Source organism: Sturnira hondurensis, unplaced genomic scaffold (genome assembly GCF_014824575.4).
Source record: "Sturnira hondurensis isolate 20B ecotype Veracruz unplaced genomic scaffold, ASM1482457v3 Scaffold0015509, whole genome shotgun sequence".
In the NCBI taxonomy this organism is placed as follows: Eukaryota; Metazoa; Chordata; class Mammalia; order Chiroptera; family Phyllostomidae; genus Sturnira; species Sturnira hondurensis.
Genome location: NW_028088140.1, coordinates 8,756,956 through 9,045,313, shown reverse-complemented (window position 1 = coordinate 9,045,313; position 288,358 = coordinate 8,756,956). Strand labels below are relative to the sequence as shown.

At 44.8% G+C, this 288,358-nt stretch overlaps 2 protein-coding genes and 1 non-coding gene across 5 annotated transcripts; 2 read left to right on the top strand and 1 right to left on the bottom strand.

Moving 5' to 3' along the window:
• Window positions 1-26,936: 26,936 nt before the first annotated feature.
• PRMT8 (protein arginine methyltransferase 8) lies at window positions 26,937-136,817 on the top strand. The gene is made up of 11 exons (XM_037064629.1): window positions 26,937-26,976; window positions 27,413-27,561; window positions 84,004-84,189; window positions 97,391-97,546; window positions 100,772-100,835; window positions 113,467-113,609; window positions 114,239-114,326; window positions 121,155-121,270; window positions 126,029-126,179; window positions 135,090-135,211; window positions 135,975-136,817. The coding sequence occupies exons 1-11, from the start codon at window positions 26,937-26,939 to the stop codon at window positions 136,056-136,058; spliced, it is 1,299 nt and encodes a 432-aa protein (XP_036920524.1). The 3' UTR covers window positions 136,059-136,817.
• A 1,159-nt stretch (window positions 136,818-137,976) lies between these two features.
• CRACR2A (calcium release activated channel regulator 2A) lies at window positions 137,977-287,002 on the bottom strand. 3 transcript variants are annotated; one of them, XM_037064709.1, is made up of 18 exons: window positions 286,844-287,002; window positions 236,511-236,761; window positions 227,579-227,690; window positions 226,293-226,476; window positions 220,030-220,176; window positions 204,891-204,981; window positions 200,917-201,012; window positions 198,804-198,991; window positions 193,686-193,757; window positions 190,087-190,132; window positions 187,971-188,077; window positions 184,682-185,009; window positions 181,281-181,413; window positions 175,682-175,763; window positions 175,454-175,568; window positions 165,080-165,181; window positions 162,779-162,855; window positions 161,086-161,428 (listed from the first exon to the last, which is right to left on the bottom strand). In XM_037064709.1, exons 2-18 carry the CDS (start codon window positions 236,724-236,726, stop codon window positions 161,344-161,346), a joined length of 2,181 nt encoding a protein of 726 aa, XP_036920604.1. In that variant the 5' UTR covers window positions 236,727-236,761; window positions 286,844-287,002; the 3' UTR covers window positions 161,086-161,343. The 3 variants fall into 3 exon arrangements, 2 of the variants coding, with proteins under 2 accessions (XP_036920605.1, XP_036920604.1); XM_037064710.1 differs by lacking the exons at window positions 161,086-161,428; window positions 162,779-162,855; window positions 165,080-165,181 and adding an exon at window positions 137,977-139,072; XR_005069204.1 differs by lacking the exons at window positions 161,086-161,428; window positions 162,779-162,855; window positions 165,080-165,181; window positions 181,281-181,413 and having other exon boundaries at window positions 175,478-175,568.
• On the top strand, window positions 238,578-238,778 carry LOC119000042 (small nucleolar RNA SNORA67). The gene has a single exon (XR_005069233.1). It is a non-coding gene; the product is annotated as a small nucleolar RNA SNORA67 (small nucleolar RNA).
• Window positions 287,003-288,358: the final 1,356 nt, after the last annotated feature.

Sequence of the window (288,358 nt, the reverse complement as noted above, 5' to 3'; positions counted from 1 at the left end):
ACGGCCCCACTTGGCGGACGGAGAACCTCGCCCAGGCGCGCAAACCCCAATAAAGCTCTATACTGCCTAACTTTGTGGCTGATTGGCATTTCTTCCTCGGCGGAGCCTAAGAAAACCTTTCACCGTGGCCAGCCCTGCCTCGTTAGCACTCGGGCATGGCCGTCCATCCCTGTCAGCGTTACTGTCAACATAGCAACAAAAGCAAATAATATCCTTGCACTGCTGTCGCTGACCCTGGTAGGGCTTTGGGACCAGATGACATTGTTGGCCATGTTTTACTTTCATCATGAAACTAAACTGTGGCAAGCGTCGGTCTGGAGAGGACAGTAGCTCTGTTTATGTGATGAGCTCATGAACTGCCAAGGAAATCGTCATGGATTCAAAGTTTCAGACTGGCAGGGCCCTTGGAGATGGTCTAATCTAGCCCCTTTGGTGTAGAGATGGGCATGCGTAGGCCCAGCGAGGGGAAGGAACTCGCCCAAAGCCTCACAGCCAGCCGCGCAGAACCAGACCCGGAACCCAGGTCTTCCGATTCCCAGCGCAGTGCTGTTCCTCCCACACCCCACTGTTCTCGGGCGCTCTGTTACGGTGTCGACACACGTCCACCTGCAAAAAGATCTTGTACTCAGAGTGAACAGGCTTTCCTATGGTAGGCATATGTATTGTTGGTTTATGCTAGTTTTGTCCCGCCAACATTCAGGGAGTGGCCAATTTTCTCAAGCCGCTCAACCTACTTGTAATTACTTTAATTGGCTTCCAGGGGTATGGAGGTGCTTATTAGGTAAGCCTTTGGGCTCCAACCGTTAGACCTCCAGTGGAATTGGTTGACTAAGAGGACCCTGTGGATTTTCCCACTCAGTTAGGCTATACCACAATTTATGATTACTTAGGAACTCCCCCTTTCCACCTGCATGTCGGCTCACTTAAAAGAAACCTCTGGAACATTTTCCATGGGGATTGCCTTAAGCAGGTTGTCTTGGGATTGCTAATTTTCTTGATCTTAGCTATCTCTCTGGTATTTTGTGCCTCATCGACATTTCAGAAGAAAACTGGTTATTTCTCTCTGTCTGGCAGTTTAGAAATTTAGAAGGTAGATGTGGTTCTCCACATAAATCAGCTTCAGAACACTAAGTTGAAATTATTAATGACAGTTAAGAGGAAAATGTCTTTCCAGTGATCTGCAATTTTTTAAACAAAAAAAGTGCCAGACCTGCTTGGTTTTCACAGTATGAATTGAAAAATGAGGATGCTTTCTTTTGGTTGCTTTCAAGCACCATGAAGAAAGAATGTATTGGCGAATGCAGAAACACAGAGCATTTTACAAGAGTCTGAAATGGAACTTGAAAATTATTTCTAGCTATGTTTTCCTTGCATTTTCCCCACTGGATTGATCCGAGAGCTAATACCCCAAGTGGTCTCTTCAGTAGCTTCCCTGGGCTGGGGTTCCCCTGTCCAGGGCCAGAGGCTGGGCTGGGAGGCCTCTTCCGGTGGCCCCCAGCACTCGGATCCTTCTACCAGATGCGGGCCCACATCGAGGATTGTAACATGAAGGGCAGTTCTATTGTCCCAAAGCAGCTCGTTTCATAAATACCCCTGCTGCAGTGCCCCTCCTCTGATGTCCCAGAACCCCCAGGCCTAGGGATGGGATCTGCTAGTTTCTGGGACTCTTCCCAGGACTCTTGCCTCACCAGGTGTGGCTTCCCAGGTCAGGCCTCCCAAGATAGTGAAGCCCTGAGGTTGTAAAACAATGGTGGGGGCTATGAAGGGCAGAGGAGAGTTAGAGCCACAGCCCTGGTCACTTTGGCAAAGTGCTGGCTGCCCTGGAGGATGCCATAGAAATACCTACAGACCTGAGAAGTGAGCATCTCTGGGGAAAGGCAGGCAGGGGGCGAAGAGGAAAGAAAGGTCAATCAGAGGATTGCTCAGCCAGTCCCATACATCAGTAAGCGGAATAGCAGTTTAGTTGGCCATTTAAAAGGAAAAAACAAAAACAAAAACCACATACCCCCCTGTTCAGAGTTTCAACCTGATGGGGAGAGAAGTAAAAACTCCTGGATGGGATCGTATTTTCATATGACCAAAGAACATCTCTAGGTCTCCTGAGGTTGTTCACTGAGCTTCCACTGGGTGGTGGGCCTGGTGCCAGACCCCATAGGGTGACCAGCATGTACTGGCTGGGTACTAGGGTCAGCAGGTGAGGGAACTTGTTGGAAATGCAGAATCCTGGGCCAGCCCTGGCAAAGCTTTAGTTTGGAGGCCACCGCTGCTGGGGTTATGAAAAGGATGTCGTTTCCGAATTCAAACACCTTTCCTTCTACTGGGAGATTTGAGGCTGCACGCTACATGCCAATGTGGCTTAGAAGTGGGCTCAAGAACTGGGGAGCACAGAATCAAGGGACATCGTCAGACAATGAATTCCCTTCTCTGAGCTTCCACCTTGAGGGGTTGGCCAGGCCTGAACCAGCTCAGCCGGAGGCTGCTGCACCTGTTCTGACTGGTCCCAGAACTGAGCCCTGAGCTTCAGCTGGGTGCTGGGGCTCAGCCAGTCTGGTGGGTCCACACACACATCTCACATCAAGTCCTCCGTGATTTGGGTCCTTTGTACTGGTATTCACATAAGTCCATTTCTCAGGCCCAACACCCAACTCTGGGCTTTCACACCTGCCCACTGTAGCCATTAAATGTAATCCCAGCCTCTAAAGGAGCATTGTCTTCAGTGTTCAATGTGTGTTGGCTCATGTGTTTCTTTTTTCTTTTCATTAAAGTAACATTGATCAATAACATTGTACCGGATTCAGGTGTACAATTCTATAGCGCATGTGTTTCTCAGAGAAAATTTATGATAGGCTCTTCCAGGTGTCAGGAAGCAGTGATACGGTTAGTTGACCTCAGGTCATGGGGGCTTGTTGTAAGGAAATGTAAGGAAATAAACCAATGTGAGCAATAATCTATCTCTTAGCCTCCTAGGGAACTGGACCATCATGGGAGCCCTGAAGGGCCCCAGTGGCCTAACACCAACTCTAACCATGAGCTTGGTCTCTGTCTGCCTCTAGCACTTGCCATCTCTTTAGTCTCATCTGGTTCAATGACTCCCCGGCATGGCTTATGGCTTCTTTGATCCCTTGTCAGTATCTCTCTAAGTGTCTTCTAACCTCTAAGAGGGAGGACACTATTGGCCCCTCAGGGCTGGGTCCCCATCAAGGCCACCTCAGAGGTTGCTGTTTAGTCTCCAGGTGTTCACTATTAGCTCAGGGACTAATCCCAGGCCCAAACACTTGTAGCCAGGATGGCAGTGTCATAGGATACCAAGCATGGTGACCAGTATGTGAGGAATGGCCTGTGGTTGCTTTCTTCAGGCCTGGGCATGTACTTGAGAGGGAACAGAGGTGTTAAGGAAAGACTGCCAGAGGCATGATGAGAGAGCTTTGACCTAGGGCCAAGGTCACATTGAGGTCAATTGCCAGTATGCGGACCTTGTCTGAAGCTCTTCCCAATAATCTTCACCAAATCTTGAGGAGTAGCCATATACACCTCTCCACTTGTATGTGGAAAAGCCCCAGGACATTTGCCCACATTATTAGAGTTCTCATACATGCCAACCAAAAGTTCTTAATAGATTCAGAAAAATAGGAGTTGGGAAAGGTGGTCGATGACCACATGCAGTCACCCACCCCAGTGCCACACTGCCTCCAGCTGAGGGTGTCAGAGCTTCCTGGACCCAAATGCCTGTATCAAGCCCTTCCCCCAGCTCAGGCTCCTGATTCATCATCAGTGGGTTCACTTACCAAGGCTTCTCTCATTTGGTTTTTAAGGCTTTGTATGGGGTTGGTGGGAGGCAGCAGGAACCAGAGAGAGGCGCGACTGCCACTGCACAGCTCCCTCCAAAGTCAGAATTACTCATTTCAGAGGGGAATATTCAAAGTTTGCTGGGAAATGAATCACCAATCTTAGTGAAAGCCCATATTGTGTGAAGGCACCTTAGAACAGTGGGTGAGGGGAGCTGTCAAGGGAGAGAAACCCATCACAGAAGTCATTCATGGCTTAGCCTTTGAGGAAAGGGGAGGAAAGGGGCTCAGGGAGGATGGGGGTGAGTGTTGTTGATCTTTCTAAAGTGGGAGACTAAGTTTCAAGGGACTAAATGGATCCTGGTCCTCTACCAGAAAATTGGGATTAATTTGGTAGACACCGTTGAGTGAGAATGTGTGCTGTGTGGCCGTCACATTCAAAATGACTGAGTAGGGCAATGAATCTACATCCAATTTTTGCAGTAAGCTTGAACATTTCTCCACAGAAACTATTCTGATGATTCAAAAGGATTTGGGGGACAATGCAATGAAAGCAGCACAAATAAAAGTGTGGCACAAGCACTTCAAAGATGGTTGAGAATCTGTTGAAAGTGATCCACGTTCTGGCAGGCCTGCAACAAGCAGGACACCTGAGAATGTTGAGTGTGTATGGGCAGCAATCAACAGAGATTGGTGACTGGCAGGGCAAGATAAAGACCAGGTTAACTGTTTTTGACTGGGAAAGTGTTGTCCATCATGAGTACACCCCCAGCCCAAACAATTAGTAAAGTACTACCTCAATGGTCTTCATTGGCTGAATGATGCAATATGATGAAAATGGCTGCAGCTGTGGGTAATTGGTGATTGGCAGCTTTATCATGACGAAACACCTGCTCATGCATTATGTCTTGTGCAGTTTTTTTGTGAAATATCAAATCACCCAGGTGACTTATCCTCCCTACAGCCCATATTTAGTGTCCTGTGACTTCTGGCTTGTCCCAAAACTAAAATCACTTTTGAAAGGGAAAAGATTTCAGACCATCAGTGAGATTTGGGAAAATACAACGGGGAAGCTGATGGCGATTGGGAGAACTGTGTGAGGTCCCAAGGTGCCTGATTTGAAGGAGACTGAGGTGTCCATGTAGAATGTACCTTGTATCTTCTTCAATAAACAGCTCTATTTGTCATTTACATGGTTGGATACTTTCTGGACAGACCTCATGCATATAGAATACTGTTATAGGAAAGAACATAGGAAACCAATACAGGAAAGAAGAAAATAGCAGTCACCTGCAATCCCCCACCTAGATTTAAGTGCTGTTACCCTTTGGTTATATCATTCCAGTTAACCTTTTCCCCACAGTTCTGTAGTGTTTTAATCATATATTTCCCAACTTACTGGGGCCTAGGGTTCTGTGCTTCATTTCCCCTGTTTAGAAAATATAGCTACCTGCTGACAAAATTATCCAACTTCTTTCCTGTGGTTTTCTTATCTATTTAGCCAGGAGAGAGGCATGTCCATCCAATAGAAGCTTGGAGGGTCAGAGTGCTGGGGTAAGGGGTACAAAGTCATGTAGCAACTGGTAGAAGCCCAAAGGCTCCTAACTCTCAACTAAAGTAGGTGTCAAAGAAAAGTTTCTCTGATATGAGATCAGACCCATTTGTCAGCCTCACATGACAGATCCATCCATGATGTGTCCAGACTGTGCCTCTGTGACACAAAATTGGAACCACAACCAAACCCAAGGGGGAGTTTACAATTTGATTTTTGAGCAAATCAGGGGTTCAGACAAAACTTGCTTTTTTCTACATCATCTCTGTCCCATTGCCCTTCTGTTCAGACAATATTCCTGATCTTTTTAATGAAATGACACTCTCCCCTTGTTTGGCAAATAATAAACTCACTGTCTGCTTTAGACTGCTTTCCTGGTCTTTGTGGGCCTTTCCCTTACTGCAGGTCTCACTCCACTTATCCTGTGGTCAGTGGATAATTACTCCCTTTCCAGCTTGTAATCTGAACTCCTCTTTATGTGCGGTCATCATAGGAGGGTTTCCTAAGCCTCCTGGGAGAAGGTCAGGGCTTGGTTTCTTTGCCAACTTGTTCAGAGGGTCTCTACCCTAATATGACTGACCTTATTGGGTTGGTCACTTATTCACTTGCTTTTCTAGCTGGGAATTTTTCATTTCTTATAATGTGTATGTATAGTAGGAATGGGCATTAGTAATTCATTCCTGTTAAGGTGGTGTGAGAGCTGATGGCAGGGGCACTGTTCCAACTTTCGTATTTCAGTCAGATACTTTCATTCCATGAACTGTTCTGGGAACAGCTATTTTAGAACTCAGAGCCTGGTTTGACTAGAAATACAAGAACTTCCAGGTAGAGTTACCAAACACTCACAATTTAGAGTGAACAGCTCTGGACTTGGGCTGTAGCTCTCCTTCATTGCTTTCTCTTCAATGGACTGTCAAAGAGGAAGCCATTCCACCTCTTGAATTTCTACCGCTTGGGTGGGCAAAGCTTTTTTTCCTGCCCATTAGACATGACTTCAAGCCAACACTGAAAGAACTCCGACTTCCTGGACCTGGGGTTGCAGGGCAGGGCAGGAGGCACAGGGACCACTGCATGGGCACTCCGTAGCAATCAGGCATGTTCTCCCAAAAGCTGTCATTGTGTTTTCTCTTGCATAATTGGAATCAGGGCTTCTTGAATGCTACCTGAAAATGTATTCAGACAATGTGCAAAAGTTTGTGAGAAAAAATTAGTCTAGGAACTTTGGTAGGTGAAGTGCAGCTAACATCAAGTACCTAGTAGCAGTTTGCTCTGTGAGAGCCCAAGCTGAACAGAGGAGGGAGGGACTTGGTTGATGTCTGCAGCAGAGAGGGAAGACCTCAGGATCTCCCTTCTCCTCTGCCTTCCAACTGGGGAGCAGGAATAGGGATAGCACATATTGGCCTCCCCTTGGACTGTCCAGATGCCACACCTGGTACTGAGGAAGTTTGAGGGGGGTGAGCCCTCTGACCTCCCCATGCCTTTACGTCCTGAAACTATACCACTTCACAGTTAAGTTCAAATGAAAGCATTTTTATTCTCCCTCTGGGAGGTTGAGCTTTGTGTATTTTACTTTTCTTTGATCTCTCTCTATCACAGAACCATTTAAACCTTAAGCCTTAAAACTTGAAGGTGACTCCAGATGGCGGCAGCTAAGGCAGTTGGGGCTGTAGTGCTATGCACACTTATATGTGAAATCCTCTATTTGTGGTTCATTCCTTCTACTGGCTGCCTGGCCTTCCTCCCCCCACTCCTGGGATCCTCAGACTCCAGGGACCACCCTTCACCTCTGGCACTAAGCTCTCCTGGGCCCTCCATCTCCTGCTTTCCAATCTAACTGGATTCTTCCAGATCCTTCTCCATAGCCCTACATCACTCCAGTACTTAGCCTGCCAACACAGATCTGCCCCATACATTGCAGCCCACCATGTGGTTTGCTCAGAGCTGTGTAGGGAAGTTAGTGGCAGCGCATCTGTCTCCCTCAGACCTGAGACACATGTGTGTATTAATGTTGACCAGAGAGAGGGAGGGAGAGAAGGGAGAGAGAGAAGCATTGATTGGTTGCCTTCCATATGTGCCTGGAACTGGGGATTGAACCCATTACCTAGGTGTCAAAAGTTCTCTTGGGATTCATAGAGCTAATGAGTCAGCGTAACTGCCTCTCCCTGCCCCAGTTGATCATCAACTACATCGTAGAGCTCAGTGAGTCTGACTTCCCAAATGAAGAGGACGTTCAAATAATGTGTTTTAAAATTCTGCAAATGCTACAAACATCTAGGATCAAACTGACATCTCCTTTTTCTCCTCCCCTGGCTCCCAGATCACTATCCTGGCCCTCAGACCACAGTCTACATGACCCTCCCCACCTCCATCTAATCCCTTGTGCTGTCTCTTCCACCCTCTCCACCTCAAGTGCCTGAGCACCTCTGAGAAGTAATCACTGCAACAAAAGAGAGCCACTGGGTGGTGGATCTGGAAGCCTGAGCTTCCGCCCTGCTCAGCCAGTTTCTAGCTGTAAAATCTTGAGTATTTTGTAGTCTTAGCTCCAGTTTCCTCTTTTGTAAAGAAGGGGGGTGATTATATTCCTTGTCTGTTTTAGCAACATTTAGAAATTCCTGGAGGCTCATATGAGTGGATTTGGGTCAGAGCTGAGTCAAGAGCTGTGGGAAGAAAAGGACGTGAGCTTACTCTCCCTCCCAGTAAGCTTTGCCCCTGACCTTCAGCATGTTTCTGTCCTGGAAACTTCCCCAATGAAGCTGATTATAAGTCCTACATTTCAAATTTCAAGAAGCCTTCATCTCTCTAATCAAGTCCTGCCTACTGTAAAAAAAACCCCCAAAACCTAGAAACAAAACACTTGAAGGTGGTTTAGGAAGGATCTAGTGCAACCCCTTGTTCTGCACATGAGTTGACTAAGGCAGTAATGAGTGAAGTCCTGCTTCAGAGAGCTGGACCCAATCAGGCACACAGCTCTCCAGGTGACATCACTGAGTCAACAGCAGCAGGCTCTTGGCAATCTAGGTGTCACATGAGAGGTCCTGGAAGCAAAACAAAACAAAACAAAAAAACAAACAAGCTAGCTTTCTTTTAAAGGGTCATGAGTTACTTTATGAATACAAACACATCTCTGTCATTCTTAGGAATCTACGTGGGCTTAGGCATATCATCAGCTTCTAACTCTGCTTTTGAAAAGACCAGGCCATTGGTCGGGCTGCAGTGGTTGCTCTTGGACTTGTCAATACGTCCTTGGCTGTCTAAAAACCTAGTTTTTCTGATCACTCTGCTCTTTATTCATAGGCAGTGATATGAGTAGAAGTTCTGGCAAGGAAGAGAAAGAAAGGAGTAACAGAATGGGGTGCAGGAGTAATAAAAACACTCATTGAGCACTACCAATATTCCCCACATCATGCTTAGTGCTTTACCCAGTATTATCCCCATTTTACAGACTGAGGAAATACATAATTGTTTACTGAGGCTAAACAATTTACTGAGGTTAAACAATTAAGTAAGAAGACCCTGGACTCAAATTTGGGACTCACTGATTTCAGAATCCAAGCTTGTCTCTGCCACGCTGATGCAGCCAGGTTCCCAGGGAACCTCTAAGTGGCCACAGCAAAGAATGATTTTTTTTATCTCCTCCTGTTGCTCTTTTGATGACTGGCTTTGATGGGATTTTCAGTGCCACAGTGGAAGCGAGAGCAACAAAAGGAGGAGGGGAATTCCCTGCAGTAGGCTTGTTTAGGACTTGCTTCATTTTGCCCACTTTTCCCTGGGCCGACAGACTGGCCCTTTTCCAGCATATGTGGCCTGAGGATGCTGAGGCTTTTTTAACTTTTGTGCTGGTAAAGGCAATTTTGGGGCTCAGATAAAATTTCATTTAATTGTTTGTTTATCCATCCAACAAATTTTAAGCATTTATAAAACAGCTCCTCTACCAATTCTTGAGCCAGTGAGTTAGCAAGGTCACTGACCCAACAAACCTAGCTGAGATTCAGAGATCATTACCTAATTTCAACAAAGCTTTTTGTGGAATAGCTAGGACAGTTTTTATAACCCTTTATCTTTCCTACTTTCAGCTATTGCTTTACCAGCAAGCACCTCTACTATGAAGAAATGGGAAAGAGTTAGAAAGTTGAGTTGCTTAGCACTTTTCAGGAAAGTTTTCAGGAAAGATATGGAAGCCCAAGACTAACAAGAGGTGTTGGCAGTATTTGTGAATATATCTTCTCCCTGCTATTCTGCTTCCTTGAGCACAAACTAGGCTTGTGATGGAAGGGGCACTTGAAAATCCATCCCAGCATCCTCAGCTCAACTTCAGAACTAACTGCCAACTGCCAACTGCCAACTGCCACTGCCCCAGCGCAACTAACAGAAAACTGCCAAGAACCCCATCCTGACCTCATTGGGAACAACCTCTTTCCTCAGATACCACCTCATTCCTGTCTTGGAGGAGGTATGTGCCGTCTAAATTTCACACCGAGAAGGCAGTTGAGGCCTTTCCTTCATTCTCATCCCACGACGTGCTTCAATATGAGTGTCTGTGAAGAGCTGCTGGCAGGGTCAGATAGAAGCCAAGAAGGGGGTGTGCAAAGGAATTAAATTCCTTGGGGGAGGGTCAACTGTCCCCTGGCCACAACCAATCAATAAAAAAGCACTGTAACTTTTTGGACTGAAATGGTAGAAGCCAGTGAAGCCACAGAAATGTATTTGCTAGACAGGCCCAGATAGTGCAAGTGGAAGAGACATGGAAAGCACGAATTGCTGCACAAGTTTAGCGATCAGTACCTATTGGAGGGTGGTGAGTGGTGGAAGTTCCTGAGGCTCTGTATGCAAAGAGTGAAATTAGCAGAAGGAAGGCCCTAGGATTCAGGGTTTGGTTATGGTAGAATCAGAGAGGTCTGGGAGACTGAGACAAATGCAGATCGTAACAATGCTACCCTGAGAATTTCTTTCTGGTTTCTGGCTTCAGATTTAAGGTTGTGGTTGATCGGTGAATGTGTACATTTACAGATATGCACATGTACCTATCTGTCTTGGGCTGTTGGAAGATTTCCTCTGGGCTGAAGATTGTTAGCTAGGTTAGAACGTCAAGGACGGTTGTAGTTGCTTTTTCTCCACATTGCCAAGAAGTTGGACTTCCATAAAATGCTACTGGAGGTTTACCATAGCATATAGAGGCAAAGGCATTGGATTTACATTTTAATCTCAGCCCTGCGAAGCCTGCCGGCTCTGGGAAGAGCCAATTAACATTTCTGGCTGTGCTCTAGGGAGTAACCTATCCAACTGGATGCTGTTACTGATTAAGAGGGAGAATTAAAAGACATGTAAACTGTAAGAATGATTCTTACCTTCCAGTGGTGACGGATGATCTTTATACTCCTGGCATGTTGCTGCACATCTTGTCTAGAGCAATGTACACACAGATAATCCCTCCAGCTTTAGGGTCCTCATTGTAAGGCTTAAAGACACTGATATTACTGGTGTTTAGCGGAACTAGACCCACCACCTAAGAATATTCATCACAGAAGATAGGGGATGGAGGGAGCCTCCGTTAGCAACACTAGGACCCTGATTACAAATAAGTGGAATGCGTAAGGGGGAGGGGATCTTTAACAACCTTCAAGAGCAACCTTTGGGGCAAATTATTTTTGTTCAGGAACACAAAACAAACATTAGCGGTGAAAGGAATGCAAACCACACCTTGCCTATTTAAAGCAGTAAATGAAGGGAATAAAATTATGCAGGCAAAGAGGGTCTTTTGTTTCCCTGGCCATGAATCCTGGTTAAAGAGTACACACAAACGTCAAAGATAGTTGACAGCATCCTCTACTTCTAATGTAACGTGTTTTATTCTTTAGTGTACTTCTTTAAGAGAAAAGTTCTACAAACAAAGCAGTGTCACACTTTCTTCAAGTTGCCATCTCATTTGAGCTTTATGCTGACATTCTGTTAAGAAAAATCTCAAGACCTTACTCTTTTCTCTTCAGTGGAAGTCAAGTGCACCCAGACACGGAGCAGGGGGATACATGCAATCTTCCCAAGCAAACCCTAATTCATTTATTCAATCTGTATTGCTAAAACTGGCACCTGAATCCAGGTCTCCTGATTTCAATCTTGTTTTCCTATCATCATGCAACACTTTTCAGGGCTCTGGGGGAGCCCTGAAAATAAGAAAGAGGCTTTATTTCCAAGACTCTTTGCTCTCTAAGTATTAACCAAATATTTGTGTTTCTATGACAGTTGTCAGAGGGGAGGAGGGCAGAGGGGAATGGTGGAAAGAAGGTGAAGTGATTAGTCAAAGAACATGTATAAATGACCCATGGACATGGACAGCAGTGTGGGGATTGACTGTGGAAGCGGGGGTGGGCTGGGTGGAGGAAGGCAGAGGGGGAAAAATTGGGACAATTGTAATAGAACAAACAAGAATAAAAAATAGATATTATCCAATGGTTTTCAATCCTTCAAGCCCCTGTTCAGTTTAAATTGGGACATATGAAGCAATTTAACTGGGGGGAAAAGATTGTGGGGTCCCATGTTGTCAATGTGATTTGAGTGTGAAAATGTCTAAGTTAAAATTTATTTTGATAACTCAAGAAAACCACCAAACAAATATTTATGAAGTATCTAGTGTATGCGCATCTTCGTGGTTGGTAGGGATACAAAAGGAACCAAGCAGGAATTCTGATAATATGAAGTTATTAACATGTGTACTAAATACCTGCAGCAGAGCAGACACAGGACCGGGCACAGGGTCTTCATATGTAAAAGACCAGACCCTGCCTGCCTTCAGGGAACCACTGCCTGCTTGAGTGAATGGACGAGGAAACGGGCAGTCATTCTAAGTGTTGTGTTGGGTGGGAAAATGCACTGTGTGCTTGGGAGCACAGGGGAGGCCTGTGGGGGCTGGACAGGGACACTTTCTCAGAGCAGTCCACTGTGTAGGTTTGCTCAAGAAGGTTGCGATTTTAGCACTGAAAGTTTGGCATCTGGGGGAACTGCCTTCATCTTAGGCAAACTAGGAAGGTGAGTCTCCTGCAGAGGAGTGAGTATGTCTGGGTAGTTCAGTAGTGATTTGCCAGCTGCACAGAAAAGTAGGTGCCTTAGGTCAGGTGAGGATTCTTATCAAATGATTTATCAAGGAAGTAGAGGGGGGAGGAGTGGCTAAGCAACGCTGTGGCCTGATCCCCTGGGAGCCCTGGATAGACACTGCCCTGCAGAGTCTCTCCTGCCTGGAGACAAGAGAGGGGCTTTTGTAGCCGCCCCCCCACTTTCCTCTGTTACTGGCTCCAGGTTTCCAAGGTTGGTTGGTCAGGGAAGGGACAGGAGACAGAACAATGTAGTAAGCAATGAAGCAATGTAGCTCCCAGGACTCCAGGGCAAGGAGGTCCCCTCTCCTACCCCCCTCACCTTAGGGCAGGTCTCTCCCTGAAGGCTGCAGGTTGTAGCTATTCACAGAAGTGCCTGCAGCCAGTTGAGGGGAAGGAACCCTAGGGTCTGAAGGACACACCATGAGCATCCACCAGAGGGGGAAAGATACCCATGGAGGGGCTGTTTGGGAGTGCATTAAGATACTCACTGCACAGCTGTAGGTCCTGTTTGCCTGCTGTATCTGGCACCGTTAGCAATGGGGAAAGAGCAATAAACTGGACAGACCCTGCTCCTGATCTTGATTCTCACCTGAGATGTGAGCTGGAGGTCAGGGAAGGTTCACTGAGGTGATGATATCTGACAGATGGGAATGAGACATTTGGAAGAGTTCAGGGAAGAAGGTTCTAGACAGAGAAATAAGAAGTGCAGAGACCCTGAGGTTGGGAGTGTGTGAGTCCATGATGACTGGTATTACAAGGGGTGCTGGGCAAGGTGCAGTAAGCAAGGACAAAGGCCACTGAAATTCAGAGGAGGGAGAGAGAAGGTCTACCTAGGAGTACCTATCCAATTATGCAATTTTGATTTTAAAATTATGCAAATTTAAGGAAGTGTCTTTTATTTCCTAGGTGGAAATGGGAAGTATGTGCAGGAGGGAAGGTTTGTGAAGGATGATCCCTAAGATGCTGAGAAATTAGGAATGCAGCTTTCTTTTTCCTTTCATCCCTGCTCCGTAGTATTGCTGCCTTATCCACATGCCTCAGAGAACAAGAGGGCCCAGTGGAGAATGGAGCTGTGGGTGAAGGTGGTGGCTAGTCTTGAAAATGCCTGCCTTAACCTTATCCCAATCTATGCATGACCCTACCTCTCCTGTATAAATTCCTGTATAAATTCTTTTGCTTCTCCCTACATACCACAAGGAATGAGAAACTGATCAAGATGATGGTCTTCTCCATCCTCCAAACTTCTCATGAGGATCTGCAGGAGAAGGAGGTGAGACAGAGTGCACTGGCAAAGAGGGAACATTTTCAGTTTGAGAGGCAGGCTGGCAAGGCGGCTAAAGGCTCGACCTGGCAAAGCAGACTACTTGGTTTGGAGTCTCAGGAATCTCAGCCCTGTCACTTATTAGCTGATTGCCCTTGAGGAAGTTACTGAACTTCTCTGTGACTCAGTTTCCTCCTCTGGAAGATGAGGCTGTGGTACTTGTGAAATATTTCCTAAAATGATTTGTTTTTAATTTTGAAATAATTTTATAGTCAAAGTTGCAAACAAAATCTCAAAGAGCCTCCTGTTTATTCTTCTCCCAAGAAATTCTCTCTGCAAAATCTTAGTCTCTCCATGTTTGCTTTATCATATCATATAACTTATATAATTTATTTATTTATTAAGTTATTATTATTGTATTTTCTGAACCTGAAATGGACACTGCAGTCATGATGCTCATTTACCCCTGAATACTTCAGTGTGTATTATCTAAAAATAAAGATATTGTCTTACATAAGCATGGTCCAGTAACCAAAATCAGGAAATTAATGTTGCTATGGCATTGTTATCTCATTTATAGACCCAACTTGAAAGTCATCATTTGTCCCAACAATGTGTTTTATAGCAAAAGAAAAACGTTCCTTTCTGTGGTCCAGAGTCTAATTCAGAATCAAATGGTGCATTCAGTTGTCATTTCTCTTTAATCTTCTTTAAACTGGAACAAGTTCCTCATCTTTATCCTTCATGACCTTGACATTTTAAAGATTTTATTTATTTCTAGGGAGAGATGGGTAGGGAAGGAGAAAGAGAGAAAGAAACATCGATATGAGGGAGAAACATTAATCAGTTGCCTCTTGCATGAGTCCCAACTGGGGACCAAACCCACAATCCAGGCTTGTGCCCTGATTACAATTGAATCTGGGACCTTTTGCTTTGTGGGGCATACCCAACCAACTGAGCCACACTAGTCACAGCTGCGATCTTGACATTTTAAAAGTGTACAGACCACTAATTTTGTAGAATGTCCCTAGGTTTTAGTTTGTTTCATGTTTCCTCATGATTAGATTCAGATTGTGCTCTTTTGGTGGAATCCCGCAGAAGTGATGTGTGTTGTAGGGTGGTTTTGAGGATAAAATGTAAAAGCACTGGGAAGAATGCTTGGTACCCAAGCACTCTTTAAGTGTGGATGAGTTGGGCATTGGTGTCCATGCTCTGAGGCCTCCCCTTTCCAAGACCCTTCCCCTGCCAGGTTCTCAGAGCACCCATCACCATCATGGTCAGCAGCAGTGACTCTTCATGCCCAAGGTGCAAACAGTGTCAATGGGGAGATGACACGTACAGGAAGGAGATAGCTAACTACACAGAATGGCCTGCTAAGGGCTATGTGAATTGTTGCTGAGGCATACTGGCCATGTGGGCTGCCTGGGACTTGGGCTGGTTGAGGCCAGTTTCAAAGAAGGAGGGAGGCAAGTATTCCCAGTTGACATAACATTCTGCATGAAGACTCTGGATCAGGAGCTTTTGGGGGGTTCGTCTAGAAAACAGTCAGGAGTCTAGCAGGGATGGACTGCAGAGTTCTTTGACAAAGAAGTAAAAGTGAACTCTGCTAGCCCCTGGGGACAGAGTGGATACAGAAGGGAAAGATGAGGGGAGAGGACATCTAGGATGATTACTGGGTTTCTAGCATCTCAGTGGGAGAAGAAGAGTATCCTTCACTGAGACTGGGAACCCAGGACAAAAGGGGGGAGGAAGACGATGTATTCAGTTTTTGACAAGGAGGTTTGGGCATGCTAGGTGGAGATGTCCAGTAGCCATGTAAATCTGGGACTCTGATCTGGGCTGGGTGTCTAGATTTGGGAAACACGTTTTCCCTGACTGTAACATAGTGTCCCTCAAAGTGTTAGTGTGAGGATCAGTGAAATAACACACATAAGCCTGTACAAACTGAACGCTCACATTCTGATGATGTCAGTTAGGATGACGATAATGGTGATGATGACGACCAGGATGAGTGGAAGCCATGGCTAAGGAGGGACATAAGAAGGGTCACAGAACCCCGTTCTTTTTTAATTAATTAATTTTTATTGTAATTTTTCCATTTTCATTTAGTCTCCTTATACTTCTAGCCCACAATCACCACACTGTTGTCCATGTCCATGAGTCCTTTTCCCATTTTGCTCAATCCCTCCACCCCTTACCATCTGCCCACTTAGCTGTCAGCCTGCTCTCTACCTCTGAGTCTGTCTCTTTGTTGCTTCTAAGTTTAGTTTGTTCATTAGATCCACATATGAGTGAAATAATATGTCATTTGTCTTTCTCTGGCTTATTTTACTTAGCATAACATTCTCCAGATCCATCCATATCGTCACAAAGGGTAGAATTTTCTTCTTTATTACAGCTGAGCGGTATTCCATTGTGTAAATGTCCCATAGTTGTTTTATCCACTCATCCACTGATGGACACTTGGGCTGCTTCCATATCTTGGTGATTGTAAATAACGCTGCAATGAACACAGAAGTGTTTATGTTCTTTTGAATTAGTGTTTTAGGTTTCTTTGGATATATATCCAGAAGTGGGATCACTGGGTCCAAATGCAAATTCATTTATGATTTTTTGAGTTATCTCCATACTGCTTTCTGCAGTGGCTGCACCAGTCTGCATTCCCACCAACAGTGCAAAAGGGTTCCCCTTTCTCCATATCTCACCAGCACTTGTTTCTTGATTATTGTTGATGGCCATTTTGACAGGTATGAGATGTACCTCATTGTGTTTTTAATTTGCTTTTCTCTGATGATCAGTGACGTTGAACATCCTTTCATATGTCTATTGAACATCTGTATGTCCTCTGGAGAAGTGTTTATTTAGGTCCTTTGCCCATTTTTCAATTGGGTTGTTTGTTATTTTGGTGTTGAGTTTTGTAAGTTCTTTATAAATTTTGGATATTAACCCCTTATCAGATGTAATGGCGAATATGTTCTCCCATCCTGTAGGCTGTCTGTTTATTTTGTTGATGTTTTCCTCTGCTGTACAAAAAAATTCTTTAGTTTGATGTAGTCCCATTTGTTTATTTTTAATTTTGTTTCTCTTGCCTGGGGAGAGATATCTGATAAAATATTGCCAAGAACTATGTCCAAGATTTGGCTGCATATATTTTCTTCTAGGATTTTTATGATTTGGGGTACAATATTTAAGTCTTTAATCTATTTTGAATTTATTCTGTGTGTGGTATAAGAAGGTGGTCTAGTTTCATTTTCTACATGTATCTGTCCAATTTTCCCAACACCATTTATTAAATGAACTATCTTTAGCCCATTGTACGTGCTTGCTTCCTTCGTCAAATATTTATTGACTGTAAAGGTGTAGGTTTATTTCTGGGCTCTCTATTCTGTTCCATTAATCTAGGTGTCTGTTTTTATGCCAGTACCATACTGTTTTGATTACTATTGCCTTACAGTATGGTTTGATATTAGGTAGCATGATTCCTCCAACTTTGTTCTTCTGTCTCAGGATCGCTGTTGCTATGTGTGGCCTATCTATAGAATCCCCTTCTGATACCCTACTAGTTCCTCCTTTCTAACAAGATAAAAATTTTCCTTCATCTACTTGGAGTCCAAAAGTCTATAAGTCGCACTAAAATCTCACCCCCTCTTGAAGATCTGTGTCCTGGAGCCTGTCAGCATCTCGAGGTCCTCCATTCTGCCTTCTCTTGCTACAGAATCTTAATAGTGACCCTACCAGTAGAAATGAGCCAGTTGGCAAAAAGCTGGCACCTGCATGTCTGTGTTGAGCATTTCTTTGGCTCTGTGCCCAGGCATCCTCTTTGAATAAGCTCTCAGGAGAAGCTCAGCTGACACTGCAGTCAAAGAGGCCTGTTATGAGACAGAGGGATTTAAGTTAAAGGCTTTTCCTGGCAGGAACCACAGCGTCCCCAAGCCTTAGCGCTTTTCACTTTCTCTAGGTTGCTGATTCCCAGATCTACTTCTGGCTCCAACTTTCAGATCCACTGGCATGAAAAACATTTCCACTTAATTGTTGTGCCACTACCTCCCATGCAACACCTCCAGGGACTCACTCCTTTCTCTCTTTCCAACCCAGACAGGCTCCCCTTTTCACCTGCCTATTTTGGTCAGAGTTACTTTGTGTTCTGTTCTCCTAAACAAGAAATATTGGCATTATCTGTGTCTTCCCTCTCTTCTGACTCCTCCCTGATCAGCTATTCAATCCTGTCAATAAGGTGCCTGAGATTTGTTCTTCCCCCTCAGAACAACCATTCTCTGAATTCCTAGTACATATTCTCAATTGTGCAATTTTGGATTTGATAATATCAAATTTTTTTAAACCCATGACTATTTTTAAAAAAATAATTGGCTTCTTGAATTAGTTCTTTCAAAGATATTTGGTTCTCCATCTGAATTTTAAACAGTGCAAGTCTGGACAACCAAATTTCCATTTCATTTCTTTTCCCTCCTTTCCTCTCTCTAAATCTTGCTTCTGGGGAGCATAGCAGGTGCTTGACTCACCCTGAGATGTGACATGGGGTTAAGGTTCCCCCTGTTATAGGGCATTGCTGTGGTGCTCAGTGTCATGTCCATGAAGCATCTGAAGACAGTCCTTGAACAACTGAAAGTATAAACTAGTATACTCACTGACAAGGACTCATCACCCATCCTCAAACTGATGGTGATACCATTCTTGAAGGTCTCTGCCCACCTCCCACACAGAGCTTTCCAAGGCATCCCCATCACCCCAGCCTCCCACTTCTCTGAGGCTTTGTGATGGACCTATAAGGGCTTCTCTTTTCCTCTGACCAAATGTGGGAAAGGTTCTCCCAGCTCTCACTTTCTCTTGCTCCCTCCTGTCCACAGTTTAGTCCCTGGTATCAGCAGCTGCATGCCCTCTTCCCCCACTGCTCACCATTCCACATAGTCCCATCTTCTCTCCCACATTATCTGGGCTACTTTTTCCTCACTGAACCTCCATTTCTCCAGCAGACAAGGAGGGTAAGGTGAGGAGGAGCCAAGTTCTCCCCTTCCCACTACAGAAATATCAGCGAAGGGCATGGGCTATGGTGTGTAACACAACCTATTTAAGCTAAAACAAAGTAGTATTAGAGAGCAAAGCAACTGTCTTCCTCATTTAGGTGTCATCCTGGATGACATTCTGCAGCAATACCACAGCTAGGTTGTGGAAAGGGTACTTTTTGCTTACTCTGCTTCTCCAGCATCCCATCGCTGCCATCTATTCCCCCTACTGCACCCAGAAAAAATTCCTGACCTTGAATGGGAGTCAAGAGATGGGGCTAGTACAGTTACTTCTCCCACATTTCAACCCTTTCACTTAATCCTGCTTGAGACTCTAACTCAAGCAGGAAACCACTGAAATTTGGAGTCTGTTAAAATGTGTCTCCTTCCTGCTGGCATGCTATGTAATGTGCCTTTGGTCTCCTCACTGCCTTGTCAAATGAAGGGATGAGTAAAGCTTAAATTCCCTGATAGTCATAGAAAGAAGCATTCAGGGGAGATAGAAGAAGCCCTATACTATTTTCCTGCCTTTGCTATTTGCCCAGAGTGTGGGTCCCCAGAGATGGAGAAGAAGCCCTTTCCATTCCCAACCAGATGTCCTTCAGAAAAACTTATCCGCAAGAAAGATGATATCTTGAGAGACAAGGAAGCTAGATCTACCCTAATAGGAGTTATATGAGGGGGACTCGGGAAGGGGGTTGTTGAGCAGGCTGGCCCCATCCCCCACAAGAATGTCCCGGGCTGCCCTCACAGGAAAGATGCAGAGTGTCAGTCTGAGGCAGGCTACAGAAAGCTTAGCTCTTCATCCTCCAGAGTTGCTGTAGGTAGTATGACCTGGTTCCAGGGTCATATTCACCTTGGAGGTCTATGAGCTTCCTGGGTCATTCAAGACAAGAACCTGCAGTGGGATTATCTGGACACCCTGACAATCCTGACAAACATCCTCATCAGCCAGCAGCACATGGCCTATGGAATCAGTTTTCCTTAGAAACTCTCACTGATAAACCTCATGGTGGTAAGTAACTCTCAGGAGGATGGAGGTGGGAAGCAGACAGGAGAAAGGACGGGTCTTATGGGAATCATTGATAGCGCACCTAGGCTAGACCTGATGGTAGGAGTCCAGATTTTCCTGCCTTAGTATTTCCTTTCCCATCCTCAAGGCAGGGGTGAGTGCTGGGGGAAGGTGTGGTTGGGAGTCAGAGAGGGGTGCTGTCCTCGGAGTTTTTGGAAGTTCCTAAAAATTCTAGATTCCACCTTATGAACACAGCCTGGAGCACAGGGATGCAGAGGAAGACAAGAAAAACGTGTTTGCCATCTGTGTGTGTGTGTGTGTGTGTGTGTGTGTGTGATAGGAGCTCATCAGTGAGGAGGCATTGGACTCCATCTCCAGCCCCACTAGACAGAGGCCGTGAACAAAGGCTGAAGTGGGTTCCTCTGGTTGTGTCCCCATGAGGCTCTCCTTAGTGCAAATCTGATTAGCGTGGGGGGGCATTTTGACAACATTTCTCTGGGTATGGGGCAGACTGGGAATTTCAACTGTCCAGTAAGAACAGCTTTACACTGAGGTGGGTTTCTTTTTAGTCCTTTATTTCTGGAGAGCTACTTTTATTTTTCTTTCCCCCTGCTTTTCTGTTTTAGTGATCTGGATCTATCACAAATGTTGTTTTTGTTCTCCCAGCAGGTCCTACCTTTAGAAACCTGTCCTGGCAGATTATCTACTTTTTTCACAAGGTTTTAGGCAAGGCCACAGGAATTTCAAGTCTGTTAAAAGAAAGTGAAAACTGTACTAGCATAATCAATAAAACATGCTTAAAAACCATGTTTTGCTGTAGTGGGCCCAGAAGTTTGAAATGCAGTGGAGAAAGTGAGGAATGCTCAGAAGTAGGAACAGGGAAGAGCAGGGACGTGTCCTGATAGGTGGGTGGACCTTGAAGACACTGGGTTAAATGGAAGAAGACCACAGAGTGTTTGAAACCATTTCTAAAAGTATTCAGAATAGGCAAGTCCAGAGAGACAAAAGATAGACTAGTGGTTGCTGGGGGCTCTGGGGGGAAGGGGAATGGGGAGTGACGATGAATGGGTATGGGATTTCTTTTGGGGGAGTGATAAAATATTTGGAATTATATAGTGGTAATGGTCGCACAACTTTGTGAATGTAATGAAAACTACCTTAAAGGAGTAAATTTTATGGTAAGTGAGATGTATGTTAATAAAAAATGTTAAATGAAAACAGCATCTGACAACCTGATAACCTGAAAGCAAGAGAGGATTCAGGTGCTGAGAAAGGCCATTTGCCATCCTGAGCTGCAAGTCCTGCCTGCTTCCAGATTTGTGTAACCTGTCAGTTGTCACCAGTGCAACCCACACATGTGTGTGCCTCATGGCACCTTATCCCTCCTTGGCCACATGTTGCCCTCCATGCCAAGGGGCACAATGATGACTAAGACATGGTCCCTGTGCTCTGGGGGTATTTCATATACCTCAACACAGCAATGGGAATTTATATTAATGATCCAAAGCAAGTCACCATGAAAAGGTAACTTTTCAAAAATGCTTAGTTTAAGAAAGCAGAGAAGTAGGTCATAGGTAATAAATTTGTGAAAAAGTTTTCCTAACAAAATTGCAATCTTTTAAAGAAATATTAAGTCCTCTGAGGCCAAATCTTAGCTAGAAAGATAAGGCCAGTGGAAAGGGTCTCTAGCCCCAAGAGGGGCTAGAGAACAAGAAGCGGCTGTGTTTGTGGAAAGGCAGCATCCCTTAACCTCAGCAGCCCCAGGGAGTGGGTGACTCATTGTGCTTCACATCCACCACTCTTCTGAGCATCTGGGAGCTCATGGAGGCTGTACCAGTTGTACTAAGTGGTTATTTTTGTGAAAGGCTCAAAATGCCTTTTTCTCAGAGGGCTAAGAACAGCATTTAAGCTATAGTGGAGGGAAAGAGGGTGCATGAGAGACAGGTTGTGGTTGGAAGCAGCTCAGGGAAGACCTGATTCAAACAGCATCCTTTCACCGGGCTCTTTGTCATTTGTGTGTTTCCTCAGTGAGTGGGATATACATGTGTGACCCATATCCATGGGATGGCTGGGAAACAATTGCTGGAATGGATGCGTCCACTGGTGTTTCCTAGGTGCAGAAAATGGGATAGGTTGTGAAGAGAGCACCCACTAAGAATGGTATCTCAGAATGCAGGGACTATGTATGCATATCATAAATCAGTGCCTTTGGTGGATAGTTGTGTTCCAAACTGGCTTAAAAGGGGGACTTAAGGGTAGAGAGAGGAGAACTGAAGCCCTGGTGCTACTGAAGCCCTGGAGAACATCAGCCTGGTGATTTGGGATAAGATCCTTAACTCTAAATCACCAGTCCATTTTCAGGCTACTTCAAGGGACACTAAGTTCTGACTTGCCACAGGCTTTGGAACAGAGGGCCTGCTTTTTAAAATAAACATTTAGGGTTTCTTGAAGATATGGGTTCAAACCTGCTATAGGAAAGGCATGTTTAAAGGGAAAGTCTCTGATTTCATTTAGTGGCTTTCCATTGGGGCCACTCTTGGTGAAGTCCAGGGTTTGAAAATAAAGAAATGGTGACCTGCATCTTGAGTTCTGGGAGATTAGTACTAAACTGAGTGAGTGCTGGGGGACTGAAGGAGTGATGGTTTCTTCATGGAGAAGCATGTGATAATGATGGAGGTGCCTGGGGAGTGTTTCAGTGGTTGGCTATCAGAGATTGGATAGAGAGTCAAATCCTCCACCCAGGGCTTCCACCTGGGCTTGTGCATCCTACTATGCTTTGGGAAGGAATGAGAAAGGAAGAAATGGAGTGACTCTCCCACGCTCCCAGGCTTCCTCCTTCCTCTCTCTGCCTGTGAGCTCCTGTAGGTTTAAAAAGGCCAAAGACCATCTTGGATTATGTTTATAAGGCATTTCTGGAAATTAAGAAGCTACTAAGCCTGAGGGTTTCATAAACACTGAGTGCACATTGGCTTCTTGAAGCTTGGAACAGGCTTCTGGATCTGCAGCAACTCCAGGGGGTTGGTCATCTTCTCCACTTCACAGAAGAGAAAATTCTTCAGTCTATCACTGGGCTCTCCACTCCTTATTTTCTGTCTCTACTGATCCTGCTGCTGTCTGCCAACATTTGGTTTCTGCTTATTCATGGCTTCTGCTTATTTGTGGCTTCTTTCTCTGTATCTATTAGCTTCTAGTCACACTATAAACTGCCTTTTACCTTACATTCAAACTTCTTGAGAGAATTTGATTAGACCATTGTCACAATGGCCCATGTTAATAACTTTCATGCCAGACTACCTCCTGGGCCACTGGCTGGTCAACTGATGGGTTGTACTTAAGTCCCATCCCCATCCCTGGCTCAATCAGCTGTAGGTGGGATAACAGGATATAAATGACACCATCCTTTCCTATGTGGAAGGGGACTGTTTGTGTTGGTGATAGGGTGTGTGTGGGCGGGGGAGAAGGTTGGGAAGTATTGAATAAAGGAATAGCATACCTCCTAAGACTTGGCCCACCTGAATTTTTAACCCATCAATAAAAGCTAGAAACACACTGTGGGCAAGGGTGAGGGGTGGAAGTTGGATCCTTTAAAAAGATTCCAAAGGCCTCTATAGTGTGCATGAGGTATACACTAATGCCTATAGCACTGTTTCTTGAGTCATATCTTCTCATCAGGTGCAGAGTGACAGGCTTGGAAGGTACCGTCTCATTCCTCCTCCTCCTCGCTCTCCCTTTCTTTTGGTTCTCTTAAGTGAGAACGAGAAAAGGTGACTGGGCAGTTCTGCAGAGCTCTTTCCAGCTACAGGAGGTGAACTACAGATTGCCATAAGACATGGTTTCCACTGTACCAGTGTTTTACCTGACACTCAGCTCATCTGATCCTTTTCCTACTTATGCTAAACTTAATATTTACAAATTTTAAAGTAGTGTTTGAAGCCTAGTAAGTGCTGAAATGTTTGATAAATAAGTGAATATATGAATGAATTTACCATTAGCCCTTCTTGGAAGGCTAGCAGAAGTTCAAGGGGCCTTGATAAAAGAAAAGCCTAACTCGGAATCCCAGTTCTGCCACTTGCAAACCATGTGACATTGGAACAAGTTACTTCACTTCTCTGAGCCTCCCTTTCTTCACCTGGAAGGTTAGGATGATGTCTACTTCAAAGTTCTTTGGGAAGTCCAAGTGACCATATATTTTCTAGCACAGGGTTGGCACAGTTTCCATTGGAAACTCACAGTGTTGGGAGGGAGGGTAAAGGAATTTTTATTAAAGTTGGTCTTAGGATTATTTACCCAAATAAGGTCTTCCCTCTATAAAGATACTTATTCTTAGTAGACAAATTATATGACCCCTAAACTTCTGCTGAGTATCCAGCCCAATCCCATGTCTTAGCAAATGATCAGAAACTCAATTTTAAAAGCTCGGACATGGAAAAGGGTGTGTAAAAAGAGAACTTGAGGCACACAATTCATCACCTTTCAGCCCCTTGTATCTTCTGTAAACATTACAGTGTTTCCGTAAGATGTGGGAGCGAATGAGCAAAACAACCAAGAGTGGTCTGGGGTGCCACACTCCCAGGAGAGGAGCACAGTATGGATGGTGCCTTGCCCTCCCCAGACCCCAGCTGCTGGTCTGATCATTGTGGCTGGAGGAAAGAGTCACTGCTTAGGGTCTTGCAGGACAACATGTGGGAGTGGGATCTGCAGATTGCTGCAATTTCTCTCCCCTTCTCTCAGAGATTGAAAGCAATGAATATCCCTATAATGTTTATCAACTCAGAAGATGGCAGAATTCTGCAGATGTTGGACTCTACAGGGCAGAGGGCTGGTGGCATTCAAGCCCAGGTGTCAGGCAGAAGAGACCTCCAAGAATCCCTTTAACTAAAAACAGGAAGATTCACTAGAGAGCTCCTGGGACATTCAGAGAAGCTCTGACCTGCCTGAAAATTGATTTTAAAACAAAAACTAAAACCGGTTTGGTGGTAAAGTCAGTCCTTGTCTGACAGTCCCCTGGGGCAAATGTCAACAATTCTCCCCCACAACCTGAAAAAGAAAGCATGTACTTCCTCCAAGATTTTGCCCCATATCTCCCTTCACAAATGTCCTCTATCCCCTGCCTCCAATGCCACCTCTCTGATCACCACTATCCCAGTACCTTACCTTGGAAACAGCTCAGGACCCTCCAGGACCGCTGGGATTGTTTTACACAAAGTAAGACGAGGACCCTGTCTTCTCACACTGGATTTCCCATCTGTCAGAAGCCAGGCAATCATCCATGTGTGATGAGAGTTACCTGCAACCTTATTCTACAGGGCAGTACCCCACCAGGGACCCTGTCCTCAGGGAGCTTGCCATTGGATAGTCTGACAGTCCCTACCTCAGAGAGAAAGAGAAAAATAGACAAGAATATTGTAAAGAAACAAAAAAATGAGAGAATTTGAATACCATGTGGATAGAATTTCATGTTTAAATTTGTTTATTCAGCAAATGTTTATTGACAGCCAGGCATGCCTGGGGTCCTGGACTAGGTCCCAGAGATATAAAGATAAGTAATATTAGCCCTGGCTGGTGTAGCTCAGTGGATTGAGCTCGGGCCTGTGAACCAGACAATCGCAGTTCAATTCCCAGTCAGGGCACATGCCTGGGTTGCAGGCCAGTTCCTGGCAGAGGCCAGTTCCCAGCAGGGGATGCACGAGAAGCAACCATACATTGATGTTTCTCTTCCTCTCTCCTTCCCTTCCCCTCTAAAGATAAATAAATAAAACATAAAAAAAATAAAGATAAGTAATACATGATCCCTACTCTTGAGGAGGTTCCTCAAGTGGGGAAGAGCACTTGAGAGAGAAGGTCATTGCAATGCAGCAAGACAAAGTGAAGGCCTTGATGGGAGTGTGAAAAGATTGCTCTGGAAACATTTAGGAGCAGCAACTAGTCTTGGAACGCTCAGAAGAAACTTCCAACAGGTAATTCCTAAGAACCCCCAACAGTTATGAGGAGTTAATCCAATGAAGAGCAGGAAGGCATCAGGTTGGGGGCAGGGGTGAGGATAGGAGCTTCAGGCAGTGTAAACTGGGTGGAGATAAGGAAGTGTGGTATCTTCTGGGGAGGATGGCAGCTCAGGTGTGCTGGGGCAGAGGACGGGCGTCAGGTGAAAATTGACAGGCAAGAGATAGTGGGAGGTGGCCTAGGAGAGGAGACCATGGGTGCCATTTGCTGTGTGCCAGTAATGAGTGAGGCGCTGGGCTAGGGATAAAAAGATGAATACGAAAACAAAGGCATGTATTTATTACTTCATTTTATCTTCAAAGTACCCTGTGAAGTAAGCATATTACCCTCATTCCATGCCTAAGAACACAAAGGAACAGTTTCCCCTGCTCACCCTCTTTATTCCTTACAGAGGTGTTTAGAGTTATGGCACATTCCTCAGAGACAGCTAAGTGGAACTTGAAAACAAATGCCTCAAAAACAAACATGAAGGACTTGATGAAGGCACTTCAATGTGAGGACCTAATAGACATCTTCCTGGCTCCAGCCAAGATAGAACAACCTCCATAGAGGTAGCTGGTTGGGTGTCTATCCAAAGGGCATATCTCGAAAATGAATGTCAAAGGCTTGATGAAAACACTCCAACAGGCAGATCCAGTGAGGACATCTCACACATCTTTCTGGCTCCAGCCAAGGTAGAACTACCTCCATGGAGGTAGCTGGTTGGGTGTACTCCCATTGTGTGAGGAGAGTGGGAAGAATTTTCAGTCTGCAGAGCAATACAGCTCCAGGTTAGGGTTCTATGTCCCTAGTTTGACCCATACTTTGTCCATCCTCCTCAACCCTGGGTTCAGCATTAATCCTCTCTTTAGATTCATGCCCCCTCTTCCTTTCTCCACCAGGATCATTATTCTCTTTTAAAAAATCTCCATCCTCCAACCTTTCTTTCTTATTGCGTCCCCTCTCTTCTATAGTTCCCAGAAGAGGAAATTGTATACATCCTCCAATCACTGCAACTCAACATCATACATGAGAAGGTAGAAACTGCACTGTGTCTGAAGTTAATAGATGCCATCAACTACCTGAGGATGATGTTGAGCTGGCCCCAATCAATAAGATTTTCTAGACTAAGGCTGGGAGTCTCCTCTTTCTGGGATAGGCATGTTTTTCTTGTACTCTCCCTTCCAGGTACAACTCTCTTCATCAGGTGCATATGGAAATATATCCTGCACCTTCTGAGGATGGCCCAAGAGGAGGATGACATGCTGGTGATGTGTCATGGTGAGGATCAGGAGGGTCCGGGGAAGGCTTTTTTAGAATCAGGGAGGGTGGAGAGAAGGTCAGGAAGAGTCTGGGTCCTTCTGCATGTGGATCCCAGAAGGCTATGGAAGGGACAGATGATGGCTGAGAGCAGGCCTGGTGTGAGTAGATGCTCTTCTCCATTTCACCTTTCTCAGCCTGCTTTGGGGCAAGGAGGAAACTTGATGGAGATGCTGTCAGTGTTGACAACCTTTCTCTTTTACTCTCCCTGTCCGTGCTAGGTGGACTAAGTATGATCTGAAAGGAAAGGTAGTTGGGGAGGTGGTGGATGGGTTGGTCTTTATCAACAGAAGCCCTGTTAGGGTTGAGAAGGAGAAGATGGTGCTTACTGGTATGTATGCTTCCCTTTGTGGGAAGGGAAAAGTGATGGGGCTCTAACTTCCTGCTCCCCTTACAGCAGTCAACGGATTGGTCACCAGTGCCCGGGAGCATCTGCACACTGGGCATGAGGAAGTGATGGCCATCTTCAAAAATGAGTTGTCCTTCAGGGCTGAACTCACTTTCCAGGTTATCTTCAACCAATGGTCCTTGAAGAACAAGGACAAGGTGGGAGTGGGAGATAGCAGGGTTTGGACAGATGGGCTGAAGGAGTAAGTCTTGAGCCAATGGTGGAGCAAAACTGTGTTTGTGTACTTGCTGGTGGAAGGCTGACTCACCGGGTGATTCCCTTCTGGCTCTTTTACCATTCTCCAGGAAAGGATAGGATCAAAATACATTTCATTGTCCATTCACTTATCTGTTAAATGTGCAGTTTATATCTCCTGATCGCTATTATTTGCCAGGCCCTGTGCCAGGCCTTGGTAATATAAAGATGAATAAGGCAACACCCCTGAGGGCTTGTCCTGCCTTCATCCCTTTGCTGAGGAAAGTATGCTGTGTCTCCTTGGGTACAAGTGATGAAGCAAGTTCTGCTGATGTTTGGCAGTATGTCCTACCTCATGTCACCATCCACACTCAAGAAGAACCAAGTGAACTGGTTGACCCGATGGTTAATGACTTTGATGTCCACAAAAGTGATACCTTTCTACATTTCCCAGGTGATTGGGGTGGGGTAAGAAGGAAGTTTAACTAATTCATGAATTTCATATTTATTTACCCCAAGCAGAAGAGAAGGTGTCCTGCTAGACTGGGTTAAGTTTGACTCCTCTGATGGCTGAAATGGGCAGACAATGGGACAAAGGAATGGAGGTATCGTGTAAACAGTTGACAGGATGGGTCACAGAGAAGAGAGTGATGACATTGGGAGCCTTGGGAGGACATGAAAAGACTGAATCCTTGATATTGGATAAGGTCTCAGGATCACAAGGCAGAGAACTCCAAGGAAGTGATGTTGGGACTGAAGAGACACAAACATGTCAACTTTAAGAGGAGGAGAGGTGCCTGGGAGTGAGGAGAAGAAGGGTAATTTTGGCCAGAGTGATGGAGGTTCTTTGTTGTAGCAGCAGCATCTCTACCAGCACATAATCACACATGCAACAGTCACATTCAGCAGGGTGTCACCACTGGGCCTTCTCTGGGAACCCAGTGCCTCCCCTTCCCAGAGCCTCCCTTTCACACCTCCCATCTGCACTGCATCACAGACTCAGACTCTAAAAACTTGCTCAGCAACAGCTGGCACACCTTGGACTACAGAGCTACATCTTTAAGATGAAGGAGGGGTAGACAGGAGAAAGATGCTCCTGGCCTCCAGTCTGTCAGAAGTCACCCTCCAGCAACATGGTGTCCTCTCCCTCCCATATGGGATTTCCTATCCTTAGGTCTGGCTAGTTTTTAGCTTTTGGCATTTGCCTCCAAACTGACCCATGCACTTGGTCTCTGACTCTAAACCTTCATATACTCTGAGTAGGTTTTGGTCTGCCTGTGGTGTGGCCCTTGTATTGGATCCTGGTCTTCCCTAGCTTTTTCCCAAGGCCAGGCTTCTGGGACACAGTCTCTGCCTGGCAGACTTGTAACAGCCCTGGTTAGAACCTGTACTTTAGTCCCAGCATGACAGCCCTGCTAACTGATGAAAGTGAAGATGAAACCAGCAACTAGGGTATGGGCCTTGCCCTTCATGTCCCCTCTTTATAATCACAATCAAGCAGGTATTTCCCAATGGGCCTATGCGCCCTTGTCCTCTTGTGGTGACTAAGGTCTGCTTCTACACTATTGTCTCCTGGAGCTAAGGACCCAACATTTTCTGGCCCTATTGGGAACCAAGGAATTTGAAGAGGTTTTGGTTGTAAGGGGGTGGTATTGATTAGACACATATCAGCAGCTCTTGCTAGGAGTCAGGGTGTTTGAGAATGAGGTAGGCTTGAAGCTGTTCCTCCAAAGGTCTTTAAAAGAAGGTGAGCTCTCATCCATGTGGAGTGGCAACAAGGTGGGCCTGTTGGGTGATGGAGGACTAAGCTGACTGGTCTCAGGTAGATCATTTCTTTCAAGTCTAATTTTCTGCTTGAATTAGGTTGTGCTATTGGCAGGAATATGAACAATGAACCAGGGAAGTGCCTGAGAGTTGGTTTGCATTTTATAAGTCCAAGCATGCTTGAGGAATTTAAACAAGGCCCTCTTCCTTGTATCCTTAGTACACATGTCCTCTCTCTTCCTCTCCTATCTCTCTGGGGGCAAGAGCCAGTGCTATGAAAGGAAGCCATAAAATGGGGCAGATTGGATAAATCCCAACACAAAAGCCTGCTCAGGCAGAGCCCTCCTCAGCTAAACTGATTAAAGTAGTCAGTACAGGATACTTTCTTTCTGTCTGCTCGGGTGTCTATAGCTGTTTGTTTGTTCTGGACACAAGCATGCAGCCAGGACTCTGATCTAGATTAGGGATTGGGTTTATAGTCAGTCCATTTGGTGAATGGTGGAAGGAGGAGGGCCCCTCAAGAAGGCCCAGTCTTGGAGGAATTAAGAAGTACTTTTAAGAGAATCAGCATCCTGTATGTTTTTCCTAGGAACTTACATTTGTAAGGTTAGCCTGGAGTGTGATTGACTATATGTGAGAACTAATTTTCCTTATGGTAGTGCTGGAAGTGATGAGGAGGCTAAAGAATGGGTGTTAATGAGGACTGCGGGGTTGCAGTGCCTATTTACAAGGGTTCCTGGTTAAAAAACCAAAAAACAAACTGCTTCCTAATCGTTCTCCAGAACAATGAAAGGGTGAAAGGCCATGAGCCTACAAACATAAGTTAGAGAAAGGCATCAGAAGTAAGGTGTGTTCACTCATTCATTCATTCATTCATTTGTTCATTCAACTTGTATGTGCTCAGCACTAGGTTAGGCACTGAGAAGGAAGCAAAATAGAAGGCAGGACCCTCATCTTTCAAGCTTACCACTGAGAATTGAGGTGCATGGCCACCACATAGCTAAGCACATGTGTAGCACAGAAGGGAGAGTTGGCTTGAGACTTTTTATTCATCTTGGTTTGGACATGGGCTGCCCCATGTACCTATATCTTCCTGTAATGGATATTCTTATGGCCTTTAAGTTCTGAAACATTTTATGTGAATACTTTTGATGGAGATCTTAAACGAATACCCTCCTCTGCCTTAGAAAACAGTTCACAGAACACAATTTCATGTGTTTTGAATGATTTGGTCTTAACTTGACCTTTCCCTGAATATCCCCTAACATTTTCCAGTTGTTAGTGCTCCTTTCTTTCAAACCATTTTCTCATCATGTTAAGTTGTAGCTGTTTTTGCTGCCACTGTACCCTATTAGGCTATAACCCTAATGAAGGGTGACTGGAGAAACTGGAGAACTATTTTTAATGAGCAAGCTTAATTTTGTATTCAACTTAAGTGTAATAAATTTTGGTTTAATATTTGGAGTATTGCATGGACAATGTGGTAACTATTCTCCTTTTCTGAGAGTGTTTTCCTTCCCTTAAGCTGTATTCTGCAAAATCACAGTCGTTGTATGTAACTTCTGGCTAAAGTAGGACAAAACTCTGTAAGGTGCAGTGTCAGAGTGAGTGACACCACCTACAATGCTGTGAGAGTTTAAAGAAAAAAAATTCTCCATGGGGGGGACTGGGGGGCCCTAGGAAAGGTTTTATGGAAATCAAAGTAGGACCTTGAGAACAGAACAGTTCTGTTCTACAGAACTGTTCTACAGTGAGTGACACCACCTACAATGCACCAATCATTGAAGAGAAGTGGCCCTTCTCTTGGGGCCACTGAAGAGAAGTGGTGCATTGAAGAGAAGTGGCCACATTATTGATAAACTCTCCAGTAGAATCAGAGTCTTCATGATCTATTTAGGTAACTATTCATGATGTTATATGTGATGTCCCATCATCCACCCTGCCATCCCAGGTAGGAATTTATTCTACAGAACCTTGGCTTGGTACCCTTCCCGCACATTCTGCAGGATGTCATAATGCATTTGCTCGTTGCAAGTGCATCAGGATTATGAGCATAAATTGCTGGGCAGAAGCTTGTACTCTGGATTCCACTCAGATGACATAAGATGAAACAGTATTACTGAACTTTTATGTGTATTTCACAAGCAGAGGAGGAAGAACACTGATTTCATATCCTTCTTGTGCGATCAAAGGACCATACCTTTCTCTGAAGTCCAAATTTTCCTTATACTTCAGAATGGTTACAAAGTTGCACTTGTAATCAGGATCAACCAATGGGTGTTAGCTTATGTGAACTTCTGTTTTAATAATGAAACACGTTAGGGTATTTTTTTCAAATGACCAATCGTTAGAAAATAGGGAAGGATAAGAAAAGCTATACAACTGAGGCCAAACAAAGATCTTACCATCTGATCCCAAGTTCTGCATCCACTTAAAATGGGGGTAGGGGCAGTTGAAATCAGTCACTATGTCAATAAATCAACAATTATTTTTCAAATGTAAAAATTTTTTAGTAAAACATAGCAAGACATTAGAATCCATTCACTTATCCAACAACTCTTTATTGAGAGCTTATAATGACTTTTTGTTCAAGTTGAGGGATTAAGCAAAAGTGGCATTTGCACTGTTCCATACAAAATTTCTAGAAATGACAGAATATATAATTTAAAAATATAAGCAGTGTTAGCAAACAAAAAAGGATGTCCTTGGTACATCAGAAACTGAAGAATCCCCAAAGGAAGGAAAGTAGTCAAAATCAGATTAATGAAGAAAACCACAGCTCCAGATGTTCCTATAAGGGACTGATTAAAAAAAAAAAAGGTTTCAGACCAGGAAGTAGCAAATATGGGGGAGAAGGAAGCATGGAGTGCATGACAGGCTAAGCATTTGGGATTACCAAGAAGATCAGGCAGACAAGCGAATCCCTCTATACCTCTACATTTGACCCCCTCAGTGCAGGCAATAGGCAATAAGGATTGCTAGGATGCTTAGGGCAGAGAGACAGAGCAGTACTCCAAGTAGCCCAGACAACCCAGGAGAAAGATGTTCACTTCTATCCTCCCTACTGGAGCCCTCTACCAACAGTGGGCACCTTTCCTCACTTATGTTGGACAGGCTGAAGGAAGACCTGCCCCATAGTACATTCCCTCTATTGACCAGATTCACATGGACCTTACAGTACAAAAATGAACACGTATCCAGAACTTACCAGAAATATGTGAGAAACCAATACTGTGAAAAGAGGTACTTATTGCATAAACAAAAGTTTACACCCAGGACAATCTTAATAGTAAAAGCAAAACAGGATTTTTCTGGGACCTTTGGAAGAAGTGTAAGCATAGGATTTGTAAAAAAAAATAACCTCCCCTCCCCATAATATTAAAACTAACAAATGGGCTACACCAAAAGAGTGAGCATGACTAAAGAGTAAATTAGTGAAGTGGAAGATGAAACTGAAGAAATTTTAAGTATGTGGCCCATCATGAGATGGAAATACGGAAAGAAAAGTTGAGTTTCGGAGAACATATTCAGATATCCCAGCATATATCTACAGAAAGTTTCAGAAGGATAGAATGAGTGGAATTGGGGAAGAAAATTTAAAAAAATAGAAAAAAATTTGCAAGGAGATACATCAAAAAACAGTATAAGACAAAATCCAAAGATTAAATAATATGACCAAGTGCACCAAGTAGGATACATGGTGCACCTGCAAATAGATACATCACAATAATAAAGTTAAAGGAAAACTACTTAAGAGAGAAAAAGAAAAGAAGGGGAAAAACTTCTAGAGGGAAGAGAAAAAGAAAAAAAGGTTATCTGAAAAAGAACAAGAGTGACAACAGATCTCTCACTGTCAATACTAGATACAAAAAGGCAGTGGACCTATATTCACAAAACTGTAGGACCATAAAAGACGTTGAACCTAGAATTGTATACCCAGTTAAAAACTGTCTAGTGTGTAGCTGAAAGAGTCGTTTTCGACATTTTGGATTCTAAGAGTTTACTATCCAGTGGCTCACTTTAATAAAATTGTTGGAGGTCATAAAAAAGCAAAATGGGTGTGAAGAACCTACTTTTTGCTGACTGCACACACTTCTGTTAAGAGTAGGGCAAGGCAGTCTCAGTTAGTTCACCCTTAGCTGAAATGGGGTGAACTTATCAGTCATCTCCCCAAGATAATTAGCTAGACAGAAGCAACTGCCTTACAGTTGAGCTGCCCTTGTGTGTTTGTTGTATTAAAGTATGGAATAGGTGTGGCGTGTTGGCAATCTTCTCTCAACCCTCATCCAAAACCTTGTTTTTGTCTCTGGAGCCCAAAGAGTTATGGTTATCTGGCTGGGTTTCTACCATTCTATTAAATGTTTGCTGTCTCTTAATTCTCAGATTTATTCATGAGTGCTTAGAGGGGATGAGGCTGGGGAAATTATCTTGCTTCTTGGACTGACGCTGTGGATTGCAGTCATCACACATCTGTGAATTTTTCTGATTGAAAGCAGTGCAATGGTAGACCTAGATGGATCAGAACATCAAGCATTATACTCAGCTGAGCAGAAGGAGACATGGCCTGGGACTCTAGGAATGCTGCCCAGTGACCTGGCAATTTGGGGCAGGGGAAAAACTGGTCAGGAAGGAGCCCTGACAGTTTTGGGAGAGAAGAAAATACAAATTGTTAGGAAGTCATAGGTATCAGAAGTTGAGGCAAATCCACAAAGTGTTGCTTTAGCAAACCTCCTGGTGGGGATGAGAGGAGGTGTACGGGGCTGCCTCAAATATTACTGGAGTCTGAGCTCGGGTACAACAGGTTCTGGCTGGGAAGTGGTCTAGATCTTTTGTTAGGCCTCTACACAGGATAGGATTTGGAAGCTTTTAAAAAATTCATATGTTATTAGAGTAATTTTCCCCCTCAAATTTCTGTTCTCTGCATGATCATGTTTGAGGAAACCATGTGGGACTAATATTCCCAACCCAAGTTTGTGCTTCCCTGGTGGCTCTTCCTGTTGATTGGTGTTGGGCCTAGCCCTGTGTGGAGCCCAAGGGCCCTTCTTGATCTTCCCTTCACCTAGATCCATCTTCTGAAGAGCATTGGAGGTACGTGGTCTCATGCCATGCTTGCCCAGGAATGAAAAGTCCTCTTGGTTCTTAAACCTGCAGTACAGAGTTTGTATATGTTATACATTAGTGTTGGGTTTAACCTTCAGATTTTCTAATTCATATCCATTTAAAAGCATCTGGGAAGAACTAGAGGAGACTATGGTAGTGGGGACAGAGAGAAGGTAAGAATAGTGAAGGGGAAGGAGGTAGAGGAGCAGACAGTTTATGGTTGCCTTGCCAGTAGTTACCCAGAAATACCGGTCCACAGATGCATTTCACCTGCATGCTCCTTCCATGGCACAGATAATGGAAGAACTCTGGCTAGGATACTTCTTCAGAAATTCCCAGCTAGAGAAACTTCTCTGTAAGCCTGGCTTGAATACAATACTGATTTACATTTAGAAAGGGGTGAGGGAGAAAGAGAGGAAGAGAAACACTGATGTGTAAGATGACCTGAGACCCAGGCATGTGCCCTGACTGGTATCGAATCAGCAACTCTTCCACAGGCTGGTGCTCAATCCACTGAACCACACCAGATTCCTACCAGGAGACCATGAGCATCTGAGCTCCTTAAGAGGAGGAGGTAGTATTTAAAGCTCATCTTTTTTTTTTTTTAGAGAGAAAAACAATTTTGAAGATAGGTAGGTTTGGGCATTTTTGAGGCTTTGGTGCCTGAGCCCTCAGAGCACAATCTTCCCTAATACTTTTTCCTCCTCTTCCTAGTTTGTTCTGAGAACTGGGGACAGTGTCTCTACTCTGAACACCAGCCACAGGGTTCATAGTAATAGAATGAAAGAGTTCAAAGTGGGCCATGAATTCAGATTGTCTAGTCTGCTCATATTATAGAGGAAGAGATGAAAACTAGGATCATGAAGGACTCTAGGGCAAAGGCAGACCATGATCACCCCCTTCCATTTCTTAGGGGTCCCCGTCTTGACACCCCCCCTCCCCACAAGGTCTTCAGAAACTTGAGGTGGTACTGGGACTAGGATTCAAGTCTTCTGACTTCAATTCAGTGCTCAGTGCCCTTAGAACTCCATGATTTCTCGGAAGCTTGGAGGCCAGGGCAAACATACAAGCAGATGGGATGAAATACCAGTGTAACATGATTTTAAAGAGTGCAGTGTGAACTTCCAGCCCCAAATAATGCTTCCATCAGCTTGTCACTGATGCTTGACCTTACACCATTTGAGATTCAGTCTTTTGTAACTTGGAGGTGAGACAGGCTTCCAGAGTGTCCTTTTGAGATGCAAGTACCTCTGGGAAGGCCACCAGCAGGTGACAGCCTATAAACTCCATGCATGGAGGCATGGAGGAAAAGCCAGGGCAGAGAGATTTTGGAGCTTGTTGAAAAGGAAAGACAGAGTTGGGAGCAGGTTCACCCTGATATAGACAGTCCATAAATGTTACTACCTGCCCTGCTAAATTGACCCAGACATATTGGTAAGGCATCCTCTTTACAAAGCAGGAGCAAATGTTTGGGACTCCAAAGGGAAAGACAGGGCTGCCCACACCTTGCCATCAAAGGATACCCTGCCCTGTGTATGAGGAAGTTGAGCCAGGTCTCCTCAACTCCCCCAAGACTTTGTTTGAATAAATTAACCTGCAGGAGTACTTTGGTCTATGGATGAAGAAGAGAAGAGTTTGTAATAATATTTTTTGAATGGAAGGCAGAGCAAGAGACAACAGAGAGGATGGTGAATGATCTACATTCTATGCTGGCATTGGGCTTTGTGCCTTTCCAGAGGCATAGAGCGGTTAGGGCCAGAAACTGACAAGAGTATTTTTCCAAGAGGCTTGATGAAACTCGGGGCACTAGAAGTGGGCTTGGAGGCTTGTCAGTTCTGTCTCTGCTTCTGCTCCTATCGAAGTTGCTTGGTGTGCCTGGAGAGAGCAGCCCGGCCCAGCCATCAACGTCCTTATGAGGGACATTGTCAACATGGGCAATGCAGGCTCCTGAAAGCAACTTCAAGATTTTTGGACATTAATTAAAGGGAGTTGAAGAAAAAAAACTCAATGTGAGTATGTATAATGCGATCCTACAGAGTCTCCTAGATACTCTTGGGGAGGCCTTTATATAGGGGAAGGGGTGATCAGGGATTCTCTGTCACAAGAGGGACCAAGAAGTGAAACTCTGGGTCGTTGTTATTTAGTGTGACACAGGCTGAAGTAGTCTGGTTCATGTCATTTGAACCCTGCCTCAGATGCTGATCCACTAAATAGGACTCAGACCTTAGGACCAGGGAAAGGACCCTTGGCCCTTTGTAGAGAAATTCCAGTGGCTTACTGAGGCGATCTCCCTTCTTTCCCACCCAAACTTAGGCTGTGATGCTACAGGACTGGAAAGTTTGCTCTAAACTCAGTCTGGGAAGGTCAGGAACAAGAACAGTTTCAGGGACCCCATTACCCAATCAGTAGAAGGAGGGGAGAAACCCGAGTGGTCTCTGAACCACCGTAACTTGAGATAAAATGAGGCACAAGGATGAAGACGAGACGTGTTCAGAGCCTCCCTGTCAGAAACCACGCCTCGAACCTGCCAGGGCCTGGTTTATGAGCCAGGAGGAAAAGATACAGATTTAGAATCATTATTTATTTTTTTAAAAAGGCCATCTTTGCAGGCTGGAAAAGAGCCAGAGCTTATATGCCAAATCATTCTGATATCATTGTCCCTTACTTCCTGCACCATCCACCTGCCAAAGGGCTGACTCTTTCCTTCCTCCCTGTGATTAATCCCAAACTTGCTCAGAATGTATTAAGTCCTGATGTAGTTATGTGGCAGCTTTGGCCACTGAATAAGATGAGTCCTCCAGAAGTTAAAAAAAAATCAATGTCCTCCATACCTGAAAATACAGTATGCAACCCAGAGTGACAGCACTTAGAGCAGTTACTAAGCAGATGTGACAGGAAGAGCTGCAGCAGGAATACAGGTTGATGGGTGCCACTTAGATAGTTACCCAGTCTGGAGACATTGCCGGGCTGACAGATACTCAGGCCTCTGGAGTGGAGTGTGCTTTCTACACCTGTAGTTGTGCCTGACAACCTAAAGTAACAGCCGATGCAGTGTTGCTGAGTGAAGTGGGTCACATTCAGCCATATGCTTACTGCCATTGCACCCACTTATTGAGCCTGGTTCTAGGGGGAGGGGACACTTTCTAGCAACCAGAGCCAACTCTTTTCACAGATAAGAAATTTTGGACTCAGAAGTTAAGCAATGTTCTCAAAGTCACAGAATCAAAATATTAGACGCTGGACTTAAAGCAAGGTCGGAGCAGTTCTGAGGACTGTGCTTCCTCCACTGGTGGAGTTGGGGAGACATTGGCTCCAGGTAGGGCCCAATGCCTTTCTAGGCATGTGACTCGAGCTACCCTTTCACCATTTACATAATAGGGCTAGTGATGCCCCTAACCTCTGGGGTTGGTGTGAAGATTCAGTGTGGTAATGTGTATAACGTGCTAGCATAGTGCCTGGCCCGCAGTGCACACGTGGCCTGCAGTCACCATTCTGAGGTCACCATGCTCCCTTTCCCTCCATGAGGCCCTAAGAGAGGAGAACCATACCCAGAGGGAGAGCTCTTTGCTTTTCCGACAGTATTTCCATCCCAGAAGAGGAAAGCCCTTCCCTCTGGAAGCCACAGCTGCATTTTAATTAAATGGATACCTGGATGGTCCAAGAAATCTAAGCCACTATTTTCTTGCTATGTGATTTTAAAACATCACCTAAACTTCATGTAGTTTTTTCCTGTGGAATAACTTGAACAATCCCTGACCCTGAGAGGTATGCTGGGATGATAATTGACTTTTGCTCTTTCCACAGTGAATTAACCAGAGTGGAGTGTTCCTGGCACTGGGAGGACTCTGGCCTGCTACTGCAGCCATTGAGTGGGCTGCTTTCCAGACCATCACCCATGGCTACCATTGTGTCCTGGGACAGCACATTGATTTGTATGTATTTGAAGCCAAGAATCATTAGACAGGTAGAAATTCTATTTACATGTACCTAGATACATAAATTGAGTCAGGGAGAAGTGATTTTTGGATAATCTGCTGATTTGCATTATTCATGAATTGCCATGGATCCTTGAGAGCTGATGGGGTTAGGTTGACTATACTCAGAAATTTACTGGTTCCCCCATTGGAACTTTGCCCCTTGACAAGTGATAGGCAAATCAAACGATAGCTATTCACAATGACTGCTTGATTATTGTCTTTGAAACTGCTAGAACAAAACTGGATTCTTAAAAAAAGAAAAAGAAACTGCTTTTGACCTCTGGGAAGCCTTAACCATAACCCAGTGCAAGAGTGAATGTTATAATCAATATTGCCTACAGGAATCCTTTATGAATCTCTGACCTGTAACTTTCCATTCCATCACCCTTACAAGTGGCAGGAAGAGGGTGTTCTACCCCTCAGCTTTTGTTTTGGCCATTGGTGCTGAGTTTCTGCATGAGATATATGTGACCAGCCTTTATTGTGATTTGGGTGAGGTTAAAGTCACAATTCACACCATGCATAAAATGACAAAGCAGACAGGGCCTGTAGGGCTTGTCTCATGTAAACTCCTTCTTTCAAAGAAGAGGTAATAGGTCCAAAGATGTAAAATGAGTTTCTTAAGGCCACCCTGGTGTTTAATGACAGAACTGGGACTAGGGCCCAGGCCCACTGACCCCTGCAGCAGCACTGGTTTCCCACACCACACTAGTATTTTCATGTGGTCACTAATTCATGTGGACATAGATGGTCTTCTATAAAGAGGTGTTGCAAAGGATGCTTATTTTTATTACAATACTATTTTCCCAAAACTGTGCTAGATGTGTCATCTGCATTGGCTCATTTTATTCTCACAGCCCATCTGCCAAAGAGAGAGGACCACCAACCCAGTTTTAAACAGGGGGGCAGTTAACTGACAGGACTGTAGACCACAAAGCTCCTACTCCTTCTCCCAGGCTCTGCCAAATGCCTCCTTCCTCTCACCTCTTTCCCCTTCGGCCTCTCTCACCCTCAGAAGCACCATCTGATAAGCTCAAGTGGGAAGTTTTAAATGGTAAAGTTTCCATGGATGAAGAAGCAATGCATAGGATAGTCGAACATAGCAAATATTGTTTTAAGAGGGAGGCAAATAAGACTTTTCTGGGAAGTGGAGAGGGGGGTTTTTCAGGTGATAGGATTTTATTAGGCACTGTGTACAAGCAGCAGTGGCATCCTGTCATCAATCCAGGCATAGCCTCCTCAAAGAAAAGGGAACAGAGGGTGCCCCCGCAGGCCTCAGTATCCCTTGTGACCATTCTACCTGAGTAACAGGTGATTGATTCCAACTTTTTAAATCCTTATTGTTTTTCAGACCACAGAACCCTTCGGAAACATCAAATTTATGCCCTGCTGCCTAGCACTTGGAAGCAATCTGATTTCCCTCTAGGAAGAAATATCCCATGTCTCAGCATCTCTCATGAACACTTCCCTAGGCATTGTAAAGCTCTTGGTATAGGAAACACCTTTAAAACAAAGATTGTATCTCTTATTTAATGGATCTCTCTCCTCAAGTGCTTGATCCAGGGCTTTGAGTGAGGCAGATGTTTTTGCACTTGACATTATAAGGGAAGGGGAAGGAAGGGTGTAGCCAAAGGTTCAGGCTACAGTCTGAGAAATCAAATTTTGGTAAGGATCTGGCAACATATATTAAAATGATACCACTTTTGGAAAACTGCCACATGGAAATAAAAGCTTTGGTTCAAAAGGGTATACGTGGAAGAACATTTATTGCAATATTGCTTAGAATGACAGGAACCTAGGAGCAACTTGAAAGTGCATCAGTAGGGTCCTAGTTTTAAAGTATAGATTATCCATACAGTGAGCTATTAAACAGCTTTTAAAAATAATAACTCATATTTACATATAGTAATCTGAAGAAAAATCCATAATATACTTTTTAATGAATAAAACAGGTTGCTGAATAATGTATACAATATGATTCCACATTTACACACCATATACCAAGAGTATACACTCATAGGTATATGCACATTTGCATGAGCAAAAAGTGGAAGTTACACAGCAAAATGTTAATATTACCCTAAGGTAGGGTATAGTTTTAAATTTGAAAAAATCTAATAAAACTTAAAATACCAAACCTTCTGGGAAGAGAAGAAAGAGATCAGGGTGGTGAAATGGCCCAGAGGAGACAGAGATGGAATCAGGCACAGCTTTGTTTAGCTATCTCTGCTCATTATGCATTTGGGGCAGGAGCTATGCCTGATTCACCAGGAATCAGCCCTGCACTAGGACAGATCATGGTATGTTATGCCCCATGTGACATCGTTGCATAATGCATTTGGGGGGAGCGGTACAAGACTTCAAAACTACTCATCTATGAAAGCTTTGGGAACACAAAAGGACTTTAATATCTTGATAAAGAATGTGTCCCAAGACTTACTCGATTGGAGGCTTCTTTGCCTCTTGTCCAGCCCCCATAGCCTCCAGTGTCTTCCTGTCCATATCAATAGGTACTTTTTGCAAAGCCTACCTGACAATAAGCCATTGATTTCAGCTACATTTAACCAATCCATAGGACCCCTAATAGTACCTGAATCCAAAACCAACTCTTCCTGGAAGATCTCTTAAGGGTAGGGATATGTCTTTTCACTTTTAGTCCTGAACACCCAGCACGTTGCTTGATTCATAGTGGTTGCTATGTAAGGGCTAAGTGGAGAGAATGTATACTGAGTTGTTGTACCAGATAAACAGAACTGATTTCTAGCTGGCTTTGAGGGATTCAGGTGAAATTTTCCAGGAAAAGTGATCCTTTAATGAAAGATTTTAAAAGGAGGAAAAAAAGTGAAGGCTACAATGAGGAGAAAAAAAGCTAATTTTTGTTGTGACAACATGTTAAAGCATGTTAGTGTCTTTAGGGCTCTGCTGCTCCATTCCTCTTCCCCTTTCTCCAAAGAAGTTCACAGGTCATTGAGAATATGTTGAGGTGTCTTTTGGGTTTTTCTCACATGAGAGAAAGGCAGGTAACAATAGTCTAATATTCAGCTTTTTTAGGGGCAAACAACACCAGGAATTAGGCTATTAATACAGAATGACTAAGAAAATGCCTCCCCAAAATTGTTAGAGTAAGTAGTCAAACCAAACAGTATAATAAAAGCAGAATTCAATCAACATTATCAGAGCAAAGGCAAGGAAAAAATAATGTTCTGGTTTTAATGGCAGAGAGAGAGAGAGAGAGAAATATCCAAATTACTTTGTAGGCACTGGTGGCACTCTTGCAATTTGTTCTTTGGAACATACTTTTAAGAAATAAGTGGGCCTTGGGTTAGCAAGAATTAAGACTATGGAAGCTTTTGTGCAGAACTGCACAGGTTTACAGCTGCCTGGAGGTTCAGCCAGGTAGCTGGTCGCTGCAGCCTTGGCTTGATTCCCATCTGGCCCAGAAGACACTAAGAATATCACTGGGTTATCTGCCAAGAGGTGCTGGTGGATAATGGCCATGGCCTGATTCTTGAGGAGCCATGGACTCACTGCAGCATGTGTTAGCCATGTGTGAGCCCTGGCCATGTGGGATGTTCCCCTAGGAGGAGGAGAGGAAGCCATATGACATGGTTTATGCACTGCTTTTTATTATAGCAACCACATTCAAGCAAGCCAGAGCCTAGCTTTCCCAGAAAGGTCTACAGGTTACAGAAACTGCATCCTGATTCTCTAGGCATTGGATTTTGAAAGGCAGCAAAAGAGAGTGTTGGTTGGTGCCTACAACACATAGTCTTCATCTCCTGGAGGGCTCCAGGATGAAAGGAGATAATTACACAGTCACAGCATGGAACAGGGGAACCTTAGGGACTTTGCTCAACCTTCTAGGGCTTGCAGCCATGGCTATGCTGAAGAATTAGTCTAACTGAACCCTCTGAGTGATAGAAAACTCACTTTGTCATGGTATCTCATAAGGCTAGAGAATTTTTCTGGTTATAACCCTCCCCATGAATCTCATTCCAGCCTTTGCATGCTGGCTCAACCATCAGCACAATTTCATGCTTTTAAGTATCTTGTGGCTGTCAAAAACCTTTGTGTTTGAGATGAATCTTTCTATAATATGAGTGTTCTTATAGTTTTGGGGGGCTCTTTCTATAACCTAGGGGTCTTCTTTCTCTGCTGATTCTTTGATCTCCTCCAAATATCCTTATCCAATTATGAGCAACCACGAGTGCCCATTAAGTCATACTCCTTACGGATCAAACCAAAGCATTGGTATTTTTAAAGCCCCATTGTCTTGTTCTCAGAAATTGGTTAACCTCTTGAAGGTCATACTATGGAATTAGGCATCTTAGATTCAAATCCTGACTCTACCACTTGGGCAATTCTCTCTGTTTTTGTGTCCTCATCTGTTATGCAGAGATAATAACAGCACCTACTGCAAAGATTGTTGAGAGAACTGTATGAGAATACACAAAGAGTAGAAGAGTCTCTGGCGTGTAGTAAGTGCTCCACAAGTTTACCTCAGAATCTAGGACAAGGCCTTGCAAATGGTAACACAATATTAGTGGTATTCCACAAGCCCAATGTTGTTATAGCACTTCACAGGCACTATTCAATACATTTTGTTGCATTGATCTAGTATAAGAAAAGAGACATAGCAAAATATGCATTGGGATCTCTACTTAGACCAGGACTATTGTTCCAGACTGCCCATGTAACTCACATCCTGGTGAATTCCCTTCACACCTGTCATCTCATATTTCTTCTTACCTCCCATCAAAACCCCCTCCAAAGTCCTACTACAAAAGTTCTGTACATTTCAAAGCATTCAAGATGACTAAATCAAGAGCTCCATATCTTTTGTTGCTAATCCCAGTGCCTACCGATGAGCTAGGCATGTAAGTGATGCCTACTAAATTCTTCATAGAATAAGTTAATTAACCTAATATACTTATGCAAGAGGGGTGAAGAAGACTGAATTCTGTGAATGACGGGATGGTGAGAAAAATGCTACAAAATGCTACTATGTGCTAGGAACTTATGCACCACAAAATTTTCAAAACCCTAGGGTATGGGTTTTCATGTAGTCTTTTGCTGTGTAAAAACAAATCATTCCTAACAGTTAATGTCTGGAAGTAACAATTATTTTGCTTCTTGACTTTGTAATTAAATGGAGGCATTGCAAGGACAACTGCTCTCTGCTCCAAAATGACTCAACAGAGGATTGGAGCATCCACTTTCAAGACAGCTCACTTGTCCCTCAGCCATGACAGAACCAGCATGTGGCCCAGGCTTCTCACTCAAAGCCTCAGGCTGGCTCTGGGTTGAATGGGTTTGAATAGAAAACTCTTGCCATGAAAATACAGCTCTCTTTCTCAGCCTCTCCACTCCTCATTCCAAGGGGAGCAGTGTCTGTGCTTAGGGAGAAGCCAAGCAGAGCAAAAGATTTCAATAGAGAATGGAGGAAACACACCCACTGGGGTTCTCCTAGCAACATAATCATACACAGGCAGCAGCCTGTTTCGGTGGGAGCCTGTCTCAGCTTTCCTCTTCCCTAGTTGGTCACAGAATGGATGCGTGGCACAGGCAGAAGCAGAGTGGGGTGGGGTCAGAGGAGAGTGTTGGACTGAAAGTGAGGAGGCTGGGGAGTGTTCCTATAGTTGGCTGAAGGATCATGGACAAATATCCTCCTTGCTCTGATCTCAGGGTCCTCATTTGTAAAATTCAGCAGATTGGACTAAAGAGTTGTGAGGACACTCTCCTTTCTGGTTTTATTTGGACCAGCAGTGAGACTCTTTTGTTAGGTAATCAGATATCTTAGGATCTTTTGTCCCTGAAAAAGATACTTAGAGAAAACGGGGTTCAAGAGGGTGAAATCATCCTTCTGATTTACCTTATTTGTCCCCCGACCACTTTCTACATGATAACAGGATGTGAAAGGGAAGAATGACCAGGTGTTGCCAAAACACTCTGTGGTCTGAGAAAGAAAAAGAAAAAAAAGTTAAGGAGGTTAAGTTCATTTTTCCCCCACATTTAAATGTGCTACTTTCTCAACACGGACACACACTGCCATTATCCATCCTCTTGCCTGTTCTCTTTTCACTCTTCTTACTCTCCAACCTCTCCTCCTGTCTCCCTCCTCCACTTAATGCAATATGCCCTCTCCTTTCCCTAGGACCAGGTGATGAAGGCATCCTTACATTCTGGCCCATCTCTTCAGTGGACTCTAGGGTTAGTTGAGGACAATCAGGCTCACACTTCCTGACTGTCAAAGGTGATATTCAAAAACCAGTAGGACATGCATGCAGGACTGATCTTCCCATGTACCTGCAGGGGTAAGGTGAAGAGAACTGGGATGCTCAGGGGGGCATCATTTAGGTTCCTGTCTTTGGCCTGTGTTCAAAAGCTTGAAAGCGCAGCTGTCTTGGAAGGAGCCGCTCCAGCGGCCTGTTGTGATGGGAGAGGCAGGCAGTGTTCTCCCTCTGCCTTGTTCCATCTCCTAACAGCCTGACAGATGGCCGGTAAGACAGAGGGAGAAAAACTCTCAAAGTGAAGACAGGAATGCATTGTATAAAAATTCACACCCCCTGCTGCCGCCCAAACTCCTTAAAAAAGGATCGAGAGAATCCTAATGGGTACGCGACATCCTCCGTCTCTCCATAAAAGGGACTATAAAATCTGGTGATGACGGGGGAGGGGTGAGGAGAAAGAAGAGGATTTGGGGTTGGGGGGCAGAGCGGCTACCAGGGAAAACTAGAGTAGGGAAAGCAGGACCGCAGGCTCTTCCATTCGACTTTCTCCCGCCCTCGTTCCCAAGCCACCTCTGGCTGAACCTTCGCCCCACCCTCTCAGTCTCAGAGATGCTTGAAGCTCAAAGTGCCCTGGATTGGGAGAATGGGAGAAAAGGAGCGATCATGACACCACACTTAGTCCTAGAGTTGAAGGAGTTAAGTACCCTCCCTCATCCAGACACCTAACCCTGCGCTCCCCAAACCCTTCGCTAAGGCAGGATTCAGCAATCGACAGAGGAGCGGGAAAGTTGGGGGCAGGGTGGGTAGGGGCGAAATAACTGTGGCCCAATCGTGCCCAGAGCTTGTCCTCGGTAGGAGGACGCACACCCGGGTCTAAGAACTTGCTGGAGTCCAGCTCCGGCGCCTGTTTTTTCCACACCTCCCGAGTGGCCCTGCAGCGTCCGCGCAGCCCTTGCCCCCGCGCAAGTCTTCTGCTGCGCCGGGGAGTGGAGGCGGCCGAGAGACCCCGGCAGCCCGGCCGAGGGGGCGGGCGCGCGGGCGCCGCGGGCCCCAGGTCTGCGCCCAGCAGCTGCCCGCTCCACCGAACCTCTTACCCCGCCCCCACTCACCCGGCTCAGCCCCTAGGAGAGACGCGCAGGAAGCGTGTTGCTTCGCGGGGCTTATCAGCAGAAGTTGAGAGGAGTTGGCGGCAGCCTGAGGCCGGCGGGACTTTGCGAGCAGCCGGGGAAGAGACGCCACCACCGGGGAGCCTTCCGGGCTGCCTCCCTCCTGCTGAGCCCGCAGCGCGGGTGGAGAGGGGCGGGGAGGGGGTCGGGCGCGCTAGAAGAACTTGAAACTGTGTGAAGGAATCCGAAGCAGATGAGAAGGGAAGAAAATAAAACAAAGTGGAGACCACAAGAAAGACTCAACCGTGGTTGATTGTATCGGCTGACGCTCCGGCAGAGGAGCTGGGTTGAAGGTTTTTTCCTTCCTCCCATACTCTCTTTCTCTCTCTCTCTTTTAAAGCTACACCAGCTCTCTTTCTCTACTACCTTTGCACCACCAAACCCTTGCTGGCTCTTATGGGCATGAAACACTCCTCCCGCTGCCTGCTCCTAAGGAGGAAAATGGCGGAGAACGCTGCCGAGAACACCGAGGTAAGGAGGCGCGGGGCTCCGGGCGCTCCGCGACCCCGGGTGCCCTCCGCCCGCCGCCCGCCGCGCCGCCGCCGCTCGGCACCTGGAGCCAAACTTTCCCCAGCTCCATCTCGCTTGCTTCCGCCGGCCTTGTGCGTGTGTGTGCTGGGGTGGGGGCGACGGTGCACTTGTCAGGTCCCCCGCCTGGGAAAATGCAAAAGAGTCGCTCTCTCCCATCTCCCTCTCCTACCGCCCAGTGCTGCCTGCTTCTCTTTCCCCCGAGTCCTCAATCCCGGGCAGCCGCGCTCCCCGCCCCCTGCCCTGCTCCCTTCGGGCTTCGGAGCGCCGACCTGGCGCAGAGCCGGGTTGGGCGCTCGCGGGGCCAGGTCTGCCCCCTGCTGTGCCCCGACTGTCTCCTTCTCCGCCCGGATTCACCCTTCAAACAGCCCCGCGGACAGCTCCCGGCCGTGCCGGGCACCGCTCAGCGGGTGGTGGTGGGACTCGGGCACCGTCAACAGACCCTCTGGCCGACTCAGGTGCTAGAGGCCTGCCATCGGCGACCGTCAGAGCCGTCTTCGGGGCGCTAAGCCTGGGGAGGGGGTGCCGGCCGCGGCCGCCTTCAGAACCAGGGACAGCGCCCGCTCCTGCGGCCGCGGAGCCCGCGCCGGCGGTGGTGGCTGAGCGCCGCGGGCTGCAGCGACAAACGAATCTGCAGGCACTCGTCCCGCAGCAGCTTTTGAATGTCGCTCTAGCTCCTCACATTGCACTCCCCCACCCCCACCCCCCGCCTTTGGCAGCCCAATAGCTGCCCTTTCTCTGCTCCGAGTTGGCCCTGAGCTGCAAAGAGCCCTGCTGGGTTTTGCATCCCAATACTTATGACTGTGTTCTCTGGCCTCGAATTGACCCTCTGTCAGGACACTGGACTGATTCTTAGGTTCCGGGCACCGGTGGTCACGAAGGGGATCAGCGTGGGCGGTCCCCTTACCTTCCTGGAGAGATGGTGAGCGGTGGGGGCGGGGGTGTGCGGAGTGGGGTAAATGTGTGAAGATCATCCCTTACTCGGTGGCAGGAGAAAGGCAGGGAGCAAACTCTGGAGCTCTATTAATAGCTGGGTGTCTGGTGGGGCTGCCATACATTTCACATATGGTCACCCATATGCAGCGTGGGGCAAGGACGGAGGTGTGGTGCGGGGAATGTCTCTGTCTTTCTGGAATGCAAAAAGGTGCAGAGACCCTTCCCCGTTCTTCTTCCTGTGAAGTATGAACTGCAGCTAACCCCTACCCCCACAGCGTAGGCAGCAAAGCTTTTTAAAGCCCCATTCCCGGAGAGACTAGAGGCAGCATGCATCTGGCAACTGTCGATTTTGAAACAAACACCCTCTAGGGCTTGAAAACAGTAGGATATTCAGTAGCTAATGCCTTCTCCTTGAGTTAGGGCACAGCCAGCAAGCCTGCAGGTCTCCCTGGACACTTGTTCTTCTCCACCTCCACCTGCGAGTACACATCCTGAATGACGTGCAGTGCAAGGCTCTCAGCCTCATAGCGGAGAGCTAGCTTTACCAATAGGCTCTGCATTCCTCTCCCTGATCGCCCACCCGAGAAAGAGGTTTCTAAAAATAGCTCTCAGTCAAGGCTGCACTTCTGTGAAGTGCTGGACTAGGCACGAGGCAATCCCTGCAACTAGGTTGTTGGATTAAGGAGTAAGAAACAGCCCTTCCCCACCCATTGCTCCCCACTCCTGTCTCTCTCAGTTCCTGGGGGAAAAAGTTTTCTAGGGTTTCTAGCCCCTACACCCTGGCTGTTGTGAGGGGTCTGGGCACAGACCCCTGCTGGGTTCCTCTGTGTGCAGCCCTGGCTGCTGAGTTCCCCACCTGGTCCAGGATTAAAAGCGTCTGGAGCAAGCAGAGCCACACGCGCCAGGCTATTTTTACTTGCTTCCCCCGCGGCTCTGTGCTCCCCCTTCTGAGCAGTTGCACATGCCAGCCCTGCTCTAGGCATCAATGAAAATAGCAGTAAAGGCTCTGAGCTCCTGCAAGAGGAGTGGGGAAAGCCCCACATCGCTATACAGCAGCAGTGAATGGGGCCGACCCATGACAGTGCCTTACAGGGGAGTGAGTCTGGGGGTTCAGTTCTTAGCAACTTCCCTGAGAAGGGGAGGAATTCAGACCTATCCAATGTTCAAATGTGTCCAATGAAACCATCCAGGCAGCTTGACAATCACTTGGTTTTTCTCCAGCAAACTGGCTGTTTTGGAATAAGCCAGGACTAGAGCAGTACTTTCAAAAGCGGGGAATGTGGTTTTGCCTGCATGTATGGTGGGAGAGAAGGAGGCAAGAAGACATGCCTCTGTGGTTGTGTGTGTGTGCCACACTGATGGTGGCAGTTGTCCTTGTTCTCAAATGAAAATGTCTTTATCAAACACTGATTCTGTATTAGGAATAATTGGGTGCCCTAGGGCTAAAGATGGAGATTGCCAGGTCTCTGGCCTTCCAGGGACTCACAGTCTGTGAGTCAGTGGTGCTGGATCAGGACAGTGGTGCTGGATCATCCAGATAATCCTGTACCATCTTTTCCTGCTTTTTGTTGGTATTGTTTGCAAACACATTAATCTCCTTTCATTCTCACAATAATCCTGTGAGATAATCGAAGGTCAGTATTCACTTTTTTGTTCTGTCCTGAGGTTGAGAGATCCAGCAATTTCTGAAAGTCACCTGGCTGGCTAAGTCAGCTGTGGAACACAGCTTGATCCCACTTCTGATCCTTTGCCCTTTGCCCTACATTTGTACTTTCAAAAAGATGCCATGTGTGAATGGGAGTAGGTGAGGAGACAGCCAGGAAGAGAAGGTTACTTCAGAAGCAAGAGATGAATGTGGAGGTAGGCAAGGGAGATGGGAAATACAGATAGGGAAAGATATTCTAATTGTTGGGCAAGAAGGAGAAAGTGGAGAACAAGACTACTTATACTGTGAGCCAAACCTTTCTCACTAAGTAAAGTCTGGAGCGGGGGCGTGGTTGGCACTGGGTGGCCCTGAGTGCACTCTTTGACCACTTTGGCCTCAGTTCCTATAACTTGAGCTGATTTTCCTTACAGATGTAAGGAAATGCGGGGACCCTGGCACACGGTAAACACACAGCAATGTTAGTTCCATTCTGTTTTCTCCGGCTCCCTCAAGTATGCTTTTCTTCCTCTGCTGAGGGCGTCTTTACGCAGCCAAACCCACTCTTATCAGCTTTTTCTCCTTCCCCCCTGCTCTCTGCACATCACCAAAAGCCTTCTGATATGGCCTTCTGAAGTGTCTGCACAACTTCCAGTCTAACCCTTTTTTGTACTCCACTCTCAGTGCCTGAGGCAGGTCATTCTCACCTCTGTCCTCACTAAGGCAGTAAGTAGCTTCTCAACTGTTGGTCCTTTTCCCCAATCCAGCCTCATTCTCACTGCTCAATGGGCTTTCAGAAGCGCAAATCTACTCATGATCAAACATCTTTTTAAAAGTTGACCATGTCACCCTATTGTGTATAGGATACAAGATAGAGCTCAGTTTTCTTAGCATAGTGTAGAGGCCCTTCAATACTCGCCCTATGCAGTTCTCTGTATAGGATGGCCACTGACATTATGCCTGAATGTCTCTGTGCATACTGGGCCTTCTACCTGGGCTGCTCTCACCCACTTCCCTCTGGAAAACAATATTCCTCAATCTGCAGGCCCCAAATCAAAGGTCACTCAATCTGGGCCGCATCTGTCATTTATTCTCCACCTCCATGGAGAGTGAGTGTTCCTTCTCTTTCTTGTTCTTCACATCTGCCTCTCACTTTTCCTGTTAAAGATATTTGGCTTCTTATATGTCTATTTCTCCAGTTAGATAATGAACTTTTAAAAATGCCCTGTTAACACTGTGCCTAACACACAGATATTCGTTAACATAATAAATGTTGCTCTGGCTGGTGTAGCTCAGTGGATTGAGCATGGGCTTGTGAAACAAAGGGTCACCGGTTCGGTTCCCAGTCAGGGCACACGCCTGGGTTGCGGGCCAGGTCCCCAGTAGAGGACACATGAGAGGCAACCACACTTTGATGTTTCTCTCCCACTCTTTCTCCTTCCCTTTCCCTCTCTCTAAAAATAAATAAATAAAGTATTTTTTAAAACCATAATAAATGTTAATGAATATCTTCTGAATTGATTCACAGAATTATGAACAAGCTCACAAGCCTTTTGGATTTTAGCCACACATGGCTTTCTGAAAATTGGGCTTCCTGTCTTCCACCTCTCTGCTATACTTACATTACTGTGTATCTTTAAAATTCAAAGTGAGTAAATATTCTTGGAATCAAGGTGCTGCAGCAGCTCAAAGCATGGGTACATTTTGGTTATTCATGTGCCTACTCAATGCTAGGTAATTACTGACTCTTACTATGTGGTGTTCTGAATGGCAGATAAATGGATTAATCACAATGCCCAATTATGAACCATGGAGGATAATGGACTCTTGTGAGCTTCTGCTTGCTTTGCCAATTCTTGGAGAAAATCTGATGCATGTTGGTGATGACTCCCTGATTGGTGTTTTAGCACCTCAAAGGAGAGAGCCCCAGGGGTGATAGAACAGTTTTAGAAGAGGAGTCATTTGGAGACTGTTTTTGAATGTTCTATTACCTTACTGACCCAGGGAGAGAGGAGCTATGGATGAGAAAAGGCCCTACACTAGGACAGGGAGATTAGGGGTACAAGTGAGTGCTGCTCCATGAGTCATGAGGAGAACTGAGCTGACTTCTGACGTGGTGTATACTGGTGGTTTGAGCTAGCAGATGCTTCTCCTCAGAAAGTTCCTTTCAGCTAAAGGGTAAGGAATTGAGGAAGAAGAGGGCACGAGGCAGCAGGATCCAGGCCTGCTTCTCTGGGGATGTCTTCTTCTGAAGAGCATGGGGGCTGACTAACCATGTAGCCTCTGGTGCCAGCCTGCCTGGTTGAAAATCCAGCTCTGAACTTAGATGTGTTGTTATGTTGAACATGACCCAACCTCTTGGGGCCTCATAAAGTTGTTGTGATGATTAAATGAATTAATTCACACAAAGGGTTTAGAATGTGGTGAGTGCTCAGTAGCTGTTTATGATTATTATTATCCTGCTAGCTTTTGGAAATCTTGCCGAAAAAGTACAAACTGGGTGAACTCTCCCACTTCCTCATTTCTCCGTGGAAATGATCCATAAACCATAGTCCACATAAAATTTTTCCATCCTCAGCAAACACCAATTTCAGTCCCTAAGTGATCTCAGAAGAATTAAGAAGATACTCACATTTTTCCCCCTTGGGAAATTTGGCTTTTTGGAGAGTCCTAAATTGGCTTTTGGCTGTCAACAGGGTGAAACACAGCACTCCCGTCTCCAATTCAGGAGTGGGTTTCATTTCCTCCTCTTTGCTAACTGCGCTGTGAAGTGATTATCACATACCAGTTTGGAACATGCAAAAATCTGTAAAAACAGTACTTGCACCTTGGAGTCTACTGTGTGAGCAGGGAAAAAACGGGCAGCGTGACTATATGTGAGCTACTGAGGTAACTGGGAGTGGAATGGTGGTGTTGTGTAAAAAGCAGACATTGTTGTTCTGTTGTGAGCTGACTTAGTGGGTGCATAGAGAGAGCACAGGCAAGAAGGGACCTCCGTCTGAGTTTCTGCTGCCCAGCGCACTTACTTAACCAGGACGTGCAGTTGACTATTGGGTAAAAAGCTTCAGAGCAGGCGATTTCCCCAAACTCCTTATGCATCTCAGTAGTCAGGAAGTTCTGCCTTACATCTGAGCTCAGTCTATTTCAATCTGAGCCACACCTGTTTATGTTACTCTAAAAGGAGATAAAAGCTGGCCAGTTGCTTTCTCATTTTGGGGCTGTATTAAGGCCGTGTCACCTTCTTTACCAGATTTTGTTTCAAGTGATTTCAACCCCTTTCTCTGGTATTCTGGCAGTAGCCCTCTAATAGAAATAGCCAGAGAGGAGTATTTGCAATTTGTCTCTCCAGTGTTATTCAGCCCATGGGATATTTCACATATCAAATGGCTTTTCCACTTCATTTGTTATTAGAATTCCCTCAAGCATCACAGCTTTCCCCATGCTTGTAACAGGTAGCCCATAAGTAAAGATTTCTTTTTAAAATATATTTTTATAACAGCAAACATCCTGATGTGCACATTTTCATAAAGTCATAGGTTCTCAGGGCCAGATGAAAACTCAAATCGTTTTTAAACTATGTGATGGAAAAACTTGCTCACTATCACAGAGCTCTTCAGTCTTGAGGCCTTGTTCACACTTAGGTCAATGCCATTTCTACTTCCCTTAAATGTATCATCTGATTTATTGTTTTATTTTTGTGCTAATTTTCTAACATATCTAGATATATAATATTATGTCTAAAACCAGTATTTCTCTATATGAAGCCTAGGATTGTGCATGATGAGATCTCTCTCCCTTTCGTATGACACTTAAAATGCTTCGGCATGTATCATCATGATTAATGTATGCTGTCATACATTGTACACATATACATGTTACATAGTGTACACCATGCATAGATACTTAGCACTATGAGTTACTGTGTATCCCCATTGCACAGATAAAGAAACCAAAGCACAGAAAGTTAGTGTTACTTGCCTTCTATCCCACAGCCAGTAAATGGTGGAGCTGGGACTCAGACTCTGGTTTTCTAGCCACCAAGACTCCTGGTTTGTTTTTTTTTCCAGTTTGCTAGGCTGTGAAGAAACAGGAACCAGAGTTCCATCATAGGAACCAGAGTAGAAACTTAAAGTATGAAGAGAAAGAGTGGAGGAATGAACAGGAGGAATAAGGAATGGTGGCTCTGGAAGAAACCAAGAATAGAACATCGGTTCCACCTTTCTTTTTCCAGGCCTTATTTTCCTGCCTCCACCCCTGCCCTGCATTCCCTCACTTTCACTGTCCTCAGTTCTATGTCCTATGGGTGGCAGGGATCTGGTATAACTTCTGGCTGGGACAATTCTCATTCCATGCCACCTACTTATCTAAATTGTCCCCATGCTTGGGGTCCAAGCTGGTGGGCCAGGGAAAACTCTTTTCTAACAAAGTATACATCTTTGGAAACTAGACCCAAGGCCATCCATATTAAACCTAGACTCTCACCCAGCTTCTTTCTTGGAATGAAATGAATAGCAGATGCTTCAGCTTAGGAACTTTAAAAAATTATTTCTCTAGTTTTATCATTAGTATTTATCGAGGGCTGCTGTAACAAAGTGCCACAAGCCGGGTGACTCAAAACAACAGAAATGTGTTCTCTCACAGTCCTGAAAACCCAAAGTCTGAAATCCAGGTGTCAGCAGGGTTGGCTCCTCCTGGAGGTTCTTAGGAAGAATTTGTTCTTTGCCTCTTTTCTAGCTTTTAGTGATTGCCAGCTATGTTTGGCATTCTTTGTCTTGTAGACACATGACTCCAATCTCTGTTTCTGTCTTCATGTGTGTCTGTATCTCTTCTTCCTATAAAGACACAAGGTGTATTGGATTTGAGGCCACCCTATCCAGTATGACCTCATCTTAACTTGATTATATCTGCAAAGCCCCTATTTCCAAATGAGGTCATATCTATGGGTAACAGGGGTTAAGTAACACATATTTTTGGGAGACTTAATTCAACCCAAACAGCATCCAGCTGGCTGATGAAAGACAGAATGAACACATAGCAGGCCTTGGAATAGTTGCATAGTCAATGAAGCCAGTCTGTCCCTTCAAGTCCTTTTCTTGCTGCTCACTTAGCTGACCACCTTGCCCACTGGTTTTCCAGCACATTTGTTAGGACTTCTCTCCTTGAGCACTAGCATTGATGATATAAGAGCTACCATTTTACTGTCCTCGTTGTGTGTGGGGCACAGTGTTAAGTGCTTTGTAAGCATTGCCTTATTTAATTTACACCACAAGATTATAAAGCATCTCTTAATATTCCTATTTTGCAGTTGAAGAAATGGAAACTTGCGGTGGTTGATTAAATTGACCATGATTATAGCACTTGTAAGTGGCAGGGCTGGAGTGCTTTCACAGTTGGAATGTGTTCTACAACAGGAGAGACTTGGGCCTCTTTCCCCACTTTTTCCACATCCCCAACCTCAAGCTGGTCCTCACCTTTGTCCCCCATCCTGACCCCACCAGCTGCCACACATGGAAAGAATTGTGAAGAAACTGATGAACTTCCATGCAAAGCAAAGGGCTTATGGCTGACTGAAGCCTGTCAGTCTGTAACAGGCCCATGTGTTTGATCTCCTCAGCCTCCATGGGGATTTGCTTTGCCACTGCCAGGGGGTTATTTCAGTGGTAGAATTGGGAGCACAGTACTAGCTTATTGAAGGACTATTCTGGAGGGCAGGAGGCACAACAGCTTCCAAACAACTAAACCATGTAGGCCACTGATTTCTCAGTCTGAGGTAGGGTTTTTTTTGTTTGTTTTGTTTTGTTTTTTGTTTTGTGGAGATGAAGGGCACAGCCTTTGCAATTAGTATATCTGGATTCAGATCTCAGCTCCACTGCTTACTAGTTCACACAGGTCACTACAGTCATCCATGCCTTGATTTCATCATCTAGGACATGTAATATCACAATGTCCCATGGAGTTTTGTCAGGATAAAATTAGTTACTTCACGTAAAGCACACTGCTCTCACATGGTAAATGTTCAAGAAAGATTAGCTATTATTTGTCATCTGGGTTTACCCAGTGGTGCCCCGAAGTGAAAGCACATGCATAAAGGGTCTTGACTGGTGACATCATTGAGTTAGTAGCAGCAGAGGCTGTAGCAGAAGAGCCAGGGGAGGTGTGTTTGAGTTAGGTCATTGAATCATTGATTCAGTCATTCTCAGGTCAGCCAGCCAGAGCCAAAAAGACAGCTGAAGATAGGGCTGTTCAGCACCCCATGCCCAGGGGCCCACTTGTTCCCATGTAAAGTACACCAGTGATAGGAAGAATAGGGTTCTCTGTGACCCACAGGCTGGCCTGTCCCTCTCCAAGCTCACGTTCGGCTCTGGGGTCTGGAACTCAACATCTGGAGAATGAAACTGCGACCTCATCAAGTCCCTACCAATGTCAGAGAAATAGGGGATTGGAGAGTGAATCATGCTAGATTGCAGACCCCCTGAGGGAGAGGCCAAGGCCTCAGTTTTCTCTGTGCCCTTCACAAGCTTCCTCCTGGAAAAGACTCAATTCCTATTTGATTCCTAGATTGATTGGTGGTCATTGCCCATGTTCCCACTGAGGGAAACTCAGGCATGGGGGAAGAGGAAGACGAAGACAGAGATATTGCTTAGACTCACATGGCAAATAGATATTTAATTACCTAGTTAAACTCCCTGTCCCCTCTGTATGAGACCTGGCCCGGAGGTGGTACAGCTAAGGCCATAATTGGGCTAATGCCACTATAAAGGGAATGGCTGTTCATAAATTCATCATTTAGGGTCCCATTTGTAGCTCTACTGTGCAAGATAATCTCTTGTTAGGGGAAGCAAAACAAAGTGGTGGCCTTCAGGGCTGGGCCTGCCAGAAAATGAAAGACTGCAATTCCCACAGACAGTTAATTTTAAGGACTTGATCTCTCCCTGACAAGCAGTTATGACAGCAGTTCTCTAAGGAGTATCAGTCAGAGACGCCCACACAAATGATTACAGCCCATCAGAGGTGTAGATAGGATCCCAATTAAGGAATGTTCTACATTAATGTGCCTCCAGGTGTACAGTAGGAAATTGATGAATATTTATTGAATGAATAAAGGAAGTAAGCCTGTATATCAGACATATGTTATGCTGACTTCCTCTTGTTAGAATCTTTTTATAATCCTCAGACCTCTTCTGAGCTTGAGCCCGTGTATCTGACTGCCTTTAGGACATCTCCACTGAGATGTCTCATAGGTTCCGCGAACTCTTCAGGGGCCCTTCTGGAATATCATCTCTTCCCAGCAATCTGCCTTTCTCCTGAGATCCTCACTTTGCTTAGTATTAAAGCCTCTAAGGCCACAAGCCTCAACTCTCCTCTCCCCTTTTCCCATAGTCAGTCCTGATGATTCTACATCTCAAGGGTTTGCCTCTTTGTCCTGAACTGATCCTTTTCTTTGGGAGCTGACTTTTGTTGTTCTGGTTCCTGTCCTCCCATCTCTCGTCTAGATCTCTGTAGCAATCTCCTGGATGTTCCCAAAATATCCTCCCTCTCCTTACTTTGATCAATTCCCATGGCAGCATGAAGGTGATACAAATCCCCTACTTAAGCCCTTCTGTGGCTTTTCCATTATCTCTAGGAGAAAGACCCCCTACTTACCACGGCATATAAGGCTCTGTTCGATTGTGCCCCTGAGCCCTATTCCACCTTCATTTCTTGTAAGTCCTTCCCTTTCACTCCAGCTATACTCAGCTGCTCATATCCCTTCATCTCCTACCCTGCCTTCAGCTTACATGTCACCTCTTACAGGAAGGCTTCCCTGACATCACCCCCTTATCCCGGCCTGCCTTAATTTTCCCTCCTATGTGATCCTGTAGCACCTGTGCATCTCCTGTCACAGCACGTATCATGCTGTATTTTATTTGCTGGTTTTCTTGTCTATAAGTCCACTATAAACTTTGTAGAGCAGGAGGTCTCTCTGTGTGGTTCGCCATTGACTCCCAGCACCTACCCACAGGGCCTAGTACCTATTAGAGCAGGGATGTCAAATTCATTTTCACTGGGGGTCACATCAGCCTTGAAGTTGCCTTCAAAGGGCCGAATGTAATTTTAGGGCAGTATAAATGGAACTACTCCCTAACTAGGGGGAAGGAGATCTACATTCAGCTCTTTGAAGGCAACCAAGTGGCTGATGTGGCCCTCGGTGAAAATGAGTTTGACACTCCAGTATTAGAGGTTAAAAACCGTGTGTTCTATGAGTGACATTACATGTAACTTTCCACATGAAAATTTCCTCTGAATGCTAGCATTTGAATGAATATCTATTTATTGCTTCCTTTTTAATACACTGCTTCAAAGTGCACCAGTCACATAGGGTTCCACTGCAAGGGGAGATATCTATGGTCATAGCCATCATCCCCTTAATCCAAAACAAGGCAATAGTTAAGCTTTTCCAGTTAGGTGCTCACTGCTGAGGGACAAAGCCAAAACTGCAGAGAGGATGGTTATAATCAGTGCAGTCTGGGTGAGAAGAGATTTTGAATAAACAGCAGTATAAGCTTAGTGCCCTTTTGAACAGGCACACCATTAAGTCTCAGAAAGGGCTGGGAGTCAGGGCTTTAATGGGCAGCAGGAATTCCCTGCCCTTCAGCAATGGTAAGAGGCAGGGGAGAGACTTTGGAGTCTCCCCTGAAAACCCTCCCTTGAGGCAGGGGAGTTTGGTGTTTAGATCAGCTGATGTATATATTTCCTACTTGGCCTGACACATCTTCATTGGCTGATCTGACTGGAGGATGTGGTGGGTGATGTCCTCAGGCAGGTACCTGAGTAGCCTTGGGGCTCTGGCTGCTAACCACAGGCACTCAAGGGGCCCAGGCTCCTGTGCTGGGCCCAGTGCTCTTCCCCCAGCATTGCCTGAGCCTCCCTTGTTCAGACATGTCTTGGTTCAGCACTGCTATCCAATCTCCTGTTTATTAGATAAAAATAAAATGCTCTATATTCCAGGAAGTGAAGGACAACAAACCAATGACTTGGGTACCAGTGCTGCAGGATGCCAGGACTTTATCCACAAGGCCAGAGCTGGTGGCTTTTCTTAGGGGCTTAATGGAAGTTCTTCAAGCCTATGCCCACTTCCTGTTCTTCCAGCTCTGCTTCAGCATTAGCAACTGGAGTCTCAGAGCTTATTAGGTTAATTTTTCCACCTCTGAGCCCCATATGATTTGGTCAATATAGTCAGGCTCTATCCTGAGCCTTGAGGAGGAACTGCCTCAACTTTCCTTGGTTATTCACTCCAGTTCCTCAGCTGATCCCATGGAGCTTAGGAAGACTAGGGAACCAAGAAGCAGAACCCAGGATCCTGACTCTGTTTCCTCTTCCCCTCTATGACTCTCAGTTACCCATATGAAAATTGGATGGTGTGATCTTAATCTATCCCACTTGATGAGCAGGGAGTGGGGGGGTGGTACCCTGAAATAAATGGAGTCAGTGGGCCTGAGGACATTTGAACAAGGAGGAAGTATGTGCAAATCTTACCATTTTCTGTCAACCCCTTGCTATCCCAGGCACCTCCCAGTGCAACTTTGTGCCTATTTCCCCTCAATGAGTTATCAGTGGGATTGGAAATGAACTCATCCTCATTCTCCATGTGGCTTCCCCATCCAGACACACCCACATGGGATAAATTTGTGTTGTTGAAGATGGGAGATGTTTTTCCCCTTGGTGGCAAATGGCCATCACAGAGAAAATGGAGGTTTGGGGCAAAGCAGGAAGGTGTCATCAACCTGAACTTCGGCTTGTTGGGGAGCTGACCTCATCTAGGGGCCTAGCTTGAACAAAGGACCTAAGGGTAGGTAAGTTGCAGGCAAATACAATATTTATCTGGGGAAAAAAGAATCTACTTCCAGAGATCTTTGACTTTATTCTTGCTGTCCACCTGCTGGCTCAGTCTCCTTCTTTCTTTCCCACTTTCCTAGGCATGGGCTTCTCTCTGTGCTTTTACAAACAATGACTCTTTCTTTTTCAGGCAGGAGAGACTGTGAAGAGCTTACTATTCAGCTGCCAAGGGCAGGCAGCCGCAGATTCTTGGCTCTGGGGCTCTGTGGGCCTGGGTGTTGAAGAGAATTCAATCCCCAACAGCTACTCCTTCAATACCTTTTTGATCAGGCATTGATGCATAACCTTATCCAGGTGTTAGGGGTCTAGCTTGTTCCAAATGTATACAGGAGTAAAGGAAAAAGAAAGGGCAGATTTGAATTTCAAATTTGTTAAAGCCATGCTTCTTTGTCTCCCCTAGTGAGCATGCTGGACTATTGTTTCTGACGTGCTGGGACCTGACTTATTTTCCAGGATACAGGATCAAGCCAGGATGTTTGTTGTATTCCTTTGGGTACCATGCCTGATGCAGCAGCCTAGCTCCACATTGGGGGGCTGGTGGAGGGTCGATTCCATGGTCATTCCTGTAATTACCCTCCTCTGACATGCTCTTGTCACTAGCCTTGGAGAACCCCTTGTTACTCATTTCACTGGATTATCATCTCACCTGACCAGCCAAAGGCATTAGTTTCTTTTGGTCATTGTATTTTTTTGAAAATCTCCCTTCTTTGCAATGCTAAGTACTACTTTCTTCTGCTCCTCCAACATCTCTGATGACTATTCTCTTTCAAACTTTCATGTGGATCCTTATTCCTCTTAATGATGCTATCTAGTCTTCTTCCATGACTTCTGACATCCACCCTTGCACTTCCGGCTAGATTTCTGCTCTTCAGTATTCTGCAGGCACTTTAAATTCAACTTGACCCAAACCGAGTTCCTTATCATCCATCTGTTTCTCTTGTTATATGCCTGTCTCTGTGAAGGGCACTGCTGTTCTCTCCTTCACTCTAGCCAGAAATCAGGAGTCATACTCCCTTATTATCACTCCTCTCACCCCTCCTACTACAATCAAAATCTTGTGAATGCTACTTCGCTAACATCATTTGCTTTCTGCTCCTTTTCCTTATCCCCACTGCCTTAGATAAAGACACTCATTATCTCTTGTTTAGGCCACTGCAGGTCGCTTTTCAGCTTCTGCTCTTGTTCCCTGGCAGTCCATTGTCTGCCCTGCAGCATGATTCCTGGACTCCAGAGGACTCAGTAGATGTTGGTTGAATGAATGAGTGAATGAATGAATGAGTTACGGGTATCGATTGCTTGCTAAGAGGAGTAATGCAGGGTGGTTTTTCTACAGTTGGTTGTCACTTTGAGTTAACATCAGGGATTAGCAATCTCCACCTTATCTGGTCTTTGTGGAGGTGCTTGGGTATTAAATAAATTTAGAGTACGTTCATGGGGTTCAGGAGACCTGAGTAATATAGTCCAGGCTCTGAAACTCGCTTACTCTGGGACAGGTTTTTTTTTTTTCCCCTGGGGCTGTTTTTGGCCCTGAGAGCACTACAAAACCAATAATTAAGAACTCGAGGTTCTTAGTTGTTCTGCACTAACAAACGTGATAGAGAGTATATCTGAAGAAGTGGCTGAGTTCTCAAGGAGGTACCCTGGTAGCACTATTCAATCCTCCAGCATCACCCAGTCCTCTCAGAAATTTCTAATGAGGGCTTTCATGGCCTGTGTCTTCCTCTGTCTCTCAGGAAACGACGGGCTTGATCTTGGGGATTCTGGAAGCCTCTTCAGCAGAGCTCTGACTCCTAAACCAAGTACAGTATGTGCTGTTGAATAATTAACTCCTGTTTAATTTCCTTTACATCTTGGCTTGCACGGGGGCTTTATATTCAAGTTGAGTAGGCTGGGGGACCCCCAGTAAGTCCTTTAGGTTCTTTAGGCCTGGTTAATAGCAACTTACCTATGCAGGGGACAGAACTTCATGGCTCATTGAAGTACCTTTTGGGTGTCCGGCTGTTAATTCTACTCTTCCTATTGCAGTTTTCAGCGAATTATACTCTGTGATAGAGTACATATTATTGTCTTTTTACATGGAAAACTGGCCTCTTCCATGTCTTTATGCATCAGTATCAGAGAAGTGCAGAACCTCAGTCCTCTTAAATGCTGTAGAGACAAGAACCAGTATTTGAGTAAAGAGGGCCTCAGAAGTTTCTAGTCTTGGGAAAATGTTTGATAGCAACAGTTTTATTTCTGTTTGCTGCCTCAGCAGATCCATTCCCTGCAGTATATTATTCTGAAGTACTCCATTCTGTCCAATTTTGGGTAATAAATAATCAATTATGTCAGATATTGCTCCGCTGATTTCCTTCAAGTAGGCTAGGGTGACTTAGCGCATCTTAGAATCCATTGCTAGGCCCTAAATCCTAAATAATAAGGGGGAGCTGGGTAGAGGAAGGGGGCAGGAGTATCTTGGAGAGGGAAGCTCTGAGGAGAGATACTTTGTCAAGGTCAGAGAGTTGGCTTTAGGGCCAAAGCTAGGCTCTTAGTTCTTATGGTTCCATGAGTCAGGTTGCTGTGTTTATTTTCCAGTCTCTGCCAAATTCAACCTGTCTTTTTTGCTCTGTGCAAGGTTGCCTCTTGTCCCCTACAGAAATCCTACAATTCATTTTCCTCCAAGCTTGATGGCTGGTTGGCTCAGTGTCAGCGTTCTGGATGGGTCTGGAACCTGTGACCAGATTGATGCTGGGGTGTGACTGGCATTTCAGGCTGCAAGATGTAGTTTGGAGGGGACTCTTGGAAATTTTCCAAATGCATCAGCTCTTTCATTAAAGATCACCAGTATAAGTTGGATTAGGGGACTCCCTGCCTCTCAGGGTGGGAGTGTAGACCAAATGAGTCAGAAGGCCCTTTTCTAAGTGTGCTGGTATTCTACATATGATCTCCGGATCCGAAGATAACAGCATGAGGCACTGGCCACCCCTGCTGCCATGGTGGGTGTCATCATGTGCACTCACTTACTCCACTAGTTCACGTCACCAGCTTGGTCCCTTTAGATATGCCTGTTTGACTCATAGTATTGAATCCAGTCCCCTCTCTTTCTGAGATGGGAATGCAAGGCCCAAGAGGGTCAAGGTTGACTCAAGAATACACAGTGAGGTCATGGCAAAGCTGGGAGCAGAAATAAAAGCTCTGGGGTCCAAGTGTGGGTCTTTTCTTATCATATGGTCCTGGCTGAAGGCTGAAGATCTCTTTGTATCCCTGAGAATTTGCAAAATTACCAGTTAGAAACTTTGCTCTTCAAATCTTTTTATAAGCCTAAATAAGGGAAGGCCTTTCCCAGTTTGTTGGGATGATTCAGAGAGACAAATATTTGTGCCCAATTATGAAAATAGTGAGATACTTAAGAAAGAGTACAGAAATATATGCTATGGGATGACTTTTGAAAACTTTTGGGGCAGGATCTGTCATTACTGACTACCTACACCTCAAAATCTTGACCTGGGAGGAACATGAGTCTGTGTCAAGATATAGAAGGTAGCTTCCACAGGCTTAAATCCATGTTCTTCCAATTTTTAACTCTATGACACTGAACTAGTTATTTATCTTTTTTCTGAGCCTCATTTTTCTTATATATGAAATGGGACTTGAGTGTTCTTTTTTCAAAAGAGTGGTATGAAGATCAAATGAAATAATAATGAAAATACTGGGGGACTTCTGGTCAATATAGCAGTGTAGGCAGACATGGCTTGACTGTTTGCACAACCACATTAAAATTACAACTAAAATATAGAACAACCATCACTCAGAACCATCAGAAATCAAGTGAATGGAAGTCTGACAGCTACAGAGTTAAAGAAACCACATCCATCCAGAATGGTAGGAGGGCCAGAGACAAAAATGTGCTGGCCCCACACCCACGGGTGGTGGATAATAATTTGGGAGAGATATCTCGGGAGCGAGGAGGCCCAGCGTCACACCAGGCTCTCCCAGCCAGCCTTCCAGTGCCAGGACAATAAGTCCTCACAACTTCTGGCTGCAAAAACCGGCAGGGACTTAATTGGTGGAAGAATGCTGGAGCCCCAAACAGTTCCTCTTGCAGAACCCATACATGGACTCACCTACTCAGACTCAATCCCTCTGAGTTCCAGCATTGGGGTAACAGCTTGAAAGGCATCAGTGGCATACTGGAAGAAACTGAAGTGTCTGGCATCAAGGCAAGCATAGGTTATTGACCCTTTTCTAAACTGCCCTCTACCCCCATAGAGTCACAGAGCCAGCAATCTGGTGCCATATCTGAGACTCCATCAACCTGTCTAACACTGTTTGACTTGTCTTGGAGATCCCCAGAGACTCTACCCCACCCAGTTTATAGGCCCACCCAAGCTGCTTTTCCATATGAGTGGCTTGTCTTGGCTCATGCCACACAACTTTCTAAATCCTCTCAGTGAACAGCTGGGCGCAGTGAGCCCCAGGCCCAGCACTAGCAGCAGCCAGCCTAGATTCCCAGCTTGGCTTCGCTTGGAAATCTCCAAGCCCAGCACAAATAGCAGCCATCTCAGATTGCTTTATAGCTCAGGCATGGTAGCCCCAGGCAAAACACTGGGGGAGGCTGAACTTGGTCTGCAACACCCAAAAGACCCCAGAGCCAGTGTACCCAGTGGACAGCTACAGACTATGTCAGAGCACCTCCACTGTGCCCCTGCACAGCTGATTCTCCACAGAGGGCAGAGGTTGGTGGTAAGTGGTCACAGCCTATCCTTAAAGTTGAATGGCCTAGATAAATCCCTCCCATTGGTCTGCTAATAGCAACCAAGGGTCAACTATAAGAAGAGTGTGTACTCAGCCCACACAAAGGGCACACCTTGAGTACCCAGCTTGTGTGATAGGGGAGGCTGTGCCACTGGACCCTACAGGACACCTACTACATTAGGCCACACTACCAACACATGGAGTCCAAGCAACTCTACCTAATACACACATACAAACACAAGGAGGCTGCCAAAATGAGCAAACAAAGAAACATGGCCCAAATGAAAGAACAGATTAAAACTCCAGAAAAAAAGAGCTAAATGAAATGGAGATAAGCAATCTATCAGATGCAGACACTGGTTCAAAACACTGGTTATAAGGATGCTCAAGGAAATTGTTGAAGATTTTTGCAGCATAAAAAAGATCAAGTCAGAAATGAAAGATACACTAATTGAATTTAAGAAAAATTTACAGGAAACAACAGTAGAGTGGATGAAGCAGACAATCAAATCAATGATTTGGAACACAAGGAGGCAAAAACAACCAGTGAGAGTGAGAAGAAAAAGGAGTCAAAAAAATGAGGATAATATAAGCAGTCTCTGGGACAACTTTAAATGTCCAACATTCACATCATAGGGGTGCCAGAAGGAGAAGAGAAAGAGCAAGAAATTGGAAAGCTATATGAAAAAAGAGTAAAAGAAAACTTCTCTAATTTGGTGAAGGAAATAGACATGCAAGCCTTGGAAGCACAGAGAGTCCCAAACAAGATGGATGCAAAGAGGTCCGCTCCAAGACACATCATCATTAAAATGCCAAAAGTTAGAGATAGAGAGACTCTTGAAAGCAGCAGGAGAAAATCAGTTAGTTACCTACCTACAGGGGAGTCTCCATAAGACTGTCAGCTGATTTCTCAAAAGAAATTTTGCAGGGTAGAAGGGATTGGCAAGAAATATTAAAAGTCATTAAAAATAGGGACTTAACAGCCAAAATTGCTCTCCCCAGCAAAGCTATCATTTAGAATTGAAGGGCAGATAAAGAGCTTCCCTTATGAGAAAAAACTAAGTGAGTTCATCATTACCAGACCACTATTATAGAAATTTTAAAGGGACTTATTTAAGTAAAAGAAGATCAAATCTAAAAACAATACAATGGCAAGAAATACATATCCATCTACAATAGAATCTAAAAAACAAACTAAGGAGACAAGAACAGAGACAGAATCATGGACATGGAGAGCATTTTGATGGTTGCCTGATGGGAGTGGGTTATGGGGGAAAGGGTTAAGAGGTGACAGGATGAAGAAGTACAAACAGGTAGTTACAGAATAGTCATGGGGATGTAAAGTACAGTATAGGAAATGGAGTAGCCAAAGAACTTGTATGCATGACTCATGGGCATGAACAATAGTGGGGGGATTGCCTGAGGGAGTAGGGGGGTGCTGGGTGGAGGTGGGCAAAGGGAGAAAAGTCAGGACAACTGTAACAGCATAATCATAAAATATAATTAAAAATAAAATATAAAAAATAAAAGAAAATGCACTTAGCACAGGGCCTGGTCAACAAGTCATGGGTATTGTTTTCTTTGTGGTTGTAAATGTCGATTAGGACTGCTTGACGTTCCCCTGTCTTGGCTGGATTTAGAAAAGCAGGCCTGGTCGGCATGTCAAAGTTAGGCTCAGAGAAACCTGAGATGATGTATGGGCCCTAGTCATCTGGGAAGATGCTTGAGGAATAGAAAAGTGGGTTCTGGAGAGACATTCCAAGTGCTCAGCAATCCTACCTAGGGCCAACTCTGGCTGCACGGAAACCCTGGGTTCTGTCATTTGCTGACATCAGAGACCTGTGGGGCAGCCACTTAAATAAACTGACTCTGTCTCCTCTGCAGAGCTGTCTGTCCATCTATACATTCAATCGGTTGTTTTGTAAATAAGCATTTACTGAGAATGTGCAATGTGTCACCCCATACTAGGTATTATTATTACAAACCTTGAGATGCAATCAAGTAAGAAACAATTGTTACTTTTGAGGAGCATATGCTTTGTTAGGGGAGTCAGAAAAGACACCAGCAGTTTCAGGGGTATCATGAAGACCATAGGACGGGTGCCAAGGAAGCACCTATAAAAGGGAGATGTGCCTGGTGGTTGCAGTTCTGGAGGGGAAATTTCATGACACTCAAGTGCAAAGGGACCATGATACTCAGGGAAAGGGAAATCCCATGATACCTAATAAGAGACTGAGGGGTCTGGCAAAGCACTGAGGTCTTGTCATTCTGTTGAGCTCTATCTTTCTATAGTGGGCAGATTACATTTGCCATGAGTGATTTCTTTACCAGGACATTTAACATGGTGGGAGAAGGTGATCTAAGTTCTGCAGGGAGTGACATCTAAGCCTCATTGAAGTCTTACTGGAGTTGTCCACATGTGGGCTTTGGCAAGTAGGTGGCAGGAGAGAGGGAGGAGAGGAACACAGTTACCAAGGTCAGGAGGCACAGGCACAGTGCAATAAGAGGACACAGTGGAGGGCGACAGGACTGGAGCAGCATTTGAGGAGGGAACCTAAGGAGTAGGCAGGAGTCAGATTGTGGTGGGGCAGGGATGATGGTAAGCCTCGAGAATGAATCTGAACCTGATCTGTAATGACTCTTACAGTCCCAGTTTACACTTTGGCCTCACAGAAAAAGCTAGCCTAGCTTTCCTGGGCTCTGGAGTGCTCAGCCTCCTTCTAAGAGATGGCAGGGAAGAGAGGGCCATTTATGTAGGGGTGCATCTTAGAGGTAGCACAGATGGGGGAGTCAAGCATAGACAGGTGGCATAGACAGTCAAGCATTTCCATAGGCAGGAAATGCCCTTCCCAACCATGTGCCTTTGGGTCTCTCTGGGATGAAGCTGCCTCATGTGAGACTGAGAGTGAGCCTCCAGGACTGACTTCCAGCTGCTCTGTCACTGTGCTTTTCAACCCTGTTCTCTGCATAGTTGCCCCAGGCACTTTGTTGGTGGAATCATTCATTCATTCATATGCTCATTTATTTATGCCTTCAACAAATATTTTTTAAACACCTAGTTAGTGTCAGGTAGGTTCTGTGAGCTGGGATTACAGTAGAGCCTGATGCTCCCTGCATTTATAGAGCTTTCATTTTATGGGGAGGACAGATACAAAGAAATAAATGAATTAGTGTCAGGAACTGATAAGATTTCTGAAGAAAATTAAAGTAGGTAAGGGAATAGAATGAGATAGAGGTGGTGGCGTTTGCAGATGGAGTAGTCTTGAGAGTCCACTCTGCAAAGGTGATGTTTGACTAAAGAACTGAGCGAGGTGAAAGAGCGAACCATTCATACATATGGGAAAGCAGCTTGTGCAAAGTCCTTAGGTGGGAACGAGTTTTGGGGGTGTACAAGGAATAGAATAAGGGCCAGGGTGACAGAGACTAAATAGCAGGAGGGGGTTACAGAGGTTTTGGGGCCTTCCGGGCATGTAGAGGATGCAAAAGTCAGAAATAAAAGTTTAGAACCACAGGTAACTGAGGGGATGGCTGGCGGGCTTGGGGTTTCCTGCTTCTCACTTTAGCACATAGCCTTCCTGGGCTTTCTGGGACTCATAGGTATTCCCTGAGAATATAGCCTCTTTGTCTTGTTTTTCCCCTCTTTCTCATTATTATTAAATTTCATTATTGAAATGAAAGGGGTGCTTTCTCCCTCCTTTTGAAAGTGAAGGGACTGATGGGATTGATAAATGAATTCACACTATGGTGTTAATTCAACAAACAAATACTTAATGTGTTGTATTTTTCACCCCTGCCTCAGCCTTTGATTTGGGAATTTAGGAAATGATAGGAAAGACAGAATGGGAAATGCCGCATCTCAATTTCTCAGTTTTTAAGTCCAAGGTTGCTTATTTTAGTGATTTTTCAAACCATCAAACTAATTTCTCTCCTTGTGGTTCTATCATTTTTCTTTCATTTTTTATCATAGCCAAATAAACATAACACAAAATTTACTGTTTTAACCATTTTTAAGTGTACAGCTCAGTGGTAATAAGTACATTCATATCATTGTGCCATCACTACCATCCATCTCCAGAACTTTTTTTATTTTTCAAAAATTAAGTTATATACTTATTGTATACTAACTCCCCCTTCCTCAGCTCCTAACAACACCATTTTTTCTCTCTCTGTGGATTTAACCACTCTAAATACCTCAAGTAGGTAGAATTCTACAGTATTATCTTTTTGTGACTGCTTAGCTTCACTCAGCATACTGTCCTCAGAGTTCATCCACGTTGTAGCATGTCAGAATTTCCCTCCTTTTTAGGTGGGAATAATGGAATAATATTCCATTACATGTAAGTACTACCTTTTGTTCATTCATTCATCCATTGATAAACAACTGGGCTGCTTCCATGTTTTAGCTATGGTGGATAACGCTACTGTGAACATGGTGTACAAATATCTCTTTGAAGCCCTGCTCTCAATTCTTTTGGATCTACACCTAGGAGTAAAATGTCTGGATCATATAGTAACCTTATTTTTTATTTTTGAGGAAGCACCATACTGTTTTCCACACTGGTTGTATCATTTTATGTTCCCACCAACAAATGCACAAAATTCCAGTTTCTCCACATCTTGCCAACTCTTGGTTTCTGTTTTTTTTTTTTTTTATATTAGCCATCCTAATGGGTGTGAGGTGGTATCTCCTATTTCAGTTTGTATTTTCCTAAAGATTGGTTCTATCAGTTTTTGTTTAATATATTTTATATGTCTTTTATTAGATGAATACACATTTGAAATTGGTATGCCCTCTTACTGAAGTAACACCTTTATCATTATGAAAAGTTCCTCTTTTTTGATATTATTTGCTATAGAATCTACTTTGTCTAATATTAATATAGCTACTGCACCTTTTTCATTGAGTTAACACATAATTTTTTTCATTCTTTTACTTTTAACTATTTTTTTAATTTTAAGTTTCAAGCAGGATGGCATATGGTTGTTTTTAAAATCTAGTTATGACCACCTCTGCGTTTTGAGGTGTTTGGGCCACTTATTTTTAATGTGATTAAATATAAATATTGTACCAATGCTGTTGGGTTTAAATCTACCATTTTTCTATTTGTTTCTGTGTCACTTATCTGTCCTGTGTTACACTTTTTGAAGCCCTTTTATGGTGGTAATACTGGAGTATTTCTTATGATTCCATTTGATCGCCTGTGCTGGCTTATTTTCTAAAACTTTATGTGCTTTTATAAAAAGTGGCTTCTTTATTTTTTTAAATATATTTTATTGATTATACCATCACAGTTGTTCTATTCCCCCCCTTCATTCCCCTCCACCCACACACTCCCTCCCCCACCATTCTCCCCACCTTAGTTTATAACCACGTGTCTCGAGTTCTGTAGATTCTATATTTCCCCCACTATTCTTGCCCTCCCCCTATCTATTTTCTACCTACCCTCTATGCTATTTTCTGTGCCTTCTCCCCTCTTCTCCTCCTCCCACTCCCCTGTTGCTAACCCTCCATGTGTTCTTCATTTCTATGGTTCTGCTCCTGATCTAGCTGTCCTCTTGGTTTGCTTTTGTTTTAGGTGTGGTTGTTAATAACTGCGAGTTTGCTGTCCTTTCACTGTTGATATTTTTCATCTTCTTTTTCTTATATAAGTCCCTTTAGCATTTCATATAATAAGGGCTTGGTGATGATGAACTCCTTGAACTTGACCTTATCTGAGAAGCACTTTATCTGTCCTTCCATTCTAAATGAAAGTTTTGCTGGATAAAGCAATCTTGGCTGTAGGTCTTTGGATTTCATGACTTGGAATACTTCTTTCCAGCCCCTTCTTGCCTGTAAGGTCCCCTTTGAGAAATCCGCTGACAGTCTGATGGGTACTCCTTTGTAGGTGACTGTCCCCTTATCTCTTGCTGCTTCTAGGATTCTCTTCTTCATTTTAGTTTTGGCTAATGTAATTATGATGTGCCTTGGTGTGTTCCTTCTTGGGTCCAACTTCTGTGGGACTCTCTGAGCGTCCTGGATTTCCTGGAAGTCTATGTCCTTTGCCAGACTGGGGAAGTTCTCCTTTATTATTTGTTCAAATACGTTTTCTACTCGTGGCTGTTTCTTTCCCCCTTCTGGTACCCCTATAATCCGGATGTTGGAACGTTTAAAGATGTCCTGGAGGTTACTAAGCCTCTCCTCATTTTTTTGATTTCTCATTTCTTCATTCCTTTCTGGTTGGATGTTTCGTTCTTCCTTCTGGTCCATTCCATTGATTTGAGTCCCAGTTTCCTTTCTGTCGCTATTGGTTTCCTGGACATCTCCCTTCATTTCAATTAGTTTAGCCTTCATATGTTCCTCTAATTTGTGACTATAATCAACCAGTTCTGTGAGCATCCTTATAAGCAGTGTTTTGAATTGTGCTTCTGAGAGGCTGGCAATTTCTCGGTCGCTGAGAGTTATTGGCTCTGGGACTTTGAGTTTTTCTTGCGCCATCTTTTGGGCCATTCTTGCCTGTTCTGTAGCAGGATCGGAGCCCTAAAGTGTTCACTAGAGCAGGGCAACTAAGTCGCTGGGTTTTGACGTTTTATGTGGGGGCGGGGTCAACGAGGAACAATGGCGTCCCATCTGCCACCTCCCGCCGCGGCCCCCACAGGTGCTGCAGCTGCCACTGTCACTGGGCCCACGCGTTTCGTCCCACTGCACACGAGTGTGCCACCTTGGTCAGCCCTCGCCCCCTGGGGCCTGCGTGGTCCCTCTCACTGTGCACGAATGTGCAACCACAGTCAGTCTGCCCCACACCCTGACTGGGTCCGGGCTGCCTGAGAGCCTAGGTCTGGGGATCTTTCCTGCCTGACCCTGCTCCGCTGCTGGCTCCGCCTCTCTTACCATCCCGTTGAAGGGTTACTGGTTGTTGGACTTCTGTATAATCCAATTTTCTGTTTTGTGGCTGTGTCTTTGTTCTCCAAACCTTTGTTGTATTCAAACTTGGTTGTGGGAGAAGGCACAGTGTTTCCACCTATGCCTCCATCTTGGCGGAAGTCAAAAGTGGCTTCTTTAATTTGCGGAGTATATATTGAACTTATAGCAATCTACCCTCAACTAATATTACTGTGCCTTGCACATATTATAAATATTTACACCAATATACTTTAATTTCTCCCTTTTGGGCCTTTGTGCTCTTGCTTTTGTGTATTTTGTTCCTACATATGTTATAAATCCTATAAGACATTGTTGCTGTTTTTTTAAACAGCCAAGGACCATTTCAAAGGTTTAACCAATGAGAAGGGTGTCTCTTATATTTACGCACGTAGTAACCATTTGCAGAGCACTTCAGCTTGGCATGGATCCAGACTTCCATCTGGTGTCATTTTCATCTGCCGGAGGATGTTCCTCCAACATTTCCTAGAAGGTGGGCCCATGGATAACAGGAACTTTCAGCTTTGTTATGTCAAAAAATCTTTACTTTGCTTTATGTTTTGAAGATATTTACACTGTGAATAGAATTCTAACTTGACAGATTTCTTTTTTCCTTCCGGCACTTTAAAGCCGTTGTTGCCCTGTCATCCGGCCCCTGTCGTTTCTTACGAGAACTTGGCTGTCCTTCTTGTGTCCGTTCCTCTGTATGTGGCAAGTGTTCACGCACCCTCTGAATGCTATAGGGTTTTCTATCACTGGTTTTAAGCAATTTGATTGTGATGTGACTTGGTACAGTTTTTTTTCCCTTTTATTTCTTTTCCTCAGGGCTTGTTGAACTTTTTGGATCTGTAAGTTTATGGTTTTATCAAAGTGAAAATTTTGACAATCATTCTAATATTTCTTCAGATATTGTTCTGTTTCCCTTCCTTCACAGACTACAGTTGCATGTGTACTAAGAAGGCACTTGAGATTATTCCACACCTCACTGATGTTCTATTTAACTTTTTTTGTCTTTTTTCTCTTTGTGTCTTATCTTAGGTATTTTTTATTTCCTGTGTCAAGTTCACTAACTGTTTCTTCTGTAATGTCTAATCTGTTGTCAACGTAATCTTTTATCACATATAGTTTTTATGTCTGCAAGTTTTGTTTGGATCATTTTTATACCTTCTATATCTCTATTGAACATAATTAATCTTTCCTCTAGTCTCTTGGACATATGAATCAAGTTATGATAACAATTTTGATGAGCTTGCCTACTAATTCCATCGTCTGTGTCCTTTCTGGGTTGATGCAGAGTGACTGGTTTTTCTTCCTCATAGGTAATATTTTCCCATTTCTTTGGCAAGCCTGATAATTTTTGACTGAATGCCAGACCTTGTTGGTACTGGATATTTTTGAATATTTAGTATTTCTAAGCTTTGCTCTAGGATACAGTTTAATTACTTGGAGAATGCAATCCTTTCAGATCTGGCTTTTAAGCTTTGTTTGATGGAATCAGAGAAGTCTTTAATCTAAGGCTAACTTCCATGACCGAAGGAAGAAAACTCACACCTCTTCCGAGTATTCATGAATTACAAGGTTTTCCTGTCGGGCTTGGGGGCACAAGAACTATTTCTGGCCCTGTGTGAATACTGTAGGCTGGTCCCTCTGTCTTTTCAGTAGTAATCCTCCTGGCCTCAGGCATTTTCTTCTTGTGGATGACTTGGGTGGTCTCAGAGGAGACCTGAGGGCCACTCTGTCCACTCGCTGCAGGGGCCCTTCTCTGCAGAGGCTTCAGCACTCTTCCTTGCAAACCCACATGCCTTGCTGTCCTGACTCCCACCTCTGTCTCCTCCACCAAGAGCTTTCCTCACTCTGCCGGGTTCCTGTGCCCTGCACCACTGCTCAGAGATCCCCTCCAGGGAATAAGCTGGGCCACCGCAGGGTTTGCCTTGTTTGTTTGTCATCTCTCAGGGATTCAGGTTTTCATTGCCTGATGCCTAATGTCTTCAAAACTTACTTTTTGCATTTTTTTGGTCTTTTAAACAGATCATTAGAATTGCCTGGGAGTTAAAACATCAGCTACCTGTAATATATCATTGGCTAACTTGAGGTCACCAGTGGAATAGACCTGAATATTACCAGAGGGCTGACATTGTTCCTTCTCTAGCTAGAATGTCAATGTTTTCAGTGAATACTTATGTCAGAATCTCTGATTAAAAGAGTCAGTCATTTATGCTAAGAATGTGGTGTGGAAATATATTTATTGAAGTAAATAGTTTGCTAGAACTTGAGGGAAGGTGTCTAGAGGAGCCGGTGGAAACCAGATGAGAATCTAGATTAAGCTGGTTTGGCTGTGGCCTTGGCCCGCAACTTGTGATTTGCTTTCTAACTTATAACATGATGTTGTAATTGGTTTTTCTCTGGCCATTGGCTTAATGAACACATGATGGGGCCAGACACTCTGTGAGGGGTCAGCTCTAGGGTCCTGACCAGCCGTGTCAAACTCATTTTCACTGGGGGCCACAGTAGCCTGTGCTTGCCTTCAAAGGGCTGAATGCAGTTTTAGGACTGTATAAATGTGACTACTCCTTAACAGTTAAGCAAGAACTTGGCACTGCCGCTGGGTAGAAACGAGGTGCTGGGCTGGATAAAACAAGGTGGAGGGTCGCACTTGTGTTTGCCACCTGTGCTGTATGGGTTAAATCAGCTTCTCTGAGCCACAGAATCATTTCCTGTAATTCTAGCCTTGCTTTGCCTGGGTGTGAAGGGATTGCTGGAAAAATGTCTAAGAAATAACTTGAACCTGTATTGAAGCCACTAGTAATCTATATGGGTGGAATTATGGGTGCTTATTAAATGTATTTGATATTTGCAAGGTTATTTTCTTCTGCTAGAACTCTCTGGGGATAAGACACTCCTCAGTAAAGACATTTGGAGTACTGCTGAACCCTCCAGAGTGTTGAGTATTCCTAGGACTCTGGTGATTATTCTGTTTCATCTTTCTGAGTGGCTCCTCCATGCCCTCTCAGGGGGTGGAAAGATCTCTGAGTTCATGGTAGGAAGGAGCCTCCTTCACTCCACTTTCATAATACATTTATGAAGGGCAAAGTTAACTCAGCTGGAGTGTAAGGAAACTTTAGTCATCACATCTTCACTGAGCCCCAGCTCTGGGCCAGGTGTTACGAGTAAAACAATGACACCTGAGGTCTGGTTGCTGTTCTGAAGGAATTTATTTTCTCACTGCAGAACACCTACAATTGTGAGACGATTTGAATGATACCATTTGCCAACAAAACAACAAAGGTTATGACCAGTTGCAGAGGCCATAGGAGTTTAGGATAAGAGCAAGACAGACCAGGTGTCAGAAGCTGGAGAACATGACTGACTTTCTACGAGAGCAATTCCATAACTCACGGAAAGCTCTGAGGAAGTGGGGAGCCTAAGGCATGGGCAATGTGGAGGGTGAGGACCAGGGTCAAATAGCCAGCAGAATGGAGTGACAGGGGCAGCCAAAGTCAGTGTCTAGTGCCAGTGAAGGGTCCAGAGAGCATCCAGAAACTGCATCAAGAACTACCATCACATTTCCAGAGATGAAAGTCTGACACCTCTATCCCATACTTTAAAATTTTCTCCGAATATTTACATACTCAGCATCTTTCAGTCCTCAGAGTAGGCCTATGAAAAGAAACAGGACACACCATTGTTGTCATCTAACACAAGAGGAAGCTGAGGGTAGGAAAGGTTACTTGGCTTTTGCACAGTGACCTGAACAGGGGGAGAGAGAACCCAGACCAGAATCTACAAGTACTCTATCTGCCTGACACCCTCTGTACCCTCGCCCCCATGACCTCAACCTGGGCTAGAGTCATGAGCCCAGCTCAGGTCCTACGGGAATGATTTAACCCAAATCTGAGACTAAAACTTGGCTGGCCACCAGGGGCGATACAGGTGTGAAGGGATCGACTGTGTCTAGAAAGACACACCTGTCTATAAAGGAAGTGGAGAGGGCAGCCAAGTGCTCGGTGACCTCCTTCAGGTCACAAGAGAGAAAGAGGCTCCTTTTGCCTTGGGGAGGGAAGTGGGAGGAAAAAGAGGGGAAGTCTGTTTTTTAAGCCTATTAAGGAGGAAGAGCCATGAGCCAAGCATCCAATTAAACTGACATCTCTTGCAGCCAAAATATCTGAGGGAATAAGAGAATTTAATATGTGGAGGCTTGGGAGAAAAGTGACTAATAGCTGGAAAATAGTCCCCATTTATTATTATTTTTAAAAAGGGCAGGCCAACAAACCCAGTAGATTCCTTCCTAGCAATTCCTGGTCCAGGAGCCAGAGGGAGAGGCGGGTGGGTTGCAATGTCATTTTGATTTGAGACAGGCACTGTGATTATACCACAAAGCGATAGTCAGGGGTTGTTGGGAAGCACCAGGACACAAAGCCCCTGGCCTTGACCTGCACAGTGGCCCTGACAGTGACAGCATGTTAGGAACTGGCCCAAGGTCACCCAGCCTGAAGGTGGCTTCCTATGAGAACTCAGGTGCTTTCTGTAACCTCTTGCAGGTATCCTTGGCTCTGCTCGGACATAGTCTGGGAATCCCAGTAGCACTGGGGCAGCACCAGGCTGGCCTCTGAGGGCCACAGCAGGGGTCCAAGAGGGACAGAGAAAGCAGGTAGATGTCCCCAGCCCTGTCCAGACATGGGTTTCACAGGCAGTATTCAGGGAGCTGGTTACGCACCCAGCTTATTGGTTCTCACCCACACAGGTTCTGATTTCCCGGGTCTTGGTGGGGCCTGAGACTCACTCCAGGGGGGCCAATGCAGCCTGCAGTAGAGAAACACTGTCCCAACTCAGAGTCTTGCAGATGGTTCCCTTAGAACATTAATTTCTAGAGATATTTATAGATCTCTCAGGAAAATAGGGTGCCATCGCCACAAATTTGGTAGCACTGGACACCCTGATTCCTTCTTAGCTATCCACAGTTCATTTTAGTAAATTAAAGACTTAAAAGGAGTACAATTAAAAAGTCTCTACATTTTGCAATATATACATATATCAAACTGTTACATTGTGTACCCTAAACTTACACAATTATACCTCAAAAAAGGCTTAAAAAAGAAAAGGTATCTCTTTAGCTATTTGCCCAAAGGTACATCGTCAGGGAATCCACCACGGAGTACCTATTCTGTGGAATACAATGCAGAAAAATGAAATTCTAGGCCAGAAGTTCTCCAACCTCATGATGCATCAGAATCACATGGACGCCTTGTGGGAACAGATTGCTGGGCTCCACCCCAGAGATTCAAAGGCAGTGGTTTCCAGTAAGGCCTGAGAATTTGCATTTCTTACAAGTTCGCGAATGATGCCAACAGATGCTGGTGGTCTGGGGGCCCCACTTTTCAAACCTCTGCCCTAGACCCCTCTGTAGGCCCTGGCTCAGCCAAGGATCCTGGCAGGCCTCCTGGCAGCGTCTCCTAGTGGGAGGGTGAAGACTGAGAATGGTGAGTAACTGCACCTGAGGGAAGAGGATTCCAGGAGCACAGCCTTGGTGGGGGCTCAACTCTTAAGGTAATAAAAAAGCGTGTGAGGATGGGCTCTGCTGAGAGACCAGAGTTGCGGTCAGAGACGCTAAAACAGGAAGGTCTCATTGGGTGACCGTAGCTGACACTCTGTGACATGCATGAGTGTCTGGCCCTGCCCCAGGGTAACCCAGAGTGTCTGTGCCTTTAAAAACCCTACTCTAGTGAGGCATGTGAGGATGGCTGTTGACAAGGGAACAAGCCAGGGGGCCCTGAAGTTCATGTACAGAATGACAACAATATCTCGCAGGGCCAACAACATCTAGGCCCTTCTCCCATCCCCCAGACTCCCAGACTTCTGATGCCCCGCCCCCTTTCCTGGGAGAAACAGTGAGCTAGGGCTATCTGCTCTAGCCCAGCACTTCCTTCTGGGGAGGCTGACTTCAGTACTGCTTTGCTGGGCACCATCTTTTCGTTCAGATGCTGGAAAACATCTGCGTGGGAGAATCAATATGAGGGTGGAACCAGTGTTGTCTCTGGCCAAAGCAGACATGAAAGCTATATATTTGTGGGCAATAGGAGAGGTCCCTGTGCCATGCAAAGCCATTGATGTCATTGTGCTGCCTCTGCCATTGGAATGTTGGAATGTTGCCCTCAGGTAAAGCTGTGGTCCATCTCTAAAGGCAGGCAGACAGTGCTTGAAGAGCTAGCTCTATGTGACTGTCAACTACAAGGGCCACAGTTGAGATCACATCTAGTGAGTAAACGTGGGGAAGGAGAAGAGAGCAATGTGGGTCTGAGGGTGATCCTGGGGCAGAGTCAGTTGTGAAAATGGTTTGGGTGGGAGGAAAGAGAAGTTATCTAGGAAGAAAAATGTGGTGAGACCTGGGCTGGGAGCCACCCTCCTTTGCTCCCCTTGTCATCCCTGCACCCCCTACAGTCTTTTTTCTGTCCTTCCGCAGGGACTCAGGGCAGGCAGGCCACTGCTGAAGACAGACGACTCAGATTAGAAAGTGCTTTCTTGACATTTGAAGAGCAGAGCAGGATTTGGCTCCTCGTGTGGAGCCTCTTGTTCTCGGGAAAATCATTTTCACATCTTGGGCTAATGCCAGTTAAGAGCCATTTAGAGCCCCATGAGCTTGGGTTAACTTCAGCTGCCTGGCACAGAGAACGCTGGCTTCTCTCTGCCTGGCTGCTTCCCCCTTCAGATTGCCTTCACCTCCACTCTCCTTCCTTAGAGCCTCTTTCTTTTCCCCACCACCCCTTTCTTGGAGGTTCTAGTTCTAGACTGGCCTGTGTGAGCCTAGACACATTCCTTTCCTCGTGGGCCCCAGCTGCTTCTTCTACGAACTGGAGCTGACCTCTGCTCCCTTTTGAACTTGGTCGCCTTGAGGAAGTATCTACTTGTGCCTACGTCCATGAAGGCACTTCCCTCTGTTTAGTTATTGCCTGCTGACACTCAGTCTCCCCCAGGCCTGGGCCTCTTGCCTGGGACAGCTTTGCTACCCATTTCTGAGCACAGGGACTGGCTCCAAGTGGTGGCTCCATTCAGCTTGGTGGGACTAGATTGAGCTGACCAGAGTGTCTGTGACCAGAGCACAGCTTGGCATCAAACAGATACTGGTTTACATCCTGGGTCTCTTGCTTCCTAGTTATGGGCCCAGGCACTAGACTGAATTTTTTTAGCTCTAGTTTTCCTTGTCTGTAAATTTCAGTGCCTCATTGAGTTACTATGAAGACTTTATTAGATGATATTTATAAAGTGCTTAGCAAAGTGGGCTCTCAGTTAATGTCAGGGGTCATCATCATCATCAATCATTAACCCTCATTTTTAGGCCAAAGTGGGGTCAGGTAAAACACGCTTGCCTTGAATCCTCACCCCTGCCTGTGGAAGTCCTACCCACCCTTCAAGGACCAGCTCAAACCGTTCCTTAGGAAGCTGTCCTCCTCTTGGCACCTCCTTTATCTAATGTGGTGGGGCCTGGGCCCACTCACCCAGGAAGAACAGAGTAGACTAGAAAATTGCAGATGGTTTACTGGGGAGGAAAACTGTGCTGAAGATGTCCTGGGAAAGGCCAGGTCTGGAGGTAGGTTAGTGTCTCAAGAGTCCTGATCAACTGTTTGCACTGAGACTGGAAGACAAAATCACACATCTTAACAGTGGGAGATGACCTTCAGCAGATCAGGACAGCAGACGGTGTTGGGAGACCTTCCACAAATGTCGGTGCTCAGAGCTTGGGCTGCCTGGGAGGAGGTGGGGTCAGAGCAAGGCAGGGCATATCATATGCATTGGGGCTGCAGGCATCCTGCAAGGTCAAGTCTGAAGGCAATTATGCAGAAATAGTTACCACAACCAGAAAGCAGGACAGAGTGGCAGAGCCAGAACTCCAGGGTGACCTGAGCACAGGCTCCCCACTGCTGACCTAGAGAGTCAAATGTCCCGTGGGAAGGGAAGTGGGCACAGGGAGCAAACTGGAGCTGTGACAGCCACAGCTGTGGGGAAACCAAGGTGGCGAGGCTGCAGTCAGTCTGGCTTTCCTGCCTGTTCCCAATAGCTTGTTGACTTCTCAGTCCACATACACAATATTGGTTGATGTTTGAAGGCTGCCTTCACCCAGAGCCTCTTTTGACCACTGTGGCCTGTATAGGAGTCAGGACTTCTGACTTTACAGATGAGCCCATCATCATCCCCCAAGACCTAGCCCCTACATCTCTTGAGTCTTTCCATTGCCATAGGAAAGCAGGCAGACGAGCCAAAGACTGAGTTTTCAGAGTCCCTTCCAGCAATCTTCCACTGTGGCTGAACCATCTTTAATAGCTCTCAGAGGTAGGTCTGGATTCCTATATACCGACCTAGAAGATCCCTGTACATCTCTGTTTCTTCCACAGGACCTGCATGGTGCCTCGCTGCAACAGATGCTCACTAGTTCTTGTGAGCATCCAAGAATGAAAAGCATCCCTCAGGTAGCTGAATGCCCAGGGATCATGGGCCACTACTGTTTTCCATCCCATCCCCAGCCTCCTGGGACAGGGCATACCTATGAGCTCATGGGCAGAGTTCAAGTCTCCTCTATAGGAGGCTGAGCTGAGCTGAGGACAGTCTGTGACATCAGGGACAGGGCCACAGTTGCCTCTTTGTTCCCATGACCTGTGGTTATTGAGCTAAATGACTTTCCCTACCCTGCTCAAAAAACTCATGCATCCCTTTACTTCATGAATGCAATGTGTGGTACATAGAAGACACTCTGTAAGTTGGCTGTTGGGGAAACAGTCTCAGGGAGCCCCATGGAAAAGGGAACCTTCGAATCAGAGTTGAATGTCAGCTAAGGGGTGCAGGAGCTACCTGCGATCATTACCACACATGCTGTCTGAACCAGCTAGAACTTTTCTCCTCTTAATATATTTAAATGGAGACAAGATTGGGGTTAGCTTGGTGCACAGGGACTTTTTCAGCTTCAGCGGTGACGGCACAGCTTCCTGAGCAGAGCACGCTTTTGGATCTGCAAGGCTGTATGGCAGTTGTCTTTCTTGGTGCCCTTGCCCCATCCCTGGAGTGCAGTGTGTGGGTTGTGTGTCCTCAGAGGAGGGGCAGCCACAGAACTGGAAGAGTGAAGACACATCTCTCTCCCTGGGCCCCCTGATGCCTCTAAGGTCCTTGGAGGTTAATGTTTCAGCTTCTCTCCCAGGCCCAATCTCACCCCCTCTACCTCCTTTCCTGAGGTTCTCTCCCTTGTGAGTGTCTCAGCCCTTCCTCTCCCCACTCCCCAGTGCAGATGGTTTTCCAATCCAGAGTCCCAGCCTCAGCTTCCCTCTAAAGCTCTGGGATCACATTTCCTTTTCTTTCCCAATATTACCTCTTTCTATTTACAAAAGCAGCATTACTAATGGCATACATTTTAGAAACTATAAACAAGCACAAGAAAGAAAAGAATTAACTGTTGATAATCCAACATCCTGTGATAATCCCAGAGTCCCCCTTCATCACACATAGGCATGAATAGGTTTTAATTTTTAAAATGCAATCACGCTATCTATTCTTCTCCAACTTGTTCTTCTCAACCTGGAGCTTATCGTGATTATATTTCTGTGTTATTAAACACTCTTCCACAGCATGTAAAAAGCTGTGTAATGCAGCCTATACTGTGTCAATGTACCATAGTTTATGCAATCAGGTTTGCTTTCTGGAATCAATTTAGAGGTTCCTCTAAATTGACTCCTGTATTTTGCCATTAAATAGTGCTATTGCAAAATTCTTATAGGCACATGTTTATGACTATCTGTGATTCTTTCCTGGGGATAAATTACAAACAAGTGGAATTATTGGGCTAACAAATTTGGGCTTTTAGTACTTTTGATGGACTTTATCAAATTACCCTCCAAAAAGTTCTCACTAGATATGTATAAAAGTACCTACTTTTCTGCAACCATTAAAAGTGCAGGGTTATAGTAGTTTGAGGGGGTAGTTGAGCTTATTTGTTATTTTAAAATGATCCCTTTTTGTTTGAATTTAAAGTTATCTGACTTCTAAACAGGTTAAACATTTCTGTGGGGTGTTAATTCTTATGTGAATTGGCTGTAAGACCTTTATCCGATGTTAAATTGGAGATGTTCTTCTTTGTCTCATTGGTTTGTAGGAGCTCTGTCCCTGCAAAGGATCTTAACCTTTGTCTGCCATGCATGGTAGAAATGTAATCTCAGTTTCCCACTTGCCTTTATATTTGGTTTGTGATATTTATTGACTGGGACTCCTTGTTGGCTTGCTAAACATCTTTCCTTACATGACTCAACAGCATGGCACAGTCACATAGTGAATTGAAATTCACTGCCTGTCATTTCCCTGCCCAACCTGCCCTTCTTGCTGATTTGCTTTTTTCTGTTCATGTCACCACCACTTGCCTAGTCCCCCAGCCTTGAACTGTGGGAGCCACTTTTGGGTCCTGAGTTGCCATCAGCGGCCAAATCCCATAGGTTCTGTTTCTGCAGCTTCTTTGGCAGGCAGCCCCTCTCACTCACCCATCCTCCAGGTTCTCATTATTTCTTCAGTGAACTATGCAAATAGCCTCATAAGTTCATACCTTGCCTCCCCAGTGCCATTCCTTCCATTCTTCCTTTCTTCTCCTTGTTCCTGTGGTACAGTCACCACATTAATCTCCCTAAAGTAGAGTTCAAACATAGAACTCTGTGGTTACAAACCACCAACAGCTCCCCATTGTCTTGTGTTTAATTACATCATAGCCTGGCCATACTTTCCCTTCAGCCCAGTCTCCCACTATCTCAGCCACATTGTTCCCCAAACAAGCTCACTGCTTTCTGGCCTCTTTACATCTTTTGTCAAGCCATCCCTTCTTCCTAGAATCCTTCCCACCACCTCCACCTACCAAAATCCATTCAGAAAGCTTCCCACCTACCCCACTACTATTATCTCAGGATTTTCTGACTCTTTAAATGGAAAAAAAAAGTTCTCTCCTTTGAGCCCCCAGCACAATTTTCTGGAGCTTCTGCTGTGAAACAAATCTATTCCTTCATCTAGTGGAGCCCTCAGCAGCCTTATACTCCTACTGGACAGCAGAGTCCTTTGAGGGCTCTGCCCTGTACATCTGTTTCTTCCACAGGACCCACAAGGTGCCTCCCTGAAATAGATGCTCTGGAGGTACTTGTGGAGTGAAGAGCATCACCCAGTTAGCTGAATGCCCAGGGATCATGGCCCACTGCTATTTCCCAACCCACTCCCAGCCTCCTGAGACAGGGCACACCTATGAGCTCATGGGCAGAGTGCAAGGCCCCTCTGTAGCAGGCTGAGCTGGGCTGACAGCCTGTGACATCAGGGATGGGGCAACAGTCACCTCTTTGTTCCCATGACCTGTGGTAATTGAGCTGAATGACCCTCTCCATCTATTCATCCATTTTCCTCATGAATGCAATGTACGCACATGGTTGACACTTTATAAACTGGCTGCTGGGGAGTCTCAGGGAGCCTTGGAATCAGAGTTGAATGGCAGCTAAGAGGTGCAGGAGCTATCTGTGACCTTTACCACACATATTGCTTGAACTAGCTAGGATTTTTTTCTCTTAATATATTTAAATAGAGTCAAGATTGGGGTCAACTTCATGCAAAGAGCCTTTTTCAGTTTTAGAGGTGACTCTGCAGCCAGCAGGGAGTGTGCAATTGACACAGCCTATTTTTAGCTTCCCTAAAACCGTGACCAACATCCTAAGCTGAGGGTGGGCACACCTGCTGCATTCTAATGAAGCAGCCCTGATTGCCTCAGCCAGCCAGCCTGGGAGCTCGACGACCTGAAATCTGATGTTGCTAAACTGGGAAGTATGCTTATTGCTTATTTCCCATAGGCTGTAGCCTAGATACACCAGGAAAATGGGAGCACCCTGCCCCCCACCTGGCTCCCCTCCAGCCCGGAGTGGCCTTGGGGCTGTGCCTGCAGCATAATGAAGAGACAAAGTCACTAGTTTTTCTTGATCTTGCTCTGTCCTAGAACCTCCCTGTTTCCTTTGCAAGAAAGGAGGTAGAAAGTCTGAGCTGACCCAGCTCACAGTTGAGAAACTTGAGGCAGAGAATAGGGACATGTTTATGCAATCTTAATTAAAAACACTCACACACATAATAATAATAATAATAATAATAATAATAATACACTTAATGTCAGGTATTAGCATTCTAGTATCTTTACATATATTAATTTATCAAATTTTTCTGGACAAATTCTTCAGGGAGCTTTTATTTAAATCTCTGCATACAGAGGAGGAAACTGAGGCACAGTGATGACAAATGACTTCCCAAAGTCAGTTGTCGGCCAACAGGCAGCAGGTCTGGGTTTCAGAGCCAGGCAATGTGGACCCAGGTTTGCATCTCACACTGTGCCATCTGCCTCTCATTGTTTATTTTTCATTTTATTAGAGCCAGGACAGGATCCAGGGGCCCTGATACTCAGCCACAGACAACCAACTACAGGATATACTGCCTCTCTGTTGTTAAAAATGCTTCCCTGCTTTAAGGCCCTTGCTGTGCCGTGCACACTGCATTTCCTGCACTCTGGGAAGGGAGGCTCTTCCGGCAGAGCTGTGCTTCTGCGGGGAGGCTTGAACTCCTGGATCCCTGAAGTTCCCCAAGCTTCCATCTACTCCTCCCTCCTCCCTTTGGCCTATGGAGGTGGTGGGTGGTTAGTGGTGGGCAGCATCAGTGAGGTGTGCCACTGGTCCAGGTGCCAGGATTGGGGAACCCAGGAAGGGCAGTGAGTGTAGTGCCTGGGCAGGTCACCTACAGTGTGGGTCTTCCCAGTTCAGAGAACTTCTGCTGAAGTTCAGAGCAAAACTGTGAATTAGAAACCAGAGGGCAAGACAAGAGATGTGAGACACCAGAACCTAAGAGATCTGCATCTCTGAGGCCAAGTGCTGCCTATTGGGTAGAGAGAAGCCCAATGGGTGTGATCGTCCTAAGGGGACAGGTTGAACTCATTTTAATTAAACAAACACTTAGTGCTCAATCCTTTTATAAGCACTTTACAAACACCAATTTGTCTAATTCTCAGGACAACTCTAAGCAATGGGAACCATTTTATTCCCATTTTAGATATGGGGGAACCGAGACTCCAAGAGGTTAATAACTTTGCTCAAGTTTGTATAGCTAGTAAGTTGGGATTCAAGTTTCAATAGACTGGTCCTGAAATCTGTTCTCTAGCCATCATGCTATGTGATGATACGCTACACATCTTTCCTTTAATTGAATGTTTACTATTTGCCTCTAAAGGAAGGTATTGTTGTCCCCATCTAACAGATGTGGAAACTGGGGCTAGATGGGCTCAAGTCACCTGACTAGTAAGAGATGGAACTGTGTTAAATCCAGTCTGTTCGGCTCCTGAGTAGCATGCCACCTCAGCCATCAATGTGACTACCACAATGCTTGAAGGCACAATCCACCTCTCAGAAGTGGCTGCTGTGGCCTACTGGAGCTGGGCTCAGGGGCTAGGAGGGAGGAGGGGCTAAATCTCAGAAAGCAGCACCTCGCTGCCACTGTTAACACCAGGCTCCCTTTTTTCACCCTCAGGTGAGCAGTCCCCCCTCTCAGCCCCCTCAGCCTGTGGTCCCACCCAAGCCTGTGCAATGTATCCATCATGTGTCCACTCAACCCAGCTGTCCAGGACGGGGCAAGATGTCCAAGCTGCTGAACCCAGAGGAAATGACCTCAAGAGATTATTACTTCGACTCCTATGCCCACTTTGGGATCCATGAGGTAAACCATCCTGAGCTGGTGGCTGAACAGGGCAGGCTTGGCCATGCTGTTTCTTCAGTGTTCTGTGAGGCAACATAATGTGATCAGCTCTCTACTGTCATGCAGTGAGTCCTCCTTGTGGTCCAAGGCCCCTGGCCCTCTCTCCACCCATGGATCCCCCTGGGAGGGATTCAGGGTCAGGCCTGGAGCAGGTGAGTAGGTAGAAAAGTGTGTCTGTATTTCTCAGCTGATGAGCAAGGAGAGCTCAGGGTTTCTTGGTTTTAGAGTCTGGTACCTGTGTCTCTTCCTGATCCTCAGTTCAGGTGGTTCAGGTGGACTGATGTCTTTGGTCTTTGCTCTAGGAGCTCTGATGCTTTGCAGCTGGGGTCCTAAGGCTGAAAGGGCCTTATGGAGTTCACAATGTCTCATCTTCAGGCAGGGATGAACATAAACCCTTAGGTTTATCCTAGACCAATGAGCACCTCTAGGGGAAGAGATGCAGTAAGCCTTCTAGGAAACCTGGCCCAGGTCTGGCACCTTGATTTGATTCTCAGGAAATTCCTACATGTAAATGGTTGTCTTGAACCATAGCAGGGAAGACTTAGGTGAGCTGTGGCATAAAACAGAGCTTCCCGACAAGAAGGTTCCTGACTGTAGTGGGGGCAAAATGGCACCTTTACCCTCAAGCTGCCTTTATCATCTTGCGCACTCTCTCAAGCCACTCCAAGTAAATGACTAATATTAACTGAGTGCTTACCATTCTAAGCACAGCATGTGTATCATCATTTAATCCTCATAAAAACCCTACAAAGAAAATATTTCTGTTATTTCCTCATGGTATGAAGAAATATTGAAAAAGAAACAAAGGTTTGCTTGCTATGCAGATGCTTTTTTCAAAATTAAGTCTCGAAGCTCCTCCTTCCAAATAGATGCTCCTCTAAACCCGTCCTGTGTTGGAATGGCCATACTGCCATTGCCAGGCAGGTATTTAATAATGATAACCAGCATTTTTTTGAGTGCTTACAACAAGAGGGCTGTTCTCCCTAGCATTTTATATTATTGATTCATTTATTCCTCAGGTCAACCCTACGAGGTTGGAATTATTATTTGTCTTCATTTTACAGATGAGGATATAAGACCATAAGCATGACATTAACCTTCATTCATTCTTGCTGGTTCCTTTGCACATAAGGTTACAGGCTAATGAGTAGCAGAGCTAGAAATTAAACCTTCACATTTTGGGCTCAGGGGCTTCATTCCTAAATATGATGCCACACAGATTCTAAAACAGTTAATTCTTTCTGGGAAAGAATTCTTTCTGGGAACATTGACTTTGTTCCTGTTGGTTCCTTTCCAATTCCATGTGGATGTAGAGAGTGGGGGCTCAGCCTGGTGGGACTCAAGGTTTGGCCCCCTGAGAACTGCTCCCCACATAAAAGCTTAGGCCTGGGGCATACAGTGGGGAGGGGGATTGGACCCCATGTTTTTAGCTTTGGGGACCTGGGCAGTCAAGCTTGCCACTCTTGGTGGATCAAATGCCTCCTAAGTGCAGATGGGTGAGTTGTCACACTTTCCGTGATCCTGCTTCTATGGGGCAGGGGGGTTTGGGATGGTGCATGGAGCCCTGTCCTGGGCCTATGAGAGGCTCTGGGAGGTGTAAAGGACTCCTTCAAAAGCTCTCCTCCTCAAGACCCTGCCTCTAATGAAAGGATATGCCCTCCATGTGACAAATTCTAATAGGCCCATGACTCTGGGCTGTTAGTTCAGGGAAGATTTCTGGGAAGAAATAGCCATTCTGGGGGTGCCAATGTGCCTCCCCTTAGGCCTGCCTGAAATTCCTTCTGATAGAAATCAGCCAGCACAATGTGTACCTCATGCCTATCCCTACCCAGTCTTTAGGCTTCACTCCCCCAGGGAGTCCCTCCAACTGACTTCTCCATCACCTCCCTCTGAGTTGCTAAGCTGTTGGTGAGCAGCACTTTGGCACCTAGGGTGTGCTATCTGAGGCTCTTAGTAACATCTATAATTCCTTTAACAACTGGTTTCCCAGCCCCTAACCCTTGGCACACTGTTTGATGGGCAAAAGTTTACTGACACAGTAAGTCTCATTGCTCAGATGATGCTTGGTCAGCCCCATGGCTGGGCATCCATCAGGATATGGTCTCCACTCAGAGAGGAGGGTCATCAAATAAATATTACACCAGATGTACTCAATTTCATGTACTGATACAAAAATTTGCACATGAACGTATATAAACGCAGTGTAGACTGAGTTAATTAAGTTGGAGTCAAGAATCTACACTTCATGGATAACATGTCTTTCCTTACCTGACCTAGAATAGTTTTAGCAATCCTTCACATCAGGAAGTACTTCTGATCACCTAGCTTAAATTGCTCCTGCTGCTGAAGCTGGCCATCTCTGGATTTTGGCCTCAGGGAAATGCAAAGGTCTGCAATGTAGGGATGGCTAGTTTCCTTCCTCCCTCCCTAGTTGGAGCTTTTCCTCCACCTTGTTTTGGTCTCCAAGATCACTCTCCAATGGGGAGAGGGTGGCTGGATGGACTCTTAACAGTGTTCTTCACAGAGAGAGGTCCTCCTTATTTCTTGTTGTCAAGTGCCAGGGATCCCCATCCTGTGCCAGACACCTCACAGTGATGCCTTTGCCTCTTCAGTCTGGGCAAGACCCATATCTCAGCCTCTGGGGCCAAGCTGGCCATTTGGCAAGCTTCTCTCATTATTAACAAGATGTTCACAGGGCAGGCAGTGGCCCCACCAGCTTGCTGATTAATAGTTATCAGGGAGTGTTTAGGAAACATGGTGTGGAATGGCTTGGGTTTGATTAGTCTGCAAATACAAATGAGAAGTGCTGAGTTTGGGGAAGGACACTGTTAGGAGCTGGATAGCACAGCAGGAGGTGGTTCTGAACATTTTTGTTCTTCCATCTCATGACTACAGCCTGAGAGGGCTCCATACTCAACCTTTAGAAGGCAGGGATGAGGGAGAGGGGGCACAGTGCCCTTCTATCACAAGACCTCTTTGAGAAGAATGGAATCCTGAACACAGGCGTGGAAGTGACAAATGTGTGCCTACTGAGGCCTCTGCACAGAGTAGAGAAAGCCAGCTCTGTGACCTCCCAGATTCCAGCTCTGCATTCTTGGCATCTTTGACAGGCCCTGGGCTTGGTGCCTCAGCTGCCTGCCAGTGGGGCTGTGTTCCCAGCCCCCAAGCCCTCGGCACCCATCCCACTCCTGGCCAACTCAGTTCTTTTGACAATCTTACTGCAATTTCTTTGGAACCCTTCTTTGGGGCCTCATTCTCCAGCAATTAGTCAATGTGCTGTCACATTGTGTTTAATAGGCAAGAGAGCTGGGAGACAAAGTCATCCACAGCTGGGGGCTAGAAATTGTTCTCACTAGAGAGTGGCATGTTCATCTGAAATGTTTGAGACTTCTTTGGGTCATTTTCTCACAGGGATGATTAAGGCAGGGGTAGAGGAAGAAAGAGCCTTTACTTTGGGCAGGCCAAGTGGAGGAAGATTTGCTAAGTCATGACTTTTCTTCTCCCAAAATTTGTATCTTCAAACCTAACTCCTGTGTTCTGAAGCCTTAAGGAAGGGAAAGGGGGGCCAAAAAATGGCAAAAGCAATGCATTTAAGGGGAGAGGAGCATTTGGGCAGCTTCACTGCAGCGACAATAGGATCTGCAGAGATATTGGGCCAATCTAATTCATCAGGAAAAGCTGCGAGGGCATTTAACCAGGGCTGTGAAAGCTTTGCCTTTATTTTGGTTCCACTATCTGCACACCATAAACGGTTTCCTTGTGTGGACGAGAAGGGCCATCACTGTCACAAAAAGCCAGAGCTGACACTTACGTAATACTATATTTATTTAGTGATCACAATAGCCCTTTTGAAATTGATGCTCTCATTACCCCATTTTCAGAGTGGGGAAATTAAGATACAGAGGCTGAGCGATGTTTTGGATCAGAGAACTCAAAAGCATTGGTTCATGATTTGAAAGTAGGGATTCTGGCTCCAGAACCCCTGTGCCTGGTTCTGAGGAGGCCATCTTCAGTCCTGTGGTCTCACACTTTGAAGTCTTGCCGTTTTGATGTCTAGTAGTCTTGTAGTATTCCCAGACATCTCCTGTAGGGAGAGGCTTGAGCTCACATTCAAATATTGTGGAGCCAAAAATGAACTCAATCTGACCAAACCCTTACTTATTCAAATTCTAGTATGATCAAATAGAGGAGGACTGAGGCAGCACAGGAACTAGTGGCTCTGCTGAAAAGCAAATACAAGATCTTTTGGTCCTTGTGGCTGAATTCCACATCTCCAACAGAAGGATTAAAGCCACAAGCCCATCCTAAATCTGCTCAACTCCTGATCGGATTTAACTAACCTGCCCATCACTGTAGCTGCCTAACAAAGGAAAAGACATTCCTTTTTGGAAAACAACAACAACAACAACAATAAGAATTAACTTCAGCTAGTAGTATTTCTTACACATTATCTGCAACATAAAATAAAAATTATAAGGGGTGAAGAAACAGGATAATGTGGTCCATAGTCAAGAGGAAAATCAGTCAATAGAAGCAGATCTATAAACAGCCAGTGTCTTGGAATTATCAGAAAACCACTGTGAAATAACTATAATAAATGTGATTTTTAAATCTCCAAGAGAAGATGGGTAGAGTAGATGAAATCCCACAATAAAAATACAAGATCTATCTTTTCAAAAAAAAGAATTAAAAAAAGCCCTGGCTGGTGTAGCTCAGTGGATTGAGCGCGGGCCTGCGAACCAGATGATCGCGGTTCGATTCCCAGTCAGGGCACATGCCTGGGTTGCAGGCCAGTTCCCGGCAGGGGACCCATGAGAGGCAACCATACATTGATATTTCTCTTCCTCTCTCCTTCCCTTCCCCTCTAAAGATAAATAAATAAAATCTTTTAAAAATAATTAAAAAAATACAAGACCTAAACTAGATATTTACTGGATGGGATTAATAGCAGATAAGATACATAGAAAGAAAAGATCTATGAAATTAAAAACAGCTAAATAGAAATCATTCATAAAGAGAAAAAACTGACAAACTCAGTGACTTGTCAGACAGAATCAAGTGGTAAAATATGTGAGTAACTGGAGTTTCAGAGGAGAAGAGAAAGAATGGGACAGGAAAAATATTGGAAGAAATATAAGTGGATATATTTCTAAAAGTGATGAAAAACAAACAGTAACTTTTGTATTAGTTTGCTCAAGTAGTGAAGCCAAATCAGAAACAACTGCTACATTTGGAATTAGCACCTGATTATGTCTATGACAATCCCTGGTCATTCTCCAAGACCCATCCTGTCTCTTCACAGGCCAAATAGGCACACTGAAGAGGGATGTGAGTCTCTGGAAATTAGTCTCCTGGAATAATGGGTCTCATGGAATTAAGTGTCAGTTCGGAGCTAGTGTCCAGTAATCCTGAAAAATCTGTTTTTTTCCTCCAATGTTATTACCCTGGTAAATGGCTGCACCCCTCTTGGGGAAGGCTGGGGAATGATTAACAGCTTGGGTTTTTGGCAGTGTAACAGAATTTTTCCCCATGAGACATGCCCATTCAAGGGGTTCTGCAAACTGACTCAATCAGCTGAGGGGCTATGACTGTTTTGGTGATTTAAGCCAGACTTCTGTTCACTAGACCAATAATTTTTCTGCATAGACATATTAAGCAAGAATTTAATATGCTTCCCATCTATTTCTTTTCTGGAGACACCGTGACCAACTAGTAAACATCAGAGGTCTTGTCAACTCAGACTGTTCTGAAAATCTTTGGCTCCCGTGTCCATCATGGTAACCATGCCCACCACATCTTTGATGAGTAAGTGCTGCAATTTGGCCCCTGCTACCTCAGGATCCCAGTTTGATATTATTCCCATAGCATTTATAGATCTTAGTTTGATGGTAGAAATTCCTTCTGTAATTTCTGACATAGAGAAGAGCAACCACAGAGCTCTTTGAGGATGCTGGGCTCCTCTTGCAAATTTATTTCTCACAGCTGTGGTGTAAGTTGTGCACTCTGACATTGGTGAGTAGTTCTCACATGACAAATGCACTCTAACATTCTAATTCCTTGAGCCTTTTGGGTACCTCCCACCTCAGCATATGGAGAAAGTTCTGACTTTTCAATTTCATTTAGTGTACACTAACTTTGGGTTCTTGTTTCAGTCAACCAACCAAACCAATAGTTACTTTTATTTCTTATCTTATTTAATCCTCACATGTGTTTGCTAGAAACATGTGAGGATATGTTTATTGATTTTAGAGAGAGAGAGAGAAAGGGGGTGGAGAGAGAAAGAGAGAGAAACATTGGTAGGAGAGGAACCATTGATCAGTTGCTTCCCACGCCCCAATCCGCAACCTTTTGGTGCTCCAGCAGAGATCCCTGGCCAGGGCCAAACCAACAGTTAGAAGCATTTGAAGCCCCAGAAGCTAAAATGGTGAATCCATAATCCATGTTTAGTGGTCCTATATTAATAAACTTGGCCCAATCCAACTTTGTATTCCTTCCATGATGATCTCACGCACCTAATCCCCTAATATACATTTCCATATATATATTTCCATATATACACACACATATGGAAATGTATATTAGGGGTGTGGGATATATACATACACACACACACACGTATATCTTCCAGCTTTCAATCTATATAAATTAAAATATCACACATTTCTTTAGGTGTGTATCACACCCCCTAATGGGTCACACTTTATACACCCTTTGAGACCTGCTTGGAGTTGAATCTAGTTGTGGGGGTAGGTTCTGAAAAATCAGTAATGCCTTGCATGCAAGTACCTCAAAGGAGACCGATACAATTCTTCAGGAAAAGGAAAACTTCCTCAGACAGGGGTAGGAGATTCTACTGGCAAAGACTTTGTGTAATTTAGGACTTGAGGATGCAGCTTCATCCGAAATTGCCTATATGTTCCAATTCCAATATTCAAGATCCCCTATCTTCTGAACAGATGCCTAGACTTTAACAAAAAGAGACCCTGCAAGGATGGGAGTTCAACTGGTATTGTAATTCGGGCACTTGCAAGACTAGACTTTCAATTTGGTTTCTAGAAATCTTGGCCCTGACCTACAGGAAATAAGGATTTTTTTGTCCAGAGAAGTCATAGAAGATTTAGGTACTATATACAGACCCTGATGGAGAATTTTAAATCCTTGTGCTCATGCCTGTTTTTTTTCTAAGTTTTCTAGCAAAGTTAGCAGTAACCAACCAACCAACCTACCACATTATATTCCTTATTTTCACTAAAATGTGCTAAGGTAACAAGTACTTGGTCACCCAGTGTCATCTTCCATAGGCCCGTTATTACAGGTGTCTAAATCTAAAATTTGAGTGACTCCTTTGCCATTTCATGCTCGTGACTATCAGTGCCCTCTTTACCAATGGAAACAGCACTATTAATGCCTTTAAAACCCAGAACTGATTCAGAGAACACAACCTTAGTTTCTGTTCCTCAGGAGCTATTCTTGGCACAAAACTGTATCAGTCAGGGTTCAACAATGGAAGCAGATCCAGTAGGATATATCTACATGTGTGATGTTGGAGCTTGAAGTCTAGCACAAGTAGCTAGAAAGGAAATTTGGATATAAAATAAGGGGAGATCAGGAGCAGCTATAACCCACAAGCACAAGTTTGAAGCCTATGAAGACAGGTTGAAACACATACTCATTCTATTGCCTTTGACCTTGGTGGCAAACATATCCTATAGAGCTGGGGTGTTTCACCCTAGAGTTGAACACACATAAACCTGGCCTAGGAGTCAGAGAAGCTGCATTTGAAGGCAGAACAATTGCAGCTGCTGCTTCATGCTAACAAGTATGGAATCAACACATCAGCAATGACACATGTGTACTATAAAATGGTTCCCACCTCCTTTGTGCCTTCCAAATCTCACAAGAGTCTCTCTTGTAACACATTGTAACTGGAAACATAAGAAAGAGAATTCTATGAAGTGTAGTTCAGGTGACATGTTTTAAAGTCATTGGATCTGTGTGTACAGAGTTTCAAAAACATGAAGCAAAATCTACAGAACTAGATGGAGAAAAGTACCAATCCTCAACCATGCTTAACAATTTGTTTTAATACTTCTTCCTTGGTAATTGGTAGAACAAATATACAAAGAAATCAATAAGGCTAGAGAAAATTTGAACAGTTTTATGACACAATCAAATAACCTGACCTAACTGGCATTTATAGAACACTGCACCACCGATGTACAGACTGCACATTGTTGTTGAGTGCATGTTGAAAAATTCAGTAAAATAAATTACATGCTGGGCCATAAGCAAATCTCAATAAATTTCAAAAGATTGAAATCATGCAGAGTATGTTTTTTATCATAATAGAATTAAGTTAGGAACCAAAAGCAATAATTTATCTAGAAAATCTCCAAATTTTTGGAAATTAAGCAGCACTGAGAACAGGGCCAGGAAGAAATCACAAGAAGTTAGGAAATACTCCAAATGGAATGATAGTGAAAACACAATGCTATGGACCAAATGTGGTCCCCCACTAAGTTTTATGTGTTAAAATCCTACCTCCCAAGGTGATATTAGGAGGTGTGGCTTTTGGAAGGGAACTAGGGCATGAGGGTCAGCCCTCATGAATGGGATTCGTGCCCTTCTGGGAAGAGACACAGTGGCTTGCTCCCTCACTCTGCTCTCTGCCATGTGAAGATACAAGGAGAAGACAGCCATCTGCAAACCAGAAAAGAGGTCCTCACCAGATAGTGGATCTGATGGCACCTTAACCTTAGACTTCCAAGCCTCCAGAACTGTGAGAAATAAATGTTTGTTTTTTAAGTCCCCCTGTGTATGGTATTCTGTTATAGCAGCCTGAGCTAAGACACACAACATGTGAAAATTTGTGGGATGGAGTCAAAGAAATCTTAGAGGAAGATTTATAGCTTAAATGCTTTTATTAGAAAAAAACCAAAAATATAAAATCAATGATCAAAGCTTTCACTTTATAAAGTAGAGAAAGAAGAGCAAATAAAATCCATGTAAGTTAAAGCAAAGAAATAACAAAGATGAGAACAGGAATCAACAAAGTATAAATAAAACACTAAAGAAAACCAACAAAGCCAAAAGTTGTTTTTTGAAAATGCTAATTAAATTGATAACACCTAGCTAGACTGATCAAGAAAAACATCAGAAGAAACAGATTATAACTAAATGAAGGTAAGAACGTTACTACAGATCATATGGACACTCAACAGAGACTATTTTGACAATATTATACCCATAAATTTGACATCTGAGTTGAAATGGATAATTTCCTTAGAAAAATATCTTGTCAAAATTGATGTAAGAATGCACAGAAAATGAAAATAGCCTTCTATTAAATAAATTGAGTTGATAATTTAAAATCTTTCCACAAAAAGGAGGCCCAGCTGGTTTTACTGGTGAATTATATCAGACATTTAGGGAAGAAAAATGTCAATCTTACCCAAACCTTTTCAGAAAATGTATGACGAGATAACTTCCTAATTTCTGTGATTAACTCAGCATAACTAATTACCAGAGAAGATAAGAGAAAGTTACCAAACTACTTTCTCACAAATACAGATACAAAAATCTGCAACAAAGTATTAGTAAATAAAACCCAGCAGTATTTAAGAAGATAATGCATCCTGACAAAGTGTTGGTTCAACATTTGAAACCAATCTTTGGAGCCCAACACATTAACAGAATAAAGGAGAGAAGTCATAATCATCTCAATAAATGCAAAAGACGTGTGTGACAAAATTCAACACCAATTCATGATTTAAAAAGCTCTCAGAAAATTAGAAGTAGAGGATAACTTTTTAGTCTGATAAAAGACAGTTATAGAGAGCCCACACCTAAAATTATACTCAGTTTATAAACCACTGGAATGAAGGAAGGATGCTTCTCTTCTCCAATTCTATCTAACATGTTACTGAATGGCCATCCTCACCAGTACAGTATAGCAAGAGGAAAGAATAAGAAATAAAAGACATACAGAGAGGAAAAATGAAGTCAAATTGTCTATATTCAAAAGTGATAAAAATGTTTCTACACGGTAAACAAAGGAATCTACAAAGGAAAAGTCCTGCTAGAATTAATATGTGATGCAAGCAAGGCTGCAGAAGTAGAAGGTCAATATATATACTAACAACTGGAAAATAAAAATGTAAAAATATCATATACAGTAGCATAAAATAAAATAGTTGTGAGTAAGTTTAATGAAAAAATACAAGACCTCCTCAAATAGGTTATTTGTTCAAACTACTGTTGGACTTACAAATAAAAGTTCACAAATTTTAAGTGTACATCTTGAACTGTGCATATGTACACACCTGTGTAATCATTACCCAGATCATTTCCAGGACCTCAGATGTTCCTCTTGTGCACTTTCCCAGTTAGGCACCTCTCCTAAGGTAACCACCATTTGGACCTCTAGCACTACAGATTACTTTAGCCTGAATTTTAATTTCTTATACATGGAATTACATAAATAGAATGTACTCTCTTGTATCTTTTACTCAATATTGTTGTGTGAGATTCATACTGCCGTGCATTTCAATAGTACTTTTAAAAAATAAAATGCTATGTAATATTATAAAAAATACAAGACTTCTACACTGTAATCTATAAAATATTGTAGAGAGAAATTAAACAAGACCTAAACAAATACAGAGAGCTGTATCAATGTTCTTGGATTGTAAGACTTAATATTGTTAAGACAATCTGTTCTCCCCAAATTGATCTATAGAGTTAATGCTATTCCAACCAACTCTAGCAGGCTAGTCTGTGTGAATTAGTAAACTGCTTCTAAAATGTATGTATAAGAAAATGCTGAGGATCTGGGAAAACCAAAATAATCATGTAAAAGAAGAACTAAGTTGGAGGACTCACACTACTGTATTTGAAAGTTAATGTAAAACTATGGTAGTCAAGTGAGTGTTGACCTGGCATATTAATGGAGCAGATCAGAGAGGACACACCTGTATAGTAAACTGACTTTTGACAAAGGTGGCAATACAATAGAAACAAAGGAAATATTGTTCCAAAGGATCCGCCCCCTGTGACTCAGTGGGGAAAGGAATCCTAGTGCTTGAGCCACCTATTTGTGTGAAAAAAATGAACTCACATTCTTAACTTATACCATGCACAAAATTTGTACACCTTACAAATACAACTGCATTTGTTAACTTACACCATATACCATAATTTGACGTGAATCATAGAACAAAGAGTAAAAGCTGTAACTATAAAACTTCTGGAAGAAAACATAGGAGAGTATTTTTGTGACCTGGGGGTAGGCAAAGATTAGGCAGGGCACAAAAGATTTGAATCATAAAAGAAAAAACTAAAATATTGGTCTTTATCAAGATTAAAAACTGTTTTTCAAAAGACAACACTAAGAAAATCACAGATTAGAAGATATTCACAATGTGTCTATCTGACAAAGAATTTCTTTCCAGAATAATATAAACTGATATAATTCAATAAGGAAAAGGCAAATAGCTCAAGAAAAAATCGGACACTTTGTAAAAGAAGATATACATGAAAAGTCAATAAACAAATGAAAAAATTATCTATGTCAATAGCCATCATGGAAATGCAATTAAAACTACAATGGGATACCAGTCACCACTATAACAGCAATTTTCAAATCATGTGCCACAAGAATTTTTAAAACATGTGATCCCTGACTCTTTAGTCAGAGACACTGACCTCTTTTCCCTTAGATTGTCAAAGGAAAATACAACAACGGCCAACGCAACAATAGCCATTCAGTGTTAATGAATCAAATTATACCTATTTTTTGTAGTAATTAGTTTATATGTGCCATGAGATGAAAAAGTTTGAAAATCACTGCTATTATAGCTAAAATTAAAAAGGCTGATAAGACTAACTGGCCAGCATGTAAGCAACTTGAATGCTTGTACATGGCTGGTGGGATCATAAAATGACACAACTATTCTAAAAACCTGTTAGGCAATTTCTAATAAAATTAAACACCTACCCTAAGACCCCTCAATACACGGTTCTATGTATTTACTCAAAGGAAATAAAAACATGCATCCTCAAAATTGCTTACATGAGAATGTTGGTAACACCTTTATTCATAACAATCCAAGTACCCATCAACAAGTGAATGGATAAATACGTGGTGGTATGGCCACATGACGGAATATCAGTTAACAGCAAGGATTAGAACAACAGCATCAACTAGAAAAAAGGAACAAGCCTTGGAGACATGCAAGAAAATGAATGAATCTCAAAAACTCTGAGCAAAAGAAATCAGACACAAAAACATACATATCATAATAAGATTCCATTTATATGAAGTTCTAAATCTGGCAGAAGGAACCTTTGGTGATAGAAATTAGATCATTGGTTGTCTGGAGTTGGGGTGAGGATTAATTGCAAACAGGCATGAAAGAGTTTCTGGGATGATGCAAATGTTCTGTACCTTGATTATGGTGTAGTTACACAGGTATACATTTGTCAAAATTCCTACACATTGCCATACATTTAAAATCTGTGCTTTTTATTGTATGCAAGTTATACTAAAAGTTATACTAAAATGACACCAAAAAATCTCAATACTACTGGTGATGACTTAGAGTGTTTGCTGATATCTTGAATGGATGGAGGCCCCTTCCCCATCACCACACACAGATTAATTGTGTTCTCCTTGTGCTAGAGGCAGTTGTAATGGGTAATCTAGTTTCTTTCTTACCACAAAGCACTTAAATAAGAATAGATAAAGGAACTTGTTTTCTATTCTTAAAAACAAACAAAAATAGTATACACACAAAAGACCTCCTTTAATAACTTGTTCAACAACAGTACTCTCACCACAGCAGAAAGTTGTGTTTTGGATCTAATTTGAGTCTCTCATGTTGCACCTGACTGACACTTTGTTTTTTGGTAAACTGGAGCTTCCCCAGGTCTGGACACGAGTTTCTCCTTTGATAGTACAAAACTATTTGCTTGGAGCTGGAGTTGTTTATAATGATGCAGGTGGCCTCTGGCCTAACTGCCCCACAGTATGCCTCTGTGGCTTGCCCAGTAACATCACCAACATTTACGAAGAATTTGGTGGGACAGTCCTGGGGCCCCTGCCCTGGTGTACTCCCTGGAGCCCTGAGAACATTGACACTGACTTTCCTTTCCTGTCACACAGGAAATGCTGAAGGACGAGGTGCGGACGCTCACTTACCGGAACTCCATGTACCACAACAAGCATGTGTTCAAGGACAAAGTAGTGCTGGACGTTGGGAGTGGTACCGGGATCCTTTCCATGTTTGCTGCCAAAGCAGGAGCCAAGAAGGTCTTTGGGGTGAGCATGCCACTCCCTCCCTCACGCTGGCCTCTGCCTTCTCTGGCCCTGCCCTCTGCCTTCTCTGGCCCTTCCTCGAAATGTTGTTACAAACCCTGGTCTGTCTCTTTGCTGAGATCACACCCTCAAGGAGAAAATCAAGTGTGACTCTCAGGAGGCAGGACAGTCTCCCATGGTTCCCTGTTACTAGGGCATTGCTCCTGGCTGCTTGCCCTGGTAACTGCTGACATTTGCAGGAGATTTTTGACTTTTCAGAAACTCTTTTAGGATCATCATTACCTTACAGTGCATAGGAGGCAGTGCCCCATGGTTCCGCATGTGAGCTCTGGCTTGAATCTGTTTTTCAACTCATGAGATGTAGGACCCTGGGCAATTCACTCCTCTGCACCTCATTTTCCCCATCTATAAAATGGGTGTGATAACAGTAGCTTGCTCATGGGGTCATTGTGAGTGGTGAAAAGTTTAATATATATGTAACATTCTTAGAACAGTGCCTGGAATATAACAGATGCTCAGTGTTTATGAATATAGTTGTGATAAGGGCTTTAGGACATGACAACAAGAAAACCCTCTTTCTTTGTCCTTGAAAGGACAACTTCATAAATCTGAATTCTGCTACTTTGGCTGCTGCAACCTCCCTGGCTAGAGGTGGAGGCTGACCCTCAGGGAAACCTACCAACCTTCCTCTGGCTCCCACAACGTAGCTGGTCACAGCCTGGAGACTGGGTGCTGGGAGGGTCTGGAGCTCGAAAAAAACTGTGAAAAGGAGAGCTCCAAGCTGATGCCTGACATTTAAAAAGTACAATGAGTCTAGACCTGGTAAATGGGAGTTAATCTTGATCAATATTAAAGTTATGCTACAATCAAACTCACAGCATATGCACAAGACACCCCACTTGCAGAGGCTCGCAGGGAGCCCGGTAGCTTTTGGTGGTGCTTTATTCTCTGTGCATTTAGCTGGGTCAAAAGATGCTGTCCTGAGAGTCCCAGGCTCCTAGGTTGACTAGAGCCCTCCAAGTCCCTGACTCAGAGGCCTGCCCCTGAGTCTTCAGCAGGGACAGAATTCCTCCCCACGCCTGACCCACAGAGCATTTGGGCCTTGGCTGTAGTGGTCTTCTGGAAACCTGGGCTGTCCTCAAGGTACTTCTGGTATAGCCTTGACCAGAAAAGCTGTGATGCACTCAGCTGAAGCACAAGATTAGGGTACACAGCCAATCTGAAGCCCAAGGTCAAGTCCTGTCATCATCACAGGTACTGCCCTCATCACAGGTACTGCCCCGTCCCCCTTTTGGCTTTCCTTTACAAGGCCCTCCTCACCCGATGGAGGCCTCCTGTCCAGTGAGACTCCACTTCCAATGAGCTCACACAGCCTTGGAGCTGTGAGACCATGTGGTGACCCCCAAGGGCCTCCCCTTTCAGTGCTGTTTTCAAGGCCCATATCAGCTCTGGTCTTTGCCGGGCACTCGGGAGCCAAGGGCTGAGCAGGGAGAGGCAGGGCCACCTGTCACTGGCTTCGCATTGGTGGGAACTGCAGCCAAGGAGCTGTCAGGAGGCTCCTGCACCGTGCCTTCCAGTGGTGGTGACTTGTCCATCTGTCTGCCTCCCTCTTTTTTGCTGTAACAGCTCTTTCACAAACAGCTCTGCCACAATTAGCTGGGCTTCTATCTGGATGGCTCATTTCACAGTTTCTCTTGTTCCAGGCTCTCCCTTCCACCAACAGCTCTTCTTTAGTAGGGGATACTGGATGGCAGGAAGGAGAGAGACAGACAGACAGACCAAGGAAATTGACAGAAACAGTAAATGGAGACAATAGATAGAAGGATGAAAAGACTCAGAGGAAAGCTAGAGGAATGGGAGGTAGATCAACAAAAAAGAGAAAGAAAGCAAACTAGAAGTACAAAAGAAAAATGGGAAAAGAAGAGAGAGTAAAGAAAAAAGAAGGGAAAAGGGAAAGGTGGAGGTCAAAGAAAGAAAAAGAGGAAAGAGACAGGAATGCGACCTCACAGCCCTGTGGCTTTCAGAGGGCCCATCAGCATTCACTGCAGCCTCACACTCACCGTGTGAAACGGGCTGTGAGTTTGTTATGAGGAAACTGAGGCACAGTTAGAAAGTGGCAGTGGCCAGATGTGAGTCCAAGCTGTCTGGCTCCAGATCCCATCTTCTTCATAGCTAAACTCAGTGCCCTCTTGCAAAAGGAATGAAAACATGGCAAGGAAGGAGAAAGAAGAGGAGAGAAATGCAGTCCTGCTGGCAACAGAACTGTTGCCACAGAACCTGGTAGCTCAGGAAACGGCAGGTCCTCTGGGGTCTGAGTCCTGGCTAACATGTGCCTCCCCTACCAGAGCAACCCCTTCCTGACCCTGTAGGTGCCCTCACCTTCCCGAAGGCTTTGATGGAAGGTGACAGCAACCCGCCCAGTGCCTCTGTGCTAATGTCCAAGGCCCTGGAGGCAGTCTGAGGTAGGGCCTGAGTGTGGAGGTGAGGGGGGCCCCAGGGCCTGAATGCAGGCTGGTCTCTGTAGGCCGGCTAAAGAGGTGAGAACAGCTCTTGGCAGCTGCCACTCTGTTTCCAGCACCCGCTGGCCCTCCCTGGCATGCCTAGGACCTCTACCCCCAGCTGGGGTTTAATCTTCTGCTACTCCCACAAGGTCCTTTTCTCAGCTGATGGTCGACTAACCCCTCAAATACCTCAGCCCTCTGCTCAGGAAATTTTGGGAGCATGGAAAAACTTTTAGATTCAAAAGAATCAATTCTTTGAAAGGTGGAGACTGCAGAAGAGGTGAGAGTTAACATGGGTGTGTGTGTTTAAGGATCTTAAGACTGGCCCTTAGTTGGCATTTTTTCAGATGGCCCCTGTCTTGGAATGCTTCCAGTTTAACCAGTGAGGGCTGGAGGATGGGAAGGTGATGCCGAGGGAGGCTTACAGCACCTCTGGTTGGTCCCACATGCTCTCTCGAGAAGACAGCGGCTCCCAACTCAGACATAGGACCCTCCATTGCCAAGCACAGGACGGGTTCCAGCCTCACAGGAAAGGCAGCTTGATTAGTGGAAGAGCTGCTGGCCTGCAAGTTGGGAGGGCTGCATTGTAGCTTTTAATTTGCCGGAAATGAGCAGTGACAGCTGTGGGCAAGTCACTGCACCCCTGTAGCCCTCAGCTTTTCCATTCATTGAATTGGTGTTGGTCGTATTTTTGATGTGTTGCCCCTTTGTTCTGTGCCCTTTCTAGATTGAATGCTCCAGTATTTCTGACTACTCAGAGAAGATCATTAAGGCCAACCATTTGGACAACAGTAAGACATGTCTCCATGTGTTTTCCCACAGATGGAGCGGGGAAGGGAGCTATACTACCTTGTTTGGATGGCATAAACTGACATAAGAGAGGAGAGGTCAGAGCTCTTGGCCTTGGGGGGGAGGAGAAGGAGCCCAGCTAAGGCATTGTTATCAGGACTGTGGTCATGGGATTCTGAGGTTCCAAATCCCTGTTGTGTCAGCCAAGGCCCATTTGTCCAGCTCAACTTCCTGTAAGTCCAGGCTGTGGCTAAATCCTTACTCCCCATGCCCTCTGCTTGGCCCCAAATATAGACAATCTATTGAGTTTTTCAAAACGGCAACTATTCCTCCTTCTCCTGTTCCCTCTCCACAATCCCTAGCCCCACCTCTCCCCATCGCCCACCCAGTGACAGACCCAGACTCTGACTTTGGGGAAATGTGGTCCCCTACTGCCCACAGGCCCTGCTGCTGATGGGGCTATCTTAGTAATTGGGTTGTCTATGAGATCGGGACCTTTCCAAGCTGGAGTCTGAGTATAGAAGTGCATTCCCTTCCCTTTCTTTCCTTATTCCTTTCCCATGTGTTGCAACATTCTCCAGGCCCTTCCCTCTGGAACCCATCTTGAACACATTAATGTCCAGAAATGCTTCTGATTGTTAGATGTCCTTGTATCTTTCAGCAGTTATCAGTCAGCAGAATGGGATTTAGTCACCAGGCCCTGTCTGGAGTGGGGCCAGATCATGTAGGGTTTGCAAACAAGGAAAATAAGTTTCTAAGGATGATGGAGGCCTTTTGAGACTTTTAAACAAAGGAAAAGCATTCTCTATGGAGAATGTAGGCAGACCCAGTCTGGGGCTATTTCAGTGCTCCAGGGAGAGGTGTTGTGGTCTGGACTGAAGTGGTGACCTTGGAGGAAGAGAGGGGTTACTGCCTGGATTATGCTTGGAAACAGAGGCAAGAGAACCTGATGGTGGACCATATGTGGGAATGGGGAAAAAGAGAGGAGCAAGGGCTAACTTTTTTGCCTTGAGTAACGGGTAGATGGTAGAAGATGAGGTAGAGGAGTCATGGGGTTAACGGGAGGGAGAAAGAAGTCAAGAGTTCTTTCTTGCGCATGTTAGGTTTGAGAAACCTTTGGATATCCAGGTAGACATGTTGAATGAGACTTGAATGCATAAGTCTAGAGTTTCAGAGAGAATAAGAGCATGGTGTACACACTTGGGAGTCCTCAGCATACGAATATTATTTAAAACTACACAGTGAGGTCACTTAGGGATGAAGCATAGCTACAGAAAGAAACAGGTCAGCAGAGGGGCTGAGAAGATACATTTAGGGGAGCTGGTGGACATTCAGAAGAGAAGAGGGCCATGAAATCAAGGGAAGTAGAAAGTCATCAACTATAGGGAATGCTAAGGGTTCAAGTAGGATAAAAACAGAAGAGTGACCAATGAATTTGGCTACATGGAGGTTACTGGTGCCCTTAACAAGAGCAGACTGAGTGTAGAGGTGAGCACTGAAGTCCAGCTAGAGCAGGTTAGGGAGAGACTGTGAAGTAAGGACTATACATAAGTCCTTATTGCTGTAATGGGAAACAGAAAAATGGAATAGTACCTGCAAGGGGATGTGGGCTCAAGGAAGTAAGTTGTTTTTTAAGGATAGGAGATGTGAAAATATGTGTGTATGATTCAATGGTCCAGGAGAGAGAGAGCAAAATTGAAGGTAGAGGAAACAATAAATTCAGGAGCAAGGACCTTGAGAAGGTACAAGTGCCTCGGGTGCAAAGCACAGGTGCAGGTTTGGTCTTTTTCTTGGAATAGAGACAGTTTAACCACAGTTACAGAAGGAAAGGGGGCATGCAGGTCCAGGTAGAGGTGTGCTGGTGGTGGGAGCCCCTGCGTTATTGCTTCCATTTTCTCAATGAAGAATGAGGCAGTCATTGGCAGAAAAGAGTAGGAGGGGAGAGGTATAAATGTGTTGAAGGGCAATGAGAAGGAGTAGAATGGACTTTCAGAGGAAGGGAGGGAGAGAAAACAAGCATGCTGCACTAGTGATGGCTGGGGGTGGTCAGCACTTGTTAGAGGTCAGTGCTTGTCAGAGGTGCGTGAACATAGATATGTAGTGAGCTCAGTTCTCATTCTGTGCTCATCAGCCTGGGCACAAGTGGAGGGAGAGTTGCCTGTGAAAGGGCGTTGCTGATAGGACACCCAGAGGGAGGGAGGAGCCAGAGTTACACCAGTGAAGGACCATGAAGTCTAAACTGGGTGAACAAGGAAGTGAGGGAGTGAAGGGGGTACAGGTGGATGAGCGCTAGTGAAAAAGGCCAGGGTGATGGGTGAGCAACATCTGCGGGGCCATGAACAGAGCCAAGATCCAGAAGCCTCTTTCCAGCCAGAACAGGAGAAATGTTGCTCAGATATCCCTGACCCGGGGCTTGGCATTCAACCTCTCTTGGTTTATTTACGGGGCCAGGTCTCTTCTCTGTGCTCCTCAGGAAAGTACTTGAGCTGGGTAGGAAAGATAGAGAGGTGACCTCTCTACTTGCCTACTAAAGATGGAAAAAGAAAATGACAGTTCTTTCTCTACAAGGGTGACACAGCCTGGTATCTGCATGTTTTCACCTGACCTCCCTTTTTCCCAACTCCATGAAATGGGGCATGTGGTTTTCTATGTAACAGATGTAGGAACTGAGAATAGGAGACATGGGGCAGAACCTTTGGTTTCAGCTCTCATTCCTGTACTCATTCCTAAAGTTGATGTGGAAACTCAGTGAGTGTCTGCCGATCCTAAAAATGAAAACTAAGATAGAGGCAGAATTGGATTTCTTCTCAGGGTTACTGAGTGTCAGCCCTGGGCTCTAAGTGGCTTTTGAAGAACATCTAGACAATTTCCCTGCCTCTGCATGGGTTTCACATGCACAGCAATTCCTGCCCTTGGAGGGTCTACCCAGCCTTTACTCTTCATTGGCCTCTGTTGCTGCTGGCTCTTGGGGCCCGGAACCACAGCCCCCAGAGCTCACCTCTTCTGGCTTGCAGAGGGCTACTGCCCTGCACTGTTGGTAGCAGAGTGTGGGGTGAACTCAGAGTGGGAGGAGCCTGACAGCAGCTGAGATGTCCCTGACCTTCGTGAGGAGGACAGTCTGGCTCTGAAAGCTCCCAGGAAAGGGAATTGTGCAGCTGCTGATCACCCTGCCTGGTCCACACTTTGTGGTCCCCACCTCCTGCTCCCTGCCTCAGACTCAGAAACCTTTTAAATTCCCCTTACTTTCCTTTTTCTCTTGTTTCTTGTAACCTTAGAAACATTCTAATTTACAGAAAAAAGGTACAAATATAGCTGTATTGTATTTTAACCATTTGAGAGTAAGTTGTTGACATGATGCCCATCATCCCTGAATACATTAATGCATATTGCCCACAAACAGGGGCATTTTCTTATGTAGCCACAGGGCAACCATCAGAATCAGGAAGTTCTGGAATGTGAGTACATGGTCATTATCTAGTGCTCAGATCCTCGTCACATTCTGCCATCGTTACAATTGCACCCTTTACAGAAAAAGCATTTAGTTCCAGAGCTCCCGTTGCATTTAGTCATCATGTCTCTAGTTTCCTTCAAGTCAGAACAGGATTTACTCAACTTTCATGGCCTTCAGCACTTGACGATCACTGGCCAGTGTTCTGTGGATGCCCCTCAGTTTGGGTGGTGTGACTCTCACAATTGGGTTCAGGTGACACATCCTGCAGGAATGATACAGATGCATGCCATTCTCTCGTTGTGTACTAGCAGGTGGCATGCAGTTTTAATTTGTCCAGCTACTGACAGAATTGACTTGGACTGTGTGTCTCAGTGATGTCTGCTAGGCTTCTGTGTGGTAAAGTTACTCTTTCTCTCTTCATAATTAGTAAGATTTTCTGGGAGAAGTACTTTAAAACCATGTAAACATTTCATTTCCCATCATTAGTTTCCCATCATCGGTACTTACTTTGATACTCAAATTGTCCCTGATTTTGTCACTGGGAGCATCTTCAAGCTGGTTTCCAAGTCCTTTTGACATGCCTCCTTCACTTTTTGTGAGCTTTCTCATTTTCTGGCACAAATGTTTCAGGCTCATCTTGTACTTTCCAAACCTCTGATCTAGAATCAGCCATCTCCCCAAGGAGACTAGAATCCATTTAGGAAATTCCATTTAGAAATGAGGACCCAGGGCTAGGTGGGCTCACAGATGTTAGGGTGTTGATACTCCCAGGCTGTCTCAGTGGAAAGAATGTGTGTGTACACATGCACTTACGTAACATACATTTCTATATCCATCTATACGTGTTGTCAAGTATGAGTTCGTGTGAGACCTCCTCTTCTAATCCAGCACCAGTGTCTAGCTTCTATTGCCCTTTTTATTCCCATGCTTGTGAGTCACTTCTCTGATGGTAAAAACTCTGGCCCCTATTGTTCCAAATATGTTTACATATGGGACCAATCCCTCTATGCGTAAACAGTCTCCCATTGTTGGCACCTTCTGTCCCATGCAGATGCTTCTGCCGCCCGGTGCTAGGCTCCGACACCCTGTGCCAGGCAGCCTCCTGCAAGGGTACCCTCCCTTCCCCGCTCAAGCTCCAGTTGGCTGAGCCAGGCTGCCCTCCTGTGCAGAGGCCCCCCTCGGCTCCTGCACATCACCCTCCCACACCAGGGATGCCCTGCTCACCCGACTCTGGCTCTGGCATATGGTGCTGGGCTGCCCTTGCCTTCTCAAGCTTCAACACCTCACACTGGACTATTGTGACATCCACTCCACACTCCTCCCTGGGCAGCATGGAGGTCGAGTTTGCTTGGCCCCACCTGATGGCTTTAGGATGAAATTGTTCCATGTTTCATATGTTGATGGCTCACATTTGATTCTGTTACTGAAACAAAGGAAAAATCATTGTCCTCAAGTGAAAGCCAGCCCTGTGCCCTATACCTGTTCCTGCCGCTCATATACTCTGTGCAGAGGAGGAGAGGACTCCAGTCCCAGGGGCAAAAAGAAGGCGGAGTTGACTTTACCTCCTCCTCCCTGGGGCAGCAACAGTGGGGTGGAGCCTGTAAGGTAGCCAAGATCCCATTGACTGCACAGCTTGTCCAGCCGTGGCATTTGTACTAGAAGGACAGCTTAACTGCATGAATGCTTCCATGGAAATGCTTTTGAGATGCTGCGTCAGCCAGCATTTGTGTGGGTCTCAGGAGTGTAGGTGTAGAGACATAAATAATAACACAGAATATAAATACCTGCCACCCAGAATCAATCAATCTCTCTCCCTCTGCACCCACATACAGCTCAGGACACATAACTCACATGTGGCTACACATTTCCACAGGATCACCTGTAGTGGCCATGGCCATGTGGCCCTCACACAGCTGCTTCCACACGCATGGCCCCACATGTGCTCACAGCCTTCTCTGTGACTTCAGCACTGATAACGATCATTTCCTCTCTTTCCCTGCCGAGAAAACCAGTTGGCTGCCGAGATGCTTACAAAGGTAGATTCATTGGTGAAATTTGACATGGAGGCTCAGGGATTGATACAATTTTTATAGTTCTAGAAACAAACAAAAAAAAGTATAATCTTTTTACTTTTCAGAAAACTGAAAGAAAAAAGCACATCCCTCCTTCCTGTTCTTCCACTGTGCACGCCCTAAAGCAGGTGTGTCATGGATGAAAGGGGCCTGAGCACAGCATGACAGCTGGGCGGCAGTGGACAAAGGGGCTTCTGCCACACAGTGTTAGGGAGGACATTGCCACATCATGTCACCTTTCGGAGCTGCTTGCTCCCAGTAGAGGAGATGTGTCAATAAACAGCTGACAGGGTTTTGGGGGGATTAGAGGTAAGTATGTAAAGTGCCTAATATGGGGCCTTGTGAGTAGTAGGTGCTTAACGAGCATGAACTATAGATTCTTTTCGGCTTAACGTTCTACACTTGCTCTTTCTGGGCCACATAGCTCCAAGCGTTTTATAGACGGTGCTTGACTTGTCTGCTCCTGCAGCAATTCCCTGCTCCGTAGTCACCCAGTGCCGGCATGTTCCTTGGACAGGGTTCTCACCACTAGTCTTCTGAGAGCCATGATTGTTAGAAAGCACTGCCCTCCACTGAGGTGGATTCTGCTTCTTTGAGACCATCCCAATGCTCCTTTGGAGCCAGGCAGAGTGGGGAGACTCCTTCACATGGCCATCTCCCTCTCACACCCCAAGGCTGCACGCCCCAGTCCCTTTACCCTTTGTGCTGGATTCAGTCATTTTCTTCTGGCCACGCCTCAGCATCTCTCCTAGCCTTGGAGAGTCGGGCTAAAAAATAAACATGGCTAGGCAACTGGCCCCAGTGCTGTATTTATAGTGATGTGGCTTCTGTTTCCATGAGCAGTTGTGGGAAGGGCCATGTCACACTGGTACTGAGACAGAATCCACCACAATTGCCTATGTCACCAGCAAGCTATAGCTCCTAACCTGTATCTGCTCAGTGGATGTGTAGAATCTAAACTGAGTCCCGCTTATTTATATTAAAGTCATGTTGGATTTGGTCCTTACGAGCAGAGCATCACTCTTTGAGGTCATTGTTCTCTTTGATAGGTGCCCTGGGGTGGATGTGGGTGCTTCTTCAGACTGGTGCACACTCAGCTCTTAATCTGCACCTTGGAATTCCATCAGGTCACCAGTTATGAATGCTCACAATCATTTGTCACCTTCCCTGTGAGGGGGCCATGGAGGCAAGGTCTTGTCAAACTCCCTTTCTGTTTGACAAGAAAATTTCAGTTTAGTCTCAGTTTCCTCATCTGTGAAATTCCTCATCTGTGAAATAGTGGCGTGTGCCTGATAGGGCCATTGTGAGGGTCACACAAATCTACTGACAATTTAACAATCCCAAGAGCTGATTGTTAAATTGTCGGTAGATTTGTGGAACAGATGAGGTTGCTGTGGTGTCTTGAAGCTGGCCACAGCAGGAGTACTTACACCACAGAACTCAGCAAATGCAAAAATCAGGGCTTCTTTCCTGGAGAGCCAGTTGTCGGGTGTGTATCGGCACGCCACTGTATAAAACACAACAGTACATGGTGGGCAGTAAGCAGCCAATAAATGTTAAGTATTGTGATTATTCATTTATTAACCCAACTAGGAGCCGTGTCAAAAGAAGACATGAGATGAGTCAGCTGTAATGGTTCTTAATGAACCTGTGCTAGTGCCTCCTGGCAGTTGTTACTTCCTCTCCCAGCTGCTCTGGAGGCAGGCAGCTGACAGGCTCAGGACTGGGTTCCCCACACCTGTTCCTTCGGGCATTATTGTGCAACACTGCAGGCCTGTGCCAGGCGCAGGGGAGTCAACAGTGAATGGGACAGACAAGATCTTTGCCCTCGTGAAGCTTATAGTCTCACAGGGAAGACAGATATCAAAGCCAGTGAACACACAATGTCACAGCAGAATTAAAATTGTGAAAGCATTTGGAAGTGTGATGGAGTCATTGAGAAAAGTGGGGTACCCCCTTTCGACTGGGTGCTGGCAGTGGCTTTTTCCCCCTCACGGAGCCTGTTGCTAAACACTGAACAGCACAGCACTAGGAAGAGGGCCCTTTTCTGAGGTGAGGGCACTGAAACTGAGACTCAAGAGAAAGGTCAGCATGCTCAGAGTGGAGGCAAGGGTGTTTACCCAGAAGAATTGCCGGTATAAATTCCCGGGGTGGGAGACATGGTCCGCCCGTCACATCTATAACTGGTGAGTGAAACCTGGCATGCTTTTCTGAATCCCTGAGCCAAGGGGAGGCACTTTGTTGCCTTCTACATTTCCACTGATTTCACCCACTCTACTACAACTCCCTTTCAATTTCCTCGCCCTTGGCCCAGCCCACAAAATCCTCTGCCCCAACTGCCCCATACTAGGGGTTCTAAGTGATGAGTGACATCTTGGGGTAGGGACCAGTCCAGGCACGATTTGATTACCAGAGTGTTAGTCCAGCCAGTGCCTAGTGGAGGAGACATGCCAAGCAGGAGCTCTGGCCAGGGTAGGGCTCTGGCCAAAGCCGAGAACTCCAACTAAGCAGATGGGACCTTCAGCCCTCAAGGGAGCCAGAATAGGCTAGGACATGAAGCTAGGCAGATTATGAACTGGGGACAAGGCAGAACCTCAAGCCTTATATTTGTGGGTGAATAGAGGACTTGGGTAGAGACAGGGGAATGGTATTCAAGTTTCTATAATATTGTGTATACCTGGCACCCAGAGCTCACTTATGCCACTCCAGTTATGGGGTCTGTTGGCTATAGGGTATGTTACAAGTGCCAGCAGATATTGAACAGAATGATGTTGGTATTCTCTTTGTCCCATCACCACTGGCTTAAGAATGGGATGGAGTCTGACCTTGTAAGAGGTTTATCCATGTTCTACCCTGGAGAAGACGAGGGTGGGAAGCTGCAGTGGGGCTGATGGGTTCTACCTCTCCTCACCCTACCAGCCAATCCCTCCAGCCTTCAGGGAAAAGATGGGTTGTCCTTGGTTTCTCTGATTTCTTTCCCCCCACCATTCTCAGCACTTGCTTGGTGTGCACAATAGTCCCATCAGGTGAGTGAGTCAGATGTTCTGATCATTTGCAGATGAAGGAAAGGACTCTCAGGGAGGTTGGTAACTTGTACATAATAGGCCTAGGTTTGTCTCTACCTTCAGACTTCTGTAAACTCCAGAACAATGGAACAATGAGACTAACCTCACAGTTTCCTGTGAAGATTGTTGAGACAATATATGTGAGATCACTCTGTAAGCTGCTATTTAACTGCCAGTAATTTTTTACTATCATAATTAGGACTAGTTTAAAAACCTTTTATCTCTGAATCCAATACCCTTTTTTTACCAAAATTGCTTATTCATCCATCATTTATTCAGTAACAATCTTTGAATGTTCACAAGGAGTCAGGTGCTCTGCTGGACCCTGGAAATAGGAAGATAAAATAGACGATTAGGAGGAGATCATAGGCTAGAGGTAAATCAGGCCCTCAGAAGGTGTGTGGAAGGTGGTTGTCACCATCATGGGTGTGTGAGCAGTGTGGCAGGGGAGCAAAGGGCAGTGTGTGGCTGTGCTAAGTGGGGGACTGGCATTGGGGAGGCTCCATCATCTCATAAGGTGCTCCCTGGCCTTGTGCTCATGATTCTCCCTCTCCTGTGCGACAAGTCTCACTCCAGGAAACCTTGATGGATCTGCAATGGGGAGACTGCTAACATTAACCTATGGGGCCCACTGACTCTGCTGAACATGCTGGAGGCCCAAATGAGATCATGCCTGATTTGTAACAACAACAACAAAACCCACAAAACAAAACAAAACAAAATAACCCAAAATATCTAAACTGTTAAACAAATTACCATGAATTAGGATGACTAAATTTATGTAATGACTACTTGAGCCAAAAGGAAAAAATAATCCCACCAAAAACAACCAAAAAAATCAGAATTTCTAATTTGTAAGTTAGAGGGGAAATCTCTCAATCTGGAGGGTATTGCTTCCTGTGGTGTATTTAATTATGATTAATTACACTAAAATTTATAAGCCAGGGTCCTATCACAGCTAGTTGAACAAACTTTCTATCATCCTTACAGAATAAAACCACAGCACTAGAGAGTGACCTCAGTATGACCTTGAGCTGACAGTATTTGTGCTGTGGGGTCCAGATGAGGAGTGAGCTCACAGCCCATTGCTGCTCAGAACCTTAAGATCAGTGGCTAAGATGCCCTTGAAGGGGCTTCATGGAGCAGAGACACCCTCCCACACAGTTCTTTGAGTCATACACTGGCCAATAAGCCCTGATTAATTGCCACAGACTCCACCACAAGCGGTAGCATTTTGCAGACTGGGAAACTGAATCTCGTAGTTCAAGTTGTTATTGGCAGAGACTACACAAAACAGAAAGATTCCTGATGACACAGCTGGGTCCACAATGACAATATGGCCTCTTTTTAAAAAAATCGGACTTGAAAAATTGGTACAAATTCAAGTAGAACTGGGCATTGCAGGAACTATTTCTTTATTGATGTCCATTGGTCCCCAAACATGCAGAATACCTTATATTATACATGCTCAACACATATTTGAAAAATGAAAGTATTTGGAGCTGCAAAACATCTTCAGGATTTTCAGATTCAACCTCCCTTCTTTTTTTCTTCCAGTGAGGAAACTGAGGCCCCAAAGGAGGGAAACTATTTAATCAAGGCTAGCTGTAACAAGGGCATGAATTTTCTGCCACCAGGACCCCAGCATAAGGTTGTGCAGGTTGGGCACTGCACAAAAGCAACTGGGTAAGGGGATGGATCAGGCATGAAATCCAGTCCACAGCTGCACTGAAGGGAGGTGTGTCTCTTTTGTTTCACAAAGGGACCATCTACTCACCAAACCAAGTGGGGGCCATGTCTGCTCTGAGAAATGTTTGGTTACAGAAGAGTGATGTTAAATGAACAGAGGCACAGATTGTTAAGCGTTTTATAGGGTTGATTCCTTCTGCCTTTTTGTAAGCAGAAACGGTGTGATTTTTGCTCTTCTGTGACTGACTGTATTTTTGTTTCTCTGTATGTTTATATTTATAGCAGCAAATGGATAAGAGGGCTAGTGCAGAGAACAGAGGCAGCACTCCCACACCCTGGGGGCACCCAAGTTAGGTTCCATACATACCTGTCTGTCAGACTAAACTCTAAGTTCTTGTCTGTTTCTGCTTCTTGCAATCCTACTGGAGTCCAGTCTTTCATCATGGTCAACCTTGTACAAGGACCCAGGGTGGAGGTCATGGGGCACCACAGGCAGGAGAAAATATCTTCCTGGGCCACAGGGAGGCCATGGTCTAATGCATCTGCTCATTCACTCAGTAGCAATTTTGAATGTTTATACCCCACAGACATTAGGGGAGAGCCTTCAAGAAATGTGCACAGAGAAAAGTAAAGGGAGGCCATCAAAACACTTTTAAAGTGTTGATAAAAATAAGACAAACCAGGCTTTGCATACAAATGACTAAGCAGGTGGATTAGGCATATCTGTCCATTCTTTTTCAGAATAAGAAATTAATTAGGCACTCTGCATTTTCAAAAATCTTTTACTTTGTCCTCTTGTGAATTCTCTCGGTGCTTCCTGGGCCCTGCTGTAGGTTGAGTTCTTGCCCCTGGGTCTCAGAGCCCCCAGAGTAGCAGAACTTGAACACTTACTCCTCCCACCTGCTTCTAACCTTTTGGAGATGACTGGCCCTTCCTGGGATAGGGCTTTTGAGTAGTAACCAGGAGGGTCACATGAGCCTGGGCCTCAGTCTAGAGTAATCTGGGCCAATGTACAGCTGCCCTATGTCTGACTCCTTTTAGAGGAGGCCTTATCTGATTAAGCCTTAATTAAATACCAGATATTGGAGAGCAGACCATCATCAGAAACTGCTAATGGGCATTCCATCACCTGCATTACCCACTGTGAAGACAGGAAATAAAGCCAGTGACCTGCGTGCCCTTTGCCATCTAGAAGCCCACAATTCGAATTCATTTTAGTGAAACTGAGATTTAGAACAGATGTAAGTTTTTTTTAAACTCCTGAGTCAGGCCATTGTTCAATTTTCCCAGCAAAGCTCAGGCATTGTGTAATTTTTCAGAAGATGACACAGAAAGAGAGTTTCAGAGCATGAGTATGTGTGATCTTTCATAGGAAATGCTCAGATGGAACCAGCCAACCAATCCATCACCCTGTCAATTTCACAGCAGCATCCAAGAGAGATTTTGCTCTGATCTTTGCAACAACAAATACACAAAGAGACTCCAAAATTAGGTGTCCATGTATGTCAAACCATTAAAAACCCAATAAGAAGTTTTTCCTGCCATAGACAGACCGGAGGGTCTTGGAAGTGACTCATCAGAAGCCACTTAGAGCAGGGGCTTGGTCCTTGCGCTGTCCCCTGCACTTCTCTATGGGCGGGTCAACAAGGGGGAGACGCCAGATAGAGTCTATGCCCTGATCCTGGTACTTCACATGTGTTACTTCATTTCGTCAGTACAACCACCTGCTAAGTAGATGTCACTTTCCTGAGTTGTTCTGTAGGGAATTGGAGTTTGGTTTACTTAAGTAACTTGCGAAAAGTAATACAGCTAATAATGAGACCATCCTGCACTTAAATCCAAGTTTCTCTGACTGCAGAGCCCATGCTCTTGTCACTAAGTTGCCTCCCTCATGAACTGACTGGGAGATGATCCCTGGCTGTGGACAGGTGCAAGAGCAATAGAGGAGTTGCTCCAGCCTTCTTCTGGTTTGAATCATCACAGGAGCTTAACATGGGGTGGGGGCCATGAGAAGGGCATTAGAGTCATGGCATATCAGACCCAGGCTCTATTTCTCAGCCACCACATAACCTCTCTAAGCCTCAGTTTCCTTAGTGATAAATAATAAGAATAAAGTTTATTTCATAGTTTTTTTGGAGGATTACATAATATGGTGTATGTTGTAGGCTTAGCACAGCCCAGCACATAGTAACTGCTCAATGAATTTTAGGGGCAAACGTGCAAGTAGCTTTCAATTCTCTCATAAACTACATGGTGAAGGGTGAGGTATGTCCCATCCTAAAAGTAGAACCAGAACTGGGCTAAAACCTGTAGATCTGGCTTTGCCAAGTGTGGCCTCGGGGTTCTTATTTTCCAGTCATCACCATATTTAAGGGTAAAGTGGAAGAGGTGGAGCTGCCTGTGGAGAAGGTTGACATTATTATCAGCGAGTGGATGGGCTATTGTCTCTTCTATGAGTCAATGCTCAACACAGTCATCTTTGCCAGGGACAAGTGGCTGGTAAGTGTCCTGCATGCTTTGCCCTGTTGGTCTCTGGCTGTCTTGCTGCTGTACCCTTGCCCTACAGCCTAGGAAGAATATGAGGTCGTGGGCTAGGTTGTGGGCTAATCACCTCTTCCAGTTCCCCCTCTTTAAACCAGGTCTGCTTCATGGAACAGAATGATTGCCCCTGAGTCCAACATATCCAGCTGTCACAATGTTCTTCTGTAGGTCTAACCTTGGCTTCTTTTGCCATAATAGAAACTCATTCTGTGTTGTCAAGACAAAAGTTATTCTGATCAACAAATACTTAGGGTTGCACGGTGGCCAGAGAGCCAAGAGTGCTCCTGACCTTGGCTTTGCCAGGCTGAGAGGTCATATCATCTTCCACTGTTCCACAATGGACTTATCCTCACCCATCCACACTCCCGCCACTTGATTGGCTCTTTCAGTTCCACCTGGGCCCCTCAAATTCTCCTTGCTCCAAAATAAAAAGTGAGCATTGCCATCTGAGCCCTAGGTGACAGTCTGCTAAATAAGAAATGTTGGCAAGGGGATGCCTGTCTGGTGACTCTATGTGCAGTTCAAAATGTGATGTCTTTGTCAGGTGAATAGATTACGAGACCCATTTCCCCACAATTCATCAACAGAAACCTGGAGGGCTTATGTTTCCAGACCGGGCAGCTTTGTACGTGGTAGCAATTGAAGACAGACAGTACAAGGACTTCAAAATCCACTGTAAGTCACTTTTTTGTGCTCCACTGGGCCGTGATTTATTCATTTATTTATTTTTGCCCATTTAGGGTGGGAGGCATTTCAGTGGGCTAGAGATGAGCAGCTAGTCTATAAACACACTGCGGTGTCTGTGGAGTTCCCCTGACTCTTCCTGGGTCCTTCTCTCTGTAAATGGTTTCCTCTAGTCCCATGGGTGAGAGGTCTACAGAGAGAAAATAAGCAATACAGCTGATATAAGATAAATGTCTTGAGGTGAGAGAATAAATGCAATGTGAATGAAAAATAAATTGAAGCCACAGAAGCTGAGCTTTGCAAAGAATAGCAGGCCAGGTGGCTAAAAGTCTACCACAGGGGTCAGAAGTGATGGGTCTTTAGCCAGGCCAATCATTCTGACTCCTGCCTTCATAGTAGTCAAGCTTATCAAAATGATATTGGTTCTCCTTCACACTAGGTAAAATGTGCATTCTTCTCTGAGGTTCTTTGGGGGAAACAGTGGGGGTGGGAAGACACGGAGGCAGCACGTGTGTGTGCATGCCTGTGTGCATGTGTGTGTGTATGTGTGGTAAGGGAGACTCGTATTCAAACCTGTATTCATAGTGCTTTTATCAGTTGAAAACATGTTCTCTTAGGGTAAAAAAGCCAGAAAATATCTTCATTGTTTTATCTGATTCAGAAAGGATTGCTTTGTTCTATTTAATTTAAAGGATAACATTTCTCAGTGACACAGGCCTGGTTCTGAGTGAGATTATAGCAGAACTTTCCTTTCATAAGGCCAGAAATGGCCCTGTCTCCCCAACAGAAGTAGACCTGACAAAGGAGCAAAGAACCCCTCCTCACACAAGTATCACACACACAGTTTAGCCCAAAGCACAAGGCAGAAACACCTGAAGTCCATAAACTCAGCAGATCTGGGACTCCTGCCCCTCCAGTGGCTCATCCCTATTTGCAGAATGACTGTGGAGGGATCACAGTCCAAGCAGATGAGGAAATGCCTCCTGCTCTGAGAGACTGAGACTCAGTAGATGGCAAGTTGATTCAGAGAATTTCCGACAAACAGTTGTTAGTGCCACTGACGAGACCTCAGCTGGAATATGCTATTAAATGCATGTGTATTTGTGTGTGTCCATACCCTTCTGAAAGTATAACATCAAAGCGTGGATCAGAAGACAGAAATGGGATAGTTGTTTGAGGCTCTGTGCCCTCTGCTTCCAGCCACTCTGGCATCATTTCTAACATTTGATGAGGATTGAGAAGATGGCTCAATTAGATGACCATGCTTTGAAATCTGCCAGCCTTGGGTTCAAATTCTACCTGGATCACTTTGAGCAAATTACCTAACATCCTTGAGCCTCAGTTAGAGAAAATATCACTAACCCTATAGCCCTTTCATGAGAATTAAGTGAGAACACAACAGTCCTTGGTGCTACAGGGCACCAGTCTGGCCTAGTCTCTGCCTGTGTCAGTCACTAAGCTCCTTTCTGCTCCTGGCTCTGGCAGGAGAGCCTGACTGCTATGCTTTCTGGCCTCCAGTGGCTCACAATCTGGGACAGATGTGATCTCACGGTAGATTGCCGGAACAACTCAACAGTGAACATTGATGAAATGTATGTATACATAAGACACAGTTTGCCCTGGAGCTGCATTATAATGCTGCTTTTGGAGTTCTTGCTGTGTAACTGTACCACATAATGTTTTGAAGAGAAACTTTAGGTGCATTCTTCATTCTCATGTGTACTTAAATATTTATTGAACTCCATCCCTGGGCATAACTCCTTAAGGAAATTCCTCATGGCTTAAAAGCGAACATATCTTTTCCTCCTCTCTTCCCTGGGTTGTTTGGGAACCTCTGGCAGGTGCACCTGGCGATGAGCCCACTGGGGCCAGAAGAGGGCTGGCCAGGCTCTGAGAGCTACAGTACTGATACCAAAGTGCCAGTCGAGAACTGGAGATCATGTGATTTAGCCTTGCACTGCCTATTGCAATTTTCATAGCTCCTGGGAAACAAAAAATGGAAAATCAGCCCCCTCCTTTTTTCCTTGTGAAATGCTTGCTCTGGAGTATCTGTCAAAAACCAAACAGAAACAGAAATTAAACACCCATTTAAAATTTATTTAAAATACTGTTAAAGTTTTCTGTTGGAATGTGCTTTATAAATGATCTGTTTTTGTTTGTATGAAAGGAAGCAAAGCCATTTAGAAATCTGTTTCAAATAAATGAAGATTTTGGTTACTCTGAGTTTTAAATCAAAAGTAAGCATAAATGTTTCTGGTTGCTAAGGGAACAATAGTAAGCAAATTTCAGTTGGCTGGAGAACCCGCTAAAAGAGAAAAATCTTGAAGTGGGGCAGGAGAGTGAGACATGCCCAGTCCCTTTCAGAAAATAAATTGTTAGGAAAACAGCCTCCTTTCTTCTCCTCCCACCTTTCCTCTTCTTTCCTTTCTTAACCATATGCAACATGGGAACACAAGAATGAGAGAAATACAGAATCTGCCCTCAGTTTGCTCAAGAAATACTAGAGAATACATAAAACGTAAGGCAAATGACTGGCATATACTAGGCTCGCAGTGCATATTTGGTTGAGTGAGTGCACTAGTGAACAAATGAAGGAATAAAAGTAAGTCAGCAGAGGAATATGAAAGGTGTCCTGTCTAAACCTGAGAGAGGGCAATCATTTCTTTAAAATTTCTGCTATGGAGGAGAGTTATATAATCTCAAAACTAGGAGGAAACTTGGTGAGTGTTCTGTTTGATTCTTTACCCAATATACGAATCTCACCCAATCCAATCTACAAAATGCTGAGTGTTGGAGTGATGGACACAGCTTCCTGGCTTATGGGAAAATGCAAAGGGAGACCTGTTGAGCTATTGGTGCCTTCAGCTGGAGGGTGGAGGCAGTGCTTCCTGAAGGGCTGAGCTGCTATCCATGGTTTCTCCTCCACTTTCACCCCCAGAATCCGGAGCTCTAGTCTCTGGTTCTGGGCTAATTAATACATGGAGTTGACCAAGTTCCTCGGACTCTACAATGTATAAAACTATTGTAAACACCTTTTCTTCTGTCTAGAGGAGAAACTGGAAGTGGAGCCTGGTGGCACTTGCTCTGTTCTTCTCCAAGGCAGTCCCATTAACCCTAGCAGAGAACCTCCAGTTGCTGGGGCCAGGGTGGGAAGGGAGTATGTAGCTATAGCTCTTGCCAATGAAAAGTAAAGTTTGTTTTCCACTACTTCATATTTCTTTTCTTCCGGCTGCTTTTGAGATTTTCATCAAAAGCACTCATCAACTGATATTCATCAGTTGGACTCCAACGTGTTTGGGTGTGTTTTTCTTTGTTTCTGGCACTTTGGGTTCTATGGAATTCTAGGATCCATGTGCTGATGATTTCATTCATTCAGGAAAAATTTCAGTTATCTCTACAAATATTTTATTTCTGTCTGATTGTCTTTCTCTTCCTCAGGGACTCCAATTACACATATGTTAGAAATTGTTTGATATTGTCCCATTGATCTTGGATGCTCTATTTTTTGTTCATTTTCCTCTGTTTAAGTTTAGATCATTTTTACTGACCTGTTCTCAAGTGTATTCATTATTTCCTCTGTTAGATGTGTCCATTCTGCTAATAAGCTCATTGCAAGAATTCTTTATCTCTGGTACTGTAATTTTCATTTCTAGCATTTTCATTAGCTCTTTATATTTATAAAGTTTCCATCTCACCAATGAAATTCTGTAACTTTTGTGTAAGTTTTTCCATTAGATTTTTAAATATATTTAGTATAACTACTTTCAAGTCTCTGCTGAATAATTCCAACATCTGAGCTACCTCTGAGTCTGATTTTATTGACTATTTTTTCTTTTGGTAATGGGTCATTATTTTTCTTTTTTATGTGTCTTGTAATTTTTTAATTAATGCTGGAAATTGTCAATAAAAGAATAGTAGAGATAGAAGAATCATATTTATTCCCAGAAAAGAACACATCTCTTCTTCTACGAGGCAGTTAAAGTGGTCAAGGTAGTGGATAGTTTGGGAAGGTCTGCACTTTGTTTTTGCTTTAGTTACATTCATTGCACCATGGTGCAGCCCTTTTAAATAGTTTATTTTAATCCTTAAACAAAAGTTTTACAGGTCCTTCTGATGTTATTTTTTAAATCAACAGAAAATTAATAACAATAGTTCCTGATAGCCAATGTCCTTTACTTCACATTCATTCATTCAATAGACAAGACAGAATTGCAACAAAAATTAATCTGCTTGATTTGTGTTGTCTTCCATCCCTGCTCTGCTTATGCTCAATGGGAACTGCTAATGGGAATTGAATGGTCAGCAGGAAGGAGAGGAAAAGTTCTAATGTCCCAGGTGATGTGTCTCCTGAATAACTAAAGGTAGGGTAGCGTGGCTGGGGGCATAAGACATGAACTAACACCTGAAAAAGAAACTAAACATCAAGTATTGTGAAGCAGTATAGACATTAAAATTTTGGGAATGAATTTCAATTAAAAAGCAACATCTGAGCATCCGTGGGCCCGTGTGATGCCAGAAGCTGTGCAGCAGGTGCTGAGGGTATAGGAGTGGTCCCACGGCTGGGAATGGCTGCAGAAGACCCCACAGAGGCCTGCGACTTTAGGCTCACCACTGCAGGACTGGAAGGGACTTTAAAGATTATCTAACACAAAGCTCCCCACACTTTGGTCAGAATTGCCCACATAGATTTGTAAAATTCCAAATTTGGGGGTCCCAAGTCTGGAGATCCTGATTCAGTAGGTCTGGTTGTGTCCCAGGTATCTGTATTTTTACAAGTGTCCCAGGTGATTGTGGAACACAGAACTACTGAACCAAGCTCCTCACATCACAAACAAGCCCAGAGAAAGGGTTGATCTGACTGTGGTCACACAGCTCGAGTGGTAGCAAAGCCAAAGCTCAAACGACATAATGAAAACAGCCATTGTCGACTGCTTTCTACATTCCAGACACTGCCTTACACACTTTGTGTTTATTATCACATCCAATCTTCATAACAACTGTAATTATCATCATCTCCATTTTAAAGAAGGAGAAAGCAGCTCTTTGAGAGATTAAATTCTTGTGAAGGTAATGTAGCAGATAAGTGGCAGCACCCGGATTTGAACTCCGAAGCCCAGGCCTTTAACTACTACACTCACAGACTCTCAGGTATTCACCCAACACTTGCACTAAACCTCAATTTGTGTCTCAGCCGAGAGACAAAGCAGGAGCATGGCTGCTGGCCTCTTAAGGAAGGGTCATAAAGGAAGGCAGTGTGTCTCAGGGTGCGTGTGACATTGGGGAGAGGGTGAATAGCTACTTCAGGACCTGCCAGATTCTAGGAGGGTCTTCTCTGATGCAGTCCTGTTGCCCACCAAGCAGCTTCCTTCTCCAAATGTAGGTTTCGATTGGGAATTTGGCACCGGCCTTGGGAGATTTAACGAGACATGAGTGGAATTGTATGCTCAGCCAAAATTTCATGAGTGCTTGCTCTCTGGGAGATGATTATTTTCTCTGCCTCTTCTCCCTGAGGAAGGTCTTTGTCTGCCTTAGAAAAGAGTGTGAGTCAAAGGAACAGCTTTCACTGGCCATTCTTTGTTCCCTCCTCACATACCCTCTCCCCCAAACATACAGGGACTTAGTTCCCTCAGATACTATGTATGTGATGAACATTTTAAAAGGAAATGTAATCCCACAGATTTTAGAGAAAAGCATCTCTACTTCAATGTATTTCTAAGTCCATCCGAGTAAACAGACAAATAAGAGTCAGATGCTTAGTAACTAATGCCTTTGCTCAGACCCCCCTCTGCATTGTGCAGAGAGGAAATTGTCCCACATTGCCTTGGGGGACAAGCGGGGTTTGATCCCTAGCACCACCATTTCCCTGATGTATGACATTGGATCCAGTCGTGCATGGGAGCAGGGGCCTAACTCCTCCCAGCTCTAGTTCTTCATGAAATTTCTGGGTAGCTGAAGTGAAGAGATTAGCCTCAGCTTGGCCGTCACTTGGTGATGGCAATGATCATCATCATTTAAGGGTAGTCTTGGGCCATCAGTCTTGCATTCATTTACTCACCAGTCCTGCACCCTAAATCTTTCTCCGTCTCAAAGCATCTCATGAGCTGCCCCAAGGGGCCAATGAGCATCACTGAGATGGCTTGTGTCCCACCTGGGGGATATTTCTTATAGGACAGCTCCTTAGCAAGTGCAGCATGGCGTATGAGAGAGGTAAAGGTGCTCATGGGCACACCCTGCATTTTGCAGTTGAGAAAATTGAGGTTCAGAGAGGTTAGGGAATTTGTACAAGGACTTGGCCAGTAAGTGGTGGTGCTGAGGGTCAGACTGTAGCCTCTTTCACTTAAAAAACCCAAGTTCCTCTGTGCTGTATTAAATGTTCAATGGGCAAGGACGGGAGAGGGGAGAGAGATGGGCCTTGTAGGCTTGAGCAGAGGCACTGATATTGTGTAAGAGACTTCATAGGAGACTGCTAGCTCAGAGAGAGAGAGAGGAAAGTAGGTACAGGAAAAGTCAGGTAATTTGGGTTTTAGCATTGGGCCTGTGGTATTCTAGCTATGTGACCTTAGAGAAGTTTCTCAGCCTCTCTGAGCTTCCGTTTTCCTAACCATAAAGATGGACCTGTACACATGAGATAGTATGAATGAGCATTTGGCACATTGCAAAGCTCTCCACCCAAATGAGCCATTGTTCTCCTATTTCGATGCAGGGGAACATGGACTGTTCCTTACCCTCTTGGGCATGCTGCACTCTAGTACTCAACAGGGTCTGGGAGACTTCTGGGGGTCCTGTTGCTGGCCTTCATGTCTTGCTCTATTTCCTCAGGGTGGGAGAATGTCTACGGCTTTGACATGACTTGCATCCGGGATGTTGCCATGAAGGAGCCTCTGGTGGACATCGTGGACCCAAAGCAAGTGGTGACCAATGCCTGTTTAATAAAGGTCTGCAGACTCACTCTGCTTGGGCCTGGGCACGCTGGGAGCCCAGATGTACCACCCTGGGGAGCAAGGGACCTGGAGTAAGGTTATTGCCAGTTTCTGCACAGCCCCAGCCAGATGAGGCAGGGCCGCTTTGGCCAGAGCCTCTGGCATCACAAGATGACCAGTGAAAAAGCTACACAGGGAGTGACTGGACTCCATGGTGACACAGCTGAGGGGAGGGAGTCACATGCATCCCTTGGTGATGTTGGATGCTGGGATGGGGTGTGGGAGGAGGCAATAGAGGAAAGGACACCTTAGAGGCATGAGGGTCTGCTTAGGTTTGGGGGAGCTACTCCATTTAGTGGTGTGTGGCCTTCTTATGAAAGAAACTGGATAGTAGCATCTGCTATGTGAGCCTCAGTATACTCCCACGTCCTAGCACACATGGGACCAACCTAGGTGTTCCAGGTTGCACATTCTCTAACATCCTGTCTTCCAAGGCTTTCTTCAGTGCGAATGCAGACCGCCTGGTGAGCATCCTTATTATGCCAATGCCTAGTGTGCCCTCATTATTATTAAAAAGTCAAGCCATCCAAACTTGACAGATTAAAACTCAAAGTCCCCCTTGACCTCCCCATCCCCTTTCAAATACATGTTTCTCTTAGAGGGAACCACTGTTCACAGGTTGGATTGAGCTTTCCAGTCCTTCTGCTGAGTTTTTGCATATAGATATGTGTGTGTGTGTATATAATGTTGAATCATATAAACTACTAATATGTGATTGTTCTTAAAAATCTAGAAAAACATTAATTTGTTGTGATTCAAGCTGATTTTTTAATTAAAAATATGGATTCATTTATGTAAATGTTCGTCAGCCCATCCAGCCCTCATCTTGCTAAAACACACTTGTCTGCTCTGGTCCTGTTTGTAGCGCATCTTTGCTGGAAACGCTGGGGTAGAGCACTGGGGCATTTATGGAGGATGAGGGGGGAGGGGCTGGGGGCCACTGGGGACTTGAGGACATTTCTGAAGGACTAATGCAAACTACTGACTTGCCTGATGAGAACTGGCCCATGTCTCCAGACGTGGTCTTCCTCAGAACCACAGTGCTGGGTTCATAGAGTCATTGCAGCATTTAGAAGGCAACTCCGAGAGCAAACGAATGAGATGTGCCTCACACAGGTCTCATCAGACGCTGCCTCCCTCTTTTAGTATAATATCTGAGAGGTCTGGCTTCACGTCTAAGCCTCAGACTCTCCACTGACAGGGTTCTTACTACTTCATAACACATCCCATTCTAGGTCCAGGCAGAATTGATTGTGAGCACACATGTCCTTTAATTTCTCCCCACCAGCCCCTCTGTTCCTGAAGCCTCTCCCTTTGGATGACCTAAACAAGAACCAGGAAAGTGCACCCTCAAACATCTCACCACAGCACAAAACATTTCTGTAAATGTTATGTAGCAGATAGAAATCGACTGTGCTACAACATTTGCCAAAATGACACATGGCGGTTCTGTTTGACCATTAGGCAGCTGTATGATAAAATTCCTTCAGTGCTCTTGGGCCCCAGGTGGTTTTCTGCCCCTGACCAGCAGGTGTGACACCGTGCCTCTGTACACCTGCTAGTCACACTGTGAACTGGCCTGCTTCCACCCACCCAGGTCACACTGGGCTTCTTACTCTGCCTCGTCCCAGCCAGGAACCAGCAAGGGACTTCCCCTTGGTAGCACCTGGAAATCAGCCCAGGAAATCAGCCAGACTCAGTGAAGGGGCAGTGAAGAGGCTGGAGCTCTGGGCCTCAGTCCTGCCCCTCCCTCTCCCTGTACCTGCTCCTCCTCTGTCCTCAGAGAAGGCTGAGGACTCTCTGTGCTTGCTTCCTCCACCAGGAGCACGCCCCTTTGTCAGCCCTCTTGCTAATATGCTAAGTAACATCTTGCCAAGACTATTGGGAAAACACTTGCCCTTCTTCACACACTTAATTGCTATTTTCATGTTATTAACATTGCAGAGTGAGACACTCTATTATAATTAAGGCTCTGTTTTGACCACACTTCTGCTCTGAGACACCCATTTGTAATATTATTTAGTGGTGGGGATAGCAGTGACCAGGGGCTCTTCTGAGTCATTGATGCCTGTGGAGCCCTCCACTTCATGGGGGTCACCTGAGGCCAAGTCACAGGCTCTCTGAGGAGTCACAGAGATGCTATTGCTGCTGAGAAAAGAAAGAAACCTTCCAGCAAAGGGGTCTGTGTTCTGGACAGGCAGGATAACTGGGTTTGACTCTGTAGACTTGGGTCTGACAGGAGTGTGGGGCTGAGCCCAGAGGGGGTCTGAGTCTCAAAAGCCCAGCCACAGCTGATCCTGCCCTCACAAACCACCCAGCCACAAACCACTCCAACAGACCCACTGCCCCCACTGTCACCATTTGAATGTGTAACTCCATTACTTCTTTCTAGAAAGCTTTCGTTCCTTCATCAGCTCCCATTAAGATGCAAATATCTGCAGCACCTAGTGACCACTGTCAGCTAACACAGTTGACAGCTGACATTTAGTTGATGGGTGGCTGAGAGCAAGACCGTATAGAGATAGAATTCCTGCTAGTTGGGTGGTGTGTGGCAGTGCTGTGTCACACATTAAGGGTATACAGACCAATAAGGTGCACCCTCTGCCCCTACAGAATTCCAGTGCAATGGCAGAGGCAAAGCAAAGATGGTGAGGCTGCTGAGATGAGCCAGAAGTAGGGTAGAAAGACCAGCCTGGGCTGCTGCCAGAGGGAACCAAGAGAGAAAATACCTCGGCCCTTGGAAAGAGCCTGGAGCCTGGCCAGCTGGCCCTGACTATGAAGGAGATGGAAAAGTCAGTGAGTGTAGACACTGTGAGCTGGTGGACCATGCTGATGCCATTAATAAAAATACAGTCGGCCACAGCTTGCTCTAAGGGCTGTTGATCTGGAGGGAACCTCTGGACAACATGTGCCTGGGAGAGATAATGAACATCATGAAGGCTGACAAGCACCCAACCTATTCTGTGGGTGGTAGTTACAGAGATTGGTGTGGGTTCTCATTCATTACATATAGGGACCTACCAATTGGAGGTGCCAGGAAGTGGAATCAGCTGCCTGGTAGGTAGTGAATGCATCAGCCCGAAGGTGTTCAAGCGAGCACCAGACAGTCACTTACTGGGAATGCTACTGAGGGGCTCTTGCATCGGATACAGGGGGCTGGCTTTCTAGTTCTGCACTTCTGACCCAGGGCTCACCATTCCTTTAGTTCTTGTTTCCCTAACAAGAACTAACCTCTTGGAGAGGTTCCCACATTCCCCTAAACTTGCAGTTCCACCTCGTCCCAACTAACAAGTGGAGCTTCAGCTCCCTGGACATGTCATGGCTGCTCACCTGAGACCACCACGGGGCTCTGATCTGCTGGCTTCCTTTGCCACACCTCCTCCTCTGTCCTATGAATGCAGGGCTTCTCCTTGAAGGCCCCTGGATGCTTCACATCTGCTTTTTGATAGTTTTATCTTAGAAATATGTAGATATAAGGACCATTTCTGTTATGTCACTTTGTCTCTTCCCTGCTCCTGTTTTCCACCCTCAGAACTCCTTTCTAATTATTCCCAACATGTTCCATCACCTAGGTTTCAGGGGAGCCCCTGGAGAACATTCCAGACACATGGGTGTCTGGCTCTTGCAGTCTTAGGGATAGAGGTACTTGCTACACACCCCCAACAGTGGGAAGTCCTTCCTTAGACCTCACTGAAAGCTACCTGGATGCCTCCTGGGCTCTTGGAAGGTTTGTCTGTTTCACTGGAGCCAGCAAACAGCAGTTCAGCACTGTTCACATAGAAAAGAACAGCACATTGCAAACTGTCTTTTATTACACTTGTTCTCCACACAAGATTGATTTTCAGCCATTTCCCAACTAAAATTATTGCCATTATTAGTTCTTCGTGTTCTCTATTCTCCAGAAAGAACTGAAAAATTTTCACCTCTTACTGCTTCCTTTCCTTCTCTCTCTTCATTCTCTTCTTTCCTCTGTCTCCCTCCCTTCTTCCTCCATCCCTCCCCCCCCTCTCCCCACCCCCATCCAGCTGTATTATAAATGGCCAGCAGGACTTCCTTTAGTTCAGTCTGTGACTGTGGGTGGGATCATATCCTCACTCCTGTGACAATATTTGATGCCTCTTATCACCGGGCACTTAAGTATCAAAAAATGGGGAAATGAGAATGAGTAGCCTGGTTCATTGGCATCACAGGAAGGACTTGATAAAACACTGATGTCTGTTTTGATTTAGTGGGGCTGTGATGCCCTTCCCTCCCCTCCTCAACCCTCCCCACTCCACTTCACCCCACCTGCACCACCCCCTCAGAATCTGCTCCCAGGTGATGCCGGTGCGTGTCATCCCAGGACCACACTGTGAGAACCACTAGATGAACACAGGGATGCTGAGGCAGACCACTCTGAGGACATTTTTGTTGGATTTAGGGATGCTCTGTCTAATCAATGCTTCTTTTCTCTACCTTCCTCTCCTCCATCAGCCCCCACCCCCAGCAGATTTATCCATTTAATGTCCCCCCCTGGGTTCTGATTCATATCTGTTTGCATCATTGCTGCACCCTAGAAAGGATTAAGGGAACATAGGGAGGGTGGTGGGTTGGGCCTGGGAAGTCACCCTTAGAGTAATGACACCCTGGAGAGTTGGTGGTCAGTGGTGCCCCTCGGGGGTGCAGACCTGGTGGAGGTGCCTGAGTGTGTGGCCTTCTCTCCTCTCTGGGCAGGAGGTGGATATTTACACAGTCAAGACGGAAGAGCTGTCCTTCACATCTGCCTTCTGCCTGCAAATTCAGCGCAATGACTACATCCACGCCCTGGTCACCTATTTTAATATTGAATTTACCAAGTGCCACAAGAAAATGGGTTTTTCCACAGGTGAGCCTTTTGTTATCATTCCAGATACACCCTTCCCCCCACGCTGAGGCTTTGTGGAAAGTGGGCTGGCCCCAACTTCTGGGAAGGACCTGGGCATTAGCCAGGGACCCTTACTTGGTATCACTTAAGCCCTCTGCAGCTGTGGAGTAAGCAGAGTAGCTGCCTATGGAGAAGGTAATAACATTGTGGCTGGCATGGCCAGAGCTGAGAGTGTGTGTGAAGTGGGGAGAGGTGGGGGTTTGGACCCCTTAGCAAATGCACATTTGTCCATTTAGCAATTCTAGAGCATGTATTGTGTGAGGGGATAAGGAAACAGAGTGGAATTAGATTTCTGTCTCTCCACTGCCATGCCTTACTACAGATTCAGTAGACTGCAAATGGTGTCTCTATGTTCCTGCTTATTTACTACTTCCAGCACAATCCATCCTCATTAAGTCCCTGACAGTGTTCCCCAAGGACCACCCATGTCTCCCTCCCAGCGCTTATTCAGAGGTGACTTGCTGCCTGTAGCAGATAAGCCCAAATGTCTTAGCTGGATAAGTGGGGGTCCTGTGACCTAGCCCTGGCCCTACCCCACTCCTCCAACCTCATTTCTTACCTCTCCTTTGCTTTGCCTTCCACCCCCATGCTGTTGTTGCCACTGCATACACAGCAGTTTCCTGAACTCAGTGAGGCTTCTTAAGTCTCTGGGAATCGGCTCTGCACATGCCAACCCCTTGTCCATCCCAGTGTCTCTTGGGAGCAAGAGGGTCTCTTTGTCAGAAGCTTTCGTCATCTCCTGCCATTACAGTACTGCGGACTGCATGGCTTAATAAACAGAAATGTATTTCTCATAATTCTGGAGGCTGGAAGTCCAAGATCAAGCTGTCAGCAGGGTTGATTTCTCCTGAGGCCTCACTACCTGGCTTGCAGATGGCCAGCTTCTCCCTGTGTCCTCACGTGGCCTTTCCTCTGTGTGCACACACCCTTGGTGTCTCTGTGTGAATCCTGATCTCTTCTTGAAAGGACACTAGCCAGATTGAATTAGGGCCCTCCTTAACAGCCTCATTTTAATTTAATTGCCTCTTTAAAGGCCCAGCTCCATGTAGAATCATATTTTGAGGTACTGGGAGTTAGGGCTTTGGCACAAACTTTGGAAGGACAAAATTTAGCTCATACCATCTCCCCCATCTCCGCCTCCTCACCGGCCTAATCCCAGCACAGGCCTCATGTCTCAGGTTGGTATTACTCGATCCCCTCCTTCTCTCTTGGGTCAAGTTTAGGTGTCCTCTCCCCAAACACCCTGTGTTTAGGTCTGTCATGATGATGTTCAAACTGATGCATATACACAGCAGCAGAAAAGAAACACAGGAAAAAGTCCTCTCCCTATTCATCCCAGTTTCACACCTCAGGGACATATATTGGTAAGGATTTCTTTTATATCCTTCTCCCAAATTTCAATGGTGCACAGGCATGTACAGATCTATATACACCTTTTATATTATTTTCATTTGAAGTAATTATAGACTTCCAAGAATTTGCAAACGTAGTACATGCAGTTCTGTGACTCCTGTGCCCAGCTCTCCCCATTGGTGGCATCTTACATAACTAGAGTACAATATCGAAACTACAGCATTTTTTAGAAAAGCATAGGTTGGCTCATACCATACACACTACCTTCTGCTACTTTTCTTTATTTTACAATATGTCTTGAAGGTACTTCTATAGCCTCATAGAGATATCTACTTTATTTTTTGAAGAACTATACCAGAATTCAATGTAGGATGTGCCATCATTTATTCAACACTTCCACTGATTTTTGCATCCCTTGGTTTCCTCATGAGTCAGGATCACATCTCATTACTCTCTAGTGCTTGGCTTCTCTATTAAGTATGTGTGTGAAGACACCTTCTGCCTTTTGGGTATATTCAGATTCATCATTCATGTGTAATCTCCCTGGGAACTGGGAGCATGAAGTCGGGGGTGAGTGTGTATGTGTGGCAGAAATAGATGGGTTCTACCAAAATTCAGGAATGTGATTATTGACTTCTGGAAGACATGGTGACAATGATTCTCCCTTACCTGTTGACAGAGGGGGCAAGGGACTTATCTAATCCCTCACAGAAGGTTTTTTTCAGAACCTGTGTCTCCCAACCACCAATACTGGGGTTTTCTTATCTCCATCAGCCAGGCCAATGCTGGTGCTCCCTGCCCTGGGGGAAACCAGAGATGCCTAATCTGAATCATTACAACTGTTACCCTTCTTAGAGGGGTAGCCTGCAAGCTCATCTTCTTGTTGGGCAGGAACAGCCAGGAGGGGCATGGAGACTTTGCCTGGGCCCTGAAGGATAGGGAAAACTCAGCCTCACGAGAATGAAGGGTGGGGATAGTGAGAGGGCCAAGGAGTCTGCTTCGACATGGGGGCTGTGACTGGAGGCCAGGGATAGAGTCCCAGTGGCCGCTTCTGCCTCTGCGACCTCTGGGATGATGCCTCCCACAGGCCTGCCCTGCTACAGGTGATGAGAAAGTCAGTGGGCAGGGGAACTCTGGAAAAAGTCCTGGCTTTTGAAAGCCTGAGTTCTAGCCCTATAGCTCTTAGCTGGGGTCCATGAGGCTAATCAGACAGCCCGGTAAGCCCTGTTTAGAGATGGCTCTGTGGTGGCAGAGACAACATTCTGGGTGCCCCACCCCCCTCCCCACCATGGAGGAATCTTTGTTAAATTCAAGTTCAGAACCAAAGACATCAGCCCTGGGCTGCCTGGAAGAGGGTGAGAATTTGAAGAGTTAGTCTCCAACCGCTGGTTCCCTTTCTTCCTGGTCACTCCCCACCATGGTCCCATACAAGCCCCTAGGAGAAAAATAATGAAGAGTATGTTTCATAAGGTCAAACACCTTGGGCAGATTGAGGTCTGAGGCTGATCCTTTGTCTTTTTTGCAGTTATGGCACTACGCCCCCTCCCCTGTGCACAGAATCCCAGGAGCTTAGGTTCTGAGAGGACATTCGGAGTTCCTGTAGTCCTCTCTTTTCTGTGCCGTGGTGCAGAAGCTCTCAAAGCATGGTCCATGGACCAGCAGCATCACCATCACCTGGGAACTTGTTAAAAATGCAAATTCTCCGGCCCTACCCCAGACCTGCCTACAGAGTCAGGAATCCTGGGGCGGGGCCCAGAAATCTGTGTCTTAGCAAGTCCTATAGGTGATTATGATGCACGGTCAAGGTTGAGAACCACTGCTCTTGTGCAAGCCTGCCTCGGCAAGATGGCTGAGAATTTGACCAGCGTTGACATCCTCTGGAAAGGCAATTCCACCTCCTGACTACCGTATGCCTCCTGGCCTCACCGAGACAGTGGGCCTGCTGGCTGACATGGATCCCTCCTGCTGCAGCATTTCCACATACAGAGAGATCAGGGGAAATGACATTATTTAGCTGCCTTCTCAGCCACCTGAGATGTCAGCATGGGGGTTTGCTTTCAGTACATAGCCAACGTCCTTGGCAGTCAGCATAGGTTTGACACTGGGCTTTACGCAGACCCTCTGCATTCTGAGCACCAAGGAAAGAGGATTTCCTTTTTATTTTTAAGGAGCCCAGACGCACAGAATTAGATTAATCTTAATTCTTGGTTCTTGACCTACTATCACCATGGGGTCCTACACGGTTCACTTTTTGCTTGTTTATGTATCTATATAGTGAATACCTGTGAACTCACCACCTAACCCAGTAACCAGAATGAACTATTGTTAAAGTAAATAAAGTATTGTTAACTAGCATGTAAACAGTAACTAGAAATAAGACTATTTATTATTAGAATGTAAATATATTCATTAAGAAATAAATGATTAGAATATAAATATTAACCAGAAGATATTATCAATAAGATTATAATTAAAATGTAAGTAAATTAATTCATAATCACATAATAAGTCCCTGTAAGCTCACCACCTAACTCAATGACTTAAATGCTATCAATACCTTGCAATCCACCTGGATGCTCTGCTCCTACCCCTGCCCTCCCCCCATATCACCTCTAGACAAACACTATCCTGCATTTTGTGTTCCTTATCCCTTTGCTATCTTAGAAAAGTTTTATCACATGCTTAGGTAGGCCTAAGCAACGTCATATTGTTTGGCCTCAGCTATTTTTGAACTTCTCGCAAAGTGTATTTTGCTTACGTGAACCTTCTTCATCAACCCCCAACTGTGTTTCTATCTCCACCAGCAGTATCTGGCTCTGGGGGACCCACACATCAAGTTCTGTGCAGCTTGAAAATGATCCCTGTTAATGGCCTGATGTCTCCTCTCTGCAACTCCAGGAAGATGCCCAGGGCTCCAAGCTGTGTCAGCCAGCAGGCCCAGCTGTCCCGACCCACCACTCTGGTGGCAGATCCTAGGCATGTGGGGGGAGGAAATTGGAACTGGATCCCTAGGGCTGCTGTATGGTAGGTAGAAGGGCAGTAGGCTGAGTAGAAGCAGGCCTGGATTTGAGTCCTGGTTTTTCCAGGATCAGCAAGGTAGGGCGATTGGGTGCTGGAGGTGGCCTTGAACAAGTTACTCTCTGGACCTTGGGCTTGTGATGTATGAAATGACACCATTGGACCGATGGCCTGGCAGCCCTTTCTAGCTTTGCCATCCTATGACACTGAGTCATTTTCTCAGGTGAAAGAAGCATCTTGTTGTATAGTCTTTAATTCTTCAAAGGGCTTGTGAACCTTCTAAGGAATATAATCACAAATTTACAGCTCAAAAGAGTATTAGATTTCATTTAGCCATTGGGAAGTGAAACAGGAAGCAGGATTCCACTTCCACTTCAAAGGCACCAGGAAAATTCTTGTGAGAAGCCACTGCTATTGGTTTCTATGGCCCACTGTGGTCACAACTCACAGGGGGCCGTACTCAGGTAGTAGGATCTGAGGTGGGTAAGGCTGTACTGGTTGCTGTTCCCTAAATTTAGTACCATATCTGGCTCATGATAGGCATCTTCAATAGTTGACTGTTCAATGAATGAATGAATGCCTATGCGCTGGAAATTCTACAGGCAGTACTGGTCACACTCCCTCCAAAATACAAAACACAAGCTGTCCATAATCCAGAACTCAGAGAGACTTTGAGGGGAGGGGCTTCACAGAGAGAGAAAAGGGGTGCAGATATTGAGAGTATGAAGGTAGCTTTATAATAGGGAATGCTGAGGGCAGAGGAAAAGAAAATACCTGTTTACTGAGGAGAATTCTAGATGCCTCCACAGCCCTGTGGTGAGCGCTAACCCTTGTGCACAGCAACTTTCTGGATGCTTCCCCAGGACATTCTAGACCACTAGAGTCCAGCAACACACCCTTTTAGACCAGAGCCATAGTGTATGGATAAGTAAAATGATATATCATTCTCCATAGTGATGAAATAACCCCTAATACTTAGTAATGCCCTAACATAGGCCTAATATGTTATAGGTAGGGTGACCATAGAATTAAGAACACCTCTCAGAGTGAAAGGGAGTGCTATTAATAATTATGCCAGGAGCCCTGGCTGGTGTAGCTCAGTGGATTGAGCATGGGCCTGTGAACAAAAAGATTGCAGTTTGATTCCCAGTCAGGGCACATGCCTGGGTTGCAGGCCAGTTCCCAGCAGGGGCCAGTTCCCAGCAGGGGATGCATGAGAAGCAACCATACATTGGTATTTCTCTCCATCTCTCCTTCCCTTCCCTTCTAAAGATAAATAAAATTTGAAAAAATAACAATTATGCCAGGAAAACATAAGTAAACTGGACCTATCTTGGTATAACGGGAGGTTTGTCACCTTGGTATACAGGGTTCATCAGAAGTAATGCCTGCTTGAGTGTGGTGGGTAGGGTAATAGTATGGGTGTAATAATTTATAGTTTTAATTTGAACATTTCACCTAAAATGTCATATGATATGCTTCAGTGTGATATTGTTATGTTACAAAATTACATGCTTATGATTTTGTAATAAAAAAGGGGGGGCCTTATTTATGCCGGACTCTGTATCCTTCCTCCATTCTCAGCCCATTTGAGCTTCACAGTGCCCCACGATCTGCAGGTGTAGAAGACCAGCCCCAGGGTCATGGTGCAAATATGTGACAAGATGGGAAGTGGAAACTAGTCCTGTTGTTGCCTAATTAAGTGTCCTTTCCACTGACACTCACCCAAGAGATGTTACCAGATGGAAATGATTAGGTTTGTGCAGTGATTTCAGCCATAGCTATTTGTCCGCTTCACCTAGAGGAGATTTTTAAGCCTTGGAAAACCTGCTCCCTCCCCACCCCCCAAGAAACACTGAATTTAAATCCCTAGTAGAGTGAAACATCTGAATTGCAATACGTTGCTCCTGAACATCTTGCTGGAGGATTTAGGACTGAGAAGACTGATTTAGATAATTAGTCTGTAGCTAATGGACCCATCATGGAAATGAGATGTCTGGGGTTGTTTTTAACCCTTTAATGGTGATGTTGGGGGAAGAGATCACTTCATTCCAACCCAAGGCCAGCATTTTTTTTTTTTCTTTACTACCATCAGAGGCAGACTCCTAGGCTTGGCAAATCTGAGCCAGTGGAGTCTCTGGGATTCTCATAAGGCCTCTGATTAGGTGTCAGAAGGAAGATGCTTGAATCCCCTTGCCTGAGGGTGTTTTAGAACAGGAGAGAAGCCCTGGCTGGTGTGGCTCAATGGACTGAGTGCCAACCTGCTAACCCAAAGAACAGGAGAGACACTTGTCTGAGCTGCTGTAGGTGGAAGTGGGGGGGAGAGTGCAATCAGTCATATTGTATACTACTCTTCTCCACACTGAGACTGTCTTTTGACAATTTATTTAGAGGTAGTTGGCAGGGAAGGTGCTGGGAGCAGGTAGCCTTTGTCCGTAGACAGCAATGTGCCTTAGAGGCCAGGGCAGCTAGATATGCTTGGGGGTCCAGGCTCTAAGATGCACAGATGGCATGTTTGTGATCCTCCTTTGAGCCCTTCCAAGTGTTCAACCTGCTCTTTCCTCTCCGTGACCTTGAGTTTGCATTGATTTCCCACAGGCACATACTGAAGGCTACTTAAAGCTGTTATCCAGACCACTGACATTTGATCAAGCCAGTTCATTGTGAAGGGCAAAGAAAGACCAACTCTTCACCACCATTAAAATAGGGCTTAAAAGATTTTAACTGTCACCTGGGCTGACTTGGTGCATGATAAGTCCCAGGTCAGTGGCCCTGAGAGAGCTCATAAGACTGTGACACAGCTCTAATTCTTTCTGGTGAATTAAAAATCTGCCTTCTGCCCCAGCTGGAGTGCACTGGATTGAGTGCCAGCTTGCAAACCAAAGGGTCACCGGTTTGATTCCCAGTCAGGGCACATACCTGGTTTCCAGTGGGGGCATGAGAGAGGCTACCACACATTGATGTTTCTCTCCCTCTCTTTCTCCCTCCCTCCCTTGTCCTCTCTCTAAAAATAAATTCAAAGAAAAGTCTACCTTCTAGTAATTCCCATCAACTAGCCTTTGTTCTGCCTCCAAAGCCAATATGGCCACATATAAGTCTTTCTATGTGACAGTTTTCTGTAGTGTTTGAAAGGCAAAAATTATTATGTTCTCCCCACATCTTTTCACCTTTAGCTTTGGTCCTAAGCAAAGAGGAAATCAGTATTAATGAGTCCTGTATCCTGGTGGAGGAAGGTAAGGGACTGAATGGCCAAGAGGAACTTACTATAAGATGGGTTCTTCTATAGTCCATAGGTTCTAAAGCCCCCAGTGTAACTGAACATCTATGGGTGCTTTGAAGCATCATGAAAATCTATCTACTCTGGCTTTATACCAAATAAACCATTCATTTCTTCAGGACTTACAGATCTACTAAGTTGGTGGTAAGCACTGAGGATTTCACAATGAAGGGGCCTGGCATTGCCCCTGTCCTCATGGAGATCACAGTCTTGTGGAGGACACAAACTAATGGGGAGGGAAAGGCATTTATGCTGCATCATGACAGTCACCCTGGTAGCACAAGCTCAGGGTGCCCTTAATCCAGGTGGGTGGTCAGGCAATTTTTCGAGGAGGAAGTGACCTTGAAGGATGAGGAAGAGAGCCTGATGAGCAGTGAGTAGGGAGGGAAGAGTGTTCCGAAGACCGCGGCTGCTGAGGAAGATGGCCGCTTAGTCAGATCTCTCATTTAGCTACAGAATTTGTAGTGTGCTGAGAGGGGCCAGGTGGGATTTAATGGCAAATACACTGGGAGTGCAAGCATCAGCGTGGCTTTGGGTCATGCAGGAGGTGTGAGCTGTGAACCAGCATTGGGGCTGTGGAATAAGAATCATCCCTCATTTCGATTTGATCTAGTTAGGAAGGCACAGCTGAAACCCCTGGCGGGTCTGGGCCAAGGGTACTAATTTTGGTTCTAGGGCAGAGAAGCAGGCAGGGAAAGCTATTTGTAGGACTGGGCTCTCAATAGAACCAGGGAAACTGGGTTAGCCGTGGAGTTTGCATAAATTATGCCATTTAAGGGGAGACAGGATGGCCTACTCTACAAATCTCTTGCCCACACTGTCTGAAAGTCTTCACTCTGTTGAACTAATAAGGGTAAAAAAAAAAAAGTAACATTCTGAGATTCATTTGTGTTACAAAGTTTAGCTGGTGAGCCGGTATTTATGTTCCATCCCTTGGCATGAGTTTATAATACCATCTTGTTCTCTTCTGCTCCTGCAGAAGATCCACAGCCCTGAGGGACAGGGATCTGATGGAAGGAGGGGTCACTGGGGCTCAGGGGGAGTTCTGGTGGGAGCTTGGAGTCTAGTTACAGAGGCTGGGCACCTGACCCAACAAGAGTGTTGTATAGCCATCAGAATCCCAGAGGAAACCCAGCGACTTGTAGGCAGGGTCCCAGCCTCAGCCCTTCTGGAGAAGTCTTCTCTGACACTTCCATCCTACCTCCCTGTCCTTCGTTCCTCAGCCCCTGATGCCCCCTACACCCACTGGAAGCAGACTGTTTTCTACTTGGAAGATTACCTCACTGTCCGGAGAGGGGAAGAGCTCTATGGGACCATCTCCATGAAGCCAAATGCCAAAAATGTGGTGAGTGCTGAGGCAGCCTCTGTGTGGGCAGTGGCCAGAAAGGGGAAGGAACCTCCGTGCTGGTCCCAGGAGCCACTCACCCAGGTGCCTATGTGCCTTGTGCGCCGTCAGGAAAGTTGCTGAAGGAGGCAGTCAGACGCTGGGCTTGGTCCTAGCTGGGCATTACTGAAGGGCTCCAGTGTTGGCTCTTTAAAGCTCAGGAATTAGAGACTTTTTAGCCTCTACTTCTCTCCCTACCCCAACTCTCTCAGGCTTGAGCACAGCTTCTGGCTCTTCATAGAGGTTGAGAACAAAGGCTATTGCCATGGGTTTCACCTCATTAAGGATGAGCTGAGCCAGGAAATAGGAGTTTCTGGTGGCCCAGGAGAAGTCTAGTTTGCGGGTCTTCAGCTGGCCTGGTGGGTTGCAGACAGTGACATTCTTTTTGAGCCACTCTGGGTGTGGGCAAGTACACTATGAGTCTACAGAATTGCCTCGAGGGGTATGTCACAGAAGATTCACCCACCCCACTCAGTATTCTTCCAGGAAGAAATCAGAGGGAACAGTTTATTTTATGACGAGAAGGATTTAGGTTAGGAATCAAAGAACTTCCTGTGAAGATAATGAGGCATCAGAATAGATTCCCGAGGGCTGACCATAGGAACTCCTCAGGTAGCAAACCTGAGGAGCACAGTAGGTACCCACCCATCCACCTGCAGGGAGGGCAGCAGTATCGTCGCTTCCCACCACACTAATATTGTGGCTCTTGGCTCCTACTTTGCAGCGAGATCTCGACTTCACAGTAGACTTGGACTTCAAGGGACAGCTTTGTGAAACATCTGTATCTAATGACTACAAAATGCGTTAGCACACGTGGGAAGCTGCAGAGAGTGAGCGAGAAAACATTCCCACCTCGATCTGCGGCACTGTGATGAGGAATACTGTTTGCAGGACTACACACTTGAATATCAGAGGTTTAAACTCTGCCTTGAAGATTGGGGAACTCACCAGGGCTCCCGTGGGCTCTGACACTGGACAGATGGCCTCTGGCTCCTCAGCTCTGCTCTGTGAGCCCTACACTAAGGCTTTGCTGTCGCTGATCAAGAGCGACCTCATGGCTGGGCCTGGGGACAGAACGTACCCATGTATCCCCATTGTCCTCCTGTACTGTGAATCTCCGGATCTTCCAAGTTTTGCATGCTGCAGGCATCTAGGGCAGATCGCTTCACTAGAACCTGGAGGCTAGTATCTTTGATAGCATAAGCCAGATTCTGTCTGTGCGGTGGTGTATGCGTGCGTGTGTGCATACTGCATATACAGTTGTTTATTCACCCACAACACTGTATATGCACGCACTTACAACCACTGGGTTCACCCACGTGTTCATTCAGGGCGTGTGCGCACACGTGTGAGTAGAATATATATTACTCTCAGAGGAGATCTTGTGGCTTTTGAATAGGATTTTGTTTTGTGATTAGCTCTCCCCTTCCCCATTCCTTACCAGATGTAAGCAGCTATGAAATGATCTCTGTACTAGCTGTGGTCTCCTTTTGACTAGACCATGGCTCCGAACCTGAGCATAGTACCACGCACTCTGTGGGCGCTCAATAAATGCACATGACAGTGAGGCAATGGGATGGCTGTGTTCCTGGTGCCCTGGAGTGGGAGGACTGGGCAAGGAAGTCAGAGGCCATAAGGAACAGAAGTCAAAAGAGCAGCACCTTGGTTGCTCCCTGCTCCAGAAAGGTAAGGTCTTCAGTAGGAGTAGCTGTGAAGTTGGGACTGGCTGAAAGGCACCTCCCTGTACACTCTCAGCAGATAGGAAGAGTGTCCTGGAGCTGGGGTGGGAGGATGAGCTAACCAAAGGTGCTCTAGAAGGGGAGGCCACATGTACCCTAAAGGGAAGCCAAGGTCGGGAGTAATCCAGGATGTGCATGCTGCTGGGAGGGCTGGGAGAAAGCAGGAGATGGTAGCTGAGTTTGTGGTCCCAAGTCACTGGGCAGAGACTGGCACAGGGACTGAGGGAGAGGCTAGTAGGTCAGGGAAGGGACATTTCTTATTTAGGATGCTGGGAGTTTGCAGCACCACACAGGGTGTGAATGATCTCGTCACTGCCCCTCACCCCTGGGCCAAGGTCCAGCCTGGCCTGTCTTCTTGCTCATCAGCAGGAGCCCACCCACCTTGAACAGAGACTTTCCAGTGAGCTCAGGCAAAAGCCACTTAGTCCTTGAGGTGAGACCCAGTTTCCCACTGCAGCTCCCTTCCTTAGTGTCGTTGCTAAATCTCCGGTCCTCTCAAGTTCTTCATCCCTGCCACCTCTAAGATTTTAGACTCCATTCCTATCATGGAGAGGGCAGAAGCAGATGAGAGACTTCTGTGACTCAGATTGGCTACAGAGGGAAAGGATGGGATCCTCACCTTTGGGCAGGGACCCAGGCCTAGCTACCTTGAATATTCAGTTGCCAGGTAGCATGCGGGCCTGCCTCTCTGGAGTGGGGGAGGAAGGGGCCAGACAACTGGGACATGGGGATCTAATCCGGTGGTGCCTTCAACACAGTGTGGACCTTGGGCAAGTCATGCCACATTTTTGTTGTCAGGCTTATCGCCACAGCAACAAGGGAGCTGGAACAAGTGAGTGTTTTCCACACTGTGTCCTGGGGGGCCCCTCGGGCTTGTGGAAGGTGCCAGGGACAGGGTGGGCAGAGCTATGGGTCTCCCCTCCCCAGATTAAAAAAGAACAATTTTTTTTTATTTCTGTTTTTATTTTCTTTGGGAAAAGAATTCTACCATGGAAAATAAAAATAAAGAAATGAAAAGGAACCAAGATGAAAATCAAACACCTTCGAAAATGACTTATGTAGGTGACTCGAAACTCCGCCCAGCCCTAATACTCTGAGGCCAGTCCTATCTTTGACCTTCTCTCTTCCCTTCCCACCTGCCCACCAGGCCTGTGCAGTTTCACCTAGAGCCTTTTATGCAGCCCAAAAGGGTGTTGGGTCTTACCTAGGCACACACCCCATGGCCAAGAACCACATTTTCACTTGCCTGTACCTTTATTCCTGCTCCCACTGGCTCCAAAACATTCTCTCAGGAACCACTATCACTCAGAAAGGGAGACAGGCCTGAATTTGAAAAGGGACCTCTCCAGGAGCACATAGCTCTGTGGATGCTGTGCTTGGCAGGCGAGTAGATTTCACTTGCCCCTGAGCCTGGTGCTTTTGTGCAGTGTACACACTGCACAGTGGTTGGTACTCAGAGGCCCTGAGAGAAGCAGGCTAGGCCTCTTGCAGCCCTTATTTCCATTAGAGACCTCTCTGGGAAACTTCTAGCCTTAGTCCAAGTGTGGTTACAGAATATCCCTAGCTAGAAATACAATGTACTTTGCCAGAACTGGTGAAGTGTTTTGATTTGTTGGATTTGGTTATTCTTCAGCTTTGGAGACAGGCAGTCTCACCTGTGTCATCCTCTCCCCTGGAAGAGACAGTCCAGGGTCTGGGAAAGCAACAGGGCCATTTAGAGGAAGTGGTCCAGCTGACAGAGCCCAGGATGGAAGGATATAGAGGAGGCCTTGGCTCGACAGGGGGTGGGTCTCCTGGGGATGATAGTGACCTTAAAAATGATAACTGACTTCAATAGCAGTGGCCCTTCCCTTTCATAACTCTCTGGCATCTATATACTTGTTGGCTTCCCCAAAGCCCTGGGAGTTAGGCATGAGGTACTCCCCACCCACATTGTAGCTGAGGAGCTAAGGCACTGAGCCCCAGGAGGAGGAGGGGAGCTGAGGCAGAGCTGGGCAGTGGTGAGCCCGAGTCCAGTTCAGCATGCCCTCTGCTGACCATGCTTCTTCCTCTGAACCTCTGGCCACGAGGCTTCTCTTTGGACCTAGAGACAAATAAAGTGAAAATTGTGTAGTGCTTTTTGTTCACATGTATTAAACAAGAAAAACCAAGAAGCTTTGGAGGGGACAACAGCGACTATGCTAGAAGAGGGATGCGGTTGCGGGAAGACCTGGGGTGGGGACCCCAGTGGGCATTCCAGAGAGACTCACTGTGCTGGGAGTCAGGGAGCCCTGGATTCTGCCAAGTGTTGAACAGCAAGGTGCTCCAGCTTCGAGAAGAATTCCATCCCTGGTCAGAGAGGCAAACTCCTACATTGTCAAGAGCCAGCTTAGATGACCTCTCAGAGGCTCAGGTGTGTGGGACCTGCAAGTATCCCTGACACTCCTGATGGCTAAGAAAAGGCCCAGCAGTCCTTAGGGCCTCTCCAGTCTTCAGAGGAGAAGGGGGTCATTTCACAGCCTGCCCTGGCCCTGGGTCTTCAGCCCTGCCACCCTTTCCCCCCTCTCTGCTCCTGTAGGAGTGAAGCCTGGGAGGCCTAAAGGAGCAATTGCAGCAGCCCCTCCCTCCTGCCCCTGGAAATGCTCTAGTGGGAATTGTAATTTCTCTCTGACTCAGTGGGAAATAAGCAATATCTACTTCGAGCATGTTACGAATAGAAGTTAGTATGTAAGATGAGATTTTGGCATGGCAATAGAGATGCTATAAAATGAGTTTACTTACAAAACCTGTTTGTTCCCCAAATCTGACTTCCTTGTATTTTTTCCATTACCATTTAGTCCCCTTATACCTCCCCACCTCCACTGCAATCACCACACTGTTGTCCATGTCCATGAGTCCTTTTCCTTTTTTGCTCAATTTCTCCTCCCCCAACCTCCCCCCACTTAGCTGTCACCTTGCTCTCCATCTATGAGTTTACCTCTATTTTGCATCTAAGTTCAGTTTGTTCGTTAGTTTCCACACATGAGTGAAATCATATGGTATTTGTCTTTCTCTGACTGGCTTATATCGCTTAGCATAATATTCTCTAGATCCATTTATACTGTCCAAAGTTTAAAATTTTCTTCTTTATTACAGCTGGGCGGTATTCCATTGTGTAAATATCCCATAGTTGTTTTATCTGCTCATCCACTGATGGACACTCAGGCTGCTTCCATATCTTGGTGACTGTAAATAACGCTGCAGTGAACACAGGGGTGCTTATGTTCTATCAAATTAGTATTTTGGGTTCCTTCAGATATATTTCCCAAAGTGAGATCACTGAGTCAAACAGCAAATCCATTTTTAAGTTTTTGAGGCAATATTTTATCAGAAATATCTTTCCAGGCAAGGGAAACAAAAAAATAAATAAACAAATGGGAGTACACAAACTAAAAAGGTTTTGCACAGCAAAGGAAACCATCAACAAAATAAAAAGACAATCCACAGAATGGAGAACATATCCACTGATACATCTGATAAGGAGTTAATATCCAAAATTTATAAAGAACTTACAAAATTCAACAACAAAAACACAAACAACCCAATTAAAAATGGGCAAAAGACCTGAATAGAGGACATACAGATGGCCAATAGACATATGAAAAGATGCTCAACGTCAATAATCACCAGAGAAATGCAAATAAAACCACAATGAGATATCACCTCACATGTGTTGGAATGGTTATCAGCCACTGGGGAAAGCAGTATGGAGATATCTGCCTTTTGAGGGGCACGAGCGGGGACTGAACCAAAGCCATTGGTGACTTTTTCCCTGTCACTCTTATCCCTTTCTGGGGAACATCTCCCTATGGTTCACCCTTTCCCCAGACTTGCATCTGTGTGGCCTCTTTTGTGGTCTTATTTGGGCTTGTTTATACCTGGGTCACTCTGTGCCTGCTCTGAGGTTCATTGCCGGCATGGTCTCTCTTCCCCACTAGACCACAATTTCCAAGGGCACTTGGAGTGGAAAAGAAAGGAATCTGCTTTCTTTTGCCTGTGGCACAAGTGGGAGTCCCAGGGTGATAGGTGACCAGTTTGAGTTCTGTGGAACTTGTCCAGGAGTGACTCTAGGACCACCAGCCTCCTGCCCTTCTGTCTGTGCCCTGGGGAGATGCTGACATTTTCTTTTCTTTCATAAAGCCCCTCTGTGAAGGCTGTTTCCCCTTTGTCGGGCCCTACCTGGTTTCCTGTCTTGGCAGCCTTCCTCTCCTCTTGGTACCACACCTGGCACCCCATCTCCAGACCCAGCCTGGCTCCAGACCTCAGTAACAAGATGAAATTAAGCCAGATATCTCAGCCTGCCCCTGTTCTTTGGGGTGGTCCCTGGCCAGGCCCCATATCATTGGGTATCTGCCTAGCCTGGTTTCTGGAACTCTCTTCCTCATGACAGATTTTTCTGGATCCCTGCAACCTGACTAGAGTCTTGAATGACACCTCCTGCACACGTGGTTTCTGAGTGCCACTGCACCTGTGAGGCACCCTAGCTTGCCTTAGACCCTCAAGCTGTCCTATGTTGTGTGTGAGTCTTGAGCCTGTGGTCTTGTGACGGCCAGGATGAGCCTGAGTTTGTGAGGATGGGTCATCTCCTCATACCTCTCTGACCCAGTCAATGTGCCTGACTCTGCATCTAGAGCCTCCCGGCCTGCCTTGTCTTGGCCCGTTGAAAGCAACATGTTCAGTGATCAGAAGTCCAGCCAACAAACATTTATTAAATACTTAAAGGGTTTCAGACTCTGAGCTGGCCTAGCAATACAGCAGCATCAGGAAGCACTGTCCCTGCCCTCACAGCATGTACTGCCTGCTTGTCAGCTTCTAGGCAGGGTAGGCCTGCTCCTGCCTAAATACTGAAAAATGTAGTAGTCCCTACATTTAGTCCCTCGGCCATCACCTCCAGAAAATTCTGCTCTACCCTTTCCCACCCAGTGAGCCATCCATTGTTTTAGCCCAACTCGGTTACGTAAGCTGTGTCAGGGTAGGAGGTGTGGTGTGTTTCTTCCTTAGTGTCTCTTAGTCAGTAAGTCAATGAAACAGAAGGAGAGTATGTCCCCACTATCTGCAAATTATACAGGAGGGCCCAACCGGTCATTTTCAGAGAAGACCTTAGACTCCTGTCGATCCCAGCAATAGGTCATTTCTAACAGCAGAAATGGAAAGTGCCTTTCCCAGCCACTAGGCCGTAGCTAACACCTCCACTTCAAGGGTAGCCAGAGCAAACTGGGCAGAGAAATACCCAAGACACTGGTTCACTAGACCCAGGCCTCTTGTCCCCACCTCAGAAAGTGACAGTCACCAGACAACTCATGACATGAGGTTTGGAGCCAAAGGACCAAGTCAGATCCTATCACTGCTGCTTTCTATGTGACTCTGGGCAGGTCACTACATCATATCCATGAAACTCAAATGGAGATAACTCAGATCAAATGAAACTATAAAGTACAATGGAAAGTCCACTTACAATGCTACTTTAATAATACTTCTGCCCTGTATTTCAATTCTGTTATTGGGAAGCATATCCGATGCCAAGCCTGAGGCCTGTGTGCCTGGAAGGTGTTGGAACACAGCAGGAGTTGCCACCACAGCCTCAGGTGGCCTCTGGCCAGCCACTAGGGACACTGACTCTGGCTCAGAGTTCAGGGACAGCACTGTAGGTGGCACACACGTAGAGTTTTGCAAAAATCCCCAGCCTTTTCACTACTCTGGTTCCTTAGCTCTCTAAAGCCTTCACAGTGGCTTGCAGAACTTTAACACCCATCTCTCAGCCCTCGGGCAGGTGACAACTGACTGGCATCTATACACGTGGGCCTTTCATTAGAACCAAAGGAGCCTCAATTACTGAGATGCTGCAGCCCCACCTGGGGCACTCTGGACAGGGCCTCACCTTCTGACTCTGCTGACCTGCATGTCTAATCACAAGGACATCCTGGTGACCTTGAGGCTGAGCCTAGTGTCTATGTTTAGTGCCTGTTCACATCCCCTGAAGAAGAGCAGCAGTAATCCACAGTTGACTTTATTTTGGAGTCCAACACATGTTGCCCTTCTCAGGAGAATTTTCCCCCCTGTCATACTTGGTTTGATCAGTAATATGTTGCGTTTGTGTGCTCCAGCACCTGATCTCTTTGATGGCTAAAGTTAGTAGCTCAGAAGCACATTCTGGTGATCAGCAGGAGGGATGAGTTGAGGACCAGGCTCAGAACCTTATCTTGACTGCAGTGACAGCCACATAGATGCTTGAGAGTTGTCTGGCTACATTTAATAAGAAATAACCAGCCAAATCCCCATTGTCATAAATTGTCATCAATCTGACAGAGGCATGAGTCACTATGCCATTGTGAGTCAAAAGGCATTAGAAGAGTAGAACAATAGGGATTCTTTTCCATGCCCAGGGCAAGACTGAGCCCAGTTGGAACCAAGAAAGCTAAGTAAGTTGCTTCTCCCAACTTCCTCTATTCTGTTCCTATTTCTCAGGGCTCTCCTGTGTAGCAGACATTATGCTAGGCACTGGGAATACAACAGTGAACAAAATGAATGCCAGTCTGCTGGAGCCCCTAAACAAAAGTGATAAATACTATGAAAAAGAAAGTACAGAGGCTGTTGGAGTAACAAACTGTTAGGAGATCAAGGAAACCTCTGTGAGCCCTGGCTGGTGTAGCTCAGTGGATTGAGTGCTGGTCTGCGAACCAGAGGATCGTGGTTTGATTCCCAGTCAGGGCACATGCCTGGGTTGCAGAACAGTTCCCAGCAGCAGACCCACGAGAGGCAACCATACATTGATATTTCTCTTCCTCTCTCCTTCCCTTCTCCTCTAAAAATAAACAAATAAATAAATAAAATATTTAAAAATATTTAAAAAGAAAGAAAGAAAGAAAACCTTTGTGAAAATATGAACTTAAGCAGAAACTCCAACAAGAAGAGGAGTGGAGGGAAAGGTAAGGGAGAGATGGCCTGTGCTGAGGCCCAGCCCAAAGGAGTCTGGTGAGTGCGGCAGATCTGGAAATTCAAAAAGAGAAGAGAACTAGAAAACATGAGGGCTGGGGAGGGCAATGAGGAGGGAGGCTTGAGATGCAGCCAGGGCTCACAGTCAAGAACCTTGTGAACAGTGTCAAGGAGACTTTTTTCCTTGGGCACTGAGAAGACAGTACCAGCTTTTAATGAGGAAAGTGACGGGACAAGATTGGTATGCCACAAATGCTCACAATCTAATGAGCTCAATTTGGCAGTCACTTCCCCAGGAAAATGGCAATAGACTTAACCCATTGCCTACTTCAGAAAATTAGCCGCAGGAAGGATAAATGTAAAACTGTCAGAATGTCCAGGAGCCACAGAGGAGAATAGAGATGGAGGCTTCCTTGGGTGGCTGTTATGGAAAATGGCTTAAATACAGATTGCTTTATTGTAGGATTGCCTCATTCACTAGTTGGGAATCTGCAAATGGGCAACCTGTGCAACTCTGAGATCATTTGCATTACTCTTTCTGGTGTCATGTCATCCTGTCCTTCCCACAAAGACAGCTTCCTCTCAGCACAGAGGGTGTTGTGGTCTGGGAGGCAGAGGTGGTTGGTAGGGTCTGGATCTGCATTTCAGGACAGTTCTGCTGTCTTCCAGCCCAGGCAGCTGTTTCCAGGAGAGCATAATGCCTGGCCCCACTTCTAGCTCACAGATACATACTTGAAATGCCTTTCAGAGGCCCCATGGATCCTAACGGGTTTCTGATATTATGACAATTGCTTTTTGGCCACGGTTGGTTAGCTCAGGTGTATAGAGGATCATGCTTGAAGCTAAAGACACAGTCTTCATATGCTCACTGCTCAGTTTCATGGTAATAGGTGATGACCTGTGAAACTCCAGCCAGTACAGACCTGGAATTGAAGCCTGGCTCTTTCAGCCAGTGGCTCTGAGACCTGAAGTGAGTTCCTAGAGTTCCCTTTTCTTGTGTGACCTCTTCCCCTGTTCAGCAAAGGTGATAATAATACCTTTCTTACAGGGTTGCTGTGAGTGTTAGGTAAGAAAGCCTAAGATGGTGGAGTAACGCACCCTCGTGGTGTACAATACACGCAGCTAATTATAAATGGTAGTTTTCTGTTCTGAAAATGAGAGCCCCAGATGAGAACATGCAAATGAGCCTGGGCTCTGCCAGGAAGGAAGGGAGGAACAGTTTCAGCAGACTGTCTGGCCACAGTGGGTTGGAGAGCTTGCTCATGGGGCCAGAGAGAAAAGTTGCAATCCTCTGTTGCTTGGAAATAGTTCTAAAAGTGGCCTTGGAGATATCTGGATTAGAGAGGCTGTAGGAGGTCAGCACAAGGCCGAGGATTGGGGTGATCTGAGATCACTAAACATGACTTGGCCTGAGGTCACCTGATGCATTGGTGCAGAGCTCACACCTTGTCATGGCAGCAGGAGGAGTTCCATATAACTGAGGACACACAGTCACTCCAGAGAAGAGGAGCACAGGGCATGATGGAGTGTGGACTCTGGAGCTGGAGACTAAGTTCAAACTCCAAATCTCCCATGCCTGGCTGCATGATCTTGAGCAAGTCAGCCTCTCTCTGTCTTAGTTTCCTTTACCTGTAAACTGGTGGTAATCTTATTGTCTTTCTCAGAGGAAGGTGGTAAGGGTCAAATGTGAGCCTAGGATGAGGCTCTTCCCTCTGTCTGAACTCTTTAAGAACATTTCAGTGACTTGTTTGTGTTCATGCAACAGGCCAATAGTAAAACAGATGGTCAACAAGAGCCTGAGGCCTCCCTGGGACTGCACACCCTCCCAATTACAGGTTGTAGATAGCAGACAACTTCTGATTCCTTACACTCAAGTGGGAAAGTTGGGGTTGAAGTGCTATCCTGAATCATTATGTATCTGTGGGTACACAACCCCCGCACACACTGATGGAGCCACACACTCTACCCATTTTAATATTGTCCTTTACTCCCTCTCCAATTGTCCTACCATTTACAGCCTGAGGTACTTTCCATGAAAGTTTGAGTATGTGCCGATTACACTATGTCCTTAGAACATAAAGAATAAGATAAAAATGAAGGAGCTCAAAGTCAGTGAAGGAGTTACACTAGCAAATGAGTAGAAAATGAGAAAGACTGTACAGAATACTGTGGGAAGTGAGACATTAGCAGGATTAAGTTGCCCCTGGGCTTGGAAAAGGAGGGTGGGTAAGAGCACCTCTGTTTTGACAAAGGATTAAATGATGGCCTGAGAAGTGAAATCAAGGGGAAGCCCTCAGGCAAAGATGGAAATGAATAGCTCAACAGTCAGGAATACCAAGGAGAGAGAAGGACCACAGGAGAATGAGCCAGTTTGGCGACCCACCAGTGGTGTATGTGAGGCTGCTGTGGTTGGCACAGAGTGTGAGGTGGGGAGTCTGGGGCTGGCTGGAGCTGGGCTTCCAGAGTGAACTGGGGGTGTAAACAAGAGGCCAAAACTTGAGAGCCACTCTCCTGGATTAGAAGAATTTCCATGTCATCCTATAGGTGACAAGGAGCCATTGGAGGTATTTTAACAATGGAAGCACCAGGTCCTATTTATAATTGTGCATATAGAGTGGAGAGGAAGGGTGGGGGCAAGACTGGAGCACACTGGTAAGAGGGCCGGGAGATAGGAGGAGGGAAGAGGAAGAAAGAATCTCATAACCAACCAACCTAAACTCTCAATGTGTCCTGAGTTTGTCTATGAGCCAGGCTACATTTTAAATCTCAACCTTCCCTCTGTGCCTTCCCATAGTCCAGTGTGTTTCCGGGCTGCCCAATACTTTCCCACCTCATATTTTGTCATTAAATCTTAAACACTGAGTTTTTTTCCAATTAAATCCAGAGAGCCTTAGGAAAGGGGACTTCTCAGAATAGGGTAGGGACTTGGGAGTTATATGCTACAAACTCCAAACCAAATAAAATTAAGTTTTGTATCATCCATTACTTTGAGTTTGCTAGGCCATAGTTTCTTTCATGACCATGAATAATCAAAGATGATTGTGCTTGTGTACTGGGAAGGAATAACAGAAAACCCACAATGTAGGCACTTGAGAGTTTTTGAGTTTCTTCCATGACACCCTCTATGAATCATTTTCTCTCTGTAGAGACTGAGGCTCAGTGAGCACGAGGACCTCCTCTAGAGCAAAGCTAGTAAGCCAGGACTTCTCTGGCTCAGGACCAAGAAGTTTGGGGCTAGAGCCACACTGTGTTCAGATGCAATCTCATGGGTTGCCCACAGCTTCCATCTGCTGGTCATCTTGCCCAGGCCCCCTGAATCTGGGCACGTAGGCAGCCCCACACTCCCTGCTACACCCTCACTTACCTCAGTAGCCCGCATCTTCAAGGCCCACTCATGAGAAGCACTTGGGGATGAAACATGAAAAAACTCATCAGAGATAATCAATAGGCAATATTAGCAGAGCCAAATTAATTCGTCACCTGGATGAGAGTCACACAGCCTTGACCAGCTGGCAGCCAGCATCCTTAATTCCATTTCCTGACAGTTATTAAGATGATTTTCCAAGAGATAGTTCCATTTTAGCAGAGTCACAGACAAATAAAGTGCAGTCAAGCCTGTCATCCCATTTCCTCTGGCTCCTCATTGGCAAAGGCTTCAGATTTCCTCCCCTCCTGGTAGAGACTTCATTTCCTCCTTGAACCTTTATTTCTCACTCTGATTCCTGCCCCTCCAAAAGCCCAGCAGCCATTCTGCTCTACTCCTGTAAAAGGTCAAGATCTGCTTGGAAAGTTCTGAGTTCAAGTTCATAAAATATGAGCTATGGAGCTGCAGAGTTAGAAAATCAAAAATTCTTCAAGCTGGATGAGGGCCAGGAGACCACTGTAAGCTAACACCTTCATTTTGTAAATGAGAACAACTGAGGTCTACAAGGGGACAGTGCCTGACTCAAGGCCACACAGTAGATTTCCAGAGTAGGAGCAGCAGGTGGACCAGCAACTGACAGGAGCATTGTGGCAGCAAGTCATCATCTGCTCACCTGGCAAGTGTTTACTGAAGACCTGTAATGGGCCAGGGCTGTACTGAACACTGAACTACACACCTTAGTGAGATACAGAAACTTCCCTCCAGGACCACACAGTTTAGTGGAGGTGGGGAAGACACACACACCCACTAGACACACAGCACCACAACACAGCAAAGTGGGTTGCCCTGCCCTGGTGGATACTTAAGGGCCAGCCCTTTACCATATAATAGCTGTGCCAAACCAAAGAAACATGGCCCAAATGAAAGAATAGCTCAAAACTCCAGACAAACAACTAAGTGACAAGGAGATAGCCAACCTATCAGATGCAGAGTTCAAAACACTGGTAATCAGGATGCTCACAGAAATGACTGAGTATGGCTGCAAAATTGAGGGAAAAGCGAAGGCTATACATAGTGAAATAAAGGAAAATATACAGGGACCCAACAGTGAAGGGAAGGAAATCAGGACTCATATCAACAATTTGGAATAAAAGGAAAAAATGAACATCAAGTCCGAACAGAATGAAGAAACAAGAATTCAAAAAAATGAGAGTCTGAGGAACCTCGGGGACAGCTTTAAAAAAGAAAATATACAGGGACCTAACAGCGAAGGAAAGGAAATCAGGACTCATACCAACAATTTGGAATAAAAGAAAAAAATGAACATCAAGTCGGAACAGAATGAAGAAACAAGAATTCAAAAAAATGAGAGTCTGAGGAACCTCGGGGACAGTGTCATTGGTCATATTTTGCTTGCTTGTTTGTTTTGTTGTTTAGATTCCTGTTAAAGGTGATATCATATGGTATTTGTCTTTCACTGCCTGGCTTATTTCGCTTCCATCCATGATGTTGCAAGAGGTAGGAGCTCCTTCTTCCTTTCTGCAGCATAGAATTCCATTGTGAAAATGTACCATAGCTTTTTGATCCAGCCATTTACCAATGGGCATCTAGGTTGCTTCCAACTCTTGGCTATTGTAAATTGTGCTGCTATGAACATCGGGGTGCATAGGTTCTTTTGGATTGGTGTTTCAGGGTTCTTAGGATATACTCCTAGTAGTGGAATTGCTGGGTCAAAAGGAATGTTCATTTTTAGTTTTCTTAGAAAGTTCCATACTGTTTTCCATAGTGGTTGTACCAGTCTGCAATCCCACCAACAGTGAACTAGGGTCCCCATTTTCCCCACAATCTCTCCAACACTTGTTGTTTGTTTCTTTGTTTATGATAGCCATTCTGACTGGTGTAAAGTAGTGTCTCATTGTGGTTTTAATTTGCATCTCTCTGATAGCTAGCGATATTGAGCATCTTTTCATGTGTCTCTGGATCCTCTGTATGTCCTCAGATAAGGAGACAATCTTAAAGGCAGCAAGAGAAAAGGAGACAGTAACCTACCAAGGAGTTCCCATAAGACTATCCACTGATTTCTCAAAAGACACCTTACAGGCAAGAAGGGGCTGTAAAGAAGTATTGCAAGTCATGAAAGGCAAGTATCTACAAACAAGATTACTCTATCCAGCAAAGCTATCACTTAGAATGGAGTAGCAGATAAAGCACTTCCCAGATAAGGTCAAGTTAAAGGAGTTCATCATCATCAAGCCCTTATTCTATGAAATGTTAAAGGGACTTCTCTAAGAAAAAGAAGACCAAAACTATGAACAGTAAAATGACAACAAACTCACAACTATCAACAACTCAACCTAAAACAAAAACAAACTAAGCAAACAACTAGGACAGGAACAGAATTACAGAAATGGAGAGCATATGGAGGGTTATCAGTGGGAAGGGAGGGGAGTGGGGGGAAGTTTCAGAGAATTAGAATCATAATTGGTATGTACAAAATAGACAGGGTGATGTTAAGAATAGTATAGAAAAGGGAGAAGCCAAAGAACTTATATGTATGACCCATGGACACAAACTAAGGGGGAGGAATGCTGGAGGGAAGGAGGATACAAGGCAAAGGAGGCTAAAGGGGAGAAAAAATGGGGCAATTCTAATAGTATAATCAATAAAATATAATAAAAATAATGGTAAGATTAAACAATTGTTTAAACATTTCTTTTAACTTATAATTAAATCAGAATTTTTGGCAAGAGGGGAGAGTGAGATTCTTTTTTATTTAAAATACTTAATGATATATGAAAATGAAGACATAATATGCCAAAATTTGTTGGATGTGGTTGGATTCTCTCCCTCCTCTTCTCACTCTCCTTCCACCATGATTAGGTTTCAGTCTTTAGTAAGCCTGTGCCTCTGGACTCTGAACTTCACAGTCCTTCTCAGTTACCCTCCCCTTATGTGGGGCAGAATGGCTAGAGTGAGCTGGAGTTGGGTATTGCCCTCCTTCCATATGGAAATCTAGAACTGGCTGGAATTGGGTATTTCCCTTCCCCCAGGTCAGTAAGGACCTAATAAAAGCCCAGCATGTGACGCTCTGGTTACCTAGTTTCTCTTGAGGGCAGGTCTTGTTAGTAAGAACAGGATATTCTCATATTTCAAAACAATATCTACCTTTCCCCTGCCAAAAGCATGAGGGTATTTTTCTCTAATATTGACTGTGAGAACCTGGTAGAGCTCCAAGAGGTAAAACTCATAAACAAATGCGTCTCCCTGAAGACTTACACACACTTAGCTTTCAGCAATTTGTCCATTGTAGCTCAGGTTTCTCCACCCTGGCACTGGTTCCTATTTAGGAGGGTTTTACTTCTGGTTTTCTGCTCTGGTAAATCATGATTCTCTCTATTTGCCTGTCTATCTTTTCAATTTGGGGGGTAGCACTTTTCCTGGACCTCACTTCTCTCATGGATCTAAAAAAAGCTGTTTATTTTCCAGTTTGTCTGGCTTCTTTGCATGTTAGGATGGAGTGGAAACCTCCAGGTGTCTTACTTGTCAGACTAGAAACTGGAAGCCTCTGCGGGAAATTTCTCAATTATAAATTCAATCTCTTTGCTTGCTATAGAGCTATTCAGATTCTCTGTTTCTTCTGGGGTCTGTTGTGATAGAATTTTGTATTTCTAGAAACATGTCTGTTTCACTGAGGTTATCTAATTTGTCTACACACAGTCTTTCCTGGAATTGCCTTATAATCCTTTTGATTTCTGTAAGGTTGATAGTAATATCCCATCTTTCATTCCTAATTTTAGTAATTTGAATCTTGTCACGTTTTTCTTTTGCAGATTAAAAAAAATTAATTAATTAAAAGTGGAATAACTAAAGAAATAAACTGGATAAAATAAGGAAAACTCCCCAGGTGATTCCAATGGGCAGCAAAAGCTGAGAACACGAACTAGAACTGTCAGCTCCACTGTGCATGGGGCAGAGCAGTGCTGTGGGTCCAGGGCAAGAAGGCCTCCTGGTTTCTACCTCTGCAATCCCGCAGCTCGTTGTCTGCCCATATATAGGGGATGTGCTGTGGACCCTACTTATCAAGTTTCAAAGAGATGATGCTCAAGAAGTAGAGGGAATATAATTTAAATCACAGTACAAGAAAACTGGGTTAGATCAACCAAAGTGGGCCAGCGCCCCAAGATCAGCTCCCAGTGAATATCCGTGGACAGACTAGGAACCTCTGCTGTGACAGGGGCCTATGAAACTCACAGGTGGATGATGGGGGGTTGTGGGGCTCTGGGGGTAGCAAACAGCCTTCCCAGGAAGCAGAACACACAGAATTTGGAAGGCCAGCTGTAGTTGTCCAGAATGGCCGGGAGCCAGAGTGACTACTCATTGATCTCAGACCCTGGCAGTCCTTCCTCCTGCCTGAGCCATAGTCTCCTCATCTGTGACAGGAGGGAGGTTGGCCCCAGAACCTCCCAGCCATTGTTCAGACTGCAGATTTCTTGCCAATGAGAGAAGAGGTGGGGTGGGGGGAGATGGACCTCATGAATGAAAACTGCTCTTGGGAGGGAGTAGGAAAGAGTGGGGAGGAAGGGAGAGAGGGATGGGCACAGAGGAAGGAAAATGCAGCCTCACCTGCTTGTTTGTGTTTCTTGTATTTAAGATGCTGACTTCTAGCATATTTTTAAATCCATCAAACATGAAAGGCTGATTTGAATAGACCCACAATGTGAAGCTGGCAATTTCACTTGCCACGATGAAGGGCTGGTGAGAGTTCAGCACCTCTCTACATGCCAGAGAAATTGCTGAAGCCCAGATCTCTCTGGTAGATTTTTAGGCCAGATACTTTTCCAATCCCTGATGTGAGAGCACAGGCTGGGGGCTGGGGGCTGGGGGCTGGAGAGTATGGTGGAAAGAGAGTTAGAAAGATAAAGTAAAGGAAGGAAGGAAGGAAGGAAGGAAGGAAGGAAGGAAGGAAGGAAGGAAGGAAGGAAAAGTGGGGGAAGAGGTACAGCTGGAGAGGAAGTGGAGGATTAATAGGAAACTAACTAAAGAAATGATCTAGCCCAACATTCTTCTGGTCCAGGGAGGCTTTCTGGCTTAGCCCACCCTGACTCCCTATCACACATTATACTACATTCTTTCATGTCCATCTCAGTTCAAACTAGATTCTTGGGGTTGGTGGGGTAGAGGTGCAGCCCTTGTAATTCACTATATCTAGTTTCTTACTGGCATTCCTAAAAGCAGAGTGTACACTTCCAGTGTCAGAGAGTTCACTATGCAGTGAGGCAGCTGTGCTCACTGGGCATGCTCACTGGGACAGGCAGCCTATTACATCGCTGGACCGTGCTCACTGGGATAAACTTCAGTCCCCTTGCTCTGCATTTCCAGCCCTGTTGAGTCACCCAGAACAAGTGTAACACCAAAGTCAGCCTTTCTTAAACACAGTATGCTGGTCCCTCTCCCACTCCAATCCTTCTATGCTTGTTCCCAGTCTCCTTATCATAAATTATTACAATGTAAATCTTGCAAAACCAAAATATTTCTGGGTGCCATGAATATATTTCCTGCAGTAGTCAATACAAAATTCCAGGAACAGCAAAAGACATTTGTCTTTCATTTTTTGTTGTTGTTGTTTGACACAATCCTACCAAGCCCCTATCTAGGGCCAGGCCAGATGCTCCTGTTGGCATATAGGATGTGAAGGCCCATCCCAGGGAGCTTATCTTCAGGGTGAGCAAAACTCCTAAAGAGAAATGTGTGCGGGGCAGGGGCAGAGAAGCCGGGAGCACTGACAGTCCCTCCCCAGTTGACTGTGGGTGGGTTGGGGTTGGCTTGAGGCCCTTTGGGGAAGGGGACCCTGGGGATTGTTGTCATAACATTTTGGTGGCATGTTAATGTATACTGTAGGGTTCTAGGTGGTTCTTCAAGTACCTGAAGATCCAAGGGCCATAGGTAAGCTAATATTCCTTTCCTGCTCCCTCCTTTCTGGATATAACCCAAGTCAAACATTGAGCACCTTAGAGCCCAGCTACTGGACATTGATTGAAGAGAACCAATCCTTCATTCATTCATGAAATAGAAATGTTTGTGAAGGGTTTTTTAATGTATTGCAGTAAAATACACATAAAATTTACAAATCTAACCATTTTTAAATGCACAACCCAGTGACATTAAGTATCTTCATAATACTGTGTGCAACCATGAGTACCCTCCAACTCCAGAACTTTCTCATCATCCCAAAGTGAATGCTTTATTAAACTGTATGTAAAGGTGGCTCAATTAGGAATGTGCTATATAAAGTCTTGATGGGGCAGCAAATCCACCCATCCACCAACTTATGTCTATTACATATCAGGCCCCAGTAAGTACAAAAATAATTGAGACCACAGCCCTTCCAGTGAGAACCTTGTTAGTCTGCCATGCTGGACCCACTCAATGCCAAAGCAAAGTGGGGACATACAAAACATTCTTAGACAAAAATCTCTGAAGGAATACAAATTTTCCATATTTTATTGGCCCAGGGAAGTGAGAGATGCTTTTACCTGAGACCCCAGTTTCTCCCACTTGTCAAGAAGTGTGAAATTTTCTTTTTCCTATTTTGTTTTGTTTAGGTCTCTTGTACAAATCTAATAACTAATGTTTGTCTATAGATTGTCAGTTGACTAAGCCTTTTCCTCAGAGTTCTCATTTGACCTTCACACTACTCTGTAAGGGCAGTAGGGCAGAGAGTGCTATTGTACAGGCTTGGAACCTAGATCATCACACAGTTCCAGGTTCTGCCCAAGGCCACATAACTTGTGGGGAGCACAACTGGCTCCACACCAGGAAGAAGGAGAACTGGGTGGACAAGTATCTTTTTATGTGCAGAAGTATGGAACCCAAGTCAAATTGAGATGTTGAGCTGCCTGCAGGTAATGGATTGCTACTAGTCACAGCTGTGGAGGCTGCAGGATGATGAGATGGAATGCTCTGATGGACATCACACTATCTGAAAGGCAATTAAATTGCAGAAGCTGGAATGCTCCCCAGCACTTTGTCTTAAAAGCCAGAAGCAGCACCTCATTTGAACCAGTGATGTAAACCCCATGGGTCTACCAGGACACAGGAGCCCAGTTGCCCAGACTTTGGGACTTGGGGTTCCAGGGGAGTGAATGCACCAAGTGGTGGGCCTTGTTTTTGAGAACTGATGCTCTGTTCTCAAGTGCTCCTTTAGGCAAACATTGTTTTCCAGACACTGATAAACATGAAGTGACAGAAATAAATGCTCCTGCCTCAGGAGCTCAGTTCAGTGTATTTTGCTCATTAGAACCATGGGAGCAGTGTGTATAAATAATCACCATACACTATCATTACAGAATGGCCTGGGGAGCCCATGGACCAGATATTGGATTGCTCCTGACACTCTTCCCATGACCTAGTGCTATGCATGCTCAATGAATCCTAGTTCTATAGTCATATCACTCAAACATCCTAAGCCCCTTGAACTTCACATTTCAATTCCTCTTTTCATTCTCTCTGTCCATGTTCTTTGGGCATTTTTTGCTTGGTAGTGTGGTGTTTTTATATGTAGCACTTATTTTTATAGGTCAAATGGATCAAGCTGTAACTCACTACGACAGCACAGGTCCTACTGGTCCTATGAAGTCCTCATTTGTTGGGAGAGGAATCTCCTGGTGCTATGACAAGGGCCTATGAGTACCACTTCTGGCTCAGATCCAAAGCCCTGAGAGAGGATCAGTTCTTGGACCTGACTCAGCTCTGCCCCAGCATGACAAATGACATACTTTGTCAATGTTCCTTAGTTCCCACATTGATTTCAGGTCCTCTGGCAAGTGCCACATGGTTTCCCAGGTCTCATGTTCTCTAGCAAGGTTTTTTTTTCCTAAGAAGGACACTTCAATTTACTTGGCTCCACTGAACTACGTGAAAGGTAGAGTTATGATGTTCTTTGTTACTTCTATTGCTGATAATTAACATATCTATTAATAGAAACATTGATAGATTTAGGAAGTGGGAAAGGCTTAGAAAATTCCTATATTCTGTCAACCATCAACCTCCCTCACCCCAACATACATAAGAATGGAGGGAATAACCACTAATGTGAAATCCTATGAATTTTGACCAAAATTTATTAGAATTTGTAATAAACAGGTAAATTTGTAATAAAATAGGTAATTTCTATTCCTTGGATGACAGGAGGAGAGATGGCAGTACTCCTAGGGCCAATTAGCAACAGGGCACTTAAGTCTTGGTTTTCGTATGTTCATGTACTATGGCTTAATTATTTTGAAGTCATTAAACTCCTTTTTAAATAAAGCTTATGATTTTCAGTTTTCCTCCACCTATGCTTTTTGAGTGAAGTTTTGTGGAATGCCTAGATTCTTGGCAGGAGGGGAAATTGCCTGAGGATTTCTGGCCTTCTTCATTTCTGAGGAACTGGACACCCTTTTTGGGCTGCTCATCTCCAGCAGAGCATACAGAAGCTTAAAATGTAGAGGAGGGTTCTCAGATCAGAAGGACTTCTGAGTTTCATGTCCTTCCTCCAATCCAGAAGAAAAGAAATACTTTGAGCAGAAGGTTAGTTGTAGGGCCAAGAAATGAGCCCAGAGTCCTGGCTATGTGGTGTGGAGTATGAGGAAAAAAGCAGAGATGGCAAGCAGAGCTTGATTTATGCATCACATCTTTAAAACTTTAAATCAGCTATTTTAAATATGTTCAAAGACCTAAAGGAAACAATGTCTAAAGAATTACAGAAAAGTATGAGAACAACGTCTCTCTAAATAGAAAATATCAACAAAGAGATAGAAATTATAAAAATGAACCAAATAGAAATTCTGGAGTTGAAAAGTACAATAATGAAAATAAAAAATTCATTAGGAGATCCCAATATCATATTTGTGTGGGCAGAAGAAAGAATCAGTGAACTTGAAGATAAAGCAATTGAGATAATCCTGTCTAAGAAAGACAAAGAGAAAAGAATGAAGAAAAATGGACAGAGCCTCAGAAACCTGCGAGACACCATCAAGTATGCCAAAATATGCATAATAGGAGTCCTAGAAGGAAAAGAGGAAAAAGAAGCAGAAAGAATACTTAAGAAAATAATGACCAAACACTCCCCAAATTTGATGAAATCCATTAATCTACATATCCAAGAAGCTCAACCAACTCCCAGTATAATAAACTCAAAGTTGATCTGTAACTAGACACATCAAGCAGCAAGAAGCAATTCATCATATACAAAGGAGCCTCAGTAAGATTAACAGCTGATTTCTCATAAAAAAGCATGGAGGTCAAAAACAGTGGGATGGCATATTCAAAGTACTGACTGAAGCAGTAGAGAGGTGGGGGAGTGGTAGTGGAAGCTGTAAACCAAAAGTTCTGTATCTGACAGTTATCTTTCAGTCATTTCAAGATACACAAATCTGGAAAAGTTTGTCCTGGCAAAACTGCCCTACAAGAAATAATACTGAAATAAAAGAACACTAAACAGTAACATGACTGACTCAACATAAAGAAATAAGGGGCACTGGAAAAAGCAATTACATAATTAAATATAGAAAATGGTATAAATGTATCATTTACTTTAACTCATTTTTCCTGTTTGATTTAGAAGACAACTGCATGAAATAATAACTATAAATCTAGGTTGATGAGGACAAGATATATAAATATGTAATTCATGATAATCACAGTGTAAGAGGGGAATGAAACTATATGAAAGCCAAGTTTTGTGTACCATTGAAATTAAGTTGGTATTAATCTGAACTAGGTTGTTCTAAATGAAATTTTAATAGTAACCACCAAGAAAATAAATTTTTAAAATACAGTAAATGAAATAAAAAAGGATTAAAATACCACACTAGAAAATAAATATTTAATACAAAATAAGTCAATAATGGAGGAATAGAGTCAATAATGGAGGAATGGAGGAACAAAAAAGACATTGAAATATAGAAGAGAAATAGCAAAATGGCAAGCATAAATTTTAATAGACTAATTACATTAAATATAAATAGATTAAGCTTTCCAATAAAAAGGCAGAGATTAGAAGAATAGATTTAAAAACCTGATTCAACTATAGGCTGTCTTTAAGAGAATTGCTTTACTTTTTATTTTAAAGATTTTATTTATTTATTTTTAGAGAGAAACATTGATGACATGGGAGAGAAACATCTATGTGTTGCCTCTTGCATGCCCCCAGCTACAGACTTGGCCCACAACTCAGGCATGCGCCCTGACTGAAAACTGAACCAGCAATGTTTCAGTTCGAAAGCCAGTACCCAATCCACTGAGCCACACCCACCAGGGTAAGAATCACTTTAGATTCAAAGGCACAAATAGGTTGAAAGTAAAAAGACAGAAAAATTATACTATGCAAACAGCAACTGACAGAGAGCTGTTGTGACTATACTAATATCAGACAAAATAGACTTTAGACAAAAATTGCTACTAGAGACAAAGAAGGACAGTTTTAATTCATCAAGAAGACATAAACAACTATAAACACGTTAGCCTAAAAACAGAGCCCCAAAATACACGAAGAAAACTGAGGTCTTTAAAAGCAGTATAGGAGAAGGCAGCTCTGACCTAAATACTTGACCCCCATGACCCATTATGGTGCTTAATAATCTATCACTAGGAATTCATTCCTTTGGTTTAAAGTTTTGACTTCCTTAGAGTTCGTTACATTATAAATATAGCCCTGAAGCCAGCTATCTGCATTAACACCTAGCTGAAATTGGTTTAAGATCCTTTGGAACAGTGACTTTTAGTGACAGAGACAAAGGGCTGAGCCATTTTTGATAGACACAGACATGGCCTGGAGAGGGCCAGGGGGAGAGTAGGAGGGAGGGAGTCCAAGACTGGGTGGAGGTATTGAGAATGGAGAAAAAGTACAGGATGGGGAGAGGTAGAAGAAAGGTAGGGTATCACAGAAACAGAAAAGATCCCAATGAAACTGCAAAGGAAAGTGAGTGCTAACAATACGCAAAGCAACTGGGGTGTTGGTTTGGTGTTGGAGCTCATGGTTTGGCAACTCAGGGCTGAGGGCAGAAGAAGAAACCAGAAAGAAGCACAAGGAATCAGAATAGGGGAACAAGGGAGGAGCCAGGGATGGTGTCGAGCACATGTCATTCCCAGGTGAACACCCAGGAGCTGGCACCAGGTTTGACCCGCCATCTGAGTCTTGGAGAACTACAGGCAGGGACTTTGAATGGACCGTGGGCCTAAAGCTGTAGGCACTGACTGGGAAACCAAAGGGAGAGCAGGGCCATGAAGCAAAACCAGATATGAGCTCACCAGCCAGGTAAATGGGCCAGGTAATTGAGTGCTCAAATGCAGTGTTTGTGGGATTGCCCAGTTTTCAGGTAGATGCTTGGTGTTAGTTGGTTCTAATCTGAAAATGAAGCAAGGCAAAGGGTCTGGGCAGTAAATGAGCAGTGACAACAATAATAGCCCCTATTTGTTAGTGTCAGCTATGTCCTGGGCACTGTGCTAGTACTTCACCTATGTTGCTTTATTTATTACTTAAAATATCCCTGTGAGGTTGACATTGAAACCTCCAATCTATAGATGAACATGTAACCTGATGAAGTGACTTGCTCAAGATCATAACAGCAATGCAAATGGGATGGAGACAGGTTTTTTCTAATACCACTGCTGGCTTGGGGCTAGGCTGACAGTCCCTGGGGTGACTTCTATTACCATGGTGGCTTAAAAGCAATGAGGGAGAAGCGGGGAGGGCCACTGAGACCTGAAAACACAGAACCTCTTGGAGTTTCTCAGTGTCCCCAGTGCTCCACATTTTTTCAAGTGTGTTGGAAAAGGGGGCACCAGAGGCCCGCAACTCTTCTCACCCCTCTCTCTTGGGAGCTTTGAGGATTCATGGGGATTTACTGCATGTGATAGAAGACCAGGCACTAGGGGCATCCCACCTTGCTCTAAATCCTGAATTCACTTTTCCTAAAAGAAAAATGCAGCCCTGGGCCAGGGATTAGGTGCTCAGGGATAAATGCAGTATGGGTTTAGGGAACCCAAAAGATGGCCTACTTGCCCCCACAAATCTCAACTGTCATCCCTGTTTTCCACCAGAAGTGGGACAGCTGTTGTCCTTTCTCCTTGGCTACCCCCACCTTCTACCCACACTCTACACACACACACATAACAACCAGTATTCACACAGCAACACACAGATATGAGAGGGCCATTTCTGGGTGACCCAGCCCCCATGCATCCCACTAATGAGACCTTCACCAGTGCCCTCTCTTAGGGAAATGAGTGTCCTGTGAGTTCCCCCTGAAATTTGACTGGGGGCCAGAGTAGCCTAAGTTGGAAAATAATCATGTCATCACAAGCATTCTGAAAGGACAGAGCCTAAGGCATTAAATGGCTCACCCTTCACTTTATTGATGAGATGGGCACCCAGGGAGGGAGCTGTCTTGCCCAAGATCATGGAGCATCTCCTGGTGCTCATTGCTGGTTTTCATTCTCACCCTTCATGGGCAACCTGGTGCCTATGAAGAAGAGCTGGATGACAAAGAGGGAGGAGCCTGCAAGAAGGAGGTATGCACTCACCTGGTGACCTATGGGGCTCTGACCCTTTGTTGGGTGGAGGCTGCAAGGAACAGCCTTGGGAACTCTGCCCTCTCCCCAGCCTGGATGACTTAGTGCACTTCACCACCCAATCTCCTCTGGGGGCCCAGGGCCATAGCCTGAAAATGGTGATTGGCCGGCATGTTTATGGTCTTTTCATCCAGCTTCCCACCCAGGGCACAAGTGCCCTCCTGTGCCCCACTGACAGCCAGCCAGTGATGCTGGAGCCCTGTCCTGAGCTGGAAACCCACCAGCACCAGCTGTAGGAACCACCACAAACTCAGGTCAGTCCCTTAATCTGAGGGCCCCCATGCTGCTGCAGTCACAGGGGTGCCAAGCCCGCAGCGGCACTCTGTACACAAACAGCAGCAAAATGTCACCACCAGAGCCATACTTTATTTTTTTAAAATACAGTCTCCTGAAAGAAAAATCAAATAAAATGAAGTCAGTAACTATGTACCTGATGTTGGGCCTCACCACTGGCATGTCAATCTACCCCTTTAACCATCATGTACAATTTTTCAAAGAGCTATTTTGAGAAACATTTAGAAAATGGCTTTACATAGCTACAGTTTATTTATACCTTTCAGAAATGGTCTCTCTGTTGAACAGCAGATGGGATTTCCCCCCTCGTTTTCTTTTCATCTCTGGAGGTTAGGCAGCAAATGAGCCCACTCTCTAACTCCAGGCACACATTTATCACCCCCAGGCTACCTGGGAGTCCTGGCTGTGGGTGGGCCGTAAGGAGAAAAGGCTATAGGTTCCTTGTAATGCACTGTTCCAGTGAACCCACTGGGGCAAACGCCACAGCCCTGTGGATGCTGAGAGAGGCTGGGCCCTGAAGCCTGGGAAAGAACAGGACCTCTGGGGGTAGAGGTAAGGGGTAGGGAATAAGATGTGGATACTCTGGTTTGCTCCCCTCAACACCATGCAGGTATCTTGAGGTCCATGAAGCATATGCCAAGAGTGTCCCACTGGCATCCAGAGAACAGGAGCCAAAGCCAGACCAACCACCCTGGCATTCATTGCCCAAGTGCCTTATCTGTGGCCTGCAGGAAGCAGCAAGTCAGCCCTGCACAGTTACCGTGGCAACTGCAGTGCTGAGGCTCCTAAAGGCAAGGGTGGGAAGGAGAAGGGAGATGGAAAAGGCACATGGTGGCTTTCTGGAAAAACCCATTTGTCTCTTTTTCCCAGGAAGCCAATCTGGAAGGGTGGGGGGAAGAAGGGAAAAGAATGGGCATCTGGGGTCTAGAGAAAGTAGGGTGAGAAAAGACTCCAAGATGCTCCAAGAGCAGCTTTCCTGACTGGAGGTGCTCCCCTTCTTTATGGGGGAGGCAAGTAAAAGGACAAAGGTCTGGGCTGGCCTTGGTAGGGACATCTGTGTGGGAGCCATGTGCTGGATTCATTGCAGGTCCTGTGACCCCAGGCCTGGGTAGAGCAGTCCTAGGAGGTGCCTATCAGCCACAGCAGGTTTTCTTCTTGGCAGGGCGATCAACCTGAACAGTGTCCTCCCTCACTGTGTCTTCTTGTTCCTTGAGGATCCTGGCAGAGTGGAGGATACAGTGTCAGGGTCATAATGACAGACCCCAACCTCACCAGAGCATCAGAGAGAGTATTCCAAGTCTCCCTCTGGGGAGTACAGGTACCTAATTATAATTTGTAAAGCCAGAGTTTAGTCAATATGGATCCCTCACACCTCCTCCAGGAAGCCTCCCCAGTCGTCTAGGTGTTGTAAGTGCTCTGATGGCACTTTGACCCTTCTGTTATAACCCCATTGGTCCCTTAATTACTGAAGGGGTTGCTGAGAGCAGAGGCTGCATCTTTTATTCCTGTGTCTCTGCAGCCTATCACAGTGCCCAGAACACAGTATGCGCTCAGAACATATATTTCTTACTTAGTAACCATGGAAGGGTTGTCCCATGTGGCCACAGCTCCAGGTTAAAGTAGGAGGTAAAGGGTTAAAAATAGTGTTAAGTATCTTATCCCTGCTTTATACTGTCAAAGTGCTTCTACCTTCCACATCTGTTCTGATTCTCACAACAACCTGTGAGTGGGTGGGGAGGGTATGACTGATGTTCTTACATTAGCAGCAAAGCTCAAAACGGTAGGGTCACTTGCTCTAAAAATCAGTGTCAGAGAAAAGCTTAGAACTGTCCCCATGGTCTTCCATAACCCCAGAACCTCACCAATGAACAAAAGAAGTTGTTCTGGGTTCTTAATTACCCAAATGAAAATATTTTAGATGCCCCAGAATGAATGCTGAGCACAAACAAGTACTATTAAGTAAGTGCTTATGTGAGCTGGGTGGATGGATGGAATGAAACAAATGCCTAGATAGATCAATGAGTGAATGTTCAAGTGTGGAAAACAGGGCCCTGTATGTGGTGTTGTTCTCTTAATTTTAGTGTAGGCAGAGGCTTATGGAATCCGTCCTTGAGTGCCATCCCCTTGGATGACTCTGGTCTCCCATCATAGCCCCTCCTCTCCTTGCCTCTGCCTCCCATTCCCCACAAGCCCTAATCCATCCTTGTTCCCAGCTGGCTGTCAACTAATCACTGCTAAGATATTAGCCAGTGTTGGAGGACCTATGACATGACCTTTCTCAGGAGCATTTGCATTGAAAAAGAGAATTCCTGGGGAAAACGCAGCCTTTAAGATGCAGTGACAGGCAGGGAGGCTTTCTTTTGGGCCTTACTGTGTTTCATAAGGCTGTCTCTCACTTCTGAAATGCTGCACAGAGGCCTGGCCACCAACCCCTTTACCCAGAGGCTCAGGTAGACAGAAGACAGACCCAGATGTCAGGGGTGGGGGAGTGGGGGTTGATGGTGAATAAGTGGTCCCCATCCAGACCAGCATAGTTTAGTCACATCGCCCACTGAGCTGTGTCTCTACCTGGCCAGATGGAGCAGGGACTCTTTGGTGTTGTGACCGGAATAGGCACTGCATTCATAGAAGATCAGATTGTTCTCCTAGAATCATAAAACAGAGGGAATAAACGGAGGGGGGGGGGCGGCAGGGAACTGTGGGGTGGGGAGAGAACATGCTGTCTGCATTTACCCATACCCCTGCTTCCTTCCATAATCCCCTTAAACTCTTTTACCCTCTCACTACTCTCTGAGAGGTTGATTTCTGTCTCCTCTGGAAACCTCACTAATGCAAGTTCTGTAACTATGTCCCAGGTGAGCTATAATAATTGTAAAACAACAAAACCATAAGCTATTTGACACTTTCTCAAATTGCTCCCAGGTAGGGTACATATATGCTCATTTCCTTTTCCACCAGCCTGGATGCAGGCAAAGACACAGAGGCTGGGGGCGGGGGGGATGACATTCTTCCATTTCACAGGCAGGGAAACTGAGGCTAGAGAAGGTAGAAGTGGCCAGCCTGCTTCAGTCAGATATTTAGCTAATGGCAGCATGCTTTTTCCAGGACACTGACGTGCCATAGGCCTTGGGGAAGATGTCACTCCAATAGGAATTCTTCACACCAGTTAGTTAGCACTCCAGCTGCCCAGGCTGTCAGCACTGGTGCCACAGGACAACTGTCCATCACTGGGCAGAGTCTGTGCTACATGAATGGCAGGGCCCTTGGCCAAGGCTCATCCTAGTCCATTTATCACTTCCATTAATAGCTGTCCTGCTTCCTTATGACAATGTTAATGGAATTGAGGTCTTGAGGCTGATGCCCTGTAGGGATGCAGGCAGTTGAGCAAGGATACTTATTTTGTGGCTGCAGATCAGAAGGCTCTGCAAATGCTGGCTCCCAATTCAGCTTTTCTGCTCCACACCCCACAGATCCAGCTCTGATCTCTGCCCTCTTCATCCCCCCACCCTTCAGTCTGACCCTGACTCCTGGTCAGTCTGTGAAGGACAAAGGCTCCATGGTTCGGGGAGGAGGAGTGCATAGGCCCTGGAATTGAAAGATAAGACTTGGCTTCCAGCTTCAAGTTGAGACTCTGCCCCTGAGGAGCTGTGTGACAATTTGAATAAATCACTTAGTTTCCCTGAGCCTCAGTTTTTGTTTCACTGACCAAAAAAAGAAAAAAAGAAAAAAAACTGAGATGATAAAAATGCAGGTCCTGCAGTTCCATAGTCAAAGTCCTTGGATCCAGATATATTCTAGAATCAAGAAATTTTGAGTTTCAGAAAGTTAATTCATGTATGTACTACATTACATAACACCCTCAGTGGGTCTGGGACAGCATTCTATAACCAAACATATTCATTAATATTTCGTCAGTGAAACATTTGAGTATTCAAAGTGTAACACAATGATTGTCAGTAACTGCACGTCAATTCTGGTCAGATTTTTCTTCCAGATGAAATACAAATCTCTCTTTGTTTCCAGAGTTTTTTGGATTTTGGAATTGAGGTTGAGGGAGCGTGGACATGTAGCTACTTGGTGAGCTTGCACAGGAACACCTGCCAGGCCCTTCTTCCTCCTTTTTCCTTGAATCTTACCATCGTACTCTTTTCCCAGCCCCTGAGGCCATGAACCTCTGTTTAGATTGAGCACACTAAGAATTATGAATCCTGCGGCTGGACAGCACCCCCATTTTTCTGGATATATGGTTCCCTGAAAACTACACTGAGGAGTAGGAGCAGCCCAGGAGCAAGCATTGCATGTTTTGCTGCTTGATTTCCATCAAGCCCTGTTGCTTCTGGGCTTGGACAAGAGGCCTGCTGCTTATTTTATCGGTAGGCTATCCAGTGCCTGCCCTGCATTTATTTTGAGTTCACAGCTTTGAGGCTCGGTCTTGGTAGAAAGGATGAATTCTCTAACAGAGGTGTCCAAAGAAAAGTTGGACAGCTTTGCAGTTAGTGAGTGTTTCATCCCTGAAGGTGAACAAGTGGAAACATACACAATGAGGTTCAAGCATCAGATAGGGACTAAAATAAGTAACTTCTTACTACCTAAGAATTTATAATTCTGAGCTCTAAGGGAAAGAATTTGGCAAAATTATCCATACCCTAGTCATCCCTAGCCAACTCCAACTTAAAATCCATAGCTTTCTATACAAAGTCCCACATGCACAGGAGTCAGACCGTTCCCATGACGCCAGGACACCCATCTTGCCCACTTGCTTTCTTCCCTGGGGCATTCCAGAGAAGGTTCCCACCAAGGCTCTAGGGTGATGCCCAACTATCGCCAGGTCCCACCCTGTCCACAGAGATGGAAATGCCTGCTCTTTACCTTGGCAAGCTGTTCTCCAAGGCCCCGGGGAACTTCCCGCTCTTTCTCGTTGTCAATTTTATTGCCCAGCAGAAGTACAGGAATGCGGTCTCCCACAGCTTCCTGCAGAACAGACAATCCCCCAAGTAAGAGGAGGATCCATACAAAGAACCCAGATGGACAGGCTTGAAACGCTGGGTGGAAAGGTACATCTGACTTGAGAATCCCCTGCTGCCACAATAGGCCAGGTGATAACAGCCATCCTGAAAGCTGAGTGACAGAGCCACCTTCTCTGGGAGCCTCAGAGTACAAGGCTTCAGCAGGGTGCCTGAAGCCTGCCTCTGGGTGCCTCTGGGTACCTCCGGGCCCTGTCAATACAGTGACCCCTCCCTCCCTCACCACTCTCCTTGGATGCTGGACAGAACGCACAGGCCCCCTAGGTGTGCTGAAAGTGGGTGTCCGGATGAGGGCTCAGTTGGATTATGTGTCTTTTCCCAGGGCTTACAGCACCCTGAGGGCATTCCTCCATAGCCAGCCTTAGTCTGAATGAACCTGAATAAACCAGAAAGAACCAAAGGAATGAATGCCATGTGGTTTGGAGCTGTTGTAGGGGCTGCTGTGATGAGAAGTGGCATTTCCAGGGGCCTCATATTGGGCACGTGGGCTCCCTAAGGGTTGGCTCCAAATCTGGTTCACGGTATTGGGTCCACAGTGCCTGAATAATGATGGTGTATGACTCATTGGAGATCACCGCAGGGGGTGCTGCATAGCCCTGCCAGGGGGTGCTCTAGATCTGAAGAAAGCTCTGCCCAGGGAAGAACTGTGTGGCTATAGCAACTGCACTTCTTGGGCCAGAAGTAACAGGTTTATTCAAGGGGTCAACCCCATTCACCCCTCCTGCAACTGTGGCTGATCAGCAGGGCCTGTGCATCCTGGGGTCCCTGCATCACGAAGCCCTCCCTTGTGAAATGAGAGCACTGTTCATCCCTCTCCTGAGGGCAAAGGGCCCAGGCCTCACAGTTATTAAGTGAGTAAACAGGGTAACATTCACATTTAATCAGGTTGCTAGTTTTTAGTTTGTGAGATATTTAATTAGGGGTTTTGATCATAACTTGGTAATGAATATTTATTCACTGCAGTTAAATGTTTTACTAAATAGAGAGGACTGTGGGATAAGAAGCTATCAAATAGTTATAGTTTTGCCAATAGTTCAGCTACTTGACATTATCATTTCAAATAAATGTCCAAAGTCCATCTGATAGGTACACCTATTTTAAATTTAAATGCAATTACATTTGAAATTAAGCTTCAATGATTTCTTCATCTACAATTCATTTTTATTGCAATTCAGTCATGAAAAAATTTATTAAATGAGAATATTAAGGCTCAGAGAATCCAAAAGAACATTCAACATCAAAGCCGCTAAGTTATGAGGACCCTTTGGTAGACAGGCCCAGACATTCTCTAATGTTTTCCTCTAAAATCTGATGTCCAACAAACTCTCTGCTATTTAGTATCTTATTAACTGGAACTCTCTAAAAACAGTATTTCCATACATCCATGGTAAGATGGTCAATAACGTTGGTAATGATGACTCAAAGGCACTACAGGATCTTACATTGTCTTCAAAATAGATTCAATTATATGTACTGTAGCAGATGTGTTACGTGGAGTGCGCCATATTACAATAATTTGCGAGTGAAAAACCCACTTATGGCATGTAGAAAATTCTGTGGCTCCCTATTACCAGAGTGTCAATTAATGGGAATACCCTCATTCTCTGACTGTGCTATGCCACAGAAACTTGGGAAACAGTTTTGCACAGAAAGGAAGAAAAGAGGAGGAAGGAGGGAAATGGGCCAAAAGGCTTGTTGATCGGAGCACAGGAGAGATATTTGTAGATATATGTGTGAGGAATGACTAAGGCTTGTGGGATTTTTTTGACATGGAAACTCTGAGAATATGAGCATCAGATTTGAAATCTCAGGGCAGAAGTAGAAGTCTAACCAGACTCTGGTACATGGGTGATGACTTCACTCTCCTCCTCCCAAAGGGGAGGCTGAGAACAATCATAAGCCCAACACCTGACCCCTTCCACCACGCACAGTAGTGTGCCTCTTGGGAAAAGAAGGGGCAGTCTTCTTTTTAAAATAAATTTCTGTATATAAAAATAGAAGAGACAGGAAGGAGCAGGAAACATCCATGTCCCCAGCTGAAGCTGTGGTTTCTGCTCTCTGCATCGTCCCTCTTACATAGACTCTCTGGAAAACCCACTTCTCCTCCTTGGGCCATGGCCTGCCACTGACAAAAGAGAATTAGGTCTCTCTCCAAACACATGGCAAACATATGTAAGAACAAGTCTGGAGAGTGAGCTATCATGGGCAGTCAATGGACATTACTCCATCCCAAAATCAATTTCTGACCCAGGGCCATAGGGACTGGGTTGGGTGTCTCACAGCCCCCTCTTATTTTAACCTCTGCCTAAACTTTAACTCCTTTTCATACATTACTGATTTTTAGCCTATACATTGCTTGGCACAAAGATGCTTATAATTATCTACCAGATGAAGGAACATTTCCTTTTAAAAGTCCAAAGAGCACCTCCTCTGGAGAACAAGCCTAAGGCCCAGCCAATCTCTGTTGACCTTCTGTAGATGTTAGTAAAATCCCATAGGCATGCCAGGCCAGACAGAAGGAACTGAAACCCCTTAGCTGGGTACATATTCTCTCTGTGTGAGACCTGGCTTGGTCCTGGATATGCTGTCCCTCTGTGGGGCTTGCCCCAGTTGCCCCTCTTTGCTCCTCTCTTCTCTGAGCTGTGAAATAGGCCTCTAAAGCTGGTTTCTGTCCTCTGACTTAGATATGGAAGCCTCTCTACACTTTCAATCATGTTAGTTGCCTTTCTGTGAACTTGAGTTTGTTGGAAGACAGACTAGTTAAAATTCAAAAGATTACACATCTCTGACTTTAAATAACAAGAGCTGTCAATTTGGAACAGAAGATTGACATTCAGCTCCAAATGTGCAGCTGTTGGGTTTGGTGTGTTGTTGTTGTTGGTGGTGGTGGTGGTTGTGATGGGGTGTGTGTGTGTGTGTGTGTGTGTGTGTGTGTGAAGATCTATTTGCTGGGAAGCAAGAAAAGCACTTAGCCAGGATTGTGATGCTATTTCTCTAAAGCCAGAACAAAAAATTCTCAGCACATTACAGCATGCAGTTATGCTAAGCAAAAAAAAAAAATGACTGCAAAATTATATCTTGGGGGTTTCCATATTTATCCACCCCCTGGCCTATGAGTCAAAACAAGATTTATTTGTGTAGTTCGTTTAAACTGCCAGCACTTCAAGCTCAACTTGGAATGTGGGGGGAAAAATCAAACTGCTATTTTTTGCTCTGTGCTGCACATTGTCACCAATGACAAAGATCACAGAATGAGAATTAGCTAGCAGTCCACGAGAGGACAGGAAAGTAGGGCTGACCCCTTTCAGTTGAAGAACTTTTCTGCTTTGAGTCAAAAGCTAGAAGGACTGAAAAAGAAATGAACCTATATTTTTGAAGCAGATTTCAGCCATGGGCCATGTGATGAGAGAGAAGCATAATACAGTGGCAAAGCCCTAGATTTGGGTTCTGGCTGTGCTGCCTGACAAGCTGTGGTTGCCTTTGGACAGGTCACTTTCTCTCCCAGGATCTCACAATTTCTCATCTATAAAACAAGAGGCTGCATTGGATTAATCTCCAAGGTTTTTTTCCAGCTCAAAGACTCTAATCTTGCTGGTTTAATAATGCCCATCATAGTCCACTTCCTTGATTTATAGATCTAACAATATAGGGCTATAGAATGACAAAAGATTTTTTTAAATAGAAGTTCAACATGCCAGGGCTGCACATACTTGGGATCAAAAATCTGGCTCATACTAAATCTTACTTTCTCTGATATGGGCCCTAAGTCTTTAGAGGTCCAGTGTGTCCCATGGTCTAAACATGGGGCCTCTAGAGCCCAACCAGTTTCTTCTCTAGATTGAACCGTTTAATCCTGTCCCAGCAGCAAGGATGAAAAGGAGATAGGGGAGGGCTGGGAATGCTGAGTTGGCAGGAATGACTAACTGCTTTGATTTCCTGTAAGGTGCATAGGAAATGTAAAATGGCAGAAGAATCAGCACACAGTGTGTCAGGGCCCAGTTGGGCCTTTTCTGCAGAAGGCCTGAAGGCAAGGTAAAGCTGCCCAGGTGGGAAGGACGAGGGAGGGTGACGTAGGAGAACAGTCATTGGCACAGGATGTTTCTAACTCATAAAGCAAGGTTGTTCTCCTGTGAAAAAGGATTTGAGTTCCCTCTGGGCCAGAAGCATCCTCTAGGATCCTCTGATGTGCACATACTTCTGACCCATCCTGCCCACCCCCCGAGAGAGTCAATTGCCATACCCTGTAGAATGTGGGGGACAGGAGGGACTTTGCAGAGACTCCAGTCCACTCCTTCATTCAGTGACTGGCCACAGTTTCATGGCCAGAAAGTGGCCAAGCTGGAATGGTAAAAACTCCCTATTCAGGGAACTCCATATCTTCTCTGAGCATTTGTTCCTACCACAGAACCTCTTCCAAGAGTGAGTCTTTGCCATGTATAATCTGGGGCAATTTTAGCTCTTTCTTCCTGTACTGCTTTTAGGGCTGTGGGAGGAAGGGGCACTGAGAACAGCTGGCTAGCATTCACTTAATAATAAGCCTTCAGAACCTGAAGCCTGCTATTAAAGCTCCCCCTCCACCCTCTTTCCCCAGGTAAGGGAGTCAGTAAAGTGCTTGACACTCTCTGGAAAAATGAGGTGCTCCACAAATATAAAGTACTGATTATTTTCAGTTCCTCTCCAATCAAATTAGATGTCAAGTTTTAATCTATCACCTAACATCTCTGATGGCTGGTTGCCAATGCAGAATAAGTTAGCTTTTCAAGAATCTTGAGAATTATTGCATTTATGATGCGACTGTTCCATGCCTTCAACACAGTCTACCATCCGACACGGCCATTTGCACTGCTCTTGACATGCTGGGCCCCTAAAATAGTTCCCTCAAACTGAGTCCTCAGGAGTGGCTGAGGACATACAGGAGACACTCAGAAAATTCTTGAAGGGGCATTGACATCTTTGAATAAAATTTAGAGTCTTAAAGTATGATCCTTAAACCAGCAGCATCTGAGCACTTGTTAGAAATGCCCAGCCCAGACCTGCTGAGTCAGATTCTGCATTTTAACAAAATACTCAGGAGATTCCTATGCCTATTTGAGCTTGAGAAGCACTTGTTTAGGCTGGGAACCATGGTAGCTGAGATCACTTGGGAAACTGCTGTTTGTTTGTTCCCAGGCCCTGAATCATTCTATCTCAGAGAATAGGCCCCGGCACCTGTTTTGTCTGAAAGCTGCACAGGTGATACTGATCCTGGGTTTATCCAGGTTTGAAAAAGTCTTGTAGAGTTTAACTGTACCTTTCTCTAATTTTAAAAAAGGAGAACTCAAACTACAAATTATACAAAAAAACCCTTTCTACGCACAAATAATTCTGCATTAGCCACATGGACGTGCCATCTCAGCCTGGCTTCCTGAGCCCTTAGAGACACTAGAGCTCCATGGAGATTCCTGCTGGGTGCATGCTGACAATGATTTTCAGCCCCGCCCCATATAGGAACATGCCAGACATCTAGCCCATGGCACAGTTCTTCTGAAGGTGATTGAACTCATGCTCCAAGCTGTGACCAAGGCCCTCTGATATTTCTTCACCTCCACCATAAGCACCAAATTCAACCTGATCTTCCACCTCTCCTAAATCTCAGGCTCTCTATGAAACACAGGAGGCTTAGAATCTATATATGCTAATGATGGCAGAGAGGTCAGCTCCATAAATTAGTCTCCATTCATCCCTATAAATCCTAAACTATTTGAACTGCTTCTACCCAGCTCTAGTATATATCAAAATTCAAATACTGAGGAATACTTAAGTGTTTGCAGCTAGGACATATATGACAAACCCACAGTTAACATCATACTCAATAATGAAAAGCCAAAAGTTTTCTCTATAAGCTCAGAAACAAGACAGAGATGTCCACTTTCATTACTTTTATGCAACATAGTAGTGCAGGTTCTGGCCATGGCAATCAGACAAGAAAAAGAAACAAAATGCAACCAAATTGGAAAGGAAGAAGTAAAATTGTTATTATTTTCAGATGATATGATACCATATATAGAAAACTCAAAGATTACACCCCAAACCTATTAAAACTAATAAAGAAATTCAGTAAAATAGCATATAAAATTATTATTTTAAATTGATTACATTTTATACACCAAAACAAATAATCAGAAAAATTATTAAGAAAGCAACCCCATTCACAATTTCATCAAAAAGAATAATACTTACAAATAAATTTAACCAAGGAAGCAAAAGACTTGTACTCAGAAAACTGTAAGACCATGAAGAAAGAAACTGAAGAAGATACAAACAAATGGAAGCATATACCATGCTCATGGATAGAAAGAATTAACATTGTTAAAATGTTCATACTTCTCAAAGCCATCTACATTTTCAATGTAATCCTTACAAAAATACCAATGGCATTTTTCACTGAATGAGAAGAAATAATCCTAAAATTTATATGAGACCACATGATACTCTGAATAGCCAAACCAATTTTGAGGAAAAAAAAGAACATAGTTGGAGGAATCACAATATGTGATTTCAAATTATAGTGTAGGTTACAGTAATCAGAACAATATGGTACAGGCACAAAAACAGACAGATCAGTAGAACAAAATAGAGAACCAGAAATAAACCCAAGTCTCTATGGTCAATTAATCTATTACAAAGGAGTTAAGAATATACAATTGAATAAAGACAATTTCTTCAATAAGTGGTGTCGGGAAAACTGGACAGATACATGCAAAATAATTTTCTCATACCATATATAAGAATAAACTTAAAATGGATTAAAGACTTAAATGTAAGACTCAAAACCATAAAAATCCCAGAAGAAAACATAGGAAACAAACTCTTTGACATCATTCTTAGCAATATTTTTAATGTGTCTCTTTGGGCAAGAGAAACAAAGGAAAAAATAAACAAATGGGACTACATCAAACTAAAAAGTTTTTGTACAGCAAAGGAAAACATCAACAAAACAAAAAGATAGACCACAGAATGGGAGAAGATATTCACCAATGATATATCTGATAAGGGGTTAATATCCAAAATATATAAGAAACTTATACAACTTAACACCCAAACCCCCCTGATCTGATTAAAAACTAGGCAGAGGATTGAATAGACATTGTCTCAAGAGGACATACAGATGGTATATTAAAAGATTCTCAACATCACTAATTATCAAGGAAGTAAAAATTAAAGCCACAGTGAGGTATCATCTCACACCTGTCAGAATGGAAATCATCAATAAATCAACGACAACTGTTGGCAAAGATGTGGAGAAAAAGGAACCCTCACACATCAGTGAGACCCTATTAAAGGAAGATTGGTGCAGCCACTGTGGAAAACGGTATAAAGGGTCCTCAAATAATTAAAAATAGAACTTCTTTGTGACCCAACAATTCCACTTCTGGGTATAGATTTGAAGAAACACAGAACACTAATTCCAAAGAATATATGTACCCCTATATTCATTGCAGCATTATTTACAATAGCCAGGATATAAGGAAGCAAGCTAAGCGTTCATTGATAGACAAATGGGTAAAGAAGATGTGGCACATGTATGCAATGGACTCAGACATAAAAAGGAATGAAATCCTGCCATCCGAGACAGCATGAATAGGCCCAGAGGGCACTGCGCTGAGTGAATTAAGTCAGACAGCAAAGACAAATACTGTATGATTTCACTATATGTGAAATCTAAAAAACAAAATGAACTAACAAATGAAACAGAAACAAACTTATAGACACAGAGGACCAACTGACAGTCAGTAGATGAGAAAGGATTGGGGAGGACTGGTAAAAAAGGTGAAGGCAAGTACAGATTGAAGAAGTACAAAATAGCAGTTACAGAATAGTCATGGGGATGTAAAGTACAGCACAGGGAATATAGTCAACAATATTGTAATAACTATGTATGGTGCCAGGTGGGTGCTAGACTTATCAGGGTGATCATTGCATAAAATATATAAATGTCTAATCACTGTTTTGTATACCTAAAACTAATATAATATTGTATATAAACTATAATTAAAAACAAAAGAAAAAGAAAAATGTCTGTGGCTTGGAAAAGAATGGGTGACCTTTTTATCCTTAAAGTCATGGTCTCAATTTCCTAATTTGAGAACCCTCTCATCTAGCAAAATGGTGCCTGGGCCTCCAATGCACCAAGCTGAATGGTGTAGAGTGCCTCTGACTGCCATGGCACTGAGGGGCCCAGACCAGTGACAGCCATGCCTTTCCCTGCCTCGCCCCAGTCCCTGGGGAGTGCCATTGCGACTTCAGGGTTCCAGCAGAGGAAGTTTGAAAACCACTGGGTCAGATAAGCACGAAAGACTGCTGGAGCCTAACTTTTATGAGGAAGAAAAATCACTGGTGCAGTCAAAAAAAACATGCCTGAAACCCCAAAGTTTAAACAGGAACTACTTCCAGGTTACCATACCATTTGCTTTCTTTATTAGCTTGGTATAGAGTCGTTCAAAATGTACATTTTGTCTATTATAAATGTTTTAGGCTCAACAACTTTGAGAAATAATTTGCATTAAGCAAATTTCTGAAAAACTCTTCAATTTGACTTCCATTCTTATTCTTTATTTTGCAGGGAATGAGAAGGATGTGGATTAAGAATAGAGAAAGGAGCGGCCCAACCAGTCCAAACTACAAAGGCAACNGAAGAAAAATCACTGGTGCTGTCAAAAAAAACATGCCTGAAACCCCAAAGTTTAAACAGGAACTACTTCCAGGTTACCATACCATTTGCTTTCTTTATTAGCTTGGTATAGAGTCATTCAAAATGTACATTTTGTCTATTATAAATGTTTTAGGCTCAACAACTTTGAGAAATAATTTGCATTAAGCAAATTTCTGAAAAACTCTTCAATTTGACTTCCATTCTTATTCTTTATTTTGCAGGGAATGAGAAGGATGTGGATTAAGAATAGAGAAAGGAGCGGCCCAACCAGTCCAAACTACAAAGGCAACAGATTTTGGTGGGAAGAATCATAAATGCCAGGGACAAAAGGATGAGGAAATGAACAACTCCAGCATTCTGACTGCACAACCATATAGCACCTATTCATGCACCGAGCAATGGGTGAATGCTAGTTCTGTGCAGGCCCTGAAAGCACGGGGTTACAATGACAAAGGTGCACTTCAGTTCCCAGGAGGCACAGAGGGTAGCATGGATCCAAGGAGCAGCTATGTCCTGCAGTGCGACAGTGCAGTAAGTAGGTAAGGGGTCTAATGGACTTGAATAGTGGGTTAAATGTAAGCTCTGTGAAAACAGGAACATTGTTCCATTTACCTGCTGCTTTAATTCCCAGACCCTAGAAGGGTGGCTGGCAGTGTTTTGAATGAATAAATGAACAATGCATGCATTCTGCTGGTGGAAGAAATTGGGACGTGCTACTTGACTGCTTTGTGAATGAATCAGTGAAGCCCTATTAAAGAAAGTTAAGTGGCAAGCTCAGTCTGCCCTTGGCCTTGAGAAGTTTGCATTTGCGTGGTAAAGGGAAAACATGCAGATGGTCAGGAAGTAAAAAGGGACATATTGCAGGTATAAGTCAAAAGGCACAGTCTCACAAATAATGCAGAACTCAAACAAAGAATGTTGTTGCTTTTAGGCCCTGCCTAGGGTGACTTTGGGGTGAGCCTTGGGCCTTCATATTGTAGATCAATCTCCCCTGGTGGGAAGGGGTATGACTGAGGCCCCAAACACTGTGTGGTGTCACTCTTGGACAGGGCAAAGTTGGTTCTACTAGAGCTAGAGAAATGCAGGGGTTGGGGAGGTGGTGGTGAGAATGGGGGAACAGCACAGCTGTGACTCGGTTTAAACCATTTCTCAGGGAGACCTTCCTCGACATTCTTCTCTGTGCACCTCCTCTAATTCTGTCCCACTCATTCAGAGCACTTACTGAAATCCCAATGACAGAATTATTGGTGGAATCGTGTGTGTGTGTGTGTGTGTGTGTGTGTGTGTTTTATGTCCCATCCATCGGGACAGGGACTGTGTCTCTCTTGGTCAGTTTAGAGACCCCAGCAGCTAGCTTGGTACTGGCACTTGGGTACATGAGCACACACGGGCCTGAATTGGTTTACTCCTGGAGGACATGGGTACTGATCAGGTTTTGAAAGAGCAGAGAGCCAGGCAGGAGATGGGTAGAGAAGAAAGGAAAGGCAGGAAGCCAGTATAAGTGCCCCTGGGAAGTTACCGGCTCACCTCCACACTGCTCAGCCACTGCCGGACTGACAGGAAGGACTGTTTGGCTGTGAGGTCATACATAATGATGACGCCATCTGCCTTTCTGAAGAACTGCTGAGTGATGCAACGATACCTGCCACCAAAGGGCCACAGGTCAGGAGAAGCACAGTCTCCTCTCTGCAGCCCAGCCCTGCGGCCCATTGGGACAATGGAGGAGGCAGGGTTATATCAGGGATGGCTCCTCACCTCTCCTGCCCAGCCGTGTCCCACAGCTGCAAGGCAACCTGCGAGTCATCCACATGCACCATCTTCACACGGTAATCGATGCCTGTAAGGTAGAATGGGCCTGTTACTTCCAAATGAGAACATGATGCCCCAACATGTCTGGAGTCATGTAAGGCCAAAGGTGACAATCCTCCTGTGTAGCTCCTGGGAGGTGATGTCGGGAAATGGACAGAGTGCTGGACAGGGAGGTGTGGGGCCTGATTCTATCTCTGCCATTTATTATGAAGTCACTTAACCTCTGCGAACTGCAGGCTTTTCACTATAATACAATCCATACCCTCTTAGGGGTACTACAGTAAGGTTCAAATGAGATCGCACATGTAAAAGCAATATGCCACTGCAAAGACCATTGTTATTATCCATGAATTTACTCCCTCATTGCAAAGATGGAGGAGGAGGAAAGACTGTCCTAAAATTTTTCTCTCTCTCCCTCCCTTCCTTCCTTTTTTCCTTCCTCCCTTCTTTCTTCTCTTTCTCCTTATTATCACTTTCAAAGCTCCCCTAATAATGTTCAAATATCCTAGGGGATGGGTCATACTTTCAGACTTCCACCAGCTACTGCAAAGGTATGTGGAGGAGCAGAAGGATGGGAAGGGGTGGCAGGTAGAAGGAGAGCTAGAAGAGAAGAAAGAGGAAGGGGGAGAAGATCAAAGGCAACATTCACCCTTGAGATGGGCTTAGAGCTCCTAATCCCAGCCACTGGGCCATTCGCAATCATCTCTCTGAGGCAGTGACCCTACTTGGTGTCATGGACCACAGACAGAGGGGACAAGGTCAGGAACATGCATTCCGTGCTCACAGCGGCCCTCAGAACTTCTTTGATAATAGATATTCCTATTTCCTACATAATTTAACAATGTTCACAAGTGCTTAATGAGGTTCAAAAAGTCTCTGCTCCTTAAAGTATCAGACTTGCAAACTTCATCCCCTACCACTTTCAAAAAGGCCCAGCTCCTGAGGTCCTCACCCTGGAGGGCTTAGGGAGGAACAACACTAGCAGCTTACACCAAAAAAGACGGAAGCTACTAAAGAGACAACAAGGAAGCAGTAGATAGAAAGGTCATCCCAGCCATTGTCCCAGGCCCAGGCCAGGGCCCTTGGGCCCATGAGTGGAGGACATGTGGGAGGGTCACCACTCCTAGAGTGACTCTGGAGGCTTTGTGCTTCACGGGTGAGAACCAGAGGGAGCAGTGCCTTTGTGAGGGTGCAGAAGAGAGCAGTTTGACTCATTGGTGGAATGCTTGATATTTCTAGTTTCATATGCTATGTCTCCATCCCCACAGCACTCCCACTGTGACATCCATGTGTTACCCCCCCACACATGAGCATGCACGAACATGTACACACGCGTGCATGCACATATATGTATACACACGCACAGAGATATGTGCATGCACGTCACACCACCCACCACACCTATGAGAGATGAAGAAACAGGAATCCAGATGGCATGACTTGCCCAAGCTTGTCAGCAGTGTCAGTGAGTTGCAAACCCAGCTCTGAGGCTCATTCTTCTTTTTACACCAGCACCCTGGGCACCAAGACACCTGACAGCTTCATTTTACCTAGAAAGTCCAGGGCTAAGTGCTTCCATCCAAATGGATTGCAACTGGCTGGGAGCTGAATCCAAGGTGAGCATTCTTCTTAGCTAAAAGTAGAAGGACTTCCCCAGTCTGTGCTCTGGGAGACTGAAGGGACTGCCCACTTTCTGGCAACAACTCAGGAGAAGACCAACCACTGTCCACACACCTTCAGGGCCTGATCTGAAACCAGCCAGCCCAAGGTGGGAAGCCCCGAGGACAGAGCCCTCTCCTCGATGGAAAGGCTCAAAGGCAAAGGGGCAGCCAGGTCTCTGCTGCCTTCATGGCGCTCTGTTGCCTCAATGGCGCTCTGTTGCCTCAATGGCAAGTTATTTTTCTGGAGGACAGGATGCTTATCTTGCAGAGAGTGAGGTGTACCAAGGAGTACTGGGGAAAACGGGTTCCGTGCTGTGGTGAGCTTGGTGGGAGTCCCTGCTGGGTACTGGTCCTTCTCTTTGTAGCCTCAGACAGGCAGGTCCAGGAAGCACATAAATCCGTGGGTGGATGGGGGGAGTAGAGACATAAGGAGCCAAGTCAAACAGAAAAGGCAACACAGTAGCATAGTACCAGAGGGTCTGAAATACACAGACTCCTGAGACTACCACCAGTTCTAACATCCCAGGAGCCAGGTGACCATGTTTTGTGTTCCTGCCTCAGTTATGCCTTTGACCAGCTATGTGACATTAATGATATTACTTCATCTCATTTTGGGGGCTTCACTATCCTCATCTGTAAACTGGGGTGTGATGGAGGGTAGGGAAGGTAAGTTGGGTATTCAGGATCTATTCAGCTATCACATTCAATGAACACATGGAGGTGACCTCCACCTTGCAACCTAAGTGGTTCCTGAACGATGACTGGGAACCAGGAACTCCCATCACCACAAAGTGTGCTGTGTTGTGGGGTGGTATGGGTTAGAGCTGGTGACTAACTCCAGGAAGGGGGACAAGACAGGCCCAAGGTGTTATTTAGAGCTGGAGAAGTAGGAGTGGGAGTGCCTGCAAGTTGTCATGGGGCAAATTCCAGGGATTTCTCTGTAGAGATGGGGAGTGGGATAGAGACCTCACTGGTGGCCAAGGGCAGAATGCCTTCTATTGGGAAAAGCAGGGGTCTGTGACCCAATGTGGGGCAGAGGAAAGAGCACTGAACTCAGAGTCCTGGGTTCCAAGGAGCTTTGGTCTCTAATAATCAGTCTTCTCATTTACAGAATGAGCCCCAGTGTTCTGTAAAAATCATCTGTCAATATCTCCAGGACACCCACAATGCTTCATAAGCACCTACTATCAAAGGAATCATATGGTTCTAAGGTGGTGTAGGCAGGGTGCTCATGGCATACTGTGTATTGTAGAACTTACATTATGCACAAGTCAGGAGTCGGGTACAAGTCATGTTCCTGTGAGGCGCTGGGAAGCCAGGAAGCTCCCTTTGATGATGGAGGTGAGCTTAAAGGGGCTCCTGAGTGTGTCGGGGCTGTGTTCGTGGTTCAGGGGCTGCTGCCCTGGACAGGGGGTTGGCGACAGCTATAGAGCTCCAATCTCAGGTTGGACTGCTTTGGCCCTAGAGGGCCAGGACTTTATGGCTTTTCTGTCTCCCTAAAGAGAGCATCTTTCAGGTGGCTGGTGTGACTGTGTGTACTGACATGTGCACCAGACCAAGGCACATCACATGGCAGGGACACTGATTTGAGTTGCTGTCCTTGCATATTTTGCACAGTGTGATAAAGGGCATTCTTGAGTTGGAACCTTTGATATTTTTCTTCTCCCTATATTGTAGGTGTTTCCATAATAGGCCTCCTGGGAAGTGCAAATTAGTCTCATTTTCTCTTTTTAGAAACTTCCATCTCAGGGGCACAAGTTGGAGATGTAAACAGACCCTGATTCCCTGATTTCAACAGGAGAGGCATTACAGGCATATGCCTGCAAGGGGGCCTTTGAGGGCCTGAGGTCTTAGCATCCACCCCCTGCCTCCCATGGGCCTGTGCTTGAGCCATGACTTGTGGGGGCACACTCCTCCGAATGATCTCTAGGGAAGGCAAGGCTACCTCCACAGCTGCTTCTTCCTGCACCACCATGCTTGGCACTCATGGCTTAGCTCCAGCCCCTTTTTTCTAGGCTACAAGGCCAGACCTGGCCAGACCAGGCCAGACCCTTTCAAGCTTATTTCACGATCTCTGCCCTTCTTCCCATAAAGGTCCCCACTCTTCGTTTTGGGGTACTCTCAGTTTGGGGATGGAGTGGAGCAGAAGGGAGGGGACAGGAGGATATTCCAGATGTGACAACAGCATAGGAAAAGGCCCAGCAGTAAGAATGGCACCCTGCAGCACGTGGGAAGAGATCCACTCGCAGGAGCAAAGTTGGCAGAAAGGGCCAGTTCAGGATGAGAGGAAGAACATGGGGTTCCCCAGGAAGAGCTCTGGGCCAGGAAAAGTTTGTCTTGTGGGGCCAGCTGTCAGACAGCCAAAGGTCAAAGATGGTCTGGACAGGCACTCGGGTTTAGAAGCAGTCTTGTATGACCCCGTTCATTTTTCAGATGAGAAAAGGCTCAAGCTGAAAGAGGGAACGTGTCCACTGAAGTCACATAGCTGGTTAGTGGCAAAAGTGAGACAGATCCAGAATTTCTGATGCCCCACTGCACCTCAGCAGCCTCCCCCACCTGCACCAACCTCTATCCACCTCCCGTGGAAGGAAAATATCTTTAAAAATGTCCACCTTGATACTGAGTGCTGAGCACTCAGTACAATTCAGTATTACTAGCAACACTACAGAATGGAACAGAAGCAGTGTGTGTAGGGTGAGAGGGAGGTCAGTATCTACACCAACCAGCTAATGGGAATGTCGACAAGCCTCTTAACCTCTCTGGGCCTCAATTTCCTGATCTGTCCATTGGGCTGATAACAATACTTAGCTTCCTGGGTTATGTGAAGATAGAGTGAAATGATGTGTATAAAAGCCCACGGTAAATATTCAGATCATATCATCATATTTTCAAATATAGTTGACTTATCAGTGAGGTTAAACTTTACATAGTAGCCATTCAATGGATTTATTTTTTTAAAAAGATTTTATTTACTTATCTCTAGAGAGGAAGGGAAGGAGAGAAGGAGAGAAATATCAATGTATGGTTGCCTCTCATGAGTCCCCTGCTGGGAAATGGCCTGCAACCCAGGTATGTGCCCTGACTGGGAATCAAACCGCGATTGTGTGGTTCGCAGGCCTGAGCTCAATCCACTGAGCTACACCAGCCAAGGCTCAATGGATTTATTTTTTACTTGGTAAAAAGCTAAAAAGGTCAATATGCCTATGAGCTCAACACATATTCCAATAAAATGAGCAACTCTGGAAGAAGAGAAAAGGTCCTCTACTAAAATAACATTTTATCCAAGAGTGGGAATGCATTCAGCCATGATCGTCCACTAACAGCTGGGCCTAATGAGCTCCTACAGCGAACTCCAGCTGTCACCCAGGAGGCCCTCCCAGGATGGGTAATATTTGCTGGGTAAAGGAGCCATCTAGGGCACTGTCCTCCATCCCACCCACACACACACACTCACAATGGGAGGGGCAAGGTCCGGAAGCAGCTGGCCCATGGGGGAGGTGTGGGTTGTAGTACAGGGGTGGGGACCCTCAACAGGAGTGTGAAGATTCAGGGTCCTGTTGAAGGTGGGAAAGGAATGATAAAAGGGAGACAGGCTCAGTGAGGGTACAGGGGCCTGAAGTCTATTTTTGCCAACTTCAGTTCCTCTCCTGCTGGACATAGAAAGCTTTCAGTGGTCCCATTCCATTGGAGTGAGCCTAGTACTCTGCAGGAGGTGGACTTCACCTTGTCCCTCCCAGCCTCACTGTGGAGTGAGCAGACTGTCCTGCTCTCCCTGAGGGCCCAGGGTCTTTCCCACCAGGCTCCAAGCCCCTCTCTCAGCCCCCTTCTTATAACCTCCCCCTCCCAGAGGCTGGCCAGGGCCCAGTCTAGGGGTGAGAACTTACCTACAGTGGCTGTCATGCCCGGGGAGAACTGGTCATCACAGAATCTCCTGAGGAAGGATGTCTTCCCTACAGCAGAGTTCCCCACAAACACAATCTTGAAGAGCTGGTCTGGGGTGGAGGGAGAGCCTTCTTCCTGTGGACGGTGGACATTGTGGCCAGCTGCTGGAGTGATTGTTAGTCCCTGCTCCCAACACAACTTGCTCGACCCCTGTCCCCACGGTGTCCGGGGCAGAGTGGGGACCTCGCCTCTGCACCAGCACCAGAAGGCCACCCAGCCTCAGATGCAGGTAGCTTTGGGCTCAGGGCATCAGTAGGAGGGAAGAAGGATATTCATTCAACCTATTTGTTGTCTGTCTACAGTGTTGCAGGCCTTGTACTGGGCCTGAAGATGCAGGGAGGAGACCTGGTTTATGGTGGAATGAAGGAAGCAGGCATTAAAACAATCTCAGCACAATGTTCCATCCAAGCGCTCTGGGAGCAGGGAGGAGGAGCCAAGGATCCACAGAGCGGACATTCTGAGCTGGGGCTTAAGGCAGAGGCAGAGATTCTCTAGTGGGTGAAGGAGAGGATAAGGTGGGGTGTTTGCAGGAAGAGGGGAAACAGAAAAGAGAAGACTTATCTCTGCCACAGGGCTGAGACAGCCTGGGCTGGGGTAGGGGCTTTTTTTCTGCCCTTTCATTAGAAGACAGAGGATACTCTTGCCTCTTCGCCCTTTGCTCTTTAGTCCCATCTCATCAGCTTCCATCTAGGCTCCCCATCTGCCCTGGGAACAAAGGCAAGACAGTCTCCACCTAGTAGGCTGAGAATCTGTGATACCAGGCCACTGGGCAGAGCATTCCCAAGTCTACCAGCCACTGGCCCTCCTTCTCTGCTGCCCTGCAACAGGAGGGGCTGGCGGTTGGCCACCCATTAGTACGGAATACTGAAACCCAGCAGGAAATGGACTTGCCTAGACATTGAGGGAGAGAGAGGCCAAGTAAGGCCCAACCTTCCCGCAAAGCATCATTCCTTTCCTCCCAGCCATCCTTCCTTAGGGAGAGCTGTTTGCTCACTCTCCACTGTCCTGCCTTCAGGCGCAGCCCAGTACTGCTGGGCCAAATGAGGAAACTCTTTTAAATCATTTAGAAATGGATTTAGGGGAATTAGCTCCTCTTGTTGAGTAAATACTATAATGGAGTGGCAGCAGATCTTAGCAGTACTTGAGTTTCAGAGAAAAGCCATTAACAGGCTTTTGGGGAGAAATCAATTCCATAGAGTATTTAAGCAGGAATTCAGGGTTAATTACAGGAATTTAAACGTAAAAAATACCCCCCACTTAAAAACTATGCCCCCTGCCTCATTTTCCTTACTCTTGCAATACTAAGGGCACCTGCTCATTGCTGTCTCCACTCAGCCTCTGTACTTCTAACTGTAATTTGTTTGAGACTAAAGCTCCCAGCAGCAATCTGCATCCTCAGGCCCAGGAAGCCCAGGGTTGGAGGAGTGGGTCCTGGCTGCAGAGGCCATACCTGACCCTTAGCCTGACCCCACTGCAACCCCCACCCCCAGGCAGGTCACTCATTTCTTTACAGGCCAAAGAAGATAAACACATTTATTGATGCTTCAGCTCCAGGCGGAATGGCACAGCAACCTCCTACTGATGTTCATGCACTTAACCTGTGTCCCTTCTGGGAACAATCCACTGGGAGCCAACTGGACTGGGGCAGGGGCTGGAGAAAGGTCTGCTGTTCCTTTCCCACCACTTAAAAAAGGCTTTACAAATAAGAGCGATGCGTGCAATTTTTTGGAATTAGGAAATACAGGTAAGTAGGAAGGAAAATAGTGATTATAATCTCCCCTACCACCCTGCAGTGGTCTATTCATGTTCTGATGCACTTCTTTTCTAGGCTTTTTTCCATATAGATGAAAGAACATACGTTTTATTGAGAGAGACTTGAGATAGTAGTATTTTATTCTTTTCACATATTATTAAATTATAAGTATTTCTCTGGGTCACTAATTTTTTTTTGAAAATGTGATTTTTAACAGTAGTGTAATAGTCTTTTGAATTAATATGCTATAGTTCATGTCCTACTGGTTTTTCAGTTGTTTGCTATTACACACTTACGTTCTTACATTAAGTGTTTGTCTGACTGACTTTGGTTGTTTCTGACAAAAGAGTGCTAGAAGTAGAATTGCCAGTTCAACGGATGTGACATTTGTAAGTTCTTGATTCTTATGATCCAACTACTTTCCAGAAAGGTTGCACCAGTTGCTGGCTCAGCCGTGTTGCATGGAGGGCCTGCCTTGCCGCAGCACCTTCAGGAGAGCAGAGCCTCTGTTGAGGCTATTATGTGGCTCCTGGTAGGTCATATTTCCTCATTGCTGCAGTCTCTCTCCCCAGCTAGGTGGCAGCCCAACCTGGTGGAGCCAAAATGTGTGGGAGCAGGGTGAGAAGGCTGGGCCAGTCTGCACCCCTCTGGGCTTCACTTCCCCATCTGCCAGAAGGAAGAATAAATTTCAGATGCCTCCTCAGATGACTGCAAGGGTCAGATGCCAAGGCAGACAAAATGCTTGGCCCTTTCCCTTTACCCCTGGCTTCTTGACACTTCTTTCACATATGGGGGAAGGCGTGGGGTGCTGAAAACCCCATCGGTGCTCCCTGCCTGCATGTGTAGGTCTGTGTGCTGACAGATAGGGGGAGAGGCCTCACCCACCAGTGGGTGATACTCACTTCTCCATCCTCCCTGGGCATTGGGCCTCCACCATTCCATCCTTCGGAGGAGTGATACGTAAGCATGAATCTTAATCTGGACCCAAGAATGACAGCTGATGCCAAAAAGGCCCTGCACAGTGGCCAGAGGAGTCTTCCTGTCACATGTGCTAATACAGCCATGGAAATGCTCAAGGTGGGAAGGACTTGATTACAAAGGGCTGTCCCAGTGTGCAGAAAGGAGCTTCTCTCACACATCCATGGACAATTCTAAAGCTGTTTTAGAGGGTCAAGTGGATGGTGGGGCAGGGATGTTCAAGGAGCCTATTCCTAGGCTCAGGTCACAAACAAGGTATGGAACATCATCACCTTGAACCAGAGGAGATGTTTTGGATGGTCTCCTTCTCCCTGCAGAGTTAGAGGAAGATCTGGTGGGAAGTTCCAGTGGGATACAGGATTTAAGTGTTACATTGAATCAGAAAAGAAAGCATAGGGTCAGGGAGTGGGGCAAACATCAGAAGTTATAAAGAGAATTCACCAGGACCCCTGAGTGCCTTCCAGGACACTCAGCTAAGCAGGGGAAGGTGGTATGGGAAGGATACAAATATGCTAACTCACAAGACCAGCTGCATTGGCCTTCTTGGGCTGCCTTTAGGACAAGGCATAGGGAGAATGCCTAACCCCAGGGGGGGGGGGGATGTGCCCTTACCTTAGACACAGCTTCCTTCCCAACAGGCTGCGTTCGGGGAGCTGTGGGCATGAGCTGAGAAGGGTGGGCCTGCTGGGTTTCCCCACCCTGGTCGAAGACTTCCTCCTCTTCTGGACATCTGCTCAGTGGCCGCTCAAAACTGCCCTCCAGGAGTTGGGGCAGGGGGTCTTCTTCAATGGAGATGATTCTGCGGAATGCCCGGGGGAGTGGACCCCCAGCCCCTTGTTCCCTGGTTCCTGATTCCTCTTCTGTAAGGGGATACCCACTCAGGCCCAGGGAGCTTCTCCTCCTCTGAATGCCAAGCCAATCTTCTTCCTCCTCTGACTTGCTATTTTGGGTGGGGAAGAAAGAAGAACAGGAAGAAAATTGTAAAATGAATCAGTATGGAAGCCACACAGCTTTTCTGACTGATGACGAAAGGGCACCATGCCTTGGGAGCAGAGATCTCCAGGAAAGCAACTAACAGACCCAGCGTTCTTTGGTTCATTCACTCAACATGTTTATGTAAGTGCCAGATGATGAGGGTGATGATGGTACAGGTGATGAAGATTATGGTGAAGGTGATGATGGTCTACCAGGTGCTAACCTAATGTCACCATCATGAACAAACAGACAAGCCCCTGTCCTCATGAAATGCTCAGCTGAGTGGAGGGTCTAAAGCAATAATGACACAATCAAACACATGTTTACAAGTTGTGAGAAATGCTGTGATGGAGGAGAAAAAGGTGTGAAGAAAGGAGCATAACAGATCTGGAAATAAAGGGTCCTGGGTGACCCATCAGGTGGTCTTGGCTCTGGTTCCAATGCCAGCGCTAACTAACTGTGTCCCCATGTAAAACACTTTGAGCCTCAGTTTCCTCAGCATAAAATGTGACCCACTGCCCTGTTGACCTTACAAATAAGGCAATGAATAAAAAAAGACATGCAAAGCAGCCCTTGGCAATGTGACAGAGGCGAATTGCTGCTCTGGAGTGCCCCCACTAACCAGATGTCTGAGAGGCAGCTGCCCACTAGCAAAGGGGCTTTGAGTCAGAAGGAAGCCAGGCAGGGTAACTTGACCTGCCATTCCTTCCTTCTTCTTTCTTTTTCTGCAACCCTGCAAGTCAGAATCGGGAGGAAGTGGCCTCCGAGCCTAAGTGCATGTCTGCTTCCAGGAGAATGTGAGCATCAAGAATGAGGAGAAACAGCAGGTGGTGCAGAGATGCTGGGCCACTGCACAAGCTGTACTTTCAGAGTTTTGGAGAGCAAAGGCCTCACAGATCCTTCCTGACACAGGTGTTCCCCTAAAGTCTTTGTGAGCGATTGAAGCTGAGAAGTATTTTAAAGGGGACAGAAGTTTTAACAGTGAAGATCTTTAGTCCCAAATTGGTACCCATATACCCATCTGCACATGCACACACATGTATACATATGTGCACCACACATGCAAGGATTAGAGAAGTGGATTGGACAGAGTGATGAGGTGACAAGTCAAAGGAGAAAGAAGGCAGGCATAGGACACAGCACACGCAGAGAGAAGCCTCCTTCAACTTCCCCTCTGAATTACCATATTTATTACCCCTAAGGGCCAACAGTAGGAAGGAAAAAATGCAGGTATCACTGTTCTGAAGTTAAATGCCATTCTGAAAGATAAATTAAGACATATTGTTTGGTCACAAAAATGGTGATTTAGTGTAGGTCCCTTGATAAAAAAATAAAGAATTTGTAGCAATTCAAGGGCCTTTCCACTTTTTTATGAGATCAGTTTTTAATAGAAGCTGACTGTCTTCTTTCCAACAAATTTCTTTTCTACTCTAATAAGCCTACTGTTTATCTGCTTTTGAACAAAATTGGTATTCCCATCCATTCTCAATCTGCTCACACACACAAGATTGCATGTGTGAGCAAGTGTGGCCACACAGCATGTTTTTTCAAAGGCCTCACACCCAAAAAAGAAACAGCCACTGAAATGGCCCTGGAAAAAAGTATTTCTTGGAGAAAGCTTTTTATTTGGGGAATTCTCAAGCACCGTTGACATTCTGTAATACCTTCGGCTTAGCACAACTAAGTTCCATTTTGTTTTTCCACCAATGCTGTGTGCTGGCAGTAGACAGCAGTCTCCTCGGCTGAAGCCTGTGGTGAAACTCAGGCTCACAAGTCGTGGCTTACTTGCTTATTGTCTGTGTCCTCCAGAGACAGGGTCTGTTTTGCTCACCACTGCATACCCGGCACACAGCACAGTATCTTGCACATAGTAGGTGCATGATAATAGATATTAATGGCAGGACTCATGTTTAATTTATCTTTGGAATCTTCACAAAACTCAAACAAAAGTGTACTACAAAGCAGGCAATCAGCAAATGCTTGTTGAATGAATGAATCAATGAATATACTCAGTTCTGAGGAACCAACAGGCCAACTACTGCACAAACTTAGCTCCCAAATTGTATCTCGCTGTTCAGCTACTTAGAAAGGAATTCATGGTGATCAGGTCCAAAACTTGACTCATCAGTTGCCTGACATCCCAAAGTCACTTCCCTTTGCCTGTCTATTTCCTGCTTCCTGTCCTCAGTGTCTCCTAGATGACAAGTTAGCACACTTTCTTCCCAGATCTAACACTAAGGCGTCTGGCTGCCTCTACCTCTCTGCGACCATCAACATGAATGGAGCATGTGGCAACAAGAGGAAGAAAAAGGAGACTGGCTCATCTCTCTAAATGAGCAAAAATCCCCTCTTTTCGGGACTCAATCATGTGTTGTTTAACAGGAACAAAACATGTCATCTTTGAGTTAATTAAATATGAATCATTGAAAGGACTCTGCCAAGCACAGGCCCTATTCTTATCTGTAAAGGAGTTCAACTATTGGAGATTCCATATGATACTTTAATTGCCCGTTAGAGAACAAATGGTCATGCCCCTGAAAAACCAAGTACATCCATTCTGCTCAGCGGACAACAGGACATTGTCACACTACACCCTCCATCTCTAGCCCTGAGCTCCCTCCCGTGTTCTCTCTCTTCTGCTCTTTACAGCTACTCTTCAGTCCCTCTGTGTAGGCACACATGTGGAAAGGGGGTACACAGAAAAGACCATGCCCTATCCTAGGAGCTCGCTCAGCACAGTGCTCTTTCCACTTAAATGTCAGAACAGGAAGGGATATGTCCCAGATTCCAGGGTAGTGAGCACAGCTGGCCCCAGGCTTCCCCACCAGGGCTGCTTCTTGAGGGCCAGTCTGCACTTAGCATAGGCTAAGGCCTGAGCCCAAGGCCAACAAACAGATAATGTATGAGCAAAGAGAGGATGACTTACCTTCTAAGAATCCCTCCGCTGTCCACATATTTGCCTATCACAGAGCCAGACCTCTGTTTCTTGCTTGCCTTGGAAGCAGCTGTGTTTGCCTTGGCTGCCTTATCTTTCTGTAGAAACACAAATGGCCATCAGAACCATGCCTGCTCTCTGGTCCCAGTGTTTGAGCAGAAAGGGCTCAACTTTCCCACCTCATAGGTCAGGCTCTAAACAAAACTCTGAAATTAGCAAGCTATGTTCTGGTCTCCCAGCCAGCATTCACCTGCACTTCCCTTGTGGCATCACTTCTCACCAGAATTCCTCCACTTCCTGTCTAATAATCTAACACAATGAATCAACACACAGTTTAGAGCCTGGGGTCCATGATATTGCTCTTCACAGTACTACTGATAATTTTGCCAGAAGACAAGAAGAGATAAATGTGGAATGCATAGGGAAAAGGTTTATGAACAGAAAATACTCCATGCCTCTTTAAATCACACTCTCCTGCGTGACTCCAGATCCTTTTATTTGCAAAGCCTCAGATATGATAAAGAGAGCAGCCCAGAGGATCAATTAACCCAGTGCCCTGTCCACAGCTACTAAGCTAGCATAAGGTACTTCAAACCTCAGGTGGACATAGGCTGGGAGTAGATAAATTGCTCACACATCCATAATGGAGAGCCTGGGAGGCGGAGGGGCTTATACCCACTTTGCCAATGCTCCCTAACAGATGTCTTCCAGGAGATGAGAGGGAGTTAGATCACAGGAAGAATCTCTCATTAATGAGCCATCCCCACGATTCCCAGTGATCCTTAAGGGGATTGGCAGGACTCCCAGGGCCCCTGAGGATATGCCTATAATGATTCCAAATTAATCTTTAATTATTATCCGGTATGAACACGATTTTATCCCTTTCTTCTATTCCTCACAAAGGTTCTTAAGTCCATTCCATTTTCAATGCAAAATGTGTTTGGCAGGTGAGGGGAAGCAAATTCAAAAGATTAAGATGACATTTGGTTGAAAGTTTAAAAATAAATTCAGTGTTACTTCGAAAACAATCCTGACCATTATCATCATCAAACAAACGTGTAGGCTGGAGCCTTGCTCCAACAGTACACACAGGTGGGCAGCAGAGGTGTTTGCTGCTAGCAGAGGCAGAAAAGAAATGGTGGAACGAGGCCCCTCAGGGATCTGCGGTCATAAGGCAGGGCACACCTCCTTCAGGGCAAACCAGCTGCCTCTGGAGACTCCATTTAGGCCGCTGTTCAGCTGAGAGTTCAGTGCAAGGCCTCTTTTCAAGAGTTTTTCTCAAAAATCCCTAAAATATGAAAAAAAAAGGACAGGGATTCCCTTTCCTCACGTGGCAGTCGGGGTCATGGTCCAAGGAGGGGAATGACTTGCCAAAGGCACACATGTAATATTATTGGAACGATGCACTCATTCCAATAATCAAAAGCTCATACCAATCAGTCTTGCTCCCATTTTTCTTCCCTTAGAGCATCCAACCACTACTGTCTAAAAGGGGAAAATGTAGGGGAACATGGGATTCTAGATTTGTTTAATGTAGCCCAACCAGAAGAGCTTTAAATAAACACAGGATGTCGTGCTATTTGGGAATGCATGTAGTATGAAGCTCAGATTTGGAGGAGCAGGGGTCCCCACAGGGTAAAAAAATCAGACATAAAATCAACTATGTAAATTGTAAGGCATACAATCTGAATTTGTTCTATGACAATGTAAAATGCAAATTTTTCATCTAGAGATCAAAATTTTAATGAAGAATAAAAGTGCAAGCATTTTGATTGAAAACTGACCATGACATTTCAACTGCGCCATCTCATAGAAAGAACTACCATTTCTGCGCCCAAGAACTGTGAGCCCCTCCCAGACATTTCTGTCTCATTATGCCAAGAGGGACGTGAGTGACTTCATGGAAAATTAACACACTGTTACCCAGGAGGCCATCCTGCATTTTTATTATTTTCAAAAAAGCATATGTCATGGTCCTGCCCATACAGGAAAGAGCAACCAGACCCCAAGCCTCAGGACATTCCTGGCCAGTCCCAGCTCAGGTTCTGGCTGCCACGGGGCCACAGTCCTTGTCTTTCCCCAGGGGAAGGGGGCACTGGGTACTTACCTGAAAATGTATGTCCCTTTCATCCCGGAGGTGCTTGTTCCTTTCCCTGCAGTGGAAAAGGAGAATCTATTCAAGCATGGAGTTTGGGGTAGGTAGAGCCAATAGCAGCCGGTTTGCCATTTGGGTGGGTACAGAGGAAGGCTTGGTGTGGAAGGCCTAGGGAGTGTGTGGAACCCTTTTCCTTAGTGACTGTGGTTCATGCAGAGGGCAGTCTGTGTATAAATCAGCTCAGAGGAAGGGGGACAGAGAGAATGGGCTAGTGGCACCTGTAGCCCTTCACATCAAGAACTGGTCTATACTGTCACCAAAAGAGCCCTCCCCAGAGGGTGACCAGGAGCTCCAGCTGCACCTGTAAGTTGCTCGGGTGTCTGTGTGCCCTCTCCGAACCATTCATTTATGCCTACACCCACTCAACTAGTATGTTCTGGGCCCCTACTATATGCCAGGCACTGTTGTAGCTGTCACAGTTACATCAATGAACAAAGGAAAAAGCTCCTGCCCTCAGAGAATTTGTACTTTAGTGCAGACATAATTGCTGCTGAGAAAAATAAAGGGGGAAAATGAAATAATGCATGCCAAAGGGTGGAGTAGTGCTTCAGCAGAGTGGTCGGGGAGCCTCACAGAGAACACAGCACCTGAGCAGAGACTGGAAGGTGGGAAGAAGAGCTCTGCAGGCATTTGGGGGAGGCGCACTGTAGGCAGAATGGTCGAGCCCAGAGCTGGGGAACACCTGGTGTGTGTGAGGATCCGAAGGAAGTACAGAAAGCAGCAGGAGACAAGGTCTGAGAAAAGATGGGGTGAAGGGGACCATTCATAGCTGTGGGCCATCTTAAGAACTTTGATTTTTACTCCAAATGAGAGATGAGGCCATGGAAGGGGTGGGGGGTGGGGGTGGGGTGGGGTGTAAGGTAGTAGAGAAGCATCCTGACCTGACTCAGGTTTTCAAAGAAGCCCTATAGGTGGCGTGCTAAGAACGGATTGCTGGGGACAAGGGTGAGGCCTTGAGAACTGGCCAATATTTTAAGCACTATGTTGGTCATTGGCTCTACTTTCCAATGTGTAATGTGGTAGAAAAAGCCTGACCAGTGGGGGAGAATGTAAGGAAAGGAAATGGAGACAGTGAATATAAGTGCAAATAATTCTTTTGAAAGTTTTGTTGAAAGTGATTAAAGAAATGGCAAGTAGCTGGATAGGGAGGGGAGGATAAGAGATACCATGTAAGAAATACTGTAATACATTTATAGGGCTCCTCAAAGGGAGGGTGCAGCCATGGCAGACCGTCATCATTATAACATGGCCATTCCCTGGGCACGGACTGTGGGCAGGCACTCTACTAAGTGTGCTGCTTGCCACAGGCATAGAACTGAAACAGGCTGGAATAACAACCTCAATTTGCCAGTCTGCAGAACGTGCAGAACGTTCAAAACGTGCCAGAGTTGTTCTGTACCAGCCACATGCATCTGACGAGCAGGCAGGCACACAGCCAGGGCCTTCAGAATGCGTCGGGAGGGACGAGGAAGGTATCTCATAAACTCTGAGAACGGTAAAAGGAGCTTCACCTGCCAGAAGAACCCTCCCTCTGTGCAGGCATTGATGTTCACAGCCTTGCACCTGGGTGAGTGCTCAAGAGCCCTGGGGAGCCCCAGCTTCATCAGAGAGTTTGCTGTTGTGCTTTGTGTAGCCATCTCCATGCAGAGGCTTCAGTGTTTGAGGAATGTTAGACTCTTTACTTGGGTGGACTTCCACTCACATCACTTCCCTGTTGTGATTGCTACTTAACACTTATCATCTAATTCTCAAAAGAGGCCTGAGAGGCGGGCAGAAGATGAAGGCTACAACTGATTAAGTCAACTGTCCAAGGTCACACACAAGTAATGAGGGCAGTGCAGCATCTTGAGCCAGATCCAGCTGCAAAGTGTATGTTCCTGAGTCAGTGCCCTGAAATCACTTCCATTTGCCCCATTTCCTTCAGGAGGCCAGCTCCCTTCTCAACCAGCCACATCCCAGTCATTGTCCTGATTCCACCACCACACCCCAACACATTCGCTACTCTCCCCACCACACCCCACTCCCAACTTTCTCTCCTCAATTTCTGGTTCCCCATTGCCCTGGGTCACTAACTGGAAACTTCTCTGTGGAGGAAAAAAACCTGCTCTGGGTCCTCCCCTTCCACATCTTGGCTTTCTCTGGCCCACAGAGTTTACACTTGCTAACCACACCGTAGCTCCAGGCATGTGATTCTGCCAAATGCTGGTCTCCGCTAAAAAGACCTAAGCAGCTGTGGAGTGCTGCCTTGTCATTTCCCTCTGTTCATTTGTGTTGAATCTGCCCTTTTCTTTTTGCTAAGTACAATAGAAAAAAGGGGGAAAAAACAAACAAAAACTTGTCCTTGGACATCTTGTTCTCTGCCTTTCACTACAGCCTTCCTAAGAATCAATATCTTTTCGCAAATGGAGGAGAACTCGGCTACCTAAGTACCCCTTTCATCTCCCCAGCCTTTGGGGGCCTGTTTGCGGTGAGTGTGGTGAGTCCGAAATGCATTCAGTTTGAAGCACTTTTCAATTGGTTAGCACCATGGATGTCAGACACAGTGATTTTACCTTGTGTTCAAATAAAAAAACAAAAACTTCATAACTTAACTGTTTCAAAACCACCTGCTCTTTATAAATCAGAACCCAAAGTCCTGCTTCATCACTATTCCCGAGGAGGTGTTGGCAGGTAGAAGGTATAGCTGCTTAGAAACCTCACTGGCAAAACTGAAACACCATCTTTCCCCACATGGGTTTGGTGGGTTTGTTGTTTTGGCACATTCCAGACCAATGAGCTCTGAATTTACAATGAGTTTCAGCAGGCTAAGGAAACTACTTTCTTGATGCTCTGTTTTGACTCATTTTCAGGCAGACCTTGGAGACTGCAGACCACGGCAATAAAACAAACATTGCCATAAAGCAAGTCACATGAATATTTTGGTTTCCCAGTACTTATAGAACTAATGTTTGCTCTACACTGTAGTCTATTATGTGTATAATAGCATGATGTCTAAAAAAATGTACAAACCTTAATTCAAAAATATTTTTTTGCTAAAAAATGCCACAAAACATCTGAGCCCTTGGAAAAAAATGGGGCTAGTAGACTTACTGAAGCAGGGTTGCCATAAACCTTCAATTTGTATTAAAAAAAGCAAGAAAGAAATAGAAGAAGCAGTATCTACAAAGCACATTTAAGTGAGGCACAGTTGAATGAGGTATGCCTGTACTCGTCCAACCAGCAGTAATGGTAGGGCAGGGTAAAGAGAATCAGCTGGATGTGGGTCTCAATTCTGGCTCCTCCAGTAAGTAGCTGTGTCATTTTTGATAAATTATCTCATTTCTCTAATATCAACTTCCTCATCAGTTAACTCTTGTATTAACAACTGCCCTACTTTCCTAAGTTTTGCTGAAGATGAAAGGGTACTCTAGCCATCTGGACAATATGTTAAGGACAAGGAAATAAGGGTGCTGTCTCAGCAGCTATGTTTTTCCAGCATGGAAGACTCAGATTGGCCCCTCTACCTGAGGCGTCCGGGACATGCTTTCAGAGTGCATCCAGTGCTGACCCACCTGAGGAAATCCAGCTGCTTCAGGAGCCCCGACTTCTCCCGCTGCAGACTCTCTGTCACAAGGTACACTTCCCTGAGCGGGAGGCAAACAGCAGTGATGAGTGACTGTTCTGGGGGTGTGAGCTATAGGGTATGAGGCGCCGTGCTGAGGTTGGATGCCCAGGATCCCTCACACAACCAGCAGGCAGTGCCCTGCGCTGGGGACAGAGGAGTTACAGGAATATGTCCTTTGGAGAGTACCTGCCACGTTCAAATGTGCACAGCCATGACCTCAGTCATCACAGACACTCCGTTTGGAAGGTAAAATAATCCCCAGCTTACAGACACAGCCGAAGAAGTTGGACAACTGTCCCAGCTCACACAAATGATCAAGCATCCTAATTAACACCTGCTAGCCCCAAACCTGCTCATTCCATAGCCACCCACACGCCACCTGCAAACACAACTCTATGACAACTGCACTGTTCTCTCAGGCTCCAAATGGCCCTGCAACCCGCAGTTCAGGGGATTAGAATCAAAACTCTTCTCCAGTCCAGACTTGGAGGGTGAGAACAAAACTGGTATTCTTTTTCCCTGGATGCTTGTTTAGTTCATTTCCAGGAGCTCTCGAAGAATCATTTTCATGCTTCACCTTCCCCCAAGTTGCAAACCTGTTCCCAAATACCTGGAATTCCACAAGTGGTCACTCATTTCTTTGACTTAAGATTTCTTATCTCTAGCCATAAAGCTGGGGTTTAATGCATCCTTTGTAATCAGTCATTTATATCACAGTGTAAACATGTCAATCATATCAGGAGTTTTGAGGAAGGGAGAGAAAAGCTGGGAGTTACATGGGGTAGCCGGAGAGCAACTTAGCAAGGTAGGGGTGTGTGTCCAGTTTGTTTGTATCTATATCCACACTGCAGGGCCTGGTGTGCAGGCAGAGGTCACAAGTAGCAGCAGGAAGAAAGAAAGGAGGGCTGGGGAGAGAAGATGGAAGGAAGGGAGGGAGGGAAGGGGGGAGGGAGGGAGGAACGGGTAAGTTGGAGAGGTATTCAACAGCACTCAGAAAAAAAGGAAAAAAAAGCAGAATTGGGTGATATTGTAAAATAAACTTTGATTAATTCCACAACTTGACCTCCATCCTTTCCTCTGTGCTCTGCACTGTGGTCTGTGCAAGGGATCCAAAGTTCCACATTTCCAAACCACAGCACAGCCTTTAGTGTAAGGGGCATCTTCTAGCCTGATAAATTTGTCACTTTCTGTGATGGCACCTGGACACTGCACACACCAGGCTGGACAAGGACAGTCACTCCTCTGCCACCCTGTCAATGCCATTATTGAGCTGGTGAAAATAGAACCAGCTTGCTGAGTCCATAAGACTTATTCCCGCAGAGGTATCTGTGGTGGGGTTTTTCCCATTTGTAGAATAATTATAAAGCCAATTTATGACAATAAAAGACTGAATCAAATTTTAAGTTCACCTCAGACAATCCTAATTAAGCAACGAAACTTCTCTGGCTCCTGCAGAACTGCAAATTCCTAACATTTTATTACCAATTATATTTAATTTCATCTTGAGGGAAAACGATGTACTTCACATTACCCAAACTAGGTCCCCAAGCCCCTTTCTGGGATTCTGCTCTGATTAGCAGAGTTAGAGCTGCTATCAGCTGCCTCTGTGCCCAGGGAGCCAAGTTTGCCTGGCCCCTCTTTGCGCGCCCCCCAAAGCCAATCTTGCTTCTCTCTGGGGGCAGCAGGGAGCACACAGATTTGCCCCTTGCTAAGGAAAACCACTCATTGGAGATCTCTGGTGGGTACTCACCAGAGATGATGGGTACTCACAGGGTGTTTGACTGAGGAGCCCATTCCTAAATAACAAGGTGTTCCAGGTCTCCTCTGGCCCTGTTTTCACAGAAACCAGCTGACCCTTGGAGATATATGAACACACACATACACATATACATAAACACTCATACATTATATTGCATTTTGATGCAAATACACATCTGTCCATTTGTCAAGTAAACATACATCCAGTTGGATGGATAGAGATAGATGGATATACAGCTGACCCTTGAACAATCCTTCCTACAGTTGAAAATCCATATAACTGAAGTTGGGTCTCCACTCATACAGATGTCCACAAACCAGGTATGGAAAACACAGCTGACCCTTGGCCAGTGTGGGTTTGAACTGCTTAGACCCACTTACACGAGCTAAGTGGACCCACACAGTGCAAACTCATGTTGTTCAAGAGTGAACTGTATGTGTATACAAATAGACATACATACTCAGGTTATTTTGTGTTAACAAAAAGGAAAGCTTTTCTGGGAAAAAAATGGTGCTTGGATATTTGACTAAATGATCTTGAAAGTCCTAACCTAGACATTCTAAAAGTTTATATTGGTAATATGTGAACTAAAAGGAAGAGAACTGCCATTTTTCAACGGAGTGGTTGGTGAGAGGTTTATGGTTGCCTTTAGGGAGCTGCTGTTGGTTTCGTTTTTAGGAGATGGATAAGCTGGGGGGCATGCTCTGAAAGGTATTGCCCAGTGAAAAACGCAGGCAAATGCAGAGTAATATGCTACCATTTTATGGTAGTGTAAATGAAAATTGTGTGTGTGCACTTGCACTTGCAATTGCATATACATAGAATACTCTGGAGGGATCCACCAGAACCCGGGACTGGTGGCCTTGGGGTGGCTGGAGGCCAGGTGTGATGGGGCAGGGGTGGGGGCAAACTTCTTTGTAAGTATACATTCTTTTGTGTACATCTATTTGAATTTTGTGCCTTGTTACAAACTACCCCAAATAAAACTTAATTAACAAAATAAACAGAGAGGTGCTGCTTTTTAGCTGACCTTCATCTTTATAATGTCTTTCCTGCTCGATTGTTCTTTATCTTATTTTAAAATCTAATTCTCCTTCCTTGAGCAACTTCAGAGATTGGGAAAATTAATTGGTCCATTCAGAATTCTAGCTGCTAAGTGACTAAGTCCATTTATCTCTGAACCTGACTTACCCTTTCCCCTCCCCGCTGCTCCAAAGTGGCACTGGCCCCAAGACACTGTCAGAAGAAGCAGAGCTAGGCTCTGTCCCATTTTCTGACTTTAACTAGCTGTGTTACTTTGGGTCGGTCACTATACCTCTCTGAGCCTGTTTCCCCATTTATAAAATGAGGGATGAATTAGAGTATTAAGGTCCTGTCAGTACTGTGGGTCTGGGGCTTAGTTCTACAGAGAAGAAGCTAAGGTTCTCACTCCCTTCTCTCCCGACTTCCCTGGACAGGACAGGGCATGCTCTCCTGGGCTCCACATGCTTTCTGACTGTACAGGACATTGCCAGCTTCTCTGAAACAAGCAGTGAAGTTTCTGGAATCACCAATCTCTTCCTCCAAACCCTCTTTCCTTCTTTTTAAATTCCCAACCTCCAGAGATTGTATCTCTGGCTTGGTTAATTAAGATAAGTCTTCGGAAAGGTTTTAATCCTCGTGTTGTGATTTGTTACTCCATGCTGGATGCTCATTTCCATTTGCTGTTCTAATGCGTGTGCCTTCAGATGTCTGCTGCTTTTAGAACTTGATTGAATTTTAAGAGCCTTAAGCTTTAATTATGTTTGTAAAGTTAAATGTCTGTGCCTTGTTGGACCTGTTCTCAATGAGGAGGAACTGATTTTGCTTATTTACAATGAAATATACTGTCCCCCCACTGCTCATCCAAGAATTGGAATGGAGGGGTTTTGTTTTATATCAGCTCCTTGGGAATATATATATATATATATATATATATATATATATATATATATAACTGGAAATATCTTACTAGTCTAAAACTTTAAATCCAAATACATCCTACATCCTAGGCAATCAGTCCCACATAGTACAAGACATGAACCAGAAAGCAGGACATTTGATTTAGGCCAATGGACCAAGATTTTGCCAACAGTCAGAGAGACCGAGGACTTCACTTTTGAAAAGGAGAGTGAACATATGCACGACACCAAGCATTGGTAAGTAGTGCTGACCTTTCCTCTGGAATCAGACTTTTCATCTTACCCAGCACAGGACCAGGCACACAAAAACATTTTTCAGAATGTATGGATGAATAAATGCATGAGTGTGTGAACAAACAAGTGAGTGAATGATGGCCAGTCCACACCTATATAAATATTTTCTAGCTGGCTCAGTACTCCCTAGGAGTGGTCAGGTAGATGCATCCAGCACCAAGCATCACAGCTACAGAAAATCTCCAAACCTCAGTTTTCTCATCTATAAATCAAAGCTGATCATAAAAGACCCTGCCACAGCAGGATTCTGTAAAAGTCATATGAGCTTATTGAATTATTGACATAAGTGAGGTGTATTAAATGCCCAGCACAGTACCTGGCACAGAATAATTTTCAATAAATATTTGCTAAACAATAAACACATAAATATATGGAGAAATTAATGAATAAATAAATGAGTGAGATTCCTCTCCCTGGGTCTCGGAGTATATCTGGTTTCAAAACCTAACACTCTTACAACGAGATAAATGCTAATGTTCCTCAGCAACTTCTCTAGTTTAACATACAGACCTTCCCCTTGATTCTTCTCAGAAATGCCTCTGCCTCACAAGCTGACCCCCAGGGCTGGGCACCAAAAGCAGTTCAGTAGCAAACCCGGTCCTGTGAGATGTGGGGTTCCCCCCATGGGGCCCAGAGAGCCGGAGTGAAGACTCCAGGGCATAGTCACATGCTCCATCTAGTTATACATTGGCCTCATAAGTTTTGGGGCATCACTCTTGTCCATTTTGTTCCCCCAGGTCTCTAAATTACAACAGTCATGTTTGGTCTGTCTGCTCATTCAACATTTTCTCACAGGCTGCAAGATATCTGTTGGTTGGATTATACGTCTTTCCGATCACATAATAAATTTTTCGAGAACAGAGCTGGATATTTCTTATTATCCTAGGTTATGCTCAGCACAGTACCAGTCCGCTTAATGGTCTCAGAATCCTAGATGAAATCTCAGGGAGCAAGGAGCCCAATTCCCATTTTATAGGCAAGAGGTCAGTGTCTCTGTCAAAGAGGGGAGACAGCACGCTCACCACAAGGAGGGAGCTAGAGAGCGGTGAGAAGTACAGAAGGCCAGACTCACATCTCCTTCTCCTGCTGGAGCTTGTAGGCCTCTTGCTGGAGGCTCTCCAGCTGCTGCTGGGCACCCTGCAGCTCCTGGGAGGTCCGCCCCAGCTCCTGGGCCAGCTCCTGGTTGGTCAGTTTCAGCTTGGCATTCTCGGCCTTGGTTTCATGCTTGTCATTATGCAGGGCCATGCATTGACCTTCCAGCTGGAAAGAAATGGGGACAGAGAGGCGTGTTGAGCAAGCACCATTGTCAGGCTGGACTGCCTGGCCTTACCCAGCTTTCTCTACTTGGTGGGCAGGGACCATCACTGTTCTCCTCACTGCCCCCAAGCCTCCATATGCATTGTTCTAGTCTTTCATTCACGTGTATACACTTCAAGAGACAGGAGGAGCTTCCAGTGCACATCTATCTCATCTCCCCACTGTCTCCACAGGGCTATTGGGAGGGGAAATTCCATATCCATCCCATATCCATCTGTATCTCTCATCTTAATGATGATGGTTATCATCAGCATCATCTCATCAATGGTCTCAACAATGGTCATCTCTTCAAAGGCCTGGAGATCTACTGTAAATCCTTCCTATTGTCCTTTAAGCCAATTCCTTCTCCTCGGCCATCAATGGAATGGAGAACAGCTAAGGGACACCCTTTTAAAAACATCCTTCCAATTTTGAATATTGAGAATAAATCCATCTATTACCTTTCCTTCTCTCAGCTACATAAGTTCAATTCCTTTAATCTACAGAAGCCTTGTATGGTAGCCAGAAATGCTGAAAATTCATAAGAAATAGCTACCACAGGTCAAACCAATGTATCCCCTTTCTCATGTTCCCAAAGCAACTGAAAACCTGCATGTGTATAACTGCAGCTTTTCTTGGCTGGTTATTATGCTTTACAGAGTTTCCAACCCTCTCACTAGAGGAAGCATCAAACCAAAGCAAATCTATTATAATAAATTTAGTTTAATGAATGGGGCCAGTGAGGGGGGAAGGAAGAAACAATGAGGAATTTGTGTGATTCTCAAGAGGCTCCTGTGTAATCTGGTAAGCATGCAGTAATTAAATCGAGTGGCAATCATTCATGTGAGGGATAAATCTAATTGGTAAGGACTTGATGCATAATAGTGGGGAGGAGGAAGAGTAGGAGAAGCAAAGTATGGCTGTAGAAGGGGGATGGGAAGTCACCTGGTAGTTCCTGGAATTGAAATCATCTTGTTGCAGAAGAAAGAAACCAAAATCCATAGATGGGGGAGCAGCAGGAGGGGAGCAGTCTTCAGCTTTAGCATGAGGTGTCTTCAAGCTTATTGTAATGTGTTGCTAAAAATAGCCCTCTCTATTCAAACAGAAGCAATGTGTCTGGGTCTGTCCAAGGCTGGATTCCTTCCAGCAGAAGAAAAAACAGGAGGACAAGTGGCATTCTGTCCTCTCTCCCACAAGGCCTTGCTTCAGAGAGGATGCTGTGAGCCTGAGGTTTGCTAAGGTAATGAATCTTCCTCAGGTCATTATACTAGCCATAGTGGATGGACACTGCCCTGCACAAGGCACCACCCAGCATGCCTGCTGGGGGCTCAGGTGCATCAGAGGAGTGTGTGGTGCCTGCACCCATCCTGTGGAATGATGGAACAGTCACAAAGGAGGCTGATGAACCTCATTTGGGGAAAAATGGAGGCTGAAAAATGGGGAAGGAAAATTTGACCTCCAAAGAGTCCCTTCAAGCTGGAGGAATCCATGACCATCCTGGTGGGAAGACTTCACTGTCTGCAGCGTCCCCTAAAGTACCAGTGACTGTGTCCCTTGTACCTTAGCATTCCCCTCTTCTCTTATATAGCATGCAGAAAACAAGTGAACATTTTGGCCTTTGGGTGGCTTCTGGGCACAATTATATGACCATACCTGCTGATACATCAAGGGAGAATTCCTAGCAACTTCTCAAGTTAAACACCTGGCTGTGGAGAAGTAAAGGCTTTATCTTGGAACCATCTGTGATTTCAAATGCTACCTTTATACAATGAAATGGTTATTCTCAGACTGAAAAAAGACATCCTTAAATGAATGGCAGGGACAGTGGGCATGAGCCACAGCAGAGGGTGTGGTGAGACTAGGCAGGTGGGGGCACAGACAGGACCTACCCGTTTCTGCTTCTGGACGAGCTGCTCCAGCTCCCGCTCCTTAGACAACAGCTTCTGTTCCAGCTCCTGACTGCGGGCCTGAAACCTCTCCGTGTCCTGCCAAGCCAGACAAGGGGACATGTGAGGCCTAAAAGCACCTGGGATGGTGATTTTTTTCCTACCTGGAACCTACTCAACAGCAGGCATTGCAGATCCTTTTGGACTTTGGGCCCTTCTCCGCAACATTCCAGGGCCCCAGTGACCTGCCTGCTGGTTGGTGAGGCCTGATGAGACCGAGATCGCAAGTGCTCATTGCGGCTTAACTGGCACCATGCACCGTCTCCCCGCCCCCCCCCGCCCCCCCCCCTGTACAAAAGAGGCAGTATCAGTAAGGGGGGGCTACTGAACTGGTAGAAGAGAACGGGGGCCTGAGGTGAAGTCTCAGGCTCAGTCTCCTCATCTTAAAATTGGAGGATGAATCATCCTCTTAACTTGGATATTCTTATTCTGTTCCATGTCCTTTAATCATACAAATGGCCCTCACTCTGGAAACACAGGGTATCACTTCTTGCAAGTGTAGGTCCTCCCTGCTTCCCCACCTGCCTGAGATTTTCCAGGCTTTCTGATGTATCTGCCCCGATGCTCCATAGCACCTTCCCTTCTACCCCAGATCTGAGCCTCCCCACTCAGGGATGCAGAGGTCCTGATGATGCAGGTGCCAGGGGACATGGTGGTGGGATTAACGAGGAATGTGTGGAGGTTGTCAGGATGCCTGACACTTTCAACAGAGCCTGGTATGGTGTAAGGGCCCTGAGGTGGGTGTCAGGAGATTTGAGTTCCAGCCCTGGCCTTGTCCACCTAATTTGCTTCATTCTTCTAGATCGTAGCATTTTTGTTCATAGAATAGAAACAAAAATATCCATGCCACATGTAGTGCTCTACTGGCTTGAAGGCAGAACAGGTGCAAACCACGCAGGAAGAGAAGAAACCATTATCACTTCCACGTAGCTTACTGCAGGAGCCTCAGGTTTCCTGCCACAGGGAACAACTCCTTCCCAAGGACAGCCCTGTGCAGTTGGCAGGTTGGGTATGACAGTGTGGCAACAGAGTGGGAAACACAACTGCTCTCGGGGCTGAGGCCTTTGAACACCTCTGTTCAGAGGCTCAGGGTACTTCCTGGGCTCATTGTTTGCAGATGCTACGTGGTTCCTCTGCCCATTTTCAGGCAGGTAACTGCAGGTCAGGGACAGCCTGTGACCGTCCTCATCACAACCACATGCAATGGCAGAGGTAGATTTGATGAAGCAGTTCCTGCTCCCAACCTTCATTACAGGGAACCTGCTTCATTCGGCTTATCTGCCACTCTGGATCAGGTATCCATGGGCAGTGCCAGTGAGGAGGGCAGCTCCAGAGTCCCTGTGCCCACGTTGCCATCCCCACGGAGTGTTTTACTGTCCCTACCAGCACAGAGCTTTGAGAGGCCTACTGCCCTGGAGCTGGAGTGGACAAGTGAAGTGACTAATATTTCCCTTGTCGTCAAACTGCTAAACATAGAGGCGGGGGCGGGGGGGGGGTCCAGCTTTTACCACACTGTCATAAACTGTAACACCAGTGTCCTCACGCTGTGGCCAGGCAAAAGCCTGTGTATCCAAAGGCTTAGTAGCATAGCAAAGCACATTTTAATGGAAACTTTAAAGTGTCCATGTTTATGCAAAAGGCATAAATCTAAGCACTGAGCCTGAAAGGTGTGAACAGGGATCAGAAGGGGGTAGGTAGGTGAAACAGCAGCATGCTCAGGCCACTTTGTATGATACCAGTTTGTTCTTGAATTTTTTCCTCCAGCCTCTTCCCACGTTGCCATCCCCACTGAGTGTTTTACTGTCCCTACCAGCACAGAGCTTTGAGAGGCCTACTGCCCTGGAGCTGGAGTGGACAAGTGAAGTGACTAATATTTCCCTTGTCGTCAAACTGCTAAACATAGAGGCGGGGGCGGGGGGGGAGGGGGTCCAGCTTTTACCACACTGTCATAAACTGTAACACCAGTGTCCTCACGCTGTGGCCAGGCAAAAGCCTGTGTATCCAAAGGCTTAGTAGCATAGCAAAGCACATTTTAATGGAAACTTTAAAGTGTCCATGTTTATGCAAAAGGCATAAATCTAAGCACTGAGCCTGAAAGGTGTGAACAGGGATCAGAAGGGGGTAGGTAGGTGAAACAGCAGCATGCTCAGGCCACTTTGTATGATACCAGTTTGTTCTTGAATTTTTTCCTCCAGCCTCTTCCCACTCCCACCCCCCATGCATTGGCCCACCTTTCATCTCTGGAAGCATGCCCCTTTCTTTAGCCAGGACCTTTGACCTGCTATCACAGCCCAGGCAGAGGGGGAAATGCCCCAGAGCTCAGCCCCTCTGTCCAGTAGGTCATTTGGGGTAAAGAAAGTGGCCCTCCTACTGCAGGGGCAAAAAGGTTACTGTTCTCAGAAAACTATTTTAGGGTCTGCTAGGTGAGGAGTGTGTGAGTTCTGTCTGCCATATACTCACTTACTATGCTAAAGATGGGGAGCAGCCAGAATGTATTAAATCTCTAAGAAACAACCGAGGAGAGGTCTGGGAATACTGACAAGTCTCCACAGGACTAAAGCTGGAGCACCTGACTGGCTTTTCCTGGAAAGCATCCAGACTCCCTCTCTGTTTGAATGACATTTGTGACAATACATGAAGCTGTGGTGTGCAGCATCAAAGCACATACAATTTTAAAAAATCATTCAGTCCAACCTGCATTAAGTGGGAGAAAAGAGATTGTAATAATAATCCACGCTCAGTGCTGAGCAGCCGGGGACGATGTGATCTCTATGTTGTGTTCCCCCAAATTTTTATGTTGTCACCTAATCCCCAAGGTGGTGATATTAAAAGGTGGGGCCTTCAGGAGGCAATCAGTGCCCTCGTAAGAGACCCCGAGAGCTCTCTGGCCCCTCCCGCCACAGGAGGACATAGAGTAGTTGGCCGTCTGCAACCTGGAACAGGGCTCTCATTGAAACCCGAGAGAGCTGACACCCAGATCTTGGACTTCTAGCCTTTGGAATGGTGAGAAATACATGTTTGTTGTTTGTAAGCCAACCAGTTTATGGTATTTTTGTAATAGCAGTCCAAACTGACTAAGACAGGAGGCCACTGTTTAAGATCAAAGACTTTTCTGCTGAAAACCCACCAAGTAGATAATCCAAAAATGGATAATAGAGTTTTCTGTAGTTTTGTTTTATGAATATGTTTTATGAACATGGGTATGCTTATCTTGGCTTGGAAAAGGTGGTACTTTTACCAGTTCTGACCTCCCAAGACAAATAGCAGGGCTTGGTAAGAGGCTAAGAGCCAGATTAGGAATAGAAAATGTGAGTTTTAAATTCTTCCCATGGTATTTGAGAAAGGCAGAATTTGATTTGTCTTGAGAATTAAAATATGTGTCTAAGGGGAAAGGGTAGGATGTACAGGCTCTAAGGGTGGTCCCCTCAGGGGAGGTGTCGGGCACAGACTGGAATGGATGGGTACATTTGGGTGGGCCTGCCACATGAGTCTAGAGATCAGTCAATGTCAGACCCAGTCTTCAGGCTGCTTCAACTGGTAAAGCATGCATCTTCATCCTTTTATTCATTTATTTGTTCATTTGTTCATTCACTGATTCAACAAACAGTTGTTGAGCATATACTATGTTCCAGCCATGGTCAAGGTGCTGAGGATACATTAGTAAGTAAAAGTTAAAGATCCCTGCTCTTGTGGAGTTTACATGCTAGTAGGGAGACAGACCATAATCAATAAAAATGAATAAGTACATTATATGCCACGTTTGAAGGTGACAAATGCCTTGAAATAAATAAATCAAACAGAGAAAGAGGGAATCAACAGTGCCATGGGTGAGGCACTGCCACCCTAACTTGGGGGAGGCAGTCAGTAGGCAAGATTGACCTGGCCCGCTAAGCCAAGTCCCAGGGGAGGACTCTTACTTTCAGGAGAAACCGTTCCTTCTCACTTTTGATTTGCTGTTCCATCTCTTCATATAGATGCTGGATTTCTTCATCATAAGCAGCAATTTTCCTGCAGAGATGGCAAAAGGATAGTTTGTGAGGTCTACATTGAAATTACCTTATCCCACAGAAGCAAGTCCTGGGATCTGGGCACTGGAACCGCACCTGGAGCTGTGGGTGGTGGGGGGACACTGTGCAGGTCAGGTCAGCCAGAGCTGCAGGATAGCTTCCTCAGGATCCACTGACCACAGTGGCCAGCAGGACCCCCTCCTTCTCCTGTCTCCGGGACATCACTCCTAGCCATGCACACTCTCCCCCATGAAGCCTCCCTGGCTCCATCTTCCTTTACTCTGTTTTATTTCAACACCAAGGCACCAGCTTCTGCTACTCTCACCCTTCCTCCTGACCACTGAATCCACTTCTGGTAGACAGTTCAAAGTTGTGTGGACTTTGTTCCTGTTTGGTTTCTTGTTCTACCTCATTCTCACTTTGGATGCGTTCTCTCTACCTGGCTACATCAGTACTGTCTGAACTGCCCTACATCAGAGGGCTCTCCTAAAATTGTGCCCTGAAGTTTGTGTGATACACATTTCTCATGAGATCTGAAAGGACTGTATGGCCATGACAGCCACCACTACTGCACCCCTTGCAAAGGAAGGAGCCGCATATGTCCAAGTGCTCATGCCCTCTGGGCCTGGGGCCACAGGCAGATGTTATGAGATGGTGAGGTAGGTACAGGCTAGAGTTACGACAAGGTGACCACATCCCCACTCTCAGCATCCTCTCCCTACTCAGAAGAGCCTCACATAACAGGAAGTGCATGGGTACTGGGCTCCTACACAGAGACGAAGACCAAGTGGCTGTGGGGACAAGGTTTGTAGGTCACCCTGGGGTTGTCCTCCTTCTCTCCCAGTAATACCTTCCACCCCTTGCCCCATTCAAACAGGACTGACCAAGTATTAGCACTTGAACTGAGCACTAACATTCCCAGGGGACTGCATTTTTGTACCTGTTATCTGACCTTCAGTGAAAGGCCCAATCTCTGCCCTCTTCTGTCTCATTAAGGGATCTTCAGGCTCCAGTGAACAGGCTGAGATCATGGTTCTTAATGTCTGTTTTGAGCATGTAACACACACAAACTTCAAATTTTGGCACTTGCTGTAAACTCAAATGATGGTAAGCCCCCTCTGCCCTTGATTCAAGTAAGGAGACTTTAATAATTGAGGAAAATGTCCTGGTGCTCAGTTCTAAGAGGTACTGGGGTGATTTCTGAAGAAAACATCTGAAGAATACATAAAAACATAATGTATTTATTACCCTGAGCCTTCCATCATTTTACCCCTATCTCTCTAGGTCCACTTGGGACTGTAATCCAGTGCCAGCTGTCCCAGCAGCCCCTTCCTCACTGGCTCCCTGTGGGGGAGCATTCACACCACATGCACAGACTGAGCAATGGCTGAGGAGACACAGTGATGGGCATCTTTCCAACCCTACAGAAACCACAAAGCTGACCCAAACAAAGGAGTTGGTGTAGGTCTCCACAGTCAAGGTCACTTTTATCAGAGTACCAGCCTCTGCATTCTCTTTCTTAGCTGTACCTGCAAAACCAGAAACCTGACTTCGAGTGAGTATGGCAGTGGCCCCAGGATGTACTCAGCAAAATGTGACAGCTCTCCAGGGCTTCTGCAAACTGGGCCCCTGTATTTACCATTATGTTTGACATCATGGATTGTTGGGAACCACCCTGCCTGGTTTCAGAAGCTATAACCCCTTCATGGCTAAGGCTGAGTGAGAGCATAAGACACTGAAGAGACAAAGCTTATCTCCCTGGCAGAGGTGCCACTTCTGCTCCTTTTTCTTCACCTTGCCTGGCCCCCAATGCTTGATTGGTTAGCCAATGACAGGCAAGATTCCTCAATGGAGGAACGACCTAAGACAGGCACTATCATGGGGAGGACCCAGGAAAGGACATGAGGGGCTACAGCAAAAAGGGGTGATGGACCCTCACCCCTTGGCTTGACATAGCCTGAGTCCTCATTCTGTCTGCAAGAAGTCTCCTAATCTCTTTTCTGCCTTACTTTCCCTGCTTGACTTAAGCCTGAAACAATGACAGAGGGCAGTGCAGCCCTGTGCTAGAAAGGGTGGGTTCCCTGGGTGATCAAGCCTAAGAAAGAATACATAAAATTCTGTGAAACCTGCTTTGCTAAGAATGTCCTCAATTAAAAGGCAAGGGTTGGCAGGAAATGAGTTTGTTTTCCAAAGTTTTATAGGCCTTTAGCTAACAGACCCTAACTCAGAATAAGCTCTAGTAGTTCTTTGTATGTTAGCTATTGTTTGATCCTTACTGCCTGACAATGATTAATGAGATTTATCTGTATTCCTGTGCAAAATGAACCTAATAAAAGCCCATTGAGGAAAAGGTTCTTGGTCCTTCTCCTTTGAGAGATTGGCCACCTTTCCTCCCCAAACAGATTATGTCTTGGTAGACTTACTCTCATCTGTGGCAGATGGGGGGCTCTATGGGCAAAGTTCTCCCATGCTGGATATAACAGATATTTTTTTTTTTTAGTATAAGAGTAGGAAATCTGTTCTTGGTAAATGACAGATGTTTTGGATTGTTACTTTTGTTCTTACCCAACCCATAACAATTACAAGAAAATCTTAAGAGAGAAATAAGGAGCAAAGTCATCTGCTGTTAAATAGGAACATCTCAGGGGCAGAAATGAATACAGTTTGAAAGAACTTTCAGAAAGAAGAATGGTCTTTCTCTGGGTCCCTGAGATTATATTGCTGTGTGTGAAGAAATTCACATACTAGATGGCAAATGGCATCAAAGAAAACTTAAGACAATAATTCCATCTATATAAATAAATACTAGAGAATTAATAAGGTGAGATGAGATGAACTAAAAAATTGATTTGGCTCTGTTAAAGCAATACTAATTGCAGTCATTCATATAAGCTATTTACATTTATGCCTAACAACCGTGCAAGGCATTAATAGTATACTATTATTAAGTGTATTACATTAACTTTGCTCTAAGCTTTATTTGATTAAATTAATAAACTCTATATTTGGGGGGCTCACAGGTCAGTTTGCTAGTCATAAAGTAATTTTGCAAACTACTAAAAAAACAAAAAACAAAAACAAATGTCAGGAAGGCAGATGTGGACTCTGAAAGGTCTTCACTGAAAAGGGCTGCTCCACTGCAAAGAAGCTCTGGAAGTCCAGGTGGGCAGTAGTGACCCTGGGCCCAACCAGACTCATTCATGGACCCAAGCCTCTGGAACTGCATCGGAATCAAGCTGGCCTCCTGGGAGACTGCCTAGGCCCGAATGACTTTCAAGGATGACCCTGACTCATGATCGCCTGGATCAGACACAGGAGATGCCAGCTCAGGAGTCGAAGCCCTGAATACTGATCCCAGAACCAGCTCATTTCCTCTGTGTGACCTTGGGCAAGTGCTCTGACCATATATCCCAGGGTAGCACCTGCCCACGTTCCTCTCAACACTGTCATGATGAATGACAAGTAAGAAAGAGCACATGGAAAGCATTTGGAACTACAAAGCCCTCTATAAGTGTAGGGTTCATTTATTATGGTAATTATTGATATTATCAAGGGCTGTGGAGGGCAAGGATCAGCATTCCTCCAAGGGAGGAGGGTCCTAGTTTTCAGGATAAAAGGGCTGCTGGGTTTGAAAAGGGTCAGAAGCAATCTGGAAGATGAAGAACAGAAAGCTTAGTCAATAAAAACTGCTGACAGACCAACCTGTTAAAGACAAGGCAGTGTGAGAGTAGGAGTCTGTGTCTGCTGGGACCTGGAGGAGATGCTCTGAAAAGAACTGTGCACAGGTGTGTGGAGGGTAGCTGGGTATTCTGTCATCAAAGGAAAAAGGCCACCTATTGTGTCTGCTTATCATATATGTTTCATTGCCACCCCTTCTAAAACTACTCTTATTGCCTGATGCACAACATAGACTTTGAAGTCTTCTCCATGGGGATCTCCCCATTTATTCCAATCCTCACTGACCCCCTTCTCTGAACTCTTAGGACACCATATGTCTTTATTTGACATTTAATTTTAAAGTCCTGAACAACTGTTTCATTTGGGTTTATGCTGTCTTAACTAGGTTATAAATTCCCAGACATTTATATCACCCACAGGCCCTATGCTCAAAATGTTAACAGTTAAGACTTTGGATACCAAACTCAGAAGCCTATGTACCATCTTGGGGGAATACCAGATTCCAGGGGAATTGAAGAATTTCAGGGTTGGAAGGACTGTCTAATCCAACCACTTATTCTTCCAGTGCTAAAATCCTAACCACAATAGCCCAACCAAATATTTACCCAGACTAGGTTAGAATGCCTTCGGTAGTTGGGAACTTGCTGGATCTCTAAGCAACTCTTTCATCTTTGGAATATCTTGGCTCAAAGAAATATGTTTTTCTATGACTGTTTCCCTCCTCTCCATAAAACCTTTCACATATTTGAAACAGCATTAAGATGTCAAGAAGTAGCCTGGGTTCAGGCCATGCCTCTCTGCTTCCTCTAACCATGTCTCACATGAAGTTATTGTTTTTTGTTTTTTTTGTGTGTTTTTTTTGTAAGTCCCCTCATCATGCCCTTTACTCCTCTCAAAATGGGCTCTCATTTAGCTTCCTCAAGTCATAGAGCCCCAAACCCAGTGCCCTACGTATGAAGTCTGATCAGTGCAGATTAGAGCAGGAGCCTCTCTTGTTCTAGCTGTGGCATAGCTATTCATGCAACCTGACATCACATGATTTTTCTTGGCAGCAAATCATAGCTGGTGAATGGAAAACCCATTTGTCAATGAAAAACTCTAAACTTTGTGGCTGTGTGGTTGTTTTTGTTTTTAGGTGGTGCTACTGAGTCCTATATCTTCTGCCTTTGGCTTTTTGGACTTTGGCAAAATCTCAAATATAATTCTGTTAGATTTCATGCTTTTTAGATTCAGTCCATCTTTCCAGCCTGTCACTGTCTTAATGGATCCCAACTGGTTGCTTAGTGCACTCAATGACCTTCTATGTTTTGTTGGTATTTTAAATTTTCAATCACAATGTGAACTAAATAATCTGTAATGTTGGTTTTGATTACTTCAATTATCTGAGAGTAATTTTAAACAATGATTTTTAAAATAATACAAACCACCCTGGCCAGTGTGGCTCAGTTGGTTGGACATCGTTCCATAACCAAAAAGTTGTGGATTCGATTCCTGGTCAGGGCATATACCTAGGTTGCAGGTGTATAATCCCCATTCCAGGTACATATGAGAGGCAACTGACTGATGTTTCTCTCTCATACTGATGTTTCTCTCTCCCCCAACCTTTCTCTCTAAAAAAGCAATGAAAAATGTCCTCAGGTGAAGATAAAATTTTTTAATTAAAATAAATAAAATATACAAACTATTGGTGTCCCATTTTTATTGTATTAAAATAAGAGAATATAGTGGTAAGACAGTTGCTTTTTGAAATCTATCAATTTTATACAAATTCTATGAGAAGAATGTGTATTTTATTGTAGGGTACACACTCTATATTCATCTCTTAAATTAAGCCTGCTGGTTGATGGTTTCAAATACTGTATATATTTATTGTACTTTTTACCTGACTGATGTGCTAGATTTGAGATGTGTGTTAACATGTTCTAAAATTCTTCTTAAATCTTGTTTTTATTAGATTTTCTTTGTTTTTCTAAAAGTTTCTGCCTTTCATACTTTGCTGGTATGATGTTTGGTGCATAAAGGTTTATATCATTGTACCTTCTACATGGATGAAACTTTATACTACAAAATATTCCCCCTTATCTCCCTTTATTTACGCCAGTAGTAAAACTGTTGAACAAAACAAGAACAACAATCTATTATAGAGCTCTCTGAGCTATTAATTAATAAATGTGGGCATAAATATGAAATCTGCCTTCTATTAGCCATTCCCAAACATCTCCCCACTCACTCTAGGGCAATGTTTAATTATTCCATTGTCTGCTATCTGTGCCTAGTTATTTTGAACTATAAGTGAAGGAGGAGACAGAGAAGGGATAAATGAAAGAAAAAGGAGGGAAAGAGACATGAGTTCTCAGGAGGACAGGGGGACAAATGTGTGAAGGAGCCAGCCAGAGTGAATAATAGTCATAAGCACTAATATATATCCCTTCCTTTCGCTATGATGTCTGGGTGGCTCCTTTAGCATATTCCAGGGGTGTCTAGGACATAAGCCCTCTGCTAACAGCTATGGTTGGCTCAGAGTTCATTAGACCCAGAGTTAAAAGGCATCAGTTCAAATCCTGGTTCTGGCATTCATAAGCTTTTTGGCCTTGCACAAATTACATTATCTCAGTAAGCCTGAGGTCATCCATATCTGAAAAATCAGATGGTAATACATACTTTAGAAAAGGTTTGTAAGGACTAAATAAGAATATGCATGTGGAAATGTCTAATATAAACGGTAGCAGATAGACTGCATGTGATTAATTCTAATTAAATGAGTTCTCTGGCTCCGCAGAAACCTGTGGACCTCTGCAGAAACCTGTGGACCTCATTTTGAAAGCTACTAATCTGTAGTTCCCTCAGATTTCAGCTGAGGAACAAGTAGAAACTGCAGGGGAATCATGCAACAGTTTGGTGTATGTGGTATGAAGGAGTGTGCAGGAATGGAGAAGAATCTGGCAACAGGAGACATGGGGAAAAACATGAGCTGGGGTGCCTCAGTTGAGAAAATAAATGTGGAAAAAGATCTATATTAATACCAAACTTTAAAAAGTATTCATTAAGCCCTTCATAAAGCAAGGATCTGGGCAAAATGATCTAGACTTATGGAATGGTCTCTGCACATTATGAATGCAGCGCCTACAAACACCAAGTCCAATGCTAAAGTGGCAGAGGAAAGAAACAGGCAGGAGCCTCACACTAGAAAGTGGGCCCCACCACACAGCCTTGCTGGGCTCCAGCTGACAGTGATTCTGTGACCACAGAGCCCAGACTGGACAGAAGCGGAGGAAGCTGTCTGCTCTGCTGAGGGGAGGATGGGAGAGTTGTCAGGGGGAAAGTTAAGAAAGGCTGAGTCCCGGAAAGGGAGATTTTCCACAGTGAGGGGAAGGAGCAACAATACCTACTGAGGATGCCACATGGGCAGTGAGGAATCTGAAAGAATGAGCCCTACTGAAGGCCAGTACATAAGCTCAGGTCAAACTTAGACAGTGAAATGTCACCCAGGGAGTCTGACTGTGGTACATGTCCCCTCCAAAGGAGGAGCACAAGTGTGTGTGTGTGTGTGTGTGTGTGCGTGTGTGTGTGTGTGCGTGTGCGTGTGCGTGTGTGCATGCTCGTGTAGTGGAGATCGAAGAATGGGATATGTGGGCAGGAGGTAGGGGTGGGGAAATAGTGATTCACATGGAATCAAGGTTTAGATTCTGAGAGGCCTTTACAGATAATTTACAGGGAACTAACTGCAAGGTAAGATGTAGTTAGCAATAACCTACACTGCTGGCTTACCATGGAGACTGTAAAAATTAATTAACCTACACAAAGTGCTCTGCACACTGAGAATTAGGGTACCGTACTAGAGTAAAGCATTAATACTCAGCACCACTGGGTTTCCAGCTAATAATACACAGGCCAACACCTTCCTGCTTTAGAAAATTACTTGGTCAAAATATTTTTTTCCTGTTCCTTCTCTCCTTTGCCTTCACTAAGGAACAAAATCTGTTTGGAATTTGAAGGGTCTCAGAAAGTTATCTGGTTCACCTCCTAGGTTCTAGGTTCTAGGCTGGGGTGTGCTTAAATCACTACAGGGAAATAGTACCTTCTCTTTTCCCTAAATGAAGGTGTAGTCTTGACCTTAGACAGAACAAATGACTGTTCTATATTTCAGATAAATTTCAGAAGCTTGAACTCAAGGCAGAGCTTCAGAAATGGCCACTGGCCTCAGAAGGTAATCTTCCTGATTTCAGGTGCATCTCTGTACTCGGGCAGTATGTCTGCTGACCACTGTCTCCTGGTTCACAAAGTCTCATGAAAAGCAAATGCAAAGGAGGAAAAGTCCCTTCGTTCCCCATCACAGACTGTGAACTTAAAAAGCTTATGTATTCCCCCTCTGTTGTTTTGAATGTGAAGAAAATGAGGGTTACAGCAGTGAAGCGATCAGCCTGCAGTCACCCAGATTCATTGGGTCACAGCAGGAGGACAGCCCGGGCCTCAGCTCCCAGACCCATGTTCCACCCACAACAGCACGCTGCCTTCCCAAGCATTCCAAGTTTTAAAACCGACAACGCCCTACATTTACGTTGAGGATTATCAACGATCCACATTCCACCTGGAGCTTGTTAACTGTGGAATAAGCCGAAACTGGAGCAGGAATGGGGCCAAATGACTGCACTACAGGGCTGGGGAGGGCCAAGGTCATGGCTGAGTCCTGAACTCCTTTCTCAAATCTCCCCACCCCCACCCCACATACTCTCATTCCAGAGTTAATGTCTTTTCTGAATTGGAAAAGTTTCAAGGAATCTGCTATTTGCTGGAGAACAAAATGGAAGCAAAGTCAGCCTCAGCCAGTTTTGTAGTTGAGACGAGAATTTTAAGTGAGGGATCTAGACTTGGCTCTGCCCCCTGCCACCTTCTTCAGGGAGATGCAGTCTCCGGACTTCAAGGAAAAGTGCTTACTAGAAAATTCTTACTTACAGTTTTCTTGTTCCCATGAAAATAGTCTCTCTTGGACTCTCTAATCGTATGTCTGTCTCTGACTCTCTCCCTCTCACACACATGCGCACACACATGCACTCACGATGAGACTAGAGCTTTATAAAAGGAAACCAAGAGTTTGTAGAAAATTCTGCAAAGGCTGTGAAACTACCAATTGAATTTTCAAGACGGATGGTTTCTCCCTAATTAGATTCTGCTGTCTTGTATAAACCAACTTTGTAGCTTTATCCCATCCTATAAAGCAAACCATTTTTCATTAGCTGGGTTTACAAACAATGCCCATGAGTGCACAGACCACAAACAGTGCCCACCTTTCCATTTGCTCTCAGGGCGATGTGAACAGAGTGCTGCTGCCTCAGACAATATTGCACCAATAAGACACAGGTGCCCAATTAAGCCATAGCCTCTTCACCTTGAGCCCTCAGGAGAACTTATTTTTACTTTCAGAACAGGAGTAAAATTACAGACTGCAAGGGCCCCCCCTTTTGCAGGCTAATACATTCTGGAAAGACAAGTTAGAGCAGCATTTTTCAAAGTGTAGTCTGTGGCCTGCCTGCATCACAACCACTGGAGATGGGGGGTGCTATAATGCACATTCCTGGGCCCCTCCCCAAGACACACTGATTCAGATTCTCTAGGGGCAGGATCTAGGAATCTACCATATCACAGAACACCAACTCTCAGGTTTGTGTTAGGGTACAGGGTCTCACAGCAGGGGCTGCCTTCCAGACTGTGAGACACCATCTCTCCTGGCCTGGACACAGTCCCAGAGCCCAGGGAAGTCACTCTAGACAGAAAGTGCCTGGGCCGAGGCTGCAGTGTGAGGGCCTACTCACTCTCAAGAAACTGCCTGAGGCCTGACTCCTTTGCACAAGGAAAGACTGTGCAGGTAAGAAACTGATTCCAATGAGGGCGTGCAGAGTGTTGCTAAACTTGTGAAGGCCAAGAGTGACCACCGATGATGAGGAACAGGCAGCCTGAATGACGCTTTCAGGCTACGGAGCTGCAGAGATTGAGCCAGGGCAGGCAGAGCACAGCCCATGGCTGGACTTTTCCCCAAAGCTCAGAGCACCCCTGAGACACAGCCAGTTCATCCTCACCCCTCGCCTGGGGACTAGATTCTAGTAACGAACCCAACCAAGTCAATTATCCAACAGGTCTCAATTCAGGCCAAAGTCAGAATTCCTCAGGCTATCTTATAAGTGCAGACTTTGAGTCCCCACCCTAGGCCAAGGGAATTAGGCCCTCCTGGGGTGGGGCCTTGGCATCCCCCAGTAACTCTGGTGAAAGACCCAAATCTGCTGCCTCCAGATAGCATCATTCTGCATACAGAGGAGGTAAAGGCACTGAGGAGGACACTTTCCATGGCAGAGAAATCCCTAATCCTGATGGCCAGAAGTTCTTCCTTAGTCTAAACTACATCCCTCATGCTGCAAAGTCCTCTGAGTCCCTGCAGTGGACACAGGAATAATCTAACCCCACTTTCTTGGAGAGAAGCAGAAACACAGATGGATCATACCTCACACTGAGAGTTCAGCAGAGGTACTGGGCTTTAGCCCAAGGTGTCTTCATTTGACTTTGTCCCCTACCTCACCCCAAAGGACTATGGCTACTTCCCAGTGGACATGCAATAGAGTCAAACATTGTCCCTGGGTTTTCAACTCAGATTTGAGATTTCCTCAACCTCTGGCAAAGGGGCTGAGAAACTAAACGTTCCTACACTTGCCTCTTTCCTTATTCCCAAGGTGCGGGTTTAAAAAAAATCCATGACAATAAGGTAAGGAGGGCCCCAGGTGATTTCTGGCAGTGCCCCAGAAGGTGGGTCTCCTGACATCAGCTTGTAAGAAGAGCTTGTGCCAAGCATTCAACTTAGCTGCATCCTCCTTCCTCCTAGAACCTGGAAGTGAAGCTGAAGAGGAAACTGGGGGGCCTGTTTCACTCACTGAAGCAAAACCATAACTCTGAGGGGCATGGCCCAGCCTGGGATAAGAAATGTGAGTCCTATTTAACCTGGTCGAGACCAGATTTCCCCTGAGGTCAGTCCCATCTCCTCTGGGCCCAGTGGGAGAAAGAAACAAGTTGTGTAGTTTGGAAAAGGAGGAAGTAGCAGCCACGGCTGCCAATGGCAACACTGTCTAATGTTTCAACAGAATGGGAATTTTCTAGTAGCTGGCTTTGTGGCAGAATTTTTATGGGTATAAGCTCTGCTTCATCAGTGTGATTATAAACTTCTGAGTGACAGGGACTCTGTTCTATTTGCTTAATTCAGAGCCTGGCACAGAATAAGTGCTCCTTAAAAGTAGGCTACTGGAAACACCTAGCCCTGAGCCGAACACACAGAGGCAGTGGCCTGGGCTCTCATCACCATCGCCAGGACAGGCACGCATTTCCCTGGTGGGACTGAAGTGTCATTCCCTCTACTGAAAAGCAGCCACGGAGGAGGCTGGGAGATGCTCTGACACTTCTTAGGACTCCCGAAAACCAGCCTGAACTGGGCCATTCCCCAGACCTTCTTTTTTCTTCCTTCATGAACACCTGGCTGTGGCCCTCCCACAAACAAGCCCAAACCCCCAAACTCATCTCCTGGACAGTGGTGTCAAATTCATTTTCACCGGGGGCCACACCAGCCTCATGGTTGCCTTCAAAAGGCCAAATGTAATTTTAGGACTGAAAATATGTAACTACTCTTTAACGAGGGGCAAGGAGCTCGGTGCTGCCACCAGGTAGAAACAAGGTGCTGGGCTGGATAAAACAAGGTGGAGGGCCAGATTCGGCCCACAGGACTTGTGTTTGCCACCTGTGTCCTAGAAGATGCCCCAGAATCACTTAACTTCACCCTGAGTCATTTGTGAAGAATTCCATTTAAATGTTCTATACCCTACTGGGGATTCTGATTTCTTGTTTGACTTCTGGCCTCTAACAGCCCTTATAGCTCATTTTGTCCACTCACACCCAGGAATGGGAAGTGACCAACTTTTTTTTTGTCTTGAAGAGAAGAGAATGAAAGGACTCTAATAGAAAATATCAAAGCATGCCCCATACAATAAGGGTGAGCGCTATTTCACTTTGGTTTCAGTTAAACACGACCTCAAGTGTATGGAAGTTACAAAGTCAAGTACATTTCTTCTAGTGAGTCACAATTATAAAAAGTTTGAAAAAACCAGCCCCATTTTCTCATGTTACCAATAAGGAAACTAATGTACAGAGAGGTAAAGCAAGTTGCCTAAGCTCACACTGCTGATCCATGGCAGTGCTGAGGCAAGAAGAACTCAGGTTTCTCCTGTCCTGTTGCAGTGTGCTGCTCACTACAGTCTGCAGTTCTTTGGTTCTGCACCCAGAAAACACCCCTGGAATGGGACTGGCCAGAGAGCTCAGTGAGCCCCAATCCTACCAGAGCTCCTCGGCCAGAAGTGGGCACTCATCAGCTAACCCCAGGGTGGTATAGCTGGTAGTGATATCAACAGACAGTGGGTACGGAGGGCTGGAACCTTTGGCTGAGCTACTTTTGCACATGCAGCCAAGACTGACCTTGACATTCATCTCAAAACTTTTTAAGCAATCACTAAATTGGGGCAAATGCTCTAATAGAAGCACTTTAAGATGAATGTAAGGGCTAAGAGGCTCCGTCCGTAGCAAGCCAGGAGCACTGGTCCTTCTCTGCAGGAATGTGGACCAGCAAAGCAGCGCGTCCTACAGATGAGATTACAGGTCATGGGCCAGGCCACTGCCTGCCCATTCTGACTGTAATTATTCACACTGCCTTAGAGAACAAGAACACCCACTGCCACCTGACTTTTGCTGTGGCTTCTGGGGTGATCAACACTATAGTCAGAGGGCAGTGAGGGTGTGGTGAGGGTCAAGAACTAATCCAGCCCCATCATTTTACAGGTGGGGAAACCAAGGCACAGACAGGCCCAGATACTTGAGCAAGGTCACAGAGCTAGATGGATAGAAAGCCACATGTGACTCAACCCCAGAGCTCCTAATTCTCTGCTTCCCATTTCTCAAATCCACACACATCTGGGTGGATGCAGCCCCTGGACATCTGGGTAAAATGCAGATCCCGTAGGACTGGAACAGGGCCTGAAATTCTGCATTCCTAAGAAATTACCAGGTGATGCCAATACTTCGAGTAGCAAGGCTCTGTACCAGGCTGCCTGAAAGGGTCAAGAAACACTTACATTTCACCTCTGATTATATCCAGGCTTAAACTCTCCATCTCAATCTGGCAAATCCTCTAAGACTGACAAACATTTAGAACAGTAAGTATTATTATTTTAACATTCATAGAATACTTATGAGCCTGAATTATTCCAAATGCTTACATGTATTATTGCATTTAATCCTAAGATTCTGAGATGAATAGTATTATCATCCTAATTTTACAGATAAGGAAGCTGAGACTCAGAGAAGTCAAGTAACTTGGCCTAAGTCACAGAGCTAGTAAGTGACAGAGCCAACATTCAAACTCGGATCTGTCTGGCTCGTGGATTAGTCAGCTATAGACTATATGAAAATGTACCCTGAACTCCTCCTTTTTCTAAGCCTTGGGGGCCTCTCCCCAGAAGACTCCTAACATTTGATCTAGTCAAACCGTGTTCCTTCCAGCACGGCTTGGTCATAACTTTTTCGTAACTCAAGGTCCTAAAGGTCGAGTTTTCCAAACCTGTGTGTACCTGGTGGACCTCAACAAATTATCTTTAGAGTTAATGGAGGGGAGGCAGGGTGCAAAGGAGCTCAGGGTAACGTGTAGAGAGCTGATCTACACAGGAAGACCCATGGCTAGCTCTTTAAATTAGGAGCTTGCGTGCGTCCACTAAGCCCATGTCCACACAGACAGACAACTTACCCCGGGAGACAGTGCTGAGTCCCAGGAAGATTCATGGGGAAGTATCTGCATGGAGGGTGGTCTGTGTGGTCTGTGTGTGGTCTGTGTTGGAAGTGCTGAGGATTCCTACGAAATATGAGTGAATCTCCAGGTGGGGTCAATTGTGTGTGGCTGAGGTATGGGGTAGGGCCACCTCGGCATGCTTCCCAGGTCTACCCAGATCGAGCTGGCACTTTGGCCACATCTTAAGGGTTATACATCCTCCTTAGTTATACCATGTACCACAACCCAGTAGCTGGCTCTGGACAAGCACAGGGCCCCAGTGGCACACTCATTCCCTTCTCATAGGCAAACGGGCATCACCAGGCCGTTGAGGCCTCTGTGGCCCACAAGTGCCTGGCTGACTCCCATTTGATTTCTAAGCAGCCTCTTCAAGTGTTGCTGCACACCTGGCCTGGTGCTGCCTCCTCCAGGCCAGGGAGGAGCCCTAGAAATCACTAGTTGTCTTTAGAGGCTCTGGGGGCCAAGCGGGGAGGAGAGATATGAGGCTATAATGGCAGAGGTGACCAGGAAAGGGGAGACTCAGTGAACCATGGGCCAGCCCAGAGTTGGGGGTGGGCGGGTCCAGAATGCTGAACCTTCATGTCCAGGGGCAGGTGAAATGCTTTTCCATACTGGTCTCAGGTGCCAGGCTCTCTTCCTCTGAACCCTGGCTCTGCCACTGACAAGCTGTGCATTTGGGGGCTTGTNCACTTTGGCCACATCTTAAGAGTTATACATCCTCCTTAGTTATACCATGTACCACAACCCAGTAGCTGGCTCTGGACAAGCACAGGGCCCCAGTGGCACACTCATTCCCTTCTCATAGGCAAATGGGCATCACCAGGCCGTTGAGGCCTCTGTGGCCCACAAGTGCCTGGCTGACTCCCATTTGATTTCTAAGCAGCCTCTTCAAGTGTTGCTGCACACCTGGCCTGGTGCTGCCTCCTCCAGGCCAGGGAGGAGCCCTAGAAATCACTAGTTGTCTTTAGAGGCTCTGGGGGCCAAGCGGGGAGGAGAGATATGAGGCTATAATGGCAGAGGTGACCAGGAAAGGGGAGACTCAGTGAACCATGGGCCAGCCCAGAGTTGGGGGTGGGCGGGTCCAGAATGCTGAACCTTCCTGTCCAGGGGCAGGTGAAATGCTTTTCCATACTGGTCTCAGGTGCCAGGCTCTCTTCCTCTGAACCCTGGCTCTGCCACTGACAAGCTGTGCATTCGGGGGCTTGTTACTTAACCTTCCAGTCCCTTGATTTCCTCACCTGTAATGTGGATAATAATAAATCCAAATGAGCTAGTGTATATAATAAAGTATTTAGAACAGTGCCTAGTATATGGACAGGGCCTAATAAATGTAAGCAAGAGCTTAAACATACATGTATGCACACACACATACACACATACACACATGTATACGTTATGACAGCTCTAGGGCTGGCCCCCGCTCTGCCATGACAGAATGTAAGAGAAAGTGCCCTTTGCATTCCTGCTTTTCACACAGGCACACAGAGAGCAGCAGAGGGTACCCACTTTTTCAGGGCAGACTCCAGCTCGTTCTTCTCCTCATGGGCTTCTTGGAGCTGGGAGAAGATTCTGGTCAGAAAATCCTCAAAGTTGGACAGTAAGTGAGGCTCATCCTTCTTCAGCTGCAGCCAGAGTTGCTTGACATCACTTTCACTGCAAGAGGAAAAGGGCCATTAATGTAGGAGTGTGGAAATGAGGCTTTAAGGGAACAGAAGTCCCCAGATGTGAAATAAACAGCCAGAAACAACATTGTCATTATTATAATGATGACAGTGGCTAAGACTGATTGAGTGCTTGCTGTGTGCACATTGTCTCATTTTATCTCACAGCAACCTCTGAAGCAGGTGCTGCCATCACCCATTTATAGTGAGGAAGCAGACGAGGAGAGGAGAGGAGAGGTTCATCTGTGAACTGTCTCAGACCGCTCAGAGGTAAGTGATGGAACTGGGAGGGAGACGGCGCTGTCTGGCTCCCATGTTGGCCATCTTGTCTGCCTTGCCTGGCTGCTTCCACTCACCCATCTTTCTTGATGGGCTGGTGGTGCTGAGCATGCCCAGCCACATACTGGGCACCCTCAGATGCCTGAAAGAAGAGAGGAGGAAGGGGGCCCAGTGCATGTAAGGACAAATCCTGTGGAACTACAGGAGAGAGCCTATTGCCCTAGGGAAGGAAGGGCCTCACAGCTGAGAGGGGAAAATGTGCCATCTGATTGATGGCAGGAAGCAACCATCACTTTGGGGGATGAAAGAGAATAGGCAACACATCCCGGTGGCACCAGGAATGACTGACAGGTGAAAGGAAGGGAAGTGGCAAGTCAGAAAGGTATGTGCAGACACATGGAAAACCAAAATCTGGAGGCAACAGAGCAGGCAAAGAGACAAAGACATAGAGAAAATGTCTATGTCTTTGCCGTATTTCTAGGTCACCCTGAAACAGAGACATGTACATGCATGCACACAGCCAGAGACAACTAGGACCATGCTGACCAGAAGGGAGTCATAGGGAGGAGCATATACCATGGACCCTGCTCCCCTCTCTGGAGCAACTCGGTGATCTACAGCCAGTGATTCCACTGAGCCAGAAAGCAATCTGATTTGCACCCCATTCAATTCTAAAACCACTGATTTGAGGGTAGCTATGACCAGAAACCCTTGGGATAAAGAATAAAACTCTTTGTGCTTGTATAACAAGCACCGTATTTGAGAAACTCTCCTCAGAAGTGATATTTGATAATGCCACATTAGCAATGTGCCTTGGATGTAGATAATACTCTAGAGAGGAGGCCAGCTGAGAAATAGACATAACTCTGGTTAGTTATCATCTATCCAATCACCCCTCACTCCCTCCCTCCTTCCTTCCCTTGCTCAATATCATCCAAACATCCACAAACTCATCTAGACCACCCATCCACCCACCCATTCTCCATCCATCCATCCATTTATCCACTCACCTAACTAAAAAGTATTTATTATCTGTTGAAAACCTAGCATTGCCCTGGATGACGTGAGGGAATCTGGGACACAAGCAAAGGGGAGGTAAGGAGCCTGCCTGTTGTCCGTAATGAGCTCCACTTTCCCTGCACAGAACACGTTGTGGCTATCCACTCTATTATCTAAGCACAACGAAGATGGCACAAAAGTTTCAGAGATGAAAGGTCTCAGGGAGATACTATAATGGCTTCCTGTCACTGTGACAGGTTGCTCTCCTCATGAAGTAAATGCATTATGAAAATCAAGATCCATCTTGCTAGTCTAGGTCTGTCTTTTCACATCTGCCAAGTTCCTAATGGAGCCTGGCAGAGCCACCAACTGCACCAGATCCCCCATTGAGATTTGCAAACCCACCTGACCCTCTTCCAAAGCTCTGTGAACCACGTGGTCATGGCCATGTCAACTCCCCCAGATTTCTGGCCCCCGCTCTGCCATGACAGAAGTCTTTCAACCCTTGATTGAAAAAAAAAGCCAGATGTATAAGCAGCAAAATCACTCAGCAAATCAGGCCATCAAAAAAAAGTTGGGAGTCCAGCTGTGCAGAAGATACCCAGGATACTCCCCCTGGAAAGATATAAACTATGAAGCTAGAAGGGATTTGAGAGGNTCTGTCTTTTCACATCTGCCAAGTTCCTAATGGAGCCTGGCAGAGCCACCAACTGCACCAGATCCCCCAGTGAGATTTGCAAACCCACCTGACCCTCTTCCAAAGCTCTATGAACCACGTGGTCATGGCCATGTCAACTCCCCCAGATTTCTGGCCCCCGCTCTGCCATGACAGAAGTCTTTCGACCCTTGATTGAAAAAAAAAAGCCAGATGTATAAGCAGCAAAATCACTCAGCAAATCAGGCCATCAAAAAAAAGTTGGGAGTCCAGCTGTGCAGAAGATACCCAGGATACTCCCCCTGGAAAGATATAAACTATGAAGCTAGAAGGGATTTGAGAGGTCAATGTGTCCATCTCCCTGCTTCTGGGACAAAACACAAACCATCTTGGTGAGTGGAGTCTTTTTTAAAATATACTTTATTGATTATGCCATTACAGTTGTCCTATTTCCTCCCCTTCATTCCCCTCTACCCTGCACACCCCCTCCCACCCACTTTCCACCCCTTTAGTTCATTCCATGTGTCATAAGTTCTTTGGCTTCTACATTTCCCATACTATTCTTGCCCTCCCCCCTGTCTATTTTCTACCTACCATCTATGTTACTTAGTCTCTGTACCTTCCTCGCCCCTTCTCCTCCCACTCCCCTGTTGCTAACCCTCCATGTGATCTCCATTTCTATGGTTCCACTCCTGATCTAGCTGCCTGCTTAGTTTGCTTTTGTTTTAGGTGTGGTTGTTAATAACCGTGAGTTTGCTGTCCTTTCACTGTTCATATTTTTTATCTTCTTTTTCTTAGATAAGTACCTTTAACATTTCATATAACAAGGGCTTGGTGATAATGAAGTCCTTGAACTTGACCTTATCTGAGTAGCACTTTATATGCCCTTCCATTCTAAATGAAAGCTTTGCTGCATAGAGCAATCTTGGATGTAGGTGCTTGCCTTTCATGACTTGGAATACTTCTTTCCAGCCCCTTCTTGCCTGTAAGGTCTCTTTTGAGAAATCCGCTGACAGTCTGATGGGAACTCCTTTGTAGGTGACTGTCCCCTTATCTCTTGCTGCTTCTAGGATTCTCTCCTTCATTTTAGTCTTGGCTAATGTAATTATGATGTGCCTTGGTGTGTTCCTCCTTGGGTCCACCTTTTTTGGGACTCTCCGAGCTTCCTGGACTTCCTGGAATTCTATCTCCTTTGCCAGATTGGAGAAGTTCTCTATTATTTGTTTAAATAAGTTTTCCACTTGTTGCTCTTCCTCTTCCCCTTCTGGTACCCCTATAATTTGGATGTTGGAACTTTTAAAGATGTCCTGGAGGTTCCTAAGCCTCTCCTCACTTTTTTGAATTCTTGTTTCTTCATTCTTTTCTGCTTGGTAATTTCTTTCTTCCTTCTGGTCCACTCCATCGACTTTAGTCCCAGTTTGCTTCCAATCACTATTGTTTCCCTGTGCATTTTCCTTCATTTCACTTAGTGTAGCCTTCATCTGCTCATCTAATTTGTGACCAAAATCAACCAGTTCTGTGAGCATCCTGATCACCAGTGTTTGGACTGTGCATCGGATAGGTTGGCTACTTCTTGGTCACTTAGAAGTATTGGCTCTGGGACTTTGAGCTGTTCTTCTGCTTGAGCCATAATGTTTTGGTCTGTTTGTGCTTGTTATGTATGAGGGGTGGAGCCTTAGTTGTTCACCAGGGCAGGGCAACCCAGTTGCTGGGTTGTGATGCTGTATGTGGGGGCGGGATCAGAGAGGGAGCAATAACATTTGTTCTGCTCTCTCTTGGATTTCAGTCCCCTCTGCTGCTTCCCACAAGCAAATTGTGCCCTTCTGGTGCTGGTTCCTGGGTGTGTGGGCTTGTGTATTTTCTAGGACCCTGTGGGTCTCTCCAACGAATTCTTCCATGAGGCTGTGAGCCTCTCCTGGCATCTTAACTCCCAAAAGTTTTTCCAATAGGTGCTTTTAGGGTTTAATTCCCATCGCTGGGGCCCTGGATTGCTCAGTCTGTCTCACCGCTCATTCCTTTGCCTGGTTTATCATCTGGATGAATGGTTTGTTATTGTTGGACTTCAGTACAGTTCAATTTTCTGTCTGTTCTGGTTGTGTTTTTGTTTCTAAATCTATGTTGCCCTTAATTTTGGTTTTGCGAGGAGGCACAGTATTTCCACCTATGCCTCCATCTTGGCCAGAAGTCTGTGAGTGGAGTCTCAAAGTTCTCTCTATTTCTTTATCTAGAGTTCAAAGGTCATGAGGTCATGACCCCCATACAGCAACTTAAGCCCAGTTTCTTCTTATTCAACTTCAATGAGGATGGAAATTACTGGTCACCACCTTCTGTGTATCATTTTTTGTGGCCTACTCTTGAAACCTTCCCCAGAGCCTTCTCTTTTACAGGATATCTCATGTTGACTCAGTACTGCCTTTGACAAAAATCCCCAGAGTGACATCTGGTAAACTCTGACTTAAGAGCCTTGCCAAGAAGGTGGCTGTTCTGGAAGTGATGGGGGTAGAGGTGTACCTCTCCTTCATTACAGTCCCTTGGCTCACCCACCTGCCCTCTCCTTCCCCCTCCTCCAGGAGGAGGCTCCATGTGGTCACTGGCAGTGGTGACTGAGCTCTTGTCTTTTGCCCTTGGAGAAGCTGATTCAGGTGTGTGACTAAAGAGCTTCCCACATACCTGTGCGCCCAGCACACCCACATGCCCTACTCCAGCTCTGCAGATCTGTGCCTGTACCAGGCCCTCTAAGGCTGAGCAGAGCTGCCGCCACTGCCACTGTGTCATTTCTCTTCCTGGACAGAGCTTCCCACAGGGCTGTCTCAAGCTCTCTGTCTATCCCTTCCTGGCCTGGCACAAGCTTTTCCAAGACTTTCTCAACTCTGACACAGTCTATCAAATCATTTGCACAACCTGTCATTTGCTAAAACAATCCACAGAGCAACAGACACTTACTTTGACTTGCTGTTACAGGCTCCCTCTCTTTTACTTCCTCTTTATCATCTTCTACCACAGAATCTCCTCTTCCTAAGCTCAGGTCATATCAGCTCCATCATTAGGCCAATCCCACCTATCATGAAACACATACCCAACCCAAAACCTAGAAACTGAAATACAAAAAGGCAAAAGGCAACAGAAAAAGGGGGTGGAATGTATCCCATGTTTTTCAGGCCACTTTTAGGTTTCCATTAGCTATACTATCATTTCATTTTACTATTTTAGTTTATATCATTTCATTTCATTCCATTTTAAATGTCAAGGCTCAGATTCATGTGTTTCTTTATTCCAAAACACTTTTGGAAAAAAAAGGGGGGGACAGTATTATGGTTTTTTTTAATAACCTTATCCTGAGGATATGTTTATTGATTTTAGAGAGAGAGGAAGAGAGACAGAGAGAGGAAAATGTCAATTGGCTCCCCCCTTACCCCACATGCACCCCAAATGGGGACCAAACCTGCAACCCAGGGGTGTGCTTTGACCAAGAATCAAACCCACAACCTTTTCAATGCACAGGGTAGTGCTCCAACCAACTGAGCCACCTGGCCATGGCAGGGGTATTATGTTTTGTTTGAAGTTCCAACCATCTAAAATTTTCAGCTGAGCTACTGATTATCCAAGTGGTGGACTAGTAAAACTGGTTAATTTCCTACCTTGGCTTCCCGATAGGTTCGGTTTGGCTCATGGATAAAATATGCAGGAAAAAGCCACAAAGAGTGCCTTTTCTAGGAGCATGCCATGGTGGGGAGGCTCGGAGGCACTGCAGCCCTGGAGGCCCTGGTTGGCTCCAATGGAGGAGGCCATGATGGTGACCTGATGGTGAAGGCTTAGGCAAAACACCTGGAAAAACCCTCCAGTCCTGGCACAGCTCTCTAATGGGTGAGTTCTTCTCACTGAGCCACAGATTGTGCTGATAATGAACTGTAGGAAATGAAGACAGTGGGAGAGTAGGGAGGTAGGGTGATTCCCGTGAAAAAAGTGGGAAAAGCAGAGATGGAGACAGAGCCCCTTGACATGACACACAGACAGGTCACTGCAGAGGACAGGCTGTATGGAGCAAGTCTGATAGTCAGCAGCACAGAGCCTGGGGCCTGGAATTCGGGACTTAACACATGTGATGGTTGGAGGGAACAGATAAAAAGGTTGCTCCTAGGCTGGGCTCCATCCCCCAAAGCACTGTCAGCACTTACTCTTCCAAAACATTTTGGGCTCCAAGTTTGTCCATCAGCATCTGGAACTGGGCTTCCTCATCTTCATCCATGTCACCCAGATCCTCTTCTGCTCTGGACTGATACACCTTCTCTTCCCAGAGTTGAGCCACCTGTTCACCTGCATCCTCCTGACTTGGTTTGTTCTGGCTGAAGAAGAAGTGACCTGGGGGTTGCATGGCACAAGGGATCTGAATCAGGCAATACTCACCCAGGAAGACCTTTGCTTTCTCAGTCACCAGGACTCATTTGAGGTTCATCTGAGAAGAGAAAAGGGGAAACCCCCTATAGAAAAGATCCTTGGATATCGTGTTCTGGATTTTATGTCTTTCCTACTTCTAAGATTGCCAGAACCCAGGAAAGGCAGAATGCATGACAGGTTCTCTGGCACCTTGGTGGTTCTTAATACTTTAAAGTCTGGTTTAAAACACATTTCTTCATTGATTTCTTCTCGAAACAACAAGACCTTTCTCTCCACTGTATTCCAGCAACCTGTGTACACTCCATGTTACCATCTAGTCATCCCTTCCACCAGCACCACTGTACTTCACTTTCACAAGTTACTGTACAGTTTCCAATGTACTTTTTCCATACTCATACAGCCTAGAAGTATAGCAATCTGTCTTATTCTTCCTCCTAACTCAACTACAAGCTCCTGAAGTCAGGAAAGGCATCCAATACTTCACAGGAAACTATATGGTACATGGTCTGAGCCAGAAGTGTGGTGAAACTTGCCTGTTGATTTAGCTGATCAGTATCTGTTCTAATCAAATATCAGATCAGTCTAATTCATGGATCTCCACTCTCCTTCCTCCTGGTTACCTTGAGAATGACCAGTCTATTCAAACCCTCTTGAAATTCCTCTGATAGCTGCCACCTTCCACCTGGAAGACTCAGCCAACTTGGGCTGGAGTGAGTCATGCAGTTTTCCCATTTTGTTGTCCTCTAGAATCAAGGCAGAAAGGAGAGGCTGTAAATTTCATCTCTGCTCCCCCTTTTATGCCAGACCTTCTGCCAGAGCTTCTCTGTATTCCTCTTGCCATTCCTGGGTGTCAGGGAACTTGGCAGTGACAGTGTGGTGAGAGAGCAGTGGTGTGAACAGCCAATGAGGATGTGTGAAAAAAAATGCTCTAAGATATCCAGAGCCTGAAAACTTCAGGAAGGCAGAACGCTTGTGCTACCAGGACCCTCAGACCTGATGGGGTAAGGGTGAACTTTGTGTAGAGTGAGGTAGATGTAACGGAGCTCCAGCCTCCATCAGAACTTACTAAACCCAGTGGTAAACTCCTCTGGAGTGAGAAAGCCATTGCCATCAGCATCCAGCGCATCAAACACATCCTCCAGTTCCTCCAGGCTGAGTGGCAGCTCTTTATGGAGCCTCTGAAAGCAACCCAGACCACATTGGTTAACACTGATCATCATGGAGACCTCCTGCCATAAATGTCTAGAGTCAGCCCTGTCCTACAAAAGCCAGAAGCAAGCTTCTGCAGACCACATTACCATCACTCTCCTCCACTGAATATTAGAATGTAGACCATTATTGGGTGCCTACCAATGTGCTAGGCAATTTGCTAAGTGAGTTATAAATAACTATATACATATGTACTTATTTATCAATATATTTCTATATATTTTACATCTATAAACATATATTTGTACTGAATTGTCACAACAATCCTTGGAGGTGGGAGTTACTATCGCCATTTTATAGATGAAGTGTGAAGTTAAATGACCTGACCTAAGGTTACAGAGCCAGTAAATGACAGTGCCAGGAGTCAAATCCAGGTGTAACTCCAAAGCTGGCACTCTGCACAACTGCAGTGGGCTCACTGTACCTGAAACTGTACAGGACCGAATCCTATCGTAGGGTATTACCCACACAACATGCTGCTGTCAAGTTAAATACTATAACAAATGTAAAGAATAGAGCGCAGTGCCTGGCAGAGAGAGAGAGCGATCCTGACCCACCAAGGCCACTCAGTGAGTAGGTGGCAGAGCAAGGTTTTGTGCCCCGTTTCTTCCACTCTGCCTGAGCCCCCATCCTTTACCATGCTACCTCCCTTGTGGAGATGCAGTTGAGGGGCGCACTCTCATAGCCTTCCCTGATGAGGCCACTCATGTCCCAGGGTCCCATATTTTTAAGTTCTCTGGACACACATGGACACACACACTACCAACATGGTCCTTCAGCTCCGTGTGGGAACCGGATAAGCCCCCTTCATCCAAAAGCGACCTGCACCCATCACACCAGTCTGTGTCCCAAATTTGCTCCCTACCAGCTCTCAACTAATTCCTGATAAATTGTTAACTGCCACTAGCTGAAGGTATCAGTCCTTCAAGTATTTGTGTTTTAAAGGGAACCTGGACAAGACAGTGTGAGAAAAGGCCATAAACACAGGCCGTAGTCCTGGGCTGGTTAGGACGACACCAGGATGGAAGGGCAGAACCAATTGAGAAGCAACATGGCTGAGCTGCAGGTGCTGCTTTCTAGCCTTCTGTCTGATGTGCAATGGCCTCACGCCATGGCTAATTTGCATAGTTGAAGCAACTGTCCTCTTATACTCTAATAATTTAAATCTCCAAATAAGGACTCCCCAAGGAGTCCAGTTGACCTTTCCCTTCCCCCCCAGTTAACCAAAGGACAACTGCTCAGGATAGCCTGTGTGTATAACAGTGACTGACAGCTGAAGACAATGAACACAGGGCTGCAGGGAGGATACACACACTAATCTGGACCCCGCCCCCCAGAAAAGCTGGCAGGTGTTTCAAAAGCCTGTAACATAACATGCAAGAATACTTGGCTTGATCCCATGGCAATCTGCTAGTGGATAAGCCATAACATTTAATTTGGCAGGTATGTGCACTCAGGGAGACTAAGATGCATTACAAAGTGGGAAGACAGAATGATGTGAAAGCCATTAGGAGAAGTGACTTAAACATGAATGATTTTTTTTAAGGGGAGTGAGGGTATGGGCAAAAATTCTAGAAGTGCATCTACTTTAGCACAAAGCAGAATCTCTGGCTTACCAACAATCTAGAAACCAGCTGTCTCAAAAGCCACAGGAAGAGAATGGGAAGTGAGAAGTCAATTTTGCAAGCAGGTAGTTTATTACCTCCACTGAAACAAAAGGCATCACATTGGAGGTGGGGTGAAAACCCAAGCTCCTGCCCCACCCAGATTCTAGTCTCTTCTCTGGAAATATCCTTCTTCCCTCCGCACCCCCAGCCTAGGGTTGCTGGACCTGGTGTGAAATGTGACATCTCACACTGTGCTGGAGCTGGAAGTGGGCTGGAAGGAAACAGCAGAGGTTGGTGGGATCCTCAGCTTGGCTTTTACCCAAACCACCCACACATGGCACCTATTCTCTTGTTAGGGTGAACCAGGAAAAGCTATGTCATACCCACCTTAGGCACTATTCCTGAATCTAATGGCACCTCCCACCACAAATCCTTCCTATTATCGAATTCCAATCTTGATGTCTACATCTCAAACCCAGTTTCCTCTTTCTGTCATCAGTGAATATGGGGAGAGCAATGTTATATCTTCCAAGTAATTCCTGCTCTTTTTTTAATCCTCACCCAAGGATATATTTATTGATATTTAGAGAGAGAGAGAGAGAAATTGATGTGAGAGATACACAAGGATCTGGTTATCTCCTGTACATGCCCCAATCAGGGACTGAACCCACAACCTAGGTATGTGCCCTGACTGGGGATCAAACCAGCAACCTTTTTTTTTTTTTTTTTTTTTAGTGTATAGGATGATACTCTAACTGACTGAGCTACCCAGCCAGGGCAATCCCTACTCTTCAAATCCTGGCAAATTAGTACTAAGTGCTTCTTCAGCCTTCCCTGCAAGCCACACCATGCCAGAATCTGTAACCTGTCTTTATTGGTCCTACTTGAAAAATCCTTTAGTCTTAATAACTGTAATTATCTCCTATTTATCTGTCTTCTCAGGGCCTGCAGAGCCATGTAAAATCAGTTTATTCTGGTCCTGTCCCCTGGGTACTTAGTGTGCTATCTATGGACAAGATTATTCATTCCACTCTGGGAAAAACCTGCGAGACTCTGACATTTGCCTAAAGTCACAGTGGAACCCAGTGCTGGGATGAAGACTCAATTTCCCATCCAGGGCTCCCATTATAGTCCAATGGTCCTCTGATGTAACATTCTCTAACTCCCTATCTGCTTACCTTCCGAACCTGCCCACCTATCACCAAAAGTCTATGTGGCCACCATGCACTGGCCTTGCAGAGACCCTATTCACTTTCTACCACCTGGAAGGGCAGGTGTGGAGAGAAGGGACAGGAGGACGTAGGCTTGCCTTATTCCCATGGCCCACAGCCCCACCAGCTCTTCAGAATTTTGTGACCCCTGTAAACACTGGCCTTTATCCATTGCCTTAACCCTAAGCCCCTCTTCCCTCTCAGCTCCAGCCTCACTTCTTCAGTAAGTCCCTGTGTGCTCTAGGTTAGGATACACAGGCTCCCCAAAGGCATTTCTCTCATTTGTAAGTCTCATCTCAGTTTGTATTTTACATATTATAGGTGTGATTCGCTGATAAAAGTCATCTCCTTCAGTGGACTGGAAGCTGAGAGCAGGAGCCCCATTTATTTTTCCTCACTACTGTGTCCCCAGGATCTAGCCCAGTGCTGACAAACATGGAGTATTTAGATATTTGTTGAATAAGTGAGTGACGAAGAGTGATCGCAGGGGATCCTGAAGTCCTGTTTCTGGAGCACTGGTCTAGACTCCTGTCCAGCACTACTGCAGATTCCTGGGCAAGGTCTAATAGATGGGGATGTGGACCAGGGTGCAGTCCTGCAGCAGCAGCAGTGCTGAGGGCTCAGCTCCTAGAGCCACAGGAAATGCTGTCTTCTGCTGCACTGCAGTCAGACCCTCTACCTTCCTGGTCACCAGCTCAGTAACACGCCTTAAAGCAAATGTTTGCACTGCTTTAAACACGTCTAAGGGAACACTCATTACACAGAAAACCAGAAGAGCTCCATCTTTACAGCCAGAATGAAAGTCTCCCTCCTTCCGAGGCTTCCAAAGCATCCTGTTCAGACCTCTGTCCCAGCACCAACCACTCTCTTCCCTGTGGTGTAGCTGAGCTTCCAGAACCAAATACCTTCATAATGAGAATGTGAGGTCTGGGAGGCAGGATCTACCTTTTTTCTGCTTTTTGGTTTGACGTACTTGGTTCCAGCTGATTACTTGGTATGGACTAGGGTTTCTCAACCTCTACACTATTGACATGTTAGGATGAAGAATTCTTTTTTGGAAGCAGAGTAAAGATGGAGCTGTAATGTGCATTATAGGATATTCAGTGATATTCCTGGATGTTACCTACTAGATGCCAGTAGCACCTTCCTCTCCAGTTGTTTCAATTAAAAATGTCTGTAGCTGTTGCCAAATGTTCTATAAGAGGCAAAATTGCCCTCACTCATTCAGACTGGATACAAAAAAGAAGAGCAACAGCTAGATACAAATGGAAGGTGCCTTCCTCAGCAGAAAAGCCCTTTGTTTGTCTCTGAAGAAGGACAGAGGACTTGCACTTAAAACCACAGCCTGACGGTGCAGTCACTGTGGAAAACAGTAGGGCAGCCCCAGAAAAGATTAAACATAGAATTACTATACTATGTAATAGGATAGTAATACCCACTATACCCACTTCTGGGTATATCCTCAAAATAATTGAAAGCAGGAACTTGAAGAATACTTCTACACACATGTTCACAGCACTATTATTCATAGTCAAAGACATGAAGCAACCCAAGTGTCCACTGACCAGTGAATAGAGAAACAAAATGAGGTGTGCACATACAATGGAATATTATTCAGCCACAAGAAGGAAGGATATTCTGACACATGCTCCCATGCAAATGAACCTTGAAGATACTTTGCTAAGTGAACCCCACAGTCTCAAAAGGGCAAGCACCTTGTAACCCCCCTTACATGAGGTTCCCGGAGTACTGGAACTCACAGACAGAAAGTGGGACAGTGGCTTCTAGGAACAGTGGGTGGGGCAGTGGGGACTTAGTGTGCAGTGGGCACACACTTTCTATTCTGCATGATGAAAGGGTTCTGGAGATGGATGGTGGTGATGGCTGCACAAGAGTGAGCATATTGAACACCACTAAACTATACACTTAATTTTTTTAAATGGTCAATTTTATGTTATGTACATTTTACCACAATTTTAAAAATCGCAGTGTGGAGGACACAAGGCTTGGGTTAAGACATGGTGTATCAGTCTCCCACCCACCTTGCACCAAAAACACACAAGTGCACCTGGTCTCAGGGCTAAGTTCTCCACCTGCATCCGCTCATGCATTCTCTTCTACCGCTGGGAGGTGCTACAATAATTCGCAGGGGAGAAGCTGTGACCAGAGGATGCTGAGACATACATACTCACGTCGCTAGTAAGTTACAGATTCAGGATTAAAACTTAAAACTCAGGTCAACTTACGAAAAAAAAATCTTTTAAAAGTCTTCTTGTTAACCTAAATCAGGAGTCAGCTAACTTTTGGTGTGAATTTTACACCAAATAGCACATATTAGGTTTTGCAGACCCTTCCGTCTTTGTCCCAAACTGCTCGACTCTGCCATTGGCATGTGAAAGCTGCTGTGGGCAACATGTAGCTGAGTGAGCACACTGTGCTCAGACACAGCTTTACCTGCAAGAACAGGTGCTGGGCCAGATCTGGTTGGTCTGCCAGTTCTAAATCGTTCTTAGACGATTCTTAAGTCTGGCTGAGCCAAGAGATCTAGGCAGTATTAGGAAGTGGGTAATCGTTTTACTCCCCTAAAATATCAGGGAAATGGGTTTTTTTTGAGGCTGTAGGTTTCTTCAGAGAGAACTCCTCCTGTCTTCCATCTCCCTCCCCCAGCTGCAGGAGTCCCTTTGTGCCCTTCAGCCCAGCCCTGTCATGTCCCTCTGTTCCTGTGAGGCAGGACTGACTCTCTGTCTGGACCCTCAGCCCTCTAGGGCCCTCTGCTCCTCTAGAGCAGGGGTCCCCAACCTCTGGGCCCTGAGACAGTACCAGTCCAGGCCTGTTACGAACCAGGCCACTCAGCAGGAGGTGAGCTTGAATATAATGCGCTTGAATCATCCCGAAGCCATTCCCCTCAACCCAATCTGTGAAAAAAACTGTCTTTCACAAAAGAGAGTCCCTGGTACCAAAAAGGTTGGGACCACTGCTCTAGGGGACTACATAGACCTCACCTTGAAAAGCAATCTATACCCCAATTCTTCCTGGAGTGATCCCTTGGAACCCAGAGAGCTTTCTTGGGAAGGAGGGAGTGAAGTCTGAAGGGCAATGGGTGGAGCTGAGGACTGCCTAAACTCTGTTCACATAGGTCAGGGGCCACTGCCTGCTGTTGCAGTAGCAGAATGCACGCCGACCCAAGCAGAGGGAAGCTTACAGCCCTGTCCTCAGTGCAACCCACCTCAGTTACCCCAGAGGCTTCAAAGGAGAAAGGCTTCTCCTGGCCCCGCTCCTTTCCTCTCGTGCTCTCTGCTTCATCAGAGCAGACAGACCCCTTCTGCTGGGGCTCAGCCCCTATGGCCATCTCCCCACCTCTCAGAGGACCTCAAAGTCCATTTCACCCTCTGCCTGTGGACTTTTGTTAATCAGGAGAATGGAGAACAAGAGTACTGGGGGAGGAACTTAACTTTCCCATTCATTTTTAAAAGAAAGGCAAGCTCTCTGTAACTCGGTTCCAACTCTGCTTCTCCACCTGCCTCCTCCAGCCCCCAGGTTCTCCATCCCACATGGTCCACAGCTGCTTTCTCCTTGAGAGCCATTCTCTGCTTCAAAGAGCCTTTCCTGGTGGCTGAACTTTTGTGTGTAAACACTTTGAACCCTTCTCCCTCCAGTTCCCAAGAAGCTGTACTAGGAGCTGATGGTGAGAAAGTTTGTGGTGGCCAGGAGCCAACCACCAACCATAAGGGTGATGACCACCCTGCAAAGGAGCTGCACGTGGGAGTGACAGGCAGCAGGCAGCTATCTGTAGGTTCTGCCCAGGAGAAGCAAGGGGCATGTGGACTGTACACAGCCAGCCCAGGGTCCACAGTGCAAGGGTGACTGCTCCTCACTCATCCCTTCTCCAGACATGACCAGTGAAAACATCAGAGAGGTGCTAAATGACATGTTTTCTTCTCTCTTGATAGCACTTTCTTGGTCTGAAAACATGAAAAACTTCACATGCTTCATTGTCCACAGTTACACCAAAATTTCAGATAGCTAAAGAGCCAGTAGAAATAAGTGCCAGGGGATATGTCCATCCCCTTTCCTCCTGCCTGGGTTGAGGACTGAGGGAGCAAGACAAAGGAGGGATGTAGCTGAGTTGGTATCTCTGGCCTCAATGATTCTTAATTCATGCCATGTCAAATAGAAATAATTTAACAATTGACCCTTGGCAGCTTAGATTTCCCCCTGCCTCTTCCTCTCTTCATTAAGGAGTGGGCTTCAATGAAGGTTAACTGGGTTCTATACAGACAGTTGCCCTGTGCTTGTGGCCCAGAATGACCCTCAGGGCATGTGAATCCCTTTTTCTTTCTTTCTAGAGGAGACAAGCAAAAGTAAAGGACGCTGCTGAAGCTATAACCACAGGCAGCACTACCGCAGACCTGTGAGGGAGGTTTGCAGGCACGGTTTGCCACTGCCTTCCAAGAAACACACTAAAGCTGGCCTTCCACTTGAAGTAGGACTTCGGGAATGAGTTTCAGTGACAAAAATTTATTGAGGGGTCAATTAGTAAAAACAAGGGTGGAATGAGCTCACTTGCAGGCTCAGTTTCCCAGGTGTTTTCCCTCAATTTGTGCAATTACTGGATGGTAGAAGTGTCCTGGGAAAGCCTGAAAACACCACCATCTGAGGCCAGGACAGAAGGACTGGCACCTTCTTGTTCCCCATGCCTTGAGACTCCCACATGCGAGCAGAGGTGGAACTGATACCAATGAGGTCTACATTAGTATCATCTACATTTTGTTGTAGATGACAGGTCTACATTTAGATGCAGATGAGGTCTACATTTCATTGCCCAACTTTAATGTATTCTGAAAACCTACACTCCAAAAAAGAAAACTGTCAAAAAAGAAAGCCATTATAGGTCTTTCTCCTAACAGCACAGCTAGCTTTCCCTCCAAAAATGCTCTTGACAGAACAAGTATTGACAAGTTGTGGAGAAGAGATGCTTTTGCAGAGCCCTAGTGGAGCCCGCATTTTATTTATTCACATCATGGTGAATGTGAATAAATACACATTTATTTACCCCACTCCCCTTTAGTGAAATCATGGTGAAATCACAGCCGCAGTGTAAGAGACTTAAGTGAGACACCAAGAAGAACCTTTTGACACTAAAGGTGGAAAGACACTGGACCAGGGGTAGGCAAACTACACCCCTGGGCTATAAATTAGACGTACTCCATTTCTCTATGACCAATGAACCAAGAATGGCCTTTACACTTTTAAGTGCTTGAATAATATAATTGGTGATGCATGAAAATGATATAAAATTCAAATTTGTGTCCATAAAGTTTCATTGGAACAGAGCCAGTCTCATTCATTTACATTTTGCGTATGGCTGTGGTGCAGAGCTGAGTAGTCAGGGTAAAGACTGCTTGGCCCATAAAGCCTGAAATATTTGCTCTCTGGCCCTTACAGACGAAGTTTGCTTAGGCAATGGCATCACCAAGGATCTGCAGTCTCTGTCTCTGGAAATCCTTACATATGGGATTAAATGTAGCTGGGTTTCAGGGTGTCGGACAGACGAGATGAGCTCCAGAATTGCCTTCCTCATGGGTCCTGCATCTGACACACACGGCATCTCACAGGAAGAACTGTGGCAGAGCTCAGAGCTTTGTTGTGAGGCAACAAGTCAGTGCCTTTCTACTTTTGTTTCAGAAGGTTCTTCACCATCTCTTACTTAACTACCTTATGTTGCTATCACTCTCTTCCCACCCCTGGGTAGTTACTGAGTCAGAGAGGGGAAATAACTCCCGAATATGACAGCAAGTAAAGGTCAGAAGAAAAGGAAACGAGCAGAGTTTGAACTGATGCCTCCTTCTAGGGCAGAGCTGATGGCATCTCTTCTATTAAAGACATCACCTCCAATGGGGCAAGTGCTAACCTGAGGCAGGGAGACCCAGGCAATTTGGCATTCCAGGTAGACAGCTGGGGCCCTTCTTACCTGCATATCCCTCCTGGCAATGAAGCCCTTGCCCTCTGTGTCGCAGGTCTGGAAGAATTCCTGTGCCTTCCTTAGCATGGCCAGCTCTGCCTGCACCAGCTCCTGGCTCTCCTTACACTCCAGGTTGTCCAGGGGACCCAGGAAGGCTCCCCTCCCCTTTAGTTCCTGAGAAGGTCTCTGAGGTCTAGAGACCACCCTCTGGTCAGGTGTAGCCATCCAGGTTTGTCAATTTCCTCAGTTCTTTTCAGATCCTGAGAATGGAAGATGAGAGAGAGGTGGGTGTGCTGGGGATGAAGTGAGGCTGAGAAAGAATGATAGGGGACTCGAGAACAGCTGGCCAGTGTGCCCTAGCATCTCTTAGCAACCACCTCTTAATTAGAAGATGCTCAGGACAAGGGGAAGTGTGCTATGATCGCTAATAGATTGGCCAGCCCATCAAAGAGAAAAGAGATATGGGGTGGGAGAATAGACATTTCTCAATTGAAAGGAAGTGGGTACAGCAAGCCTGAAAATAATTTCTCCCAGTTTTAACAAACAACAAAACAGATTCTGATAGACCAGCTACCATTTATAGAGACCACCGTACCACACAAAGGTCTCTACATACGTTTTGTCATTTATTTTTCTCACCTTTCTGAAATAGATATTATCATCTCCATTTTATTGAGGCTCAGAGAGGTTGAGTGACTTGTCCAAGGCCACATAGCAGTTTGTACAAATTTGTGATTTAAATGCAAGATCATCTAACTTGTATTTGATATTAATCCCACATTGTCCCGACTTCTCAGCCTTGCCAAGGGTGGAGGGCTCCCCTCACTCAGATGCACTCTCTCCTGTATCACTCACAGTCAACAAACCTTAGCCTCTGCCACAGACCTGCGGGGACTGCAATGTATGGATGGGAAATTGCATCCTGTCCTAAGGATCTTCCTGCTGTACTGAGCTTCCCAGGCCTGGTTTGGCAACACACAAGGCTGTCTTCAGCCAACAGAGAATCACAAATCACACACCTCGATCAGGTTCTTAAAATCCTGCAAATAGCTGTTTCAGAAGATGCACTGCAATGTGATATCGTGGGAAGGCATGAAAAGCTGGGCTTGTAGTCTAGACACTGCTGCTACTAAGAGACCTGGAAAAAGTGACCTGCTTGGACCTCAGTTTCCTCATCTGTACAATGAGAAGATAGGGCCTATTATCTTTAAGGGCACATTTTACTCTAACAGTCTGAAAAATTGGGTTAATGTGATAAAAGAAAATCTCAGTATCATTGTGCTTTTCCATCTAAAGATTTTTGAGAAGTAGACTAGGTCAAATTTCAAATTCATGATAATATTTGAATTTAAAAATATAGATATACACTGTAATGCATTTGTGGGAAACTGGAGACAGTGGAGTCCTAAACCATAGCTCCTATGTCCATGGTCAGAAGAAAGGCAGAAAATCACTGTGTCACCAGGTGGGCTTCTCTGACTGTTAGAGCCTGGGCCTCTGGCTCAGGTATATCATGACACCAAAGTCATCTATTATTTCAGTCAATACCTTCCACCAATGAGATTTGTTAAGAGCTGTGGGCTCGGAGCTGAAGATTGCCTCTGGCCTCAGGAACAGATCCCGCAGAACAGTCTGGACAAGGTAGAGCAGGCTCACCTTCTCACTGCTTGGGCTGAACAAGGAACTCTCACCCTGACTCCTCTTATCAGCCTCCCACTCAGGAAATGTTTTTTTCTTCATCCCCACATGGTGCAGATGGCTCATCACCTGATCGTAAGCAGATTTAACATTTAATTCTGTCTTTCCCAGAGGGAACCGCCTTGACTGGAAGTCCCCAGAGAGCAGGGTTGTGTCTGTGTGGCTAATTGCATTGCCTGGCACAACTATGTGCAATGCTGAGTGTAGGGAGGACTCTTAAATAATAACGATTGTGGTAATATCTGAGCTTCTGTAAACACACAGTGTGAGCAGAACAGCTGCAATCTTCCTGCTGTCTGCAATGCCTCTGCCATCTCACAGGCCCTACCTCATTCCCATCTGTTGTTCCCAGGACAGCAGACTAATAATACCTGTCATTCCTTAGGGGATTTGCCTTGCCAGACCCCTAACCTACTTCATCCCATTGAAACCTGACATCCTTCCATAAGGTAAGTAGGATTAAGATTCCTGCCCCTCTTCAGGAAAGTAGCAACTTAGGATAAAATCTGGCATGCCTCAGCTTTTCAGGGCAGAAGGTCATGTGTAATTTCCTTTGCCTTCCTTTGGCTGCCTACATGAACAACAACAACAAAATATTCCTGTCACATGAATGAGAAAACAGTTTGGGATAGGTTAAATAACTCAGATCAAGGTCTAAGTACAGTTAGAGACCTCCTGAACTTACTGTACTTACAATTATCTTCCTATCATGGGTGCCAGCTGTGGGCCTGCTCTTCACAGTCTACTCATCCCCAACTGATAATAACCTAAGTCACCTCCCAGAGGCATGCTCATCATTTTAACTTCATTCATTCATTCATTCATATCTATTGATTTCCATGTTGCAGGCTCTAAGCTAACACTGAGAAATGCAAACATGAATAAAACAGGGGCCCCAACCTCAGTGACTAAGTCTCTAATGATGGGATTTTAGTCATGGTGACTGGCAGCAACAGAAGTTATTTTGGGTTGGATCCCTCCTCCATATCGTTCAAAATAGACCATATAGCAATCATCTACTACTGACAAGCTGTGTGACTCAACTGAGTCCCTGAACTAGCCTGGGCATGGGAATTAGCAGAGGTGATCTCTCAGTTCTAGGTCAGACTCTGGCTCTCTGCCTTCCCTGGCCCATGTTGCAAGTGACACATGTTATGAAAGGGCCAATCCAATAGTTCTAAAGAAGCCAGCTATGAGTATGGGTGGATAGCTACCTTGTCTTATTTGATTTTTAACCTCAGCTCTTAGCCCTGAATATGGCACAGAGCAGTGCTCATTGATTGTTTGCTGAATGAAAATCAATTTTTTGCTAAATTATTTTGTAAGGAGGCCTGAAAACATATGTATTTTAGTCATGTAGCTCTATACCCAGGATTTTTGGTTTTAATTCTCATGAAGAATAAGCCCAACTTTGGCTTCCAGAAAAGATGGAATTATCTTTTTAAAAGATAAAGTAATTTCACAATGATAAAGAAGTCAATTCATCAAAAGGAGATAACAGGGACTGTATTTACCCTTCCAGTTGAAATAATTAAAAATCCAGATAAAATACATTTTAAAAATGGTTTTCAAGATACGGGACAACAGGCAATAAAGGTCAGGGCTGAAACTAGGGTGAGCTGAGTGAGGCTCCTAAAGTACAAAGTTACAAGAGGCATTTACTCTCAGGTGCCAGCCCTGTATTTGCAGAACTCTGTGAGTGTCTTCTTAAGTGTGAGGTAAAAACCCTGATCACTGTGACTCAGTTGATTGAGAACCATCCCACAAACTGAAAGGTTGCTAGTTTGATTCCCAGTTAGGGCTCATGCAAGAGACAATTGATGTTTCTCTCCCTCTCATTTTTCCTTCCTTCCTCTCTCTTCAGAATCAATATCTTAAAAAAAATAAGGAGATAAAAAATTTAAAGACGATCCAAAATTTAAAGAGGAATCTACTTTAAAAGATATGTATATGAAAATGATTACTTTCTAAAATTTTGCACTATAGAGGCCACACTTACCTTACCCCAGACCAAGCCCTATTCTTGAGAGATGGGAAACTAAACCAAATAAGCCCCATTATTGCCTAAGGTGTTTTTAGGTCATGGCATAGGAAGGGGAACCCAACCAGAACCTGGAAAATTCCCTAAACTGAGAAAACCCAACAACATGCTACCTACAAGAAATGTACTTTAAACATAAAGACACAAATAGGTTAAAAGTTAAAGACTGGAAAAATATATACCATGTTAACACTAGTCAAGAGAAAGCTGCATATTAATATCAGAAAAGTACATTCTAGAATGAAGAATATTAATGAAGATAAAGTCATTTCAGAGAGGAGATTAAGATGGCAACAGAGTAGCACGGAGGGAACCCAGCTCCCGTGCATCTAGTAGAAAATCCAGGCGGATCTACTGAAGAACAGCATAATCAACCAACAATTCCCCAACATTTATGAAAATAAGAGACCATAGAGGGTGACAGAGGAACCAGACAGCTGCAGGTTGGCGAGGACTCCAGAGGCAAGTGAGGACAAAAGCGGCTGCGCCCGCGCGGTCTCCTCGGTGGCGGGCTGCGCCCACGGCGCACGACCTCCAGTGGTGCGTGAGTACTGATGAGAAGTGGCGGGCAATCTGGGCTGGCACCATCAGTGGGCCGACTCTTTGGTCGCCAGCCCACCAGCCCACCAGCCCGCCAGCCCCGGGGATTTAAGAAGGACACTGTCATTGCTGGTCTTTTGGGATTGGGCTGGGCTGAGAGGCAGGCTTTGTGGAGAAGAGTGGATAGTGAACTCTCTATTGGAAAGTGAACTGAGGTGTTCTACGACAGCAACTTACCTCAGGGCCCAACCACCCAGCAGCCATCCAGAGGAGGGGTGGGAACACCTGGACCCCAACATGGGACTGAGGACAGTGCCAGATACCACGGGACCCAGGAAACCTGCTAGGGGTGCAGGCGCTCACATCCCAATCTGGTAGTGTGCACATGCCTGCATACCTGCCCTCTGAGAGGCCCAGCTACAACCAGAAAAACCGGTTTGGACAGTTTGAAACAGACAGAGGAAGGTTTTTTATGTGCGTGTGTGTGTGTGTGTGTGTGTGTGAGTGTGTGTATGGAGGGGGTTCTTTGTTTTTGTTTTCCCCTCTCTTTTTTTCTTTCTCAACTTCTTTTCTAAGTAATCTTATATCTTTTAAACTGTATTGTTGCTCTGTCTTTCAATACTCTGTCTCTCATTTCTTTTTCTTTTTGTCCGGTTTTAGTCCTTCCGTTCTTCCCAAATTTTCCACTTATTCCTCCTTTCTCCTGACCTTTGTGTGTGTATGTGTATGTGTGTGTGTTGGATTGTTTGTTTGTGTGTTGCTTAGTTTTGTTTTAGGTGTATTATTATTATTTTTGCATTATTCTCACTTGGTTTTTTTTAAGATTTTATTTATTTATTTATTTATTTATCTATCTTTAGGGGGAAGGAGAGAGGGAGAGAAACATCAATGTATGGTTGCCTTTTCTGCGTTCCCTGCTGGGAACTGGCCTGCAGGGAACCGGCCCACAACCCAGGCATGTGCCCTGACTGGGATATGAACCGGGAACCTCTGGTTCACAGGCCTGTGCTCAATCCACTGAGCGACACCAGCCAGGGCTCTTTTTTTATTTTAAGAATATCTTTGTATTCCTCCTCTTTCTGTACAGGTTTCTTAGTCCTGGCTGGTTATATTGTACTACCTGACAAGTTCCCACTGCTCTTTCCTCCACAGTGTATTGCTAATTTTCTATACTTCACTTGCTTTCCTTTGCCATACTACCCAAACTCTATAACCTCCATTTAGACAGATCACATAGAGTCTATCACATGAATGTTACTCTAATATTATTGTAAATGAGAGCTGTTCTATACAACGGTAATACTTCATAACACATCTCTGAGACCGTAGACCACCATACAGGTTCCTGAATTCTATTACTCTATTTACACACACGCCACACCTAGTTACTAACCTGTACTCTCACCTTACTCAAAATCTGACCACCCGCAACCAACTCACAAGCCTACCCTTCGCAACAAGACACTTAACTTATGTCCATCCTTTCTTAAAAGTGGCAAGCTGGGTCGAAGAGCATGGTTAACTCTATACATAGCCTAAAGAATGCTTATTTCTTCTCTATCAACTGTGACTGTAAATAGCATAAAATAATATGCTATCATAAACCATTTTGCCTCCTCTCCAACTGATCACAAACGCACAATAAAGAAAGGAGTAGGTGGAAACAGAGAACACCAAGATACCTGCAGGAGACTGCACCACTGAATTTCACAGATATCCTACCACAGAAGTTCACATCATAAACCCAGGGAACCAGAACAGATCAATTTAAGAAGCTGAGGACAACAAGAAGAGTATCACAAACAATGGGAAGACAAAGGAACAATCCCCAAATGAAAGAAAAGGAGGAAGCCTCAGAAAGAAGGCTAGATGAAATAGAGGCAAGTCAACTATCAGATGTGGAATTCAAAGCACTGGTTATCAGGAAATTCAAAGAGCATAAAACGAGCTACCAGACACTACAGGGGAGCTACAATGAACTCTCTGCAAACTATACCAACATGAAAAAGGAAATAGAAACCATCAGTAAAGGCCAAGAGGAAATGAAGAATACAATTTCTCAACTGAAGAACACAGTAGAAGTTCTGAAGCGTAGGATCGATGAAGTGGAAGATCGCATAAGTGGCACTGAAGACAGGATAGAAAGAATCTCCCAGATGGACCAGGTAATGGAAAAGAGACTCAGAAAAAAATGAGGAGAATTTAAGAGAAATGAAAGACAATATAAAACATAATAATATCCGAATAATAGGAATACCAGAAGGAGAGGAAGAAGAACAAGGGATAGAAAACCCACTTGAAAGAGTAATAATGGAAAATTTTCCTAAGTTGAGGAGAGATAAAGTCACACGGATCCAGGAATTGCAGAGAGTCCCAAGCAGGTGGAACCCAAAGAGGTCTACTGCAAGACACATCATCATTAAAATGACAAAACTCCAAGACAAAGAGAGAATCCTAAAGGCAGCAAGGGAGAAAAAGGAAGTAACATACAACGGGGTCCCAATAAAGTTGGCTACTGACTTCTCAATGGAAACATTTCAAGCAAGAAGAGAATGGCAAGAAATATTTCAAGTAATGAGAAACAGAGGCCTACAACCAAGGCTACTGTAACCAGCAAGGCTCTCAATCAAGATAGAAGGCCAAATAAAGAACTTCCAAGACAAAAGAAGTCTAAAAGAATATGCTCCCACCAAACCAGCTCTACAAGAATTACTAAAAGGGCTGCTTTAAGGAAAGAAAGGAAAAGAGAGAGATGAAGAGGAATACAGGTACATAAATGGCAATGATTAAGTACCTTTCAATAATAACCTTAAACGTAAATGGATTAAATGCACCAATTAAAAGACATAGAATAGCTGAATGGATAAGAAAGCATGACCCACACATATGCTGGCCACAAGACACCCACCTCAGGACAAAAGACCACCACAGACTAAAAGTGAAAGGATGGAATCAAATTTTCCAAGCAAATGGACAAGGAAAAAAAAGCCAGGGTACCAATTCTCATATCAGACAAAATAGACTTTAAAAACAGGGCCATAAAGAGAGACACAGAAGGTCACTTCATATTACTCAAGGGAAGAATCCACCAAGAAGGTATTAACATTGTAAATATATATGCACCCAACACAGGAGCACCCAAATATATAAAGAAAATCCTAGAGGACCTCAAGAAAGATATTGACAGCAACACAATTATAGTTGGGGATTTTAACACCCCACTGTCAAAAATGGACAGATCTTCCAAACAAAATATCAACAAAGATATTGCAGCATTAAACGACACTCTAGATGAAATGGACCTAATTGATACATATAGAACCCTTCATCCCAAAGAAGCTAAATACACATTCTTTTCAAATGCACGTGGAACATTTTCCAAGATGGAGCACATGATAGGACACAAAATGAGACTCAACAAATTTAGGAAAATAGAAATGATACCAAGCATTTTCTCTGATCACAAGGGACTGAAATTGGAAACTAACCCCACAGGAAAAAAACCAAAACACCCAAAATCATGGAAACTGAATGGTAGGCTATTGAACAATGAATGGGTCAAGATTGAAATTAGGGAGGAAATCAAAAAACTCCTTGAAACAAATGAAAATGAACTCACCACAACCCAAAATTTATGGGACACAGTGAAGGCAGTCCTGAGAGGGAAGTTCATAGCGATACAGGCTCACCTAAAGAGGATAGAAACATTTCAAACAAACAACCTAACCCAACGCCTGCAAGAACTCGAGGAACAACAACAAAGACAGCCCAGAGCAAGTAGAAGGAAGGAAATAACCAAGATCAAAGCAGAATTAAATGACATAGAGACTAAAAGCACAATTCTAAAGATCAATGAATCCAGGAGTTGGTTTTTTGAAAAGATAAACAAAATAGACAAACCTTTAAGTAGGCTCATTAAGAAAAGAAGAGAGAGGACACAAATAAACACAATCAGAAATGAAAGAGGAGAGATTACAACTGATACCACAGAAATAGAAAGGATTGTAAGAAATTACTATGCGGAACTGTATGCCAAGAAATTTGAAAACCTGGGTGAAATGGACAAATTTCTAGAAAAATATAATCTTCCAAAACTCAATGAAAAAGAAGCAGAAAACCTGAACAGGCCAATAACAGCAAATGAAATTGAAGAAGTAATCAAAAAACTCCCATCACACAAAAGCCCTGGGCCAGATGGTTTCACAGGAGAATTCTACAAAGCTTTTAAGGAAGAGCTAACCCCTATTCTTCACAGACTATTCCAAAAAATCCAAAAGGAGGGAAAACTCCCCAACTCTTTCTATGAAGCCAGCATCACCCTAATCCCAAAGCCAGATAGAGACACAACAAAGAAAGAAAATTACAGACCAATATCACTGATGAACATAGATGCTAAAATCCTCAACAAAATATTGGCAAATCGCATCCAACAATATATCAAAAAGATCATACACCACGACCAAGTGGGATTCATCCCGGGGATGCAAGGATGGTTCAATATACGCAAATCAATAAATGTAATACACGAAATAAACAAAAGCAAAGACAAAAACCACATGGTCATATCAATAGATGCGGAAAAAGCTTTTGATAAGGTACAACACCCATTTATGATAAAGGTACTCAGCAAGGTGGGAATAGAGGGAACATTCCTCAATATAATAAAGGCCATATATGAAAGACCTACAGCCAACATCATACTCAATGGGCAAAAACTAAAAGCTTTTCCACTAAGATCAGGTACAAGACAAGGTTGCCCACTTTCACCACTTCTATTCAATATAGTATTAGAAGTTCTAGCTGCAGCGATCAGACAAGAAAAGGAAATAAAAGGCATCCAAATCGGAAAGGAGGAAACAAAACTGGCATTGTTTGCAGATGACATGATAGTGTACATGGAAAACCCTATAGCCTCTACCAAAAAACTGCTGGAACTAATAAATGAATTTGGCATAACAGCGGGATACAAAGTTAATATCCAGAAATCAAAGGCATTTTTGTATACCAACAATGAAGCAGCAGAAGCAGAAATCAGGAAAAAAATCCCATTCGATATAGCAAAAAGAAAAATAAAATATCTGGGAATAAACCTAACCAAGGAGGTAAAAGACCTGTATGCAGAAAACTACACAACACTGAAGAAAGAAATCAAGGAAGACACAAATAAATGGAAACATATACCGTGTTCATGGATTGGAAGAATTAACATCATCAAAATGTCCATACTACCCAAAGCAATTTACAGATTCAATGCAATACCTATTAAAGTACCAATGGCGTATTTCACAGACATAGAACAAACACTTCAAAAATTTATATGGAACCAGAAAAGACCCCGAATAGCTGCTGCAATTTTGAGAAAGAAGAACAAAGTAGGAGGGATCACAATACCTGATATCAAACTGTATTACAAGGCCACTGTAATCAAAACAGCCTGGTACTGGCACAAAAACAGGCACATAGACCAATGGAATAGAACAGAGAGCCCAGAAATAAACCCAACTCTCTACAGTCAATTAATATTCGACAAAGGGGGCAATAACATAAAATGGAGTAAAGACAGCCTTTTCAACAAATGGTGTTGGGAGAACTGGACAGCTACATGCAAAAAAATGAAACTTGAGCACCAACTTACACCATACACCAAAATAAATTCAAGGTGGATAAAAGACTTAAATATAAGCCGTGAAACCATTAAAACCCTAGAGGAGAGCCTTGGCAAGAAAATCTCAGATATTCCACGCAGCAATATTTTTACTGATACGTCCCCTAGAGCAAGGAACATAAAGGAAAGAATAAACAAATGGGATCTCATCAAAATTAAAAGCTTCTGCATGGCTAAGGAAAACAGTATCAAGATACAAAGAGAAGCAACAGCTTGGGAAAACATATTTGCCAATGATACCTCAGATAAGGGTTTAATCTCCAAAATATACAAAGAACTCATTCGGCTCCACTCAAAGAAGACAAGCAACCCAATCAAAAAATGGGCAGAGGACTTGAACAGACATTTCTCCAAGGAGGACATACAGAGAATCCAGAGACACATGAAAAGATGCTCGATATCACTAGCTATCAGAGAGATGCAAATTAAAACCGCAATGAGATACCACTTAACACCAGTCAGATTGGCTATCATAAACAAAGAAACAAACAACAAGTGCTGGAGAGGTTGTGGGGAAAAGGGGACTCTAGTTCACTGTTGGTGGGATTGCAGACTGGTACAACCACTATGGAAAACAGTATGGAATTTTCTAAGAAAACTAAAAATGAACGTACCTTTTGACCCAGCAATTCCACTCTTGGGAGTATATCCTAAGAACCCTGAAACACCAATCCAAAAGAACCTATGCACCCCGATGTTCATAGCAGCACAATTTACGATAGCCAAGAGTTGGAAGCAGCCTAGATGCCCATCGGTAAATGACTGGATCAAAAAACTATGGTACATTTACACAATGGAATTCTATGCTGCAGAAAGGAAGAAGGAACTACTACCCTTTGCAACATCATGGATGGAACTGGAAAGCATTATGCTGAGTGAAATAAGCCAGGTGTTGAAGGACAAATACCATATGATCTCACCTCTAACAGGAAGCTAAACAACAAAGCAAACAAGCAAGCAAAATATAACCAAAGACACTGAAATAGAGAACAGGCTGACAGTGACCAGAGGGGAGAGGGGAGGGAATTTCAGGGGAAATAAGGGAGGGATTTAGAGGAACCTATATAAAGGATACATGGACAACAACTGAGAAGGGTGGAAATGGGAGGGAGGGGGGAGCATGGGGGGTGGGATGGGATGGCAGTAATAGACAGAAAACTGTACTTGAAAAATAATTAAATAAAAAAAATTCATAGAGAAAAATAAATAAATAAATAAATAAATAAATAACCCATCATGAAATGGGGAAAAAACAAAACAAAATAACAAATGGTGTTGGGAGAACTGGACAGCTACAAGCAAAAAAATGAAATTCGAGCACCAACTTATACCATATACCAAAATAAATTCAAGGTGGGTAAAAGACTTAAATATAAGCCAGGAAACCATTAAAGCCCTAGAGGAGAGCATTGGCAGGAAAATCTCAGGTATTCCTCACAGCAATATTTTTACTGATATGTCCCCTAGAGCAAGGGACATAAAGGAAAGAATAAACAAATTGGATCTCATTAAACTTAAAAGCTCTGCATGGCTAAGGAAAACAGTATCAAGATAAAAAGAGAAGCAACTGTTTGGGAAAACATATTTGCCAATGATACCTCAGACAAAGGTTTAATCTCCAAAATATACAAAGAACTCACACAACTCCAGTCAAAGAAGACGAGCAACCCTATTAAAAAATAGGCAAAGGACTTGAACAGATACTTCACCAAGGAGGACATACAGAGAATCCAGAGACACATGAAAAGATGCTCGATATCACTAACTATCAGAGGGATGCAAATCAAAACCACAATGAGATACCACTTAACACAAGTCAGAATGGCTACCATAAACAAAGAAACAAACAAGTGTTGGAGATGTTGTGGGGAAAAGGGGACCCTAGTTCACTGTTGGTGGGATTGCAGACTGGTACAACCACTATGGAAAACAGTATGGAATTTTCTAAGAAAACTAAAAATGGACATGCCTTTTGACCCAGCAATTCCACTGTTAGGAGTATATCCTAAGAACCCTGAAGCACCAATCCCAAAGAACCTATGCACCCCGATGTTCATAGCAGCACAATTTACCAAAGCCAAGGGTTGGAAGCAACCTGGATGCCCATTGGTCAATGACTGGATCAAAAAACTATGGTACGTTTACACAGTGGAATTCTATGCTGCAGAAAGGAAGAAGGAGCTCCTACCCTTTGCAACATCATGGATGGAACTGGAAAGCATTATGTTGAGCGAAATAAGCCAGGTGGTGTGAAAGACAAATACCATATGATATCATCGTTAAGAGGAATCTAAACAACAAAAGAAACAAGCAAGCAAAATGTAACCAAAGACACTGAAATACAGAACGTGCTGACAGGGTTCAGAGGGGAGAGGGGAGAGAATCACAGGGGAAAGGGGAAGGACTCACATGAACAAGTATAAAGAACACATGGAAAATAACTAAGGTGGGGGGCTGAAATGGGAGGGAGGTGGGGAGCACTGAGGGGGCTGGGCTGGGAATACAAAACAGAAAACTGTACTTGAACAAGAATTAAATAGAAAAAAGTTATTTCACAATAATAAAGAAGTCAATTCATCAAAAAAAGATAACAGCCCTAAACACTTATGCCCCTAATAACTGGGTTTTAAAATGATGAGATAAAAATGGAAGAACCATAAGGAGAAAGAGACAAATCCATGATCATACTCAAACATTTCAATAGCCCTCTATTAACAAGTAATAAATCAAGTAGACAGAATCAGTTAAGGATATAGAAGATTTGAACAACACTGTCAGCTATCTTGACCTAATTGACAGTTGTAGAACACTCAACTCAACAAAAGCTGGATATATTTTATTTGCAAATGTACAAGGAATATCTACCGAGACATTCCATATTTTGGTCCATAAAACAAGTTTCAATAAATTTTAAAGGGTTCAAGTCATGCAAAGTATGTCATATGATCCCCATGAAATTACATTGGAACCAGTAACAGAAAAACCTGCAGAAAATCCTCAAATATATGAAAACTATGAATCTCACTTGTTAATAACCCATTTTGGTCAACGAAGAACTTAGTTCGGTCAAAGAAATAAATAGGAAAATTGAATTATTTTGAACTAAATTTAAAAAGCACAATATATCAATTTGTAGAATATTGCTAAAGCAATACACAAGAAAAAATTTATAGCACTGAACATACACATACACACACACACACACACACACATATACAAAAAAAACAAAAGGTCCCAAATCAATGACCTCAGCTTCTACCCTAAGAAACTAGAAAAAGAAGAGCAAATTAAACACAAAATAAGGAGATAAAATAATAAATCTCAGAGCAGAAGTTAATGAAATAGAAAACAATAAAGAAAAACAGAAAAAAGAAACTAAAAGCTGGCTCTTTTAGAATATCAGAAAAGAGAAAAGACAAATTATAATATCGAGAATTTGAAAAGTAAAATTATTATAAACTCTACAGACATTAAAAGGCTAAAAAGGGAATATTATAAACAACTGTATGTCAATAAACTTGATTATTTAGATGAAATGGACAAATTTCTTGAAAAACATAAAATATCAAAAAAGGAATAAATTACATGAATAATATATCATATTTTTCAAATTAACTGAACAGTTAAAAATCTCTCTACAAAAACCTTAGACACCCAGATACCTACATTGGTAAATTCTACCAAATATTAAAAGAAAAACTAATACTAATTCTATGCCAACACTTCTGGAAAATTGAAGATGAAATAGTTCCTAACATATTCTATGAGGCCAAGATTACTCTGACACCAAAACTGGGCAAAGACAGTAAAAGAAAAGTAACACACAGGCCAATAGCCCTTGTGAGCATAAATGCAAAAAATTCTTTAGAAATTTTTAAAATATTGAAACCAACATCATATAGAAAACAAATAATACATCCCGACCAAGTGGGGCTTTATCCTAGGAATGTAAAAATGGTTTAACATTTGAAAATCAATAACATAATTCACCATATTAACAACTTAAAAAAAGACAAACTTTATGATCATCTCAGTGTATGCAGAAAAAGCATTTGACAAAAATACAACTGCCACTCCAGATAAAAGCTCTCAGAAAACCAGAAATGTAAAGATTTGCCCAATTTGAAAAAGAGGGTCTATCAAAAAACTAACAGCTAACACCATACGTCATCAAGAAAAAACAAATGCTTTCCCCTATGATCAAAAAAAAAGATAAGAATGTCTGTTCTTACCACTTCTATTCAACATTATGTTGGAGATTCTAGCCAGTTCAATGAGGCAAGAAAAAAATAAAGGTCCAGATTGGAAAGGAAGAAGTAAATTGTTTTTATTCCTAGACAACATTATTGTTTATGTAGAAAATCTGATGAAGTCCACCAAAAGCTACTAGGACTAATCTGTGATTTTGACAAGGTTAAAAAAATATAAGTTCTCTATATAAAAATCAATTGCATTTCTGTATACCAGCAACAAAAAGTTGAAGTTAAAATAAAAATATTCTTTAAAATAGCACCAGAATTACAAAATACTTAATGTGATACCTGTACACTGAAAGCCATAAAATATTGATAAGAAGATTTAAGACAGAAATAAATGGAGATATATGTAGGTTCATGCATTGGAATACTCAATACTATTAAGATGTCATTTGTCTCTAAATTCATGTATAGATTCATCTCAATCCAAATCAAAATACCAGCAGGATTTTTTCTGTAGAAATTGACAAGCCAATCTAAATTTTTTTTGTAAAAATACAAAGGACTTAGAATAGAATAGAGTTGTGAAAAAGAACAAAATTGGAAGACTAAACCTATTTGATTTCAAGACATTCATCTATAGTAATCAAGACAGTGTGGGATCAGCAGAAAGACAGGAAAACAGATAAATGCAACAGAATTTAGAATAGAGAATCAAAAAATAAATTTGTGTATATAATTGATGTTTATAGTCAATCCAGCAGATAATGGATAATCTTTTCAGCAAATGTACTAGAGTAATTGTCAATCAATAACATACTTATTTGCAAAAAGAATTTCAATCCATACCTCAAGCCACATATAAAAATGGATTACAGATCTAAATGTAAAATCAAAATGTATACACCTTCAAGAAGAGAATATCTTTGTGACCCTAATAATTTTGGCTTTATCAAAGTTTAAAATTTCTGTTCTTTGAAAGATACCGTTTAAGCTACAGACTGGAAAAATATTTGCAAATCATATATCTGATAGAGTATTTTGATCTAGATTATATAAAGAACTTTCAAAACATAAGAAAATAACTTAATTTTCTGAAATAGGCAGAACATTTGAACAGGCACTTGATCAAATAAGATATATGGATATCAAATAACCACAGGAAAATGTCCCACATTATTAGTCATAAGGGAAATACAATTTAAACCATAATGAAATACCAGCACACACTTAATTGGAATAGCTAAAATAGAACAGACTGACCATAACGAGTCTTGGTAAGGATGTGGCATGACTGGATGGCATTCTCCTACATTGCTGGTGGAAATGCAGAATGGTATAATCCCTCTGGAAAGCATTTGGCAGTTTGTTTAAAAAGCCAAACAAACTTCTACCTCATGATCCATCCACCCCACTTCTAAATATTTACCCAAGAGATCAAAGAATATATCTATGCAAATATTTGTACATGAATGTTTACAGAAGCTTTAGCTATAGTAGCCAAAACAACAGAAATGCTCACTGCAGAATGGTGGTATATACATAAATGGAATGCTACTCCCAGCAAAGGGAAGGCATGATTTTATTCATACAAGCAACAAAATAATCATGTGAGTGAAAGAAGCCAGCCAAAAAAGAGGACATGCTATTTTATTTCATTTTTATGAAATTATAAAAAATGAAGACAATCTATAGTGATGGAAAAGAGAGAAGGGAGAAGGTGAGAAGTGAGAGATTGCAAATGAATGAGAGGAAACTTTTGGGGAGTGTGGATATGTTTACAATCTTAATTGTGGTAATAGTTTCATGGAGATATGTATATACACATACATAAACACACATATATACAAACATATAGCAAAACTTACCAAATTGTATATGTTAAATAAGTGCAGTTTATGTGTGTCAATAGCTCAACAAACCTATTTTAAAATAATAGAATAAGTACAGGATTTGCAAATCTAGCACTGACGATTGCATTTCATCTCAGGAGCTTGATTCCTCCTTTTACATTCAACTCTGGCAAGCGGGAAATGGATGGAAATTAAGTAATTTCCCTGTAAAAACCCTCAGTCCCTCTGAAAAAACGGGAGCAGGCAGAGGCCCTCCTGAAGCCCACTCCCATATTGTGAGTTCGGCCCCCTTTCTCTTACTCCTTGGCTTGGCCTTTGCACAGCATCTGTGGGTTTTCCAAAGGGAATGGAAGACTAAACAGCAGAAGTGCTCTACTTTCACATCAAAATAAAATAGAAGCCCTGCGACAGGCTCTGCTGTATCACTTTGGGATGGAGTCCAGGGCTCAGAGCTGGAGACAGGCTTCCATCTCAAAGAGTTTTTAGAACCAATGGACAGCATACCTACAAAAGGGGAATGGTTGGGTATGGTCCCAGGCAAAGGGAAAAGGCCGTGACCATCACAAAGGGAACAGAAACAACTTTTTGATCTGCCTGTCTTCCTCAGAGCATACAGACCACTCTTCTCCCTCCAGAGTGATTCTATAAACGACTTTATACACAGATGGAAATGATCAAGCCCTCGACCATTTCCAGGAACATTGCCCAGACTTCCAAAGTAATTCTGACAGCATAGTAACTGCTGCAATCAGAAAGTTCACAGATCAAACCTAAACCCCTCCTGAAGGTTCTAAGGTAATTTCCCCCTCACTCTGGGCTCAGTGGAGATGGGGAACAGCTGGTAGCTCCCTCCACACCACACCCCTTGCAAACTTGAAAGCAGCTACTAATCCACCTTGAATCTCTTCTGCAGCTGACAGCTAGGAAATAAAATACCCCAAAGCATCTTCAGGATCCATTCAAATCTCCTTAATTACCCAGCTCCATGGAGGAATGCTCCGTATGCAGCAGAAGCCCAAGCCTCTACCGTTAACTTTAAGTTGGCAGTTCCACATGAAGGCAGAAACAGGTGGTCTTGTCAAAATGCAGAGGATGCAGGACAGTTGCTGAGTGAAAGGTTTCAAAGGCAGCTCCAGTAAGAATGGGTGTGAGATGTGCACAGGGAATGATGCATGGTGGGCCCCCTGGGAAGGAGTGAGTTAAGGAAGAATCGAGACTCCAGATGGAAGGTGTATAAACTTCCTAGGGCTGCTGGCTTTAAATAACAAAAATTTATTCTCTCACTGCTCTGGGGCCAGAAGTCCAAAATCAAGGTGTCAGCATGGCGATGGTCCCAATGAAACACTGAGTGGAGTGTCTCCTTGCCTCTTCTTGGCCCCATGAGGGGCCCTCAGTCCTTGGTGTTCCCTGACTTGCAGCGTATCACCCCTCTAACCCCTGCCTTTGTCCTCACACAGTGTTCTCTCCTCCTGTGTCTCTATTTACCCAGTCTTCCTCTTCTAATAAGAACACTGTCATATTGGAGTATAGATCCACCCTAATGACCTCATCTTAACTTGACTAATTACACTTACAATAAGGTCACATTCTCAGTACTAGGGGTTAAGGACCTCACCACATGTTTTTATGGGTGACACAATTCAACCCTTAACAGGTAGTGCCACAGAAGACCTTGAGACAAAACCATCAGTGGTTTTGTTACCATTGATATTTAGCTAGATATTAATAAAACAAAGGGGAGCAAATGGTATTGGATATTGAGCTTAATAAACTGGAGAGCATAAGCCTATTTGCTTTACCGGGAAGCTACAGCTTTACACTCTAGGGGATTACAGCATTGTTCCACCAAGGGCATCAGTTCTCCTCCCTTCCCCACTTCATTACTGGATTATTGGTAGGGGGTGCCCAGTGGGAGGTGCTGGACCATAGAGACCTGTCAGTCTAACTAAGGGGTGTAAACCCATCAAAAGCCCATGGAAATTTGGGAAGTTGATGGGTTATTTTGAAAAAGGTACCTGGTCCATTCCAAACCCAAGCCAATATAGTCACAAGGAACAAAGAAGTTCTCTCTCTTGTTCGGGAACCTGTGCTCACCCTGTGCATTCGCACATTCTCTCTCCATAGCCATGTGACCACAGCAGCTGCATGGTAGCAGCCACAAGGACTCCACCACTGGAGCAGCTGAGAGCAAGTTCATCTACCTGGATGGGAATGGAGACCACTTAGCAGGAACCTTTGGGCTCCAAAAGGATTAAGCACTCATTCTCTCTCTCTCTCTCTCTCTCTCTCTCTCTCTCTCTCTCCCTCTCTCCCTCGCCCTCCCTCCCTCCCTCTCTCTCTCTTTCTTCCCTCTTTCTTTCCCTCTCTCCACCCACCCCCACCTGGTAATGCACCCACCCATGCATTTATGCATTCTCTCTCACCCAGGAGCACGTGACCAGGTGGGTCTAACAGCTATTAGAGCCCTCGGCAGACTGGGTGGGCTCCAAAAGGACTAAGCTTTAATGTGAAGCAGAAACTCTGAGCAATGGCCTTTAATCTGGCCTTAGTGAAGACAAAATTGGGCCTTTTCCATGGTCAGAGAGATGGAGATGGGACATTGGGAAATTAGAAGGAGAACCCCCTTATTTTACATCATCAATAAAGTTTACCACAAAACCCCATCCTCCCATGTGGGTCTCTAGAAATTATTTTCCTCATGACACTGAAAGAACTCCATTTATACCAATAACAGGTTGTTTGGAGAGTGGGAAGTGAAACAGGAAGGGGAAGGAGCCAATAAAGGGTGCCTGCTGCAACCAACTGTTGGAAAGCGGCTGTGCCTTTCTGGGGCTTAATCCCAGGGAGCTCTGAAATTTGGTGTATACCACATGCATCAATGATCCAACCCCAGGGGCAGAAAAACTGGGGTATTTATATATCAATGCCCATCGATTGGTCACTGGGTGGGGACTGCTCCTAAAGAGCCTTAATTCCCTACGCTCCAGTTTGCCACATGTGTAGTGTGGGTGCAGAAAAACCCCTGGGCAGAGAGACAGACTTTGGCAGCTGGTGGTTGCCAGATGTCAGGGAAATGGCTAGGCCCAGAGATGTGGGTGGGGTTCTGACAAAATCTGTTGTGGAGGAGGTGGGGTTATGAGAAGCTCTGGGCCACCCATATCATGCCCAACCCTGCTTTTCACTAGGGAGAAACTAAAGTGAGGTGGGGAAGGCTGGGGACCAGAGCAGAGGGAAAACTCCATCTCTCTCTTCCTCCCATGGAAAAGAGGAATCCCACCCATCTTGGGCCTCATGAAGGCAACACAGCAGGGTGGTAAGAGCCAAATTTCCCTAGTTTCAAATCCCACTTCCACCAGTTTCTGTATGACCTTGAGCAAGTTATTAACATCTCCAGGACTCAGGCACCCCATCTGTATAATGCAGTGACAATATCTACTTCATGTAAGGACCAAGCAACTTAAAACACATAAAACACGCCTAGCTCATGGTCGGAGTTGGTAAACGTTAGCTCTTGTGATTATTTCTAAGGCATTTTCAGTATTATTCTTTTTAGTTCAAAATTCTGCTAGTAAGATAACTCTTTGGGAGGTGATGAAATAATGAAAGACACACTAGAAACCAATAATGACACTGATTACACTTTGCTATTTAAGAAGAACTTCTACTTCTATTATCTCATTTCCATAGTGATCCTGTAAAGGTGTCAAGATTGGCTGCATTTTTCCTCTTTTATGAATGAGAATTTCAGTCTCCACGAGGTCAAATGACATGTCTAGGGTCATGAGCAAGCAGAGCTGGGAATCAAACTTACTGCCAGTAAAAGTTAAGAGAAAAGACCTGGTGCATAAGAGGGCTACATCTGTCTTCTCAGACTCAACAAAGGGAAGTTTTCGGTTCCTTCTCCCTCCTGTGAGAACTTTAGGTCTGCTCTAGCTCTTGGCATTGCATACACCTTTAGGGCCCAGTTTTAAATCCACCTCTTCTGAAAAGTCTTCCCTGACCACCCAGGCTAAATTGCTTTGGCTTCCGTGTCTCTGAGTGCTCTGTTGTGCTTCAGACATTAAAGCATAATACTTAGTTTGGTGGACTAGATTTTCAAGTGTATGTGGTATTTCTTATTTCTTCCTCAAATGCAGAGGTGCCATTGATAAATCTTTTTTTTGTCCATTGATAAATCTTAATGAGAATGAAATTGATATTTGCTTATTTGAATGAACAAATGTCCCACCAATTCCCAACCTGGTACTTTGTATACAACAGGTGTTCAATAAATTTGTGTTGGCTTCTTATTAAGACCATTCAGAGTGGTAAATATTTGTGGTTTGATGAAAAATATACATTCGGTCTCTGTTTCTGGTTCCTGGTACAGTGCTCCTAAAAACTCTTGAAATTTCTGGAGTGAAAAGAGTGTCTTTTGTTATTTATAATGAGTCCCTTCCATCTATACCTGATTATAGCTAATCAGATGACTCTAGGAAGACTCTAGATAGTTTCTGAATAGTTCCTGGTTGCCAGAGAAACCAAGGATGTGATTAGAGGGGTGGAATTTTCAGGCCCCCATTCCCCACCACCCTTCCACCTACAGAAAGGCACTGGAGTTTGAATTCAATCACCAGTTATTTAATCAATCACACCTATGTATGAAACCTCCATAAAAAGCCCTAACCAGTGGGGTTCAGGAGCTTCCATTTGGTTAATACCTTGAGGACCTGGGAGGGTGGTGTACCCTGAGAGAGCCTGGAGGCTCTGCCCAGGATCCCCATACCTTTCCCCACACATCTCTTCCCTCTGGCTGTTATCCTTTATAACAATGAGCTGGTAACAGTAAGTAAAGTGCTTTCCTGAGTTCTGGGAGTGGTTCCAGCTAATTATTGAACCTGAGAAGAAGGTTGTGTGAGGCCCAGAATGTATAGTTGGTCTATCACATGTGCTGATGCACATGGGTGACAACCTGGGACTGGCACTGAGCGAGGACAGTCTTTGAGACTGAGCTCTCCCCTGCAGGGACTACGTTGAGTCACAGGACACACATTTGGTGTCAGAAATGGTGTTAGAAAAAAAGACACTGTAGCATTTACTGACCAGTCTCTGGGCCAGGGTCGGGGAAAGCCCTAATTTGTAGCATCAGACTGTTTCTAGGATGTCAATATTCCCAAGGGGCCAATGTCCACTCTGCTAAGAAATTGTGAGGCTCATGTTTCTGCTCAGGTGTCTCGAGAGGGTCATTTCTGGGTCCCCAGCACTATCTGCACAGGCCATGGCAGCTGATGCCACTTTAAACTGTGTCCCCATCCTGGACTTACAGGGCAGGGCCTATTTCAAATCCATCTTAGTAGGTGGGGAAAAGTGCTTTAACCAATCTCCATATTTCATAGGTGGATGGCCCGTAGCTCTCCCCATGGCTCTGGGTAGACTCTCTGGTGGGACTCAGGCAGTGAGGCAGATATAAGATCTTCTCAGTGAGGACAGACAGCCTGGGCTGCTTCTTCAGAGGGTCCCTTTCTCTCCCCGCTGCTCAAGACTCCAGTCTCAGCACAGGAGCCAGACCAGCCTGGAAATAAGACTTGCCCTGTTCTGGATGAGATCTCTGTGTGCTTTCTTTGACTCGGTGCAGGGGAGCTTTGGGCAGATCCCACTCCTTCTCTGATAGGCCTCTCTGATATGGTGAATAAGAACACAAACTTCAAGGCCAGGCCACCTGCGGCACTGGCCATGGGGCCACTAACAGGTTTCTCCAGCTCCCTGACCCTCACTTTCCTCACCTATAAAATGATGGGCAGAGTAGCACCTTATGAGTGTTAGCTCTTGTTAATATTCTTATCAGTGTAGAAGTCAAATTCTATACCCCAGGTAAAATTCTAACAAAACAAACTAATAAATAAAAATCCAACAAAACAAAACAAAAAAATACTACATGAGGTGATATGATCAAGAAGCCCATCAGTCTATCATTAACTACCCCAGCTGGATGGGACTTGGGGGTGTAATGTCTCCCCCTGCAGGCCACCAGGAAGGCAATGTGCCTCACCAGCTCATATAAAGGGGCACCTTTCTTTGAAAGGGAACCTTACCACTCTGTGGCCTGCTGTCGCTTATGTAACCACTATATCTTGCCTCCTTTTTCTTCAAATTAGATCAAATTTCCTTGTTCTAGTTTTAAGGGAGAAAGAGAACAGCTGTCTCCTACCTTTATAAAATAGCTCTTCCAGGTCTGGACAACTATTCTTAAACATCCCCCTTCACACTTCTCTTGTTCTATTATAAGATACATCAAAGGCCCTTCATAATGGTTTCAGGTCTCTGTGAGGTGGCTGTTCACTATAATTCCTCTAATAATTAGTAGTTGTAAACTGCTTTGAAGATAAAAGGCATTTTATAAAAGCTAGTCCTGTTATGATTAGTTCTCCAATATGCTGATGAACACATCAAAGCCAAACACAGCCACAGCATGGTGTCTGGTAGTTAATTAGATGTAGTTCAAGGTGGCTGGTATATATTAAAGAAACTGCTGCGAATTTATCAACATTTAAAAAGTGCCTACTTTCTTTCCAGCATGAACAAGCTGTTTTCAAAGGCCATCAGCACTGATGCCTGGAAGACAAGTGCCCTGGAGAGGATGAAGAGCTAATACAGCCTCTGGGCCTGGAGGGAAAGATGCAATAATAGCACCTGGCTTTATATAGTGTCTTATTGCTATCAGCATGAGTCTGTGGCCCCTCTCTCATTTGGTTTTGTTTTTGCTATCACTCTGCAATATGAGCAAGTAACCTATCTGCCCTTTGCAGAGGAGGAAGTGGGGATTCACACATCAGGGAGGTACCACTGGACACTGTTAGGGGTGCAGTTATCAAGGCAACCCTATAGACATTCCACCCACACCCCATCAGATATTTTCACACCTCCATACCCCACCCCCAGTTTCTACATGCCTTGGCTTCTAACTTCCTACACCTGTTGACTTGCAGAAGGCTGGCCCTTGTGCTGCTGGAGCCACTCTGTCCACATGAACAGAGCAGCAAGTGCCTGAAGTCTCTCCAGTCACCTCTCAACAGCCCTTAGCTGATGACTGACTGGTGTGGAAGTGTGAAAGCCCAGTGCCCTCATCTCCAGCAGGGACAAAATCTGACTTGTGATTTATACTTTAGAACACATTTGTGAGTCCAGGCTAAGGCTGAAACCTGCCTGACATTGCACTCTGGCTTCTTCCCTTTCTGTCCTGCTTCCTATTCCTTTACTGGGTCCTCCTGGGAACATTCCCTGAGTAAATCACTTGCTTTACTTGAAGTAAATCACTTCCCTGAGAGGGTTCCCCTCTCAGGACTTGCTTCAGGGGAAACCAACCTAAGACAACTCTCTTGACTTAGCACTAATGAGAACATTTTGCAAGTTTTCTATTAAGTACATTCTCCCAGGTCCCCTCAATTCCAACCCTTACCTGCCAAGTCTCTAACCCTAATATTTATCTTTGGATCATGATGTTCCAACTACTTCTGAAAAAACTAATCTCTGGGCTCTTCCTGGGCACATGGAAGGCACTGAACCCAGCAGATGCTGGGAGAGAGACAAAGATACGTTTAAGACCAGCCCTTTCCTCAATGAACTTATTATACAATCTCACAGGGGGAAAAGATACAAATAATGGAGGTAGAGGATGTGAGAAGAGCTGTGTGTGCACACACAGGCAAACTGCAAGAAAAAAAAACTCACAATGATCCCCCCAAAGCAAAGCCACTGTCCACAATTCTCCACACTGTTTGACTCTGGCTCATTTACTTAAATGTGTAAGAAAATAGAGATCAGCTCTGACAGCGATAATCCAAATGTGTGGGTAATACAAAAAAAGGTAAGTTGTATTTAATTCAGAAAGGGTAAGTAACTTGACCTAGGAAAACAGCTAATTAGTGACAGAGTGTGAATTCAATCCTAAACTTGCCTGATTGTTTAAAACCTCAATTTATTTATCTGTAAAGTGTGACCAATGATTTCCACTTTGCATAGTCATCCAAATACAAATAAAATAGCATATCAAGACTATCTGGTACAAAAAACACTACACAGTAGGTGATCCATGTTATTACTCCCAGAGGTAATATTATTGAGCCAAAGGGTACTTTATATGCACATTTTAAAGTCTCTTAACACATACAACCAAACTGCTTTCCAAAACAAGAACAAAAACAAGCAAACAAACAAAACAATTAAAGCCAAGACAGCACCACCAAGGGGACCTACCTAAAATGTAGACCTGATCATGCTTCCCCATGCCCTTCAGGATCCTCTTACACACACAGGACTACTTCACCTCTGTATATTCATCTTCTCTTACCTGCTCCAGCACTTTCTCTTCCTTCCAGATTATTTCCTATTCTCTCAGCTCTTTAATGCCTTTGCATCTCCAAACACCCTGCTCACTTGACTGGCATGACTTTCCCTTTGTCTCTGTTAAGTCCTATGAACACGTAAGATTTTCATTTAAGAGGTAACTTCTCTGAGAAGTCATTCTGACCTCAGCACAGTCTGACTTTCATGTTCTTCCTCTGGGCTTCCAAAGCCTCCTAGGCTACATCTGCTGTTGGAATTATTCTTGGTAAAGATTTACTTGTCTGTACTCATTCATCACACACACACACACACATATGCACACACTTACATATACCTTGAGAGAAGGGATCATATCTCATTTCTTACACTTAGCAAATATCTGCTCCATTGGTGAAACTAAATAAGTGAACACATATAAAAATGAATTTAAAAAGCACATAAGCCTATGTTCTCCTTTCTAATTTAAGTTAAAGCAGAAAAGAAAACCTACAACAACTGTTAAATGTACAATGTACTAAGTGGGGCAGAGGCCATTCAAACATTGTCTCCCAAGTCTCAGTCTTACAGGGATCACTCTGAGTTTGCATAGCATATTCTTACCACATATTTTAGTGGCTCATAGAGAACGAGAGGAGAATAAGGACAACAATGATTCCAGTCTGCAAGGGTAATGCCAACTGGCATCTTGCACCGTTCCCAAACTGTTCCCTATCGAACCCCTCAACTGAGTTGTTACCTCTCCATTCCTCATTCTTGTTGTGTCCTAAGTCCCTCTTTCAAGAGGCTGGCAGGAACACAGTGCCCAAGGAAGGTTTGGACCAGGTATCAAAAAATCAGGTTCAGCTGTTAACTTCACCACTATGTGAACATGGGGAAGTTGCTCCATTTCTCTGAAAAAGTGGGGATAACTGTTTCCTCTGTGTCCCATTGAGCAGGGTCAGATGAGACACTATGTGAAAGTCAATAGTGATACCGTGCACGTGTGCAAACATATCCTCATCATTGCTATGGAAAGGGCAGAGAGCAGAGAAAGGAGGGCAGGAGAGAGTGGGCATGTCCCACGGGGAATCAGCTCCTGCGAATCAACAAGCAGCTATAAGGTAACAAGTGGCTCATCAAAGAGAGAGGCCAACAAACACCCGAGGCTCTTCTGTATATGTGTAAAAGAGCTGCCTCTTCCAGAATCCTCCCTTAAACAAACTTACGTGATACCTTCTTATTTCACCAAATTCCCCAATGGAGTGGAGTAGATCTCTGTCACCTAGTATTTAAGAAACTGTGTCCTCATATCCTTGAAAACCATAGAAGCAAAAATTCTCAACAAAATACTAGCAAACCAAATTCAACAATACATTAAAAGGATAATATACCATGATGAAGTTGGATTCATCCCTGGGATGCAAGAATGGTCCTGCCTACACAAATCAATAAATGTGATACATCACATTAATCAAATATGTATAAAAATCATAGATGCTGAAAGAGCACTGGACAGAATTCAACATCCATTCATGATAAAACACTCAAATTGGGTACAGAAGGAATATACATCAACATCATAAAGACCATACATGACAAACCTACAGTTAATATCATATTCAGGGGTGAAAACCTGGAAGCTTTTCTTCTAAGATCAGGAACAAGACAAGGATGGCTACTATTACCACTGTTATTCAAGACGGTACTAGAAGTCTTAGCGAGAGTAATCAAGCAAGAAAAAAAAATAAAGAAATTTGAATCATAAAGAAAGAAAGAAAATTGTCTGTTTGTTGACAACGTGCTTTTTTATATGGAAAATGCTAAAGATTCCACCCAAAACTGTTAAATTCAGTAAAGTTGCAGGATACAAAAATCAACATATAAAAATCTGTAGCATTGCTATACAGTAGCAATGAATTATCTGAAAAAGAAGCAAAGAAAACCATCCCATTTACAATCACATCAAAATAATAAAATTTAACTAAGGAGGCTAAATATCTGTATACTAAAAAGTGTAAGACATTAATGAGATTGAAAAAAAAACACAAATAAATGGAAAGATATCCTGTGATCATAGATTGGAAAAATTAATATTGTTTAAATGTCTATACTACCCAAAGCCATTTATAGATTCACTCCAATTGAAGATTTTACAGCAATACTTTTAAAAATTCTAAAACTCATTTAAAAACACAAAGGACCCTAAATAGCCAAAGCAATTCTGAGAAAGAACAAAGCTGGAAGCATCACATTTCCTAATTTCAAACTATACTACATAGCTATAAAAATCAAAACAGTACAATACTGACATAAAGAAGACACATAAACCAATCAACAGAATTAAGAGCCCAGAAATAAACCCATGGCATATGGTCAACTAATGTTTGATGAATGAGCCAAGACTACTCATTGGGTAGAAGATAGTCTCTATAATAAATGGTGCTGGAAAAATTGGATAACCACATGCAAAAATAAGGAAACTAGACCCCTATCTATACCATTTACAAAAAATAACTCAAAATGAATTAAAGTTTAAATGTAAGATCTGAAACTATGAAACTCCTAGAAAAAATATATGAAAAAAGCTTCTTGACATGGGTCTTGGCAATGGTTTGGGGGATATAACATCTAAAGCACAAGTAATAAAAGCCAAAATATAAATAGGTGTGATTACAGCAAACTCAAAAGGTTCTCCTTGGCAAAAGAAATGATCGACAAAATGAAAAGGCAACCTCCAGAATGGGAGAAAATAGTTGCAAACCATGTATCTGATAAAGGGTTAATATATTGAAATACATAAAGGAATCATACAACTCCATAGCAAAAAAACCCCCAAATCTAATTACAAATGGGCAAAGAACCTGAATAGACATTTTTCCAAAGAAGCTATACAGATGGCCAACAAGTACATGAAAAGGTGCTCGACGTCACTAATAATTAGGGAAATGCAATCAAAACCACAATAAGCTATCACCTCACACCTGTCAGAGTGTCTGTCATCAAAAAGACAAGAGGTAGCCAATACTGGTGAGGATGTGGAAAAGGGGGAACACTTGTGTAGGAGACCATTCTGCGTGGCGTGGGCCCAGCTCCCACTTGGAGATGCACAGGACCCACACCCATGGATAGGTTCTCCTGTGGGGAATCAGGCCTGCATTGTACCTAGGCCGCTTTGAGTCTTGCTTTTGCTAAAACCCCCTCACCCTGAATTGAGACAGTAAGTGCTTACTGTAACTTCCTAAAATCCATGCTAAACCTTCCAAGGACGAGTGTAACCAGTTTAACCACTTTTCCCTTTTCATTTGCAGATATCTTTCTTCCGTGATGTAATTAGTGACATAGGCTCCTTTGTTTTCTGTAAAAGGTAACCACCTAAAGTGAACCTGTGCATAGTAAAATGAGGACCTTCATGTAACAGGCAAAGAAACCAATAAAGGCCTGTCATGGCAGAGGGCAAGGCTTTTGGCTCCCCTTGAGAGAAAAAAAAGCTACGCTGTCCCTTTTCCTGCACAGGACTCGGTAGTCTGTGTGACTGTATCTAGTCTCATCCATAACATCACAGACATTGTGAGCTGGCGTATGTGTCACACTTGTGCACTGTTGGTAGGAACATAAATTGATATGGGCACTATGGGAAACAGTATGGTGGTTCCTCAAAACATTAAAAATAAAACAAACACGTGATCCAGCAATTTCACTTCTGGATGTAAGAGGTAGGCAAAAGTAGGTTCACAGTACACAATCCACAGAATTAATAATGCTATTATAATAATCATAATCTGCATGTTTCTTTCCATACAAACAACTGTAAGCCTATTTTTGCCCACGTCTGTATATATCCTAAGGAAATGCAATCATTATCCAAAAGGAATATCTGCCCTTTGTGTTCATCGAAGCACTATTCACAACAGCCAAGTCATGAAACAGCCTGAGTGTCCACCAGTGATGGATGGATAAAGAAGAGCCAAGTCATGAAACAGCCTGAGTGTCCATCAGTGATGGATGGATAAAGAAGAGCCAAGTCATGAAACAGCCTGAGTGTCCATCAGTGATGGATGGATAAAGAAGAGGTGGCATATACATAATGGAGTATTATTCAACCACGAGAAAGAAGGAGATTCTGCTATTTGTGACAATATGGATAGGATTCTTGGGGGTATTACACTAAATTAAATAAGTCAAAGAGAGGAGAACAATACTACATGACATCACATGCAGAATTAAAGACAAAACAAAACAAAAAACCAACTGAACTCACAGGGTGCTGTGGACCGCTCTGATTGGTTCTAGGAATTGTAACTCTACCCACCTTGGCCAAGGAGGAGTCAGTGACCTCTGGAATGCCAGCCGCAAGAGACAAAGCTTGTCTCTGGTAGCAAATGCTGCCTCAGTTTCCTCCCTGCCCCCAAAGAAGTCCTTGACCAGTAAGACCCTTCAGAGAAGGGGCCACCTAGGCCAGACATGACCACTTGGGAGGCCATCATGGAAGGACTCTGGGAGGCTGCAACAAAGAGGGAGCAATGGACTCTCGCTCCCCGGCTTTAACAAAACCCAAGTCCCCATGTTCTCTGGGAGAAGCGCTTCCTGGCTCTAATCCCCTTAAGCCTGAATACCTGATGGGGAGGGGTGCAGCTCCTTGCCTTGCCAGAGTGTGTCTGGGGAAAAATCTGGCATGACAAAGACTTCCTGATAAACCTGTGAAATCTGCTCTGCTAAGAGTGCTTTCATTAATATGTTAAGGGTTCAAGCAAGAAACCCTAAAACTCTTCCTGACAGACTCTGACTCAGACTAAACCCTCAGATTTCTTTGAAATGTTATCTACTGTTTGATCCTTGCCACCCTGTATTCCTGTGTATCACAACCCAATTAAAGCTCTTGGAGGAAGGGGCTCAACGCCTTTTTCCCCTGAGAAACTGGCCACTGCTCAAGGCCTTTTTCCTCTGGGAGAATGGCCACCTCTCCTCCCCAAGCAGATCACATCATGTCTCAGTCATGTTTACTCTCATCCATGGCACACGGGGGGACTTGGGAGCAAAGTCGCCCCCACAACAGGGACCAAATACACACTGGTGGCTGCCAGGGGTGGGGTGTGAGGAAAGGGAAAGAAATGGGTGAAGGTGGTCAGAGAGAACAGACTTCCAGTTACAACATGAATAAGACAAGGGGATTAAATGTACGGTGTGTGACTCTAGCTAAGAACATTGTGTTGTATATTTGAAAGTTGCTAAGGGAGCAAATCCTAAAGGTTCTTATGACAAGAAAAAATATTGTAACTATGTGTGGTGATGGATGGTACCCAGACTTATTGTGGTGATCATTTTGTAATATATACATATCAAATCATTATGTATACCTTAAACCTATACAATGTCATAAGCCAATTATATTTCAATAAAGCTGGGGAAAAAACCCAAAATCAACCATGTCATCAAGTAGACTTGGGAGAATAATGGCAAGTCTGATGAACTCAGTTTCTAGAATCTAAGTGCTTGCTCATGAACCTCATGAATATTGAAAACAGCAGCAAAGGCACCCACTGCAGACTTTGGGCCTGAGGACCAGGGGCTTTGGGAGGCATCCTGTCTTCCTTTTGATCTCGCACTCCAGGGACAGATCTTGGATGCTCAGAGCACAGGTAACTCTTCAAGTCTGGAGAGCACTTCTGAGATTCCTGCTTGAATCCTGCCTAGGAAACACACAGAGACGAAAACACCTTGTTTTCCACTGGGTGCCACTGAGGATGGATGGGGTTTGTAGAAATTGGGGAAAAATGTCCTTTCCACTAGGGCTGCAATGACCCAAAAGAAAACCAGCCTAGTCCCATCCTTTCCCAGGTTTTGGAGATGAGGAGGGGTGGAGGCATTACAGTGGGAAGTCTGCTTATCGACCTGGGTCTGGAGACTGGGTCCAGCGCGGGTGGGGCAGAGACTCCTGTGCATGAGAAGTGGGGAGCCTCAGGGCCAACTGGACACCCCCTCTCAGCATCCCAACTCTCAGCAGTGGTCTTTCAGCCCTTTGTACCCAATCCACAAATGCTGTCTGCACCGCTGAAGCTCAACTTTGAAGAGGCAGATGGAGGGCCAGAATCGCTGCCCTGCCTAAGAAAGAAGAGCAGTAGTACTTCCGAGAAAAGCCTAAGGCCCCTTATGGACACTAACCTGAAAAGTGCTGGAACAGGCTTTGAGACAGGAGAAGACAGGGCAGTTTGGTGATGTTAATTAACACTGTTAACCTAGAGACAAACTTCGCAGAGTGCTTTGGCCATGTGCTAAGTAACGTGGTCTCAGGGCATGCCTGAAAAGTTACTGGAAGCAGCAGCAGTGATTGCAAAGGAGGTTGGGATTCTCTATTGTACCCCTGCTGAGGCCAAATTTCTAACAATAGCTAGGTCTGGCAAACCAGATGTATCCCAACACATTACCAATGAATTTGGTCTCTGTGCAGTTTACACACACAGCTCATATGAAGCAAGTGCTTGGTATTCTGTATGAGTAATACAGTACTCTGGTGTTCATTCATTCAGTCAGTGAATGTTTGCAATGTGCAGGAACTGTCCTAGGAGCCAAAGAGGCAGCAATAAAGCAAATTCAGCAAGCTTTGGGCTTGGAGCTTATATCCCGGTGGAGAAAGACAAACAGTACATACCCCAACTGAGGATGTACTTTCAGATAGGGAAAAGCACTAGAAGAAGTCAGTTCTCAGTACTCCTCACTGGCATTGTTGTCAGAAGCAACCAGAGTGCAAAGGCTCCACCCTCTAGTGCACAGGTGGCAAACACAGGGCCTGCAGGTCAAATCCCGCCCTCCACCTTGTTTCTACCCGGTGGCAGCATCAAGCTCTCACTTAACTGTTAAGGAGTAGTTACATTTATACAGTCCCAACACTACATTCAGCCCTTTGAAGGCAACCGCAAAGCTGGTGTGGCTCCTGGTGAAAATGAGTTTGGCGCCCTGCTAGTGTCTCCCCAGGCAGTGGCCTCCAGCAAAGCCATCGTCACAGAGAATACCACAGAGAATGCCGTGGAGAATAGAGAGCAATGTTGCCCTGACTAGCCACAGCTGCTGACACCTGGGAAACTTAGGTCTCACATATTTAGAAAAATATATATTTGAGTTACACATAAGATGTTAATTGTGTTATTTCTATGTGGTAATCTTAAGAGGTAATTTATTTGTATTTTCTTTTGACTTTTCTAATAGTTCTGTTATTACACTCTATTCCTTTCGCAATAAGGAAAAAACATATTTTTTAAAAGTGAGAACACTGGCCTAGATAAATCAAATTAATAAGAAATATATTTGGACAGGTAGGCAGGGACCAGATCTTAGGATGATGAATAACCTCTTACCATGCCATTTTATGGTTTACAAAGCAATTCCACAAAAACTTCTCTTTCAACCTTCATGAGATTATCTTAAGGTTACATAGAAAATAAACCTCAGTGCAGGAAAAAGCCTCACCCTCAGGTCCCCACCTTCTCAGTGCATGTGTTTGCCATTATTCTACACGCCCTTCCGCAGCCAACCTCTCTTCAGGAAGCCTCCAGCACCCAGGTGCTAACTCCCTCTTCTCTCACCTTCACCCTCTTTTACAGGGACCGTTGATTTGTTCATATGTACAGCTGAAAGGAGGTATAGACTGAGGGACCCTCAATGCCTCCACAGCCCATGGTTTGGGGGGATGGGGAGAGTGGATGATAAGGCTTATGATACTTTTCATAACAAAGGCAAGACACTAACTGTGCCACCTCCTTGGCGCAAGGTGGGTGTGACTTCCAGGATATATCCTGACTCACGATGTTGTGGTAGGTGGGGCATCCCCCTGATCACTGAGTCACTCTTGCCCTGACTGAAGATGGCAGCTGAATACATGTAAACAGTACAGAAGAACTGGCAAATGTAGCTCATAGTGGGAGGAGTCAGAGATGAGGTCACACAGGAGGCTCTGGGTCAGGATTTAAACAAAGGGCCAGCAGCCACAGGAGACAGCCATGATGGAGGGGTGTAGAAGAGAGGGGTGTAGGTGTCACACTTACTAGCCCACGCTGCCAGTAGTGAGATAGGAGCCATTCAGGCTGTAGGAGCTCGTCTGCCAGTAAGTGTAACAGGGTGTAGGCTGAGAGACCCCAGGGCTGCCCACAAGCCTAGCTTAGGGACTGGGAAAAGCAGCAGTTATTTTGCATATCAGTAACAGCAAACTAGCCTCCTAGCCTGCATGGAACCAAGAAGGTATGCAAGACTTTAACCCATCATGTAACTGGGAGGCACCTCCCCGGTTACAGCATCCGTCCATACCAGGGGGCCACGCTTGCCCAGACTAAGGCATCCAAGAAAGGCAGAAAATACAGGAGGGCCGGCAGGCATAGCACATTGTGGGAGGAATCAGAAATGGGGTTACAGTGGAGGTTCCAGGCTGGGATTTAAACTAAAAGGTGGGGTGCCACAAGAGATAGGGGACAATGCAAGACCATTCTGGAAGAAAAGAGGTGAAGAGACTCTTGCTGATGGGCCATGAGAAGGTGCAACTTGGCTTTCAATTAAGAACTGGTGATCTCGATCTGTTTGCACAGCTGATGGTGCTGGGGACTGCAGGGAGACCTGCCCAGCCAAGCTCCTCGGATTCCTGGGAGGAACCAGGAGAAGTGAGCTGTGGACTTGTTTTTTTTTTCTCCTGGAGAACAGCACTTCTGATTGGCATGTTCTGAGACTGGCCTGCCTGGGCAAAAGGGGGAAGGCAGAACTCTGTCTGTGTTTGTGGGTGTTTTAAAGGGGCTTTGAGATTTAATGGCGACGTTCCACCATTACTCTAAACCTGTATAACTTTTGAATGAATAGTTCCTTTCCTTTTTACCAAATCTGGCATTGAGAGCCACAGTGCTAACTTGGGGGTAGGCAAAGATGGACCACAATGAAAAAAGACCCTGGGGGAGGGGGCTTGTTTCTATAACAGTATCTTGGCTCCCAAATGGGTTGTTTCTATAACAAAAGCAGGCATGCTGATTTTGATACGATCAGAAGCCACCAGAGACTCCAAAGGCACCAAAGATCCTACCCTGCAAGATGCTGACCTGCTGCTGTGCAAACCTGGACTCTATCTGGACTCTCAGGACTTGTGCCTTTCCTGAACTTCACCATGATCTAGTGCACCATGGCACAGGCTTTCCTGGACTATTCCGTGGAGGCTGATGACAACATAACCCAGATCCTGAAGGAGACAGCTGCTGTGAGACTATTTGCACAGCTGGCCTAAGATAAGGAGATGGGAACTTTGGGGCTTTTGGCTTTATATCCTTTTGGGGAACAAGGGAAGTGCTGGGTCTCATAGATAAATGCTCAGAGTCCTCCACCCCCAAGGTTGAAATATTGTAAATAAAAACCTGTTCTTTCCAGCATTAATTGTTGGGTCATTACCAAGGTGCTACATGTATAGGCACCTTTCTGCTTGGTTACGAAACTACTGACCTAGTCTTTACCAAGCCCTACTGAGTTCCAGGCATCGTACTGGGTGCTAGGGACACAGGGGAGAACCAAAAAGGGCTCCCAGTGTGGAAAAAGGCCTTAACAAATTGATGAATATATGATACAACTCATGGTAACTGAAGTGAAGGAAAAGGAAGTGACTAGCATCAGAGGAAGCTGATTTGGATTGGAACATGAGCCCTTTGCTCGATATTGAGCAATACTGCTACACTGTCACTGAGTTCCCAAAGTATGTCAGACAGACATTCTTGTTGGAGGCTAAGATTATAAGACCCAGTCCTCAAAGGACATATACTTGGGTGGAGAGGCAGCACTCAAAGCCAAAACAGAAGTTCACTAAGGACATCATGCTCACTCACAAGAATGAAGAAGCCCCTTTACACCCTCTCTGGAACAAGGTGAAGCTGACCAACCAGGTCATCAGTGATGTCACAAGTCAACATGTGATCGTCACCAGGAGAGGTCCCTAAAGTCTGGGACTAGGAAAGGAAGATCAAGGACATACAGAAAGTGTATAGCTAACAATGCAAGACAGGAGCTTTGGCGTCTGAGAGTGGCACAGGCATTTAAGACTACGGGACTGTAGAGGTTGGAGAGGACTGGAGGGGGCTGACATATCAGGAACGGCTTCTGCGGAGCAGGTAGGCCTCAGAGGGTGAATGGGGTGTGGATGTCTTCCAGGTAATCCCATTTAGCAAGGCCATGAGGATGCCCAAGAAACCTGAACACAGCCGGTGGGCCCTTTCTCTTCTGGACAAGGGTGGCTGGTTTCCTGGCCTCTCACCGGTCCTGGAATTTGAGAGAGGAGGCCTAGGTGCTGCTATTACATCTGCTTAAGGGTTTCTAAGTGCCTCTCTAACTAGCTCTGAAGAACTGGGAGGGCTGCTGGTCACCCAAGGCTGAACATAGAGACTGATTTCAGCACCAGACAAGCTGGCAAATGATGAAAACACCTGGCTAGTGAGTTGTGTACACATCGGGTTTTACTACAAATATCCATAAGCGAAACTCAAAACATTCAGGTGCTAAGATCTACTAAGAAGAGAAAATTCAAGTTAGTCTATGTTCTCAGTCACCATTTGATGTTGCTGCCAACTGCTGCAGTGGTCTGGGCTATGGTGAGTTCCCTGGACACACCTCCAACTGAACGATGATGAGAACAGCAGTACCATACATACAAGAATGACAGCAAATTTTCACATGATGCTTTAGAATCAACAGATTTTTGTTATTTATGCCTATGAGTTAATATCTTTTTTGTCATATGAACATGCCAGCAGTTATGGATCCTGGACAGTGGCTGGTGAGAGCAGGACCTGGGGGTGCCAGACAACTCACATATACCCCTCAGTGTGACTCTGAGTCATCCTCACTGACACCTTCATCTCCAAAGCCTTTTAACGTGGCATTGTGCTCTGTGAGTAGAGGAAGAGAGCCTTTGAGAAAAGCCCCAGAAACCTGGACTCATTTTGCATCTCATTCTATTGTTTCTGTTTGGAGAACACAAGCCTTTGGCTTTAGACTGCCCTGGGTTCAAATCCCAGGTCTGTCACTTATGACTCATGGGACCCACAGCAAGTTATCTAATTTCTCTGAGCGGCTTTTTTCCTCCTCCTTTTGTTTTAAATTTTATTTTTCAATTTCAGTTTGGTTCTATATTATCTTGCATTAGTTTCAGGTGTACAGTATAGTGATTAGACAATCATGTACTTTACAAAGTGTTCCCCTAGATATTTCCAGTAACAACCTAGCACCATACATAGTTATTACAATATTATTGACTATATTCCCTATGCTATACTTCACATCCCCATGACTATTTTGTAATTGCCAATTTGTACTTCTCAATCCCTTCACCTTTTTCATCTAACTCCCTCCTATCTGGCAATCACCAGTCTGTTCTCTGTGTCTATGAGACTATTTGGTTTGTACATTTATTTTGTTCTTTAGATTCTACATACAAGTGAAATCATATGGTATTTGTCTTCCTCTGACTGGTTTATTTCATTTAGCCTAATACCCTCTAGGTATACCCATGCTATCACAAATGGTAAGATTTCATTCATTTTATGGCAAGTAATATTTCGCCATGTATATGTACCACCACTTTTGTATCCACTCATCTACTGATGGACACTTCGGTTGCTCCGATAGCTTGGCTATTGTAAATAATGCTACAATGAATGTAGGGGCGCATGTATTCTTTTTAATTAGTGTTTTGAGTTTCTTTGGATAAATTCCCAGAGGCAGAATTGCTATGGTATAAGGCAGTTTCATTTTCAACTTTTTGAGGACCCTCTATACTGTTTTCTATAGTGGCTGCATCAGTTGGCATTCCCATCAACAGTGCACAACGGTTTCCTTTCCTCCACATCCTCCACTGTTGTATGTTGGTTTAATGATGACAGCCATTCTGACAGGGGTAAGATGATCTTGTCGTTTTAATTTGCATTTCTCTGATGTTTAGTTACATTAAGAATCTTTTCATAGGTCTATTGGCCATATGTATGTCCTCTTTGGAGAAATCTCTGTTCAGGTCCTCTACCCACTTTTTCATTGGATTTCTTTTTCTTTTTTGGTGTCATGTTGTCTGAGTTCTTCACAACTTTTGGATATTAACCCCTCATCAGATGTAAGATTGGTAAATATCTTCTCCCATTCAGTGGGCCGTCTTTTCATTTTGTTGATGGCTTCCTTTGCTATGCAAAAACTCTAATTTGATGTAGTCCCATTTGTTTACTTTTTCTTTTGTTTCCCCTGAACAAGGAGCTATATCAGAAAAAATATTGCTAAATGTCAGAGATTTTACTGCCTATGTTTTCTTCCAGAAATTCTATTGTTTCAAGTTCCCCATTTAAGTCTTTAATCTGTTTTGAGTTTATTCTTGAATATGGTGTAAAAAGGTGGTTGTTTTATTTTGTTTTGCATAAATTTGTCCAATTTTCCCAATATCATTTATTGAATAGACATTTACCCCATTGTATGTTCTTGCCTCCTTTGTCAAATATTAATTGACCATAAAGGCATGGGTTTATTTCTGGGCTCTCTATTCTGTTCCATTGATCCATATGTCAGTTTTTATGCCAGTACCATGCTGTTTTGGTTACTATGGCTTTATAGTATCATTTGATATTAGGTAGTGTGATTCCTCCAATTTTGTTCTTTCTCAAGATTGCTGTTGCCATTCACGGTCTTTTGTGGTTATGTATAAATTTATGGATTATTCTAGATCTGTGAAAAATGCTATTGGTATTTTGATAGAAATTGCATTGAATCTATAGATTACTTTGGATAGCATGGAAAATTTAATAACTTTAATTCTTCCTACCCAGGAGCACAGTATGTGCTTTCATTTACTTGTATCTTCTTCAATTTCTTTCTTCAGTGTCTTATAATTTTATGAGTATAGGTCTTTTACATCCTTGGTTAATTTTATTCCTAGGTATTTTTTATGCAATTGTAAATGGGATTATTTTCTTAGTTTCCCTTTCTGATCATCATTGGTGTATAAAAAGGCAATCTATTTCTGAATATTTATTTTGTATCCTGCTACTTTACTGAGTTCATTTATTAGTTCTAATAGTTTATTAGTGGAATCTTTAGGGTTCTTCACTTTCCTCCTCTCTTAAACACGGATAATAATGGTCCCTACCTCTCTTGTAAAGTGGTAGTGAAGATAATGAAGTGCTTAGCACAGGGCCTGGCTCCCATGCCTAGTACTCACTAAGTACTAACCAGGTTGTTGTTGTTGTTACTGTTACAAAGAGGACAGCTCAATGTCATTCTCTCTTTTCAACACAGAAACTAGGACAGAACTCTAGTGTGTGGCATTCTCCTTCTTGCTGTGTGAAGTTAGCATGCTCTGGCAGGGTGGGTGGGGGCAATGGGACCTCCCCATTGGCTGGGGAGGCAGTACTCTCCCTCAGGCAGGGCCTGCACTGAAGTGTTTTCCCCAGATTTGCTCACTGGGGTGGATGGCAGCATCTTTCTTGCTCCTGAGTTCTAGAACTGCACTGTCCAATACAGGAGCTGCAAGCTATAGAGCACTGCAATGTGGCCAGTCCAAACTGAGATGTGCTAGGAGAGTAACCATGTCAAAAACAAGGAATGCACCACAACAGGAATGGATCTGGAGGACATTATGCTAAGTGAAGACAGACAAAGAAAGAGAAAAACCATACGATCTAGCTTACATGTTGAATCCAACAAACAAACAAACCAAACAAGCTCGACAGATAGCTGTTGCCAGAGGAGGGTGATGGCAGCATGTGAAATGGTGAGGGTGAAAAGGTACAAACTCCTCGTTATAAAATAAGTAAGTCCTGGGGATAGAATGTACAGCATGGTGACTGGGGCTAATAATATTCTATTGTACTGAATATATTTGAAAGTTGCTCAGAAAGTGGATCTTAAAAGTTCTCACCACAAAAAAGTATCTTCTTACCTACATGGTGAGAGATGTTAACTAGACCTACTGTAGTGATCACCGCACAGCAACTACACATAGTGAGTCGTGAGTCACTATGGTGTATGGCCAAAACCAACGTGATATTATATGCCAGTTACACTTTGATTTAAAAATGGAATGCAATATTTAAAATTCAAAAGAATGTAAAATATCTTATTAATAAATGTTTAGATTGAGATTATGCTGAAATAATATTTGGGATATATTAGGTTAAATAGAACATTACAATTAACTTTGCCTGTTTACTCTGATGTGGCTACTAGAAAGCTGGAAATTACATGTGTGGGTCACGTTATGCTCCCACTGCACAGCCTGGTCTGGAACATAACCTTGGTGAATGCTGAGGCTTTGCCACTCTCATTCCTGGCTGGGTTCCTAGCACCTGGAACAGGCCCTGAGTGGACAAATGAGCTAGTGAGTGTGTGAGGCCTGGACGAGAGCTTTCAAGGTTGGAGGTCATGCTTGAGAAGATGGGGACAGTCCTGGGACAAATTAGGGGCAGTCTGTACTTTGTACAGATGAATAAACTGAGGCTAAAAAATATTAAAAACTTGTTCCAAGACATCCAGGATTCAAACCAAGTGCATCCCAAACCTATGCTCTTTCTACTGAAACCCTTTCTCTCCCACAGGCAATGCAGAATGGCAGGAAGAAAATTAAATTTGGGATTTTTTTCTGAAGCATATTTCCTCAATACCACTCATCTCTTAGCTTTGGGCAAGCCACATGGCCTCCCCTCAGGGTCCTCACCTCCTCATTTGCTCTCTGAAAACCATCAGACCCCATCAGTCTAATTTCTTTTTCCCTACTGTGTACAGGAGGTGGTCTCCAAGGCTGAGCCCCAACTACTTCCTCACTGTCCTCTCCAATGTTGGCTCCAAAAGAGGCTCCATGGAGCTGAGATGTCTTTGCATCACCCAAATCAATGATGGATTTGCTTAAGGCTTCTCTTTTATTTTACTTGTTTTCAATGTTTTTCATGAGAAGCAAAACCTTGCAGACTTTTTCTTTGATCTTGTAATGAAATTCCCTCCGAGATATTTAATTCTAGAAATAGTTTCTGATATGAATCATCTTCTTTAAAGAAGAAAAGGTATCTAAATCACAAACATCTTGCCATATTCAACTAAAAAGCACAAAAAGGCACATGGACTTGCCTTCCTCATTACTGCTTTTCCTGCCCTGCTGCTGTCTACACACCAGCCTCTCAGGTTTCCCACATGGGCCTGAAAGGAATCCTGAGGCTCTGTGAATGCTTTCTGCTGCTTTTCCTGTCCTCTCAAGGGCTCTGCTGGGCTCTCACCTGTGGCCAGCTGAGTGAAGGCCCCTCTTCACTTGGTCCCAACCTCCCAACCCCAAGCTTTTTGGAAAACAGCCCATGCTGTTTCCATTTCCAATACTTACTCAAGAATCTCTTGAATTTTAGTCTCAGCAGAGTATTTTACAGCAAAAACTGGTTTGTCAGAGAAGAAAATATCACCCACTTAACCCCGGGGGGGGGGGAAACGCCAACACTGTCTTTTATCAAAAAGGATAAAGAAAGATTTGCCGGAATCAACAGTGTCATTCTAAAGCAAGGGAAGAACCTCAGTCAAATAGCACTGTAGAGCTGCTTTTCAACTCAGCCCCATGCAGGATGCAGAGCACGCTTAGTCACTCACCGTGTGTGTCTTGGCCAATTGTCGAATCTGTATGGATTCTCAGTCCCTTCCCCAGCCATCCAGCTGGCAAAGACTGGGGCTCAAGGAGTGGAACAAGATTTCAACAAGCATCAGTCTCCAGGACAGCAAAATTGCTTCCTTAAAATGATCACACCCTAAGTTCCAAAGCCAAGCAAATTCAGAGTGTGCTCCTCAGCTAATACTTGCAGAGAGCCTCCTGGCACAAGATGCTGTATTAGTAAAAGGGATAAAAAGCGAGTGCTACATTGTCCATGCCCCCAAATAGCTCACAGTGGAAAGAAGATAGGTGCACGTGACAAATGAAATGTGAGGCAGAATGAGGAAAGGCAATGAGAAAAATGTGTGTGCATGCGTGTGAGTGTTGAAAAAGAATGGGAAGAAAATATGCCTCAATGTTGATGATGGTTGTCTCTGTTTTGGGGGTGAGTTTTATTCTCTTCTATTTGCTACATTCCCTAATTTTTTATAATAAACATATTGCTTACACAAAAAACTGTTTTTCAAGAAAAATTGGAAAAAATGATAAAGGACAATGATTTGGGTGATAAATTAAACCTCTGGAGGGTTGAGCATGTATATTGGCCCTACAGGATAGGCAGACTGAGCAGTGAGGAGACAGGAGGCCATTCTAGGCAAAGAAGCAGCACGAATTGGCCTTTAGGGCTGTAGCGGGTGGAGGACAATTGGGAAAATGTAAGGGACAGCACGCATGGGCACTCACACGGAATGAGAGGCAGGGCCAGTGCCTAGAGGGCCTCGAATGCCAGTCTAAGTACACCAGTTGCTTGTTCTCCGTGTTGCTATGGTTCTTTGTGTTTGTGACTCAACACATTACACCATAAATACTTGGTTGTATTCAAATTTGTCCCTCACTAAATGCTTAACTCCTGGAGGTCAAAGCACATAACAGGAGTCAACAAGTGCTTCTTATAGGAAGTAAATTCTAAGGGGCTTATTCTTTTGCTATTCTAAGGGGTAGGTAATAAGGACCATAACGGAAATCAGCTCCTCTGCTCAGATGAAAACAGAACTGGGAGTCCAGGATGGCACCCTGTCTCATCTCCATACTAACTAGTCACCTCCGCCAACTTCCTTCTCCTCTGTGGGCCTCAATTTCCTCCTCTGTAAATTGGGTGAGCTGGACACATGAACTTTAAGACCCTCCAGACTAGGTTTACTACTGTATGTTCTCAGGGACCTGGAAGCCCTCCCTAGCACGTATGCCCATTGTAATGAGTGAGCATGTGTGTAATTAGTTAACATCTTTCTCCAGCCAGGACTGGAAGCTTCCTGAGGTCAGGGCCCATCTGTTCCCCAGCAGTGTCCCATCACTTTTCTGGGGTGAGACTGAGCAGCACTCATTGTGTCTGCTGTGCAGACTGGTGGCTGGTCTCTGCAATGCCCCTTCTCTGGAGTGAAGCCAAGGGTAGGAAAGCCACCCGCCTGGCCCTCTCATCATAGCAGGGAGTCTCCAATGGTGCTCATTGTCAGCAGTCCACTGTTCTTCTCCACAGTTCAGCTTGTCAGTTTTATCTACCCCTCTACCCATCCGGGGAAAACCCCCAGGATTTTTTGGAAATAGAAGGAGGGAGGTGGAGGCTTGAAACTGAGCGTTTGCATTCAAAATATTCTCCTGTTCGACTGAAAAAACACTCACTGGTCCTCTGCCTTCATGTCCAGTGAGACTAAGGTCTCAGGAGGTGAAAGCTAAGTGCCCCATGAGACTTCACACCAACAACTGTCCTTTATCCCTGCTCCCGAACGTCAGCCCCACCTCTCACTTGAAGATGCCCTTCTCCATCACAATCCTTAAAAGGCAGGGATGGATGCTAGGGTTCCCAGAGGCAAAAGAATGCTCAGAGTGACCTCCACCAGGACATCCTATCCAGGGAATCCCAAATGACAGCTCCATTCTGACCTGCACCTAGCATCTTCTTCAACATTAAATCAGACCTAACGGTGTCATAGGGTGGTATCCACGGAGGGAAATAACCTCCTTCCTTTGAAGACATCAGTTGTTCATTTTGGGGATGATGGGTAATATAAAATCCCCAATCCAGCTTGAAGACTAAGAATAACTGTGGGTCAGGACTTGCCTCTGTTTCTTCTTCAATTTGCATCCAGTCTGGGCCTCGGCCCCACCCCAGCTTAGTGCATTGCAGTTCCTAGATGGTTCTTACCAGGCAGCTCTTAATGGCTTCTCCACCCCTTATACAATCACACTCAAGGTGACCCCTCTGTCCCCACACCACTGGTCCTATCTGAGTTAGCTCAGAAAACAATGCCTGTAGAATGATTAGGGAGTTCCTGTCCAAGCATTCTCACCCCCACTCAGCTCCTGCTGGAGAAGTCAGGGAGGACTCTCATTTCACAGGCACTGTTAATAGAAGTTTCCTTTACCGAAGTCTATAGAAAGTAGGCAGTGCCCAGGAGACGCCTCCACAGGATAACTGGCTGGTTATTAAGGACATCTAGATGGCATGTGTGTGCTCGGAGACTGGCTGTTCTCATTCCAATGCAGTGGGTGAGGATGGCCCGCCTGGAACTCATTCAAAGTCATGTGACCTCATGTAGAAGGGATCTGCAGAAGGGATCAACTCCTAAGACATGGGCAGATCCAATCAACCAGTCAGCACTTTCTCCTGGACCTTCAGCTGGGAAATAAATGGCTTTGCTCTCATTCATGAAGCCACCCCAGTAAGATGGGCCTGTTGGTGTGGAGAGAGATGAACAGCAGGAAGGATTCAGGAGCCAAGTGTTCAGACACGTGACACAGGCCTCTTTACAACCTCGCCACATTGCTCCTCCTCAGCACCCGGCAGTGGCTCCCACATGTGTGGAATGAAGGGCAAACCCACTCTCTGAGCTTCTTGGGCCTTATGTGGTCTAAGGAAGGACAGCAAATGCTATTCCAGGACAGGACAGGACAGGACAGAATAGACAGGAAGGGAGCTGTTCACATCAGGGATTCTCTGGTGGGCTCTGTAGAACTAGCTCCCCCTCCTCTTAGAAAGCTACTCTCTCCTCTAGTCATCCTGACTCTCATTCTTCCTCTAGCCAGGCCTTCTCAGTTTCACTCATTTTGTTTCCACATCTGAAAAGCCCCTATATTCCTCCCATCTCACCAAATTTTATCTACCCTGTAAGCAGTGTATTAGTTTCCTAAGGCTGCTGTAATAAGTTATCAAAAACCAGGTGTCTTAGAATAACAGAAATGTAATCTTTCACAGTTCTAGAGGCCAGATGTCCTAAATCAGAGTGTCCACAGGGCTCTGCTCCCTCCAAAAGCTCTAGGGAACAAGTCATTCCTCACTTCTTCTGACTGCTGCTACCTCTAGGCTTTCCTTGGCTTATAGCTCCATAATTCCAAATTCTGCCTCTGTTTCCACATGGCCTCCTCTCTACGTCTCTCCTCTGTGTGCCTCTTAAAAGGACACTAATTGAATTAAGGGCCCACCAACATAATCCAGGATGATCTGAACTGGAGATCCATACTGAATTATTATATATCTCCAAAGACCCTTTTTATGACAGGGTCACATACATAGGTTCTGGCAGTTAGGACAGGAGCTATCTTTTTACCATTCACCCCACTATAGGCAGAGATTCTCAACCTCACAGGGCATTAGAATCATTTGGGGAGATTTTTTTGACTATGGATGCCTAGACCTCATTACAGATACTCAGTTTTGAATGATTCTGGGAAGGGTCCAGGTGTGTGTGTAAGTGCTTGTACGAATGTGTGTTTAAACTTCCCTGTTTCCACAGTACGAGCTGGGGAGGGCCACTCTTTTAAGTCTTGATGACTCACAGTATTTGATCCAAGCAGAAATCCTAGGTAATGCCAACTTTCTCTGATTGCTTTCTCCTCTAGGATTATTTTCAAGTTGATTACAAACCACAGTGTTATCTACTGTTTTTTCAATATTGCACAAAGAATGTTAGAGAGATCACTTAATCCAGTGGTGTTCCACCCTCTTCAATAAATGTCCCATTTTTACAACAAATATTTGGAAACCTTCTCTTTACCACCTGAAATAAAACTACGAGATAAACCAGTCAGCCCATATGCATAATTTAGCTCTAATTATGATATAAAGGAAAAAGGAATGCAATTTATAATAAAATAATAAGTATTTCAATATGTGACTGCTTATGCATGACTGCACTGGGACACATAATGAAGTCGTCAATGCATACTCTTACTTACAGTGGGTAAGATTAGGTGTAGTGCTGTGCTCAAGGACTACAAGGAAATGAAAAAGCAGAGAACGACAGAATGAAAATGTTAGGATGAGAAATAACAAACCCACTATCCTGTCTGGATCTGATAACAGGAAGAAGGTAATAACTTTCCTTCAAGTAGAGATAACATGCTGAATTAAATTATAAGTGTGGAAGTAGAAAAAACAAGAAAGTATATTATTCTTGCATATGAGCTAAGCCTTACATACAAGTATAGCAATTTATTGTTCTGAGGCATGGAACAGGACAGTGACAGAGTATCATGGAAAATATATCTGTAATCTGGAAACCTACCCACAGAGTGGAGGCACACACTCAGTTTTTGGCATTAAAAGCTTTGGAAATGATATCCTTCATGTCTAGGCAAGGGGGAGAGGAGGATGGGTTGGAAAAAGTTGCTTGGTCGATCTCTAGGAAGAATATCAGAGTAAGAGTGAAAAACAAAGGCAACCCCAAAGTCAATCACTGCAATATCTATTTTTTGCAAGGATTTATCATTGCACTAAAAATATTAACATTTTATTTAGATTAGGATGTAAGCTATTTTAAAAACAACTTCTATACAGAAGTTTACTGAGATAGTGATGTTTCATGTGCTTTTAACATTAACATGTTAATTTAGTAACATGTCCCAAATCCCTGTCTGTCAGACAAAGTCTCAAGACTCCTGTTGGCAATTTGCACTGACCTTCCTGCTTCTGCTGTAACTGCATGGACATGCTTTTCAGTTAGGCCTGTGTTGGAGATGCTCTAATCTAGACAGGATGCACTCAGTGGAGAAAGTATCCAGTCATGTCAAGATTCTGTCTTTATCCCATTTGGGCTTCTCTTCCCAAAACAATAGTCTCCTAAATTACTGGGCTTTGGGCATAACTTCTTTAAAAACTTTCCAGTATTACTATATAAGAAGTAATTACTGATTTGTATGTACAGTGTAGGGTTGAGTTTGGCTGGGCAGGTGACAATTCACCAATAGACATTCGAACATACAGTCATGACTAGCAAGCCTAGCCCCCCACCCCCGGCCCCCGCAGTGAAGCCAGGGGTATCTCCCTGTTGTAGCAACTCAAAGCTACAGCACAGATTTCCAAAATGCACCCTGGGCCTCAGTACTGAACTCTGCAGGTCTTGCAACAGCAGCAGCACCTGGGAGTCTGTCTGACATGCAGAATCATAAGCCTTGGACGGACCTCCAGAGCTGGAATGTGCAAGTTGACAAGACCCCCCCAGTGATTCACATGCACACAGGACATTAGTGAAGCACTACTTGAGGGGCAATTCTGACTACACAAAGAACACTGACCCTAACCTCATTCATTTCTTGAATGAGGACACAAGCCCAAGAGGGTAGGTCAACTGTACATTTTGTTCCTCTTCTTATCAATAGTCCCCTGGGACAAGAGGAGTGTGGGACACGTCTCTTGTATGTCCACACAGTGTGAGCACAGAGAAGCACATGTGGCTGTGGCCCAACAGTTGTCTGTATTCCATCAGGACTCTGAAATCTCCTTTTTAACCAGAAAAAAAATGTTTCCATTACTCATCCACTGAAGCACAGCAACAGATCCCTAACAGTCACTTGGACTGAGTTTCAACACCTCTGTTTTGAGTAATTGTACCACTAGCATCAGCTACGCCAAAGACCACAGTATTTGAATGAAGAGCAGCTGGCCCCACCCTACTCCCTTTGCAAGGAGGCTGCTGTGGTTAGTGTCACACTCAGAATAAGTAAAAAGCCAACCCCCCCCCTTGTTCTAAGATAACCACAGAGATGATAGCTGCTGTGCATGCAAGAGGGAGAAGAAAGGCAACAAAAAGAAGCCAAGAAAAGAGCCTCCCTCCTTGTGGCAACAAGCCCAACATGCAGATCTTCCTGCTGGCGCATGAAGTCAAAGGTAAAACATGGTGACCTAGGAACTGTGCTCTCCTGGGCCCCTCCTCCCACACTGTCTCCCCTCAGCTAGTGGGGCTTAGTAGTCTTTCACTGGAGGACAGGGGGTTGCCCTCCAGCAGAATGCTAATTTCCACCTCCCAGGGAAAGTGCCTGATGGGGAGGCAGCCCAGTGTAGCCATTAAACCAATGACCAGGAATGAGAAAAGCTGAGATGTGATGCAAGGAAGGCAAGAGGTGGTTTTCTTCAGCCCACCTCTCAGCCCTGACTGAGCCCATCTCCAAAGAGCCCACAGCTTCCAGAGCTGCAGCTGTTGTCACCTTCACCCTGGGCTGTGGTCAGAAAAATGGCTCAACACTGTAACTCACAGTCTCCACTTCCGGGCCTCATTTCCTTCCTTCGTCCAGCAGTGATGAATGCCCAAGACAATAGAAAACCACCCACTTTATTACCCCCCCAATGAATTTATTTCTTTTATCACATTCAGGACCCAGCCAGGCACATCCATGTCACTACAATGCCACATTCACCAGGTGGTACTGCAGCTTCTGTTGACATGCCCTAAACTCCAAAGGACTAGGGTGTGGCCAGTGCACGTTACTGACCACCTGGCACAGTGCCTTGCCTTCAGAAGTTGCTACATAAATGTTTAGGCCCTGAAAGAGCAAAGGGGACAATGGAGCCAATTCCACTGTACAGCATGTGACAGACCATAAAGGGTGAGCCATGGACTCTGTTATTTTCATTATATGCTGTCTCTGAAGCATGTCAGCTCTCACCTATTTTCAGAGATGTTCTCTTATCGTTGTCATGCCCATCATCACCATGCCACCACCAACAAGAAACTGGAAAGGTGAGAGGTATAACTGTTAAGACACACCCTTTAAAAAATTGGAGGATCCAGCAGTAGTAAGGATTGCTTGAGTGTGATTGCTAGGGTACATGAATGTCTCGCACAAGATGGACAGTAGTTTGAACATTTCAACTAAAATTTCATATGGTGTGCTTGAGTGTGATATTGTTTTGTCACAGAATTACATGCTTATGATTTTGTAACAAAAAGGAGCATTATTTGTGCCAGACCCTATATACTGGCTAAAACATCAGGTCTACAGCCAGAAGAAGTTCTTGGATTCAGATGCCACTTCTGCCATGTACAGTTTACGAATCTTGGTCAGGCGACTTCACTCTGTTAATGTTTCCTTGTCTATAAGATGGGAGTAGGGCTATTCTGTCTTGGTGGAGCTCTGGTGAGATGATACATGTAGCAGAATAATCCATTTGACTGTCTTGTTCATTTTTAGTGCTGGTCTCCAAGCAGCTGCCCTGGCAGTGCTAGAGTGACCAGCAAGCCGAGTTCCCTCCTACTGAGACATGAGAGAAAGGCATGGGCAGAACAAAGCCATTGCACCCTCAAGCGCCTAGACAAGTAACACATGCGAAAGAAGCAAAATCACATCCACAAAGAAAAATCTATCTTTTCTTTTCTTCTAGAAAAAGACAACCTCCTGGGCTTTCATTTCCTAATTGAAAGAGCGTGAGTACAAAAGCGATTCCCCCTTCCTCTGAATCTACCATGAGAAAAAGCAGACAGAGGGGGGGGGGGTAGTGGGAGAATGAGAAACAGAAGCAGGCCAGAGCGAACGTTAGGGACCCTCAGAAACAGCTGCTACTCAATCCAAACAGTTGTCCACATACGGTCATTAGAACCCAGTGTTTTCCATCTTTTTTTGATAATTCAAGATATTTCAGAACTTTTCAATGTTACATTTGTTCAAATATAGTACAAAATGGCCATTTCACTCACTGCAGCAGGGGCTTGTAGTGACCCTCAGTTCCTCACTTGTAATAAGCAGCAAGTGACTGGAAACCACCTGTGCCTACCAGCAGCATTGGTTAAAGAAATGACGGTGCATCCACACAGTGGGGCCCCGTGGCCCATGAAAAAGAGTGAGAAAGCTCTCAACATATTGATAGGGAAATATCTCCAAGATAAGTGAAAAAAGCAAGGTAGAAAAAGTGTACAGAATACTATAATTATGTAAGAAATAAAGAGATGGAGGCAGAATGTGTTTGTACTGACTTGTATTCACAATAAGAAACTCTAGAAGAATGTATAAGAAAGTAATAACAGGAGAAGGCTGGATAGGCAGATGGAGTCCAGGATAAGATTTCACTAGATCTCTTTCTATAATGATTTGATTTTTGAACCAGGTAAATATATTGCTTATTCAGAAAATAATATAAAAACGCTTTGAACTCCAGCCACTGTAGCCAAAACACATCTACAGGCTACAAATGGCCTTTAGGCATCTGGTTTACAACCCTGCATTAAGGAATCCTACCCTGGGGAGGCAGAGAATTAGCAGCATGAAGTCCAGGTTTTGGAGACAACTAGGTTGTTCAGTAACTAGTACTGACAACTCTCTTGGAATTGCCTGGCAATGTGCTGGTTGGGCCCAGTAGCTCATCCTCTTCTAGGGCAAAAGGGTGCAACTTCCACAGGATGAGGTGGGGCTCCTCCACTTTGCTCCACAGTTAAGGCTGCCTGAACCCCAGATGGTCTGTTTGTTCCTAGCCATTGAACCTCTTCCTGACACATTCTATAAAAAGGTGGAGCAACAGGAACGTGGAATTCCTCCACTGGCACAGACTAGCATGTGTATCCTGCTGGGCCCCAACCCAAGCAAAGTTCCCTGGAGAGTGATAAGGGAACAGAGGACACATGCCCCTGCTGCCACTTCTCCCTGTCCCTTTCAGTCAGCATCAGGGGACATGGTTAATATTCACTCCTAGCCCTTTGTATGTCCTAGTCTTGTCCTGTGAATGAGCTCACTTCACATTCTGGGTTGAATTGTGGTCTACAGTCTCCAAATAAAGACAACATAGAGACCTGACCCTCAGTTCCTCAGAATGGGATCTTATTCAGAAACAGGGTCACTGTAGATGTCAGTAGTTAAAATGAGGTCACATTGGAGTAGGATGAGCCCCTAGTCCAATGTGACTAGTGTAGTCAAGCAAAGATAGAGACATGTAGAAAGAACACCATGTGACAATGAAGGCATAGCTTGGATTACCAGTCTGCAAGCCCCAAAACACTAAAGACTGCCATCAAACTACCAGAAGCGAGGGAGAGACAGGGCAAGTTGGAGAGCAAGCAAGGGCCTTGCTAGCACCTTGTCTTTGGGCTTCTCTCCTCCAGAATTGTGACATAATGCATTTCTGTTTTTTAAATCATGCTGTTCATGGTATTTTGTTTCAACAGCCCTAGAAAATGAGTACCCTTGGGCCAGTTCAAGTGGCAAAGGTATCTGATGCTGTTCATCTCAGGCGATGCTCAACAGATATTGATGACGCCTCTGTCCAAATAAATGAAAAGTCTGGGCTCTTGACTGATAAAGTCTTAGTGTGTAGGTACACAGCAAAAAATCAACCAGTAATAATTGCTGAGTACTTATCTTGTGAGAATATAAGAGAAATGATATACTGCATTACTGCCCTTAAGAAGTTGACAATCTGATCGAAGACTTAAAATAGACACATAAAATATAACAATGCATATAATGGCCAAATAAATAAGTGTTACTTCACCCCCCCCCAGTGAACACCATAGAAGTCACTCATAACCAAATCCCACTGTACCAACTCAGACTCAATTTTCTACATATTTCATTTTAGCTGCTCCTGACGTGTGTGTCTGGAAGAACTGGGCAAATTTTAGAATGTAGGGCTAGTAGACAATTTCCAGAAGCTGTTACTAGTCCTCCTGGCATAGAACTCACATTCTCTGCTCACTGTGGCTATCCACTGCTGTCTATGATCATTACCTGCTACCCTTGGTGGAAGATTCTCTCATCTGTTTGTTACCAGCTTTCTCTTTCTGTTCAGACAGCCAGACCCTGAAGGGAAGATAAGCCTATTCCATGTCTCTCTACAGATCTGACAAGTAGAAAACAAGATCCATGTGGTTTGGGAGTCCACTTTGGTAAATTGACTAACAGTGTTTAATAGAGGTACAGAAAACCAGAGACATCTACAGAGATACTATTTTCTGTATCATCATTCAGGACACTTATTTATTTGGCCCAGCCTTCTTGCAGGGGGCAGCTCCCACTATACCCTTCCTCTAGTAACCTTCAATTCTTACTGTAAGCAGGCCTCGTGTCCAGTTACACACCTGAGGGTGGGGAGGTGGCACACCTTGACTGAATCCCCTGGAGCTCTCCTGAATCCCAGGTGTCTGGGGTCTGGCTGCCCCAGGGTTCGTCCTGCAGCTCTTACCTTGGGAAGAGATGTGGCCGTGCTGAGTGCCAGGTGGTGCCCCAGGCTGGGCTCATGAGGAAGAGCACAGGTTGTGGCTGCCCCACCCTTGACAAGCAGCCTGCTGACCTGGCAGTGGCTCCCGGCCAGTGTCCTGAAGGCAGCTGTAGTCAGCGCAGGACCTGCAGGCGGGACAGACAGAGGAAAGTTCTCCTCATTTTGACTTCAAGTAATTCATTTTAGGTTCTCAGGGTAGAAAAAATTCTTAAAGTCATTTAATTTTCATCCTCTGATTTCTCAAACAAACTGGCAGCTGGGTTCTGGGTCAGGTATCGCAGCCACTGCTCACCTCAACACCACCACCTCTCCCTTCCTCCTTTCTAACAGAACTCCAATTCTGTTCACCACTCAGGGTAAGCCTCCTATGCCCAGCTCAGGGGCCTCATCCAGTCAAAGTAAATGCTGGCCCCTGGCCAGGAGTAGGTTAGAGAGGGACTTCTCACCAAAATCTGGTCATTGAGACATGAGGAGGGGCCTCTCAAATTGTTCCTGGGAATATTTTCCTGGCTCTTAAAAGAAGATGCAGGAATACCTCCTTGTTCAGCTACACTGTGACCTTCCGTAGCCACTCTGTGACCTTGAGAGGGAAGCGAGAGAAAAAAGCAAAGAAAGAGAAAAGAACCTGGGTTCTTAGTGATGTCTTGGACCCATGGACTAAACAACCCTGGTGCCACCCTTCCTTCAGGCATCCTATGACAATAGTAATAAATATCCCTATTGATTATGTCCACTGTGTTGGGGTTTTTTGCTACCACAGTTAAGATTATCCTAAGTGATGTGCACTCAGATGTTCCTGAGAAGACAGGACCATGTTCCTGAAGAATAATCCCATTATACTGACTGCAACATCCCCAAATGTCCATGCCATTCTTTTCTCTCCATCTTTTCTTGGCACTCAACCCTTTGCTTATACTCATTTTACCATATTTTTAGTTTATATTTTTAGCATTCAGTCATTTAATTGAGAAACATTTTTTACTCCCTTTGATGTAACAGACAGATTGAAAAATGAAGCCCTGGAGAGTGCACAGTGGGCAAGACTCTCGGATCCTGCCCCACACGAACCTGGTGTGCTTGTTGAGGCTCCCGCAGCAGCTACCCACTGCTGTGCCTCAGCCTGCTCCATTCTTGGCCGCTTCATGGCCCTTGCTGAGGCCCACAGCCACGGGGTAGCAGAGAACCATGGCTGCTATTCCTCCACGGCTGCTGCAGCAGCAGGGTTACACATGGATTTTTAAAACTGACCTTTTGCTTCAGACCTTCATTGTTCAAGTGGGTCATCTACTACTCCAGGAATCCCACATATGCATGGATTTTCAACTGCATGGGAGGTGGGCTCCCCTAACCACACCCTCTACACCATCCCCCCAAGCTGTTCCAGGGCCAACTGTAGCACCTGGTGATGGTCCTTCTCATCATGGACTCGCTTTGCAGTGTACACAGCAGTTCCAGCCTCTACTTTTAAATCTTTACAGC

Excerpts from the sequence above, each read along its gene's own strand:
- PRMT8 (XM_037064629.1), top strand. The coding sequence starts at position 26,937 with ATGGCCCAAGAGGAGGATGACATGCTGGTGATGTGTCATG. Across the intron at positions 26,977-27,412 it reads CATGCTGGTGATGTGTCATG|CAGTCAACGGATTGGTCACC; the intron begins GTGAGGATCAGG and ends CTCCCCTTACAG. Across the intron at positions 27,562-84,003 it reads CCTTGAAGAACAAGGACAAG|GTGAGCAGTCCCCCCTCTCA; the intron begins GTGGGAGTGGGA and ends TTTCACCCTCAG.
- CRACR2A (XM_037064709.1), bottom strand. The coding sequence starts at position 236,726 with ATGGCTACACCTGACCAGAGGGTGGTCTCTAGACCTCAGAGACCTTCT. Across the intron at positions 227,691-236,510 it reads TTGCCAGGAGGGATATGCAG|AGGCTCCATAAAGAGCTGCC; the intron begins GTAAGAAGGGCC and ends GGTTGCTTTCAG. Across the intron at positions 165,182-175,453 it reads AGTGGCTGAGCAGTGTGGAG|GAAGCTGTGGGAGACCGCAT; the intron begins GTGAGCCGGTAA and ends TCTGTTCTGCAG.